The sequence below is a fragment of the Hesperophylax consimilis genome, chromosome 25 (genome assembly GCF_061612785.1).
Source record: "Hesperophylax consimilis isolate HC1 chromosome 25, BYU_Hcon_1.0, whole genome shotgun sequence".
Classification (NCBI taxonomy): Eukaryota; Metazoa; Arthropoda; class Insecta; order Trichoptera; family Limnephilidae; genus Hesperophylax; species Hesperophylax consimilis.
In genome coordinates this window covers 17,070,956-17,313,891 of record NC_142860.1, presented here as the reverse complement: position 1 = coordinate 17,313,891, position 242,936 = coordinate 17,070,956, and the positions used below count along the sequence as shown (strand labels likewise).

At 32.3% G+C, this 242,936-nt stretch overlaps 2 protein-coding genes, 1 long non-coding RNA gene and 3 other non-coding genes across 6 annotated transcripts; 4 read left to right on the top strand and 2 right to left on the bottom strand.

Moving 5' to 3' along the window:
- The first annotated feature begins 28,982 nt into the window (after positions 1-28,982).
- On the top strand, positions 28,983-110,192 carry LOC149411599 (uncharacterized). The gene is made up of 3 exons (XR_016304817.1): positions 28,983-29,094; positions 68,866-68,931; positions 110,058-110,192. It is a non-coding gene; the product is annotated as an uncharacterized LOC149411599 (long non-coding RNA).
- Positions 83,788-83,906, bottom strand: LOC149411602 (5S ribosomal RNA). Its single transcript, XR_016304853.1, has one exon. It is a non-coding gene; the product is annotated as a 5S ribosomal RNA (ribosomal RNA).
- On the bottom strand, positions 84,229-84,347 carry LOC149411601 (5S ribosomal RNA). Its single transcript, XR_016304828.1, has one exon. It is a non-coding gene; the product is annotated as a 5S ribosomal RNA (ribosomal RNA).
- On the top strand, positions 102,223-102,295 carry TRNAT-GGU (transfer RNA threonine (anticodon GGU)). The gene has a single exon. It is a non-coding gene; the product is annotated as a tRNA-Thr (tRNA).
- A 203-nt stretch (positions 110,193-110,395) lies between the features above and the next one.
- On the top strand, positions 110,396-159,537 carry Osi24 (Protein). The gene is made up of 6 exons (XM_089646701.1): positions 110,396-111,056; positions 122,181-122,300; positions 122,927-123,128; positions 134,474-134,564; positions 151,581-151,801; positions 159,327-159,537. The coding sequence occupies exons 1-6, from the start codon at positions 110,396-110,398 to the stop codon at positions 159,535-159,537; spliced, it is 1,506 nt and encodes a 501-aa protein (XP_089502827.1).
- Positions 159,538-176,062: 16,525 nt separating this feature from the next.
- On the top strand, positions 176,063-235,349 carry Osi2 (DUF1676 domain-containing protein Osi2). Its single transcript, XM_089646866.1, has 7 exons — positions 176,063-176,125; positions 212,561-212,742; positions 214,479-214,648; positions 215,354-215,500; positions 226,638-226,771; positions 233,612-233,755; positions 234,980-235,349. Exons 2-7 carry the CDS (start codon positions 212,593-212,595, stop codon positions 235,345-235,347), a joined length of 1,113 nt encoding a protein of 370 aa, XP_089502992.1. The 5' UTR covers positions 176,063-176,125; positions 212,561-212,592; the 3' UTR covers positions 235,348-235,349.
- Positions 235,350-242,936: the final 7,587 nt, after the last annotated feature.

Genomic DNA, 242,936 nt, shown 5'->3' with positions numbered 1-242,936 from the left:
ATTTCTCCGCTTCATGTCTCATCTAAATATAATACAGTAACAAAGGTATAAGGACAAGATTCCCAATTGCACGTAGTTCACCCTACTTGGATGTGTTGTGAGGTTAATGGGAGTGGTGGGTTTTTTTTTTAGTCATACTGTTTTAATTTATACTACACTTTCATTAAAAGCATTTGCTTGTGGATGGCAGAGAAGTACACATTTGCGAAAAATATTAAAATCCATACAAAATTTATATTTGGAAAGAAGAAAAAAATATTATACAGGATAAATAGAGTATTGTAGGATAATTTGTGAGATTTTCATGTGAAACCAGGGGATTCAGTTTTGTTAATGATTACACTAAAATATGTTTTTTATACAGTTCAATTTTGGTTTTTTATCTTTAATGCTTCTGATTTCTTCTGGTAATTTATTTAATAAATATTTTTCTCGGTGGGTATAATGGTGCTGGGCAAAAGAAGTGTGTAGTTTATGGCATGCAAACATATATTTAAGTCTGGTTCGATTTTTAGTTATGAATGAGTATTTACCTTTTTTTATGGAATGAGGAATGTTGTAAAATTCCCGATTATTTTTATCTGGACACTAAATAGGGCTAAAATAAATTAAACGTTACACTAAACAAGGCGTTACTGGATGTGTACTAGGTACTGTCAATAAATATTAATATTAAAATTACAGTTATTTATTCAGAGCCCGTTATCCGCTGGTTTGGAGCCAAGTACCGTATCACCTAAGGAGATCGTCAAGTATGTTTTTAAATTCAATTTCGTGATCAAGGAGTAATTTTCGTAAGTAAGGTACACAAAAAAAATGTTTTATTAATTTGTGTTATTTGAGATGTCTGTACGAATGTGGATGAGTGTAAGCGAGATGGAATGCTTGCAAGATCTTATAAAAGGCGATGCACGTTAGTTGTGCGCCCTCTTTTGCTACAAGCAGTTCTCCAATAAATACCAGTAAATAGATCACCTAAGAGTATTATTGCATAATACCCGACACGCTACAATAAAGGCACGAAAATAATCTTTACGTAACAACAATTTATTATTTTAAAATAATATGTAGTATTTGCAGCACGTTCCAGAATGGAGGATACTCTTAGTCTCGTTCTGGGGTAAGACCACCATTCAGAATTAAAACTTAAAATGGCTGTAACAGTGTTTAGTGGCCAGATCTGAATGGTCAGGTACTTTCATACTTCTGCATTATCTGGTTTCCCTCCCCAGTACCTGCAGCCTCACAACATAACCCGATTTGGGATGCCTTATCATCACTGGTTCCAGAAAGTTGGGAGCAGTAGGAACACTCTTGGTGTATTAAATGAAAAAGAATAGTTGAAAAACAATTGCTGATATATTTATTATAATAAATGATATTATTGAGGCCTTGTTATTTTCCAATCCTGTGATCTCGATTTTAAAAGTAGGTGATCTGCTTTTTAAAATCATTATTTCACCTGCATCGGAAGTGCAATCTTCACATGCCAACGTACTCAAGTGCGTATAAATTCGACCAGAAAACGGTAAAAACAAGATGAGGTTATTCCTTATTTAAAAGCCTTCAATTTGCACGTAGGCTCGACATAGTTCACAACCGACTGCTAGTAACAAGTTATATAAAGGTTTCTATTTGCCCTGCTTACTTTTTACCGGTATGAGGAATAAATTATGTAACAAAAACTAATTGAAAAAATTGTAATGATGTACCTAAATTGAAATGAGGTACCTAAATTGTAATAATGTACCTAAATTGTTATGAGGTACCTAAATTGTAATGATGTACCTAAATTGTAATGATGTACCTAAATTGTTATGATGTACCTAAATTGTTATGAGGTACCAAAATTGTAATGATGTACCTAAATTGTAATGATGTACCTAAATTGTAATGATTTACCTAAATTGTAATTATGTACCTAAATTGTAATGATGTACCTAAATTGTAATGATTTACCTAAATTGTAATGATGTACCTAAATTGTAATGATTTACCTAAATTGTAATGATTTACCTAAATTGTAATGATGTACCTAAATTGTAATGATGTACCTAAATTGTAATGAGGTACCTAAATTGTAATGATGTACCTAAATTGTAATGAGGTACCAAAATTGTAATGATGTACCTAAATTGCAATGACGCCTAAATTCCTGCAGATATTGGAATCTGAGTATCTAGCGCGGTCGTTTGATAAAGAATTTATGGATAAAGTCTATAAATTTTAATCATTCTTGAGCACCACAGCAGATCACTATAATTTAAACAATAGTAGTTCACGCAGATCGAATTAAGAAGCTAAATAACTGTTTTGAGCTGTTCTTTTGCTGTGGCGATCTTCTCCGGAACGATGACAAGATACCGATATTATCAATAAAACCCTGCTACATACCCTGAAAATGTAATCAGTCACATCTTGGTGAAAGACCCTTCATATAAAAAAAAGCGTTTCTCTTCACAACAAGTAATAATAATTATAAGTAAGAAATCAGAGCAGAGAATTATTTATACAAAATTACATTCTTATATCCAGTATAAATCTTAAGAATTACTAACAACTTATTTCTGTTACGTTTGTGCATACTTTACACTACATCTAAAATTTATTCTTAAGCCCCGCTTCTTTTATATCCGCCGGTAGTTCATTCAATATCTTGAATCCATTAAAATTGAGATTTTTTAGGTTTTCGACAAATATGTTTTCGGAAGTCTTAGAAATTAAAATAAACATTTTTAAACGTGTATTTATTTTAGTGCTTAAATATAAATATTAAGGTATTGTAAATTATACGCTATCTCACACTTAACATACCTAGTTTTTTCTGCATATTAATTATCTTATAAAACCTACTACATTTCAATACTACTCGCCTTTTTGTGGCAAAAATGCGGAAATTCTGGGCACTTCTTGATTACCCAACAATATTAATAAATAATTTTTTCAATAATTGTGAATGCACTATATTTTAAAATCTATTTTCAAAGCCTGGCCGAAAGAGAAAATCCGCTGTGCTTTCATTTTACTGTTAAAAGCGTTCTTAAATGTTAAAAAAAAATTAACTCCTATACAAAATAGCGCCGGTTGAAAAAAAAGAAGGCTTGTGAGAGTGGTGACTGGTGACGTTAGAAGTCAGGTCCATAGATTTGATGCGTTTTTGGGAGGAGACCCGACAAATTAGAACCTCTCAATTTTTTTTTATTGAATACTAACTGTAAGAATAAAAATGAACTATAAATTAAATTAGGAGAACATATTTTGAACTGGAAATCCTTATTCTTGACCAAAGGATGTTTTTATATGAGCATGAAGAAAATTCCCTGTCTTTTATTATTATCTTATCTATTCTTCCAAGAATTCGGAAAAATTTCGATAAAAATCAAGTTTACTCATTTATAAAACAATGGTTACATTCTCCGTCTTAATAAAGTAGGCAGCTTAAAAATAGTAATAATCAAGATCAGAACGATGAGACAAATTATGAAGCGTAATAAATTTAAATTAAAACAGAAAATGGTTAAGGAATTAGACACAATGAGATATAACTTTTTTAACTTCTAATTTTCATGTACAAAGTTTTTAACAGTTTACTACAAACTAAAATACAATAAAGACCATACACACCATACAAGAGAGAAAGAAAACATAAAAAAATATATTTTTAATGATAAACTAATGTTTATACGACAAGGTTATATGATCATTAGTTTATCAGTTTATATAAGGATAACAAATTATTATAAGCAATAAAAATATCAACACAAATTGAAAATATCTCCCGAGTAAAAATTAATGCCGCCGACGAGAATTCTGATGTCCGGTCAGATGCTCTGGACCACTGAGCCACGTCGGCTTATTTCCAACCCGCCAAATAATTCAACATGTACTAGTACTTCAATCAATAATTACTGCTTATTGTTTGTTTTTTTGCCTGTAAACAACCAACTTTACTTTTGCAGGAAAGGCTTTGTTAGTGCTAAATTTCTCACTAGATGGCGTCGAGACATATTATATCTGCATTTGTTGGTGAAATATATTAACTCGTCAAATATTAATATTATTTTTTTTAATGATAAATTAATGTTTATAAGACAAGGTTCTACGCATAATTCGATTACTAATTATTGTTTATAATAATTTGTGATAAGAATAACAAATATGAAAAACCAATATACCGATTTGTTTACTGTATAAAGTAATCCAAACTAATAGCTTATTTTCTAGTGAATTAAAAATGTTTCTAGTTTAGGAAATTTAAAAAAATGTAAAAATTGTAGTATTTCAAGTGAAATATAAATTTTAAAAAATGTATCGATGTTTAAGACGACATGAAGTGGATTTATTCTATGTCTAGATAATAAATAAATTTATTTACTGTAGAACTTAGGTGGCAGCTGAGGTGAAAGTTTATTGTCATGTGTGTCACGATTAATAATAAAATATTCAGGACTTGCTTTTTTAATTCGTTGGTGTTTTATGGTCGCGTAAATTTCACTTAGAGCAATAAAAAACTTATGGCCCTGCGCTGTTTGTCGGAACTTTTCAACTTTTTGTTTCGCTTTGGAGTGATTCAATTAAGAGTTTCAAATTACTTCGGAAATGAGAGCACAACTTCTAAAATTGTATTATTCACTAGCACAGACACAAATAAAAAATAAAATAAAATTTAAATGGTTTCCTATTAATGTGATTTAAACGACTTCTGTCAGTGACAAATAAATGTTGGATATAACCAAGTCATATTTCTGCGCTCCTGGTATTTTGTTCTTTTCTGTAGGTACTTTTTTTATCTTATATTTTTCGTGTAAATATCATCCTTCAGTAAGAAGTTCTACAATTTTCACAAATTATTTTGGTGTCAAATTTATTGCAATTGGTTTAGCGAAACAGAAGTTGGGGGATAACTACTATTTTGAAACACATTTAAACATTTTTACGGAACTCAATGACTCGGGAAGCGCTCACTGAACTTGCATATGATATGAAACAAAAGGACGATGTAATTGGATAATGATAGGCTAGTTAAAACTTTATGATTTTTTATGTGAATTACTGTATTCAAAGAGTCCCAAATGCTCCCAACCATCTAGAGCCAGTATTACTATGGCATCCCCAATTGGGGTGTGTTGTAAGGTTGAACGTAATAGAGAAAAGAAAACAATAGAGGAAGGTAGAGAAGTACCTCATTATACACATCTGGTCGCCATACATGGCTAAAGCCATTTCAAGAAATAATTCAATTCTGAATTGTGGTCTCACACCAGTAGATACTGAGAGTATCTTCCACTCAGTGACGTGTCAGAAATATACTGTATTTTATTTTAAATAAATAACTTGCAAAATAGCAGATTAAATTTATTTGCTTATGCCGGGATTTCAAAACACGTCACCCGGATTGGTATTCTAGAGCCCCACTCCTCGACAAAGTAGGCCGACAAGAAGTTTGAAGAATTTGCAAATGTACTTTCTCTATGAATAGTGCTGTATTTTTTTTTTTTACTTATTAAAAATTATATATGTGTTACGTGCCCTACCAAAAATTGGACCCACGAGCCGTCACTGATATTTAGTACCCTTAGTACCTTTAGTACCCTTAGTAAATATAAACTGTTGGATTTATTAGAAGTTGTGTTAAGTATGTAAGGATTTTTATTAGGTGAAATATTTTTGAAATAAATAAATAATTCATCTTCCTGCATTGAGGCGTTACCTAGCTCGCAATTAAAATCGCTTTATAGATTTTAAACGAAGTGTTTCAAACGAAGTATCTTCAATCTCCGATCTACAGTGACTGGAAAGAATTCAGGCGTTATGGACGATAAGCGAAGAATGACTTGGTAATAATTTAGCGCTGGAATGATTAAGGAAGTGATTGCTCAGAAGGAGATGTAGAAAGAGGCCAGGAAGTCAGAACAATTAGAGTAAATGAGGTCATCGAGTTACTGATGTGAACCATTGCGTGAAAAAAATAAAATATTAATCTGAAAGAGAGAAAGGTCTTCTGGAAATGGTTTTTCAACATCTTAGTATATTTTTTTCTCCAAAGATTTCCTTGGTGAAACATTTTTTTAATTCATCTTGTTTTTTTGTGTACATTCTATTTAATATGCAAGTTTTATTTTAGTATCTTAAAAAATACTTATAAATCTCGTACAAGTCAGCGTGCTTGAATCAAAGAAAACTCTCTGCGAAAAGCTGCGATTTTCTTACGTCATTATTATAATAACTCCTCTCACTAAAACGCATAACCTAAAACTAATGCTGATTTCCCCCCACAAAACGATTAATGATGATTTTATACTTTTTAAATTATTGAATGACTTCATAGACTACCCTCACGTAAAGTGCCATAAATATTCGTGTACCTGATAACTAATCTTCTAAGCTTCCCCATATTTCCTCTGTGACAACTACAATATGAACTATTTATTCATTGGCACGTCTTCACCAAACAGTCATTACAACGTGTCCCGAAATTCAACGCCAACCTTTCAAGGAATAATAGGTCAGCTCACGACTAATCAGAATTTTTTAATATGTCCTTAATAAAAAGTCGCTGGTTTTCGAGATATTTGCATTGTTACGAATTTAGGGAAAATCTTCACCTTTGGTCAGTTTTTTTTTAACCTCACACTACAAAATCTCCATATTTTACATTTCTAATTCTAAATCTGAATAATGCTGCTATGAATCATAATTCAAAAATAAAGTAGATTTAAGTCAATTACGTCTCTTAACATCCTGAATAATTTTTTCAATAAAGTGTTAACTAATGTCGCCACTTACTTAGTACATATTTGGTTCTAGCTCATTTAGCACGTACTCTGTCTCTTTCATTCTTGCCTGAAACCATATATCGCCATCGCATTTGATTGTAAAACCGACCTGCATAATAATTCGATATTTTAGCAAAAAGCTCAGATTTTAGATCACGAAACACGCCCACGTGACATTTCTTGTGTTCTTCTTTATTCTATACTACTATATATTACTATAAACTTACTCATATTTTCCCCAATGTTTGTAGGTATGACATGTTTTGTTCTTGTAAAAGCCCTCAGGGCCTTCATTAAAAATTAGCAACAAATTTCTTAAATGTTTTCAAAATGAATATTTAAAACGGAAAAATAAACGTTATCCAGTACCTTCAACTTGCCGGGGCATTTTTCTACAAATTATTTGCAAAGATCAGCTCCCCGGTAAGGGAAAATCCTGGGTTCAAGTCCTAGATGCGACCGTACCTTTATCGAATTTTTCCTTTTCAAAATTTATTTTGAGAATCGCTAATATTATCTTCATTAATTAAATATTACAATTGGTGGTTTTACTGACTATGTTATTTAAAAAATTACAACAAATATTTTCAATTTTAATTTTCAACGTTATCTCTAAGGTGAGTAAACTTACTGATCAAAAATAGTGTTAAATTATTAAAAATCTAGTCAAATTATTCGTTTTAAAATTCCAAACGGGATTGAAGGCGTGTAACGAATATTTTAACAGAGTTCCTAACATGAATGACATAGGCCTTGTAAAGAATTAGATGATAATCTCCTAACTCTCAATGCTGGAAAAACTATTATAAAACTTATAACCTTTAGTCTATCCTCTGTTATCCAACCTACTAACAATAAAAAAAATAGTAATTCAATCCTGTCCAAGATCTGATTTTTCCTGTAACTGCCCAAACTTGGCCCAAGTCACCAATATAAAATATCTGGGAGTCGTGATTGATCAACATCTACGTTGGGATAAGAACATAGTCAGCCTAACTCCCCGCATTCGCAAGCTATCTTATGTGTTTCGAACTCTCAGAAATATCCTTACTCCTACAACACTTAAATCAGTATACTATGATATCTGCCAATCCGTATTAGCAGACGATTTCATCATTTGTGATGGCTGTGCCCAAACTATTATTGATCCTATGCAAAAAGTTGAAACAATGGAAATACGTGGTATCAATAAGCGACCGACAAGATTACTCGATCCGACGTTTTATCGAATATAATGTCTTAAGGCGATGCACTACGTCGTGTAATATTTTAAATTGAGCCGCTATCAATAACAACTCTTACGTAGATGGCGATAAGGTTTAAATTCCCGCTTAACACCATCCACCTGTTTTGATTTATGCAAGAAAAAAACATGGTCAAAAAGTGCCTTTTATTTTATTTTGTGGAAGTTCAGGGATAAATATTTAACAAAATCTCGATCATTTTATAAATAACATAATTTGCCACATTATGCAATAAAATCATAACCGAAAATGGTTTCGTAAGTAGGAGATTTTGAACTTTAAAGCAGTTTTTATAGCCCTTATACATTATTTTTTTCTGGGCTTATAAAAAGACTTATCTAAAAAATACTCAATTATTTCAAAGGCCAAGATCTATTCTACTCGCAGTATTAAACTAAAACATCTGAAACATTTCTAGGCGACCAAATTTTCAAACCAAAAACACACGATTTTGCATTACTACGTATGGCATCGCCTCAAATATCCGTCAATTCCATTTAAAATATATGTTAACACATTTTTTGTACAAATACAATAAAAAAATACTCTTTCAACTCAATCATACCACCAGAATATAACCAAACGACACTACAATATACCTAAACCTCGTACTAGCTCTCAAAACCTTCAACATTCTCCTTGATATCCTAAAAAAAGAAACTCCGCTCCATGCTTTCAAAACACAAATAACTATATGGATCCTAATATCTGCAATACATTTCAACTACAACACCCATACATTTTACACTTTTACCCCCTAATCTCCCTCCACACAACTCTCGCTATCCTCAATTGATTTAATTCATATAAAAATAGCACTTGTCAATGTTTATTTAATTATTTATGACATAAAATATAAACGGAATGGGAATATAATTTATTAACCATATGAATATTATTAAATTTTTCAATCTGTAAACTTCACTCGCCATAACACAGGGGCATCCCTAGCATGGCGGTTGAAATAAAATTCAAAATGTATCATCCAATGTAAATTTTCTTAGAAATAAATAAATGTTTTGTGAGGGCGGTGGAACAAGTGTTCATTCAAATACTGATGTCATACGTCTCTTAAGAAATTTATTAGGAAAAGAACGCGTGTTCTCAATATATTCTGAATGACTAATATTTTATCAGGAAATTGACAAGGTATCACTTTTTAACAGAATTTTTTTCTACGTGTATCGTGTAAGAAAATAAGTGTTTAAATACAATAAAAAACATAGATATTTTAGCGCTAGATATTATAATCAAAAATGTTCTTACAATAAATTTAGAAGGCGAAAAAACATACACAGGTACCTATATAACAATGTCGTGCCATACACATATTATTAAACCTATATTAAAAACGTTTTATCTATTTTGAAAAAAATTATCACACATGTTGAAATATCTTCCGTCAGGTGAGTAGGCAAATAGTTTTCTGCCCCCCTATACAATTTCACATCTTGTATTCAAGTATCCACAGTATCCACAACACTCCATTTGCCGAGCGTGTTAGTATAAATAATAAATTAATCCATGTGAACCAAGCCTTATGCGACAGGATCGATAAACTCATTAGAATGTAAAAATTTTCCTATGATCATAATAAATTCGAATTGTGCGTGCATTTAATCAAATATCCAATAATATTAATAACATCTCTAACTTCAGAGTTTTCCCAAAATAATAATAATAAGATTGAATTCCAACAATTGTATTAACAATATTGGAATCACATAGCTATCGGTCAATAATTTAAACTCCAAGAAAATATAAATATTTCAATGATTTTCTAGGCCACGTATAATTATTAAATTATGAAAAATTAGTTTAATTTTATTATTTAATAATATCGTTTTTTTTCGCTGTCGATAAATCTTAATTTTTTCCTACTTATTTTCGTGTTATTTTTAAAAACAATATTTTATTACTTACCTATATGATTTTATTACTTGAGGTTTGATTCCCTCACGAAACACAAAAATCTTTCCTCTTTTTTTACATTAGCTTCACACATGACGTTCTGAGAAAAAAATATCCCTCAGGGCTTATGTCATATGTAGGGATGCTGTGTGGAGGGGCTTTTTATAGAAAGGAAGGAGAGAAAATTCTGGGAAAGAAAGAGGTATGAGGGGTGGGTAGGAATTTGGGGTCAAAGTGTCCAGGAGTAATGGATGTCTAAATCCATCCCTCCCACTATGGTGCAAGGCGATGGGTCGAGAGAATACGGATGGAGAGGTCAAACGGTCTCCCTCAACCAGTTTCTCTCGTTTGTAGGCAAACGTATCTCCCGCCAAGACCTAGACAAACCTAACACCATGAACCCGGGAACTCCTGCCAAGTCACTAAAGGTAGTGAACCATTTGAGGTGACCTGTGGCAGGGGTGTTGGTTATCCAATAAATTGTTCTTGGGAAAAGCCGTTATCATTTTCCTTTATGATACACTGTGTAACATCTAATAATTATTTCTGAATTTATGGTACAAAATACACAGGTACCTACATAAAATAAAACAAGATAGGTCACATAAGAATTATGTATTTGTTCAAGAAATAACTCCCTTGAAGATGCTCCAAATAAATAGCATCATAGATTTCAGGAGCTAAGTATATAGCTGGAGATAACGGTAAATGCATGCCCAAATTGTTGTACTCGGTTGACATCTTTGGCTGGAACGGGTCGTATTTACGATTCATTTGTGATCAACATCTCAACTGTAAAATGACTCTCCGACGTTTGTTCCTTCCTCATCGGAATAATCTCGTTCAGTTCAAAGAGACACAGCACCGCTTAATATGACATGAACTTGAAAGAAAAATGTTTAACCAAAAATAATTATTATTTCCATAAGTTTTTTAATTAGTTTCCAAGTATTAACTACTACCTATTTCTTTGAGTTTGAAATCAAATAAATAAATTATTACTTAAATGTTTTTTAGATTACATTATTTTAATATGTGTATTTCTTTTGTTTAATTTTTTTAGGGTTAATGTAAATGTTATCAAGTAAAGTCAGATTTCGTGATTGTTCTTTTGCGTTTTTTTTTTCATTTTCGAGAAAGCATTATTTACTGGGTGGGTAGCTAGATTTACTAAAAGTGTCAAGAAAAAAATATAAAATTTATTTATACATTTAAAAATAAAGGTACGGACGAGTGACCTGACTTTGTTTTTTATACAAATCAACAGTTTTATTCCGAGATTGATAAAATTTTCGTTGAGGTCACTCACTGTCTGCATAAAATTTCTAAAACTTTCCATATCCCCTTTGATCACCCTTTTAAGCACCATTTTTTATGTTCCTTTATGAAATTTTGCACACTTGAATTTGAAGAAGAAATAAAATGAAAATAACTGCCTACATCTGATTTCGAAAAACTCTGATAAAATCCCTGTTTATGTCCGTGGACTTCAGCTAAGGATATAGACAAAGCATAAGATATGATAAAGAAAACTGAAAATGTTTTCTTTTGGAAAGCATGGATCCTGAGGCAAATATAGTTTTTTAAAATATATCCTTCTATAATTATAAAATCACATGGTCTGCGATGGTTTACGATAAAATTGTGACATTTCACTAAACATTATTAACCTAACCTAAAAACTTATCTAGCTTAGCAAACCGGAACACGCCTTAACCTCAAACATTTAAGCATTATATTTAATTTGTCTTCATTATTACCATACGTATTTACTAACGGATACAATATTATCGTCTCATTATTTTTGGGACCCACATATACCAGAAATAGTAACGCCTTAATGATATGCCAATACGCCACATTTACCTACATACCAACTTACCTGTGAACATACGCCTGATTTACCTGGCATGGATAAAACGTGTCACTTGAGTTTGTAGTAGAAGAGTACCTACTTGCAGAAAAACCATTTAAATAGTTAACTTACCTTCTTTATTTAACTGCATTTTAGAATATAATATATTATGATAACTTATTATGTATTAATCAAATAGCGTAGACCTGTAAGATTCACGGGATTGAATATATATAAATACTTTTTAAACAGTAATTTTTTTAGACAGAAATATAGGGAAATGTTTTTTTTTAAATAAAACCAAAAAATATTTATTTTAAATGTCACGGCCGAGAATCGATCACGGGAAATTATAGTTGAAATTTTGAAAAGAACAATTAAAATAATTTTCTGCTAAAAACATATTGACAGCTTAATTCATCGCTTTTCTGAATTTGTTCCAATTTTATTGTATTGAATTACAGACACAAAACTGAAATTAATGTTTTCATAATTAATAATCATACTTATAATTTTATATTTAGTTTTTTTTTGATACTGCAAAAGTGTTGCAATCTCACAGAACTAATGGGTTCGTGGTTTATCCAATTTGTGAAATGTTAGATATTTAATGTGATTTTTCCCCAGAGTCGGGACCATAATTCACCGAGAAAGTTATTTCTCTCGGCTGTCTGGACTACTCCATTTCCAATTTGCGAGGCTGAAGGAAGTGTGAACTTAGGAAAGTGGGGAGGAGGAAGGTTGTACATATTGTAAGAGGCAAGTACCTAGATCAAATCTCGTCACTTAACATACCGAATGCCATTTTAAACAACTACGTTTCGATTGTGGCTTAGTAATTCAAGGGCTATACTTATTTACCTCTGAGTTGCGTTAAATACAAAAATTTATCAATTTATGAACCGATGAATTAACTAAAAAAAATTTATACAGAAAGATTATAGAAGTCATACCAAAAAAATATTTACTATAAAAGTAAGTGTACAATGTGCGTGTCACTAAAACTCATAAACGAGTCCCGATACGATTAAGGAGTTGTATGGTGTGGTAACCCTTTATACCTCAACCACGAAGGAAGCTCCCGTTTTTACCTGAAGGGCGTGCTTTTGAAGATATGTATAAGGGCTAAAAATTTCGCCTTGTAGAAATTTCTCGAACAGTCCAGAACATTTGAGAGTATTCGAGAGCATTCCACAACATTCCAGAACATTTCGGAACATTCTGGAATGTTGTGGAATGCTCGGGAATAGTCTGGAACGTTCAAGACCATCCCGGAACATCATAGATCAAAATGAACTAAGAACGGGATTACAGGCCGTTTCCTGATAAACTTTTAGTAACTTCGTAATCGTGACAATACATTGATATCTCTAAATAGAATAAAGCATAGTCACTTTCCGCGTCTGTCTGTTTGTGCGCTTAGTTCTTTTAAACTATGCACTGGAGTTTGTCAGGGTTTTCACTATCATTTAGAGAATTTCTTCCGGAAGGTTTATATGTATAATACATGGATTTTTTATTTATTAAAAGTAGAGAAATATCTAACAACGCCGGGTTCACATTACCTAGTATACACCTAAGTTAATGTAAGCATTTTTTAATTTCCAAAAATTACCTTCTAAGCTGTTTACAACTAACTGTATTTGATAACTTTGTTTCGAAATTAAAGAAACTTGACGTATTTATTTTTAGGTTATATTTGATTTTGGACATCGTCACATTTTCATTTTTATTTTCTAGAGTTCATTACTCTGGGAAATTTAATTTTTGTGGACTGAACGCTGTTCATATCCGCGTACAATGGCTTTAATGGCAACAAACTGTTAGATCAAGATTTTTTTCTGATAGTTACCACTTAAATCACACCACATCAGTTTTTCCGAGATCAGCATTATTTTTTTTTGCTTTTTGTAAAAAAAACCATTAATTCGTGTTCAACGAGATTTCTTTAAAAAATATATTTTTAAGCAATAGCGAGCAAGTTGAAAAAACTCAATATTTTGAATGAAAATGCTATTTTTGGTTATTGGTGCATGGGTAAGTAAGTAATTTAAACTATTCCTAAAGATATGTAACCTTACTCAAATTGAGTGAACTTTTTGTTACTTACTATTACGTATTGCTTATTGGAACTATATCATATCAGACAAGCAATAAATTGGGAATCAAAATTATTTCATGAGTTTTTAAGAAAATAACTTTGTGGCTATCCATTTTAAATAAATGAAATAACGTAACTTTGTTTCACTTATTAATAATAAAAACTTTATTGGTTTTAAATGCGGATTCGTTTAGTTCAAACGTTTGACATATTATGTTTATTATATGAATTAACCTGCTGACGTGTATTCTACGTTGCTCGGAGACTTATGTCTACTTTAAAAAAAATAATTTGCATTTATAATATATACTAAACCTTCAAGAAGAAATTTTAAACATAACAGTGAAAACCCTGTCAATCCGTTGCGTAGTTTAGAAGAACTTAGAGAACAGACAGACGTGGATAGCGATTTTATTTTATACTATTTACAGATGAAGATATAGTATGTTTTTAAGACTAAGGGGGTATTTCACTATCTCTAATTATGTTCTGACCAAGCACTTATCCGCAGATTAGTCATTTTTTCGTTTTCACTATATCTGAATAACGCTAACGCTCGGGTTAAAGTTAGATTTGACTAATCAGTGCTCGAACTTCACGTTAGGCGCTATTCCTCGAATCAAAGATGGCGTCAAAACATTCCGAGTTTAACAGCTGAGAAGTGAGTCGAATTTTGTAGAATGAATTTGAATGCTTGTATGATCCATCCTGAATTATTTGATTGTGTTCAAAATAAGAAACAATGTATTAATTCGACACGAATCTATCTAAAATGACCTGATAATCAACATAACATAACCAAACAAATGCACACTTCGCGGTGTGCGGACTGTGACGCATGACAGCCGTGGCAGTAGATGGAGTAACTGCAAACATTTTGCGATGTTGCCAGACTATTTCGAGTGTTATCTATCCGGAAGTTCGAAACAATGGTGAAACGGTCGCCGTTGAATAACGAAGTTATTCTGATCTTTAAATCCAGTCAACGGATAGCTAGTCAGATATTTAGCCCGACATAGTGAAATACCCCCTAAGCGTGTAGTTTCACCGAACGAAGTCCAGTGGACATGGGCACTTTAGCGTCCCGCTCCTAAACATATTCTTTGAAAGTCTATCCCTTTTTTAAGCGGTGCTACAGTTTTTATACGATTAGTATGAATATAACGTGTCTTATGTTTTTCAATGTCATTGGACAGATGTTGTAATTTTTCAAGTTCACTAATAATCTACGGGAAAATGTTTTCTTTTGAAAGATAATGATTTTGACGCAATTTTTTTTTAATATCCTTTCAGCTTCGAAAACCCCACAATTACAAAGTCCCATGAATTTCAATAAATACTTAAACAAAAGAACAGGACAGCTTATGAGACGAAGGTGTTCTCACAATATTGTTTTTGATTTGATACAACTTGGGAGGCGGGTTTGGGTACCGTCGCCCCGGGAAACTTTTATTGAATAACACCTCTGCCATAGGTCACCCCAAGTGGTTCGTTACGTTTGGTGATTTAGCAGGGTTGTCCGGGTTCATTTAGTGAGGTGTGTCCAGGATGCGCCTGCCCATCTTCTGCGCGTCATGTCCGATCGGGAGAAGCTGGTTTGAGGAGTCTTTTCGACCTATCCAACTGGCCTTGCGCTGCAGCAGGAGTGATATATTAATTTATACGTGACTCCTGGACACACTAATTTCTAGATTCCTACACACTCCTCATTCCTTTTTTATTCCCAGAACTCCCTCTCCTTAAAAAAAACATCTGCACAGCATACCCAAAGAGGCCAATTATTTTCCTGGAGACCTCCTGCGTAGGGTTAGTATAAAAAAAACTTTACAAGTAAAACCGATAATACACTCAATTAAAAAAATGTTTGGAATAAAAAAAAATCGTTTGTTGGTTCGTCTCTTGTTAACTATGTTACGCAGAAAAGTCACTCATTTACGAATTGTGTACGCAATTAAGCTTAAACAATATTGAATACTAAGTAAGAAGGTGATTTACAGGTGATGCTTTTACCGTTTTTTTCTCACGTTTGTTTCATCTCGGAATAATTTCTACCGTACTTTCAATTACTAGTGTAAAAATGTTATTTTTAATTAAAAGTAGCCATGATTTCTTGGTAAAATTAGCATAAAACAGCAAAATACTCAACAATATTACATCAAATTTTCCTTGAACACCTTGAATTTCGAAACTTTTAAAAATATAAACATTATTTTTTAAGATAATCTTTATACATCTAGTCGAAAAAGTAATTATATGAAATTCCCTCGATACTAAAAAATTTCAAAGTATGCTCCGAAAATTAAAATAAAAAACAAATTTTTTCTGATATTTAACATATTAAAGGTATAAAAAAATCACAGTGTTTCTGTTAATGCTACTTTAGATATTTGATGAGAGTTTTTTTTCTACTTTAAATAGGTCATGCTTTATTAAATATTTTCGCTTAGGCCTATTAATTATGGTATTTTTTAATATAAGCATGTTATTTTTTAAATTTCCCATTCAAACCATCTATGTCATGTCACTGATGCCACTACCCAGTATGTACATTTAAACTCTACATTTCTTTTTAACTAATTTAAGTTTGTATAACTTAGGAGTAGGCATATTCTTATTTTTGTACAACAGGATTATATCTACAAATAATCATTGTATGCATTTACTATTACTATTTACTAAATTGGTTATTTGTATTTTTACTGTTACTATTGTGAACTTACAATCTTCAGAATATTATTTTTTATGAACTTTGTACCTATGTAAAAACCCAATGAGCGTATAAATAAATAAATAAAAAAGTATCTTCCTCTTATTTTTGTCAATATTTAAAAAAAAATCAATAATAATTCATATTTTTTAATGAAAAAAGCGTCCTTATTCAACACAGTTTAACAGAGGGTAAATATCATTGAACGAGCTATTACACCGTAGAGGTGGGCTGTGGGCAATAGTTATACAACACAGTTTTACAGAGGGTCAAGATCATTAAACGAGCTATTACACTGTTGAGGTGGGCTGTGGGCAATAGTTATACAACACAGTTTTACAGAGGGTCAAGATCATCAAACGAGCTATTACACTGTAGAGGTGGGCTGTGGGAAATAGTTATACAACACAGTTTTACAGAGGGTCAAGATCATCAAACGAGCTATTACACTGTATAGGTGGGCTGTGGGAAATAGTTATACAACACAGTTTTACAGAGGGTCAAGATCATCAAACGAGCTATTACACTGTAGAGGTGGGCTGTGGGAAATAGTTATACAACACAGTTTTACAGAGGGTCAAGATCATCAAACGAGCTATTACACTGTATAGGTGGGCTGTGGGAAATAGTTATACAACACAGTTTTACAGAGGGTCAAGATCATCAAACGAGCTATTACACTGTAGAGGTGGGCTGTGGGCAATAGTTATACAACACAGTTTTACAGAAGATCAAGATCATCAAACGAGCCATTAAACTGTAGAGGTGGGCTATGGGCAATAGTTATGCAACACAGTTTTACAGAGGGTCAAGATCATCAAACGAGCTATTACACTGTAGAGGTGGGCTGTGGGCAATAGTTATACAACACAGTTTTACAGAGGGTCAAGATCATCAAACGAGCTATTACACCGTAGAGGTGGGCTGTGGGAAATAGTTATACAACACAGTTTTACAGAGGGTCAAGATCATCAAACGAGCTATTACACTGTAGAGGTGGGCTGTGGGAAATAGTTATACAACACAGTTTTACAGAGGGTCAAGATCATCAAACGAGCTATTACACTGTATAGGTGGGCTGTGGGAAATAGTTATACAACACAGTTTTACAGAGGGTCAAGATCATCAAACGAGCTACTACACTGTAGAGGTGGGCTGTGGGCAATAGTTATACAACACAGTTTTACAGAAGATCAAGATCATCAAACGAGCCATTAAACTGTAGAGGTGGGCTGTGGGCAATAGTTATGCAACACAGTTTTACAGAGGGTCAAGATCATCAAACGAGCTATTACACTGTATAGGTGGGCTGTGGGAAATAGTTATACAACACAGTTTTACAGAGGGTCAAGATCATCAAACGAGCTATTACACTGTAGAGGTGGGCTGTGGGCAATAGTTATACAACACAGTTTTACAGAAGATCAAGATCATCAAACGAGCCATTAAACTGTAGAGGTGGGCTGTGGGCAATAGTTATGCAACACAGTTTTACAGAGGGTCAAGATCATCAAACGAGCTATTACACTGTAGAGGTGGGCTGTGGGCAATAGTTATACAACACAGTTTTACAGAGGGTCAAGATCATCAAACGAGCTATTACACCGTAGAGGTGGGCTGTGGGAAATAGTTATACAACACAGTTTTACAGAGGGTCAAGATCATCAAAAAAGCTATTACACCGTTGAGGTGGGGGGAGCTGGCAACTCTGCCATGAAATTTATATTACTTCTGCAAAAAACTTACTTGATTTGAACAATCAATTTTACAGATGTATCAACTTTTGTGGAGGAGCAAGCAGTTGGAACAGTAACTAACGTAATATTGATACCTACCCAAAAATAAGGTAAACAAATTATTGTGCTAATTATGCGATGGCATCATTATCCACAGTAGCAATGTCCCCGACTGTAAATACACAATCGAGTATCTGAAAACAGGTGTGTTATGCTGCGTACTCACCTGCGTAATGTAAAATTTAAACATTGCATATACAGTCAAGCCACATACTCAGTTGCGAGCTATAATCGTAACCGTTGTTGGTACTAAAAATCGGAAATGTGGCTCTGTCGGGTCTTGCCGCGAATCAAATGGCGCGAGCCACGAACACACTATGATTTTTGGCAAAGATAACCGTTAAGGTTATGGCCACAGTTCGTAGATGAATACGCGGCTTCAGAAGACGTGTTTTAATGCTCATTACCAGTAGTAGTTAACGAATTTTCACAACTTTTTCACAAGAAAATAATTATTCCAAATTCAAAACAAAATCGTACGAAAAGAAACAACAGTAGAACATCTTTTTGAATTTACCTGTTAATTGTGGGTAAAAGTGTGGACAAAGTCCTCATAATGTGAATACGATAACAACGGGCTACGAGAGACAGGAGTTAATTGTCTCCTTCAACATTATGGGAATCGTACGAGTGGGAGAGAGACAGATACATGGTCGTTTACCTGATATTGGAGATGTGTGAAGAAATGTAAAAGTAGTGTGACCTATTGACCCGATTCGCAAGTGCTAAGAGATTCCGAGGAGCTATCGAAAAGTTATTAGAATTTTATTTTGATGGTCGCTTTAGCATGTTTTCGCTTAATGTTTTATTGTGGTTTAGCCATATTTACTCTCGAATTTTTCGAACAACAGAAGGAAAATATAATGAAAAATTTGATGGCCACAGTAAATTATAAATAAATACATGTTAATTATTTAACTATTAATTAATATAAAGAAAAGTATATGTGCCGGACACTGGGCGGGCTGCGTATTTGAATGTATATACAAATCTACAGTTTTATCCCAAGTGTGATAAAAATTTTCAGAACAAAGGAAAGGTAACTTTACATGAGATTTCGGAAATAAACTTCCACCCCCTTTTCCCACGCCTTTAAGAAGTATTTCTTGGTAAAATTTTGCACACTTGACGTTCAAAATAAGAGATTTTGTTAATTTGTGATTTCGAAAATTTCGAGTAAGCCCGAGATCTAGCTATTAGATATTTTAAATAGGAGTGCCTATATTATTTATTTATTTATTAACGGACATCGTCCAAATTACAAAATAATAACACGAATACAGTAAAATTAAAAATACAGGAGAAGACAAAGGTACATGAAAGCAAAGACATAAGGCAGATATAATATAAGAAAATAAAGCGACAAGTCGAATCAAGTCAAGACTACGCCGTGGCTCAGGACCGCGTGACATATTCCGTCACTTGTTTAGCGACACAAAAATCATTCAGACTTATCCCAAAAAAGTTAAGGTTTTGACTTAAGTTGACCAGTCTACACATTCTGGACAATGGTGAATAATATCTAAAATTTGTCAAATGATGTTTGAGGAAGAGCGGTTCATTATTTCTGAGTCTGTGCGAGGGGATATTAAAGGGAATGAGTTGCAGTAGAGTAGGTGAATCAATATTAAAATATAGTAGATATATATAATAAAGAAGAGTGTCTATATTAGTAGATATGTATATTAAATAAGAGTATCTATATTAGTAGCTTTATCAAAGAAGAGTGTCCGTGAACGGTGTTTTTGTTTTTAGTAAAAATCTACAGTTTTATTTCGAGGTTGATGAAATTTTGTACACCTGACATTCAAAATAAGAGGAAAATTACAGTCTATTTGAAATTTCAAAATCTCTCCATAAATCTCAAAGATCAAAGACTTCGGCTGGTCACAAATGAGTGGTCGACTTGTAAATCACGCTCCGGAATTTTAAAGCGCAATTAAACGGTTTGGTAAACTTTGGATATAAAAAGAATATACCTCTTATGCTTAATATCAACGTAAGTTTTGCCAATGCCGTGGTTACGATCTTTGGCTATAAATCCGGAGGATGCAGGCTTAAATCTCGGCATGCGCAAGAAAGATATTTATTTATTAATTTGTGATATTTCACAAATATTCATTTAAAATAATGTATCGTATACATGCGGCTTTTTCCAAATTGGAATATACTTTCGGTATCACCCGTATGATAGACCAAAATTCGTCGAAACGTTGCTTAAAATGGCTTTGGCTCTATTAGGTGACCAGTTTCGAATAACCAAATCCTCTCCCACCAGCCTCGTCTCATCTTCTTCCCCTCCCCACTACCTTCAGCCTCAGAGCACACCCCACAATCGGAGATACCACGATCTCGCTGGCTCCAGATGGTTGGTAGCAGTTAGAACTCTTCGGGGTAGGTACTAATATAAAACAAAACACATAAATATATGCAAAAAACCTCACTTATTGCCACTTTATATTTTGTGTGAATATCTTTGCTCTTTAATTTTTATCTTTTTTATTTTTTTTTATCCGGCTTACAAAATCGACTTTAAATACTACTTTGTCCACAATTTCTTTCAATGTTGTTACTTTCTAAAACAGCAAAAATATCATTTCTGAATTATTACTTTTCGAACGATCCTCGTCTTCAAAGTCAAAACTTGTATCTTCCGACACCATCTATCTCGCTCTCACCCAATATCAAGGTTAAACCGTTACTTCCGGCCAGACAAGGACCGCAACATTCTTCTTGCCATCAACTATGATATCATGTATTGGTTTGTCGAATGCACTGAATTTTAACCAAATATAGTATTATTATTCTACGTTTTATTTCATTATTATATCGGACAAAAATTCGTTGTAATTATTATTTAATTGCATTTTGTGGGTTATTGGGAGTAATTATTTACAAATTAAATTCATTAAGAGATAAAATGGGAATAAAATAATGGAATAATGAGACAAACTGATTTTATCATGTCGTTGCTTCACGTAATAACTTTTCATTCTGACAGCAATAAAAAGTGATTATAGCAACACATTCAATTATCTACCTTTTATATGAAAAAAGATAATGCATTCTTCTAGCTCCCAAACGTCTTGATTCAGTGAGACTATAGCATCACCAATTGGGGTATTTTGTGAGATGGTGAAGTACCTAAATACGGCTAAAGCCATTTCAAACAAGTCTTCGATTCTGAGTGATGGTCTTTTACTAGGGGATGCTGAAAGTGTCTGTCACTACGAAACATGCCACAAAAATACGAACTGTATCTTATTTTATATGAATAAATTGTGAAATTACACAAATTAATCAAATATATTTAATCCCGTATTCGTAGTTAAGGATGGATATCATTTAACCATGAAGGCTGTCAAAAACTCGTCATTTTTAACATTTAAAAAGAAAGACACACATTCCTGGGTTACGAATAACTTTAAAATATTTTAAATTCTCCTACTACCACCACAAAAAGCGGAAAATGTTACTTGTGTTGTGATGGAGGACTTAGACAGCCGAGAAATTGAACACACTACGCCTGGGTGCAACCAAAACGTGATATCGGTCAAACTCAGCTACTAACCATCTGTTTTCGACTACGGCATCCCCAATCGGGGTATGTTTTGAGGCAGTAAGTACAGGGTTTTCCAAGAAGAGGTGTTATTTTGATATTCAATCGTAAAAGATCAATAGTTTCATTGCTTGTGTGGCACGTAGCGCCGTTTTGTTGAAATTAAACGTTGTCCAAATCAATACCATCCTATTCCAGCCATGGAAAATCATTAATCATCACTCGATAGTGCAATCCATTCACCGTAACTGTTGCTCCAGCCTCATTTTCGAAAAAGTAAGGTCCAATGACTCTGCCAGAACATAAACCGTACCAAACAGTCACACGTTGAGAATCAAGAGCCTTTTCAACAATAACTCTTGGGTTTTCCGAGCCCCAGATGCGACAATTTTGCTTGTTGACGAAGCCACTGAGGTGTAAATGGGCCTCATCACTCAAGATGATTTGCATTTGATTCACTCAAGTGAATTTTAATAATTTTAATGCGTTGTTGAAGCGTATATTGTTCCATTTTTACTTATGGCGTAGCTTCTACTTGTCAAATAATAAAAAAATGTCAGTTTTTAAAGTAACATCTACTGAAATAGCGGGCTGTTTAAAATAACACCTCTTATTGGAAAATTCTGTAGTTGGGTGGGCAAGAAGACAAGAAAGAGGAAGGTGGGGGGAGTACCTGGCTTGTGGTTGGCCATTCACCAAGACAATACTAAGAGCATCTGCCAGAAAGATGCGTGTTGTGTTCAACAGCTCAGCTGGTGAATGATTTTCTGGCCTCTGTTACCACCGTCTTACAACGCGGGTCTCTTCAAGACCAAGATTCATCCCTTTCTTTCTTCAAAAAGACACTCCACAAAACAACATCCCTAATGATGACAAATATATGTTCTGATGTTACGTTTTCCATCAGGGCATTTCACCTGGAATAAAATAATTAGAAAAACGGTTTAGTATTTCCACTGAACAGGTCCCCTAGAATTGCGTAATCTACAATGATTTGAAAGAAAAGTTGACGCCATTTTTTATTCTATTTTTTTTTAATTTATATGGCAAGGTTTGTACATGATGTAAGTGTAATGCATCAAGTAGGTACTAAACTTTCCTGTTTTAGACAAGAATTTTTTTTTAAATATTTTTTTATTTAGTGACCACTCGTCTTTACATCGCCTTAATAATGTTTGCGAGTTGATTATCACTTTGTTATTTCAGCCATGTTTTTAGTTTTATTTAAATATTTAGTTATTTTCTTTTTTCGTTTGATTAAGTAAAGCATTATGAAGTTTAGTATCACGGAACTTAACATTTCTCTTTCCAAAAGATGTATCCAAACGGGGGGTAACCATTTTTGTTATTTGTTTTTGGGGTGTTATGCCGTGTTGCGCTAACTCATCTGTAGATAACACATCTGCCCTGATGATGGACACTGCAACGCTGGCTAAAGAAGGAGTTAGCGCAACACGGCATAACACCCCAAAAACAAATAACAAAAACACTATTGGCAGTGAAAATCTTAAATCATATTTGGGAGTAACCAGTATATTTTGGCTTATTGCCATTGTTGAGTATTTATGATGAACAGTGAAGTAAATATTCTCATATGTTTTTTTTCGTTTAAATGAAAGATTTTTGGAAAATGTTTTGTTCTCTTGCAAAAACCTTTTCAATACCAATTTTCCCAAAACACTGATATAAAACGCAAGCATGTATGAATTTATCATCTTTTCATTTGTTATAACATTGAAATTGCTTTGGACGTTATCAGAATAAACCATTATCCCCACCAAGGAAAACATTTATTTAAAAAATTACCGATGAAATCAGAAGCATTAATGATAAAAAACAAATATTGAACTGTATAAGAAAATATTCTAGGGAAATCATAAAAAACTGCTTCCAATAATTTTACTTGAAAATCTCACAAATTATCTTACAATACTCTATTTATCAGCCATATTTTTTTTTCTTCTTTCCAAATACAAAAACTTCCAAATGCGTAATTATTTTTTACTTTTTAACCATAACCGTAATGTAATATAAGTCTTTAATTTAAAATATGTTAATTATTTCACCAAATAGTACATTATATTAATATACCATTATTTTTTCGCAAATGTACGCTCCTCTTCCATCCACAAGCAAATGTTTTTAATGGAAGAGTAGTATAAATAGAAAAAAGAAGCTATATAAAACCTGAATTTTAATATTATATTCATAAGTTTAATTATCAAAAAAATAAAAACTCTAGAAATGCCTTCCTTAAAACTTTAAAATTATTGTACGTACTATAGATTTTCGCATGTTTAGCACGCGCTCGGTCTCTCTTAAACTTGCCTCTTACCACTCCATTTGAATTTAACAATGGTGGCAATATTCAGTTCTCCGAATTATTAAAATTAAGCGGAGAATCGTCAGACTTTTGTACCACGAAACACGCCCTTATGGCATTTCTTTTGTTATTCTTTATTCTACCAACTAACTATCCATTTTGTGGAGTAATGGATTAACTTAATCATACGGTAGGAACTTTTTAATTGCCGTAATTACACGTAACGGGAGGCTATTAATCAAAAACCGTACACTATGGAGTAAGCCGCAATCTCGCCTTTTAACTCAAATGTTTTACATTTATTCTTACATAACATTACATATTATATTCAAGCGGTGGTTTTCAAACAATAAAACGTAAATAAAAAGAGTTCTAATTTCTTTTACACTAGTTTCCCCTTTCTTCAGATTCCCTATGATGGTGTTTTTTCTTCTATTTATCGTTTTTGTGTTTTATATGTAGAACTCCATTTTTTTTTTTTTAATTTAATTAAAATCAAATTTAATAATACAATTATTAAGTTCTGCAAGTATTTTTTTATTATTTTTTTATATTTAAATTACTAAAAAAAGAGGTGACAGTGATGTTTATAATACATTTGTGTAATGAAAAATGTTTTTTTATGATTAATTTTTGTTCAGTATTTAGACAAATAAACGTAATGTGAGAAATTTTCATTACTTTTAATGTATGATTTAAAAAATGTTAACCATACAATATGAAAACGTATTTTACTGCCTTTTAAAAGCTGTTATTTTTTTGGTGCGTTCATAGATATTCCATTTATTTGGATTTTTTCGAGAAGCGAAAATAAACACATATTCTACGATTTTTTGACGGCATCTTTAAGAAATGTAAGGGCCAGTATGCCAGAGGCCTGAAGTATAATATTATATGATTTTATGTAACTAAACAAATTTATTTATTAGGGTTTAAGTAGGGTTTACACATATTTTTACTGTGCCCGTTTCACTAGAGATATCCTGTGTCGAGACAGGCTAGTTTACAAAAATTGTGTTTGAAAAATAGGTACATGTAAGGTTAATATCGATTGGTACGTTTTTTGATCCAAAAATATTTGATTGAATTAATTCGGGTTGATTTCGGTTACAATAATGGGATTGAAGAACTTTCAATTAAGATTTGAGTTAGTTGACTAATTATTAAACTATTAGTAGTAGAAAAAACTACACAATGTTTTGTCATTCGATGATAAACTTCTAAGTTAGTTGTTCTATGTGTTTAAAATATCTAAGGAATTTATTCAGATTTCAAATTATTTCATCTTCTATGTTGAGGCTTGGCAAATTCCAGGTTTCTACGCCGTACGGAAGCGAGATTACATAACAACAAAATATTCTGATTGATAATTCGTCTTAGGTTACGATATTATGTATATAATATTTGTTATGGTAGATATTCCTGATTGAGTATCAAATTTCTAGTTTAAATATAGATTTACGTGAAACGTTGAATCAGCAGATCGTCCATCTGATGGACGTTGTATTTGGAGATAATTTGGCTAAACCATGCATAAACTTGTTACGATTGAGGAGGTCATGAGAATGCAAGGTCGGTGTATGTTAGGGTGATGACAAATTAAGGCAGCGAGACTTGGATATTTTGAACATATGGAATAAGGAGTGAAAAATATCCCTTGAATGCATACTGTTGCAAAACGGCAACATACCGTTCAAACCACCTTTAACTCTTTGGTGTATACTTAATGCATGCCGTTTTAGAATTATCAAGTTCACGGTAATATATTTTATCGAGTGGCATCACCTTTTTTTTCTTTCGCGAATGTCAAATGTCACTTTTTCTTTAACAAAGTGAAGATTCTCGAAAATTGGTTGGAGGTTAGAATTACAGTTTTGTTTTGCTGTTATTATTTTGATTTTCTTAGGTAAGTAAATACAATAATATAATACTTATATGTAATAACTCGTATTTTTTCCGGTACAATTATTAGTTGTGAGAAATTGTTTTAGGTTCTTTTTTTTTCATACGTAAATTGTTAATTTCTATTAAATACATGGTGTTGTAAATCTGCAATAATTGTTTTTTTAATCAAATATCATTAAAAAATTACAAAAAAAAAAAATTCTTTATATTTTCTTGCATATGCATGTAAATATCTACAAAATACATTTTTTTCCAGAAAAATAAATATATCATGCATTTAAGGGTTAACGTGCAAGAAGATGAAAAATTAGCCGGGGTCAACACAGGAAGGTACGAAAGATCAATTGGTAATTCAAATAGTTATGTCATGTCGAAAAAACAAAACAGCGTTTACGAAATGATACACAAATACATTTTAATAAAGCAAATAATTAATCCAAATATGTATAAATTATAGTTAGACAATCGGCATTTTATGCCAACTATATACAAATATTTATTATTTATTACTGATTTATGGCGATTTGTGAAATTTTATTTAAAAAAAACTTTCAATTGTAATACTTTTTTGGGGTGTTCAGAACTATTTTGCTATTACAGTGATTTATTTTTGGGGCATTATGCCGTGTTGCGCTACTTCCTTCAACCTTCGGGACAGCATTACAGTGTCCATCATCAGGGAAGATGTGATGGAGACTGAAATGCTGTCCGAAACGTTAGCTAAATAAGGAGGTAGCTCAACACGGCATAGTGCCCAAAAATATATCACTACAATACTTTTGGCCATGAAAATCTCAAATCATATCTATTTTGCTCTTCTTTCTTCTCGGTAAATACAGTTAAACTTGGTTATAACGATCACGGTTATAGCGAGTCAATGGCTATAATTAGCAAATACAAAACGTTTTTTTTTGTTCACTCTTATTTTCATATAATTTTTAACTTTTGTCACGAGGTCGATTCACTGATATACCGAGCAAATAATTTTGTCAACACAATTTTTGTGTCTGAAAAAACTTTAAAAAATAATTCAATAAATGGGCAAACATCCTGATAATAGACATAATAAGACAATCTGCAATCTCTCATGATATTGGAGGAAGCGTAACATGAAACCAAAATAATTATTGAAAATGCTTACTAGGTAATAAGCACTATAAAACCATTTCTATTGTGAAAGATTAATAGCAATGTTAAACGGAAGACACAAAAAAATTCCAATACAATCACCAATTGTTTCACATACGATTCATTCATAGATATAAAGAAAAACAGAACTTACTATGAAACTACGGACACCTTTCTTCAAACAAATTGCATTGTAGGTTGGTAGGTAGGTATTGGGTCTATTCGCAGTGGACGTAATAGATTGAGGGACACTGCGCCGAAACAATAATAAATAAATTCTTTATTGTTTTCTGGTGAATACAAATCTGGAAGAACGTGTGATTAAGATACGAGTCTGGGCCATAACATATATATATGCGATATTTATATTATATTTGAATTTTATTTAAAGCTTATTTTTACAATTACGTTAATCTAAATGTCTTCACATTAAAGACCACAATAACAAACTTCCATGTGATATAGCCAACATTTAGATGTGTTTATATAATCTAAATTAAGTATGCATTTAAATCAGGAGCAAATTAATACTTAGGGCCAGTTCTTTCACAGAAATTTAACAATTCATCAAATTTTAAAGATTTATAGTGATTTGTTTTTAGGGTATTATGCCGTGTTGTGCTACCTCCTTCTTTAGCCAACATTTTGGAGAGCGTTGCAGTGTCCAAAACGTTGGCTAAAGAATGAGGTAGCGCAACACGACATAATACCTCGAAAAAAAATCACTATAATACTTTTAGCCGCGAAAATCTCAAATCATACCAAATTTTAATGATGTTTTTCCAGTTCATTGAAAGTTTTATTCAAGTTCTGTTAAAATTTTAGTTCTATTAAATGACTGGTTCATTATGATAAAATAACATTACTTGTATATAACCTTTACAGAACTTGATAATTGACTAAGAAATTATGTCTTCATCCTATTGACAAAGAGCACTCGCCTCTCAATCTCCCACCTATCCCTACCTCTTCCACTGTAGCTCAGACTGTCCACTTACCGTGATATCAACACATGTTAATTTATATTTTAGATGTTTAGTATTATACTGCCCTGATGAAGCTACGGATGTAGCGAAACCCGGTCGGCATTAAGTATTTACCTATAAGTTATGTTTACAAAGTTATTGTTTAATTTTAAATTCAAAAATAAGAAATTATGATGAAGTATTCAAATTCTGTGAATCAACTGGCCCTGAGTAAATGTAAATGTCATATTAATCGTGAAAAATGTTAATATTTCATAAAATTTTTCAAGAAGGTAACTATCCGTCTCACACAGAGAATTTTTAGTGAAGTGATTAAAATAATAACCGCTTGGCTTGCCAGAAACGAAATATCAAGCCAAAACAATAATCCGATCGGCGCACAGTTCCAAAACTCTCACCTTTGTTCTTAATACGAACCCCCACTTCTCAAAAGCAGTGCAAGACATCTGATTGTCTATTCCTCGCGAGGAAGTTAGTCTCAACCGGTCACCCGTGCAGACAGCAGACAGCAGACCGCAGTTAGTACGTAACTTGTTCATTTAACGGACATAGCATCAGCTGTTCTGGCACTTAACCGATATTGCCGCCATATATTATAATACCATATAGCTGGTTTGACTCGTATCTACAGCGTGAGTGCAGTCATTTAAACGGAACGTCCTCGGTGGGTGAGCGCAGTTCGATTGAGTTTGTCGATCGCACATCAGTGTGGTTAATTTTTTTTATGATATGATTTTATGACAGTTCTGTGAATGTTATTGTACAGTGCATTTTTATTGGAGTACCAATCATTTCTTTAATAGGTAAGTCAAAAAAGCAGTATTAATAAAATGAATTGTTCAGTATCCATTTTAAGCTAGTATATTAATAAACAGCTATATAATTTTCAGCCATATAATATTCCGAGATTTATTTTTATAAATTATCACGCTAAAAATTTTGATTTTTTTAAGCTATGGCGAAGCACTATAAAATAATGTGTTTTTGGTTAGAAAATTTGTAAGCTTGAAATACTACGAGTAGGATACATCTTGGACTTTAAAATAATCAATAACTTTTTTGATTCCATGATGATCGAAGTATTTTTGGTTCCATGATAACTCAACATAGTGAAAATTCAATGCACTTTTAAAAAGTGATATAAAGTCATTAGAAATGATGAAAAAAAAATGAAATTTAAACCTAACCTAACCTAACCTACTTAACCCAGTTAAAAAAGTTTTTGCTTCATCACTTTAAATGACTTTATATTACTTTTTTAAGATTATTATCGTATTTTTACAAGCCCAGAAACAAATAAAGTATCTAAATCTCCTACTTACGAACCCCTTTTTGGTTATGGTTATATTGAATAAAATGGCAAATTAAGTTTTTTAGAGAACGAACGCAAACATTTGAATATTTGTGCCTAAACTTAGCAAAAATAAAATAAAACCTATTTAACGCTGATGTTAAGCTGGAGTTTAAACCTTATCGCCATCTACATAAGGTGTGTTATTGTTAGCGGCCCGATTCCAAATGTTACACAACGTGGTGCATCGCCTTAAAGGGCAATATATAATTATTCTTATATTTAAATAAGTGTCCATTTGAAGTTGATAGTAAGAAATTTGAAAAATTATAGGTACCTAACATTCAAAAGTATTCGTTAAAAAAAGCCACTAAAGACATACATCAACATTTGCTAATAACACTCGTGACGTCGTACACGCAAACTCAACTCAAAGTGAAAAAATATGTATGTAGGTCATTACTCTATGGAGGTCAACCGATTGGTATTACGTTGTTTAATGACACTTCACACAACATCCTAGTGCATCATATAATACCTGCAACATCTTACAATATTTTAACAACACCCCAAAGCATCGAAAAATAAGTCATATCAACCGACAATATCTAATGCCATTTAACAACATCTAAATATCCCACCACATCACTAAATAATCCACAGCATCACCCGTAAAATACCCCGGCATCCCACAACATTCCGAAAAGCTCACAACATTCAAACAATATCCTACAATATCCCGAACAGTATCACAGCATTCAAAAATATCCGATAACATTGAAATCCATAACACAATAGAACATTCAATAACGCTCTCCAAAATGTAGCCAAACTACGTTCTTGTTCCTGGCATGAAATAAATTTTCTTTCTTCTCAAAAAAGCAGTTTAGCGTTAAAATAATCTCCGTAAACAATGAATTTTATTTGTATGGTACGTTTACATTTGCGAACCGAAACTCGAGCCGAGCCACCAATTACGGGTGAAATTGGTAAAGACACGAAATTGTTGCTGTTGCTTCGTTTTTTTCCCATGAGTTGACGTTCAGATCTGCAGTTCGGCTTGCTTGTGTATACTTAGCATTAAATGTCACTCAACATTAAAAATATTCCAATCTTTTTTTTTTTTTTTTTTTTTTTTATGTGACACGTCACAAGAGTGTCCCTGCCTGTGCAGTGTACAGATAGGGGAACTATGTCACCACCCGGTTGGGCGGCTTTGTGAGGCGGAATAAGGTAGGGGCTGTAGGAAGGGATTTGTTAATGCGGGCCTTGAAGAGGCTCGGATTATAGGAGGGAGGAAAAACAAATGCCGGTAGCTCGTTCCACATACGAGCCGACTTACACAAAAACGAGTCATAAAAACGGCCCGTTCTCATGAAGCCAACGTCAACCGTGAACGGGTGTTCAGTTCGTGTCCGTCGAGTTTCGCGCACGTGCACCGGTGCATCAGGAATCAATGCTGCTAGCTCTTTGGAGCAGGCTCCATTGAAATACCTGTAGAACAGACACAGCATGCCTACATTGCGTCTATGCATTAGAGAAGGCAATCGGTCTGTTAACAACGGATTGTCAATCAGACGGATCGCTCTCCTTTGCACAGATTCAAGCAGGTTTATCAAGTATTTTGGGGCACCAGCCCAAAGGTGGCTCCCAAATTCAATAGTTGGGCGGACTTGAGACTTGTACAGGGTCAGCAGCTGGTCACTGTTAAAGAATCTCCTAGCCCTGTACAAGACGCCCAACTTTTTGGAGGCCTGATTTACTCGGGCTTCTATGGATCCCCGATACTTTAGCTGGTCTGATAAAGTAACTCCAAGCATTTCAATGGAGTCTTTAAAATCTTGGACGAATTCGCGTTATTTTTAATATGATCTGAGCTCTTGCGCTACTTAGGATTATTTTTGTATCACGACCATTCAACTTGTTTTTTACGAGCTGGTATTTAGGTAATCGTAGCTACACAATCAATGCACACCTGTTCTCCATCTCCATCTACATCTACACACTACTCTGTTGCATCGCATGCTTTCATTATTTTGAAGCAAAGAATATAAATTTATGTTTTCTTTCATAATTTCAATAGAATTAAAACTAACTGTCTTCTCTGTGGTTGTTTTACACGGCGCACCAAATTATTCAGCTGTTTTATGATATTTATTTATTTATTTATTTATTTATTATTTTATTTACGCCCTAATGGGCTTTTACATGAAAATATACATTTACATTGATTACAATAATTGAACATAAGAAGATATATTAAAAATATATTAAGATATATTCTAAAATATGTTATTTTCAGCTGTAGATAAATATATTTATACTGCTTAGAAATCCATAATTTTGTGTCAACATTATCAATATTATCATTCCTAGTTCGTATATTGATCATAGAACTGGATTTGCCAACCGGTTTCGCCCATGCGTAAGATTTTGACTGTGGTGAAAATTAATACCATTATTTTGTAATAGCCGTTGAACATTGAAATATATTTTAGCTTCCTGTCATTTTTTTACAATGGTAAATTGATACTTCATACCTTATGATGAAAGTGAATTTTGGAGCTTAATATAGTTGCTTTGAGTTATGAATTCCAGTTTAAAAAAAACTACGCGAATTTTACGTTACCCTCCAGTTATATCAATTGTTTTTTTATTCTTAAAGAGGTTCCCCTTTTATCTGTGATAGGATGCCACAAGATCTAATTCTGTTATTCATTAATGGTTTAAGAAAGAAGGGACATGGGATATAGATACAGATGGAATAAGGTACCCTATATTTAAATGAAGTCGTTAAGCACTCAAGTGATTTTCGGCATATTTTGCCGAGTTTACAAAACGTTTTGTTATATCGCACGCCATAATATGCCATTTTTTACTTGTTGGTTTATTGTAGTAAATTTTTTACTTGTCTGAAAACTCTGGAACGTGTTGTATTGTGATGAGTAGCTAAAACGCGATTAGGTTTATTGATATTATGTGCAAAAACTGTTTTGGACAAATTAGCAAAAGCTCAAAAATCACTACTAAGGGTAATCCTCAAAAAACCATTTAGATATCATAGCGATGCACTATTTCAAGAATTCTGAGTTCTGGATGTTAGACAACTATACATGAGAAAATTAATTTTAAACACCCATCAACAACGCCACCTCTACCCATCTATTAACCACTCTCACGACACCCGCCACTCACGGAGAAATCCAATTGTACCACTCACAACTAAAACATCTCTCGCTCAAAGACACTTCTCATTCTTAGGTCCAAAACTATACAACTTCATGCCTGATGCTTGGAAAAAAGAAAAAACACACCTATTCTTCATAAATTGACCACTAATTGGTTTCATCAACTAGGTAGAAAGAAGAGTGAACTTTTACGACACATAAAATGAAATCAAACACAAACCAAAAACAACAACAAAAACTCCAACAAAAAATAAACCATGTAAAAGATACCTTTATGTTCTAATCTTTATTATTATGTGTATATATGTACCTACCTAGTACTTTTAAATTAGAATGCTACCCAAGCAGCAGTTAATCTTATGTATAATTGGATATTTTATTTTATTCTATTTCTTCTCTTTGTTATTCATATTTATACGAAATATGTTAGTAGGCTTAGGCACCAGTTAAAAGCACATATACTTATTATTTCATTATTATTTTAATACTATACTTATCAAACAACTTATCAAAATGTTAATACTCATCCTAATTTGACTGTCCTGAAACGGGAATCCTCCTAGTTGGGCAGTCAAAACATTTCTTAAATAATGTATATAAATGTATAATCTTTTACTAAATAAAAAAAATAAATAAATAAATAATTTATTCTCCACTCTGGGCCTCAATTCTCGACGAAATCATTCCACTCGAACAACTAGTGGTTCGACCGACTCATTGTTCAAGTGGAATGACTTTTGACGTTTGGCATATTATGTAAATATGTACCTTCTACGAGACTCAAGAATTTTTTACACGTAAGAGTGACATGAAGGGATATGATACAAAGACAATCATATAGATACGAAGGCATATAGTTATTACAGCAATAGCATCATAATAATATGAGCAAGAAATTAAGCAAACAATATAATTATGCCAACAAAACGCTGAGCTCTTTTGGGGTGAAATTTACACAGATTTTTTGTGTGGAATTTCTAAGATGAAGTTACTGTTTTCCGCTGGCTTTTTCATTTACAAGATGAGTTTGGTGGAGGTTTTATAAACCTTTTTTGCTGTTAAAACTTAAGTCGAAAAATCTCGTTACGTTTACTATATTTAAAAAATTGAGAGATTTTGAAAAAAAAGTGTTTAAAATGAATAGTAAGACTTTGGATATTCGATATATCGTGATAGCCATTTGACTGTCCAGTGGTTTTTAAATTAAAAAGTAAAAATTGTGAATTAATCTTGAGTTACTCTTTTCGTAACAATTACTCATAACAAGAATCACATCCAAAAATGGGTCCATAGCCAGTAAAATAAGGCTCTAAAAACAAGTTGTGAGCTACGTGCGTAGGCTTGTTAACACTATCTGTAGGTATAACGAGAAAGTGCGCATTCCGGTCGATTATAATATAAGACACAAATAATACGATGCAGTGGCGTATCATTTACGTAGCTAATTGGTTTCATTAACACGACCTATTTTAGAAAACAGACTAAAAATAAATGACTTAACCTTTTTACTAAAATTGTTAAATTCTAAATTCAAAATTTGTTTATTGTTATTAAGTTTAATTTGTAGAACTTCATTTTATTATTTTTATTTTTTATATATTCAATAATATTTTTATTGGGCTTAAAAAAACAATTTATTTTTAAACAAGTTCTGTTGTGTAATTATTATTACGCGTGACAGCTGTTTCGCCCTCTGAAATTAACAAAAACTCTAATAATCCGAAAGCTATTCTAATTAATGAACAAACAAATATAATTCGTTCACCCCTACTAGATATCTTCAAACCTAGTGCAAATATGAGTGCACTATGAAGTACCTACTCAATTTTGCTATTAAAATAACCCTATGAGTCATCGTTTGGGAATAACAAACATAAAGACATTCAGTCAAATTTAAACATTACAACATTTCGGGAAACTTTACTGGGGTAATTACCATTAATAATTTCTAATATTTTACTCAGAAATCAATTAAGAAATCAGTAATTGAAATTAAAATACCTACCCAGAAATAATATAAATGTATCGTCTGTAAGTGGGCTACCCACAGTTTGATAATGCCTTCAGAGGGCGAAACAGCTGTCACGCGTAATAATAATTACACAGCAGAACTTGTTTAAAATAAACTGTTTTTATAAACCCAATTCCAAATTTGATTTGCAATCCCCAATACAACGTTTCCACAGCCTAGATAACAAATATTTTAACTATATGTTCAGGAGCATTTTTGAAGTTTCCGGAACCTTCTAGACTCACCGACATACTCGGCGGGCCCATAAAATAATTTAAAGCTTCCCATAACAAAGCAGATTTTCGTCACCCACGCCCAGCCACCCTATCCAAACTCTATTACTTTCGATGTGACACCAAGGGCTATATACCATCATAACCACTGTTGGGTGGCAGAGGCTGGTTGTGTTAAAAATTAGGCGGGTAGGGAAATGCTGGTTTCTTTTTATAGTATATATTAGTATTAGATAAGATTTGATAATAATTTGAAATTTGTTATTTCTACCAGGTTCATAAATAATTTTTAACATTTTTTTTACATTTTAATAAATATTAACATCGCTTTGGTTGATATTGGCCGGTTATCTATTTTTACCCGTCAAGCCACAAAATGGAAACTTTACAGGTCGCAAGAAAAACGAATATTTACAAATTAATATACCATACCATTGTAATACAAATATATTTAAGAATAAATAAAAAATAAAAATTTCGCAAAACGAATTAAGAATCTTAATTAAGTTTGCATTAAATTGTTAATTTGTTTTTCAAAATTTTGCAATTCTATTTATAATAATGAATTAGTTTTGTCGAAACCACCTCATTTTTTACGTCTCATAAATTTAATTTTTTATATTAAAAATTCCTCTAGTAACAGAAGCTCACATTTTAATTAATTAATTCTGTTGATGTAATGTCAGTGATATAGGCTATTTATAATTAAGATTAATAAAAAGTAACTTAAAATCAAAATATTTTACGTAAAACGGTTTAAAAAATTTAAAATTGGTTTTTCAACTGTAAAATTAACGGTAAGCAACAGATTTTATTTTTTTAGACGGTAAATTAGTCATTTTCCGAGGGATTCCTCTTGAAAAGTTTGAGATTTTTCTAATACGTTCATCAGAAATAATTAAAATAAACTCTACCGAATTAGTCAAGGTCTAGGTTTTAGTTCTAGGTCTGCCATGACAAATTTGACCGTAGGTCCGTCCATAACGACCGGGAGCCAAATATTGTTTTTACACGGCTTCATCACATATGTCGTTAAGATTTCTGTTTATTTTAGAGATTTGCTAGGGCGAATTCAACCGCAGATCTGTACAATACACCAAAGCCGCGTACTATATTTTTGTACCTACTTTCGGCTTCTTTGTTAAGATTCAGATTTTATTTTAGGGTATTGTCTCGTCTTAATCAGAATGTAATCTTATTTCACCGTGTTGTACATTGACAAATCTATGTGAAACCACCGAAAAGTAACATTCCCCAAAAATGTGGCTTAAAAAAAAGAAAAAGGAAAGGTTTTACCAAAACTCAGTCTTATTATTTATACATTCTTTTTAATGTATTTTAATAATTACTGTGCATTTATATTATTAATTTCATAGCAATTTTTCAATTGTAATATTTTAAATCAAATTCAAAAATAAAGACTTAATACATGTGCGATGAAAACCAATAATATAGTTTAAAAACTTGTGCGATTGTCTTTTCGTGACTCGGTTTTATTTATTTCAAGAAACCTTTTCGTTTACACTCACCATTTATGATGTAACGTTAAAAAACTGGTAAAAGATATGTTAGATTCAAGAAAGAAATTTACTAAACACGCATTCAAAAAGAGGTCACTCTTTTCATGTGTGAATTTAAATATATATATTTTCAACTTACTCGACAGTACAGAAGGTTATGGAAAAGCCGAGGAGCGATAGTTTCTGGAAAACTAATAAGACAGTTTTGTTTTAAATTAATTCACAAGACACCCTAAAGAGATATTTAAAACAGTATTTTAAGCAAAGTATCTTATTTATATCCCCCACCTAAAGGTTCAAAGTTTAAATTCGATGCATTTATAGATTAATAAGAATCCCAATAAAGGTAAAACTACGTGTAACTGAAGGTGTCTTTTTCACTACAAGTTACCTAATTTATTTCACAATTTCTTGTTTATATTATCTTTTCAATCAACTAGGTGTTGTTGGTACCTTGCTGTTAAATGAAAATTCTTTGATTAAAAACATAATTACATGCGATTAAGCCGTGTTCATCCGACACACCATAACGACCTGAGCGGGTTTCCCCACGACTTCAGGACCTTACTTTACCTTTTTGAAATTTAATCTGTACTATATCTCTGTATACTGTCCCTACCATTATCATTAAAGGTGGGTCATTATTGATAAATTAGTAACTCGGGTGGTCCATTATTTTATTTCTTTCTGGGTGGTATTTTCCTTGCTGCGCCACTGATTACAAAATTATTCGATCTGAATTCAAGCGAACAGAAATATGTTGACCGGTCATTCATCATCAAAACCAACCTGACTGTTGTTGTTTAGGAATCTGAACAGATTATGACAGGTTGTTTTGATGAGTTGAGTGCACTTCTTCTGCCTCTCACTTTAGCGGCCAAGTCTACAAACCTACTAGTTAGCTTTGAAGTTAACACAATTCTATCTTCTTTTTGAGTCTTATAACGTAATTAGCATCACGTTTTTCATATAGAAAGTGAACTTACAGCTTGGAAAAAACTCTTTTTTGATACATGGAGACATTTTTGGCAGAGAAAACAAATAAACAAACATCTCGTGGTAGGGCTTTAAGTAAAAAACCGTGTTTGAAGAATTGCTGAAAAAATAATTTCTATTGTACCTTTCCATTTCTCCACGTTAATTATAATGACGCCACTCTCCCGACCATGCTATGAGATGAAAGTACAGAAAAAAAAGACTGAGTTTACGCACAAAGGTAAAAATACACGTTTTTTGCACGCCGTGTGAAGGATTTTCTGCCGTAGCACATATAACGGAATGAAGAAAGGTCGCAATTTGGTGCTTTCATTAAGTAAAAGTTGGGTGACGGTGGAAACATAACATATTTAGAACATTTTCATTAAATAGAATGTAGGAATGAACGAAAGACGCAGTTGTTAAATGTTAGAGCTGACATCTCTTTTTATAAATAGTATATTCGTTCACTGCAGGCAACGAATTAGCGTTTAGGATGTTAAAATATTATGTAAGTTAAGTAGTTCCTTTCAAATTGATTTTCAAGGATTCCAGGAAGCTGTTTATTGTATTATTGTTTCTTCGTAGTATTGTCGCGTTGCTTGTAAATAATTGATTACAAAGCATTCCACTTGACCATCTTAATGTGTTCAGTTAGACATTAAACCACATAATGACTAGCTTTTTGTATCATCCGTCACGACTCTTTAGTCGGCTTTTTTACTCTGAGGTACTTAAATATATTTATTTAAATTAATTTAAGTAAACAGTATAACTATATAAGTTTAAACAATACCAGTAAAATAATTTATACTAAAGAAACTTGCAAAGAGACTCCTGCAAAAAAATAAAAAAGAACAAACCTATGGAACAATAATACAGGGTGAGGCACACATAATTATTACTCTTTGATTTTGAAAAATGTTCTGAAAAATTCCAAGATAATTGAAATGAACGTTTGATGTGTAAGAGTGAGACAAAAACTCAATAGTGTGAATTTCATGTAAGCCAACTAGGATGTATAACACGGTTGATCGAAAAAGATTTAAGGATAATGTCGATAACTTGTCATCCTTCCCGAGCACGACTACAGATCAGAATACTTAGTTGGTACGAACTGTTGTTTATTCGTTGGCGATCTGCAGTCATGCTAGTGAACGATGATAAGTACCGACATTATTGTTAAAACCTTTATCGATCGACCGCGTTAGATATTCGAGACCAATCCATGGTTGGTTTAGAAAAAATCCGATTATAGATTAGTACATACATAGATACCAAAGTCGTACGAGTGAAAGAGTGTTGTACTCTACGAAAATTAAATAAGCTACTAAGGTAGGTACGTTATATTTCAAACCAATATTGGACGAGTTAGGTAAGCACCTACACGATATAAATATTTGTTCAGAAAAATAAATAGGTATATTTTCAATATATTAAATTGATAAGCTTCGAACCAAGTTTTGCTTGTTTACAAAAGTTTAGCTCTTGTAGATTGTCTTACCTTATTAAAAAAGTTTTATATTTTATATGGTTTTATTCTACTATAATTGTCTAGAAATCCCACTACAGAAACATTAATTAAACTTTCATAATAGTCTACCTATATTACAGGCTCATTCAACTTGTGGGTGTTATCGCGGTAGATATATCTAATAAGAACGCCACCAACGTTACTTACAGGTTTATTTAAAATCGATTAACACACAAAAATTTATATTTATATTTAAGGCGATGCCATAAGTAGTAATGCAAAATCATGTGTTTTTGTTTTGAAAATTTGGTCGCCTAGAAATGTTTCAGATGCTTTAATTAAATACTGCGAGTAGAATACATCTTGACCTTTGAAATAATCGAGTATTTTTTAGTCTTTTTATAAGCCAAGAAAAAAATAATGTATAGGCCTATGAAAACCGCTTTAAAGTTCAAAATCTCCTACTTGCGAACCCATTTTCGGTTGTAATTTTATTGTATAATGTGGCAAATTAAGTTATTTATAAAATGATCGGAAAAAAATTAAACATTTATGCTGAACATCCACAAAATGAAATAAAAGGCACTTTTTGGCCATGTTTTTTTCTTGCATAAATCAAAACAGGCGGATGGTGTTAAGCGTGAATTTAAACTTTATCGCCATCTACGTAAGGGGTGTTATTGATAGCGGCATTGGCAGTCAGGAACTCAATGGTTCTATTCGGGCTCGCTCGGCCTGTCGCGGTGCTGGAGACCAGTTTTTACGTCCGCTATTGGTGGACGAGACACGAATAGTTGACCATTACAAACTAAATAATAAAAAATAGGTATAATTATTAGTGATAGTGCCCTTCATTTAATTTTTTGAATGCAAAGGGGGTTTCACAAATTATTTCATGTATTTATGAATGTGTGAAGTAATCGAGATGGCATCTTATTTTTACATGCAAATTTTTCTTACTTTATGGTTCACTTTAGAGCAATTACTAATGCAAAATATGAAATGATTTCCATTATCAAAATAAAATACTATTTTCGCAGTTAATTTGCTGGACCCTGTACTTAATCATAAATTGGTAAAAAATGGATGAAAAGTGGTCTTTATCTTGTTCACGGTCTGTAAACGTATTTTCGGATGGTACAGGTAGGTTTTTTAAAATTTTATTCGACACCAGACAGTTTAAATGGAGGTCAAGGTCTCCAAAAAAGCACACGCGATATTGTTAGTGAGATTTAACGGTGACAATGAGATCATATAAGATAATTTATTGTCATTTTCTCTTCAGAATTTACAGTTATTTCCTTTCAAGAATTTAAATCCGGGTTGAGTGCCTTTAAAAAATATTTTTTCGTATTACTTAAATCTAATCATAGTGAAGTATTAAATAATACGTTTTTTAAGTTATACGTAATTTAAAGAAAAACATTAACTTGAAGTCTTTTTTGATTGTCAATACTACACAAAAGTCCCAGATGCCCGAAATTGGTGGGAATACGACATCCCTCATTTAGTGTTTAATTTTTTTGTTAGGATATAGGAATTTGGGAAGGTAAGGAAAGCAAAAAAAAGGAAGAATGGGAAACACCTTCTAAGTCGAGTACTGTCTTCGACTCTGAGTACCTACTGGCATTTCACCAGGACAATTTTGATAGTATTACTACTTGTGATGTCTAAATCCTGTTTAAACCACCTTTCGTTTCCAAATGATTGTCTTTCGCCGAGGCATTAAAGCATTAACATGTCTTCCTAGTTGAAATGGAACAAAATTCACATCTATTTTATAAATTATTATAAGCAATAATCAATCGCCTGCAATATCAATACAAATTGAAAATATCTCCCGAGTAAAAATAAATGCCGCCGACGGGAATTGAACCCGCACCTTCTGATGTCCGGTCAGACGTTCTGGACCACTGAGACACGTCGGCTTATTTCCAACACGCCAAATAATTCAATATGTACTCGTACTTCAATAAACAATTACTGCATATAATATTTTTTCACCTGTAAACAACCAACTGTATTTGTGTAGGAAAGGCTTTGTTAGTGGTAAATTTCCCATCAGATGGCGTGGAGACATATTATATCTTCGTTTGTTGGTGAAATATGTTGACTTGTCAAATATTATTATTTTTTTAAATGATAAACTGATGTTTATAAGACAAGGTTTTTATGCATAGCACAAAGGGTAATAAATTATTAAAAAAATATTTTTTTATCCTTTGGACTATGCATAAAAACCTTGTCAACATAAACATTATAATGATAAAAATTAGTTAATCATTAAAAAAATAATCTATTTTATATCCCATCTACATGTTAAAAAAGGTAATTTAAAGAAGGTAGACACCTTAAAAAACATTTAAATGGTTTTAATGTGGTAGTTTCAAAACCTTTCGAAATATTAAGCGTTCAATAAATCCGATTTTTATAAATCATCTAGTTTGTTATACTAATTGAGTTTTGGCCTATATCCGATACCTCCGAATGTTTTTCGCCTGCACGTAGCACAATTTTAAGATATTAGAAGAAATCGTCTGCATTCTTTGGGTTTGATCAAATCGCAATATTACAATGCTTTCCTAAAAAGATCTCAAATAAAAAAGATCATTCATAGTAATTTTTATTCCGTTATCCTTTTTATATGACACCAACAAAATGTACATTGACCGGCTAGAAAATGGTGTCAAAAGACGCTAAGAATATTTTCATTTGTTTAGGAAATTACGTTCGCCCCGAATAATTCATTTTGAATTGATAAAGAGACAAAACTCATACTAGATAACCCCTTAACAATATATACATTTATATATATATATAAACTGTGGTTTGGTAAAACTCTTCAAGCTACACAATTTAAAAATTACAGGAGACGGTAAAAACGAAATTAGAAAATTTTTGAAATTTTTTAAATGTGATTATTTGTTTTAAAAATTTTGATGTAAAACGAAATGTTTATTTTTATAATTATGAGTGGTTTTCTCGAAATAACCAAAAAAATATGCATAAATTTAGTTTTTGGTTCAAAAAAATGCCTTAATTAGGAAATATGACTATACCATCTTGTAATTAAAAAAAAAAAAAACTAACTCACTAACCATCACGCCGTTTCCCCGCAGGGGTAGGCAGAGAGAACGGACTGCCAAACAACTCGGTCTTGGCACACACTCCTTGCTTCATTCACATTCATACATCGTCTCATACATACTCTTCTATTGTTCTGACTCTTGACATGGCCCGACTCACGTATCTGATTCACTTGGTCGTGCCATGTCTTCCTCGGGCGTCCCCGACTTCTGCTACCATTCACATTTGCATCGTATATTCTCCTTACACTCCTTTCTTCGCTCATTTGCTCTACATGCCCAAACCATCTAAGCGTCCCTTTCTTGATCTTACTCATTACGCTTACATCAGCCTTGCACTCTCTGCGGATCTCCACATTCCTCACACGATCATACATAAATGGTTTTATCATTTTTGTAATTTTAAGACTATTCTATAAAATATGAGAAGTACTATCCAAAAACATGTTGCTTGGAGGGTTTTATTAAAGCATAGTCAATTTGTAATATATGCATTCTCTTATGAATTTTTGTTGATTATAGCAATGTTGTGATGCTAAAAGTAGTGGGGAGGGGAATAATTTGGGAAAGAGGAAGGTACCTGGGGAGTAAGGTAAGGGGAGTACTTGGCTGTTCAGATCTGTTCACCAAACACGGCAAAAGCCATTTCAAGCAACGTTTCAAATCTCAATGTTGGTCTTCCCACGGCGATACTGAGAGTATAGTGCCGAAAGTAAACCATATAATTATGCAATATACAATTCACCATATAATTATTACAAGAATACAATTTAGTTATTCGGGAGGCGGGCATGGTACCGCCGCCCCGGGGACCATATATTGGATAACCAACACCGCTCACATAGATTAACCCGAGAGGTCTCATACGTTTGGTGACTTAGCAGGGGTGCCAGGGTTCACGGTGTAAGGTTTGTCTTGGTTTTGGCAGCGGACGCATTTGTACACGTGTTGCGTGGTGGATCGGATCGGGAGAGACTGGTTGAGGGAGACCTTTTTCTTCTCCAGCCGGACTCTCTCGACTCATCTCATCCCATACCACAGTGGGAGGGATAGATTCATACATCCGTCACTCCTAGACATATTGACCTCCAGATTCCTACCCACCCCTCATACACTTTCTTTATAACTGCCTGTCCTTCCTGTACCTAAAAATACACTCATCGGACACTCAATCATCCCCAAAGATGACATATGCCCTGGAGGAAATTTTACCTGAGGGCCTTCTGTGTGGAGATGTTTTATTTTATATATTTGAGCTATCACAGATGTTTTTATGGCTGCCATGGGGCACTGGTATTGTTATCGGTATTAGTAAAAATAGTCTTAGAAATAGTTGAAAATGGTGTTTATGCTTTATTTTGAGCTGAAGTGAATAACGACCAATGATTATAAATAGATTTGTAAAAGTTCTAGTTTTTCAATGATATCATAAAGGATCGATTATAGTCTATTGAAGAAATAATAAAATTAAAGTTGTAATCCACAAACAAATATATTATATATAACTTCCACACCTGTAAACAAATAACGAAAGACCCAATAAGTACAGATTATTCAAATCGGATTGGGAAGTTGGAAGAGATTTGGTTTAATATCACTGAAAAAATAACCAGTTGTTATTTTTAGGTTAATCTATCAACACCACAATACAAAAATTATTTGGTAATTTCGATTACTCACAAAATAAATTTCAAAATAATTGCTTTCAATTCTTTGCATATTAAATAATTATGGGAAAAGTTGATTCTCAAAATTTGATTATTTTTTCTGTTACGTTTTTAGTGGTGAGGACCATTCTTGTTAACATTTTGCCAATGTATGTCATTCCTGGTTAGAAGATAATTATGCAAATTTATAGTTTTCCATTGGCAACATCGTTAGCCGTTTGCATACATTTTTATTTGGGCTGGCGGAAACTTTCTTCTCGCCGTAAACATTCACATTAATTTACGCTAAATAATTATAAGTGTTAATATTGGTACGTTGTTTTGCATTCAAAGTTTTCCTCATACTGTATTTGATGAAGAGATAATTTTGTATTATTGAGGATATTCTAATGATTTGTGGGTATAGTGCGATACTGTTCGTGGAACATTACTAAATACTAAAGGAGTTCTGTAAAAAAAAAAATAGTTACCTTTCGGTTGCTATTTTCAGTAAAACTCTGGTAAATGTTAAAAATATACAAACCAATGATTTAAAAAAATATTCTTTTTCAACCTTTCTAAGAATACAATTTAATTCATATTTTTTCTCACTGAAAAAATTGAAAATTGAAAATTCGCTGATGCAGAATAAAACGTTTTGAGTTTAATGCAATTAAAATGTTAAATGAACAATGAAAATCAAGCTAAATGTAAGTACTTGGCAAAAAAAATCCTGGCTTTTATAAATTTCTTCGTGTGCATGGCCTCCTTAAAATATATTATAATCTCATGTAAGTTTTTCTAGCTGGCTGACCCCAATTTCTTTCACTATATTCAAGGTACACATATTATGTTATTATAAAATCATAATTCTCTAATCAATATGTCAGTGAAAGAGTTATGTACTATGCGAATGACTGACTTGCATAAATAATTAACTCTCAGTGGCCTTATTACTACAACAAATAATCTTTCACTGGCACCAATCTAAATAAAAGAAATTTACCAAGTGGAAGCATCTGCCCATAAAAAAATATATGGATAATTTTGTTTTTTTACAGAAAGCAAAGCAATTTTTTTAACGGGTTCATCAAGTTTAACGGTTGTCATTATTTGATACTGAGCCCGCAACAAAATTAAGCACGGGAATGAGTCCATTTCAATTTGACATTTTTACACGGCATTAATTTAACCAAACGTATACGCCATTATACCTGGGAGGTTAATGAACATCCTCTTTTAATGTTTTTTTATTAATATTTTACATAGTTTTAACGGGAAAAAATGCGTTTTACCGAAGAAAAACTTGTTAATAATTACGAATATAGCAAAATTTTGAATTTTATTTTGATGTTATGGCATTATGACACAGGTGATACAAGGTGTATTTAATTATAAATGGTTAAATACCTAATACTTATTTCTCTAAAATATCTAAGTCACATCGCCTGGGATAAGAACGATTATTAATCTCATTTAATGAGGAATAATAATGAAAAATAGGAAAGAGTGTTGGGAGATAAAGAGAAATTTCACTATATTATGTTGACGAAATGTAGTACTTTTCGTAGTGGGTATACGAGTATGTTGTGATCGCGTCAGCAATTGGTGAACTTTTGCTGCATTAGTGTTGTTGGTTTCTATATGAACCAATATATGACGTTTCTTCAAAAGCATTTGTTGGTAGTGTGTGCATTTGGCATTTCGATTCCAATTAGGGTAATATTGTAAAGTAGGAGAGATCTTAAAAAGGATTTTTGTGATACATCTTAAGAGCGCCTTTTTATGTACGGTGTACAGACAAACTATATCACCACCCAGCTGGGGAAAGTTACAAGGCGGGTTAAGGAAGGGAAACTGAGTATTTATATCATGTACGATCTTCAGAACATTAAAATCATTGAATTCGTATAATTTGTTTAACCCAGCTCTGTCAATTTAATGTTACTGCTCATTCGAACAAAATTAATGTTTGAAATGCTCTGTTAAATTGATTTTTACACCTTTCACAACAATCTTTACGCGACACGAAACTCTTATCAGGGGTTTCCTCAAAACTCCCCCAAATTATAAAATATAATATATTTTTTTCATACCGAAACCCACGGATTATTGATATTTAGGGTTAATTAAAAAAAACAGTACAGTACAATTAAAATATTTTACGTAAATTGTATTCAAAAATTTTGAAAGTTTTATTCATATAGACGATGAATTAGTAACTTCCCGAGGTATTCAGTAAGAAACATCTCACAATTAATTAAAGTAATGTTCAATTTTCTAGGGCTGCTAGGGCAAATCGACCGTCGCGACGCTCTATACATTGGGCAGGGCGATGAATATCTTTTACACGCCTCCTTCACTTACGTCTTTAAGAATCCCACTTTCAGTATTTGCTAGGGAAAATTCAACCGTAGGTCCGTTCGATACACTGGGGCAACGCAATATACGAATCTCATATTTTTGTAGACGTCTTCTTATTTTACGTCTTTATGACCCCGACTTTTTTGTTTTGTTTTCGGAACCCACTTGGTGGAACTCCGCTCAAATGGCAGTGATTATCACAAAATACTTGCTATTTACAGACATTAACTGCGTGTGCGGCAGACAGTATTAACTAGAACAATACCCAACCACCTTCCAGGCAAGCAGAACGTTTTGTAAATTAAACGCTCTCAAAATCGCTTCAGGGGACTTCACGCGTGGCTGGTCGCAAGCATTATCTCAAGCCGGGCTCGTTAGTATTTGTCTATGTGGTTTGAATTGTTTTCTTTTAAACTAATGTTGATGAACTCTGTGGCAGGATTGTAAGCTGTGCGATACGCGGTTCCATGACTAAACATAACATCAATTTAGAACAAAATTTAGGTTAGTTTATGTTGGTATAATGTTAAAAGTTCTCAAAAAAACTTACCTAACCTAACCGAAGCTTACCAAACCTAACTTATCCAATTTTTTTGTACTTTGTGACTGAAACAAAACTAAAACTAAAACACGAGAAGAGAAAAAAAAAACATAGACACTTATTTTAAATGGGTGTATTCATATTTAAAATACGTATTTCGGTTATGTCTGGTTCTCCGGTTAAATGAACTTAATTTTATTTTAAGCATCATTTTCAAAATAGGATATGTTTTCAAAATTTGGACAAGCGATAAAATAACAACAAATTATATAATATTTAAGAAGAAAATCATTTTCATTGCTATTTTCATAATTGGAAATAAAAAATCGAAAATTCAGACTACCCCCTTTGATGTTTTAATTATTAAGATGAAACACGAATCGAGAAAAATAATGCTACTTTTGTAGCTCCTCACACTTCACCAACGCTCTAACGCCGAACGACCGGAAACTACCAAATCTTGTCACGTTTCGATTATATATAAGTATGCAATAATACCTCTATGAATATCTCGTAATTTCCGGGTCTGCGCTAGAAATATATTTAAATAATTTCATATTGAAGGCAACAATACCAATGCAGCAAAGAACTCAGTAATTACTCGCGCATCACCTTACTAAAAAATACTACATTTAGACATCTTTCATGATTCCTTTCTAACATACATAACTAACTTATTAAATTTCTTAGCGTGACATATTTCAAAAATATTTTCACATCATTTTTCAAAACTTCTATGTATTGACAGTCAATTAAAATTCGTGAAGTTATTATAATTCCTGTTTTCAATTCATTTATTATTATCTATCCACACACTTCCTTCCTTTTATAACAATCTCAGGCGAAATTACGTAATGATATTTTATCGACATACGTAATAGGTACTACAACTATGTAGTAACGAAAAATATTTAACTGTATCTTATTGAACTGTGTATGTCTTAACAAATAAACAAATACATAAATAAACAAATTTTCATCATTTCAGAGTTAAAAAATTCAGTGTCGTCTTGGTGAGAAACTGATATTTCCGCCAAAAATATATCCTAAAAGAACGGTTGTCGCCAATTTACATAATACTTTCAGACTCTTAAATCCACAAATTGGCATGTTAAGATAATCGTTATTGAATGTTTACAGAATTTTAATAAAATACGAGTTACATAACTGTGTTAAAGATGTATCATATTTTCTATTTTCATTTGTGAATACCGCATAATCATCTGAAATCAGTGACACTATGGCATCCCCAATTTGGGTACATTGTGAGGCTGAGGGTAGTGCGAGAGAGGAAGGAAGAGGAAGTTCTCGAAGTACCTGGTTATTTTGATTTGGTCACCAAATTAAGCCATTTCAAGTAATGTTTCAATTCTGAACGGTGCTCGTATACCATGGCGATACCAAAGGTATCATCTACTCAAATACACTATCATATCGTTTTTAAACACATCTATTTGAAATTCAATTGTGTTTTCGTGAATGGATGAATGCAAATTTTAGAAGTGGAAATTAACTCACTTAAAAACTTGGCACATGTACTTGTTGTTAATGACAATGCATTCTATAAATGTTGGTGGTGGAAATGTTGATGGTGCTGTAATGTCATATTTTAAACGGTGGTGATTACTTAGCGACAGCGCTGACTTCTTAATTTAACGGTCGTTAACCCAGTCCTGTACTCTAGTTGGCCTTGGATCTAAAAATACCTGCATTGCGGTAGGTTCCTGTGGAGTGTAGAAATTACGTTTATCAGAAGCGACAAACTTATTATTCTGTCCCGCAGTCAATAACATGTCGTTATACCTAACATCAATTAAATGCCGATGGGGATCAGGCCAGGACTTTGATCAGATTAAGACGATGATTATAATTTTGATATTAATTATGTAATCTTACGCAAGGGGTCGCTTATTTGTGGGCTTACTGAAACTGAATGAGTTAATCTTACCCTGGTTTATGATGTAAGTAGTCAATTTCACGTAGCAACTTCAGGGGTGGGGAAACAAACAATTTGGTGCGGCCCGTGAGCCTTTCTTTTTTTGTGCGTTTTTATTTATTTTTTGGTATATTTACATGATATGAGCGATTGGTTGTATATATATATATACAACAATTATTTAGATTAAATTATTCCACAAAATATGGAAACATAAGAACTGCTTGCGGTTTAAAGCCAATGAATCCAACTAGATTTCGCCTTTTATCCCATAGATTTAAGGTTCTATGAATTTGGCATAATATGACAAGTGATCACTCAAATTTTTTTTTTGCGTATTTGCTATTATATGCCAAAAATCGTTCCAGAGGATAGGTTTAAAGATTGGATTTGGAAAATTCTGAAGTGTTAACAATCCATTTAACATGTTCACATGATGCATAGATTATGATTTATAATAAATAAGGAAAACAAACGTTTTCAAATTTTCTTAGTAATATTATAATTTAAGTTGGTAGACTGGTTAACTCATCTGCAGATTCATTCTAAAACCGCAGGTCTCTGGCATATTCTGTCGGAAAGTTAGAGAGTTTCCGCTTTGCGTTAAAATCCAAATAAATGGAATATTTATGAACGTATCCAAAAATTAATAAATTTAAAATTATAAAATATGACAAGATTATGACAAAAAACGTGAAGTTTTTGAAATAAAAAAAAATTAATTCAAACATGAAAATACATTTTTGCAACTAAAATTTTTGAGGATGAAAATTATATTAAGAAACAAAAACATTTTATTAGAAAAAATTAATACAAGCGTAATCGTCACCTTACTTTTTGGCATTTCAAATTGCGGCCGGAAGAACCTTTTTATCTCATAGATGGGTACATTCAAATTATTCTGTGGTTAACTTGTAGATTTGAATAAAAAGCGTGGTGTTTTTTCCTTCTAAAAATATTTTGACTTTACTTGTAAAATGGGCCATGTGACAAAAACTGTGCATAGAACATGAACCATATGACAAAATCAAAATTTCAATAATGTGTATGCTTTTATTAAATAAAATATATTTTTTCTACATGCTTTTATTTTTGACGACGAGGAAGTTTTAAAAAAAGTAATATACGAGATATAAATATTCTTATTTCTATTCAAGCTCTGCTACTATCCAAGCATCGTGAAACAACCGGCCCGCGATGAAATAATAATAAAACCCAAATAAAACTTTCACAAAATTTTAGTGAAGATTTAACCCGGACATAAAATCGGAAGTTTAAAAATAATTAATTTTAACATTAAAATTTTATGAATTGTTCAAATTCTGTGAAAGTTCTATTCAAGCTCTGTTATTATCCCACCACCTTGAAACAACCAGCAACAAACAAACAACAAAATAATAAAACCCGAATAGAACTTTCATAGAATTTTAATTATAACTTTAAAATTTTATAAATAGTTCAAATTCTGTGAAACCACCCCACAACTAAGATATTTATGTTGATATTCGTATCGTTGAAACTCGAGTGACTCCGGAACATAAAATGACTATCATTTAAATAAAAAGAATGCACAATTAATGTCCACATAATGTGCCACGTCGAGATTTTATATGTGAGAATCTCTGAAAGGTATTTATGGTAAAGACATGTTTTACAGGATTACTAGTAGGTATGTAGGTAAAAAAATGCTAGCGCAATGAAAAAGATTGTGTGAATAGCTTTCGACACGTATAGAGGATGGAAGGAGAAATTATTAATATTAAGGCAAAGCTTAGTGCCAAATCACTATTTTGATTAATACCAAAAAAGATTTCTTAGATAAATTGAAGGTTTTACTTTCGTTTCGCTTGAGTAGAATACAAGTAAAAAAATAAACTACCCAATAAAAAATATAAATGTAAACTACAAAACAAATATTTTTTCAATTGAAATGTATGAACGCATAAAGGAAACAACTTTAAAAAAATACAGTACTATGCCTAATATTATTTGTGACAGTTTCACTTGGTTAACTTTTTTGCTTTCTTATAATTTTTTTTACAAATTAAATAAAAACCAGCTTTATGCTTGAAATCGAACGTTTCTAGACTCCGTTTTTCAAGCGATTTTAATGCCTATTACCTACAATATAAGGTATATCAAGAATATACACATTTTCGGCTTGTAGCTTTCTGGATTTCACACGTTGGTGCCTACTTACTAATTTTCAGGAAGTTCGAGAGTGATCGCAAGAAGCCGAAACTTCTGTTCATACTTTTACAAGGCACCTAAATTTTATAATTAATTAAAACGAATTAAGATATTTATTAATGCGAACAAAAACTTTAATCCTTTGATTAAAATAATTCTTACTAAGTTCTAAAGCTTTATATCAAATTTCTTACCCAGGACATGCTAAATAAATGAGTTTTAATCTAAAATTTTATGTAACTTCGCCACGTTATTGTGGATCCAAAAAAAGGTTTAATATTGTATTGAGTTTTTTTCCTGCGGTACAAAAATGGCATGCATTCAGGCATAAACCAAACATTTACGTATAGCAGAAATAATCTTTGAATGTGAATGAAGCGAAGAGTGTATGCGGAGATGACTTTTTGGCATCATATCTGCCTTCCCCTGCTGGAAAAAAGCAATGGTTAGTAAGATATTTAGGCTTTTAATGGTCACACAAATAATTCCACATTAAATAATGAAGGACACCGGGCGAATTTGCTTAAGGCTGATCTCAGATAGGTGCCTGCAACCCATAACATACATTCCTAAAACATCTACAGCGCCCTTGAGGTGATTTCTCACGAAAACGGCGCTATATAAATTAGCCAAATATTATCTAAATACACCATACACACGGTTTCTGTATGTTGTATTGGCCCGCTGCTGTAGAAATGTCAAATTAATATATTCACCATATTTTACACTTAAAACTTCACTATTCACTATTGTAAATACTTTTTATACAAACCGCTTAGACAAAATTTAATCTTGTTTTTGTTTTATATGCCCATTGCCCACAGTTTGTTTATTTCTAGGTACAATAATATAATAACTTAACTATATTACCCACGCACAGGCTGCGCCTTAGTGGGTTCTCATTATTCGTATTGATTTATATAATATTGTATGTAATTAATGTAAAAATTGGGAAAAATAAAGGAATTAAAAAAATTAAATATATTTATATATATTTGTGTTTGTTTTTGTGAATGTGAATACTGCAGACGCATAGTAAAGAGTTAGTATGAAGTATATGGACTTTTAGATATGAATAGTAATAATTTCAATATTACCTGTATGCATTTTTCATAAATGTCACATAAGGTTCACAAATGTTTTTGGTAAATGCTGAAATCCAAGGTAATGTTTTTCTTCTAAAAATTTAAAAAAAAAAATACGTAAAAATCTTAAAAAAACAAAAATACTTTGTCACCAAGCCATTTTCGATTAGGTAAAGCACACTGGTAATAAATGCCATGTTAGGTTATTTCCCAGTACTACAAATAAGACAACTAAAAAAATCACATTTAAGTAAATATTTCATCGCTGATATCACAAAAAAAAACATTCACCTCCTTGATAACGTAGATAAACGTATTGCATACTGAGTGAGTTTTATGAGGATATGAAGACGTATCAATCGGTGACAGATATAGCACAACGTGATTCAACAGCATTTGATGTTACAAATACAGCAATACGTGGCCCATGAAGTTTAAAGGCACATTACATAATGTTTTGGCTTATATAGAAGATTTATTATTAACTTCATAATTGTATAGAATCACTCTCAAGCCGGCTGTTAATTTTAGTAATTACATCGCTTGGAACAACATCGCTTCAACAACCGGAATTGAAATAGATACGTGAAATGAAAATTAATTGTACCTAATGCGAGCCCAAATATTCCCAAGAGGCTGCCCTAGTTACCACTTGCTACTTGCTTGTAATAATAATTAAATATAAGTGCGTATTATGCCGGATATGGACCGAAAAGTTTTCCGACTTAATCTGTCTAGGAATGACTTTGAATTACAATACGCAGAATGGGCCCTGATATTAATATCATGAATATCCAACAACGGCTGGCTTACTCAAAAAAAAATTAAGTTTTGTCTTTTTCTAGCTAGTTTTTCTGATAATCCACTTATTCATTTTTTTTTAAATTTTCAATAGTTTTGTGGATTTTTTTATATAGCCATACCGTTTCTTCACAATACCGAAAATTTGAATTCCGTAGTAAACCTTTTTTATGGCAGAAAAAACACTTTTATTAACGTCACAATAAGGTCCGGAGTTACTTGAAAAACCCATATTTATCGATATAATTGTGATTTCTATAAATTTATTTTCAAAGATTTTTTTTACATTTGTTATGATTAGTACATTTTATGAATCACTTTTTTTCACTTGATTATTTGCATGTACAAGATTTTCTAATTGCGTATGTAAGATTTAAAAAATATATATATTTACAAAACCATAAGCAGCACACCTTTCTTTGAAATAAGTGTGACGACAATGAAATAATATACTTGTAGTCTGTATTATGAATACCTTAAAATGGATTTTTGTTATTTGTTTTTGGGGTATTATGCCGTGTTGCGCTAACTCCTTCTTTAGCCAACGTTTCGGACAGCATTGCAGTGTCCATCATCAGGGCAGGTGTGTTATTTATAAAAATCTTAAATCATACCTTAAAATGGAGAATAAATTTAATTTTCACTACTCAATTTATTTTCTAATATCATATATTCACCTTATATATTATTGTCATTAATGAGTTGAAAAACTCGGGTCTAGACAAGAATTAAGAAGAAACAATACCCTAAAATATAGCCAGAATCTTAACGACGTAAGTGAAGCAGCCGTGCATAAAATAAGCTACGCGCGGCCCAGGTGTATTAGACAAACCTGCGGTTGAATTGGCCATATCAAATCTCTTAAAAATAAAGTGGGAACCTTAATGACATCAGTGATAAAGTCACGTGAAAACAATATTCGGCGCACGGTCCGCCTTAATGGTCACTCCTAAGGTCAATTTTTCCCTAGCAGGCCTGGAAAATCGATCTTTCATGGGAATTATTTTAATTATTTTTTGATGAAAAAATTATTAAAATCTCAAATGTTTCTTGAGGGATCACTTGGAAAGTTACCAATTCATCGCCTAGAAATATAAAATCTGATGCTTACCGCTATTTTTGTAGTTGAAAAACGTTTTACAAAATTTTCAAAATGTTTTACATAAAATATTTTAATCGTGAGGTCCTATTTTTATTAATCTTAAATATAAATAATTTACATCCATAAGGATCCCTATAGTAATATTTGAGTTTTTAGTAATGCGTTCATCAGAAATAATTAAAATGTGAGCGTAATATAAAAGTCTTATGTCGCGTTAATATAATATCATGTCAGTTGAGAAATCTTTCAGATTAAAGATTTATTTATAAATATTCTCAACTCGACACAAGCCAAATAAATTAACACATTTTATAAAGACGTGTCATTTGGTGACAGATATAGCACAAAGTGACTCAATGGCCATTGATGTTTCGTGACATTCAGCAATAGGTGACCTTAAATACAACATCAAATAATTCATTATGACAGACCCATCATTTCGTGTACAAGTTAAGTACTAAATGTTGAGAGCTTATCTTGGTGTATCTGAATCATTGTTCGAATGGTGTTGCGTGATATTCCAACATTGATTCGTAAAACAAATTCATTGGTATTACGAATGGCTCCATCAAAGGAAGATATCTAATATTCTGAATTTGATAATTTTATTGACTGAATTATCCTTAATACCTATGCTTAGCTTTTGATTCGGTTTCCTATCGTAAATGAAGTATTTCATCTAAGAACCCTCGTCATACACATGGAATTACATAAAAAAATAAAATAAAAATGATTTAGATTTGTGGAAAATATACTCGTATAATCATTGCCGAACACGTTTATTCTAATTTTGGATGCCGAGTAAATTCTAATTTTTACCACTTATTGAAATACTTTCTTTTATGCAACTTGTGCATGAGGTTCGTATTTTTAATGGAATACAGATAGTGAAAAATTATTCACATTTTGCTGTTAATTAAGGAGATACATGAGTAAACAGTCGTTTTAGAAAGCGTGTGATAATAAATCATACTCAATAAACTCTAAGAAGCATAACAAGAAAAAATCAATCCCAGTTTGGTAGTATTTACTGCGACGAGGTTCGAAATTCCCGCAATCAGCCGCCTGTTTTGATTTCTGCAAAAAACATCAAAAAATACATGTAATTTTATTTTGTAAAGTTCAGATACTAGTATACAAAAATATTTTTACATCGTCGTCCAAAAAACAAAGCAATTTTATGTAAATCAAATTTAGTAATATTATTAAGTTCTGCTAAGTATTTTTTGGTTTTTTTTATTGATACAGCTTTTTCGGCTTTCAAAGCCATTTTCAAAGAATTTGAAAATGGTCTTGAAAACCAAAACAGCTGGTACAATAACAAAAACCAGAAATAATTGCAAAACTTAATAATATTATTTTTATTTTAATTTACATTGTTTTAAAAAAATGTTAAATGTAGAATTACGAATATTATATATTACGAATTAAACACCAAAACAAAAAATAGCTTTACACATTATAGTATAGATAAGTAAGAATAAAAAACAATACATTGCCAAACCTATATAGAAAATTAAAACATATGTATTTTACAAGTTTGAATTAAAAAATATTTGGAATAATAAATATTAACGGACAAAAATGTTAAGCACGGTAGGTACACACAGTAAAAGTTAATACAGTTAAATAATATTTTAGCCAGAATGTCTGGTATTGATAATAAACCATTCAGAAACTTACAAACCATCAGCAATAATGCGACATCCCTCCTAGAATTAAGGATGCAGATACCCAGCATTCCCGAGATATATGCTTTTGGAAACAGCCATGGGTAAAAACCGAACTCTCTCATGTAACGGTATCGTAAAAAAACATTTTGTACATAAACGGTGTCCTCTGCTATTCCCATACCTGAGATCCGTTATTGAGAATGCTACGCATCAATCAAAGCAGCCTTTAAAAGAGATTATAAAAATCTCAATTATAATAAAGGTCAAGCTGTTCTATTCGTAGTTTTTAAAGCATCTGTAATATTGAAAAGTGACCTTGTGTTCCAACCAAAAACACATGGTTTTGTATTACTTTCTTTTGTATCTCTTAGTTTATTGCCTTTACAATAATTATTTATACTAGTTATACAAACACCTCCGTGGCCATAGGGTAAGGCTCTAGACTAGCAAGTCGGAGGTCGTGGGTTCATATCCAGGCATGCACAAGTAAATTATATTTGATTAATTCGTGTTATTTCACAAACAACTAATTTAAAATAATATACAGTATTTTTGCGGCGCGTTTCAAAGTGGAAAATACTCTCAGTATTAGCCTTGGTGTAAGACCACTATTCAAATTTGAAACATTGCTTGATATGGCTTAAGCTTTAACCCGATCAAATTTGATTATAAATTAAATGATGAAATATTGTCATTAGTAAAATCCATAAGGGACCTCGGGGTTACATTTGATCCCAAACTAACTTTTTCAGATCATATACTGGAATTGGTATTTTCTTGTTATAAACTTCTTGGATTTGATAAAATAAGAATAAGCAAACAATTCTCCAAGCCCGAAGCAATGACATCGATGTTCAACTGCCTTATACGATCTAAATTAGAATACGCTTCTTCTGTCTGGGCCCCATAACAGCAGAAATACATAGAATTATTAGAACAAATTCCAAAAAAAACTCTAAGATATCTTTATATGAGAAGGCATGGTGAATACCCACCATTTATGCATCACATAGATTTGCTCTCCGAAACGCACTACGAAAGTCTCCAATCTTGGAGAAATAGGACCCTTCGAGTAACAGTTTTTAAAATCATGAAAAAAAAAAACTGATATTACATTGACAGCCCATACCTCTTGGAATGTTATAAATTGTTTGCACCGTACAACTACCGTCAGAGTCGACGCCACGACTTGCTCTGTATTCCACACGAAAGAACGGACGTTATGGCCCAGCATAGCATGGCAAGAGGTTTGGTGCTGCTAAATGATACCTCTAGGTCTCTTGCAATTTTTAACATTGGCCTTAAAGATTTCAAAAGTCATTTTAGGCAAGAACTCTAAAATATTGGTTATTGTAAAATATTTCATTTAAAGCTTTGTATATTTCATGTGTATTGTAATAGGATTGAATCAATCTGAAATGCACAAAAAAAGAAGCTCTAAATGGTATAAATAGCTGGGTACTTTCCAACCTTCCTCTTCCCTATCTCCTTCCCCTCCTTTCAGTCTCTTAACATGCCCTAATTGGGGATGCCATAGTCTCACTGGACGGTTGGGAGCAGTCGGGACTCTTGTGCGGTTTCACATAAAAAAAGAACTGAACACTTGATTTCATAACGTTTGATGTTTAGGTAAACACTGTTAAAAATGATACCCAACATTAAATACACTTTCTTTCGCGCTGTTTGTTTTTCACCTCAAGTACACTTTTCTATTATAATAGGCTGCTTAACCTTTGAAAATATAATAAACTGTTCTTTATGCAAAAGTTATCTTTTTACTTTATTAGTCGTACACTGAAATTCACGTTTTTCAACTTACAGCAAAGTTTAATGATTAATGTTAATGTAATAGTGCATTTATATTTAGTTAAAATATTTGGATTTGCATTTAGATAAAAAATAACACACTTGTCACAAAATTCGCAAATCTTCGAAAATCAAATTCATGCGTAAGTTTCCCTGATCTAACAAATCTAACCCAACTAATATTGATATCAATTGAAAGTACATTTAACGATCTCTAATAAGGCAATAGTTTCATTTCATAAATAATACACGACATGTTTTAATGTTGCGCGCATAATCTTTGCAGGTGCCACTACTTATGGCATCTTCCTGGGCTTTAAATGGAGCAGCTTAATTCAAATGTAGGTATTTCACTATCTGAACGTTGAATAGGCCACACATGAATAATTAGTGCTAGAAGACAACGCCTTAAAATGGAAACCATTTCTGAAGGAGCCGCTCAAGTGGCGGGACTACTGCAATCAAGGAAGCAACTGTTGTGTGCTTGGACGTTTTGCCGTTCGACGGGTTTTTCAACGATTTTAAGAGACTAGTGGCCTCATTCGGAGGTGTGAATCAGGGCAACGATGCTGCACATCTGAAAGAGACGATCGCTTTATTGTCTTATATAAAAAGGGAAAATCATCACTGAATCACTGAATGTGGTACGTCACTGAATTTTTTTCGTTCATAACTCTGTTTTGTGCGGAAATTGGTCCTCGACCATTTTGGTAGTTTCCCAACTGCCACTGCCAGTGACGCAGGCGCGCTGGTATTTGCAGTTAGGAAAATTAAGTTCGTATCACGTATCAGTGTTAGTGTAACTTCAAGAAAATTTGATTTTGTTTATTTGTAGATGAAATGAATCGTAAGCAATTTAATACTTCGTCTGGATCTTCTACACATCTCGGAAAAGACTAAAAAAATAAATGGTAAGAAAAAAATGGTTGTGCGAATCAGACAAATCATTGGCAGATGTAGATGATTGTATTGTAAGCCGAACGGCATAAACTGCTGCCAAAAAGTGCTTGAATTAGTGAGTTGTAGAAAAGGGGATATACAGTCTATACACCTAGTAAAAACCACAATAAACTGACGGTTTTTTGTATTTGATTTTTTATAATTGTTCTTGTTTATTTCGTAAAATCTAAGTTTTTTGGTAAATAAATATTTTCCTATGAATATAAAATTATTTGTTTTATCTTTTTGTAATATATTTGAAATATTTAAGTGTATTGGAAACAATAAACACAACCAAAGGTCTTTAAAAAATCAGATAATTCGTACTTCAGTGACACAAAGAACTCGTCTGTTGTTAAGGGTTAAAATGTTCCTTTTCGATATTGATAAAAGTGTTCGAAGAAACAATTCTAGAATTATGCGTACAAAAATAATGTGAACGCAACAAAACAATAACAACAGGTTGCATTGATTTCACTGTAAGAAGCCAGATATTATCTTTAATGCACACGACTTAATACGCGGAGAAAAAATAGTAATGCTGATTTATTAGAAATCTTTTAAAATTATTAGTAACCCTGTTAAAAACGGAACTGCAAGCCGCTTCCTGATAAAGTGTTATAAGCTTCATAATTAATTGCCAGTGTTTGTCTTAATAATTGTATCATGTCGAAATTCAATAATGTTAGGATTTTTATGAACACACTTCGGATATCATAACAAAATATTGGTATTTTACTTAAAGTTTATCAGGAATAAAAAATTAGCAACATTTTTTATCAGAAAGTTTTCCCTGTGCAGGTTAATAATTTTTTTAAGTATAGATTATCGACGTTTTGAAAACTGAATGAGTACTGTATTGCTTACACGAGTTGTCTCTGCTAATAATTTACTGTAAACAAATCACTTATTCGACAAGAATAAACGTATTTTAAAATTCAATGGTGCCTGTTATTGATATTTTGTTAAGGATAAACTTCCACAAAATATGACTTGGATTGTTAGTACCAAATCACTTTTATTATGGCTGCGACATGGTATTCCGGCTACTGAATGATCTGATGCAACTATTTGATTCACTAGACTGTGACTGAATAGTCTCGTCTTTCTGGAGTATCACCGAATTCCAGAATGTCGCAAGCCTTCCAGTCATTCATGAACTCATATGCCGTTTAAGCGGTTTCATGATGACTTAACACAATGATAATTTATTTATTTATTGATACATTATCTACAGTACTTCACATTTCAATTCAACGCACCTTTTAAAAATGATATAAAGTCATCAAAATCATAAAATACTAACATCTTAACCTAATTTCATTTTTTATTTGTTTCATGATTTTTCATGACTTTATGCAATTTTTTAAATGGTGTTTTGAATTCTGAAGAGTTATCCGGTCACCCATTTAAGCGCCTTGAGGTATTTTAATTTTATTCTGTTTACTTACATCGGCTTTGAATACTATTCTCATCTCCTTATTCGTTTTATGGTCGCACATTCTCATGTACACATCTACTTCCTATATATGTATTCAATATCTTCAATCTACTATTGTTTTTGCTTTGCGAATTCCACACCTTAGTATTAGAACTACAATAATACGCAGGGCGTCTTGCTACGTTTTCTCCAAAGTTCATTATAAGGGATGTCTGAATATTTCAGCCTGCCTTAGGTAATTTCATTTCCTTAATTCACCTTTCCTTCAAAGAGCTTATTGGTCTTCCATGTCTCCAAAACATATTTTTTTTCAAGTACGCAATCACATCCATTCAAAGAAAACCTTCGTGTTTGAAATTTATTACCATTTATATCTTTTTTACTTCAGCATATATATTTGACGGCCGGCATAGTCCAGTGGTAACGCATTGGACTGCCATTCCGAAGGTCGCGGGTTCGAACCCGGCGTGCGCAAATAAATTTTATTTGATCAATTTGTGTTATTTCACAATTAATTAATAAAAATAATGTAAAGTATATTTGCCGCACGTTCCAGAGTGGAAGATACTACCAGTACCGCCCTGGTGTAAGACCACCATTCAGAATTGAAACGTTGCTCCAAATGGCTTTAGCCGTGTTTAGTGACTAGATCTGAATAGCCAGGTACATCCCCACCTTCCTCTTTCTCTTCCTCACTTACCTTCAGCCTCACAACATCCCCCAATTAGGGATGCCATAGTCTCACTGGCTCCAGACGGGAGCAGTTGGGACTCTTGTGAGGTATTCACTATAAAAAATAAAAAAAAGCATAGTAGGTATGTCAAGTTTTAAATTTTATTTATTTTTAGAATAATTTAATGTAACGATTTCTAGACACATTTTGGGTTTAAGCCTTAGATACGACCAAATGTTTTTATGTTTCAAACATTTTGTTACAGAATCGCTAATATTATTTTCAATAATAAAATAACATTCTATTCTTGTTGTCACTCTGCTAGGATGAACACTGCTGTGTGTCCAACAGTTTTCCAACTCGTCATGGAAGGAGATTTTAAAGAATAAGTTATTTATATTTAAATCAGGGATTTATTCAATACTTCGCGTATTTCAATAGTGACTTCGATGGTTGACCTAACAAGGAGTTGGCTAAATGAGATCTGTAAAACCTTATTTGTCTAGAAGCAGCCTAACTGGCCCTAGCGACTACTGATTACTAGCTGCCATCTTGCAAACTTCCAAGCAAGCTCTTTGCACTGTCCTCTATGAGAGCATCTTTAAAGCTCTTGGCTCACTTCCTAACATTAATTAACGTTAACTAATTTTAGCAAATATAGAAGCTTTGCAAATATGTTAAACGATCTTACTTCAGTCACTTCGGATTGCTAATTGCTAAAACATTAGATTTACAAAATATTGTTATGACAACAACTGCTCCCACATGTTAAACTTCTACGATTTCTCTTATCATCTATAGCTAGAGGGTAAAAAATAAATGTGTTTTGATTTTGTTGGACTATTTTGATAGGTATAAAAAAATGATTTCCTCCCAAGCAAGAACAAAAATGTTTTTTTTTTCTATTAATGATTGTTCTCTAATATTTTGCTTCCTTACAAGAGGAAAATGTTATTATTATTGGTGTTATTTGATATTTATTAGGTATCTAATAAATCCTTATTGGATACCTGAACTCAACCGATTTCCGAGATTTGTTCATTAAGATTATTATTTATCATCGTTTTTGTGAATCTCTTCTATTTCTCGCAACGCTGGGGATCGCCCACTATTATTTTTGGATTGAAAAACAATTTTACAATATCCATTTATTGATCTAGTTAATGAGTGGTTCATTATCACTTCAACGCTATTATGGGTTAAAATAGGCATCCATTCGTTTACATAAATATTAATCGACAAGTTACCATAATTATTGTTGAAAAAAAATACTGCTTATTAGCAAACGTTGTTTAAATGGTGAAAATTAAACTTTTGGATATCTAAATAGCCTTATATTTTTAGGGACCAAGGGATAATATTGTTATGTTAATTCCATTTTTTAACTGATGTTGTTATTGTTGTACCTAGTATTTTTTTACTACCAATTCAACATCTACATATCTTTGGTAACTAAAACATTAATTCTACTTTAATTATGGTGCCAACAAGCTAGAAATAGCATCGCAGTTCAAAATATTTTTGTAAGAATAACAATTCTTATTAAAGGTACTTGAAAATTCCAAGTACCATTACACTCAAATAAATCATTTCAATTAAAAATGATTCCCTTAAGCTGACGCGCACATTTGCTTTAAGGGTCCAAAAAAATTACGCCCTCCTCAAACTGTTCCAGGAATATTTAGATTTAAATATTTTGATTGACGACCACAAAATAAAATCGTTCTTAGAAACATGTTTTGTGATCTCATAGCGATACAGCATCAAAACTACATTATTATTGAAACTTACCGAAGTACTCGTAAAACGAGCTTTGGTTACCTTGTTCAGTGATAAATTAAATACTTGATAAACAATTAAAATACCTAATTTATTATAAGAGCGTATAATTTTTGTCATATTTTAAAAATACAATACGTTATATTAAATTAACACTGTAACACGGTACTGATTGGAAAAATGTAAATAACTTAGCAAATACTGATATTAATATACTGAAAAATTGGTTCGATAAAAACCTCCTCTCATTAAATACTGAAAAAACAAAATGTATCCCATTCTCTATCAACAAATTTAAATCAATACCAGAATTAAAAATTATAATACATCAACTTAAATGTAACAGAACTAATTGCAATCAAGAATGTTCTATACTAAGGACGGGTTGTTTCGGAGAATCTGAACAATTCATCAAATTTCATCGTTCATTTTCAAGTTCTGTGAAAGATTTTTTCAAGTTCTGTTTTTATTTCAGTTTTGTCAAGCAACTAGCCTACAATGATATAAAAAACAGAACTTAAATAAGTCTTTCACAGAACCCGAAAATGAACGTTGAAATTTGATGAATTGTTCAAATTCTCCGAAACAACCCGTCCTTAGTCTAACTTCTGAAATTAAATATCTTGGTATATATATAGATCAACATTTTAAATGGAAAAAACAAATTTGTGAACTTTTCAAAAGAATTAGAAAATGTATTTATATATTTATAAGACTTAGAAATATTCTTAGACTAGAAAACCTAAAAAGAGTGTACTATGCAATTGTACAATCTATATTACAATATGGTATTATTGGCTGGGGGGGAACTTATAACAATATATTAAATCCACTTAAAATAGTTCAAAGATTGATAATTAAAGTAATATTGAAAAAACCATCCAAATTTTCTACTGAGATTCTCTTTTCAATATTCAATGTACCCACAATAGACAATATATATAAAAAATATTCAATTCTACAAATTTATAAAGAAATACAGTTAAATAACTTACAATTCAATTCATCAGCAAGATATCAAAAAACTATCGAAATCCAAAAACTTAATACAAAGCACACACAAAATATCTATCTCTATCTAGGTATTACATATTTTAACATCCTTCCATTATATCTAAAAAATATTGAAGATATTCAGGAATTTAAAATAAAATTAAAAAATTACCTAAAACTACTATAAAAGTCCATATCTTACTCTTATTATTATTTCCTTCAAATCTTGAAACTATATTATTGATAAATCTTGCCTATTTCTTACTTATCCCTTTGGTTTTGCAAATATATTATTTACTTACTTACATGATTCCATATAATTGAGCTAGGATTCACTCACCAAACACAAGAGCCTCGTCTCTTTATGGTGAGGAAAAGCTATTATTATTTACCTTGATAACACTGTATAATATGTATAATTGTATATTTATTGTAAAAAACATACAAATATTAAATAAAAAAATAAAAAAATAAATAATAATAATATATTTAGAAAATTTATTATAAGCGCTTAACTTTTTGTCGAATTTTTAAATTACGGGTTATAGAACAAGAGTTCTAATTGACTGGACACATTAAAACTATGGAATCCCTAACAAGGAGTGAAGTCAAGGAATAGAAGAAAAAGTGGAAGAGAAAGGTTTGGAAATACCTGACTATTCAGTTTGGTAAACTAAATATAATTTAATCTACTTGAACGTTTTTTTATGGCGGGTCCGATGCAAAGAATGTATTTAATATTATTATTCTCTACTCAGCTAAAATATTTGTTACAAAAAGAATTGTGCCAAACATCCACCAAAAACTTTTTTGAATTTGTTTTTTTTAATTTATTTCTATATATATTCACATATGAGTCAGACATGAAGTCTTATGAGGATTAAAAAGATTAACAGTGGTCTAGTTGTCATACTAATCAGACTGTTATCAAATGTATTTTATTTGTTAATCATGCCTAACTTGCTCATACTTTCTCAAGATTGACTAGGGTCTAGTTATCTTGCTAACAGGACTATAATTCTTAAAGACATATTGTTTGTAAATTATGCCTACTAACGTTGACTTCGACGGACTCCGTGATTGAAGGGTCGGGATCTCGATTAGCAAACTGAAGGTCGCGGGTTCAAATCCCGGCAAGTAAATTTAATTTGATTAATTTATGTTATTTCACAAACTACTCATTTAAAATAATATAAAGTATAATTTGGGGCACGTTCTAGAGTGGAAGATACTCGCAGTATCGCCCTGTTGTAAGACTACCATTCAAAATTGAAACGTTGCTTAGCAAGCTTTGGCCGTGTTTGGTGACCAGATCTGAATATTTACTTCAGCACCTTCCTGTACACCATCTCCTTCCCCTCCCCACTACCCTCAGCCTCACAACATACCACAATAAGGGATGCTATAGTCTCACTTGCTCCAGACGGATGAAAGCAGTTGAGACTCTTATGGGGTTTCACATAAAACAAAAACAAAAATAAAAACAAAAAAAAAACAAAAAAAAACAAAGAAAAACAAAAATAAAAACTAATAACTACTGGTTCATACTACATAAACGTCTACAACGGAACGCCAGAAGTCTTACAAGGAAGAAAATGATTAACTGGTCTAGTTATCGTGGTAATCAGACCATTTTAAAAGCCATATAGTTTGTTAATCATCTCAAACTTGTTCTGACTATGCGCAGTAATACGGACCACGAAGCATTAAAATAATTTTCATTGAAATTGTAAGCGCAAATAGCAAAACGTTGATGTTAAAAAACCTTGAAATGAGCCAGCCAGAACTCCGCAAGCTGCGCATTTCGCGCTAACTACCGCAGCAGTGTCTAGGGTCGTTAGTGCGGCAGACCGTTGAACACCAACCTACATAACTATGTATTATGTTTGGCTGCCAGTTAGGCTGAAAATCCACATTTTTTAGAACTTTTTGAGTACCTGTATTTAAATAATTACAAAATTGCTTTGTGGTATCATTTTAAATTTAATAAAAATAACCAACTTTGCTTGAAGCACTATTTTTAAACCTGTTAGACTTTTAAATATTTTTACCAATGACGGCGAATTTCGGAATGCTTCCAAGATTTTTTTTTATTTGCTATATTTTAATTTCATATTTTTGAAGTCGTCGTAAAGAAATACTATTTTAGAAACTAGATAATAACAAGATATTTGAAAAAAGTATTATTAAATAATAAAATTTTGAAATCAATAATGAAATTCTTAAGAAAAAAACATAATTTGAAAAGAATTGGATATTTGGAAAACAATATCCTTTTTCTTTCAATTCAGAAATTTTTCATTTCACATTTTATGCCGTTTATACAATAAACAAATATAAATATTTGTCAGTTTTCCATTGAAGACGAAAATAGTTTGAAAAAAAAAACTGAGAAGAATAATATTATCTCTTTCCAACGACAAACAAATCATTTCCGCATACTAGACAAAAGACAAAAAAATACTTTTTTTGCACGCCCTAATTAGGTTTGTCCTTCAGATTCTCTTTGTTTGTGGCTAGAAATTGTCCTTCCGAAATAATTACCAACACGTTTCAAAACTAAAGATTTCTTCACCACGATACAAAATATACAGAAAATTATGACAAATAAATAAAAATATATAATAATATGGCTGCGATCAATAAACTATGGATGATTAAAAATAAATCATTTTATTTATATAACATGACAAGAAGTTATTTTAATATGTATAGATATAACGTACAGATAAATTTAAGAGTTAGCTGTAAGAGTGTATGTTTAAATTTAGTTAGGTATTAATAATAATATTTAAGTGACTATTCACACTGTTTCTAATTTCTTAATTTCAAAAGCTAATTGAAATCACATTGTTTTATTAAAAAAAATTAAAAGCATAAAAACTAATTTGTTGCTTAATTTTGTTGGCGATTTGAGAAAAAAATATTACACACCTAAGTTTTTAAATCTATTATATGATTTGTGTTATAAGATAAATGGTCATTTTTAAAGAGTTTGGAGTTTTGTTAATACAATACCAGTGTTGAAGATTCAAAAATTATATTCAAAACAAATACTTACTTTCCTTTACAAGAACCTTAACACATTTAAAACTTAACAAATTTCTCGCAATACTAGAACAAGACATGCACACCAACTACTAATACCAAAAACCAACACATCCTTTGGAAAAAAATACTACAGATTCCAGGCTATAAAACTATACAATTCACTTCCAACACAATATAAAACATCTAATCTTACAGAATACAAAAAACACATATGGAACTGGCTACAATCCTTTTAATATTTAATTTTGTTATATTTTACATTTGTTCTTGTTAAAACTATGTAAAAATCGATATTATATTTTAATTGTTATTGTTTCTCTGTCTACCTAATCTCCTCTGTATTGTTTAGTATTATATAACTTTACATTTGAAAAAATCTTCCATAACACAGGTGAACTCCTAGCGTGGAGAAAAATATAATATACCTTTGTCATACAAATATATTAAAGAATAAAAAAAATTAAACAAACACAAGTGATACATTTGTAGGGTAAATTTTAGGGAGTTTATATCTCCCGAAAATGATAATAATGTTTATCTTTCCCTATATTTATATGAGACTGGTATCATTATAAACCAGACGCCAGAAGTCATTCTCTCTCCAGAGATTTCAGCCGCCGGTTTAGCCCTAAATCCCTTCTAACGTACGCTCTCTGCTTTTGTTCATAAAAGTATTGTATCGTGGGTTTGTTAAAATAAAACTAAATTTAAAATATTCGATTTCTGATTTTACACACCGAGAAGATTCTGCGGATTAGAGAACCGCAGAATCATCCAGCCTCTACTTAAATTGGCAATAATTCACAAAAATCTAAACATTATTATATTTTTGTTTGATATACGTTTTAGTTTTTCCAGTTACAATGAATTGTATTAAAAATAACTTTTCTCCGGTTTAAGAAAATAAGAATACCAATATAATATATTTTATCTGGAAAGATAAAATAAATTACTTGAATGTATTTTGGGAACAACTTTTCTTTTTAAGTTATTTTGAAGGTTTTTCCAATCAATGTAATATATAATTTAATAAGAAAATAATACTGATACATTGAAGCAAAATTTGAAACAAAACAAGACACAGAAAAAAAAGTAAGTAAGTAAGTGTACAACAATAATGCTTATGGTAGAGTGGTAAGACTGGGTTCAATTCCTAGTTGTGACCGTTATCTTTTTTATTTATCTTGTTCTGTTTCATGTTTCGTTTAGATTTATTAGTATTATCTTCTTCTTTAATTAGTGTACTTCATCTTTCTTTTTGTGTTTTTTGTACACAAATAAATTGCCTCGTTTCTCACATCTTTGACTAATTTGAAAAAGAATATCAATAATCACATACCGGTGCTCATATTTTGTTCCTAGAAATTGATTTTGGCTGACTATACATATACTATACATCTGGTGTTCAAACTAAAATTTGAACACCAGATGTATTGTATATGTATATGCCCAGATATTTTGGCTGACTATACATATACTATACATCTGGTGTCCAAATTAAAATTCAGAGTTAGTTAATCAACGATAAATGGCCAAATATTAATTTTGGTCGTAAACACGAAAATATCTGGGCATACCCTATAAACATCTCGCTAGGTATATCATCGACCTTGAGGGAATTTTACACAAAAACGGTGCTATGCAAATCATCAAAGTTATTATTTGAAAGATAAAATAATTCAATAAATATCATAAATAATGGCACCACATTCAGGCACTTCATTAACCCACAATTTAATATGCCGATATTTGCATTTCAAGATGCTCCAACAGTAAAGGTAACTGGTAAAATAAAAGCCTTCAACTTGCAAGGCTACCAGGATGCCGTTATTCGGGGTGACCCCATAATCGAATTCAGCACAACCTGTTTTGGCCTGAAAGCCTCGATTGGAAATTAACTATTATTATCAGCTAAAAGCCCATCGATATTTTGCCGTGAGTTTCTTTCTTAGAACTTTGGAATTTACTTTAAAAAATGTTGAGTCATAAGCATGGGATTGTTTAATTAGAATCAACTAAACTCAAACAGTTCAACCCTTCGGGTATTTTTGTGCATTTAAGTAAACAGTACATCGAAAGTTGTATTATTTTTATGCCCTTTATGGTACTGATAGGCATTCGTTTTGTATCATTTCGTATTGAGGTAAAATATATGATTGAACAGAAAGAAGCATTTCAAAGTTTACCATTGACACAGTGATATAATTGCCATGTATTCCAAAAAGTCACTGCTGGCATGTTTACGAAAAATTTGTCAAATTTTGGGAAATTTTTATGTAAAACCAAAAAATATATTTGTGTAAATAGGTAAGTTTTTTAGTTTGGTATAAATTTTTCAAAAATAATCGATAAGCAACAAAACAACCATGACAAATTCCTCTAATTTTTTAATCAAAATTATATTTTTTTAATTGCATATAAATATTATGTCGGTTTCTAATATTACATGTATTTGAAAGAGATTTTCATCTGCTTTTAAATACATATTATATTTAGATACGTTCAAAATACGCTATTTAAATTATTTGAAAATTTAGGAACAACTTGGAATATTTCTAAATGAAGCATCAATCTGTCTGATCATATAAATTGACTTGACGACAAAATCATCAATCTGTCAGATCATATCAAGTGGCTTGACGACAAAATTACAAAATCAATAAATTTTGTATAGCCAATCAATATCTAGTAAAGGCCTGTATGTATTTTTATATGTAATATGTATTTTTTTAAATTTAGCTTGTTTGCTTAACGCAACATCTCTTTTCAATTTCAGGAACACATTTACTTCTACGGCCGCACCCATACATCGTATCATAGACATATTCTTCCATCCAAGTAGGTATGAAACTGTATTTACATTCAATGTTGGTTACTTAAGTTTTGTACGAACCTACTTTTAACAATGGTAGTTATCTGTACATTTATACAATAGTTTTATTAAGCTATTTTTAAATATAAATTAAGTAAAAGAGGAGCCTACATACTACAAACTGAAACATTCGGTCGGAGCCGCAATGTTTTTTTTATTTCTGTGGGCCTTAGAAAACAATAATGTTATTTATAACGGTTTTGTTGACCGAGGTAGAACGAACACAGGTTCTCTGTTTTTTGACCAGATGTAGGTATATTTTTTACAATGCCGGCCGGCGTAGTCCGGGTGGTAAGGCTTTGGACTCCCATTCCGAAGGTCGCGGGTTCGAACCCTGTGTACGCAAATAAATTTTATTTGATTGATTTGTGTTATTTCACAATTGATTAATTAAAATAATAAATACTATATATGCGGCACGTTCCAGAGTAGAAGATACTCCCAGTATCGCCTTGGTGTAAGACCACCATTCAGAATTGAAACGTTTCTCCAAATGGCTTTAGCCGTGTTTAGTGACTAGATCTAAATGGCCAGGTACTTCCCCACCTTCCTCTTCCCCATCTCCTTCCCTTACCCACTTCAGCCAAACAACATACCCCAATCGGGGATGCCATAGTCTCACTGGCTCCAGACCGGAGCAGTTGGGACTCTTGTGAGCTATTCACTATAAAAATACTATGTAAAACCAAATGCCAAAATGTTTTTAATAGAGATATACATAATTAAGAAATTGGCACATACATCATCATACTTGTCATAATATGGAAAATCAGGACTAAAGATATATGAAGAAATAATAATAATATAAAATGAAATGTCAGGCTTTCTGTAAAAATATTAAAATACATACAATTAAATTAAATGTTACCTTGTATATATTCGTTTAAATTCTAACGTAGTATAAACTAATTAAATAAATAATACAAAAAAAATAGTGCCATCTGGTAACTGAAATTCATAACTTTTATAACGAAGATTTACATTACCGCCATCTTACTGTTTTCAGGCAAACGTTTTTAAAATAAATTCTAGTTAGAAAAAATATTGTTTTGGAAATGAACAACAGAGTTCGTGTGTGTCGAAAATAGTTGATTTTGTCATGTCTACAATCGGTCTTAACAAAGTCTCTTACCGCGCGCCCCTGGCTGATATTTACTATTATGTACAAATATTAATACTCTTTCTAATCTGTTGTTGCGAGTACTTAACACCCCAATTACCATAAATTCCACACAAACTAAATATTCTTATACAGGTGCGCCATTTTTCTGCAATAAATTATCCCTTAAAATTCGAGGGGTTAATCGCTGCCTCAACGTACTTGTTGCCTACATTCTGTTGTAAGCCAAATATTAACACCAGCCTTTGTTATAAAGTTCTATAAAACGACCGAAGAGAAAGAAAACAACATTTAATTATTAATATTTAATTTTAACAACATTTAATTATTAATATTAAATGTTGTAAGGTCACAAAAATTACGTTTCTGTAGTTGTAGTCTCTTGTGTTTTACTACACTTTTACTGAAGCTCAAGGCTCCTTATATGATTGAAACTATGATGGTTCGTATTCAGATTTATTACGATATAATGCTCTTACAACCGAGCTGTACAATCTTAGTTTGGCAACGTGTGCTCGCTAGCAGGGTAAATTTCCGTTTGGCGCGGCTCCGCGCAGCGCTCGTTGTTTACGCGACTGGATCGGAAGCGCTCGGCCTTTCCGAGCGGTTCCGATCCGCCTGTTTAGTGTTGCTCGACACTGTTGTAGTGTATGGAGAATTATTGTGCCTTTATTGTAGCGTGTCGGGTAGTATGCAATAATACTATTAGGAGATCTATGTAGGTCCTGGTATTTATTGGGGAGCTGTTTGTAACAAAAGAGGGCACACAACTAACGTGCATCGCCTTTTATAAGATCTTGCAAGTATTCCATCTCGCTTGCACTCATCCCCATTCGTACAGACATCACAGTTTCTAATAAGAATTTTTAGTTTTACGTATACCACGATTGAAAATCGTCCCATCTTTTCGGTATTTATTCTTACACTTCTTTAAAAAATATGTATTCCTAAGCTATAAACTTGTTTGTGGTTTTGATTAAAGTGGTTAACTGATAATTATTCCACGTAAACACCACCATTTTTAGGTTTGCAAAGGAACCACGTAGATTCAAAATACTCACCAGAAAAAAAGTGATTCATAGGTGCAAAAGGCACAGAGGTTGATTCTAAAAGGCATCCTACGTAAACCATCTATATTTCCAACAACACAATTATTTAACTCTTTTAGGGTTCTCAGTCTAAATAATATATTCAAAAAGAACTCATTGTTACAAACTCGTAAAGATCATTTCAATCCTACAATAACATTTCCAAAAATAAGTAACCGATCAAGATCACGTGGCAACATAGAAATCCCTAAATTTAAAATGAGCGCTTCTCAACACCATTATACATATCCAGGTATAAATTTTTTTAATGCACTCCCATATAAAATCAATTCTGAAAAAAAATATAAAGCCTTCTAATTACAAATAAAACAACTTCTTGATCAACCAAATAATAATTAAAAGTTTTGATTTGATATTTTACATATTATCTTCTGATTAAAGGTACATATTAGTAGTAATTGATCAAATTCAAATTTTAATGCTACATACTCAGTATATAATTAACTATTTAATTTCATAAAATCAATTAACAAAAAAAATATTTTTCTTCTTTTAACATATCCTTTTAAAATATTATATCAGCATTCGAGCCACCAACAGATTATTGTCGCAATTTATTATGTACCTTCGCTTGCAATATTATCAGCTCTGTTTACTCCAAATGAATAAAATAACTCCATGTTCTTATACCACCTACTACCTACTTATTAATCGAAATGTAATGATATTATTTTTATTTTATTTTTATCCTTAAATTAATGTTCAATTTAAATAAATATATTCTTATATTTATTTACATTTACTATGTATCTAATTTAGTAACAGCTATTTTAGTCTATTTTCATTATCTATACTTTTGTTATCATGCTTTATACATTTTGTTTATTTCTTACTTTGTAAATAAAAACTTTCTTTTCTTTACCCAATATAATATATTGTAATGGCACTACTCCCCAAATCAAACACGAGAAACGTTTTTCTCTATTGAATTGGGTAGTTACGTTAAAAAGAAAACATTTTTAATCGTCATTAGTTTTTTTAGTTTAACATATTTATGTTTTTATATAAAAAAAATATATTTTTAAATAAAAAAAATATTAATGGTCAGTATGAAAAATATTATCTATTATATGAAGTTGATTGTCACAGGTGGATGGCGTGAATTTTATCTGCATACGAATCTATAGTTTTATTCCGAGGTTCAAAATAAGATAAAGGTCACTGTCTAAGTCTGATTATGAAAAACTCTGTGTAAAGCCGTTAGTGAGAGTTCAGTTAGTGAATCATAAATAACAAAATAGTGAAACTCGTGCGAAGCCGGGTAGTAAGCAACAAACGAATATTTTCATTTTATAAAGAGGCCGCATAAATAGTTTCTAACCGCAGAAGCATTGTTCGTAAAACCTATGATATATTTTCATTACAAATTAATAGAAGGAGAAAATAACAATGAAAATAATCACCATCTTAACGATGATTTTCCTTACTTCAATGCGCAAAGAGAAACAATTTTGTGTACATTGTATCGAGAATAACACACTTCCGACTTTTCCAGTATATCTTTTGTTTGATGAATAGAAAACTTAATAATGTAGCGACAATATTGACAAAATTAAATAAAGTTACCATATTTAGGAACTGTTTCCGATATTTCATATTCATACAGAGAACTTTCTGATGGTCATCGATTATTCAAGAAATTCTAAGGAAAATAAATTGTTTACTTTGAAGATATATTTTTCATTGAAAGGAACATACTCACGCCGTATTTCAAATCAAATTATGTTTTGAATATACGTAGATACAGCTAAAATAGGTGTCTGATAATGCTGAATGATCTTTTTTAAATCAAAATGATAATCACGGTACCATCAAATATATTTTATTATCATTTTTTTTTCAATATGAGCTTTTACATTTTTTTCGATTTTTCGGCAATTAAACTTTTACAGTTGAGACTACGCTTTGACACATGAATTTAACTTAGCTTATTTAAGCCGCTAATGACCTATTTTTTCAAATATGTCATAAACAAATTCTTTTACTCAAAAAAATTTAAAGAAACTTTTACTTGATTTAAGGCGATGCACTACGTAGTAATGCAAAATCATGTGTTTTTGATTTGAATTTGGTCTCCTAGAAATGTTTCAGATGCTTTAATTAAATACTGCGAGTAAAATACATGTTTTCCTTTAAAATAATCGTTAATAAGTCTTTTTATAAGCCCAGAAAAAAATAATGTATAAGGCCTATGAAAACTGCTTTAAAGTTCAAAATCTCCTACTTACGAACCCATTTTCGGTTATCGTTTTATTTTATAATGTGTCAAATTAAATTATTTATAAAATGATGTGAAAAAATTAAATATTTATGCCTGAACATCCACAAAATAAAATAAAAGACACTTTTTGGCCATGTTTATTTCTTGCATAAATCAAAACAGGCGGATGGTACGTAAGGGGTGTCATTGATAACGGCTCGATTTAAAATATTAAACAACGTAGTGCATCGCCTTAATCGAAAACGAAAGCTAAAACGTAAAAAAGTTATACCATAAAATTTACTCAGATGTGATGTAGATTTACCAGTTTACCGCTTATACGACGAATTTCCGGACCCTGTGCATACGTATCATATATGATGATGATTGTTAAAGCCCAAAGTATTTTTGTTTTTCGTTATTAAAAAGAAGGTTTCGATTTTTGATGTTTTCAGAGGATTTGTTTTCATATGTGTGTAACAAGGTAAATGAAAATTTTTGGAAAAAATAATTTACTCCAGCTACGAAAAATGATGAAATAATATTTATGTTGAAATTACAATAAGACCAATTTGTATTAAATTTGTAGTTTGTAATTTCAAATTTCAGCCCAACTTACTTTTTTCGTTAAGTAACAAAAATATCATAGTAAATATCTCCACGGATAAGATTAAAGATCTGAAAGTCCTTCTAACTGTGTCTACCACTATCTACGAAGCTAATATAATCATAGAGCTGCTTCTTTTAAAAGTGAGAACGCATTCTGAATTTAAATCCATTTTACAATCGAAGAAAGTGGAAACGTGATCTCATTGGGTGGATTTCGTCGCGTGACGCCGGTCACGTGATCGATTTCGATTTTCAATCAATCTGTCAAAGTGACATTCCTCGCACTACCTGTCAACCATCCACACTGAACTCATTATGCTGCGTCTATATATGCGAACCGAAAGCCGAGCCTCAAATCATGGGAAAGTGTATATGCAGCATTAGGAAAATTCTAACTACTAATAAATAAAATAATTTGTTGGCCCTTCCAGTATAATAAAAATAAATGTTTTTTCCTTGGATAGAACCACGGATTGGTAACCGATTTAGAATATTTTCAAAAAAAATGTTAATAAATTCTCTTTGGTCACATCATGACTTGCAACTTATTCAAGATATTAGAATGTTTGGAAAGTCAGAAAATGTTGCTGGAAGACGCCTCTGTTCATTGTTTTTAAATCTTTGAATAATTGTCCAGTTCAGTTCCGCTGATCTGCTTTCAAAATAAATTTTGTTAGTAAAATTAAGCAATTGAATAAACCAAATAATATGGCAAAACAAGATGTTATTTGGGTTTTTTATAAAATTTTTAAATGTATATATTATGAATCAAAATTGAAATGAACTGAAGTGAGATACGGAGTCGAATTAATTTCGATGTAATGTAGTTTTTTAACGGTAACATTGTGGTATACAGTAGTGAATGGTGGAAGAAGTCGGAGGCACCCGATAAAGACATTAGCAATAGCGAAGCATTGCGGGGATCCACGAGTATATTTTAAATTTATAATTATCGCGGACGCTAGAAAAATGAAGGCAGAGTCTGAATTATTGACAAATCAGTTCAAATGTAAAAGACAACAAAATAATTACCTTTAAAAAATATTATATGATATCAATCAGTTCAAATTTAAAAATGACACTTAGTTATATTTAAAACAAATTTGAGTTTATTGAACCAGAGTTCCATACGCAGGACGTACAGAAAACCAAATTAATTAAAGAGAATTTAGTATTTTTGATGATATCTTGATTATTCTCAATTTAGAAATTTTACAGTAAGTTAAGTAATTCTTTTGAAATTAGAATTAAATGTGCGTAGGAAACAACTAAATTAATCTACCGAATTTATTCGCGTTGATATGTCGCTTATTCTGAGAATTGGTAAATGTATTTTGTCTACTGGTTTTGACATTAAATTGAATCGAGGTGAATTATACGAAGACGTCCTTTCTATTTCAATTCACTCTCAGGAGTTTTATTTTTGGAAAAATGTACTACCCAAGTTACTTTTCAAATTTAAAAAATAATAATCCAGGCCAACAGTAGAATACAAAGTTTATGAAATGTAAATAATGTAATATGAAAGTTAATAATAAAATATGAAAGTTAATAATAAATGATGAACGCATCATCAAAATGCCATCGACAGAATGAGTAACTGAAGAGGTTTTTACCTTCATGGCACTAATTGCGCATGAGGTTTTAATTGAATAGCCTTAAATGTATACCCTTCACCCCCCCCCCTTTGCCAATTGTCCCTTTTTCTTCTGATCCGGGCCAAATGACGAGATAACATTATCGTTGCATATGTTATATACTCGTATACGTTGCATGGTCACCGAGAAGTGATATTTTGTGAACACCCGCAAATTTTAAACTCGGCTGGGATTATTTTGAATATCACATCGTCAAGTGACACATTTAACCCACATCGGTGAACATCACTGTTTTATGTTATGTGAACAAAGTGTCAAAAGGAATTGCCTTAATTATATTTGAGCTGATCTGTGTAAAAGGAACCAGCGGCTACGGAGGACCAGATCTAAGGGTAAGTCTTTGGCCTTTCCTAATCTTTCCTCTCCTGTAAACAATATAAGGCAAATTCAATTCGTTCTTACTTTGTTAAGCCCTTTACCGCACCTCCCCCATCTCCGCACAATTGCGAACAAAGATTTGCGCACCACCAGGTACATTAATAGATTTTGCAGTTCCATATACAAACACCGCTAAGCTATTTTTTTTTCAGAATGACTGTTATTGCATTATTAACGGACATACCTATCTTTTAAAAAATATATAGGATCTTTCTTTTCTGCTGTAAATCAACACTTGTTTGCGACTTTACAGTATATTCGTTTATGGACAGGCAAACACCGTAAAACACATTTCCAAAATCTAAGCACTCTAGGTAAGGGCAGTATACACAGTTTTTTAATTTAAGTGTTTAACGTGGTATTTTTTTCTCAGGCTTACTCTCATTCCCATGGAGTGTCCGATCCCAATCAGGGCTTGACGTGTTTTGTCAACCTCTTGGGTATTTTGTGAATAACCGCGTTAGATTACGTTTAAACGAGCTAAATAATACGCATTTTAATTAATTAGTTTTCAATTTTGAAATTATTGTTTCTTCGATATACTAATATTTTTATCGAATATCAGAGATGAAAACAAAAGAGTTTTAAGTGACACCAAAAGTCTTTGTCGTACACAAACAACGTCTGAAATAACGTTAATAATGACTTACTTTTTGATTGTAACATCAATTCGTTCGACTTCAAAACGCGGGCAGTCTGATGGGTAGCAAATACCTTGACCTTCGAAAGAAAGAGCACCACGGTAGCAAAATACTTCTTATAATTGTGCAGTAATATCAGCACGTGATTCGTTTTTGATTGTTTTGTGTTAGTACAAACAGGTCTCCAACTCGTCTTGGAAGGAGTTTATAAAAAATAGTTTTTTTAGATTAATCAGGGATTTATTATAACTCCGCGTATTATAATGGTGACTTGATAGTCGACCTAACTAGAAGCTGGCTTATTGGAATCTGAAACAGTAAGTTTCTCTGGGAGCCTTCTCGCTAGCCCTGGCGACTACTGGCCACTGGCTCCATCTTGCGGACTTCCACGCAAGCTCTATGCACTGCATCTATGAAGCTCTTACTCCTCAACAGACTGTAACAAATAAATTCTCCGATAATAAGTAATATAGTTATAGGTACAACTGGATAGTAGTTAAAAATAGAAGATACACGTCTACTCAACTTTTTTACTTTTGTTTTTATGTGAAACCCCACAAGAGTTACAACTGCTCCCAACCATTTGGAGCCAGTGAGACTATGGCATCCCCAATCGGGGTATGTTGTGAGGCTGAAGGTAGCGGGGAGGGAAACGAGATATGTAAGAGGAAGGTGGGGAAGTAATTATTCAGATCTGGTTACCAAACACGGCCAAAGTCATTGCAAGCAACTTTTCAATTTTGAGTGGTGCTCTTACACCGGGGCGATACTGAGAGTATCATTTTATTTTTATTTTATTTTATTTTTTTATTGTACAACAGAACATTCATTCCAGTTACAGTACAATTTTACATACAGTACAATTTTACATACAGTACAATTTTACATACAGTACAATTTTACACACAGTACAATTTTACATCATATCATCATTTGGGTAAGTGATTCTTCAATAATTGTTTTAGGTCATTATTTTTTTCATCCACTCAGGAACGTGCCCAAAATAACATTCATATATATTTTTTTAAAGTAATATTTGAAATAAAACAAATAAATAAAATAAAATGAATTTGTGCAGGCCAGGATTAGAACCCTCAACTTCCCGCTTGCTAGTCGAAAGGCATGCGTTTACTTTCATTAAACAACCATAAAAATATAATATATGATAAAATAAAAATAATGTACTAGGCATACGATGAAATAATTCGTCCAAATGGTGTGAAAAACACCGATATATTCTGATGGAAAGCAATTAATATTCCTTGTTGGGGTGGCGTCATAGAGTAATTTAGGGGCAATTCAAATAATTCAAGGCTTTAAGCATCGAATCGAGTGCTTTTCCAACATTTGCGTATAGCAATGATTTCATTTTATCACCACTATGTTGAATTCTAAAAAAAGGGGTGTATAATCAATTATTATGGAAGGTAAAAAATCATTGATTAATGACACCGGTACCAAAAAACAATAGATATTCAGGTTTTCATTACTAATTAAACTTTATCTTAATAAAGAAAATTAATACTTACATCGGTAGTGACAAATGTGACTCCGTCGAATGCGACAACATGGAATATGTCATAAAATGTGACTGTGTAAAATGTGACAATGTCAAATGTGACAATGTCAAATATAACAATTTAAAATGTGACAATGTCAAACGTGAAAATGTCAAATGTGAAAATGTCAAATGTGACAATGTCAAATGTCACAATGTCAAATGTAAAAAATCACAATGTCAAATGTGACAATGTCTAATGTGACAATGTCAAATGGGACAATGTGACAACATCGACTGTGACAACGCCAAATGTGACATCCTCAAATGTGACAACGTCAAATGTGACAACATCAAATGTGATGATATTAATTGTGACGACATCAAATGTGATACAAATATTTACCTGGATATCATTATTCCCTTTTCAAAGAATAAATTTAGCTTTAATAATTTTAGTAAACTTGACTAATTACGTTATTTATCCATTGACACGATAAAAATACAAGACACATTATAATAATACTAGTCAGTTATATAAGCTATAATAATTTTAGTGAACTTGACTAATTACGTTATTTATCGATTGACACGATAAAAATAAAAGACACATTATATTAATACTAGTCAGTGAAATTAGACGAATAGAACATATCTAGGTTTCGCACATGAACCTAAAAGGTTCTGGAAAGAGATCACTTTGAAGCCGCGGGGTGAGGCGGAATATGAATTAAAAATATTAAAATACGCTTTAAATTTTTAATGACATATCCCGTTATCTGTATTTTCAAATACCCTGTAAAAATCATAAACATTTTTTATAGCATTCACACGAATAGAAATTAAATAAAATACTTCATTTTATACCACTTTGCATTCAAATCATTTCAAAAGTTTGAGAGCAAAGCGATTTATCCTCACCCTCACTTTAAAGCCATTAATTCCGTCCAGGCCATTGATTATGGTCCAGGCCTTATTAGGCTCATGGTTTTACGTATATATTTTTATAATTGGTGTAATAATATTATGTTAACTCATAGTTACATTGCAATTAATTATCCTGTTGACAATTTACGTTAATGGAGTTTAACTGGATAGTACTTTTGAAGAACAGTAAATTTAAAAATAAATGTTTAATTATTGAAGACAAAATAAGCGATTTTTAGTCAAAAAATTTAAAACAGAAAAATCAGAAAATGGTACAGAAAAATCTAGGATTTGCACCTGTCCTAGATGTGACTGTATGTTTTTCTGTTTTAAATTTTCGTTAAAGAATTGCTAATAATTAAATATTAAAATTTTAGGTTTTGATCACTAAGTTATTCCAAAAATATATCTATCGGAACCAAAAATTAAAATTGAGTTCTACAAATTATATTTGACAACAACGAAAAAATTCAAGAAACGTCTCTTACATGAAAACTCAGTATAATTTTCAGCAATAAGATAGAAACCGTCAGTTCGGTATATGCAAAATAATATGAATATCAAAATCTCTAATTTTATAAAATTTTAATGAACCCGAAGAAATATGGAGGAGTGTGCAGTCTGCATACTCGTAATATTGTAAAAATTAATAAATGATAACACTTGTAAAATGACTTTCACATTCTTCTTCTTTCGTATGGTGGGGGGGTCAGAGAGGGACATCTAGGTCTGCGAGCCATTCTAGGGCCTCAGGCGTCGCCATGTGAACCTCATCATTCCCGTTGGGGAATTAATGGAGCGGGCATTCGTTGACCACATGTTCGGTGGTCTGCACTGCACCACATTCACACATCGCCGATTTTTTAAGGCTCCATCTGTGCATCATGTGGGCACAGCGGCTATGGGAACACCTTAACCTATTGATGGCTGACCAGGTTTTGCGAGGCAATGATAACCCAGGCTGTCTCTCGGTGGGGTCCTGTATTAGATGGGCATTTTCCACGGTGGCCGTTTGCCACTCAAGTTTCCACCTATATTCTGGGGTGAGAGGTAATCGAAGGAGCCTCTCTCCTTCCGCCCAGAACGATATGTGTTTCCTGGAGTAGCAAAATATTGATGCTTCTGTCGTTGAGTATTTTGAATAGGAAATCCACCTTTGAGAGAGACAATATTTTTTATTGTTTCCCGATATTTATCGATTCTCCTTGGCCGGTAGACCTATCCGTCTTCGGCCTCTTAAATAGAGGAATAGTTTTTAGTTGAAGGCCCACTTAATTTGGTATCTGCTTCACTCACTGCACTACCTACACGCGCAGTAACAATAACGTGCCGGTGGTACTTTCACATGATTTAATTTTACTAAGTTCTTTAGGATAATATGTTCGAAGCACCTTTATTCATATTTTTTGACGAACTGAATGCTACAGAAATGAGATCCCTGAAGCGTATGTGTGGTAGAATCTTATATGATATTGTAAGAAATTAAGAGATCGGCAAAGAATGCAAGATGTAACCGTAATGCGTAAGTTTAAGATATTGATGGAGATGGTTTGGGCATGTAGAGCGAATGAACGAAAAAAATAGTGTAAGTAGAATATATTATGTAGAATGTTTTATCCAAGGTTGATATTTTCAGTTGCAAACTTACCAAATACAAGAGGTCCATAAATTTTTTTTTCTCTGATGGTTTTTAAATAATTTTAATGTCTCTATTGTTTATATCTCTATTATGATTTGATTTGTATCTACAACCTCTCTCCGTGGCTATAAATGTATTTTTTTATAAATTTTTCGTTTTGTATAATTTTTTTAATTCATATTCCTTTATTACAAATTTAATTTACTTATTCCATATCATGCTGTCTCAGTAGAGGTAAAGTCACAAGGAGGAAAATCATAATTGGTTTTATTTTAGCTATACAATACTTATTTACAAACTGATTAAATGTAAACTGTCGATATCCCGAAAATTAATAAATAAATAAATATTACGCAAACGTGAATGGTAAAAGAAGTCGGGGACGCTCGAGAACGACATGGCAAGATCAAGTCAATCAGATACTTAAGTCGGGCCATGTCAAGAGTCAGAATAATAGAATAGTATTAATAAGACAATGTATGAATGTGAATGAGGTAAGGAGTGTGTGCCAAGACCGATTTGTCCAAGATAAACTTGAATGGGTTTACGCACTGAAGAGATGCAGTTATAGAAGTGTATTGTGGGCTTATTCATGTGAAAGTTAGAGTGGTAGGTACGCTCAGTATTTGGTGATAATATCTGGTGAATAACCAGGTACCCATTTCTTTCTCTGATGGTTAGTTAGTTATTCAGTTAATTTTTTTAGTTAATAATAATCAATAATACGCAATTTAAACTAAGAACAGATATTTATCAAAAATGGCGCTAAGTTGTCAGCCATATTTTTAAGAATCCATTTTACTGGTTTCAAGCAAGATGAAGAATTTTCCACTCTTCACTTTAAGTTCAAAACAAAAACACCTGGCATATAAACATTGGTAAAATTATAATTATTGGGTCTTCAACTTAGATTATACATATCCTATTATTTTTCAACAATCCTCTAATTATGTTTGTGAGATGTACCAAAACCTTTTAATTATATCATCAAACAAGTAGATATTAATAACACCTTCAGATTTGTTTTCCTTTTTTCAATTTTATGTAAATCATATTTAATAATTAGTTCTTCAAATATTGAATTATTCATTATTGTGACAGCTGTTTCGGCATTCAAAGCCGTATTAAAACTGTGGCGAGGATACATTGAGACGACTTATCTGATAGTATTATTATCTAATTACTGTACGGTTTCGAATTGTTGTACACAGAAGTGGCGCCCTCTGTTATTTAAAAAAAATCCTTTGAAGTTTTCAAACCACGGTAGCAATTTTCATATACTAAATTATATAATTCTATTTACCCCCATCCAATTTCAATTGTTGTGATATCTAAAATGATTTATTACTGGTTAAGATTTACTGAAAAAAAAAAATATTTTTTATTTATTAAAGGAAAAAGTACATTTAAGTAATAAGGTTTACAATTTACAATGATAATATTTAATACTACTCTTGGCTGTGGTTGGAAGAGGAGTGTACATTATATTAAATAGTATAGAGATCAATAGCAATAGAGATCAATTGTCTATGCTATTTTAAAATCTGTTTTCTAATGGTAAAGTTTTCTCAATTGTTTAATAATTACGTGACTGCTATCAGCTTATTTAAATGTGTTGTACTTTTTTGGTCTTGTAAACATACCGATAAATGGGGAATACATCATTTTGTTTTCTTAATTAATTAATGAAATATTAAGATCATTCGTTCGCTATTGATTTCCAATTGTTCAAGTAAATTTAAGACATCTTATTTCTGTGTGTAAGAGTTTAGGCTTGTTGTTGAACGTGATTATTTACTAAGAGATGTTCTACGAATTTTTGAAGTGCTTTTATTACTATAACATAGTGTTTATTCTTTAAATCGATTTGAAAAAGTCTTTTCTATCTGTCTGACATAAATAAATAGTCGGCGCGGTCACAATTTAATTCATATCAGATCTGATAAAATCGTGCCGATCTGATGAGAAAAGTGCAACGTTGGCCAAGACGTTGGATAAAAGGGAAAAATACTACTTAAACTAAATTTTAATTTAAAACCTTGAAATCTTTTTTTAAATCCATAAGTATGAATAAATTATATTTATAAAATAAATATTACGGGATGCTAAATAATATGTTTTTCTCTGGGCGTCAGTATTCCTAATTACAATATTGGATACTGTATGACATCCATGTGATTCTATTAGATCAACTAGTATGTTTTAAATTTACTATTTAATTGTTGCAAGTGCCACAAAAAGTTGAAGAAATTATCCAGGTCAACAGTATGATTTCTAATAATTATTATTTGGATGCATTAGTCAACAGAATACCGTTTCGCCAAGTGCCATCCACTTGAGTTAATTGATGATGTAGACAGCATTTATGGAAATTTCAGTGGCGCGTATCTTTAAAAAATATACAAGTAGAAAGCTAAAAAAGATATATTCGTATTAACATCGATATTTTACAAACGCATACAGGTTTTTCAAAACCTAACAAGAATTGTTATCTCACAGCTTCTAGGATATACAACAAAATTCTTCACTTGGATATTTACTTAATTTTCGACAACAACGTTACCCCAATGAGCAGTGATAGATTATTTGACTCCACAATGGTTGGTTCAAAATAAATGCATAACTTACTGTACTCTTAATTTGTTTTTTGAAGTGAAACTTCTTTACGCGCGTCATGCAATTTCGAGGAGTAAAACCAACTCATGACCGAAACGAAAATGCGGGACCGATTAAAGTTCATTTGATGTAGTAAAAGTTTTGAAGTAAAATATAAATGCTTCTTAGCTCATCTCGACAACTGGCGTTGGTGGTGTAATGGTCAGCATAGTTGCTTTCGAAGCAGTTGATCCGAGTTCGATTCTCGGCCATGGAATATTATTTTTTTGTTTTTAAGGAATTTTTTTTTTTTAATGGTTGACCATAATATCAATCCACTAAGTAATATTTTAGGCCTGTAGCATAATTGAAAAGTTAAAGAATGATATAAAATTTTTTATGATGTTAACGATAAAAAAATGAAAAAAAACATAAAATTAAAATAAAAAATGGGCCAACGGCACGCGGTGTTCCCAAGCGGTCACCCATCCAAGTACTGACCGCGCCCAATGTTGCTTAACTTCGGTGATCGGACGAGAACCGGTGTGTTCAAAATGGTATGGTCGTTGGCAAAAGTTAAACAATATTAATTTCTATTCTACCTGCCAATAAATATATGAAAATTAGTATAAAAAAGCCCTAATAATATTGAAAAAATTAGCAAGGTGTGTGCGAGGTTGATAAAAATAATCATTACATACGCGCTTGAAAAAGATCGTAATTACATTAATAAGTTTGTAGGAATTTTTTTTTTCAATGGTTGACCATAATATCAATCCACTAAGTAATATTTTAGGCCTGTAGCATACTTGAAAAGTTAAAGAATTTTATGATATTATTAATTATAGTAATGATAAAAAAATAAAAAAAACATGAAATTAAAATAAAAAATAGGCCAACGGCACGCGGTGTTCCCAAGCGGTCACCCATCCAAGTACTGACCGCGCCCAATGTTGCTTAACTTCGGTGATCGGACGAGAACCGGTGTGTTCAACATGGTATGGTCGTTGGCAAACGCTAAACAATATTAATTTCTACTCTACCTGCCAATAAATATATGAAAATTAGTATAAAAAAGCCCTAATAATACTGAAAACATTAGCAAGGTGTAAATATTATATACCTAGTTTAACTCACTCTCCTAACTCATCTTCGCTGTCTACAGGCAGAGCGCACGACTGTGGTCGTGAAGAACCGAGGTTCGATCCCCGCTTTAACTAATTTTTTTTTTCTTTTTTTATAACTTTTAATTTTTTTTATCACATGCTACTTATAAATATGTCAATAGACAGAAAAAAAGAGAGAATGAAATGAAAAGAGAGAGAGAGAAGAATACTAGAAGTTTCACTTCTGTCTTGCGTAGGCTTGACACACCCATTTTTTTTTTATTTAAGTTAGCGAAAAATGAAAAAAAAAACAGGCAGCAAAATTTTAAATACGATAAAGAATCGGTGATTAAAATTATTTTTTGCGTGCTGTTACAACCTGCGTAAATTGCTGATCTATATAAGCTGAAGGCAATATTTCGATATATTTAATTTGTATCATAACATGATACACTTGAAGACCACAAGCGAAATTATACAACGTCTGATTGTTAAAATAATATTGAAAAAACCGAGAGATTATCCAACTCAACTTTTATTTGAAGAATTTAAAGTACCAAAATTTAACGATCTTATCCGAAAAAACATAATAATTCAAATAATAAAAGAAAAACAAAATCACAATTTTTCAACTGAAAGACGTACTCGTCAAAAACATATATTTCCAATACATAAATGTAACACCTCATTTGCACAACATCATTACACATTTCTAGGCAAAAAATACTTTAATAACCTACCTGATAATATCAGAAAAATCGAAGACGACAAAACCCTACTCAAAGCGATCAAAGATCATTTCAATGTAAAAAATCAAAATAACGAAATTCGCCAATTAAATAATGTAACGTCATAAATCGTTAAATTGTACATTGTTGATATACACTTATAATTTTAATATTCTTAACTCCTTAAATTATTAATAAGGATACTTATATAAATAATGTTCATCTCGTTACTCAGCATCTCTTTTAAACACAAGCGTCTGCTTCCATAAAGGAGAAACATCAAAAAATTCAAAAAAAAATGTGAAAACTAATTTTTATATATCATTATTGTTAATATATATTATACTTACCTTTTTTATTAAATAAAAAAAAAAAATAAAAAAAAAAAAAAAAAAAAAACAAGGAATTTGAATTCAGACAAATTTGCATAAATCAGAATTGAATGTTTAAAATACTGTATTTTGTCACAGATATTCATTGTTATTGCTTTTTCTTGGGAAATGAAAATGTTTTTGTGTGCTTGCGCGTAAACGCTTATGATTCTTGACTTCCAAATATAACCAAATAAACCGCCATAAGTTTTGAAAGCCATGGTTTTTGCTAAAACAATATTTCAGTCTGAAAGATGCACAGTAATCCCACTAAATGCCATTGTTAAATCAATTTGGGATTGTGACTGAACATTCCTTGTTTTTTCTGCGATCTTATAAAATATTAAATACAGACTGTTACGCCCGCCACTGGAAGGTTATACGAACTTGGCCTCTGCGGCGGTCAACCAAGTGGCCGCCAGTTGAACGTTGAACGCCCTGAACGCACGGAACCGGTATCACGGCAGGAATCCGGCTTTATTGACCGGTAATGATAATATTGTGCCGCTTGACCTGATTTGGTTGAGATGCGCAGACCGGCGACAATTGATGCGTAGACTAACTTAAAATGTATTTACTTATGATAATATGACGAGTACTTGCTGAGGTTATACAATTTAAATTACACTGGCGGATATTTTGCGTACCAAAATTACTTATCTACAAATTTAAATAATATAGTATTAAAAAAAAATATATATATAATAAAAACACCTGAAAATTATCATATCGTATAGCACCTTTATTTCACATTAAATAATAATTTCTAGGCGTAATTTCTATCATGTATTATTTTGGTATCGTAAGTTTGGTAGTGTTATTATAATAGTGTAATTTTTTGGTAGTATAATTTTAGTAGTTTAATTTGTATAGTCTCATTTTGGTAGTGTAATTTTAGTTATATAATTTTGGTAGTGTAATTTCGGAAGTGAAATTTTGGAATTGTAATTTATGAAGTGTAATTTTTTTAGTATAGTTTTGGTAGTGTAATTTTTGGAGTGTAATTTCGATAATATGATTTTGAGAGGATGATTATGGAAGTATGATTCTGGAAGTATAATTTCGATATTGTGATTTTGAGAGGATGATTATGGAAGTATAATTCTGGAAGTGTAATTTTGGTATAGTATTTACAGTAGCACTGGAAACCAGAGAAAAGAACACGAGTTATCCGGTTGCTTGTTGAGTCATCTATGTAAAATTCTCACGGTATTTTCTCATTTGTTTTCTCCCAACAGCTCTTCAACAGAATCTGGTCATAAATAGGCATAGCCTGAAATGAGTATTTATGACAAAATTGACCTTTATAAGACGATTCACATTTTCTTTCGAATTTTGTTGATTCATCTACCCATTGAATCTCATTTCGTCCATAGAAAGTTTGTCGAACATAATATCTTAGTCGGTCAATGGAACAAACTGTGTTTTAAAAAGGTCCTAAAAAATCAAACAGAATTATTACGCTCGCCTAATTTGTAAATGTTCATTTTGAAGAGGTGCACTTAATTTGCTGGTATTTTTAGCCTATACTAATCAAATTTAACTCAGCTTCGGTGCAGTATATTTAAATGAATGGGAACCATTGGTATAAAATATATAAGATTGGTTGTAACGTTAAATTTCTCATCTTTTTTTAGTGATAACATCTGGTCACCAAATAAGTCTAAAGCAATTTTAAGCGTTTCGATGCGGGTGGGCTTTCTCCCGAGTGATGCTGAGATTATCTCCCACTTTAAATCTCTCTCTCCAGTTACAAAGTGCAAACGCTTAGCTATTTGTAACGATGTGCATAGAAAACAATGTAGTTATGCTGTGAATTTTTTCTATTTTTCGGCTCTTTATCGAAAATGTTTTTCTTGTTACGCAAAATTACATGATTCTAAAAACCACACTGATATCCCTATTTAAACCTCAGCTGGGAAGCGGGTTTTTGTCTTTTTTACACCTGCAAATTGTTCTAAGCGAAAATGGGACATCAAGTATAGATTCACGTATGTAGATAAAATTTTAATATTTGAAAAGTTGTCCTGTTTTGTCGGTTTTTTTTTCTGAAGTCAAAAAGCAATTTCACAACACTCCGTATACAAGCAATGCATTTGTGTGAGTACAATTTTTAGAATACAAAAAAGACGGAGGACTGTGGAAACTGTGATATTATTCTTATACAATGCCTTATACTTACAAAATGCGTTATATTTATAGTATGAACTAACTTTGCAATAAAAACATAAAACAAATTTTTTTTTAAAAAGAATATAGAAAAATAATGACGAAAATCAGCCATGTATTCTTATGTAAATTTATTCCAATGGTTAAATACTTTTCATTCCATTGACATAGTTCACCGCTTCTTTATGTATATACCAAAGATATTAGAAGAACGAGATGTGCTATGCGCAGTTCGTACTGAGTGGAATTGTTTTGCCGAGTGTCGCCGGTTTTGTTCACCAATACTACTGCACACTTTCGCTTGCGCCAAGGTATCCGCACTAATACATAGAACAGATTTCTGTGCGTACACGTCCCGATACCGTTCAAAGTACCCTAATTAGGTAGTACTCCGGCTACGGTCCGGCGGCCAACATAGCATATCTCGTTCTTCTAATATCTTTGGTATATACCTAATATTTAAATTTATGTGTGGGTATGTAGATAGTTAAAATTGAAATAACATCGGCTCAATGAACTCACTATGACGTCACATATTGCTTCGAAGTTAGTAAGTTCAAAATAAGAAAGTAGGTTCATATTATTTTTAATTTGAACTTCTGAATACGATCAGTGTGTATGAGTGTGAGGTATTTTTACGTTGAATTTTATTGGGTTTTTACTGACACTATTAACCCCATTTTTTCTAACTAATAAAAAAGGTAGGTACAGTTTTTTTATCACAGCAACATTAGCTCTGCTGATGGTTGGTATCTTTTGGATAATACATTTGATAATATTTTGTGCAAATCGATATTTAAATACTAAACATTAATAACAAATAGTTCTGCTAAGAGAAGACTTCACGTCCAAAAAAGTATGTTTCTATTTTTCTTTTATTTAATGCAAAAAAAAAGTATTTTTTTAATACCAACCTACTTATTATAAACTATGTATCATATGCAACATTTCATTAATATAAGAAATTGTACAATTTGTTCAAAGAAACGTCACTATCTCAGTGACAGTATTTTTTATAAACTTTCTTCAAGCATAAAAAAATATTGAATAAATGCGAACAAGTAAGTCCAAATATATTAACGAAAGTCCAGAAATAGTAATCTTTTCTATTAAAACGGAATAGGTACCATGGGTCTCTTAAATAACCATATTCACTCCTACATCTCTTCAAAAAGACCCTCCACACAGTATCCTCAAAGATGACGTAGGCCTTGTGAGGAAGAACTTTTATTAAGGCCTCCAGTGTTAACGTAAATAAAATATTATATTTTAAACTTCAATTACAAATATTTATACTTTTACATAGTCCACATAACGATTTGTATATATTTTACCTATTCCCAAAAATGTTTTTTTACTCAGATTTTAGATGATATAGTTATAGATAAGTTCCTACACATTAAATTTGATTGAATTTCAGTCATAAAATCGTAAAATTCCGTAACATCTGGCGCTATTCAGTATGTAATAATTCTTACTAACTTGCTTTAATAGATTTTCTGTAGCGAAAATTATGCTTTTTGGAAGAGAGGAATGAATAAGTTTTAATTAATTTTAAACCATCATTCAAAAATGTCGTGTGCCATACTTCTTTACTTAATGTCGCAGAGGAATGAATTGTATTTTCTAAGTATCCAACTGTCGAATAATCAGCCAACTTTCCTAGAATTCAAACATGAAAAGTAATAATTGAATTTGTTAAAGTAATATTATGTAAACTCACTCAACAGGTTAATAATAATTTAACAATATTACATACTTGAGTGGTTTCCTTCACGAGTGCAAGAACTTCCAGTGCAAGATCGTTTGAACATGTTTTTGCATGAATTTATATGTAAGCAACAGCACTGATCACATCGTTGTAACATTCATTAGACAAAACATGAACAAAAATACAAATTAGATTTAAAAAAAACTATTGATTCACCTTAATTACTATAAAAAGAAACTAACTGCATTTGGCAATTTTTTTAATTTTAGCATTATAATTTTTAATTACGTAAAATGATAATTTACTTTCATTATATGGGTGACAGCCATTTAAAATAATTTCTGTTGATGATAATTTCTTATGTTGGTACTCCTGATAATATATGAGTGGCTAGAAGAAACGTTATTACTATTTACTCTGCGAAAATTAGGTAAGCATGTTTTTTAAATAAAACTTTAAAAAAAAAGTTAGGTTAGTAAATGACAGGTTAGGTTAGGTTAAGTAAGTATAGGTTAGGTTATGTTAGGATTGTACCTAAGTACATATTATTACACGATGTATTACACGTTTTATTCACTTGTTTCTGTATATCAACAATTACCTATTTGATCCATCGATTCTTAGAAGGTAAACAATTATTTACGTTTTTAAATTTACTTTATTCTACACCACTTACTATATATACGAGTATTCACAAGTCACTAGTGTAGGAGGCACTTATTAATATAATTTTACGATTACTTATAAACTTCGTAAGAAAAAAATTGTGGTAATTATTTTCGAAACAGTCTTCATCAAGATATGCAGTCTGTAAAATGGTATGATTCCATATATATTCGATGAAGAAGAAAAGCTGCTCATAAAAAACCGATTTTTTTCCTTTTATTAAATCCTTTTAATTTTGAGCTAACAAAGATTTCGACCACAAACCGCCTTGAGTTGGAACATGAATTTTATTTACTGTTATTTTTTTTATGATGGGTTAAACCAAAGATATTAGAAGAACGAGATATGCTAAGTTGTCCGCCGGACCGTAGCCGGAGTACTACCTAATTAGGGTACTTTGAACGGTATCGGGACGTGTACGCACAGAAATCTGTTCTCTGTATTAGTGCGGATACCTTGGCGTAAGCGAAGGTGTGCAGTAGTATTGGTGAACAAAACCGGCGACACTGGGCAAAACAATTCCACACAGTATGAACTGCTCATAGCACATCTCGTTCTTCTAATATCTTTGGGTTAAACGTTATGTATTGCACGAACCGTACAATACCTAAATAAAAGTAAACACGAGAAATTCTTCAAAAAATCATGAGGTTACGCTTGTGTTTTTGCGGACTCATTCTTTCCCCTTTAATAAACTTGACGTTACATTGGCTTTGACACAAAAATAACGTGCACTTAACAACTATTATATGGGTAAAAAATAAAAGGATACTGACGTATGTGGTTAGCTACCATAGAAAAAGTAAAAAACGAATTTATTTAGATGGAGAATCTTTAAATATTAACTGATTATGAGCTAATTGCTGGCAACTTGTTTACGAGAAAAACCTCATTGGTCGGCAATATAAATTATGGATGCTTGTTTTATCCAGTAAGGCATTTGTGGTGTTTCAGAAGAACGATTAATTTCCCACATTGAGGGGGAGAATTTGCCAAAAGTCCGTTTTTCGCACGTGACTGCTGTTTCTGACACGTGGCGTACTATTCCAAAAAAACAAAGGTTGTCGTTCGACAAAATAAGCTTACTAAAAGGCAAAGCATGTATAAATATTTATGTTCCTATTACTTTTAGCAACAGTTTTGAACAAAAACAAATTTGAAACGATTTTGTATTTGAGTTTCTTTCTATTAATACCAATGTTTATCTTTAATAAAGTAGAAAGAACGGTAAGAAAAATTATTTTTACTGATTTTTATTAAAAGCATTAGAGTAAATAAAATAAATACCCACTCGTAAACTAGTGAAAACATGGTAAATTAAAAAAAAAACCTGCCTACATTACAATAATCATTTATCCATGAACATTATCCAAAGAAAATACCGAATACCCACGTGTTATGTTTAATTTTGAAATGACTCATTCGTATGAAATGGGTTTTGAACACCGAAGGGATAAATTGATAGAGTTGTGTTGCGGGCTTGTCTGTGCGTCCGACGTAACCTCCATTTTCCCTTACTTAATTAAAAATTATTGATAAAACTAAAATACGACATTTTTCACTTTGGATATTTCTGTATACTTATCACGTCAATGTAAGTTTTTAGATTCTCACGGCCAAAAGCATTTTTGTTGTTTGTTTTTGGGGTGTTATGCCGTGTTGCGCTAACTCCTTCTTTAGCCAACGTTTCGGACAGCGTTGCAGTGTCCATCATCAGGGCAGATCCGTTAGATCCGAAGATATGTCAATATTTATTTTAATGTGAAGACCGTAACAGAGTTCTAACTGTTCCTAAATCTCCTAAGCCAGTGGGTCTATGGTATTCCTATTTGGGGTATGATGTATAAGAGAGGGAAAATGTAAATAAGAGATAGAGCTGAGCAATTTAGACCTGGTCACCAAATACGGCTAAAATCATATAAAACAACGTTTCATTCCTGAATGGAAGTCTTTCACCAGGGCGATACTGAGAGTATATTCCACTCTGGAAAGTGCCGCAAAAGTACATACAATATTTAAAATTAAGTAATAATTGTGAAAGTGGAAACAACGCACTGTGTGGTATGATTTTTTTTAATACATAAATAATAAAATTTGAAAAAAAAAATGTACCTGATTTAGTTAACCCTTTCAACGCCAGAGTTCCTACTGAGGAACATGAGCTAAACAAATTATATATCTTGATTTTGTCAAGAAAATGCCCACTATTTTGCGAATCGCTTGTAAAAGATATCCTGGCAAACGAATACTGTAAATATAATGATCCCGTTTTGACTGTTTTGCTAGGACCGATAATCAAATTTTTAATGTTTTTTTTGTGTTATCTTTACATTGTAATACGTATCAATTATATTGTAATACACTGTAAGTTAATATTTAAAAAAATTAAATAACTGTTTGTGCGATAGTTTTTTTCCATACTTATAAAAAAATAATAGTGAAAATCAAAAAAATAAAAATAATCTAAATTAGTGAGCATCTTTATGTGGAAATAATAGTGCGGTACTGAAAGGGTTGATTTCGACCATATATTAATATTATCTGCGTTTGGATGGAAAATTTTTCAGCATCAGTTACCTCAATATAATAAAGCTTATGATTGATGAACGCCGTTGGACCGATAGCTGTGCGGATATATCGATGTCATCATAATCTGTCAAACGGGGAGAATACAACCCCTTTGTGCTCTGAGGGAATTATCCGACGTTGGGACAAGAAATTTTCATTGATGATGACGTGTTTTATCTCGTACTGCTTAATCCGCAATCCATTTCCTGCCTCTTGTTTGTTGTATCTGTTTTATGAATCCATTGATTGAGCTCTTTGAAAGCAATAATCGGCTTTGCTTTATAGAAATGTAGTAGTTATGTATTCATGGCGTCCGGAATCTCGTAGTGCACGTGGGATGCTAGGGAATCTTTATTACATAGTGAAATAACAAAATATATTAAAAAATATATTTTTTTTATTTTACGTTGTTGCATTTTTTTCGTCAACAAAAATTTGAACTAAACATTCAAACTTTGAACTCGATTTACTCGAAAACTAAAAGTCAACAAAAAAAAATTCTTCGAAATTGACTCCGGTTCCATGCTAACTCAACACAGTGACAATTCAACACACTTTTAAAAAGTGATATAAAGTCATTAGATACGATGAAAAAAAAAATTAAACCTAACCTAACCTAACCTACTTAACCCAGATAATTAAGTTTTTGTTTCATCACTTTCCATGATGATATAACTTTTTAAAGATGTGATGATTTATCCGGTCACCGATTGAAAGTGATGTATTTTCAATCAGAGTACGTTCCCTTCATTTTAACAAAATAACACAAGTCATCGTTTGATTTGTTGTTTAACGTTTTAAAAATATTCAAAAATTCTAAAAGGCTCAGTGAATACGCTTTCACAGAAGAAAAACCTATCAAAACTAAATTAATCAAATAATACGTTTCCATTCAGCGCCGATTTTGGGTGTTCCACACAGAAATGCGATCTATCTTTTCCAATCCATCACACTGCATTACACTATACGTCGTGTATTGCTGGTCACGATCCCGATACAAAATATTCAAACGATATGTCTGACAAAAGATTTTTAATGGTGAATCCCGGATACAACGTATATATTTATAAAATCAGACCTTAATAAAACCACGTTAATCACGAAATGAGTTCGTGAGATGTAGATAAATCCCAATAGAACATTTTACTTACCATATTATTGATTGACGTAGCGATGGATTTCCTTCCTTTTTTTCCAATAAAAATCATTGGATGACTTTAAAATGATTCCAATTGGACATTCCCTAAGCCATTAAAATCCTCTTAAAATAATGTTCACAAAATTTTGTTCATGTAGAAAAGTGTTTTTTATTCCTTTTTCACATTTTTTAGAAAATCTTTAACCATTGCACAAAATTACAGTTTAGTAAAACGAATTAGAAAATAATGATTGAACCTTAAATATCCCAAAGAGCAAAGGTAGTTTTAAAGTTCTTTGTTGAATGGCCAAATATTGCGAACACACCAGAACCCATTTGATACAAAAATAATAAAATTGCGATGCATTTGCTCAATGAGAAATAAATATATTACTAATCAACTGCTAATCAAGAGTAAGATTGATGGAAGAGGAAAGCGTAATAGTGGAAGAAAGACGTCTCAACTCCTGGTTTCAAAGTCTACGGGACTGATGCGATAAAAAATCTATAAAATAAGTCACTAGAACTCGCTTAGTACAATAAATGTCGTTATGAGACTGGCAAAAAATCCAGTAGTTTCTCAGACAGCTTTGTCATCGTTACGATGCTATTTTCTCATTGATTCTCAGTTAGATACGCCCGCAATATGTCAAAGAATCCATATACAGTGAGACCCGGATATATCGTCGCAGTGTCTGACGTAAGACCTCAATGTAAGAGGCGGATCCCGACGCTGGTTTTATAACTTGATATAATAGAGGGTCAGTGTTATAACTGTTGTCTACTTGTATTGCCGAAGGGGGTTCGGGTTTTAAAGAGCTGGAATTGGAATAGAATGGACTGCATATAGCCTTAGGGTAAAATAATAAAGGATTTGTGATTCACTTTGTGCCACGAAGTAGACTATTTTAATGGCTGTCTCACGATGTATATAAATAGATTGAATTATTTTTTTTAAAACAAAAGAATAACAATGCTTTATAATAAGCGTGTCGATAAATAGATCAGGGTTTGACCTACATTTTTTGTGATTTGAGATTTTCATGACCAATAGTATTATAGTGATTTATCTTTGGGGTATTATGCCGTATTGTATTATCTCCTTATTTATACAATGTTTAGCCAATTAAACTAACAATGACTATTGGTGCACCCGCAAACAAATTATCTCAATATCTTTCGAAAATACTGCACATGCAAATGGGAAATACCAAGTCGTGGATTAAAGATCCCACAGATCTGATCAGAAAGCTTAAGACAATTAAGACTGGGGAAGGAGATATTCTTCTCAGTTTTGACGTAGTATCTTCTTTCACTAATATACCTCTAAAAATTCCATGACAATGCTAAGTGAGATCTACGAGGAAGACATTTTTAAGCTTTTTGAACAAGTGGTCCAATAAATGGTTCCCGGGCGACAATACCCGCTTCTCAAATTGAAAGAGTTTATCGTACGTATCCAAATTAGCTTCGTTTATCCATTAAATGTCGGCCAGACATAGTAAGGTACTTAGATTTAACAAAAAGATGATCAATATGAACCATCTAAATGATAATGATGTTGTTCCATATAAAAATGGAACAAAAAGCTGCAACGCCATGAACCTCTGTCCGAGTCAGTAACGGTTTTTTCTAAAGTGCGTTTGTGCAGTGAACTTCGTTAAACTTGCATTATAGTAATATTAGCACATTATAAACAGCGCGCCATTAAAATTCTGACTCTAAAATCAACGCGAACAAAAAATACGGTCAAGTACCAACACGATATTCGCTTGCTGCGCCCCATACAATCAGCCCAAAATACTTCATACAAAGATCCAAACCAACACAATCGCCCTGACGGTGAAATCTTATAACCTATGCCAAATAAGACGATGTTTGTGCGGTGCGATAATGTTTGATGCCACTTGCCACCGCCCGTGCGGCAGTACCTATATAGATGCTAGTTAAATATTATTTTTCTTTAATACTTTATTGTAAACTTTTGTAGATTTTTATTGTAATTTTCTTTCGTTTTTCCATTTTTGAATTCATATTCACTTTAGTTCACTTTAATTTATCCTTTGACAGTTGCATGCCTCCATAAATTTCACAAGAGAATAGTTGTGAACTTCTAACCTTGATTCCTTAATTTTGAACATTCTAATGACTGTCTATTATACATACAAATGTATAGCCTTTGCACCGCTTTTCGCAGTTATTTTAATTGCTTTGAATCCATTTTTTAACAAGGTAAACCAAGGTTTCTAGAGCAATGATGTACAATTTTTATAGCCAGCAGACCAATTTTGGAAAAAATTCGGTTTATGAAATTTTTAAATTTTTGTATGTGTTTTCAGCAAAGATATTAGAAAAACGAGATGTGCTATGAGCAGTTCATACTGTGTGGAATTGTTTTGCCCAGTGTCGCCGATTTTGTTCACCAATACTACTGCACACCTTCGCTTTCGCTAAGGTATCCGCACTAATACATAGAACAGATTTCTGTGCATACACGTCCCGATAGTATTCAAAGTACCCTAATCAGGTAGTACTCCGCCTACGGTCCGGCGGCCAACATAGCATATCTCGTTCTTCTAATATCATTGGTTTTCAGCAACTAAATTTGGAATCACACCCTTGCAAAAAGAAACCCACCAAAGTTTTCGACCATAGCGCGTACAAAGAAAGCGCTACTGGCAAAAATGTGGCTAGAGTCAAGCCGATAAATTTAGCACTGTTGATATTTATTGATTGATCGTTCGAATATTCAGATTCCAAACCAAATGTAGTGAAGATAATATCAATAGAATTTTAAGAAATCTTTGCTTCAAACATAGATCTCAAACAAACAGAAGGGCTGCGAGGAAAGCGACAAATTTCCAACATTGTAAAGTCGAAGAACTTCTGTAATTTTGAGAAAATCTAAAAAGCTTGTTATTTTGAACGGCTATTTCAAAACTTTGAAGATATAATACAATTGCCGCCAAAACCTTTTGAAAACAGAAACGGAGCCGTTGAATATTTATAATCATAAACTTTTTGTTTTTTGTTTTTTGTTTAGCCAAGTTGGCCCCACGAAAAGGCTTGCGGGCCGTGGGTTGTGCATTTTTTTCTTCTATGTGACATCTCACAAGAACGCTCCTACAGTGCAAAAGCAGGGGAGCTATGTAGTTTCACTACTTATTATCATTAACATACAAAGCATCCCCTAACTTAACATGGACATAAAAAAATGCCAAACCAAAAGAATATTATAATTAACGTTCATTAATAAAAATTTTGGTAGTATGAGTTTTTTTTAACGTGCTTATAATACATTTGCCCAGCTTGTAGAGAAAATATGATTTTGAGGCAAAATAACCTCATCACATAATTATGTTCCTCGTAATATTTGTTTTTCCTAACAATATAATTTAAATTATGACGTAATGTGATATGATGTGAGTAGGTATGTAATATTTAAAAAAAATTAAATCTTATTTACATTACTAGCCACAAACATCATATTACATTATAGTCCCTGAATGACAGATCTGACTGAGGCGTCAATACAAATAAAAGTATTTTTATATTTTTTTTATATAATGCGTAGATATGTGATTTGTTTGTCATTGGAAAAATAAATAATTATTCTTCACAGTTTGTATCAAATATTTATGAATAATTTTTTTTTAAATTGTTAAAGGGCATGATTACGAATTTCGGCATTTTTTCATTGAAAGTTGAAAGTAAAAAAATTATTTATATTTTTTTATTGTATAAACGGTATAAAAAAAAGAAGTAACAGTTTTATTACTTATTAACTACACAAAAGGAAAATGTTTTATAAACAACGAATTCAGTCAAAATTTCCTGGTAAGCTTTTTTGTTAACATTTTCATGTTTGATACTAAAAAAATATTTTTTATAACGATCAATGTATTTTTCAAATGCAAATATAATTAATAGTTAATTTTATCTAGTTTTTAAAATAATATTTCTTTTAACGACAACTTCAAAAATAAGAAACTTGAAATACATTTTAGATACCTAGGAAATATTTCGAAATTCCAAGAAAATTCACCATGTCGTTGGGAATTGTTGCTAAAAATATTTAAAAGCCTGAAGAGTTATGACTGTTTGTTGGTGGCGTAATAACCAGCATAGTTGCCCTCCAATCAGATGTTCGGGGTTCGACTCTAAGCCGTAGCATATGGAAAAGTCACTAACTGTTGAAGATTTTGATGAAATGGATAACTTTTGGTTGCAATTTTAAATACTTACTTATTTAAGCGTGATATTACATATTTTTATAATTCTGGTTTTGTTCAATATTTTTGTCTTTTAATATAATAATTGCAAAATCAGATTTCTAAATTCCCTACTTAGGTAATTAATAATAAGTAATTTTTCACAATACCGGTTTCTTTAGGTTTTAATACATATTTGTGATTTTTGTGGGTAAAATCACGAGTGATTTTATTGTAATTGTTTTAAGAAAGGTGATGACTTTTTGCGAAATAAGCGATGGCGTATAATATCTAATGGTAATTCGTTAGTTAATGTACTCCATATGTACATATGTGGATGGCAACATATTGTGCGAAAAACTGTTAAAATATCTTGGTAAATATGTCAAATCATATTTATATTTGAAAACGAAGTGGTACGTAGTTCACATATACAATAAATATCAAAGAGGTTTGATGAATTTCGGAAAAAAATCAGATACTGTGCTGACAGGGACATAAATCGATTTAAGTATTTTCACGGATTTGTTGACTTTACCCGTAATCTCGGTATTGAAAATTAAGTATTTTGACGTATCTAACTCATTTTAACCAAAATGTTTGTTGGTGACTTCGCTTCGCGGCGACGATATATACAGGGTGTCCTGGGTAAAGTGCACAAACTTCGGGAGGTGATTACACGTGATGTTAGAATTAAGAAAAAAATAAAATATACAATTTTTTTTCAAATGGTTTTTAATGATTCCGCGCTAGTTAATAATAATTAATGTACGACTATTTATTATGACTTTATTTTTTCCCCAGACGCGACCTTTTGAGAATTATCCAATTAAGTAAATATTACTTTAATCGACAGACCGCGACGCGCTTCGGTCACTGCCGAGACGTTTTCAGTTGCATGTAGTGACTTTTTTACAGTACCATTCGTTCACGATAAACTATGGCTTTATTTTCCTGAAGTAGACCTAGCCTGGTGGTTAGGATACTTAATTACTAACTAACTAACTATCTAACCATCACACTGTTTCTTCGCAGGGGTAGGCAGAGAGGACGGACCGCAAAACAACTCGGTCTTGGCACACACTTCTTGCCTCATTCACTCTTCCTCTTCTATTATTCTGACTCTCGACATGACCCGAATCAATTATCTGATTTACTTGGTTGTGCCATGTCTTCCTCGGGCGTCCCCGACTTATGCTACCATTCACATTTGCATCGTACATTCTCCTTACACTCCTTTCTTCCCTCATTCGCTCTACATGCCCAAACCATATGAGAGTCCCTTTCTTGATCTTACTCACTACGCTTACATCAGCCACGCACTCATTGCGGATCTCCACATTTCTCACACGGTCATATCATACAATTACAAGCAGTCGAATAGAGTTCACTTCCCACTTTGGACAGGTACTGCGATCTAATCTTTTTTTCGCCTCAGATAGATGATTACCTGGTAGTTAGAATATCTAATTACAAGCATACGAATAGAGTTCACTTTCCACAGGTAATGCGATCTAGTCCTTTTTTCGCCTCAGATAGACGATTACCTTGCGGTTAGGATACCTAATTACAAGCAGTCAAATAGAGTTCACTTCCCACTTCGGACAGGTACTGCGATCTAATCTTTTTTTCACCTCAGATAGATGATTACCTGGTAGTTAGAATATCTAATTACAAGCATACAAATAGAATTCACTTCCCACTTTCCACAGGTAATGCGATCTAGTCCTTTTTTTGCCTCAGATAGACGATTACTTGGTGGTTATGATACCTTGTTATAAGCAGTCTAATAGGTAAAGTGATAGGTACTGCGATCTTGTCCTTATTTCAGATCATGTAATGCACATTAAAAATGTCCATACTCCATTCACGTTACAAGTCTTAGACTTTTTTTGGTGCTACAAATCTAAGATTTTACAATTTTTACAAACATAATAATTTCGGTTGATGGTGCATCTGCGAAGTGACGTGAATTCCTGTGTAATCCTGCGTCATGCGTAAAATTATTTATTTTTAAAAAAATTTAAAATTTTCACAATTGGAAATGATTGGTATTGTAATAACAATTGGAACAATTATATTATATTCATGTATTTGTTATTTGAAATGATTAATTAATTTTGAAATATTTTTTTTAACTTTTAGACAGATATCGACAGATATATTTCATAGGTTCTAAAGATACATTTCTGACGTCTAATTTTTAAAGCAATGATTCAGAGGCAAATATTTTATAAATGCTTTCAGTTTATTTTATGTAGGTATTTAAAATTGTTTTTTTTTTCTTAATTTTATTATATTTAGTAATGCAGGACAACGATAATTGCTTCCCGTCTCAGTACAGACATCATCTGTTGAGGCGGAAAACCTAGTAGCATTTGTACCTACATTATTTGTCAATAATTGCCCGGGTTGCCGGCAATTAAATTAAATAAATTTTGTTGATATTTAAGTCATCAGCCAAAGATTTTTTAAGACCAATGATATAAAAAATCACGTGACACCGTTGTTTATTATGCAAATGGCTGCGTTATATGCAATGAGAGTGCATTACTGGAGCGATTTTCTTCTGAAAGTATAATTTATTGACATATCGTGTTTTTGTGCAATTGGATTGCTGTTACTAATTATTTGATAATAATAGACCGGTCGGTGGCCGAGTTGACATCGCGTTTGGGTCACACCCAGGCGTAGTGTGTTCAATTCCTCGGCTGGCTAAGTTCTCCATCACAAAACAAGCAACATTTTCAGCATACTGTGGAGGTAGCAAGAGATTTTCAAATATTGTCAGGTTATTCGCAACCCGGGAATGTTTGTCTTGTTTTAAAAAAATAAAAAAATAAATAATTGAAGAAGCTACTGAGATTATGACATCCCCGATTTGGAGCTAGTTGTGAGGCTGTAGAGAGTGGAAGGGATAAGAAGTGAAATGAAAAAGGTTAATGCAGTCAGGCTGATAATGAAAGTATTTTCCACTCTATTGTTTTGATAGAACAATCCTTTTAATGAATTTCCAATTTCAAAAAATAATTATTCGTAAGGCTAGTAGAAAAAAAATACTCATTTAATTGGAACTTGTAAGTAATCGACAAGTAAGTGCAAGTTGAATAAAACAAATGAACTCTCTATCAAGTTTGAGCAAGTCGAATAAAACAAATGAACGGTTTACCAAGTTAGCGCAAGTTAAATAAAACAAATGAACTGCTTACTGATCACAATAACCATCTAAACGATTGAATACAATCACAATCTTCAGGAAATTTTGATCAACGTTTGGTCAGAATATACTGATTGCCCTCTAGATGATTTTCTGAAAAAATCAGTGAAAAATTTAATCAACATTCTAACATTTAAAACTCAAATAAATAGCTGGGAAATGAAAAATAGAAAATATACACATAAAACAGAAACCACTCAACCGAACAGAAAAACACTACATAATACATCATATTTATATTTATTCTTTCAGTAACTTCTTATTATTCTTGAAATTTAATTTTAATGATGTATATGATATCTTCAACATGAGATATCCCTGTGAAGATATCATTATCTCATTTTATTGTTAATAATTTGTAAAAAGTTATTTTTTTAATAAAGGTAGGCGTACGAGTATTGTATTAAATTAACTATTCACCTGAAACACCCACACAAATCCTTGAAGTTTTATAAAAACGAATTCACCCTTCCTAAATTATTGTTTGTTGGCGAACTAATGATTTGTGATGAGTAATATTTTATGTGATGTCAAAACAACTTTATTACTGAGTAAAGTTCTAAAAGCGCCATTCGATATTATAATTGAATTAATCGGAAGTTGACACTTGACACTCGATATAAATTTGGGGATCAGTCTTCTATTGTGTCAAATATAGTAGCAGTGTCAATAATCAATTATTTTTTATTTTTTGTAGATTGTAGATTATTGGTACCAAAATAATATTAAAAATAAAATGATATATTTATATTTTTTTAATGATAAAGTAATGTTTATAAGACAAGGTTTTTATGCATGGCGCAAATGATAATAAATTATTATAAGCAATAATTAGTTGCCTTCAATATCAATACAAATTGAAAATATCTCCCGAGTAAAAACAAATGCCGCCGTGTATACACTTGCATAGTGTTAGTTGTTTACAGGTGGAAAAATATAATAAGCAGTAATTGTTGATTGAAGTACTAGTACATATTGAATTATTTGGCGTGTTGGAAAGACGCCGACGTGGCTCAGTGGTCCAGAGCGTCTGACCGGTCATCAGAAGGCACGGATTCGATTTCCGTCGTCGGCATTTATTTTTACTTGGGAGATATTTTCAATTTGTATTGATATTGCAGGCAACTAATTATTGCTTATAATAATTTATTAAAATAATTTTAATTTTTCGGAATAACTTTATTTAGTAAAACCTCAAATTGTAATATTTAATTATTGAAGACAATATTAGCGATTTATAAACGAAAATCTGAAACAGAAAAATCAGAGAAGGATACGGTCACATCTAGGACTCGAACCCAGGACCCTTGTCTTTCCGGGACACCGCTCTACCAACTGAGCTAATCAGACCCTGTCCCCCTCGGTCACTTTTAACTGTATCATACTTCGAATAAGAACTACCAACATTGTATTCATTTTTCACCGCACATTTTTACTGGCAACTATCTTTATGTATGATCGCAAGATTCAACCCGAACTAAATGCAATCTAGACAGCGTCTTTTTAGATAAACCTATCTTATTTTTTTATTTGTAATGTGCGACATCTATTGACTTTTCTGCAAGTCTAGAATGAATATTAATTTTTCGGAATAACTTTATTGAGTAAAACCTCAAATTGTAATATTTAATTATTTTAACAATATTAGCGATTTCTAAACGAAAATCTGAAACAGAAAAATCAGAAAAGGATACGGTCACATCTAGGACTCGAACCTAGGACCCTTGTCTTTCCGGGACACCGCTCTACCAACTGAGCTAATGGGACCCTATCCCCCTCGGTCACTTCTAACTGTATCATACTTCGAATAAGAACTACTAACATTGTCTTCATTTTTCACCGCACATTTTTATTGGCAACTATCTTTATGTATGATCGCAAGATAGTTGCCAATAAAAATGCTGTCTAGATTGCATTTAGTTTGGGTTGAATTTAGTTTGGGTTGAATAGTTTGGGTTGACCTTCAAGGGTCCGCGACTGCTTCAGCGCGGGCGACCAGCCCGCCAGCTCCGTCTCTCGTTCAGTCCCAGCCCAGGGACTATCAGTTCCTCTGCAATTGCCTCCGGTTACCATCCATCCAAGTATTCGCGTAGACTGCAAGGCGTGTGTGGTAAAGCGGGAAATAGGCGATTCCGCCCTCAAATATGATACCCATCCGACAAATTGACAATTATTGCCTGCTCCCGTCAGGTATTACGTGCGAAGCGAGTGAAGATTGCCGCCCTTTTTCGTGGATTCCTCTCGAACGGAATCTCGCATCCCGGTGTCCAGTGACACGCGTTTCACTTTCCCGGGTTCAAATTTAAGTCGCGCATTTATCGTATTTACCCGCGATTTGTACATGAACGCAATAATCCGCGTTTCAGGATCGGATGCCTGGATTAAAATATTCGAGCATTTGTTCCGCTCAACTTTTAAAATTCACAAGGGTTATCAACTTGGCACTTTGACATTCCCACAGAGTCCGAGCCCAACTGGGCCCTGTAGGTAAGTGCCGGATCCCGCAAGAATAATCCCTATCCTCCTATGTTGCGCTCATATGTGGCTGTCAAAAGAACCCATAGACAATAATCGAAATGCTAATCAGTACCTGATTACAATTGTTATGTTCAAATTAAATATTTTCATAACATCTCTTTGAAGACTTGTTACCATAAGTGGCGATTCGTACAATAATACGCGGACTTGAGTTAAGGGTTTGAGTCCTCGCTCTATAATTGACGGGGAATAGAAAAAACCCACCGGTGATCAATGGCATGACGTAAATAACAATAGCTTTTCTAGCAAGCATTATGAAATAGGCATTAAAATAAAATAAAAAACTGAAACTAAAAGTTGCTTTCCAGCGGTTGCTCGTAGAAAGAATAATCGGATTCTAATCATAATTTATTCTTGAGATGTCCATCTAAGCGAAACGTACGTCTTCACTTTTTAATCGATTTTCTACTTTCCCACCAACGTAGCTTACTATATCTTATATAGGTGTGATTGGCGGCAGAATAAGTTCCCTTTCATATTAAAAAAATCATTGATTTATCGTAGATAATAGAAATATATTAACACGCAAAAACGAGATTCGTGACCTTGGAGTGATCTTCGAAGCAAATCTCTCTTTCAAATCCCACATATATGACATTGTCTCTCGCGCCAACAAAATGCTTGGATTTGTTCTTCGTAATGCGAGATCATTTACTAATGGAATTGCAATACGGAGAACATATGAAGCGCTTGTCCGCAGTATCCTGGAATACAGCTCCATTATTTGGGCCCCTTCTGAACAAAACCATATCTTAGAAATAGAAAAAGTACAAAAAAGATTTATGCGTTACCTGTATATGAGGAAATATACATACTATCCATTCCTGTATCCATCGTTGTTCTTAACAGGAATGCTCGATTTCAATACATTAGAAGCCCGCAGAAAAATATTTTTTGGCAAACACTTTTTTAAGTTAATCTCTGGTACAATACATAATCCGCCTATGTTGAAAGAGGTTAACTTTTATGTCCCTAACAATTATACTCGAGGGAGATCCCATGCACTCTTATATGCTCCGAAAGCGAGGACTTCTGCCTATCAGAACGCGCCAATAAACAGAGCGACTCAACTGCTTAACGATTCTGCATTAGCCATCGACATTTTCAATGTCACCTACAGACAATTCAGTAACTATCTTATAACGCATGTGACAAAATAGTAAAACTGCCTGTGTAAACCTTTTAATTTGTAATCTTCTCTATGATATATTGGTGTATAACCGTTTCATGGAGAACATGAAAAAAAAATAAAAATAAAAATAAATAAATAAATAATCGTTTGAAAAATTTATTATTGCTTCCCAGCAAATTTATTTGCTCAATGTGCTCATCTGATCGGTAACACGTTCATACATACATAATTGCTTAAATAAATATTTAAGATTTAACTTAGGTTTAACTTGTATGAAAGTTTTTGTTTATCCTCAAAAGTTAAGAATTAATTCTAACTTTCAAAAATCGCCCCTTTTAACTCCTGTACAGTATTGGTTGTCACATTAAAAAATAAAATAATAAAAGCCACAAATGTTGATTATCGGTAATGTAAAAATGATTAACGAGAATATAAAACAGAGGTGCTAAAGGGGGAGGGGGGTGTGTCTACACGATTTCACAATTTAAAAAATTATTCTCCCATAAATTTTTTTATTTCTCTTGCTAAATTTTGGACAGATTTTGTAATTTTTAAAGTTTAACGTATTCTTGTTTGATCTCTATTTGACAACAAAAAACGTAATCAATGATAATATTATGAAAAAAATGACAATAATTATCTTGTTCTTTGAAAGGCAAAATTCTCAAGCAAATATTTTATAAAAAATACTTTTAGCTTCACAAATCCAACAATAATTAAAATATTCAGTGATTTCACGGGTCTGCGCTATTCATGAAATAAATTGTTTCAAACTAACGTTGCACACCCAGTAGATACTTTAACTATTATACAGGGTGTCCGTGGGTAACGTGCACTAACTTCGGGAGGTGATTCTCGATGATAGTAGTATTAAAAAATTTGAAATTTTTTCGAAAATTAAACTTTTAGGGGTACTTTTCATGTACAAAGTTAAAATTGGTTCGTCGTGTGTGGCCGACATTATTATTTTGCGTTATTATCAAACTACTGTTCCGCGCCTAATGCAGGATCCGCCAATCAGTCTTGAACTCAATAAATACCGTGCGTTGTTTCAATAACATATCTAGTGTGTATTTATTAAGACTTCTTAAAGAAAAAATATTTTTATTCAGTGTTTGTTTTCTCCAGACTTAATTTTAACATTGTATTTGTTGATGAAGGACAATGTTTGCTCCAAAGAAGTTAATATTTTTGAAGTGCTCCGGTTACATATTCACGAAACCGCAGATGAGATACGCTACAACGTACTATTCTAAATTGTATTACTTTTTGTTTACATGCTTGTCTACAAGCTGAAGGTGGACATTTTGAATATTTAAAAAAAATGAAAAAGCAATTACATTACGTAGTGAAGTTATTTATTCTTCTTCTTCTTCCTAGCACTATCCCAACTCATTGCCTAGGTAGGCTGTTGGGGTCGGCTCTTCTCGTTCTCAGGTTATAGCTTCTTCGGTTCTGAGTGTCGCTTTCATCTAGGCCGTTTCTTTGTAGGATTTTGGAGCATTGGGTCATCCAGGAGTTCTTTGGTCTACCTCTGGATGACTGTCTTTGAAGCTCTATAGACATTGCCTGCTTCACTGTGTGGTCTGGTGGTCTCCGTCTTATGTGCCCATACCATCTTAACTGTCGTTCCTCTAGCTTACTGTTTATGTCAGTGACACCCAGGCTACCACGAATGCGTGAGCTTTTAATTTTATCTTTTAATGATACTCCTGCCGTCCATCTAAGCATTCGCATTTCTGCTGATTCGAGTTGCCTAGAGTAGGAGTTGTACATAGTCCAGCATTCGGAGCCATACATTATCGCGGGTCTAACAATAGTCTGGTATGTCTTTTCTTTAAGTTTTATTGGCATTTTCGTGTCGCACAAAATTCCTGTTACGGATCTAAATTTCATCCATCCCACTCTTATCCTATGGTTGACATCCGCTGCACATCCTCCGTCTCTGTGGATGAGTGAGCCCAGATACTTAAATGAGTCACAGTTCGCTAATGTTACTCCATCCAATTGCATCGAAGGAGTTACAGCATTTGGGTTTTCAAATGGTAAATAAAGTGAAGTTATTTATTGTTATAAATAATTTTATCGTTGAAAGTGTCGTTAAAAATTTCTACATTTTGTTATTTTAGTACAGTTCTCTTTTTGAATTTTGACAAACGATTTTGTGATTTATTGTAAATGTCAAAATCTCGGTCATATTTAATTGTTTACACGCGATTTCCATAGATATGGGCCAATCACAAATTTGAAACGTTGTCACGGAAAGCTCACAGCGAATTTATCGAGTAAGTTTGTACCTCACACTAAGGATTTTTGGTACGTATGTCTTTTTGTATGGAAATTTGGTTTTCCGAAAAAGTTGTAAATCTTTTTTACTTCTACCATCATGTAGAATAACCTCCCGAAATAAGTGCGCTTTACCCTCAGACACCCTGTATATTTTTATTAATAATAAATCGAGACATTCCGAAAATGCTGTTTACATAAAAAAAACACCTAATTTTTTAGATATTCGTCCTAGAAATATCACTTAAATAAACTCCGTATTTTTGAACCGGTAGAAGACCACCATTCAAAATTGAAATGGCTTCAGTCGTGTTTGGTGACCAGATCTGAATATCCAGGTAGATCTTCATCCTATCCATCTCATTCCCTTTTCCACTACCTAAATAACAAAGAATCTTGCATACATAATACAAAGAACCCATCTTACAGCATTTCTAATAAATAATACCTTCATATTTTTAATTTCCTAATTAGGGTATATTGTGAGGCTGGAGGTAGGGGGGAGGAGATGAGGAAGAAGAAGGTGGAAAAGAAGCTGGCTATTCAGATCTGTTCACCAAACACGGCAAAAGTCAATTCAAGCATCTTCAACCCTATAACTTGCCGGAAATATACCTTATATTATTTGCAATAACAAAATCATTCAACATTATTTTTTCTCAGATCAGACATCAAGGGAGTGTTGAATATGTAATATTTTTTAAATTCAAATCTCCACATTAAATACACTTTCAAACTACATCTACCTGCTTGAAAATGATTAACAACATGATCAAGTCTACTTTTTCCAGTGTATGTTCACAAAGTTCATTCAATCCAAACTCGGGTTTTTCCGACATACAAACGAGGAGGTTTATTCCATCGTACTCGTGCTATGCGGGTATCGGTTCATTGTGTAGTAAAGTTTGACGTGTCCCCGTACGCCCATAGGTGAAATTGCCATGCGAATGAACAGGGTTTTGTATGAAAAAGGAAGTAAATTCTATGTGTAAGCAGATGTCATAATACCCGTTTTATTACCGCACGTCCGTGTTGGTGAGCTATTCAGCGGGTTAACCCCCTCTCCAGGTACCCACAAAGTAAATCAATGTTACTTTCTTTAATCCCTAATACATCCGAAGACTTCCAACACAGTATAAGCATTAACCCTTAAGTTCTACATGGGGTCCATGTGGACCTTACTGAAAAATATATTCTTCTCTCCAGCTACCGTTGTTCTTGTCAAACCACCACTGCCCTTGGTACCCTTTTTACTCCTCAGTTCGAGATCTTTAACGTGTAGGGTCCGTAAAGACCCATTGCAGTACCAATGTAGTAAGATTTGCAAAGGTTAAAGAGTATGGTATATATTTATTATTACTATAGACCGATTATATTATATTATATCCATCCTTATTCTTAGCAGGAATGCTCGATCTTAATACATTAGAAGCCCGCCGAAAAATATTTTTAGGAAAACATTTTTTTAAGATAATCTCTGGAACTATACATAATCCACCTATTTTGAAAGAGATTAACTTATATATCCCAGACAAGTATACTCGTGGAAGGTCCCATACCCTTTTTTATGCTCCAAAAGCGAGAACTTCTGCCTATCAGAACGCCCCAGTCAACAGAGCGACTGAACTGCTCAACGAGTCTGCATTGACCATCGACATTTTTAACGTAACCTACAGGCAGTTTAACAATTATCTTTTGACGTATGTCACAAAGTAGTGAAACTGACCTTTTTATGTGTTTTGCTATACTTTTTGTCTAATTTGTAATCTTCTCCATAATGTATTGGTGAATAACCGTTTTACGGAGAACATGAAAATAAATAAATAAATATAATTTTTAAGGTAATTTGTCAGAGGTTACTCCATAGCTTATATTAATAATCGTCACTAAACCCGATTGTGTAGAATGAAAAAATTAAAATTTTCAACATTAACAAATTTAACCATAGAGGTTGGTCGCTAATTAAGCAAAAAGATCGATAGTAAACAACGCATAAGATGTGCATCTTGCAGTGATTTTTTTATGTAACAAGCACCGAGTTGTAATATGCACGTTATGTGTTCACGCAAAAAATTAAGTGCTTTAATAAAAAAATAAAAGCAGTTCTTCTTCGACTTTGATGATAATGGCAACATTACAAAAGTTAGTAAAATAATTAATGATATTAAATATCGTAGTACCTACGTAAGTACGTAATCTAAAACATTGTAATTAACTTATCAATTTAATTAGATGGTAGCTATTTGACTCATATGATGGGAACTATAAATATAAATTAATAATCGAGGTACGCATCGATTAATCGCTCAAACCACCAGATAAAACAACGATATATTACTAAAAACTTATGAAAGGAGAAAAAGTCGGTACCCACTTTGAGCTTCGAACTCGGCACGTTAAACTTCTAGCTCAACAACCTATCTAGGTCAATAATGTATTTAAGTACCATGTTATCGATCGCCAATACTAATTATTGTATTCAAATTACGTCTAACTGCTTTTCCACAGATATTATTATTATTTATGTTTAACATTTGTCAACTATTATTGTATTTATTTACTGCATTTGTTGACTATTATCCATTAATCACACAGTACAAAGCATATAATATAAACTAAAAAACAGTTTAAGCAAATAAGTTACAAATGTTTAAAAATGATTTCAGTATATCTACCGATAGAACTTAATAACACTAATTTTTCTGTTGGAGTGTTTTAGTGATAGTGAATAAATTACATTTTCTCACAAGTGAAACGTAGAATACAAACTTTATGAAGTATTTTCATGTATTCATAAACTTCTAAAAAGTTTTTATCAAAACACAAATGATGATTTCTTTTATTCAATTTTTTTTAAACTTTTTGTTTTTTCTCTTTCCAGATGGCATCCTATCCATAAGAACGACAACTTTTCCAGGAATGATGGATTTTAATAAGTTAACAAATTAATTATCCAACGAATACCGATTGTAATTTATTTGAACGTTTTGCACCCAAACACGTTTCAAAATGGGGGGAATCAATAGGGTGAAGTTTTCACTAAGCAGAACATTTGCAACGACTAATACAAAAGTAATTATATTCAGTTTAGTTTTATTTATAATTCATATTGAGTATTCGCAATGCTATTCAAGCGTAAGAAGGAGTGGCAGTGGACATCAAATAGATTCATCTAACAGGATACAATTAGATTCAAATTATATCCCAAATATATCGCCAATGCTTCGACCAGCCAATTCAAGAACATCTATCCCATCAAGTCAAGATTATAATATAGAAATAAAGCAGATTGAAGCTACTAAACCAATTGAGAAAAGTGGATTCGATTCCAATGAGAATTCAACAGAAAAAGACGGTAATGTTTTGAAATTGGATCAAGTAGAAAAGACGGAAAATTTGACAGAATTTAAGCCAATATCAAATGAACCAAGTTTGCAAGAGTTTATACAAAAACAAGAAGAAGCAATACAAATTAGAACAAAGGAGGAAATAGAAAATCAAGTCCATCAAAAATCATTAATAAGAGATATTGGAGAAGCAATCGAACTTGTTGCAGATGCTGATTTATCTACAACTCCAAAGAAAAATGAAAAATTAAATCAGTTGGAATCGGAACTTCTTGGATACATCGACCAAACTCTGTCTAAGAGTTCTTACCGTCTTTTTGAAGGGGTTAAAATTGAACCTGTTAGTACCCTCAGAGGAATAGATCTAAATGTATCAGCAAATGGAGCTCCGAGATCTTTCGGCGATGATGCATCTGATAATGGAGAATTGAGGGGTTTTGATACACAAGTTATTGAAAAAATCAAAACCTTTGCACAAAATCACGTGCTCAGTGTTAATTTGCCAGAGGCAGCGAGGTTCTTCGGTTTCAAATGTAAGTATTAAAGAAATAATATTTAGTTAATATTTTTAGGTGGAATAATAATTGGCATGTTTAACTAAATATACTTGGTACTGGATCATAACACATCATTAAATAGTTCAATCATAAAAACTTTGGAACAATAATATATGTGAGTTGTTAAGTACATAGATCTGAAGCAAACATGGCGTATAATTATGAGTTCCTTCTTAAACTTTCATACGGTACAATAATATTAACTTTATTATTTTTCAAAGGGTATAACAAATTCCGCAAATTCATAAGTCAGAACTCATTACCAACGAATGAAAAAATTTGTGTACACGTAGCCTGTTTAAATAATTACTGAGTATGGGTTGTTTCATAGAATTTGAACAATTCATTAAATTTTAAAACTAATTTTCCAGTTCTGTGATTATATGATTATTGGTCAGTTGATTCACTAAATTAAAATAATAACAGAACTTCCACAGAACTTGAAAATCAGCCTTGATGAATTGTTCAAATTCTGTGAAACAACCCGTCCTTAGTCTCAATATTACTAACCTTTTTTCAATATGATAGACGATCTATAAACTAGCAGAATTGAAAATATTTCACCAGGGTCAGAACTTTCGATTGTTTTAGTCAATCAAAACGAAAAAACAGCGATAGTTTCTTAAAATTGGTAAAGCTTCTGAATAAATATATTAATATTAAAGCTTTATTATAAAAATATTGTTATAGAGAGTCCAGTAGGACTGTAGAAAAATTATTCTATTTCATTAAAGGAACGAACTTGCTATGTTAAAGTATCAAGAATTAATTAGGTACATTTCATTAGGCGCTTGCAACACTTTAATTCAAATATTAGGTACTTTGGTTATGTATTCCATCTTTTTTATAATTTTACCGGAAAAAAGAGCATTTCTAACATTATATTTATATATTATGACAATAGAGATACAATAATGAATATTCTAATTAATGTTGAGCTGGAATTTGACATTGACTTTATTATAAATGTCAACATTGGATTGGAAGATTACGATCGAACCAAAGTATAAATATAGTTTAATTTTTATTTCGATGTAGTTGGATTAAAAATCTTCAAAAGGAGCTATATATAGAGCGTCTGCGGTAACCTCAAAGGTAATACGTATTTTTGTCTAAAATAACTCAGCTTAAAATTTTATTTTGTCAAAATAACAAAGAAATCTGATTAGATTCGCTTAAATGTAAAAGAAAGACTTTTAGCGGTGGAAACTATTTTTTTTAAATTTCGGCTAGGACATTTCTTGTTTGTAGTTTATCAATATAAATAATTCTGTTGTAAACGGAAGAATAAGTATCAGATATTTAATCTGATTCTGATAAAATAAGTTTATTATTTTTAACACTTTTTTTCATAATAACAAATCTTCAAAGCTTGTAGGCGATTTAAAAAAACAAGTTATTTGATATTTAATAAGTGTTGAACAACACAGGATGTGAAAAAATATACAAACTTGTATAAAAACATGTTTAAATTGATCATTTTTTTAATTTCTTCATACTCAATCAAGCAACGGCTTTTTTTAATGTCTTTTTTTATATAAGCCCCCCACATGAAGCTCTGAGAAAAATTATTTCCCTCAGGGTTTGTGGTATCTTTGGGAATATGAGTCGAGAGTTTCTTTGAAGAGAAGACGGAGTGAAAATGGGTCAAGGGGTCAGGGTGGACCCGTGTTATGGGAGGGATTAAACTTAAAAACTGGCCAATCATCCCACAGTCATTTTCGTAAAACCGACCCGTTCCCAGGTGAAAAATAACAACCGTGTTCAAAGGTTGGGCGCGCGTTTGGCGTTTTGTTTTTGCCTTAAGGTATTGATGACGCTAGTTCTTCAGAGCGAACAAGAAAAATATTGCAATCCGTTTTTTTAAGATACGGAAATCTATCGAACGGAATATCCGTTTCTATACAGGTTGATGGGTTGTTTAGGTTAGTATTTTAGGTATCCAGACCAGGAGGCAGCCTTTAATTCAACAGTGGGACGAAATTGCGATTTGTAAAATGTTAGCAGTTATGTACTATGAAAATATCTCCGAGCCCTGTACAGAATACACAGATTCTGAGAGACTCAGACTTTGGTTTTGATGGAACCCCGTGTCTGAGCTGATAATAGGTCATTTTTTTATTTAAATTAATCTGTGTTCCACGGTAAAATAGGATACAAATGGACGTGCATGTAAAAAATAAAGAAGGCAGATTTGTGTATAGGTTAATAGTATTGGTTGATAATGCTATTATGAACAATCAATAAATTGTCAAATTTATGTTTGTAATTAATTTAAATTATGTCTTCTTCCTGTGCCTTTGTCAGTTATTTTGAATAAAAAATATATTTTAAGGGAAACGTTTCCGTCTTGGTTCAATTTTTTCATCCAATAAACATTAATGTTCTTACGAGGAAGTGTGTGTAAATTACATACTACTCATATAGTAAAACCCATTCAAACCATTTTTTTACATGTTTCGACAACATCATTTTGCAAGTATTTGTATGCTAATAATATTTTATATACATGTTAATCAACTACGAAAAAATTAAACAAAACACTCCAAAAAACAAATTGAACCGCTTGAGAGATTTACTAAAAGAGTTTAAAAAAATGTCCACATCGAAAAGACATACTATAAAAAACCAAAAAATTGGCGAAAGAAAAAAAGTATGAATGTGTATGGTTTACAAATGGGAAAATAATGGTTCGTAAAGGTCAAGATATTAATCATCTAGATGGTTAGGATAAATTAATCTAACAAAATAACTAACTGAACCAACCATACTCAAGTACTCCTAAAATTGATAAGGAAAAAATAACTACGAATGAACGAGATAAACTGTTAACTATAAAAAAAAAATATTTAAATACAAATATAAGAAGTATCAACAAAAACTTTGATAAATTCAAATCCTTATTAAGAATCTAAAAATTAACCTAGATTTATTTATCCGCACTGAATGCTAAATGGATAAAGGATATATATTAATCACTAACTATTAACTGGTATATCTCCTATGCAACCCAATTGAATTATACGACAGAATGATGGTGTGATAGTGAAAATTGAAGATGACATTTAAATTGAAGAAGTCAATGAAATTAAAGTGTTTGAAAATCAAAGTGCGTGATTATTCAACACAATAAGCTTATCACCAACAGCTGCAAATATTAATCCGTTTCTTGAAACGTTTTCTAATGAGCTCAATGTACAAAAAAATAATACACAAAAATGTACACCTTATCGGAGATATGCAAATTGACATATAATAATATAACCATCCTAATAGAACTAAATATCTACATACATTGGCCTTTCATGGACTTAAAAGTATGATAATAAGTATGTTATAATTTTTTACCGTACGACTGTTTGCTTCCTAAATAAAAAAATAAATAAAAAAAAATAAAGCTACGCTGGTCTCCAATTACAGAAAATCTTGCATCGGCCACATATTCAGTAAGACTACTAAATCAACTAACTCTATCATATTCAACTCTACCATAATCGACTTCTATGCAACAATGTTATTCATTATGAGAAAGAAAACGCAAAGATTACAACCCTACCCAATTATCCTGAGGAAGACAGAAACTGGATTAATTGAAGTAAAAAAACAGTTACTTAACACAAACTGGTAAACCTCTAGGAGAACATTGATACAAATAATGCCTAGAGTAAATTCTAACTATTATAAGAAGAAAAAAGACGAATGTAATAACGAGTCGCGCAAATTGTGGAACATTATTAATGAAATAACATATGCAAAATCATCTCCTAATTAGAAGACGATTGACGAATTAAAAGTTGAAAATTATTCACAAATCATCCGGACATAGTTCTCAAATACAAAAAAAAAAATTTTTCACTAACGTGGGGTCACAATCAGCAAAGAAAATCGAACAATAATTTACAAATAGCATTTTACTAGAAGAAAATTAAAATATGAACCAGATAAAAAAACTACAATTAACTGAAGTGACCAGCACTGAAATGAACTGACCTTCCTATTGACCTACTTAGTCAATCTTTGTAAATACGAAAGTGTCTTCCTTTCTTGTCGTAAAAAACCTCACATATACCCATCTACAAAAATGGAAACAAAAAAAAAAAGTATAAATAATTACCTATAAGTCTCTTAAGCGCATTTTCAAAAATATTGGAAAGTGTCATGAAAAAGCAAATTCTTTTGTGTGCATAAATAAACTTTGATGATTAAAAATAACAACATCCACACATAAAAATAACACCATCCACAAATAAAAACGGATTACTTTTATTTTTCAATTACCATTGAAAAATAAAATTATTCTGAATTTGTTCCACTATGTTTCAGACAATTTAGTAAAAAAACTGCAAAAAAATGTTCTAACGTGTAAAATACAATCCCTTTGAATTACCGAAGTAAAGATTAGTTAGGTTTTTGGCGGATTTATGATGATAAAAAAGACTTCAACTAGAAAAACTTGTCTTTGAAGATTTAGTTCTCGTGTCAGGAATGAAATCACCTTTACTGTTTATTCACTGTTAAAAAGACTTGAACGTTTAAATAAATTTAATACCAAGCAAAGGTTTCATTTGCGGAACGTTGTGAAAATCGCAAAAAATATGACACAGCCCTGGGGTTTTACTTTTGTTTAAAGGGTGCTTTTTTAGGAAGTATGGAACTCGGCAATAAATAAACAATTTTTCAATTTGTAAAACATAATTTTTCATAAAATAGTTTTATTTTTCGTAAAATATTAATTTTTTGGCCAGTTATAATATTATTTAAAACTGGCCAAAACGTAATTTTTGTTCGTTTAGAACATTTATAAGGTAATGGAAATATATGTAGGTGCAGTAAAAAATAATATATCAATTTAAAACTACATCCAACTTTATTAGGGTAGTTCTAAAATTAGATTTGAATACTCAGTAAATTGCCTGTAGTTTTTTGGATATCCCAAACAAATTTTTGTTTTCGAGTTTAAAAACAAACTTTAAAAAAAATATTTTCAGCAGAGTTGGACATTTTTATTCAAAGAACAGCTTTTTATGAAAACAGTTCATTTCGTTTCTTGACAATTAATGTTTTTGAAAAAAATTTATAACTAAAATTTTGTGATTATCATAAATTTTTTTTAAATGTAATCAGTCAGAATTTTAACCAATACTTTTTAGTTGGAATCTTCATAATTATTATCTAAAACATTTATTAAATAAGAATGTACATAATTAGAAATTTTGCAATTGAAAATAATTTAATATATAATCACATTATAATATAAGATATAAAAATTGCTACATTACTACAAAGAAAATTATAACGATCATAAAATCACGTTAATCAGAAAAAACACACCAGAATAGATTGCTGGCTGTCAATGCTGGCCGCGACTAGCAATTGAACTACTCGTACTTTTTACTATTTCGCTATCTGAGAATTTGTTCCTACCTCTGAGAAATCATAACATTTAGATAAGCTATATCGTACAATACCTACCGATAATGGTTGAATAGGTATATACCATCACTTACATTGTTTCAAGATAAGATAATTTCAATTAAATGTATCCGAGGTAAATTTTGTTAATGAGTAGGTACATGGGTGGCTTTAGAAAATTCCTTTTTTTGGTTTTTGATAATTGTACTTGTGTTTTAAAATCTTTTTTTTTTTAAAATTTACATATTTTAAAATTTATTCAATTAAAATAGATTTTAATTTATTTAATTAATTAAAATTTACTTTAATTATTTTAAATTTAATTTAATAAATTAAAATTTAATTTAATATTTTAAATTTAATTAAATTAATTTAAGTTTAATTAATTTAAATTAATTCAATTAACTTAATTAATTTAAATTTAATTAAAATTAATTCAATTAATTTAAATTTAATTAAAATTAATTCAATTAATTTAAATTTAATTAAAATTAATTCAATTAATTAAATTTAATTAATTAAATTTAATTTAATTTAATTAATTTAATCTTAATTCAATTATTTAAATTTAATTTAATTAATATTAATTTTATTTTATTGTAAATTTAATTTAATTAAATTTAAATTTAAATTTGTGTTTATTTTAAATAATGTTCTAATGTACACATGTACTAATTTCTTAGATTTATGAATAAATGTTATGACTTATTACCATTAATCATATTATGCTTTATTTTGTGCTTTAACCAGCTTGTTTTTGTTACACAAAAGTGCTTCCTTCACTCTGGGCAACGGCTGCACGCTACGCAAATGCATGGCCAACAGTTTCCCAAAAATGGTGGTCAGAAGGTATATCAAATCTGTGGCCAAGTGTGACAAAAGCGTGGTCAAGCATATCCAAAAACTGGGAAAGCGTATCCAAAACGTGGCCAGGATTATCAAAAATATGGCCAAATGCATCGAAAAACAGAAAAAGTGGCTCAAACAGCTGGCCAAGCGGTTCTAAGCAATGGCCAAGCTACGGAAATACATGGCCAAGCGGCTATGCTAACCCAAACGCTTGGCACAATGGCTTTGCAAGTCTTTATAACAGACCGAATTCGTACCCAATGGGAACTATTGCGTGGCCACCTGTAACTAAGATATGGCCGGATATCACCAAAGTTTGGCCGGAACAGAAAATTCAGAAAAAAATATCAGAAAAGGAAACACCCCCATCAATATCACGCACCTCATTTATGGGTACTAGAATTTTTCATTACGCTTTGGTTTGGTTCGGGCTCCCATTGTAAATATTCTGTACATTTGAATTCAACCATTTCATATTTTGCACCTCATTCCACATACATCAAGAACTAGAACATCACTGGATAAAATAGATGACCAATGACCATACATATTATATTAATTGATTGAATCGTGTTATTAAAATAGGATTTTATCATCACCTAATCACGGTAGAATCGTATTGAAAATATTCCGATAAATACTCTGAAATCAAATTCACACTACCATCTACAAAATATATATCAAAGATGCAAGATGTACAAAATGATTCAAAAACAGAATACACGAATTTCTAGACGGAGATACATACATACATTGTAAGAAACTAACTACAGGAGAGATATGATATGATATTTTCAAAGCCAAAAGAATTATAATGATTTAGTTTTGGGGTATTATGCCGTGTTGCGCTACCTCCTAGACCTAACCTAGACCTTCATGTCCAAATCCAAAGTAATGGCCGGTTTCAATTAAATGCTTGGCAATTGCCGATTTGTCAGGATGGCCGAGTTTACACTCTTGTTGTTCCAATATCCTTTCGGCGATCGTCCGACGGCCGCTGACGGCCTTCGTAGTCGAAGGGCATAGCTCTCGACTAGCAAGCTGGAGGTTGCGGGTTCAAATCTCGGTGTGCGCAAGTATGTTTTATTTGATTAATTTGAGTTATTTCACATATAACTCACTTCAAATAATGTATTACTTGACGTACGTTTCAGAGAGGAAAATACTCTGAGTATCGCCCTGGTATAAGACAACCATTCTGAATTGAAACATCGATTAAAATGGTTTTGGCCGTGTTCGGTGACCAGATCTGAATACTTACTTCCCCACCTTCCTCTCCACATCTCCTTCCCCTCCTCACTACCTTCAGTCTTACAACATTCCCCAATTGGAGATGTCATAGTCTCACTGGCTCCTGGCGTTTGGTAACCGTTGGGGCTAGCCTACAAAAACCTCGTCACATCCCGAACAGCCACCATCTCTCTGAAGAGTAAACTTGGTTTATGCAGGCCTCAGTAAGTGTTGTGTTTTTGTTGTGGTTCCGAAGACAGCCTTGATGCTTTCTTTTCTCAGTATCCTACCAATTATGTCCATAAAATTTTGAACATAACACAAGAAAACGCAGCCTTTGGGCTCTTGTTCAATTCTGCCTTCGTTTGTGGTAGGGTTGGACACTGTAATGTTATCTGAAACTTTGGCTTAAGAAGGTGGTACCGTAACACGGCATAAAACCCCAAAAATTAATCAATATAATACAACAAATTTATTTGGAAACAAAATATTTGGTCACACAACTTTTGGCGATGATTATTTATTCAACAAAAAATTACTGCAATAACATGTGACATGTAGGTACAACTTAATTTATTATGTATATATGGAATCCAATTGTGAATTATGTATCAACGTAAGAGAAATTGAATATGTGTAAAGCATATTATAATAATCATATGCCTTTATTATTTGGTATAAGGTATGTAAAGGTTCGAATAGAAGCAATAAAAAGACAACACAAAAAAAATCTAATAATGTTCAGATGGGTATTAATTTTCAATCGTGTTTTTTAGAAAACATATTTTTATTTCAGTACATGTTTTTTAAAAATTTATAAACCAATTATTTTTACCTGTAACACAACATATTATGAAGAAAAATAATAAACGCTTTCTCTCACCATAAAGAAACAAGGTTCTTGCGTTTGGTGAATGAATCCAATCTCGAATAATAATATCATATAAATTATTGATAAAAATTGGAAATAAAAACTACAATGAATTAAATAAGAAAACAAAATAGAGTATCGATTATGAAAAGGATTAAAAAAATCAATTGTAGAAACAGCAGTTTAAGGTACCTAATACTTCAATTTAAGCTGAAGTTCATGAATATATCCGATAATTTTTAGATTTAAATAAAGATTGTTAAAATAAGTTATTTATAAATAGGGGAAGAAGGTATTTTGAATAAAATTGATTTTCATTTCCGTATTTACTAAAAATTTTGTGCTTTTCGCTTCAGCCATTTGTTTATTTTTCAGATATGATCATTATGCTTAAAGTACTAATAAAAACTGTTTCATTAATAATGTAAGAAAATAGTAACATCAACTTTAATCATCCATAAATATTTTTGTTGATGTTACTCATTTTAGAGAATTGGTAGTGCAATGGTTCCATGGGCTTAGAAGTTGGTAAATAAGTAAGTAGAAATGATATTATATAGTAGTGTTGAATTATAGTTTTTCCTTGTATCTGCTTTATTTCTCTTCCTCATTAGCGCTATCAGCTGTATTCTGGTTGTATTGGTAGTTGCAATCATTTAAAAAAGCTTTTTGCAAATAGGGCTGTCACTTTTATTAATTAAATTAAAATAAGCAGTAATGTAAAAAAGTATATATTATAAAGCTCACGTAATATCTCAATATTTTGGGTCTTGGTGTTTTAATAATTTGACAAATTATTATAGGTATATATAGTGGAGTTGTGCATTTGAAACAATCGAATTCAACAGGTCTCGAAAGTTTTCGGTCGTATTTTTAGAGAAGTACGACTAATACTGATTATCTGATCGTTGTTGTAGACGAAAATATTATTATTAAAAGCACGGAAAAAAGTAAAAAAAATAGATTTTATTTCTGTAACCACTTGGTTACTTTTCATGATTTTCAGGAGAAAAATACGTTTTATTATTTAAGAAAAAAGACTTTAAAAGGGAGATGATACAAATCATATGTTTGTAGAAATATGCACTCTGTAGGCTTGACGCCGACTCCTGTAAGGTTAAAATACAACCACAAGGATCCACATGATGCGCTTAAAAAATTGCGGTTATCTAAAGAAACCCGGTTTGGTCAATTTTTTTAGATGTGATTGAGTTACTTATGCCGTATTGAAATAAATTTAAAAAAAATAATACTACGTCTTTATTGATCAACATATTAAATAAAATTGCACTAAAGTTTGAAAAGCATACGTCTCTATAAGTACCAATAAGCAACTTATTTCTTGAGTTGACTAATGTCAACTTAACACGCGTTATGAATGCATCGAGCTGGAAAAAAGTCACAGTGACTTGCTATCTAGAAGGAATAGTTGTATTGTGTGAAAAGTGAAGGAAAAAAGCGTTAGACGAGAAAATCAAACATTATAAAATGTGAGAGATGCACGGGTTATGTAAGGATAGGAAGATATCTAGAAAAAGAGACTTGTTTTTAATTCACTCAAGATGTGATTACATACATTGAATCAAGAGGAACATTATAAATGTTTAGAAAGAATAAATATCTACATCTATTATTACTAGGAGTCGATCAAGCGAAAGCAAAAGAAGTTCGTGGTTTTGAAAAATTATTTTGCACAAAGAGGCTGTGGGCTTATTACCACAAGAGTTATCTTCGTCAGTATCCGTCTAAAATAAATAAGCAATTTCTCCTGAATTTTGTTTAAATGACAGTCGTTCTTGAAAATTTAAAGCCATCGCATCTTTGGGAAAATTGACAAACAAAATGATGAATGTTGAGTTATCATTATGATAAGTTATGTTCATGGTCTATGCTATTATTAAATATTAGGGTTCAAAGCGTTTTAAATTAAGTTCATTATAATCTACGTGTTCACAGATGGCGTTAATTTAAGTATTTATTAATTTACAATATTAAGACGAATTATTTGTTTGCGCCCGTACATACGCAATATTATGTAACGGTGATTGAATCTAATATTTTATTTGTATGCCTCTCAAAACTATTTTTTCTTCTTCATATTGCGAATGTACGGGCACAAAAAAATAATCTGTCTTAATAATTTAAATTATAACTTGCAAAACGTGTACTTAAGTAAAATAATTAAATAAGCGCCATCTATGAAAGAGCAGATTTTTAAATATTTCCAGTTTACCCTTAAATATGTAGGAAAGATGCATATTTTTAAATAAAAATCGTAGTTTTAGTTGTAGCACAGCTACAGAAGTAGAGAAACAATGACGGTAGAGTTCAGCTTAATACGACAATGAGTAAATTTAAAGGCAGTTTAAATAATAGCCTTGTCATCAAAATTTAATAAAAATATACTGTGAGCTCCATAAAAGAACAGTAGATATGTTCTTAATGGTTAGAGCACACAAATATTTTAATGAGAAAGGCCAGTGCAACAAAATATTTCAACCATGAAAATAGGCGAAAAAGATCTTCAAAGTCGATATAAAGACAACTGCTTTAGATTAGTAGATCATTTTTTAAGTATTTCTTTTTATAACGCGGACAAAGTGACAGCCCTTCCAACGCTTTTCACCAATAACTTCCACCTCCACTAACGCACTGGCACTTGTCTGTTTTCACTTTCTGGGCATCAGTCGGACAGGGCAAGTCATCATTTCTGACCGGCTTCGGCCTCGGCTTTCTAGCTTTTGGGCTGAAGAAGCTGCTCCTGCCCGTGTTCATCGGCGCGCAGATCTTCAAGAGTGTGCTCATCGCTATGTTCCTGCCGAGCATCTTGGGCAGCCTGGGCAAGATCGTCGGCAAAGGTATATTATATTTTTTTATCGTTTCAGTATTCTTTCCGAATATCGTGTACTATTTTTTTTCTTCTTTTGTTTGTTTCTCTATTTGTTGTTTGTTTTATCCTCAATTTGCATCTTTCTATATTTCTTTCTTTGTTTTTTCCATTATGAATTATTTTTGTTTCCTTCGGTTTTTTATTCTTCTTTCAGCGTGTACCTCATTTGTTTCTTTCTTTATTCGCTAATTTATTTGTTAGTTTCTATCTTTCTGTCTTTTAGTATTTATCTTTTTTGGTTACTTTATTTTTTATTTTTTTATGTTTCTTTTTGAATATTAAAGTTTCTCAATCAAAGCTATGAACAAACTAAAAACCAACATTTTGTATGAAATTTTCTGATGCCGAAAACTAACGGAATAATTACACGAAAGCACAATTCCACAAAAGCCGAAAGTAGTAAATTAAAACAAATTATTCTGCTAACCCTTTCTTTACTGAGTCCGAAAACTACATTCTGTTTCCAAAATGACATCCCAGCGTCATCATATTATTAGAGTTGTTTATACAATTGTTTGTGGAAATTTTGGTATTATTTTATAAATTAATGCCGTATGTGATTCACAACGTGAATTTTTAAATCTTAATTTTCAGGATTATCCCAATTTTCTGGGGCTTCTTCCAATTTCGGTCAGCCCCACGTGCAGATGGATGATCTCGACTACAAGGACAATATGGGTTACGCCAATGAGAACGATATATCTTACACCTACCCCAAAACAGACACACTGGGCACCTTGCCAGCTACCGCACTGTACGGGAACAAGGAAGATTTGGCCAACGTCGCCATGTCCAGGTAATGACAATTACACAAATATATTTATATTGTTTAACTAAATAATCATCAATATAACATTATTATCTTTGATCACATTATGAAGTCCAATGTACACATTTTTTAATATGTATATATTAACATGCAAAAAATAGATTCCACATTAATAAAAATATATTAAAACGCAAAAATGAGATTATGGCGTGATTTTCGAAGCAAAACTCTCTTACAAATCCCATGTCTGACATTGTCTCCCGCTCCAACAAAATTGTTGATTTGTTCTTTGCAATGCGAGATCATTTACTCTCGGAATCGCAATACGTAGAGCATATGAAGCCCTTGTTTGCAGTATCCCAGAATATAGCTCCATTATTTGGCCCCTTCTCAACAAAACAATATTCAAGATTTAGAAAAAGTGCAAAAGAGGTTTATGTGTCCTTAATAATGCTTTAAATTTCAATTTTATCAATCACTTGGTGGGTATACATAATTTTAATTACAATACAATAATGTGAACCTTAATAAAGTTTTTATAAAACGTACTGTTTGTTTATAAAATCCATAGGAATACGTTTTATACAACCCTGATGAAGGTAAAGGTTAAATTGAAACTGGTTAGTTTATATATTTTACTCAAATAAAGTGGTGTTCAAACTAAATAATTTTATTCTAATCATAACAATTATTCATTCTAAATTAGTATTTGTTTCGTTCAGATTGCTTATTCATTATTTGCTTGACAGATTCATAGATGAATTAATAAAGTGAATATAAGTTACTGAGACAACGCGCGTGGTTTTACTGAACCAAGTCCAGTGGACATAATTATTGGCCCGCCCATATTATAAATATTCTTTGATTATCAGTTTAATAATCAGAACTTAATTTTTATTCGATTAGAATGAATATAACGCGTCTTGTAGTTTTATAACGTTATTTAATTTTTCAAGTTTACTAACATTTGATAGCAAAATTTCGTTTTTTGAATGCAATTATCTTGAGACCCATTATTTTTCACGGGTCTTCGCTAGTATTCATATAAAATAACTTACTAATAACTACTTCGTAAGATGGGTTAGTAGCTTATTTCAAGAAGAGCTAAAATCCTGAGTATAATCCTACATTTTGAAGCTCACAGCATGCACTACACGGTAATTGGTTTTCCAGAGAATTTCAGAATGCTTAACAATGTTATATCTAAGATTAACCTTCCGCCTTTAAGGCACTGGGCACTTTGCATGTGATGCACCTGCAAGGAAGTATGGCTTTACCGAACATTAAGGAATCTGTACGTTCTTATATTTGCTACTTTGCTACGTAACTGAGACGTGAACTGTGTGCATGGCTTAGCTTTTAATATTTACCACTGTGATGAACTTGCCCTGGGATAATTTTTTTTCAGTTTATTGTAAGAATTAATTTTTGGGAATTGGTAGTGAGACAATGTAAGATATGGATGTTGTTGTTGCAGTGTTTATTAAGAGTCAGGATAATACATTTATTGAGTCAGTTGCCGTGACGAGGAGATGATGTAGGACAGATGTTGAATACTCCGGTTTCTGCGATGATGTGGTGGTCAAGCGCGGGTCAGTGAGTCGACGCCGTGCGCTGGTGAACGGAATCGATGAAGGTCAGGTACTGGCGAAGAACGTAGGTCTTCAGGCACTCCAGTGCTGACGAGACGGCCAAAGGTGCGGTGGACCTTGTAGGCGGTTGAACGGGCGCGGTGTGACAAGTGAGGATGCTGCGTGTCCTCGTGGTGGTCATGATGCGTGGAAGAAGCGCTGGTCAGAGACGCTGGGACCAGGGCGCTTGTAATCCGAGTAGCGCTTGCCAGGGACGACGATCTGGACAAGGCGCTAGGTTGATGTCCCAGTATAGTCCATGATGGTACGGGCGAAGCCGGGTATGTGTCTTTTGCGGAGGAGCACGGGGCCCCCCAGTTGTCACTCGTGAGATTAGTAGATCTTTGGCGGCAGATTGATGACTTACTGACTACTGACTGACTGACTTGAGGTGAAGAAGGATCGAAGCGTGACGTGGGGGGAACCGGCCATGGTGGCCGATTCCTCCATTACGCCGAGGCGTAGACTCTCGGTATGCCAAGTCGGACTTGTTGACTGGAGTGATGTGGTATGAAGACCGATGATGACTGACTGATGTACTCAGGTCCTCCACCGCTTATATAGCTGCCGACTTCTTTGTTCTCGTCTGCCACGGGTTGGAGTAGCGTCTGGACTTTGAACTCGCAGGACGCTGACTCGGCTTACTGTCTGGGCGTTTGCATCACCCTATATGCAAGTCAGCAGTCTACGTATGATGGTACCGATATTATTATTGAAGTCTCGAAAGAATAATTGCTGTCTCGGCTGTTTTAACACATGCCGTCTGGTTATGATTTTGATGACTCTAGGAGCGGTGAAATAACCGCTACAAATTAATTCTGGGTTCTCCAATCAAAACGTGGTCAGAGGTAACATCTATTGGAGGTACTGGGAACTAGAGGGAACCAGGGCGTGTTGTTTTTTTTACATACGCCAAAAAGATAAAATGCAACCAATCAGAGAGGCCTAATGAAAAATCGAGGTTAACAGGCAATATCTACCTTATTGATTTATTGGCGTGAGAAAGGATTTTTGAGTTGATTTCACGAAATAGGGACTTAACAGATGTTGGCGTTAAAGCTATTTTAAAAACAAGTGCTTGAATTTATGATGATAGCAAAAAAAATTGGAACATGCACTGCATTGTCAGAGACCTCCGTGATGGTATTTTGAATTCTCAAATTTATTCCAGTGCAGTAGTAACGAATTTGGCAGGTTGGGGCGGATAAAAAAAAACCCTAACAAAGTCGATAAGAAACAATTAAACTCCGTTAAGCAATGCTACTAAGTGACTTATTAAGTAGGAAATACGCCGTTAAATATAGTAACGTAATTTTTCTAAAGATTTGGATGAATTATAATTATGACGAGCGAGGTAAATAACATTTTAACAGGACGAGTTTGGAAGTTGCTTAATTTAATTAAAATCCTGCAAGAAGATTTAAAAATAAAACTTAAAGATATTTAATACATCTTAGATTGTGTTGGTAATTTGAAAGGGGACTAAGAAACTGGTAGGCCGACACGCCACTGAACTGAGGGGATCAAGTTTCATTCCTTGGGACAAAGAAGTTGACATGTTACTTAGGAAGTAACAATTTATTGGTTTTGAAACGACTGAAATTAATGTGACGGATTCAAGTGCTTATAATCTATGTGATCGTTTTAGAGCGATTCTGTCCTAAAAGTTTCAGATTTTGGAAACATAAATTAGATCTCGCCATATGGCGAAAGGCGGAGTTGATTTGGGGAGGAGACGAAGGGGTGGGGGGAGATGAAGGGAGTCGGGAAGTAAGGGTTGGACGGGAGTCTAGATTGAGGAGTGCGAGGAGACGGTCAAGATAGTCAGGGTTGGAAAGCGTTGAGAGTCGAAGGTTCAAGGTTTGGGAGACGGTCAAGGATAATCAGGATCGTCCACATTTTAAGATAGTCGAGTTCAATAAAAGCTAGGAGAAGCGTCAACAAAGAATTCATCGTCGGGACACGAACGCGGTTAAAATCATTTAGTATAGAAAGTGTAGTTTTTCTAACAGCATGAGTATTTTACTGCATGTGACTGTGATTGTTTCTTATAATTATTTGGAATGCACTAAGATGATGAATTGGTAAGTTTTATTATAAACTAATTATTAATCCTTATTTCCTGTGGATTTCTTAGAGAGATAACTGCGTTCCAATACGTGGTAACCAAATAATTCAATTGTATGTTGAAGTAAGAGTATTTAACTTGAAAACTATAGTTAATTATGTTACAATCTTGAACGGAAGAATTCGTGATAATATTTAATGGCTGGAGTCCGGACCCTTAACAAAAAGGGGCCATAAATTGTGAGACTTGCCCATCTCAAAACAAAAAAGGATGAAGAGCGGTTACTCTAAATACGTTAGCTTATTGAAAAATAGACATTAGTTGTGTTACGAGTTAGTATATTTTTCGTAAATTAATATGATTTAAAATTGCTTCAGTAGTAATATTTAACGTCTAAAATTCATAAAATATAAACCGTAGTATTTATGCGATGCCTATGAAAATATGAACAATCGGTTTAGGAAGCCAGAGAACGTTTAATTATGTGCTTTAGCATCTGTTATTTAACAATATGTTCTCGTATTCTCCTTTGACATTCAATATATTTGGTATTACCAAAGTTATTCACGGAATTAATACAGCGGATTGAAGGTAGTCGCCGAGAGAATGCACCTGTCTGGCTTCCCTATTCTATCAAGTGAAATTTTCATTCACATAAGTTTGGCTTGAGACGAAGTGTACGACTTTTCCGTATGCTATTCTATCTTATCAAAGCGACAAAAGCGAAGGAATCGAAATTGGTAATTGGCTTGCCTAGTAGGGACTTTTTTGTGTTGGCAAATTCGGAACCCTGGATACCAGAATAGCGTCTATTTCAGTAGGGCAGCGCCGGCCTTTCCCGTGCTCTTGATGTGGTTGAGTTATCCTGTAAAAGCATCGGTTTCTGTCGAAGGTGTTGGAGGACCAGCCTAAGATGGTAACCCTGGATAGACCCCTGTTCTGAGTATTTTCAGCTGGTGAGAGGACGCTTTCACGGAGTTCTAATTGAAGGGAACTAAGATTGCCAAAGGGCTTTCCTACTTGAGTTAGCTTGGTAGACGAAGGAACAAAGCGGATAATGGCTATGCTATCCATTTCTGACGTATGGGGGAGATTTTCACGTTGACAGAACGAAGTTGTCAATGTGAAAATCAAGTGAAAGTGAAGTGACAAATATGAAGTTGTTTCGAGGATCTTCCAACAGCCTTCCTGTCACATCCAATAAATATTTTCCCCATTATAGAAGGAGAAGTCATCTAGAATTAAGTTGGGAATTGACTCTGACTGAAACCGTTTGAGGTGACGGAGATCGGATGATTTCAGATTCACGACCTGATAATTCCTATATCCCTGATTCTTAGCGCCGGAAGTCGAGGATACCATTTTCTACCATTCTTTGATATTTGAAGCGAACGGAAGGTAACAAACGATAGAGCGAGTGACCATGACTAGAAAGTGGAGTAAGATCTCTTGTCCCGGAAACATTCGTTATGTCGGATGGATGCCCTCATTCAAATTAAATATTGATATGATTATTTTGAGTGTGGACGAAAGACTTGAAAAATGTTCTGTATTGCACATATGATAAACATGTGTCATTACCTCTACTGGAACGAGAAGCTGTATAGGCTGGAGCCAGGAGCTATTTGGAGTAACGTGACTGCAGAGGCAAAGGCGAACAAACTGAAGTTGGATCGAACTTATTCTTACAAACGTAAACCAGAGGGGTATTTACGGGACTCCCGAACTCCTGACGTTACTGATGCAAACCACTTCAGTATATGTTTATGTTTGAGGTTAGTAGAGTGGACTCCTAACTTTCGGCATGCTGGCGGAGCTTAACTCATCATTGATTTGGGGGAGGTTGACGTGACCTAAGCCTTGCGCTACCCACGTACCTCAAATGGTTCCTAACTTCAGGCTATCATGCCCACCAAACCCGAGCAGCTCCTTGTACCCAACGGTATAAGATAAATCTTCACCAATCATCATCATCATCAACATCATCATTTACCACCAAGAACCTTCATATCATAATTTAAAGGAATCCTGCCTCCATCACCCTCCGGCAGGAGGTAAAAAATGACATTATTTCACCTGTCGCTGAGCGATATTCAATTAACCTCTGGAGAAGATGGGGTTGGACCATCAACCTTGCTGCTCTCGAGCTGGCCACGTTGATGGATGGGATTTGGACGGAGACCGACCGTAGCGACACATGTTTTGTCTCTAGCCATTCCTAAAAATACCTACTCGTAGAAATAACTCACAAAATTAACAATCCATAGTCAAATCATTAACTTAGAATCTTGTGCATCTTGAATTGAATTTGTCTATAGAGAATTTCATTTTCTTGCATTTAATTGTCCCATTGTATTGGCACATCATCGACTGCAGTAACCGGAAACGTTTTGGCGAGCAAACAAGGTAGGAAAAAGGTAGTTAAAATCAGGATAGTCGGTCATTGCCTTATTTTAAAACTATACAGAATGTAACACGCCTCATCTTAAAAGAACCAATGTTACCACAACCAATTAAAAGGATCCTTCAATGAATTAATCACTGTCGAAAAAAAAATTGACACAACGTGACATATTAATTCGATAAGATTGAATGGTTGATGTACTGCGAGAAGTTGCAAATCAGACGGGAGAAATCATTAGTTTCACGAAGGAGAAAGTAGAGTCAGCGATTTGTTTTGCGCGGGAGAGGAGTATTTACCAAAATATATACCCGATATAGTAAGAAAACAATGAAAACATTACAGTGGCGGCCGTGATCAGGAGCTTATGGAAGAAAGTATACTGTTAGATAACTATAGCAAAACACTAGGGTCATTACACCACACTATGCAACATGACGCCTCAAGGCTTTTAAACGATGAAAAAATCGGCTTTTCTATTTACCAAAAGAGTATGTAGGTACCTATGTGGTAAATGGAAATTTTTCAGAAGAACCAAAGCAGATAAAAAAATTGTAAAAATATTTTCCCTATTCATAAAAATATCAGTTAAAAGCCACTGTTTCACCTCAAGTACAGATTATTTTTTCAAATTTAAATTAAATTCGTGTTTATTTGTACTTTCTTATTAAGAAAGTTTTAAAAAAGGTAAGATTGGTGTTCATGAAGTGACGTTTCTTTGGATAAATGATGTAATTCGTAAAATTTTTTTTAAAATTACATTGAACACATAATAAAGTTTATAATTAGGTATGTAGATATAAAATTACCTATTTAGAAATCTCATGATTGCAAAGAATTTTATTTTTTTCTTTTCTTCTATTTAATAGATATTTAAATATTAAAATTTCAACTACCATACCAGGCTTATTCCCGTGTTATGGTCGTCATACAAATTAAACAAAGTGAAAAAAATATTTATAAAAAGTGTAAAAATAATATAAAGGTGAAGATAAAATACATATTTTTTTAAATTAATTTTTTGAAATAGTTTTTGAAAGTCTTTAGAAATTCTTTAAAGAATTCTCTCTCCCTTTCAAATATCAAGCGTTGAACGCCTACAGTACAAAGGGATATCTTATAAGTTGATTTTATATCTGTGCTCAATGCGTTGTATATTTTAGGGGCGATGAACTAGAATTATTGTTGAGCGAACGTGGTTCTACATAGTTTTTGCGAGCTCGCATCCCAGGTTTGCTGAAAAGCGGGTGTGTACTTGATGTTATGGAGCCACCAGCTGGTTATTTTTACGTATGTAGGATAAAACTGTTTTAGTGAATAGTTGGCGAATATCTAACACCCTGATTTTAGTAAACAGCACATTGGAGGGGTGGGTAGGTTAGCATTTAAATATAATTCTCAGTATTAGTTTATTTTGATTTATTAAAAAAGAGAAAACTACATATATTATTTTTTTGGACATGTGGTATACAGTTCCCAGTACTAATAGTAGTAATTCACAATGATTTAAAAATATGTGCGAGTAATAATTATCGTTAACGTTAATGTTTTCAAATATTTCGGCTTTCCTGAAAAGCGATGATTAGATACTTGTGCCATTTTGCTTAACTTAAAGCCATGGTAGAACATTTCCACACTCCCAGAAAACTCAACATATTAAGATAAAAATAGAACTTATCTTTCTTATAATCGTGTGAAAACACAGAGAAAATTTTATCAATTTGAGACCAAGAAGGGATGCAATCTTGAAAAGTGGTTTGTTTTTGTTGCGACAGCGACAACGACAACGCAAATTATATTTTCATTTTAATTACCTACCTCCAAGGCTACGATGAGTAGGAGAGTCAAAAACTACACTATTATGAATAGTGGATATTGGGTAATGTTGATTACCCCGAATTGAAAGCTCGCAACAGTCGTAACGGTCACGCGCACTTACAGGATAAAAGAGTACTATCAAAATTGGCAACCATCTTGACAGGATTGACCGGACACGAAAAATAAAGACAAATTTTCAGATAGACGAAATGCAAAGTGGTTGTATTATAAGTTTTTCATAAAACTTTCTTTCAGTTTTGAAACTACTCTCGAATTACTATGAAATTTTGAAATTGTTTATAAAATTTTGAAACTATTCTCTCGCTTACTTTGTATAAATTCTTAACACATTCTTTGCATTCATCTTTGTTGAGAAAGAAATAAATCTGACTCTTGCATTTTCAACCTCAAAATAAATAATAAATCTTTGGTGTAAACACCCAAGACGTGGAACTTATAAATGGCTTCATTGTATTGTTTTATTTTTGATTGCTTTCATGTAAAATGTTTTTTTGTTTGCTTTTTAATGTCCAACGTAACCATAACATATATTAATAATTATATATATATACTCGACATATTTTTAGGAAAATATATATGTTTATATTCCTCAAAATATTAATATTGACACACATTAATATTTTGCTTACTGCTGTTTAAAGCTAATAAATCCAACTAGATTTCATCGGTTGTTATGTAAATACATTTAGATTTCATCGGTTGTTATGTTAACCCAACTAGATTTCATCATTTAAGGTTCTTAAAATTTGGTAAATTATGGCAAAACGTTTTGCAAAAAAAATGGTGATTTATTTAATGGATCTTTCGATAAAAATATCATTTTCAACTTATTCTCTCTTTTTACGGTTTATTAACCTCAAATAATTTTATTACATAATTTCCATAAAACATTACTCTAACCTCCGACCCTTCTCAAACCTTTTCTGACCTCTCTGTTTGCCTGCTGTTTTTTCCTTCTTAACCTATATCATATCTCATAACCCTCAAATGATCCAATCGTAAAAACTTACCCCATTGCTTGTTTAGAAGGCTTTAACCCCTGGGGTATTCTGAGATTTTATCGTCAAGTGACTTCAAATAATCTTTCAGATTCATGATTTATTTAAAAACATTCTCGGTTGACACTAATTTGCCAATGGATTCTTTGTTTTTTAAAGTATACAAGACTCTTTTAGATTTTAATTTTATGAAATTGACAGTTACCTGAAAATTACAAAAAAATTCATGTAGTTTAAGTTAAGGAGGAATTTTTTCGCGATTGTTTTATCGCCACCCGATTTTTTTAAAGTCAAAAGTATTTGACTTTAGTTTTTTTTAGTGAAATGGAAATTAACCCACTTTCCGACATCCGATCGAGCTGAAACTCGGCAGAGAGACTTGTTGTCGATGACAATGCATTTTGTTATTTTTTTTGTTGTATTGCCCTCACGTACACACACTCATTTCTATGAAGTTCGGTGACATAAACTCAAAAGATTTACAGCAGTTAATATATGAAATAAATGTCGGTAATATCCAATTGGGATTTGGATGAGTTGTTAGTATTTTTGACTCCAGTCTCTGGGGAGAAAAGATTAATCCTCAGACAATTTTTTTTTTTCAATTTTAAAAGACTTTTCACAGAAGTTCGGGGCCAGTCTCTGGGGTGGAAGGTACAATCCTCAGTCTAACCAGAAACAATACATTTTTTAATAGTTTTAATTATAAAAATAGATGTATTATAGTAAAGAACCATGTTTTTTCACCACTTTATGAGAAACTAAAAAACGTATTTAATTACGCAGACGTAATATAAATGTCACTTAATTTTTTCGGTTCATATGAAAGAATATATTATATACTAAACATTCACAGACTTTCTCAAATCTTTCTAAAATATGCAGTAATGGCGGTCGATGACTTTTTGGAATACATCACAATTATTGTAAACTTTTAAATGAAAATACAAAGCATAGTGTTTCCGCTATCTAACACTGCTTGAATCATATATCTTACATTAATACAAAATGAATTTTATGAATTCGTCTCAGTTTGTGCCGTAATTTCTTCAAAATCACACTACTCTTATCAATGTACCATTTACAAAAATATCCAAAGAATACAAATATACTCTATTACTAAATGTGACTATTGAGTTGAAGTATTAAAATTTTGTTACAAAGCTTATGGTAGTTATTATTTTTTAAACTAATTAATTCAAATTTTCAAGATGTGTTCAAATGACTTTTGATAAATGAGTATGACATTTTGTGCTATATGATACTTATACAGATACCATTTCTCCCAGTTTTGTAAGAAGAGTTACATTGTATTTTTACCAAGTTAAATAGTTACCTTTATTATTATGAGAGAAGTTTCTGCATTAAGGATTTTGCAATGCCATTCTGAATATGAATAAATAAAATTTTGACCATCGTTTTGTAGTAAAAGATGAATAACTCCATGTTTACTGATATAGATTTACAAAGTAACCGTAGTTAAAATGTTATGTGTGGCCATTAAGATTTATCGCCATCATTTTTTATTGCGTCCATTTACTTGGAGATAAATAAACATTTTATTTTGGTTGTATTATGCTTTAACGTTTTAGCCCATACAATAAAACTATGTTATTATACTTATGTACATAGTTACGTGCATACATTCGATAAGGGCATTGTGTTTTTTCTAGGAAAATATTTTGTTGTTCATATTGACAGTCCTTCATTGCTGTAAGTGATAGGTGCCAGTTTCATGGTTCGCATGCATTTTTCATCGGACGGAGTGTTAGGAGAATGTAATAATTTGACGTTGAAGAGGATGGCAAAATAACTCATGGGTTTTTGGAGGTGAAACATAACGATCTATTGAAGAAAATACTTAAAACCGAAAGAAATTTCGAATGCTGAAATATTGATCGTCGTATCCTTAATGACTACTATCCCGAATGAAAAACTTCCCTAACCATTTTCTCGAATTTTTCCATTACACCGCTAGTAAAACACAGAAAATAAAGCGAATAAACGAATTCAATAAGATGTAATATAAGTATGATAAATTATGTTTAACTATATGAGCTTTATATCATTTTTTTTTGTTATTTGTTTTTGGGGTGTTATGCCGTGTTGCGCTAACTCCTTCTTTAGCCAACGTTTCGGACAGCATTGCAGTATCCATCATCAGGGCAGATGTGTTATTAAAATATAACTTACTAAAATTATTAAAATATACAAAAATACTTTTGGCCGTGAAAATCTTAAATCATATTTTATATCATCTGTTTATAGCTATTGCAAGTTATTTTAAATACCTTTTGGTACATAATAGGTACTCAAAATATTGTTAAAAGAGCAATAATCTGTCAGTTCAACGGGGTTTGAGGAGAAAACCTTTATCCTGATTAGACTGTATATTATAAAGATTTTCATTTAATTTTTTAACCAAACATTTTCAGGTTCGGACCCGGTGGAGCCAAGGTGACTTATTTACCAAGTTCGTCAGACAACTACTACAGAACTGCTTACAAAAAACAGGAAGACTATAAGGTAATGATCTAAACAATTTCTGTAAATTTTTTCTCGTTTTCTGTATACTTCAGTATCTAAAATGGTAAATTTGATCATACGCGTATTATTTTACTATGCGTTTCTTCAAAATCACAAAAAATGTCTTTACAGTAGTAGGACTGAAAACAAACATTTACGTACGTGAGGCAGGAAACAGGGAAAATAATAAATGACGATTGCTGACAGAAAAAAAAACTGAGATTCTTCAGTAGTGTGCCCACTAAAACCGTATAGAACGACCGTCTTTCGATGCAGATCTGAGTAAAATGAACTGATAATGTGAGCGACTGAAATAAATAATTAGTTTTATTTATTTTACTATGTGCATCTGTATAAAAAGGTTTACGTATATTTTTTGGCTTTGCCTGTCTCACTAGGACATTCTGTGCCGAGACAGACTAATTTACAAATATTTTATAATGTTAAAGTAAATTGTTCAATAAAGCAAAAATATTTGACGAAAATTTTCAGATCGGTAGGTAGTGGTAACAATAATGAGATAGATGATTATATTTGGGTGAGAGTAGTCACCGAACCTCGGTAGTGTGCAGTCGTGTTTACCAGTGCTCTGTGTTTGACGGCTTACTTTGACGGCGGCGCGGCGTACAGATAAGATTTATTTATTGTTACCTTTTCGTATTCATTATTTTTGTTTGTGTTATTGGTTTGCGACGAAGTTGCGTGTATTATTTCTATCATTTATTATTTCTAATTATTTCTAAAATAATTATTATTGTTTAATTTTTTTTTAATTTGTTGAAATGGAGGAAGATGAAAATCGACCTCCGGACCCTGAGCCTATTTTTTATATTGTAGACGACTACGATACTGATGATACCCAGACTTCTGTAACCCTTCCTTCACGAAAACGACGTCCTCCGCTTTGCCTTGATGTACCTCCTAAAATTAAATCTCTTTCACAATCAAACGAAGCCCCAATCTCTCATGGAAGTTATAATGATACAATTCCTCCAGAAGCAAAAGCCATTGAGCTTATGTATTCTATTTCATCTTCAGCTCCATTTATTGTCAATGTCCAAAGGACTGAACAGGGGAAAATAATTCATCCCCTGGATTTTGGTAAATTTATTTTTAGCTCAAAACTCAATAACCTCGGTATTATAAATGGATCAATAAAACCGGAAGGTCGATACAAACTATCCATAGAATTTAAATCAGCCACATTAGCTAATGATTTTGTTAAAAAAATAGGTTCTCTTTCAAATAATAAATTTAAATCTTTCATACCTACATTCAATTTAACCAGAATGGGCAGAGTAAGAGGTATCCCAACCGATCTATCAGAAACAGAAATAGTAGATGCTCTTAATGACTCTCAATTAACTCCAAAAGTTTTAAAAGCACGTCGTTTGAATTTCAAGGATACTTCCACCGGCACCACTATATGGAAACCTTCACAATCCGTTGTTATTACTTTCGAAGCTCAAACATTACCATCCCGTGTATTTATTTATTATAACGCTCTTCCCGTTGAAATATACAGATTCCCGACTATCCAATGTTTCAACTGTTGCCGTTTTGGCCATTCAAAACCTATTTGTCGTTCCCCTCCTTGTTGTTTCCATTGCGGAGAGGATCATCCCTTTGAACAGTGTCAAAATACAACGAATAACCCTATTTGTATTAATTGTAAGGGCAACCATACTGCTGTTAGTGTGGCCTGTCCAGAGTTATCTAGACAGAGAAATATCAAACAGTCAATGGCTGCAGAGAATATTTCTTACTTTCAGGCCTCTAAATTATTCGCTCCTACAAAAAAATCTTTTGCAGAGATAACGTCTAACGCTTCTCTCTTTCATTTTTCTCCCCCTAAATCCCCTCTATCATCTTCCCACAAAGAAACAATTTTCAAACCGATAAAATCTAATCCAAAATTTATTCCTTCTTTCGATAAAAAACTACATAATGAACTTTTACTTAACCCGAATGGGAATAATAAATCCCAGGCTCCCAATGGGACTGCCTTAAAAAACTGTTCCACTTCCGATATCTTCCCAAAAGTCACGATTGAAAATTCTTATTTTATTCAAACTTTAATTACCCTATTAATTACGATCCTTTCAAATAACAATAAAGTACCGTCCAACGCTGCCGATTATATGAAATCTTTACTCTCTAGCCTTCCCGATGTATCCGCAACTGAGCAAAATACTTCAATGGAATAGTAGAAGTCTATTCGCCAACAAAATTGATCTTGTACAGTTACTTGATGAACATAATATTTCAGTTGCTGCCATCTCCGAAACGTGGTTAAAACCCTCATACCAATTTAATATTCCTGGATATCATTGTCTAAGACATGATAGACTGGATGGCAAAGGTGGCACTGCTCTTATTATACATAATTCTATCCCTTTTAAACAAATTATTTTCCACACTCTCTCCAATAATTTTCAGATAGTAGCTGCTGTTATATCTGATATTACATTACTATCAATATATATCCCTCCCTCTACAATTTTTATTGAAAACGAATGGTCAACATTTATATCCCAGATTCGTCCCCCGTATATGATACTTGGGGACTTCAATGCTCATTCTCCTTCTTGGGGCAGTGAGTTAACAAACCGTTCTGGCCATAATCTATTAGAATTTATGGATACCTATAATTTATGTATACTAAATGATGGATCTCCAACTCGTTTCACTGCCCCTCAACATCGGAAAAGTGCAGTCGATTTATCTCTTTGCTCATCTTCGGTGATTCCCATATGTTCTTGGAACATTCTTAAAGATCCCCTTTCCAGTGACCATTTTCCTATAATAATTACCTTCCACCATCTATCTTCCACGCATTCCTTTTCGATAAACAATAGTTTTAAATTTAAAACGAAAGACGCGAATTGGAGAAATTTTTCTTCAGAATTAGACTCCATTGTTCAAGAATCTAAGTCTTCCCTTGTTAACACTAGTTTACAATGTGAATTATTTCCTAACATGATAATAAAAGCTGCAGAAAAAACACTTAAAAAACGTAATATTAACATTAAGATAAAACATTCCACCCCATGGTGGGATGAAGAATGCACTAGTGTCGTTAAATCCAGAAGAGAAGCAATTTCCATTTTCCGTAAATGTATGTCTTTCGAAAATTACCTTTCTGTGAAACGCGCCCAGGCAGAAGCGAAACGCGTTTTGAAAAACAAAAAGCGGTCTGGATGGCGAAAATTCTGTGAACGCTTGTCTCCTGAATCTCCCCAGTCATCCGTATGGTCCAATTTAAAAAAATTCGGTTCGTCATATACTCCGCAGCGTTCTAAACATATTCCAGAAGAAATTATTATAGGTTTTGCTGATAAGATAGCTCCTCCGTCAGTTGCCAGATGTGAGGAAATGCCTTCCTTTATTACTTATCCATCTCACTCTAGCTGGCTGGACTCTCCTTTCTCAATAAGTGAATTAAATCGAGTAATCAATTCCCTTCCAGACTCTTCTCCTGGCCCTGATGGAATCTTATATAGTTTCATTAAAGCATTCTCAGACATGTCGGTTGAATATTTTTTATCCCTAATTAATTACATGTTCGAAACGGGATTTATTCCGGAAGTCTGGAAAGTTCAAAAAATCCTTCCGATTTTAAAACCTGGCAAAAATCCATCTGAAATCTCATCCTATCGTCCTATTGCTCTTTCGTCATGTTTAATGAAAGTAGCAGAACACTTGATAAAGAACAGATTGGAATGGTTTGTTGAAAATCACAGAATTATCTCTCCTAATCAATATGGCTTCCGGAAAAAGAAATCAACCATAGATAATTTAAGTGTGTTAACAACAGACATCCGTATATCTCAGTTCCTTAATTCTTGCACTCTGGCCACATTTCTTGATCTTTCGTCAGCTTACGACGATGTATTAATTAACATTTTGAAAGAAAAATTAATTAAAATAAAAATTCCCTTAAAACTAGTTCAATTTATTATTAATTTACTAACAGACAGATCCATTATTATCCACTTTTCTTCAAAAACTATAAATCGCAAACTATGGAAGGGGTTACCTCAGGGGTCCGTAGTCAGTCCATTATTATTTAATATATATATAAGTGATTTAGACAGTGTAATTCCTTCATCTATCAAGCGACTTTATTTTGCTGATGATTTCCTTATATATTTATCACACAAAAATCTATCGCGCGCTGCGAAGGAATTGAATTTGGCTTTACATAATATTAAAGTTTGGTTGTTGACAAATGGGATGAATTTAGCTACGTCTAAAACCAAAGTAATGGCTTTTACGCGCAAAAGAAAAATACCCCCCTTTTCTGTCTGCTTTGATAATGTCCCTCTTCAAATCGTTAAGCAAATTAAATTTCTTGGACTACTTTTGGATCATAAACTTTCCTGGCTCCCGCATATTCAGAACATTTCGGCTAAGTGTGAAAAGGGTCTAAATATTATCCGAGCTGTTTCCAGAGTGTGGTGGGGATCTCATCCTACTACTCTTAAATTAATGTATGGTGCTCTAGTGCGAAGCCATTTGGATTATGGAACATTTCTTTTTGATCCTCTTCCTAAATATTTGGACAAAAAACTTGAAAGAATTCAGTCCAAAGCGCTCAGAATAATTATTGGAGCGATGAAATCTTCTCCAATTAATTCTCTCCAGGTAGAATGTGTTGATCCCCCCTTAATTTTAAGGAGACAATTCCTAGCTGATAAATATATTTTTAAATCTTTTTCTATATCGCGTCACCCTTTAGAACAAAGCCTTGATTTTTTGTTCAATTACTTAAATAACGAAAAAAGATCGGCAGATAAAAACAGACTTCCTCTCCTTCTAAAAAGTTTTCTTTCATTCAAATCTCTGTCTTCTTCCCTCCAAAATCTACAAAAAGATCCTATCCTTCCTATTTTCACCATCCCATTTGATTCTATCAATTATATCCCCAACGTTATAACTTCAGACTTCCGAACTGATATTTTAACCTCATCTAATCAAAATGTTGAGGAAAAATTTAAAAACATTACATCTTCTAAGTTTCCAGAATTTTTTCTCATTTACACAGATGGTTCTAAGTCTGATAACAAAGATTGTGGAGCTGCGGTACACATTCCCGAATTCGATTTAGATTTGTCTTATAAATTGCCTAAAGAAATTTCCATATTTACTGCAGAATGCTTCGCAATTGAACAAGCTTTGAGCCAAATCCAACTTTTCAATATTCGACGAGCCTTACTGTGCACTGACTCACTAAGCGCAGTGTTGAAAATTTCCTCAAATATCCATAAACCAGAAGACTATATTATTTATAATATCAGAAACACCCTTAAATCTTTAATTGAATTAAATTTCGAGACAATATTGGTTTGGGTCCCTGGCCATTTAGGAATTGAGGGTAACGAGAAAGCCGATTCTCTAGCTAAACTTGGAACAATTTCTGGCTCTAATCCTTTAGATTTTAGAATTCCTATCTCTGACGTCATCCCAATTCTTAAATCCAACATGATCCGCTCCTGGGAAGAAAATTGGACCAATACGAAAACCCGAACTGGTGCTTTTTATGCTGGAATACAAAATCATATTCCAAGTAAACCTTGGTTCCACGGCAAGAAAAAATCCAAAAGATTTATATCCTGTATCTCGAGAATGAGAATTGGTCATTGCTCCATTGCATCCCATTTGTTTAAAATCCGGGTCCTAGATAGTCCACTCTGCCAGTGCGGCATGGAAAATGAGACTCTTGATCACGTTTTCTTTAATTGTAAAAATCATTCATCCTTCAAAGGCATTTATCGTTTACTTATAAAAATCACCCACCAATCTCCCCTTAGTATTCCTTATTTACTTTCTCTCAACAATTCTCGCATTTTCTCAGTTCTATACAAGTTCATAGACTTGAATGACTTCAATATTTGAGATTTCCTATTCCCGTATAGATTTCCCATAAAATTATAACCATCTCCCTTAACTTTAACGGCACATAGCACTCTATTTAGGGTGAATTGCCTAATACAAAAAAAAAAAAAAAAAAAAATATTTGGGTGAGGTGACAAATTATTGCACGACCTTTTTCGATGATCCATTATTTGATCAGGATTTTGTATTTGTTAATATTGTTCGATTTTCTTGTTTTTTCAGGTAGGTTATTGTATATTTTAGATGCAATGTATTTGAAATTTCTTTGACAAAATGTTGTGTTTATGTTTTTTTTTTTTTTTTTTACAGTATTACCGCACAAGAGTCCCAACTGCTCCCGTCTGGAGCCAGTGAGACTATGGCATCCCCAATTGGGGTATGTTGTGAGGCTGAGGGTATTGGGGAGGGGAGGGAGATGGGGAAGAGGAAGGTGGGGAAGTACCTGGCTATTCAGATCTGGTCACCAAACACGGCTAAAGCCATTTCAAGCAACGTTTCAATTCTGAATGGTGGTCTTACACCAGGGCGATACTGAGAGTATCTTCCACTCTGGAACGTGCCGCAAATATACTATATATTATTTTAAATGAATTAATTGTGAAATAACACAAATTAATCAAATAAAATTTATTTGCGCACGCCGGGTTCGAACCCGCGACCTTCGGATCTGTAGTCGAAAGCGTATACCACTAGACCACGCCGGCCGTCATGTTAGGTGTTTGTACGAGTTCTTTGGTTTTGTGTCTCGTGTTTACAATATTTTGGGTATTTTCATAAAATATATGTGTTTTATTTTTAAACAGATAAGTTAAGATGGTTTTTGTGTAAATTTTTCGAATATCTAATACATGAAATGTGTAGAATATATCTGCAGTACTTTTTTCTAAGGGAACTTTAAGAATAACTTTCATAATTAATTTTTGTGCATTCGATAATGAATCTATAGCCGATAGTGTTGCAACTCCGACAAATAATGCTTAGGTGGTTTGGACATATTTTAGACACGATGGGAATACCCGGGGATCAGACGGCATGATCAAGTTAGTAAAATGCTCGATTCGGAATGTGGATGAATCAAGGGGCGTGCAACTGTGGCGTTATATCTTATCTAACCACCCTTGCGGGAAATGATGTGATTACGGGATGCTGCGTAGACAGTCTCTGAGTAAATGAAAGAGTGAACATGAGTCTTGAAAGACCCACACTCAGACCAACGACAGAGACTTAGTTATTTTATTACTATACACTTTAGAATTTTTTCCTCCCTATCTAAAGCAAAGAAAAATTGGCGGATTCATTATTAAATTGCTGGTATAACTCTGGCTTTGCGCGCCAAGGTTTTATTGGATTTTAGCCCCCAGCTTAAGCAGTAACCATTTTAAAATTTGAAAAAGTAATTTTTGTGTTCAATCTCCACAAAATTTGAAAGTTTTTTTCAATGTTTGTATTTATGTTTTTTGTAAACAAATTGTTATATTTATTGAACACAGTGACATTTTATGTAAAATATTTTCTCTGACACCTAAATTTTCTATCAATAACTTCTTATTGTACTAAACAAAGTGCTACAATTCTTACACAAAAATCTTCAAATAACTGTACAAATTGTGATCAAACATCAATATGTTCTACGACAGCCAGTTATAATTTCTGAGGTCTGAAAGTTTCAAAGACCATAAAATTGTATTTTGTGTAAAGAACAAAACAAAACTTCTATAATATATCATACATTGTCGGCACGTAAATATGATCATCGGGAATTTGGTGGTACTTCGAAAAATTATTATTAAAAACATTTATTTTTCTTTCATTGCTTATTTAATTCTTAGGTTACTTCTTTCACATCTCAACAAATACAAGGGACGACAGACATATCAATTTATGTACAATTTATTCCATCACCCACAATATTTAAAACATTCGATCTATTTGCAAATTTAACTAGCGCAAAAACGAAATTCGTAATAAAAATAAATGTAAATGGGATCTGTCACGCGAGATCTACTTTTTTTCTCTTTAAAAGGTACACAAAATCGAGCCAAACGTGGGATGTTTATTGACCATGTGGTCCAGAAAATATAATTTCCTGAAGAGTTATTTTCAGAGTGGGATTTTTATTTCATACTGCAAGGGTGCATTTGACATATTTATTTTCTGATAGCGTTGTTGAAAGTTGAGTGATATGCACATTATTTTTCATGCAAACATTTTAAAAATACAATGCTAAGGGACATAGCATGTTTATTTTAGACAATTATCGGGAAGTTGGGAGTGACATAAATGAAAAATAATAAAAGATAACTCACTCAATCTTGTCTGTATTTTTATAGGCACATGTGTTTTTCAAAAATTCTTTCCTCCTTTTCCGGGTTATGCAACCCTTATAGTTTTATAGCAAATTCTACCCATTATTACATTTGGATGGAAAATTTATTTTCTGGCAATTTGTCTAGGGATTCTTCATCGGGATTAAAAATATTTTTAAAAGTGTGTTCTTGAATCTTTGTTTAATATTCGTCTTAAACATTGTATTTGCTTCAGCGTCCTCTAGAACGCAATGTTTTTTATTACAGTCTTGGTACTTAAAATGGAGGAATGGAATCATTTTATATTCAAGTAAGGCTTACGAGAGCATTGAAAGCTTTCAGACTTATTAATATCAATTAGGGTTCTAAAAAAAAACCTTTGATACAAATTTTATTAAAGTTTGTTATTTGCTTTTTATTTTAGACGCTAAAAAAAATTTACACACCAGAGTGAAGATAACTAAGTTTTCTATTAAACTAGTACTTTTAAACTAGTTGCTATTGAAGTTGTTTCTATTGAACGTGTTAAAAGTGAACTAATAACCATTTTACTTCTACTATTGAACTAGTTACGATTATTATTTTTTTAATGATAAACATTATTAACATTAAACATATCTCCCGAGTAAAAATAAATTTGGACCATGCATAACAAATCTTGTCTTATAAAAATAAAGATATAATATGTCTCGACGCCATCAAGTGGGAAATTTAGCACTAACAAAGCATTTCCTACAAAAATAAATTTGGTTGCTGACAGGTGAAAAATATAATAAGCAGTAATTGTTTATTTAAGTACTAGTACATATCGAATTATTTTGACGTGTTGGAAATAAGCTGACGTAGCTCAGTGGTTCAGAGCACCTGACCAGACATCAGAAGGTGTGGATTCATTTCCCGTCGGCGGCATTTATTTTTACTCAGGAGATATTTTCAATGCGTATGGATATTTCAGGCGACTAATTATTGCTTATAATAATTTAGTTACTATTTAACTAGTTATCATTGAACTAGTAACTATTGAACTAGTTATTATTTAACTAGTTAATATTGAACTAGTCACTATTGAACTAGTTTACTATCTTCGGCATTTAAGAAAGCTGGTAAATTAATTGGAAATGGCAATCTTCTTTTACGAATTACGTACTTCGTTTTCCTAGATCGATGCCTTGTGAAATCGCAGGACTTGTTTTTTAAGAATCTTTTATCATATATTTCAGCACAATTGAGTAGTACTTAATGTATCTTTTTACTAGATGGGGCATTCATGCTTTCAGAATTGTACACGATTTAGCACAAAACCATATAAAAACTTTGACACGAAAGTTAAATATTGATTTAATCGCCACTATTTAAAAAAATGTGAAATTAATAAAATAGATTATACTTAACAAACGAATTTTATTGAAGTTATTTCAAAGATCACCTTTAAAAGAAAAAATCCGGAGAATAAGTTAAATTCAAAAACACACAGAAAGCCACAACATGTGGAGGATATGCAAAATACACAATCCGGTTAAAATGTACCTGTTAGATGAAAACGTATTTAAAATGTTGTCCTATGTTATTTTCACAATTTACAATTCGAGTCAAAAACAATAATCAGTATTATGAAACGTGAAGAACCGACGCATAAACTAAACGATGACAATACGTAAATGACAGTGGCAAAGTTGACAGAGTCGCGTTCCCCCATGCGTAAGTCCTTCATCACAATACAAGTAACATTTTCCGCTTACTGTAGTGGTAGCAGGAAATTTCTAAAATTATTTCCAGAACACGTGAATATTTTTCTTTCTCTAAAAAAAAATTTATTATTAAGATATTTAAAAATATTATTAGGTTATTTGTAACCCGGGAATGTGGGAATTATTTAAAAAAATATTTCTTTATTGCATTAAGGCTCCGTAGTAAGAATTCAAAAAGAAAAAGGATAAAGTTTGACAGGGAGACGCATAAAAATAAATAATAGAGGGAGCGCTCTATCTAACATAAAATTGGGAAAAAAGAACCAGATTGATTTAATTTTTTCATCATTTTTATGTAATCAACACGTCAGATGAATTGAAGTTATCTTCAAAACTATATATATATATTTTTAAGAGCTTAAAAACTTCAAATGTTCCAGTGTTCGTACTTCAGTAGAAATTCTTAATTCGGGTCTTAATATAAACATTTCTTTTCAAGAAACTGATTTCATAGTCTCATATAATCACCGTTCATAGAAAGACTCTTTGAACTATAAACACAATTTAAAAATTAAACTAGTTATATTTTCCTATCCAAACAATTCGAAATCATTTTTTCTCATAAAATGATAATATGTTCATTAGGGTGTCCCAAAAAAATTAAAGTTGTTATTTTTGAACGCATACCCTCTAATTTTATTTTAATAATGACAAAACATTTATAAAAAAAATTTCGTTTACTTTGGACAACTGCAACCCGTGCCGACTTACATCGAAAGATGTCAGTACTTGTACATTAAGACGCCAGCGAGCAAACGTGTTGATGAGCTTGTAGTAACTTGCTATTTTGTTAGTAAACGAAAATCACTCGTTCATGCAAGATGTTGTTAGATTTACGCACTTCTAAAAATAATATATTTTTAATAGGAGTCGTAAAACACCAAATATCGGGTTCTAAACTGCCATATAATGGACAAGTTCTTGAAGTTTTGTTCTACAATATCCGGAAAGTGAATTTCACTGTCAATATATACCAAATATAGCCATAGTTGGTATTAAAAGCTGTTTTTGAAGTAAAAATCAGTCAAGTGACTACAAGTCCTGACATACCACTCTTCAAAAAGTTTCGAGATAACTGTAAAAATGTTGATCCCGATAAAATTCAGTGCTACAGAGAAAATCTCATATTGCACCTAACCGCTTCTGAAATCGATGATTTGCTTGACTTTTACCGTACTGCACTGACAACAAAAATACTTGGAGATTACTATTGAGAGTTTTTAGAGCTCTGTGTGATAGTTTTAGGAGGAGATACAGCGAGAAAATTTAAGATTCGGCCTCCATGTGCTCGATAGATGGCAAAGGCGCTTTATTCCTTGAAAATATCATTAATTTACGCGCAATTTAAAATTACCGGTAAGGATAAGGCGGCACTTTTAGACGTTTGCCTGTTCATAGTAACATCCTATGTCAAGCCATGGTTACAATGTATTATAGCACCTTACCAGGACTTGTGCTTTTCGACATCGATGAAGGCTTAAGAAAAAATTGATGAAAACATCTCAATGGCAGCTTTATTTCTGTTCAGTAAGCAGTTATGGTATTTGACCGATGAAAGATCTATTTTATCGCTGTTTGACGACGCTGTGGATCGAACAACTAAAATAAAAATGCTCGAAATATCAAAAAAAAAAAAATTATCAACCCATGAAAAACGTTACATCCCATCGAAGGAAGATTTTGATGGTAAATTGTATGGTAAGTTTATTAAGTAGTTTAAATTATGTTTTGTATTGAGGTTTTTGTTCATATCATAATTTAATGACTTTTGTTTCAGAGAAAAATATTTACGACTTCATTTCAGTCAAGAGCAAGTATTTGTTTGATCGTCTGAAAACAGATGCCAGTTTTCTTAACGAATTCCCTACGATGTGGTCAAATAATGCTTCGTATCAAGAAATCAGAAAGAAGGTGTCACCGCTGAGGGTAGTGAATGATACAGCTGAAAGAACTGTTAAGTTAATGCAAGATTTTCATGGCCTAATCTCACGGTCGAAGAGGAACACAAATAATTTTCGTTACGATGCGTTCAGGAACACCGGAAGATTTATCCTGACTGTAAAAAACAAACTATGAAGAAAAAATTTAATCAATAAACCATTTTTTAATATAAAATACTACATAATTGAACATTTGTGCATTTTTAAATTTTATTAATCCGACAAAAATGAAAGTTGAAAATCCTTCCATATTAACTCTGAACCATATGTTTGGCATCAAGTCGGCACGGGTTGTCGGTGTTTAATCAAAATAATATTTATTATATGAGTTATTGGGATCAAATGGAATAAAATAAGAGGGTATGCATATTTAAATTCATGAAAAAAAAATTCTTCCTTATGTCCTGGGACACCCTAATGTTCATGTCTGAAAACATCAGGATAATAGAAAAATCTAATAACTCATTCAATATAACACGATGAAAGATCAGGATCAGATACAGGGATGATACACTCTCTTTCGTAGCAATTTATTCTACGTTAAACTGAGTATCCAGACGACAGCACGTTTTGTATGTTAAAATTAATCGCGTTACTTACTTTTTACGTCAGGAGCGTGACACATTATGTTTGATAGATATGTCAAATAAATAATTTCACAATATTAAATTCATTAAATATGATTTAAGATTTTCACGGCCAAAAGTATTTTTGTTATTTGTTTTTGGGGTATTATGCCGTGTTGCGCTAACTCCTTCTTTAGCCAACGTTTCGGACAGCATTGCAGTGTCCATCATCAGGGCAGATGTCTTATTTAACATAAGACATCTGCCCTGATGATGGACACTGCAATGCTGTCCGAAACGTTGGCTAAAAAAGGAGTTAGCGCAACACGGCATAATACCCCAAAAACAAATAACAAAAATTAAATTCATTGATTTTTATTACATACATCTATTTAAATTTCATTTTGGTAGTGCATTAATGCATATCTTAGAAGCAAAAATTAACCCACGTCCTGACATCAGATCGAGCTGAAACTAGGAAAATATACTGATCGTCAATGAAAAAGAATTCTGTCAACTTTTTGTGCGCGTGGGTTTTTAAAATTGAATAGCCTTAAATGTGTACCCTTCACCCCCCCTTTGCCCCTTGTCCCCTTTCCTTGATCTGAGCCAAAGACAAGGAGCATTGTTATCGTTGCATCTTCGTCACCGCGAAAATTCGTGTCATTTGTGAATACCCGCATATGTTGAACTCGGCTGTGATTTTTTTGGAGCACACATCGTCCAGTGAAACGTTTTTTATCCGCCGCAGTGAATGTCACTGTTTTGCTTTGTGTTGAGTGAGCGAATGTTAAAAGGGAATTGCCCTTAATTGTATGCAAGCTGATAAGTGTAAGGAACCAGCGGCTAAGGAGGACGAGACCAGGGTAAGTCTTTGGCCTTTCCCACTCATTTCCTCTTGCAAACACTAAGGCAAATTCAATTCGTTTTTGTTTGTCTTAGTCTTTATCGCACTTTACCGCAACCAACCCCGCACAATTGCGAACGAAGGTTTTGCGCACCACCAATATATGAATTACTCTGAAATCGGCTAACATTACAGCAGTTAATATACGAAATAAATGTCAGTTCTACCCGATCGGGATTTGAATTTAGCGAGTTAGCGAATTTTTTTTCTTAGAATACATTATCTTGTTTTCTTAGAATATATTATCTTTCGTAAGTATTTAAATTTTGAAATTAAATTATTCCAAGGATTTGGGTTGTATTATTCCAAGAATTTTGGGTCGTATTATGCTTTCAAAAATGATTTTAAGTTATACCCAGCTTACGTCGTTATTTTAGCCAAAAACATCCTTAATATTATTTAAGAAGGACAAAATAAACAGAGATTACTTGGATGCCTTACCGTCAAAAATAAACTTTTTTCCCTGCCATTTCGTTGGAATTTACCCACGATTGATACTAATTTATTCTGAGGTTTTGAATAAAGAAAAAAATTCAATCCATAATAATTTTTTTGCAAAGCCGACGTAAAAAAACTGTCAGATCCAAAACAACAACTTTTGTTAAATCTCATCAATTAATTATCTCAATTAGAATATTCTTAATATAAATTTGTTAAACGTTTTCAAAGATTAAATTCACATTTGGATTTGAGGTCAAAATACTTTACGAAACAAAAATTCTTTTTTAATCAAAATCCCTTTTATAAATTATTATAAGCAATATTTAGTCCCCTGTAATATCAATACATATTGAAAATATCTCCCAGGTAAATATAAATGCCGCCGACGGGGATTGAACCCGCGCCTTCTGATGTCCGATCGTTTACGTTGGTTGTTTACAGGTGAAAAAAATATAATTATAATTTGATTATACACCAACAAGGCAGATTAAATCAAACATTTGTGTAACTTTTTTTACCCGCAGGTTACAATGGTGCTAAATTAAAACATCTTGAAGAAAATCCATAAACGATAACATCATAGTAAAACGTTTCGCATAAAATTAATATTTTCACGGTGAATAACGATTCACTAGTGTCATTACTCAATTACTATCGATAGTGTATAAATCATTATCACTTGATGTAGTAATGTCTGATTGTGTATTTTTTTAAATTAGTTTTGTAGAAAACCGTAAAGAATAAAAGCATTAAAATTGTATAATGTTTAATATTTTGTAATTATGTAATATTTTTTTTTTAACATATTTATATGAAATGAATGTTGCACAATTTAAACTGTGTGGTTTTTAGTACACGTTTAGTATAAGTAAACAAAGTTTTTATTTTTGGTGAAAAAATATCACAAAAATAATAAATGTATAATATAATAAACTAATGTTAAGTTTTTGCAATAAATAGAGAAAAATAACATGAAGCAGCTGTATCAAATTTGTTAAAGACATAAATTTCAGTTAATAATGTTAACACAAGATTTGTAGGAAACGTAAAAAAAATTAAAACATTCAAAGATATTAAGTAATTTATAAGAGTTATCAAGCAATTGCATACCTAAGAGTCTTCAAATGTATGTTAGTATTTATTTATCGTTCCATTTAATGGAGATGCGTCATAACTGTTAAAATTGTAACGTTTTTATGACAACCTACAATGGTTTTTCTCGGTATTTTCATTACCCAAAATCCGTGATAAATATACAGACTTCAGGCCAAGCTAGAATACTTAATTGTTTACTTTGGAATAATGAATCTTTTTTGCCATTGATTATTCACTACGGGAATCGGACAAAACATTAATTAATAAATTTAGACAAACATGAACCTCGTGTTTTATATTATTTAAACAAAATTAATTCCAGGAAAAGCTTGGTTGTTAAAATAGATTCGGAGGTAAGTAAACATTACTTGCAAAGTTATTTTAAGCAAGTATTTACTTTATTCATTTAAGTTGATTTATTTTAATATAGCGCTTCCCACGTCAAATAAAATTTATAATTAACAAATACAAGTAAAAGAACACAGTATTTTAGATAAGGTATGATTTCAATTTGGGAGGCCGCTTTGGGTACCACTACCCCCCATTTATCGGAAAACCAACACCTCTGACATGGGTTACCCCAAGTGGTTTGCAACGTTCGGTATTTTAGCAGGGGTGCCCGGGGTCATCGGGTGAGATGCGCCTGTCTACTTGGAGAGACTCTTCGACCCACAAACTTGTCTCTCCACCGCAGACCCTACCACACACCATCCCCAAAGATGACCCGAGTGAATTTGAGGACCTCCTGTGCGGGATTAATGTTAAAAAATAAATGCTTATTTTAAAACAAAATTACAGTGCATTTTCGTCTTGAATTAAGAAATGGAATCGGATAGCGGAAAAGATTTAAGAATAACTACAATCAAGATCTTTCTTCTTTTCTTCTTCCTAGCACTATCCCAACTCATTGCCTAGGTAGGCTATTGGGGTCGGCTCTTCTCGTTCTCAGGTTATAGCTTCTTCGGTTCTGAGTGTGGCTTTCATCTAGGCCGTTTATTTGTAGGATTTTGGAGCATTGGGTCATCCAGGAGTTCTTTGGTCTACCTCTGGATGACTGTCTTTGAAGCTCTATAGACATTGCCTGCTTCACTGTGTGTTCTGGTGGTCTCCGTCTTATGTGCCCATACCATCTTAACTGTCGTTTCTCTAGCTTACTGTTTATGTCAGTGACACCCAGGCTACCACGAATGCGTGAGCTTTTAATTTTATCTTTTAATGATACTCCTGCCGTCCATCTAAGCATTCGCATTTCTGCTGATTCGAGTTGCCTAGAGTAGGAATTGTACATCGTCCAGCATTCGGAGCCATACATTATCGCGGGTCTAACAATAGTCTGGTATGTCTTTCCTTTAAGTTTTATTGGCATTTTCGTGTCGCACAAAATTCCTGTTACGGATTTAAATTTCATCCATCCCACTCCTATCCTATAGTTGACATCCGCTGCACATCCTCCGTCTCTGTGGATGAGTGAGCCCAGATACTTAAATGAGTCACAGTTGGCTAATGTTACTCCATCCAATTGCATCGAAGGAGTTACAGCATTTGGATCTTCAAATGGTAATTACAAATATTCCGTCTTTTTCCTGCTAATTTTTAGTCCATTATCCTCCAGGATCTTTCTCCACCTTTCCAGGCTATTTTGTAGATCACAATGATTTTCTTTTATCAGTACTACATCATCTGCAAAAAGCATAGTCTTGAGAATACTGTTCATTTTTTGACTCGTTAGGTAAATCATGACCATTATGAATAGCAATGGGCTGAGGACAGATCCTTGGTGTACCCCCACTTTAATTGGAAATGTTGGTGACATCATTAAGAAATGGAATCGGATAGCGGAAAGGATTAAAGAATAACTACTATCAAGATAAATTTAAAATTTAGATATTGTATAAAAATATACAAGCAAGGAAACAAGTTGAAGAGATGCAGCCTGTCCAAGTCGAGGGTTGCGAAAGCAATTGTTTTTGATAGCCGCGTTGTCGTTGTAAGATTTTTTTGTTTTATTTTGTGACGGGCAGTGATTCCAGTATCAAAAACGCATTAAAGTTTAAAAAAAATAACAGTTTTTTTCAATATTTTCTGCGGTTCTAATAATCCATTTTTTTGTTCCAGGTATTCCACAACATCCCCGCATCGTCCCTTCTCTTGTCCAACTACGACCCCTTCTACAGCCCTCTGCTGTCCCGACTGGACTCGGTCTTCCAGAGACTCGGGTTAGGAGGTGCTCAGGCCACCGCCCCCGAGAGGTGCAGGGAGAAGCTGGTCTGCTTGATGTACGCCTCCCCCGCGAAGTACGCGCCGTACAGCAACCTGGTGTCTGCACAGTTGAGCAGGTATTTTAAATTAAAAGTTTTCATTACCTTTTTTTACATATATAGCCATTTCTTCACTAGAGAAAGTTGATCTATAGCATTATCAATTTCCTTCTGAAAATATATAAATATTTTATTTTTTTATTAACAGTTAACCCCGCGATTCTCGACAAAATAATTTGTCACCAAATATTCCAGCTTGACATTCAATTTCGAATGTAAGTATTTCAAAATAAATTACCGTTCTTGAAAGAAGACAAAAGATTTTTGTTTTACAAACAAACAAATGCAATTACAAATATGAAAATTTTGAACCCAAAAAATTCTAAAGATTCTAAAAGACGCTTATTAATGTTTATTTTTTGTAAACTGTATATATCCCTATTAATCAAAATCAGAAAACACATTTAATTTCACAAAGGTATTATAAAGGTTTTGTCATTTCACTTTTTTTCATAATGAAAAGATAATTATTCAAAATACTTGCAACTTCGACCGGGTGAACTTTTTGGCAGTTTTCAGTTTGATAGTTTTTCAAATTATACGGAAGCGTCCATTATAAACGTTTAAACTCGTGTAGTGTTTCCTCTTGCTAAAACTGTTTGTTTTATATGTCTGATCCTAATAGAAAATGAGATACCACGAGTTTTATGAGGACGTGTCGTTTTGTGTCAGATATAATAGCAATAAGCAGCCTGCGGGGTTAGATCAAACTTAATTGCTTTTTTGTCAGTGCGGACAAATCAACATTTTCTGGTATATTTAAAAACAAGTAGTTTCAAAGTTATGATACATTATTTGATACCTACGTCTGCTTAATGGTCGATAGGTATAGATTAGCATTTATTATGATAGAAAACAGAGAAAAGTGAGGTAAGTGACACATTATAATCTGCATAGATTTCAGGTTCAGGAGTTAAAAAATATATTCACATTTATTTTGAAATATAGAGGAAAAATAAATTCAGTAGATAAGATACAAATAATAACGCATTCAAATTAAACAGGAACTCTGAGAAATACTGAAACCTGATAATCTAGAATAAGTCGTTAAAAAGTTTTGGGAAAAAAGGAACTCGATTCGTATCCGATATGATTTAATGGCGATCTTAAAAATAGAATATTAATAATAAATGGCCATTCGAAGACAAACTTTCTTGTTGATTTGATCTTCAAAACTTTCGAAGACTCGAATTGAAATTGCAATATGTTGAGAGATTGAGATAAATCGGCTGAACCTTTAAATATCGATGGAGGTATCCGATATGTATAGCGTAATGGTTTCATAAGATATACATTATTTATAAACTTACATGTTACTAAGACTCGAATTGAAATTACAATATGTTGATAGATGGAGCTAAATCGGCTGAACCTTTAAACATCGATGGAGGTATCCGATTTTTATAATGGTTTCATAAGATATACATTATTTAAAAACTTTCATGTTCGTCATAATGTTAATAGTCGGTAAAATACTTACATAGGTATATGTTGATTTCAATAAAACTGTATTAATTTATTTGAAAGGCAAATCAACCATAAAAGGAACTCACGCGGGATTTGTTTTTGCATCACATCGAAGAAATATAAATATTTTTTACGTTGGTCGTTCTTTTTGGTTATTTTTTTAGGAAAAATAAATAGTTTAACAAATATGAAGCTATGCTTTTCTCGTATTACCTCATACACGTGTTTTGAAATGATTTGACTCTATTTCATAATGTAATAATCAATGATCACAAAATAAAGAAGTTTTTTCTCCCTTTTAACCCCTCTAAACCCGTTCGTAAATTTATACCGCGGGTCTTCGCGGTATGTATAAAGGCTCTAAAAAGTGAATTGATATCCTGAAATTTTAGTATGTAAATTTTTAGCTAGTTACGAAAAAATTTAACGGTTATAAAACATTTTACAATTTGGTCGACTTACAGAACTTTAAATTTTCTATAAAATTATTCCTTAGAAGCTACGAAAATCAGAAAGACGTGTTTGTTTTACTAATAGAATTTTTTAAGAATTAGAAAAGTAATGATGTACTACAAAAATACCGTTTTTTCCGGTATTTTCTTCTTAATTATTTTTATATTAAGACATAATATAAATTGGAATTTGTTTATACGAGTCGTTCAAAAACTTCCAAATAAATGTGTTTTTATTAACCAGCAATTGGGACATAAATAAATTTCTGTTTTTCGGTTGGAAGGATAACCTTTTTTGTTTGTTTTTTGAAGTGTATATTATCATAAGACTGACAAAGGCTGATTTAGCTATAAAAAATATGATTGCTAAAAGTTTTGGTGTTTTAAAATAAGCATATTAAAATTGGTAATTTATAGTGTCCTCAGTAAATAAGTGTAAAGATCAGTAAACGAGATTTTATTTATGATATGTCTTTGTTTTGTTGTGGAAAAACATATTTTTTAATAAACCGAGAGTTAAATTAACTTCAAAAGTGGCGGGTTAATATATTATAACAATATAATTTTAGTTACCTATGTCATTAAGTTATTCTAAGATTTTCTCTTTCGACTCGTTTTTGTTTAAGGAAGAGTTGATATTAAAATTTGATTAAATTTGCAATTAAATATAATATCCGGGGATCATACGCCCGGAATAACAAATTCTATGATTTCCATAAAATAATCAAGAAGTTTCATTTACGTAGTTAAAATAAACAAAATTTGTTTTTGTATGTTTTCAATAGTGATAATAAATTTGTGATTTCCTTTAAATATGGATTTCACTATATCTAAAACAATAGTTTTCTCTTAAAATGTATTCAGACAGCGTAATCAAACTTAGTTGTTTCATCAGAATGATATAATAAGTAATGTTTTGAATTAATATATTCAGTCAAAATTAATAACGCTATTTTTTTTGCTACACATTTTCTGTATTGTTGGAATGTTCTTGGTAATTAAGATACAAACTAAGGGATTTATACTCTACTATTGAATTCTTTGAGTCGAGTTTTTTTTCAAACATTCTTGTGACTTGAAGCCACGAAATTAAACATCTAATTACGTTGTCTGTAAGAGAATTATGTCAGACCTAGTTGTATTACACAGAGTCATTAATAGCTTAATTGACAGCCTTCCATCGTCGCCACAATAAAATTCCATTAATACACGACAAAATGTAACATTTTTCTGTAATACACACAACCGACTATCAGACACACTCATTAACCAAAAAGATACATCTAGCAACAAGTTTAGGAGTACCGTTTATACATTTTTGTTCTTTGTAATGCGAGACCGGTCGGTGGCTGAGATGATATTTGTTAGTTTTTGAAGCTTTATTTAGATGTAATCATATTTTTTCACACATCTAGTAATAAAAACATATGAAATACAAAATAAAATAAAAAATAGAATCATAAAATTACAGGGAAAAATAATTAAACAGTATAACAAAAATAAAAATCTTTACCCCGGTTTAAGAAGCAGAGTTTGAGAAATACATTCAACCCTTAAATGCATACTGTTGCAAAACTGCAACATACCGTTCAAACCACCTTTAACTCTTTGGTGTATACTTAATGCATGCCGTTTTAGAATTATTAAGTTCACGGTATTATATTTTATCGAGTGGCATCACCTTTTTTTTCTTTCGCGAATTTCAAATGTCACTTTTTCTTTAACAAAGTGAAGATTCTCGAAAATTGGTTGGAGGTTAGAATTACAGTTTGGTTTTTCTGTTATTATTTTGATTTTCTTAGGTAAGTAGATACAATAATACAATACTTATATGTAATAACTCGTATTTTTCCGGTACACTTATTAGTTTTGAGAAATTTTTTTAGGTTTTTTATTTTTTTTTCACGTAAATTGTTCTTATTATTTTTTATTAAATACATGGTGTTGTAAATCTGCAACAATTTTTTTTTATCAAACATCATTTAAAAAATTACAAAAAAATAAGTTCTTTATATTTCTTTTATTTTTTTTTTTTCATACGAAGCAATTACTTTGTGGTTAGACATTATATTATAAAATAAAACACAAACACTTTGTATTTAACCACGAATTTATTATTTCATATATCGACCGGTTTCACTTCGACCAAGCTTCTTCAGGATATAATAATAACTATTATATCCTGAAGAAGCTTGGTCGAAGTGAAACCGGTCGATATATGAAATAATAAATTCGTGGTTAAATACAAAGTGTTTGTGTTTTATTTTATAATCTTTATATTTCATTACATTTGCATGTAAATATCTACAAAATATATTTTTTTCCAGAAAAATTAATAAATCATGCATTTAAGGGTTGGTGACAATAATATTTGTGAGTGTACACAATTCGTAATTTTTTTAAAAACATATTGTACATGTTTTACGGAATGTTTCAAGACTTGTGGCTTCGTTTATTGCATTTTGTAGTTTATTATAAAGCCTTTGCCCTTTATAAAAAACGCTGTTGTGTGTGGGCACGAAAATTTAGTTTTGGGAAACCTGAAGTTTCGGCAACTCCTAGGATAATTGTGAACATTTTCATGGTCCATAATATTAGTTTGCAGATATTTAAGGAGCATGTTATTTTATATAATTTACGTGCAGAATAAATGTTTGCTTTTCGTCAAAGAGTCGAGTGACTGGTGTCAATTTTATATATTTTTAGAGAGAATTCTTAAATTATAATAATATGACTTAGTATTTTACAGAAACGAATGAAATAAAATCACTATTTATCAAGCGATTATTTTTATTCTGTTATATTTTTGATTCTGTAGGAACGATATTCACCGTTCCCATATTATCAATTCTCCTGATGTCCCGTGAGATTTTGTAAATGTAAATCATAAAAATAACTAATATTACATTTTTATATTTTATCTATTAGGACTGCCTTAGAATATATGTATGAAATTTCACGTTGTTATTTCGCACGCTGAAAAATGTATAGTGTAATCAAAAAACATCATCCTGTAAAAAGTGCAGAGTGTATTGATTTCTGATTTCCAACATCGAAGCAATCAATCAGGAGTATAAATCTCGCAAGCTGCGATTGAACCATTATTCACGGGGAACTTGGTTAATTCGTCGAAAAAGACGAATTCAAAGACAACATTTATTTTGCTTGGCGGGCTAAGGGTTAGTGGATAATTTTGACTTGTTTATTTGTACATTATCCAACTCTTAACAATATAACTAATGGTTTGAATTTCAAATGAACAGCGTTATTTATTCTTGAGTTATACGCATTAGGAAAAGGGGTTTTCTCAAGCGAAAGTTGATCGCTTTAATACAACTAGAAGCTTTTAGCTATTGTATTGAGATTATGAAAAAGAATACTTACATAATTTTTATTGAAAAATACCAACAATTATTCGTTCAAATGGGAAGATGCCCCCAGTATCACCCTAGCGAATGCCCATCATTACTTCAAATGCATTTGCCGTTTTTGGTGGCCAGATCTGAATAGCCAGTTACTTATTTACCTTTATCTCTTCAGCGCCCTTGAGGTTATTTCTCACGAAAACGGCGCTATATAAATTAGCCAAATATTATCTCTTTCCTCTACAGACTATCTTTAGCTTGACAACATACATCAATGGGTTATTTTTAAAAACCACGAATGCGGTTAAAAACGTGAAGATTGAAATTGCATTTTTCTGATTCTGATCAAGTACTAAAAATGTGTGATTTTATTATTTTCATTAATAATTAATGATTTTGAAAACTTTTTAAGACAGCACATTCCGAAACGGTTCCAACTGGCTATGACACAGAAACGCCACTGGCTGATAATATGGCTGGTAAAGGCTGGTAAGAAGGCTGGTAAGACGGCTGGTAATACGGTTGATAATACGGCTGGTAATACGGCTGGTAATACGGCTGGTAAGACGGCTGGTAAGACGGCTGGTAAGACGGCTGGATATACGGCTGGCAAGACGGCTGGTAAGACGGCTGGTAAAACGGCTGGTAAGACGGCTGGCAATACGGCTGGCAAGACGGCTGGTAAGACGGCTGGTAAGACGGCTGGTAAGACGGCTGGCAATACGGCTGGCAAGACGGCTGGTAAAACGGCTAGTAAGACGGCTGGTAAGACGGCTGACAATACGGCTGGCAAGACGGCTGGTAAGACAGCTGGTAAGACGGCTGGCAAGACGGCTGGTAAGACGGCTGGTAAGACGGCTGGTAAGACGGTTGGTAAGACGGCTGGCACAGACGCGCGATGTTGCCCGGTGTGACGTCAATGCCGTCATATTCACGAATAAAAAAGAACACATTTTTTATTTATTTATCAAAAATGGAAAATTTTAAATCACTATAGAAAATTTATGCGTCAACTTAAACATAAAATAAAAAAATACCTCAATATTAATACCATTTATTTTCCAATTTTTTTCCGAGAACCAAAAAAGAGTGAAAATACAGTTGGTAGACTTGTATGTGAAAAACTCATTAAGGTTTTGAATATAAAGCTGTATGAAAAACTTACTTAATTGAGCACATTTTTACCTACCGGTCTCTTGTCTTCATCCTATGATATTTTATATACAACGTTATAAATAAATTCATTTTATTCTATTTGCTGAGTTTTTTAACTGTTTTCTTATTAGTTATTTTGAGTATTATCAAATCAAAAGAGCTTTATTTTATTTTAATAAAAGAACTTTATCGCCCAAATGATCCTTTAGGGATTAATTCTATTCTTTGTTTTTTTCCCAGATAGATTTTCCCTTAATATTTATAGAAATGATTTTCTTTCTATTCATCTAAATAGTATAAAACATGAAAGATTATCTAATAATAATAATTTGTATTTTTTATCCTTTATGCTATGCATTAAACCTTGTCTTATAAATATTAGTGTGAGTAAACCGATTATTCTGATGTGAACGCTCATCGATGGTTTAATTTATTTTGATCAGTGTTTTATAATATGTAGTTACACATTACCAGTCTATTTTAGTTGTCTATAATCATTTTACACTATAAATATTAACTGTCATGAATAGTAAGTAGGAATTTAAAATGTTTATTTACCTATGAAGCTAGCTGTAGCGATTATAAAGACTAGCATATAGGCATATGACGGATACAGCGATATGAATATTTTGTATTAAAAATGGCCACTTGTACAAATCTGTAGTTTTATTCCTAGATTAATGGATTTTCGCACATTGAGCTTCAAAACAAAAAGATGGTCACTATATACATGATATTTCAAAAAAAATTTGCTAACACAATGTATTTCACTACAAAATTTTTGATTTAAAAAATTAATATTTTAATAAAAACTAACATTTTTTGGATAATTTGTGTAGAGCAGTTTTGTGTTATTTATCGTACTTTGAAATATATATTTTTTTATAACAACTTTAACATTAAGCTTACGGATTGCATCCACTTGTTCATCAAAGCACTATGAACCATGTACCTCCGATGAGCGTGATGATTAATTGTACGTTTACTAAAAATAGGCAAATTACCTTCATTTTTCAATAAACGTAGAAAACTGATGAAAAATTGACTGAAATTTTCCGCAAAATAAAAAATTGGCTGTATTATCGTTTTTTTTCTTGATTCCAGGGAACTCAACGAGCTGCGAAAGCCTACATCAGACAACCCGGAAATCCTGCGCTTCTTCCGTTACATGAAGGCTGCGAAGGATGGCCAGGAGGGTGGCAGCTGCAGCAGAACCTACCCCAACTGTCCGGGACTCACGCCGGATACAGGAAGTGCAGCCATGATAACAACCTACAACGATATCAACAAGCTCGTCTCAGCGAGGAAACTCTAGGAAAAAACAGCATCCTGTAAAGGACCAGCGTTGATGATTTATCTAGTAGCGATTTTATTTCTAATAAACTTACATGTTTCATGTTTTTATAAATATTTCTCCACAATAGATCCCATTATTTATCTCCAATAATAATATTCATGTAGATAAGATGTGGTTTTAACTATATTATTAATTTATTTTCTATCACTTGTAGTTAAAATAAACCTTTATTAGACAATTGAGTCTGTATTTATTTTTATCTGCATTTTGATTATAATATGTCCATGGAAAATATTAATTAAGTCATACTCCGAATCTTAAAATTTTGTAAAAACTTACGATAAAGTTGAAATTACTCATCGCGTTACTTGGCTGTAAGAGGAAGAAACATTAAATTTCAATGTCAAAACTATCGTTAAAATATCAAAATGTCCAAAATCCTTTTCTATCTGATTTTTCAAGAATTATAAATATTTTGTAATATAGTTTATCTCTTATTTAATGCTTGTGTATGAGCAATTGTTTTAAATACGTCATGTAAAAAATGTAAGGAAACATGTGCTTTTTGATGATCTATTTTTTACTTTTACTCAACATCCAAAAATAATTTCCCTCGTAGCCTTCTATACAATTTTTTCGTATTCTGAATTTTTGAAGAAATGATCCTGGCTCTTGATAAAACCCGTGCTGTAAGAGGGAGGAAACACGGAGGCCGGTAAATCATTCATTCAAGTTCTAAAAGAAATAAATTTCCCACAGTCACAGTCCGCCTCCGCAACGAAAAAAGTATTTATGTATAGGGAGGGTTTGAGAGATGGAAAATTTCAAATAATCATTTTCGCGGCTCTATTCGACTATTGTAAGATTGCAAACGTTTCTTGGTTCTTTCTAAGTAGGGAATAAAATAATAGGTTTCGCGGGTGAAGAGCAAAAAGAAATGTAACAAATAATTGTATAATAAACCTTAATTATTAACCTGAAAACCCATATAAATTGAAGAAATCTTCCGAGAAAAAATAAATGTTGCCGACGGAAAAGGAACTTGAAGTATTCTGATTGCCAGTCAGGTGCACTAGCCACTATGCTACCTCGGCTTATTTTTAAATCGCCAAATAATTCAATAATTCAATTAGAAGATTTTTTCAATAAATATGGGTGTTTCAAGCTAATAATTTGTTTTCCTTTGTGCTTTGTGTAAAAAAACCTTGTCTTATTAACATAAGTTTAACATAAAAAATATAAATAAAATATATTTGTCTTCAATATACAAAATGTAAAACTTTTTTTCTGTAGATGTGATAGAAAGAATTTTCACTGCTTTGTGATTTTTTAGATTCTAAACATCCATCGTTAATCTATATCTGGAACGATTCCAGGGTTGATTTTTCCTCAACAGTTACGTAAATGATGTATATTTGGCGGAAGTCACAATGCAAATTTAATTGGTTTATTTATAAAGTCACAAAAAATACTGGTAATTACAAAAAAGACCTCAATAATTTATTTTCCACATAGGTATCATTATTTTGGTAAGTCTTGATTTTATGTTGGTATAAGTAATTTATTTCTTAAACATAAGTTATTTATTTATTTTTTATAAATAAGTGGGATGGTTGTCATGGGTTTAATTTAATGTGGTTTTATTTATTTAATTTATAATCATTATTTATTTTACTTTTAAAATAATAATTTTAAACTAAATTGTAACAGAATGTCGAAAGTAAAACGAATTTCAAGGATGTTTACATAATATTCGATTTTTATTGTACTGCGAACTGTTTAATCTCTCTTTTTACTCAGTGGCGATAAACATATTTGAAAATAATTTAATCACGTCAGTAGGTTTGTACATAAAGTAATTTTTTATCGTTATATTAAATGTTTTTTTAATAAGTTTCAACGCGTAAACATATTTTAATTCCGTGTGCAGCTAGATTATATGTGTGTAAAATATGGGTTTTTTATGAAACAAGGATGTGAAAATAATTTTAAATGTATATATCATTATTTATTTAAAAACATTGAATGTCGGTATATAGAATAATTAATGTGAGATTTATTAATAGTTTTTTTTTAAATAATATATGTGTAATTTATTTAAGAGATTCATAAAATGCCTTTGTATCTGATGAGTGAAATGTTTTGTTTTGTTTTTAATTTAAGTTCATGTTATTTATTTGTTTTAACATTATTTATTGTAGAAATAAAAAGTGTGGAATAGAAAAACTGTATTATTAATAAATAAATATCCCTGACAGAATCCACTTTGAATAATAAATATTTTGTGTATTCTTGTGACAGAGATCAGTGGAAGATTTCGCATATTAAAGATAGGTAGCCTTAAAATAATAATACTGGAGAGTAGGTACATAATTTACACGTTAATTTTCGCACTACTAGTACATGTTTCATAAAAGAAAAGCTACTGGCAAGGAACAAAACAAAACAAAACAAAACAAAACAAAACAAAACAAAACAAAAAAAAAACAAAAAGAGACCTAACCGTTTATAATATTCGACCTAATCATGCTGTCTCTTTCATACGTATATATAAGTTTTTTACAAGAAATATTAAAACCAGATCGGAATAGCTAGGTATTAACCACCTTCCTTTATTTTATCTCTTTCCCCTCTCAACTGCCTTCAACTTTACATCATACCAAAATTGGAAATGCCATATTGTTGTATCTTTGCCTTTACTTGCAGATTTAGAGTGTTGGGAACAAGGTTCTTTACAATAATTGCGTTTATTTACGTACAATAAATAAGTCTGGATTTAGCCAAACTTTTCATTACCCGAGGGTTGATAATTCTCTGTTTCTAGAAGCTTGAAGTCTGACAGTGATACCCCACAGGCAATTGCTACACTCTAGAGACATCTGTCGGATTCTGGAGTAAGCTTTTTGACTAGTGCCATCTATCGCTTGAATACCCAACTTTTTACTATACATCACACATATTAAACAAAATATTAAAAAAATTTTTACTGGTACAAAATGTCGTCCAAAGGTTGCGCATTCAGAAAACTTGGGGGAAAAACTCTAAAAATAATAAAATTAAATGTTTTTTTCTGACTCCAGACTACAAATTGATTTTAGAAGAGCCACGGTGAAAGGCCATTCATTCAAGAGTCAAATCGTCTTCAGATTTTAATCTTCAGTATCTTTTTACAACCTTCGACATTAAAAAACTATTTTTAAATCAACTCTATGTACGTCAAAGATGGTTTCACTTCTTAAAATAAGGATATTTTCATCTTTGAAAGGAAAAACAAATAAGCACAATAAATTGCGATTCCATTCAAAACATTTCTTTGAAATTTTTCAAAGGATGCCGTTAGCTCTTATAATTAGCTCTCATTTTCGAACTGATTTCCAGCAAGCCCGCGGTCAAAGTCAATCTTGTTCCTCAGAAATGTAAAAAAAGATGAAAAAATGTCGTGCTCTTTGAAAAATGTGAGATTAAGTATGTCAATTAAACCCACGGAGAAAAATCATCCTGTTAAAAACACGTGTACCAAAGAAGGTTCTAACAGGACACCCGGGAGGCAAACGAAAGGCGGGCAGACCTAGGCTGAGATGGGAGGACGATGTCAGGAAAGATGCCAGAGGACTACTCCATGTTGCAGATTGGAAGACGACGGCCGAGGACAGAGGGCGGTGGAGGCTCATGTTAAAGGAGGCCAAGGCTCGAAATGGGCTGTAGCGCCATTGAAGAAGAGAGAGAGAGATAAAAAAAAAGAAATTTGCCAAATTGAATTTGATAGTATAATTAAAATTGAGATTAAAATTAAACATCTTCAAAAAGACGTTCTTTGGATGAAAATTTCAATTAACATTCGGAAAATTTGGCTTCCAAAGTAAATCAACCGTGTGAAATGTAAAATTCCATCAAAATAATTTTTAAATCTTTATATTTTATATTTCGGGTAGCGGTAAAAACGATTTTATAAACAATTGTTATGAAGTAACAAATAATTTCGAGAGTTGCCATTTCTTCTTTTTATTCTTTGATAACCAATATTTTATAATTTTAATCGCAAACATATAAAAACAGCTCACATCCGTGTTACATTAAAAAAATCTATTTACTTTTTTTGAGTGGTTTGGCCTCACATCCAAAATTAAGTTTTGTTTGTAAAGGGTCAGGCAGTCAGTCTTGGCTTTACTAATAAACGTGTTTTAAATTTTACACAATTGATAAACAAACATTATTGTGTAAAATTTTGATTAGAGTTTTATCGACACGATTGGGTCTCACTGTTTATATAGACGAGATTATAATACGATCCGGTCCAGTGGGATAGTTTAAAAATATGAGTAATATGAAAATTTAATAAAAATATGTAGTGTTTTTTTCTGTTATAATTATATTTTTCTGTTATAATTATATTTCTTTTTTTTATAATTACTGTTAATTGACCAAAAATCACATAACATCGAATTCTTTAATGGACCGTATTTCATAATTTAATACACAAATAAATAAAACAGTTCACATCCTTGGTAGATATTTGCCATAAATTTGTAATAATAATAAATTATTCGGTTTGGTTGGCTATTTTGTAATCAAATCCAAAATAAAATATTGCACTAAAACGGTCGCAGAACCGTTTCTCCGATGAGATGAAAACCATTTTCAAGCCTCCTCTTTAAGTAAATCCTTTTAACAAGCCTGAAAATGATATCTCAATGCAACCTAAGTGACCAGCTTCCGCATGGGGGATCCAATGATGTCAGAATTAGTTAACCTCTCAGCTTTTTCATTGCTTTTTTCCTTACTATTTTTTTTAAATACTTTATAAAATAATTTTTTACAAATTTTCTTTTTTATTACATTAATAATTATTAGTGGGTTGAGTATTGACCCTCCCACACAATTACGATGGAATAATAACATTAATATTTTACTATACACAGCTGGGCCAAGATTTAAGAGTTGAATTTTCTCAGTTTAATACTTAATTGCTAACGTTTGTGGATTTGAGGCAGTAAAAAGATGATCTGTATATTGTTATAACAAACAAGTGCCTTGTTATATCTTTGATAAGACATGCTTATCTTATTCATTTCATATAACTGAGATATTGACAACAGAAGATCCTGCTTATTGAACACAAATTGGATCTAATTTATAAAAACATGGAAAGCCGTTATCTGGATAAGCGAGTTTGAGATATGCGATGTTGCGTATGAAATAGGGTAGCAGATATGAGAGAAGGGGCAAACCCCTTGGTTTTTTGGGATCATCTGGGAATTTGGTTAAAGTTAAAAAACAAACTAAAATGCGATTGCGTAGCCGGCTTAAGACGAGACAACCCTAAAATAAAGCCAGATTCTTAAGAATGTATGTAGGTGAAACAGCCGTGCACAAAAATATTCGACGCGCGGCCCTGGTGTATTGGACATACCTACGGTTAAATTTGCCCTAACAAATTGGGAATTTTGACAACATAAGTGATGAAATCGTGTAAAACTAATATTCGGCTCTCGGACAGGCGTAATGAACGAACCTATGGTCGACTTTGTCCTAGGAGGCATAGAAAATCGATCATTCCTTGGGGTTTATTTTAATTATTTTTTTTAACGTATTACTAAAATTTTAAATTTTCCCAGAGCGATCCCCTGGAAAGTTACAAATTCATGGGGTCTAGAAAATAAAATCTGGTGCTAACGCCTAATTATATGGTAGAAAAAGGTTTTATAAATTTTTAAAACCGTTTTACACAAATGTTTATAAGTTAAAGTCAGGTTTTTATTAATGTTACATAAAAATAACCCACATCCACGTGGATCACTCTAGAAACATTTTAAATTTTAGTAATACGTTCATCAGAAATAATTAAGTTTCCTTCCAACTAATCAACAAACTAAAAAAAATCCTTTTGAAATTAATCTTAAATGTATATACCTATTGCTAAAATAAAATATTTGTAAACAATCCTGTCTCGATAACCAAGTGAGACAGAAGCAGTAAAAAATATATCTGTAAATCCCATTTATATAGATGGACCTAATAAATAAAAAATAACTTTATACTTATGTTAATTAAAATAAATCAATAAATACCACAAGAAAGGGAATTCGTATCCAATGTACGATTCTATTATAACTCAAAACAGTGACAATTCTACACTTCTTTAAATAGTGATGTAAAGTCATAAAAGCGATGAAAAAACTAATCTGTAAACCCTACTTACGTAATCCTATTTAATTTATTTATTTATCCATTACTTTTCACGATTTTAAATCTCTGTATAAAGGTGTGTTGAATTGTGATTGTATTGAGTTGTGCGGTTCCCCCAATGTACATGTGCAGCGTGTTCCTTTGTATACCATCACAACAAATCTTTCACTATTCTTCTAAAAGGCAATGACCCAGGTGTAATAATGACTTCAGATAAATATTACGTAAATTCAACCGTAGTCCATTGAATAAATTATTATGAGAACAAGGTTTTTAAGAACCGTTTGCTTTATGGTTTATTATTGTGCCTTGGAACTTTCTCTTCCTTTAGTCATTGCGGAGAGAGGTCTGTGAGTCATATAGGATGTAGAATTAAGTTGCGTTCATACTCAACAAAATTGCACTCATATTGATAGGGACTTTAGGTAAGTTTTTAAATCAAATAGAGTAGCTTGTTTAATAGGGACCTAAGGTAAGTTTTAAAATTTTGTTTTATTTTAAAAAAAAGTATTTAATAGGGGCCTTAGAAATTTTTTTAAATGAAATAGAGTAGACAGCTTATTTAATAAAAAATCAACCCGTAAAATGCAAAGTTTTTTCTAAAATGCAACTATTTTTAATTTTTGACCTAGTTGCGCCATCTCTTGGGACGGCTAGTATCAAATTTAGAGAAAAATATTTTTTATCTGTTTGACTGAAGATTGAACCTTCCTCCACAGGGACTGCCTCTTAAACTGCTGTGAACTTTTAACAACTTCTTTTTTTTCGGTTTGACTGAGCCTCCTATCCGGGAAAAAGAGTCGACAACTCTATCAAACTTGGCAAATGCCGGTCGGGTAGGAAGATATTTATATCATATATTTATAGCTGTAATGTCATCCAATGCATTAAAAAAGAATTTATCTGCCCACTTTCAGCTTGATCGGATCTCGGGAAGCAAGATTTGCATTTATTCATTCACGAAAACAAAATCAAAATTCAAATAGATATATTTAAAAGCACTCTGGTTTGGTGAGTGTTTTTTTTATAGCAAGTGATATGCATTGTTTATTAAATACAAGAAAAGTTATGACAGATAAGGTTAGGTTAGGTTAAATTGTTTGCTGTTTGAAAGATTTTATAACTCTTTTATAATGATGTTTTAAATTTTATGTAGAGTTTTTGTCAACGAGTGGTTGTCCTAAAATCTGTTCGAACCCAATACCCCATTTCCAAAGCCTCCCCAATCCAAACCCAACACCCCCAATGTCAAAGTTATTCGTTACCCATTATGCTCGAAAAATAACACTCAAAAGCAGGTATTCAGAACTGAAACGCCAATGTCGTTTTAAATTCAGCAACTTTATACACCTGTGTTTTTATGCAGATAAAAGTATATATTATTAATAAAATTAATTATTTTAAGGACGTCGTTTCTTAGTACATAATTTTTTGTTTTAATTTTGAATAAATCTATTTAATTAAACATAAGCGATTCCGTCTTTAGATTTGTATAATCAACTATTGCTTTGCTCGTTTAGCGTAGACAAAACAATGTTGATGGAAGTTCCGTGAACTTGTTACCGTTTCGTTTCGCCGGCATCTCGTAATAATGCCTGGGTTATTCCGGGACAAGCTGCTGATGTTGCTGTTGGGACATTATGCTACGTATACATCCGCGAGCCAAACTCTGTTTGTTTGTTTGTTTTTTTTTTTTGAACCTTTATTTAGATGTACGCAAATTTTTTCATAAATCTAGTACGAAATATATAAAAAATACAAAAAATACAATGTACAAAAAATAACAATTACATTTTAACACTAGAAAGACCGGGTACTGCTCCATACCTAAGACCACAACGGTCATTTTGACCGCTGATAACATGCGAGTTTATTATTATTGTAATTGTATAGTATTTGGCATAATATTAAATAAATAAAACAATAATTATGTATTGAAATGATTTACTTTAATCAATTAGGTGCACATTTAGTACAAACTGTTTTTTTATTTATAATATCTGAGGCTCTTTCCGCAAACAGATTTCTTACAATTATCACATGTGTCATTTTAAGAGAAAAAGATAAATACACAAAATTGCATTATATAAGATATCTAGGTGACTAAAATAATATTGGTGAGTATGTTCAACAATCAAAAATTATTTTTTACATATAAAGCACATGCCCTACGAAAAGTGGGCTTGGGGCTTCCTTTATGACATTTGGTAGGTTATTATAAAGTTTTTTTCCCTTTTATAAAACGCGCTGTTTTGTGTGCATGAAAGTTTAGTTTTGAGAAGCCTAAAATCTGTGCGTCTTCTCGTAGGATAATTGTGAACATTTTCACGGTACATAATAATTCTTTGCAGATAATTTGGGAGCATATTATTTTGATGCTTATACATCATTATTAACGCATTATATATTATATGTTGTTTGATTGTCATCATATTTAAATTTTGTAACATAATTTTAACTCTAGTAAAAATGTTGCATTTTAGAATCATCCTCATCCCCCTATTTTGTATAACCTGTAGTTGATTATTTTGGGCCTCGTTACATAAGAATAAAACACTAGAACAATAATATAAATGCGGAGTAACAATAGAAATATTATAGAAGTTATTTCTGATCCTTTTTAGGAATCCAACTTTTTTAGCAATATTATTTGTTTTGTATTCTAAGTGTTCATCGAATTTTAATTTATCATCTAATATTACCCCCAGATATTTAATACTACTCACCCTTACTATGTTTACGTTATCAATTTTTAATATCAATTTTATCAACTGAACCTCAACTGGAAAGAAACAAAGCAACCACAAATTGCGCGAAACGCAGCTTGAAGTTGATTCGTTCCTTTCCCGTGATTTGTGGTACGGTTTGCGTTTCGGTTAGCAAATGTATACGTACACTTAGATGGGATTGGTCAGACTCCAAGTATTAATTATGTTTTTGTGTTTCATTGAACTATCTTATTACGAGCTATGTGATTTGCATTACGATTAGAAATAGACACATATTAACGTCTTTTATTAGCTCTTTGTGAGATTCTGAATGGTTTTAAATGATTGTATTACTCTCTCGACCAAACGCCGTACACCGCAGAGGGGGAGGGGGGTTGATTCACAAGTCACTCATGGACACACTGATCTCCAGATTTCCCAGATGAAATGATTAATAGATGTATCTATAAATACACATTTTTCTTGTTTTGTTTGACTGATTGTACCTTCCTCCCCAGGGACTGAATCTTAACTCCTGTGAAGTTTTAAAATGTCTTTTAAAACTTTTAAAAAGTGGTTTGACTGAGGATTTAACCTTCCTTCCCAGTGAAATAGTCGACAAAGCTAACACCTAAGCTAAATTCCAATTAGATATTTCGCATATTTACTGCTATAAATTTGAATTTATCAAATATAGGTAAAATCAAAATACAGAAAAATGCGCATAGGCGCTCGAGTATGTGCACGAGTGGCATCAAAATAATGATAAAATGAATTGTCATTGACAGTGAGTATATCTGGTGAGTTTCAGCTTGATAGGATGTCGAAAACTAAGTTGATTTTCAATTACAATATTCCATTTCAGTTGTTTATTTATCAATTTTTCATTAATTCAAGAAAACAATATCTAAATTGAATTTGATATATTTTAAAAATTAAAAAGACGAACTATTAATCGAAAAAAAATGTATTTAAAGACCATATATTGACATTTTTTCTCCAAATGAAGTCAGAAATCACTGGTTAAAGATGAATATGTCTTGATTCACTCCGTACAATATGTAAAATCTATCCGTATTTGTAAATATTTACAACATAACTAAATCACTATTTTGATTAATCTTTATAACGAATCGGTGTACATTATGAATATCGAAAAATAAGCCATAGATTAATTGAAGGTTTTCCTATCGCTTTGCTTGAGTAGAATACAATTAAAATAAAAACTTACTCAATAAAAAATATAAATGTAAACTACTAAAATTGTTTTTTTCAATCGAAATGTATGAACGCGTAAAGGAAACAACTTTTAATAAATACAGTATAGGTAAGATTATCTGTGACAGTTTCATTTGATTAATTTTTTTGCTTTCTTATAAAATTATTTACAAAATAAATAAAAACCAGTTTTTTTATTGAAATCGAACGTTTCTAGACTCCGTTTGTCAAGTGATTTTAATGCCTATTACCTACAATATAAGGTATACCAAGAATATACGCATTTTTGGCTTGTAGCTTCCTTTTAAAATGAAATATGGGTATTAACGTTCGCTTTATTACTCAAACCACTAAATCTATTTAAAATTCACCAAAGTACACTAAAAATATCAATTTTTATTTTTTTTACTATGGGTTGAAACACATAATTTGAATGAAAAACAAAACAAAAGGTGTGGAGAAATAATTGTTCTTGTTTGTTGTCTCGAAATAACCTATACCTCTATATTAAAAATTATTAATTAAATCATTTTTAGTGCGAGGATGACATTATAAGCCCCGAGGAAAAAGCGTCTTTGATCCCTTCGGCACCGGTTCTTAGTTAGGAAAACGCCAAACGCACACCCAATATTTATAAACGCTTGACATTTGTCACATGTGAACGGGTCGTTTTTACTACTCATTTTGCCTGTGGATCGATTTGCCGGCCTTCAGAGCCACGTGTTCACTCCTTCCTCTCCTTAAAAAGAGCCTTCACACAATCCCCAAAGAAATATGTAGTTTTGGCATACGAAAATACGTACGTTGATTTTGTGTACTTACATTATACATAAAATATACCAATTTCACGAAGAATACTGAATGAAAATGTAGAGTTATTTTTCCATTGCCTAGGGCGGATTTCCGTCTCAACAGTGTTCAATGTATTTATGCTTTGATAAAAAAAAACTATAGTATAAATCAAATTTCTTTCAAAAATGAAAGGAATTTTATTGAACTCTGATGTAGCTTATTATTTTTTTTGCAACAATTCTGTGAAATAACATTTAAATATATTATTTCCTTTTCAAATAACCATTTCAGAAGAGTTATTTGAAAATGGAACAAGTCAAACAGAGAATGTTATCCGTTTTATAGTTACTTAATTTTTTACGGGGGAATATCATGCTATAATCTATTTTATTTTAAATAATTTATTGAGTAAAACCACAGATTTTTTGTTTCAGTTTTTCGTGAGTCTCTAATATTGTCTTTAATAAGTAAATATCATGATAGTTTAATACTTTTTTTTTAAAGCAAAACATTCATACATGTACGTCGAAATTCAAGAAACATATAAAAATATCAATGATGAAAGTAAAAAATAAGAATTTTTTAGATTTCAACATATTTTATTCAAACATGACCCATCACAAGATTGTAAGTAGGTACTTTCTCTGTATGTTCAATCTCGCTGAGCTAATATTTAAAACCACAACAGAATCAGTAAAATGGTACATGACAATAGAATTCTCCGCCGCTCATCTCACTAGGGAATAATATTATTTAATTCAATTGTATTCAATCAAATAAGTAAAGTACATAATACATACGTAAATGTATTATATCGAATATGGGGTTACTACTGTGATTTATGACAATAGCCACGATATGGTTAATCCAAAATCACCACTCTCAGCTAGTATGGAATTTGTTACCGTTTTCTTGAATAGATTTAAAAAACTTATATTTTTTTTTATATTTTCACTAAGCATGTTCAAAAACTGATTCCCCTAGTTTCACTTGAAAATCTCACAAATTATCCTACTATACTCTATTTATCCTCCATAATATATATTTTTTCTTCCTTCTATATACAATAATTTGTATGGATTTTAATTTTGTAATTTTTTTTAACTTTGTAACCTAGTTGTATTATTTTTTCGCAAAAGTCTTCTTCCATCCACAAGCAAATGCTTTTAATGAAAGTGTAGTACAAATTAAAACAGTATGACTTGTAAACATTGTATATTTATTGTAAAAAACACAAATAATAAACAAATACAAATACAAAAAAAAAAATATTAGAAAGCAATTGAGTTTTATAAGAAACACTGAAACTCTTGTCCGAAGGATGTTCTGGTATTCACTAATTGTTGAATATTGTATTTATCTTTGGTATTTATTACTAATCACTGTAATTCCTAGTTGCCTTTTTACTATTGACGGCAGTATAATAATAATGCTAAAATATTAACATCCATAATATTTTTATGTTATTGCCAATATATTCGGAAATATGCACGAGTGAAATAATGTGATAATATGAATGCGTTCAATTACAACACGAGGATTGGATGACACAGTCAGGTAGGTAATGTGAAAATCTAAATCCGGTATCAATGGTGACACTACTCTTTCAGGCTTGCGGGGAAAGTAGAAAAAATTGTAAAAAGGGTATTATATTTACGATCTGTATAAAAATAAACATCTTTCAGGTAAAATAATTTTTGCGAAGATTCATCACTTAAAACAAAAAAGAACAAATTTTTAATTTTCTTCTGAAATCAAATATTCTAATATGAACCGATTAAAAAATATATATTTTACGTAGTTATGTAACAATTTATTTAGGTATTTTTTATCAATTCTTATATAATATTGTGGAAGCATACTAGAAGTCTCTCTAAGCCATTGTCAAACTCTCACTGTCATCTTCAAGCAAAGAAATCCTGTTTTTTTACGTTAGAAGAAAAAATATTACTTTCTATTGACAAGATTAAACAACCGATCATTGTCGCTTCCAGTACTTGTAAAACCACTTTCAAGAGGTCAATCAAAATTTGTTGATATTGGTAACATACATTCTTAAAATAGCATGGAGAAGAATGAGTATTGCTAATTTATCAAAATCCGGCTAAAAACGGGATTACAGAGTTTTTTTTTTTTTTTTAATTTTTTTTTCTTTTCTTTATACATATAATACATATTAACAAATAGTATGTTATAACAATATATATTATAGCAAATAGTATAATAGTATTTCAAATATATCGGAACAAGTCTTTAATGTACCACCTCGGTTTAAAAATAATGGTCACCTCACCAAGTCTTAGGTAACAATTTTTAGTAGAATTGTAAATAGTAGCTCAATTTTTTCCTTCTTCCTGAACAACCAAACGTTAAGTTCTAACTAGCGCAACGCAAAACAAGCTTTACGTTACTTTGTATTTCAAACACGTAGAAACTATGTTACGTTGAATACTACACGACATTACGTCATTCTGTAGTACGTTCAAGCATTTTATGAATGAATGGATTTTCCGTTGTTCATTCATAACCGTTTTATTGCAAAAACATTTTGGGAATAATTTATTGAGCAATTTTCTTCATAAAAATCGGAATAAAAATGTTGACACATTCTTATAATTATTTATGTAGCGTGACCCAAAACAAGAAAGAAATGAATTTAATTTATTTATTGTTTTTGTGTTTAATTCGTAGAACTCCATTTAATTTTTTTATAAATTTAATTTAGATTAAATTTGATAATATTATTATTAAGTTCTGCAAGTGTTTTAGTTTTTTATTATTGTGACAGCTGTTTCGGCTTACAAGGCCATTTTCAAACTGACAGTTTGAAAATGGCCTTGTAAGCCGAAACAGCTGTCACAATAATAAAAAACTAAAACACTTGCAGAACTTAATAATAATATTATCAAATTTAATCTAAATTAAATTTATAAAAAAATGAATTTAACACCAGCAAAATTAAAGCCCACGATAGAAAAAATATTCTGTAAAATTAATAAAGGATTAACCTTCTTCTCCGAGGTATCAATAAGTTCGGCATCTCTGTCTACCGTTTTTAGACAGAGATACCGTATTAGGTGAGAGCGAGAAAGTAATTAAATTTAAAAAAAACTACCCGCATTCCACATTCCCGCCCTTAGAATGGAATTTTTATACTTTCCTGTTGAATTTTTGCATATTTGACGTTTTGTGGAATATTATTGTTTAAATCTATCTAATTTCTAAAACTTTGCGTAAGTCATGTGCAATGCCAGGACGTCAGACAATTGAAAATAATTTTAAGTACGTTTCTGTGATTTTTTATCGCAATTTCTACCTGCCTAGCTGTTTTGTGAAATATAACAAAGAATAATGTTGTTATTATGCAGTCCAATACAGTTACTGTCCGAAATTATTTTCAAATAATTATACGGTTTGCGCAATTGAACTGTACTTAAAAAAAAATATTTACAAGATTTTTGTAGTTCTTAGTTCATGAGGTACAAGCTCGGTGAAATCATAGCTATGCAAAATAAGTTTTCAATACTGAAGTATTTGTAAAAAATATGACATTCAAATGAACACTTACATAGATCATACATAGAGAATAATGACCATTGCTAATTTATTAATAATCTCTTCAAATTATTGGCAAATTCAGTTAAAACGGGATTGCGGGATTTTATAAAAAAAATATCAGGTAAAAAATTTACATCGTGTCGGAACATGTTTTCATGAAAATCCGAATATTTTTGCATTTAGACATGATGTATTAAAAAGGCAAACCGCCTTGCATTTTCCTTGATAACATATCAATATCTGTGATTTATAATTTATAATATGGCTAGTATCCGTGGATGTATCTGACCGAATTTATTTTGGGTCTGCTCGTAAAGAACCATCTACGGGTCAGAAGGGATGCATTGTACACATTTCTCTAGGTTGATTCGTGGATAGTTTGTAAACTTGATTATCACGTAGAGCATTCATTTCTATGTTCCCGATGGTTATCTCCGTCACCGACAGCATAGACTGTTTTATCTCCCGGCCTGCAGGACTAACTTGCCAATGGTCATGACGTTGGGAAAAGCAATATTGTTGTTGAACAGAATCAATTCGAACATTTTTAGCATCAATTAAGTTACCTTCAAAATTCAAGCTCTATTATTACTAACATATTTTATTTCCGATTGTCTATATTTAAAAATAAAAAATTAAGATTTTGAAAACATTTTTGTAATGTTTTTGAAATAAATAAATTGAATTGAACAGAATTTGAAGATATTCTTAATAAATTAGCAACTGTCATTTTTCTCCGTGTATGGGATGACGACAACAGCTTTATGGAGCTTATTCCTCTCTGCCACATATTAGAAAAAAATGGTTAGAAATTTAATAAGTTAACTACCAATCAACCTTAAAAGTCATTCCAATCTCCCGGCCCGAACTGTCAATAATATGTTCAATGACATTATTTCATCTAAATGGCCCAACTTTTCTCTTTTATTTATTGATTGATCCAAATCTCCCGACTCTCCTAACTGTGGTATAGGTATTAACGTTTACCACAATAATTCTAATGACAGAATATTTCATTCAATTTCAAATCAATTTTCAATATTTTCAGCCGAGTGCATTGCAATAATAGAATCTCTCAAATATATAATCAAAAATAATTTTGAACATTCCCTCGTTCTCTCTGACTCTCTCAGTTCCCTCCAAAAACTTAAATCCAGTCCTCTTCTTCATCCTGATGATCACTTTGTATGCCTTATTCGAGAGATGATAGCCTCCATTCAAAGCTCTGGTAAAACTGTAACTCTGATTTGGATTCCTGGACATGTTGGTATCATGGGTAATGATATTGCGGATGCCATGGCAAAACAAGGAACGTCCAACCCTGTTGTTACCCTCGTAAACCACATTCCCCTATCTGACATTTTTTCTATCATCAAAGATAGATCCCGCAATGTTTGGTCGGAGTATTGGCATATTGCCAGTCAATCCAAGGGAGCCTGCTATGCCTCAATACAAAGGACTATTCCATCAAAACCGTGGTTTCAGCAATTCCCTCATTTTTCCAAAAAATAAATTTCTTCACTCATTCGAATGAGGATCGGACATTGTTCCGTTCCTTCCCATCTTTTTAAAATTCACGTCGTCGACTCTCCAGATTGTACATTCTGTAGTCTAGAAGTGGGAACTTTAGATCACATATATTTTGGTTGTCCCTCTCTAAACAAATATCCTCTCTTCTATCAAGCCTTATCTAAAATTGCCTCCTCTCCATTCAACATCTCATCTCTTCTAAGTCTGAACTCGACTCCAATTTTCATTATAATTTTGAAATTTGCCTATTTAAATAAAATTAATATTTAAATTCACCTTTCATTTCTCAATAATTTTAAATGATGGCCAAGAACACCCTTGAAGGGTGAAAGCCAGAAATAATGAAAAAAAAACAAAAATACCAATCATTTTCCAATGCTGTCATTTTTACAGCAAAGAGTCCATGCTATCGTCCAAGATCGGTTCGTCACCGATGTCCTAACGCAACGCTGTAGCGTGGGGATTATACAACACATCGCACCCGGAGCCTGTCTCATATATAAACCACAGCTTACACAGTGGTACTTCAGTTGTCATATTGGAGTGAGTTTGTAGAGAGTGAGAGTGAAAGGAATCTGCATTGGGACTCAACCGGGTTTTTTAGTTATACAAGGGTGAGTCATCATGATTGCTTTCTTTTAAATGCTACAATATTATGCATATAATGAATTAATGTAAATGGCTTTAAAACCGATAGCGCCTTTCAAAGCAACATAATAATACAACCATTTGGAGTCAGTGGAGCGATCGCTACCCCAAATAATGTTTTTTTATGAAGCAGAACAAAACGAAGAGAAGGAGAAGGGGTAGTAAGCACTAAATTGCCAATAAAACTCAAAACTATAAGTAATTTAGAACTTTTAACTATTTAACTTTTTTTAACTGTTACCACTTCCATATTAAAACTGATAGAATTTTTCCTACAACTTATTTAATAATAGTACCCCTCAGGCGAATTTGTTCGTTTTTGTAAAAAGATCATGGTATCATTGAAATCATTATATTTCCCTAACTGTCATGGTGATATTTGTGTAAAAGGAGAAAACCTCGCGCTTTATATTCAAATCTAGATGTTTTTCACAGAAAAATTTAAATGTATTAGTCGCAATTTGAAAAAAATTCTTAACAATTATTTTCATGTGAAATGTTAACAATAGGTAAGAATAACGTTTCTAATACGTTTTGTCTAATAAAATGTGAGTTTTTTTTATTTATTTGTTGTAATTTATGTTTAAAAAACGTAGGGTGAGCATTTTCTTATGTTTGCATTCAAATTTATAATATTTCACATATTATATGTTTATTTATAATAATAAAATTTGAAAGCGTACCTACCTATTGTATCGCCTTTAAAAAACAGTTTTTGGTTTTCGGATACGTTAAGATATATTCCATTTATTTGGATTTTATTTTACATAGCAGAAATACCCCAAAGAATATACCAAAAGTTCTCTGATGTTGAGAAACATGAACATCAGTAGGTACATAGTTTATAGAAGAATATGAATAAAAACAGATAAATTATCAATGTTGGTGGTTGATTTAGAAATATAAAACTACGAATCTAATTGATGTAAAATGTAATTAAGTCATCAATCATTCTAATGGAATTCCATCACGAAATTCAGTACCAAAAAGAGATATATTAATAAAATATTACGCCGCTTCCCCCTATAACGAATATTTTTTCTAAGTTTTGCCAAGAAATTTAGTTCCATAATTGAGTTAGGTATTATTATTTATTTTCGTCTTAGTGAGCTTTTACATGAAATTAATGTAATTAATACAGTTCTGATAACTATTTGTTGTAAGGTGATACTGAAATTAAACTTAAAACAATGTGGAGTAATTTTAGCAAATGTCAAAAAAAATTATAACTATTTTTTTCGTTTGCACTTTGCCAGGTGAGCTCAGAACACAGTAAGATGTATTAAAAAAGTTATATCACGAGATTTGATTATAAACACAACACTTATTTTTAGGCATGTGAATGTTTTGGGTGAATAATAACAGTGCTATATATTTTGTAAAATTGTTTGAATCACAAAACATTGAATAAATTATGCAGATAAAAATGCTAAATTTCAACCAATGTACCAACCCTGAAACTTTATAATAAACGACGAATAATTTATTTACAAATATTATATGTCAATTACCAAGATATCGACATTTAATACAGGAGTTTGCTGGTGGTTTGTGGATTCCGCACCAAACTAAATATATAAATAATCTGGAAAAATTACAAAAAAAAAGTAACTCAGGTACGTCTTTAGCGGACACATGGAACTTATCCGAGGTTCATGTACCGTATACTTACTTGAAGCAACAAATAAATTTAGCCTAGAAACTATACGTTATGCAAATCTTGCAATACTTGCAATTTGTTTTAACATAATTCATAACATTGTTGATAGTCCATTCCCCTTGGAATGCTATGGCTTATGTGCCCGGAAACCTCAACCGTAGTCGTCCCCATGCCCTTTTCACAATACCACATGGCAGAACAGATACTCTACCTCAACATATAGCATGACACGAGGTATGGTGCTATTGAATGAAACAGTGGAAATCTTTAATTCCTCTTATAATTGCCTTAAGACGTTTTTGTATGTTAAGAGTGTCAGAATGAGAAAGTTGTGCTGTAAATGGATTAATAATCTGTCGTACAATGCTAAAAAAACTTGTTTACATTTTATAATCTGAATGTTAAATAGTTAATAGTTACACAGGTATGAAAATAATTCCTTTGTTATTCAAAGAATTCAAATTAACCATTGTGTTTATTTTAATATTGGTAACTTTTCTGTTCATCAATAAACCTAACTACTTTTACGTTTCACCAGACATTAACTTGTCAAAGGTTGAACAAATTATCAATATTAATCTGTTAGTTTTTGAGAAGAAGAAAGTTGTTGTTGACGCAGTCCTACCGGAAATTCTTCGTATTTTGCTTTCACAGCATCCTTTCGTATTTCTCTGTACGAACCATTTCGTAACTATGCTAATTTTAATGTCACTCTCTTGACTTGACTGAGAATTATGACGTTTTCGGTGACTTAAATCTTACGGCATAATGCCGGTATTATGTTATATTCTTTCTACTTTCTTTACACAACAGTTTTTGCTAAGACTTTGCGAAGACAAGTTGACGTAAGAAATGCTAACAAGTAATATATTTTAATTGTTGCTAACATGCGTAATATTTGAAGTCAATTGAGAATAGGTAAATATTTAGTGGTTTATTATAGATATGTATAAACCAGTAGTTCTGCAAACAATGGATCCCGCGTCCATAACAGTGTGTTTCTTATTTAATTCCTTTGTTTAATTAAAAACAAAAACTTTCTCGGAAATCATAAAATTTGAAAAATCATTAAAAACCAACAATATTTTGATATTTTTTGTTTAAAATTAGGAATTGGACAATTTTTCCATAGAAATGTCACTATATCAATGACAATTAATATTTTTTTTAAACTATCTTCAGTTTGGTATGTAACATAATATTGATTATTCCAAAATGACAGTTTGTATCAGGAACCATGATCATGCAAACTCTGTCGGAATAAAAATGCATTTTCCAACATTGTTTGATCCCACAGGAAGGTTGGTCTTGAACCTTTCCAGAACGTTAAACAGATGTAACGCCAAGAAGTAGGTTTAATTAAGTTTTGCATATTAAAGTTTAGAGCTCGAGTAATTTTTTTTTTTACAAAATTTGTGTTTTTGTTTAAAATACTATTTACTTAGTAAACTTATGGCGCGTTCAAGATTGGAAGATTCTCTCAGTATCGCCTTGGTGTAAAACCACTAATCAGAATTGAAGCGTTGCTTGAAATAGCTTGTACTCCCCACCTTACTCTTCCCTATCTCCTTTTCTTCAACATTACCTTCAGCCTAACAACTTACACCAACTGAGGATGCCATAATCGCACTGTCTCCAGACGCTTGGGAGTAGTTGGGATGCTAGTGCTGTGTTCTCATGAAAAGTGAAAAAAAAATCTGATTTCGCTCCCCATAAAAAAATTAGGAAAGAATTTAGTAATCGAAGTAGGTAATAACAATTGTCTTTTTGATGAATTACGCCAACAGCTTGCCCGTTTACAAGATGGAACCGTGAGGAGATGGATCGCCGGCGAAAGTCTGAGAGACTATTAAATTGCCGACAGATAAATCTAAAGGTTCGGGATGTGGCTGAAAGCGTTACTGAGATAAAGTGGAAATGAACTTGCCTTGTCACAAGTACAAACAATGACTGATTATCAAAAACTTGGCTGGCCAACGCTGAGCCGGAGAAGATATAAAGGAAATCCTGAGACGGGATAGTCAATAGTACAGTCACAGATGGTCTAGACAGCACAAAATAGGTTAAGATGAATCTTATAGTTATTAATCTCCAACAACAAATTAATAAAAGTTCACAAAATTGCACGTAGTACCTACCTAATGTGAATTTAGGGTTTTTGTAATAAATTTATTTATCAATCTTTGGGATATCAACAGTTGAATTTTATAATTTTGTACATTATTTAGGTAAAAACTTACTGATTAAAAATATTGAAAATTTATTAAGAATCTCTTTAAATTATTAGTTGTAAGGTTAAAAACGAAATTTCATACCCTTAACAACTGAATTGATATGTTTCCTGATAATCTTTTAGTAAAATTTAATTAAATTAAATTAATTAAAATGTCACGATGTCCGAACACATTAAAATAACATTTTCAAATTTCATCATTTTATATTATTTAGACAAACGCAGGTACATGAACAGTATGAACACGTGTTCCGATATTATTAGGAATTAACTCAAAGCTTATCGGGAAGCGGCCTGCAATCCCGTTTTTAACCGGATTTCCAAATATGGATTTCCCATTTGTGTTAATAAAATAATAGACTTAAAAAATCGGGATGTACGTAAAACAAATTAAAGTTACTCATGATCATGTCAGCAAAACGCTATTTTATGGACTTTCATATTTATTCAGCTCGCAATTGAAAATGTTCACTTCTGATATTTGTCTAGTCTGTTCAACCGAGAACTTTGTTTACAGTTTGTTTTGCATTGATCCACCTGCAGGACAACAAAGCGAGTGGAGTTATATTAAATTCAATCCTATTTAACAATATCCTCATTCGATATTATTGCTATCTAATTTATGCAGGAATAATGCAATTATGTGATGCTTGCGAACATTTGTAAAGCATGACGCTGCTTCTGCATGATTATTAAATTAAACAAAAAAAAACCCGAAACAAAGATAATTGTTTGGAATAACATCGATTTTGTCAATGTGGAAATTATAAAATGGAAGCTTATATTATTATGTAATGAATTGAATAAATAATTTAATATCACGCCATTTTTCAGCATAGGTATAGACAGAAATGCTGGAAATACAGATATGTCGCCTTGCTTCATTATTATTATTTATTTATTTTGTAAGAAAAAAACAGCTTTTATATAATATGCAGTGATAGATATAAATATACAAATTAATTTACACAGAAGTTTGCATTAGAAATGAAGTTTTAGTTTCTTAAAATTAATTTGGTGTTAAAGGAAGGGGAGAGGAAGAGGAAAATAGGAAGAGGATAGGAGATGCTCCCGATACATTCCATACTCTCATATTAATAATCGATCGTACGCATTACTTCATATCGATATTTCTTTAGGTTATTACCAAAAATGTCAATGCTGTAAATTTTTTTATTATATTGTGCACATTTACGAGGAATTGGAGAATTTTTTCGATTGTTTGTTCTACACGAGAGAAGATAAAATAAATCAGATTGTCGGGTTGATCTAGACGGAATATGAAAATTTATTAAATTGGTAAGTTCTGTTGAGTCCAGACCATTATTTAGGATTTTAAATAATAGGATTTGATTAAAAATTAGACGTCGTGTTTGGAGGGAGTTAAAATTATGAAATTTAATGGATTCGGTATAATTTGAGAAGTTTAAGTTTAGTTTATAATTTATGTGTTTAAAATTTTTTTTTAATTCTTTCTATTCTTTCGATATGGGCTTTGTATAAAGATCGAGTCCAGATCGGTGTACAGTGTTCGGAATTTATATTATTACTAATAGATTCACTCGATTGAGCACAACATCAATCTCAATACATTGACTTACAAGCTGTATTATATTCTTTTTAAACTCCTTCGTACATTCTTACACTTTAAAATAAGTAATACAATCAAATGAAATATATGGGCGTCTATTTGGGAGACGGGGTAGGGTACCGCCGCCCCGGGAACCATTTATTGGATAACCAACACCTCTACCATAGGTTACCTCAAGAGTTTTGTGGCTACGTTTGATGACTTAGCAGGGGTGCCCGGGTTCATCAGATGAGGTGTTAAGGATGCGACTGACCACCAGCTGCGTGGCGCGCCAGATCGGGAGAAGCTGGTTTGGTGAGACCCTTTGACCTCTCCAACTGTACACAATGATCCCTAGATTTTTGCAAGACCCTCATACCTTTTTCATTCCCAGAACTTCTTCTCGCTCCTTTCTTTAAAAATGCCCCCACACAGCATACCCAAAGATGAAATAGGCCCTGAGTGAAATTATCAGTGGGGTGAATGTTAAAAAAAAAACTGTGCATTACCGAAAATGGGATATCTCACAAAAACGGCGCCATACAAAATATCCAACTAATATTATTATTATTTGGAAATACTATCAGAAAGATAGAAAAGGGAGTATTAGTACAATCCAAAAGTGAATGGAATAATTCAAGGTTGTCCCTGAAAAACATAAAATGATTTCATGACTCTTTTTGGAACCTGACAGAGGTAAAAAAAAATTCAATTTGGTGTAAGAATGTAGAAGAATCAATTTTTATTTTAATTATTGAAGACAATATTAGCGATTTCTAAACAAAAATCTGAAACAGAAAAATCAGAAAAGGATACGGTCAAATCTAGCCTAGTCCTTGTCTTCAATAATTAAATATTACAATTTGAGGTTTTTGTTGATGTTCAATAAAGTTATTCCGAAAAATAAAAATTAAAAAAATGTTGTCCAATGCAGCTTTTTTTGGCGTGAAAACCGTGAAAAGCGTGAAGAAAGTTGTACAGATTATCTTTTGATTTCACCTTTAAAAATAATGCCTTACATGGAAATAATGTTGTTAAATCTAAATATGTGAAACATCACCAGAGTTCTATCTGCTCCCAACCGCATTATGACATCCCAATTGGGGTATATTGTGAGGCTGGAGGTAGTGGGGATGGGAAGAAGATGAGAAAGGGAGGGTGGAGAATTACATGGCTTTGCTTTCAATTGCAAAAAAAATCAGTTACAAGTAAACAACATGTGAAAAGGGAGAGAACATTTTATATGAGTATGCCAAACCCTCCTTGGTCGTAAAACTCTACGTGAGGTATAAGGTGAATCAATTATTAAGTGTACGTGGAAAAATAACAGAAGGTTAATGTGTGTGGGAACACGCAACGCTATCTTGATGGAAGATTACACGACCTCTCAGTCCGGTCTCCCTTAAATAAAGGAAACATTAACGTAAAGGCTGCCGGTTTTTACATCGTAACCGTAAATTCAAGTGTTTGGGTACACGCAACAAAATTCTTAACTCTTCTCAAGCCACATACCTTCACTCCTATCCTACATATCCGTATGTTGGTAATTTATTATTTTTTATATTCAGGCACACTTACTTATTTATTTGGGCTTTTACATGTCATTATATGCATTATAGGTGTTGGTACTGTCGGTAGGTTTGTAAAATTTAATATTGAATTTACATAATATAAAATAATGTTATGGTGTATATAATAGTTGTTTAATATTGAAACAGTTTTATGACTATTACAAAATTCCAGTTCCTACCCAAATTGCCTTATCCTTTGTTTTGTCCCATTTCTAACAAGAATAAAGATTTGAAAAATAGAAGCCCAAAGCAAGTGTCATTTGTTTTTATGTTCGAATACTCGTTGTCGCGTATAGTTGAATATTTTTCGCCCATCATAATAATTAATCCCGTGAAAAGTTTGTAAAAGAGTACAAATTAAAATACCCAAGTGAATATACATACATTTAATATTGTTGTGTGTGATCACAAGAAAAGTGCTTGATGTACATCTATAAATTAATAATAGTGCCGACGGAACCTTCAAGAAAACACCTGAACTTCCAAAAGAAAAAACCACCATTCGCAAAAAAGGCCTCCTTTTCCCCACTCTTTGATGAATAAACACGTTTGCTTGATTTTTTCCATCTCATCATTAATTACAGTCCGTTCATCCAGTAACACTATTGTCGGTACGCAACATAATAAGATAAATTAAGATTTTTGGGCTCTGCGTTTTTGTCAATCTTCTGGGTTACTCACATGTTGCAATTCAAAACAATTTGTGAAATATCATAATGCCTTTTAATTTTTAAGAGGAAATTACAAGCCGAAAATGTGTATTTTCTCGGTATACCTTATATCGTAGGTAATAGGCATTAAAATTGCTTGACAAACGGAGTCTAGAAACTTTCAATTTCAAGCAAAAAACTGGTTTTTATTTATTTTGTAAATAATTTTGTAAGAAAGCAAAAAGTTAATCAAGTGAAACTGTCACAAATAATCTTGGCAATAATACTGTATTTTTTTAAAGTTGTTCCCTTTACGCGTTCATACATTTCTATTGGAAAAATATTTTTTTTAGTAGTTTACATTTAAATTTTTTCTTTAGTAATTTATTTTTTTATTTGTAATCTAATCAAGCGAAGCGATAGAAACACCTTCAATTTATCTAAATTATATTTTTGGTATTCATGATATACACCAATTCGTTATAAATATTAATCAAAATAGTGATTTGGCATTAAACTTTGCCTTAACTTACATTTGTCACTTTTTAAATCCTGATCGAATCTTTAGAGTTATGCCGACTTGAACGAGTGTCATTCTGAAGGAATCCTTTTAAGGAGATCTAATCCTTTGGTGTTTTAAAATAGTAGCGAATGGTTTTCTAAATATGACTTATTGACATAAAAATTCAAAAGTATTTCTCTAGCATTCGTGTATTCGTGTAATTATGTAATTTTAGCGCATCGATAGTAAGTACTATCTGTATTATGGTGAAACCAACATTGGTTTGAGACCTAACTAATTATTTGCAAAGATGCTGTACTCTATATGCAAACTAAATATATTTTTTTTATTTAAACCCATAAAACATGCGTGATAATAAAAGTTAGATTTAATGGTTAACTTTATAATTTGAAACACAAATAAATAAAATAGCACATGCATATTTACTAAACATTTCCTTTTCCATTTGATTAAAAAAATATTTTTCAGTTTAGTTTAATATTTTGATCTCAAATCCTAAATATTAATTTGTTTGAAAAAACCGTGCTGCTGTTCTTCTTAACGGCTGGTGCAGAATAATTAATTAATTATATTTTTACTGAAAGCCACATTATTTGTATCTTGGCATTATTCTATGGCCCCAAGCTTCAAAAACATTTAAAATGTAATTTAATAAAATTTCTTTGCTGACTACCTTATTAAAGCATTTATTGAAGTAAACGCGAAGCAATAAAAAAAACAAATACCTTAAGCGCAAATTAAATTTAAAGTAAATAAATACGTTTTTGGTATTGTGGTAATGGGCATTTTTTTCAAATTGCCTTTTACGTAAATAATGAATTCCCCTTCTTAAAGAGAAGCAAAAACGAACAGAAGATTCTAATTATCTTGATTTACAATTTTATAATAGTATTATGTAGGTAGATACATTTATACGAACTGAGAAAACGTGATAACGTTTTATGTAGTTGATATCAGTAGATCAAACTAGGATTATGAAGGTAGATATATTTATATAAACTGAGATAAAGTGTTATGGTTTCATATAGTTGATATCAGAAGATCAAACTAGTATTATGAAGGTAGGTACACTTATATGAACTGAGAAAACGTGCTAACGTTTCAGGTAGTTGATATCAGAAGATCAAACTAGTATTATGTAGATAGGTACATTTATATGAGCTGAGGAAACGTGTTGAAAAGTCCCTGAGGAGCTCAAGACCGATAGGGAGAAGGAGCCTGGGAAGGCCAAGGTTAAGATGGAGCGACAACGTCCTCAAAGATTTATCTGCCTTGGAGCTCGAAACTGGAGAGAGCTGGCGCGGGACCGAGATGAGCGGAGGAAGACTTTTGAGGAGGCCAAGACCCACCAGGGATTGTAGAGCCAAAAGTGATGATGATGATGAGGAAACGTGTTATAGTTTCATTTAGCTGATATCAAAAGATCAAACTAATATTATGTAGGTAGGTAGATTTATATGACCTGAGCAACCTTGCTATCGTTTCGTGTAGGAGGAGATCAAGTTAGGCATTATTTATTTATCAATTCATGTTTCAACAATATTTAAGTGTTCCTTTGACATAGATTTATTTTTGGTGACCAAAACGCGATAAGAAAATCACTGAAAGTGTGATAACACAAACGCAAGGGTTTTATTGGTACTTAATAAGAAATTTTATTACACACGAGTGTTAATATAGTGTTATACACTATATAATATTCTAGACCAAGCTTTTAACATGGAAAAGCGTACCTTCGTGACACGATATTTCTGTTTATTTTGGGTACCCACTCGCCCACTCGGGTCGCACGGAGGAAAGTGAGTGTTGCTGATTTATTAAAAATATCTTCACATTATTAATTATCTGGTTATAATGGGACTGCAGGCCACATCCTGCAAAATTTTTCGTATTTGCATTTTGCTTAATAATAATATACTGACGAAACACGTCTTCAAAATAACATGGATAATTTCAGGTTCATTCAAATGGTTTTGATCAAAAAATTTGGGTTTTTTCATCGTAGAGGAATGAAAGAATACAAACCAAAAATTCAAACAGTTATTTATTTATAACCACGAAATAAATTTATTTGTTAAGACCGACCGGTTTCGCTTAACACAAACATCATAAAGGTAAAAATTTAACTAATCAAAATACATCGTATGTACACATAGAGAGAGACAAAACACATACAATAATTTTATTGATTTGTTTAATTTGTACCCCGCTGATGTTGTTGTTAAGCGAAACCGGTAGGTATAATAATAAATCAAACAAATTTCGTGGTTATACAAAAAATTATTCTTTTATTTCATCAATAAAAATAGGTATGTATTTAGTAATGCGTACAAGAAATAATATTTTGTAATTTAACTTAACCATGACGTATGTTTTTTGTAATCTTGCTGAAATAAGATTTTATCAAATTAAAAACCAGCAGCTTTAATGAAAGCAGTGCGAAGAAACTGTAAGCCCAGCTTTATTGTAAGCTTTATGAAAATAATCCCCTGGAATTCTGCTCCAAGGGAGAAATTGCACTCCCAGGGAAAGAGGAGTCTTTGAATTTAATGAAAAGGTGTTTTTTATTGGTGAAACAATACAAACACTATTATTACTGTTAATTGGTTTTCTTGAAATAGGCTTAGCTTTTTATACTGAGGGTTGAAATATAATTAATATTGTTCGGTCAGTTCCAAATAATAATGTTCCCACTAATATTGTGTCTTGCCAAAATTTTCCTAACCTAACTCTTTTGATAATTTATTTTATTTTTTATCGTGTTATCTATTTTAATTCCGTTACAGAACTTGTGCTTCATTAAAATTCATTCTGACTTACGAAGTAACTCGAGTCTTCCACGGGCGTGTCAAATTTCTTCTACGACAAATTTGTTGTTAAAGTTAGAATTAAAATTAAGTCAACGCCCAATGTCTCTGAGGCAGTAATTTAAGTGAAAAGCTTCATGGAAAATTTATTAGTTTTCAGTCTGGAATATAAAGAAAACTTATTTTCAAGATAATTTTGACTTTGACTTTTTAAAAATCTATCAATTTTCTAATGTGTGATACTCTGGCTAAGGCGGTTGATAACTACAAAAATTATTTTTAATGTATTATTTAATAATAATAATAACATGGCATATATATAGAGCAGTTAGTGTCATTTCACTTCAAGTACGCTTAACTATTACAAACTTAATAACGATAATTTAGTATTAGTGGTCATGTTCTAAAAATTATTCCTACAGTGCCTTACCCAATACAGACCTAATATTATTACACTAAATATAGAGTTTATATAAAGTGATGAAAAAAAATTAGAATATCAAAAACAGCAGAATAGGACAAAATAAGAATATTAAAACTAAAAACATAATATTAAACAGGAGACAGTTTGTGCTCAGAAATGAGAATCTTCTGAGCAGACATTTTAAAAGGTACAAGGAGGCAACCGAAACCAAACAATTACCGGATGTTTTAGAATAAAGCTTATAATAAAATATTTAAAAGAAGTTAAAAATTAAAGATGGTAAGATTTTTAAAATAATTTTGTTTTTAAAGCCCGTTTAAATTCAGCCAAATTCTGGAGATTAGTACGATCTGAGGGAAGTCTATTCCAGATATGCGGGCCTGTTACACGAAAAGAGCGATCATAGTGAGCGATCAAAAGAGCGATAATTTGATACACATCTTACTCGGGTGAAAGTCTTTTAATATAAATATGTACCAATGTACATCTGCTGGAAAGTTCTATGCAACCGATGAATCATTTTTTTCCGGTCCAATTCTACTGTTGATCGTCATTTTTTTGCGTGCAGATTTTGATTTTTTCCTACCGGATATTTTGACCTGAATGTAATTAAAATAAAAGATATTTGATTAACTTTTAAATTTTCACAATATATCTGTTTTCAATATTTTGAAAACGGTTCCATGATAACTCATCAAAATGACAATTCATCACACCTATAAAAAATGTTATAAAGTTGTGAAAAGTGATGAAAAAAAACAAGGTTTAATGGGTTACATATGTAACTATTTAACCTCCTTTTTGTTTCATCACTTTTAGTGACTTTGTAACACTTTTTATAGGTATGTTGAATTGTCATTTTGATAAGTTATCCGGTCAAGTAAAGAAACAACTAAAAATAAAAAAAACGCTTTTTTATAAATTTCAGTTGATTTAGAGTGGACACTTGACATTTACTAAGAACAAATAGGTTTCCACTATCTATCTCTAAATTCTCCAAATAGTCATCCATTGCATTATCTTTATCACAAATAGCCTTTTTTAAATGTCTGTTAGTCACATACCAAATACCAATACTACTGGTTTGAAACCATTGAAGAAAGTGTCTCTTTCTTTATCTTACCCGTTTTTTGCTAGCACTACAGTTATTTTACATCGGTCATGAAGGCAGCTGGTATCTCGGAACAAATTATAACATATTTCTACTAAAATTTTAACTCCGAGTAACAAAGTCATAGTATTTGTATTGATAAACCGCTAAACGAATGGAACGGCTTTGATTTTTTGTGTGGTGCCTCCTGAAGTGGTAATGAAATGAGAGAAGACAAGGCCAGACGCATTGTTGCCCAGTTACATAGTGTAACGTGTTTCAGAGAATGTCAAACTTTTGTTCAAAATGTTTAAAACAATAAAAAAAAGATAAAATAACGGATTCTCCGATGATAACTGTTAAAATTTTAATAAGCATTTACAGTATTTATTTCTTAATTAAGTCTTGAGAATTTAACTCACCACATAATAAATTCCAATAATAAACCTGTATTCTTCAAAAATTTACGTTTCTACCTTTGCGCAAATTCAGATCATCAGTGTATTATGTTATTAAGATATAGCATTATTAATATTAACTATAAATTTATACAGCGCCCATGAGGTAATTTTTCACAAAAACGGAGCTACACAAAATCATCCAAATATATATATATATTTTTTAAAGTATGTTCAATTTTGTGAGATTTTTGTACAAATTTTAAACTGCTTGTAATATCTAGTAATTATAATTCATTAGGTACGGGTACCTGTTCATGCAAAAAACATTCTTTTTTTTCGTCAATAATTGCAAAATTACTTTGTGGCGTCAATTAAAAGTAAATAAAACTAACATCACCACTATTTTTCATAAAAAATATCAACAGACTTAAAAACAAAGCTGTCTTCATCAAGATAAAAAGAATAATTTAAATTATATTGGATTTTTTTTTTAATAACACGTTATTTTGGATATAATTTTATATTTTCACTGCCAAAAGTCTTAAAATGATTTATTTTGGGGTATTATGCCGTATTGCGCTACCCCCTTCAAAATCATCGCTAACCTCAGGGCAGATGTAAAAGACGCTGTAATGCTGTCCGATTTGTAGGATAAATAATGTGGTAGCGCAAACGATAATACCTCAAAAATTAAACGATAAAAAGCCTTATTTTATTCCCATAGTTTTGAAGTTTTTTGAAAAATCATGAAATTTTTAAATTCAAAACCGATAAAAGATTTAGTCCAACTGTGTTACAATGCTTTCCGAATTCCAACCAGCTATCACGCGTAAAATAAATTTAACTTAAAATTTTTAGTTCTAAATTAATATTATAGAAAACTGTTTTGACTTATAGTATCAAAGCGACACATTAAACTCAATTAATTGATTGACAAGTTATCTTTCATTTTTGATAATGCTAAAGTAAAAAAACTTTCAACTAACAATAAACAACTAAATTCAGAAGTTTGAGAATAATTGTGAACTGTGTATTTGGTTTCATGGCGGTTTCACCACTTGACTGTCGTCATGGTGGAGAAAGTATGAACACTATTCATCAAAAAGCCTTGCTTGTCTACCTTTATAAATAAAGCAAAACTGGTAATCTTCATTACCTTTTTACATCGTGTTCACATTTCACCAGGCAAAATAACTTGTTTCGCTACTTCAGGTATGGCTGAAGATAACGGAATTGATTCATAAACTCAAAACGTTCGCTGAGTTCTGTCGTTTAAAACTAGAAAAAACTATCGCAAACTTATACAAACTCATGCAATTTTATCGGTTTTTGATAGTCAGTTCATTGATGAGTGTTGCACGCTGTGAAAATCGAAAAGAAAACTGCGAAAAACGGTTGAAACTTGAAGAAGCGAGACAAAACGTGGACAGTGATGTTGTGGTACGTCAGTTTGACAAACAAAGTGTCAAAAAAGAGATTTTACTGTAGAAGCGATCCGATATCCATCCTTGGATAAAATATACATCCATTCCGGTGAGTTTAATTTAGCTTTTAGCTTTGATTAATTACTTTTTAGTGAGTTTGAATGAACCATTGTTTTGATTTCTGTTTTCTTAGAATTTATTTGGTTATTATTTCGGCAATAACTATTAACCTTTTATTGATTAAATGATTGAACAATTTTTTTTATAAGTTTTGAACATAGTTATTTGTGAGATGATACGACATAGTCTCTGTCATCCGAACCTACTACGAGTATAAACATCTAAGAATCATATAAGAATCTCCAGTAATTCAAACTATCGAGTGACGGGTTGGGGTGAGTGGTTGAAAAACACAAGACGTTAAATGTTGAAGAAAAAACTATTATAATTATCTTCATTAAGAGTCTTGAAAGTAAGAGAGTTCTGCGAAGTAAGCGAGGGATTTTGATATTTGAATTGGGATTTTTGAAAGTTAAAAATTATAAAATAGCATGTCTTAACGTCAAACTCTCAAAAATCTAGCTGCTTCGTAAAGGTTCCAGTAATCCGAAAAATCGTTATTTTAATTGTTCAAATTACAGGGATTGCAACTTTTTATTGAGTATGAATGACTGTACCACTGTTTTAATTATACTTATTTTTTATTAAATACAATCATTCATAAATTGATTAATTTCATTACATACTTATACAATTATCTAACTCAGTTCTCTGATAATACAAATACTCATACTGTAGAATTATTATCAGTTAGATTCAAATCCACAACGAAAACCAATGACTAAATAAAATAGAGAAAAGACGGATATTGATACCAACTTTGATAGCCATTAGACATGCAACCGGTAAAGGGAAGACAAAATGAATTTGCATTATTACAAATTAATATATCGTTACATATAGCATTTCTAAGACGAACCCATACATAGGTAGGAACACTAACTAACTAAATGCATCTGTTAATAAGATCCCCGGGGTATTTACCGAACCAAGATTTTTCGAATAGATAACGAATCGGGTATTTACGAACGTGTGCCTCCGGGTCTCTTGCCAGGTATTCACATAAAAAACTTCGCAATATAATCGATTAAGCACAAACAAATTCAATGTATACTTTGAATGTAAAACTTTTAGTGCCGATCCCAGAGTCCAACATTCTAAAGTTGTTTACAGCTAAGCGCTAATTCCAAATCAAATGCTAATTAATGATTACTTTCCTTCTCAAAGTGCTTTGTCAGGGTCTGTTAGCACAAAGAAAGTAAATTAGATCAAAAAACGCATGCATCAAATGAAATTATATTATTGCATATCATTTCACGTTCAATAAATTGTTAAATGACCTACAATCATAAATCGATATTAAATTTGATTTCCTATTACGATTAGTAATAATACTTCAATTGACCACCGTTTCTCTTGCTCTTCTCCTTGCTACTAATGATAAAATTTAGGGTATTTGTGTACTTAAATAATTGAAACACGGCATTACACTTATCACACTCTTTGACAAAATTTTTGTTTATTAAACTTTAGAACTTTCCTTTACTTTAAAATATTTTAAAAAAGGGGTACAAATTATTTATTTTCGTTGCATAGACCTCACTAGATATTAATACCGATTTTGAGGTCTACATATTGCAACATTATGGTTTTACATTATTTTTCAATGGTGATTTGATTATCTAGTATAAAACAATATGCAAAAAAATAGATCTTAATTTTTTGCTTCTGTTAGTTATTTTTAGTGTTTTTATGAAATGTAATTAATTATATTCCAATTTGTTTTTCATGAAATCTCCTCCTGTTGTCTTGATCCAGTTTTGTAAATAATTATAATCACAACTGATTTTTTAACTTTGGTAGATTTTATGTAGTCATGTACTTACATACAGATTAAAAAACGTGTCTAAAAAAAAATTAAGAGGATTAATTTTCGTAATTATTGACCTATAAAGATAATACATGTAAATCATGTCGGAATCCAAATTGTTGTGATTTTAGAAAGCAAATATAAAGCATTAAAGACTAGGTAGTTACTTGTTCATATTAAAATAAAACCTAAAAAAGCTTTTGCAAATTGTTATGGTTCATTTATGTGTGAACTTTCGTACCATTTCCGTTCAATGATATCCATTTCTTGTAGTTTGGAATATATTAAATCGAAATATTTCGCAGGAAGCGAAGAAGACAATATTTCGTACACAAAAGCAATCAAGTATGACATGCACCGCGATAATTATACCGATTAAACATACCAATAAGTGTGTAGGTGCCTTCAGAATGAACGGTACCCAGTACCCAGGTAGGTACCCGGTCATATCGTTTTGATATGCGCTCTGACTCACGTAGGCACCTCGATCCCTCAATATACTCTACCTCAACGTACCGTTGGTAGAATAATGTCATACTGTTTGCTAACAAGCAGAGGTCTTGTATCTGTGCTACATATGTACATAGATTTGTTTAATGATAGAACGTCCAGCGTCCTGCCAGCAGGACTTTACGTACTACCGGTAGGACGTAAGTTTTTTGTTTATATGCGGCTTTGTAGGCCTGCTAGCAGGATGCCGTTAACTGCATTGCATAGTGCGTCTCTTTCTGATTCAGCGAGTTTTTGAATCGTATTTCTGCGATCAGTCTGGCCAAAATGGCGGCGAGTATAAGACGTGGGGTCCGCGTTCGCGTCAAAGCCACGTATTTCGACGAAAATGATGGCCTAAACACATGGAGTCGCAAACATTTTGGTGATAATTACGACATTAGTTATTGTTGGGGCACTGTAAAAAAGTTAGAAAACAATTATGCAAGGGTATATTGGGAAATTGACAAAAAAATATCAACCGTGCCCGTTGGAGTTCTAATTGCTGAAACCGAAAATGACAATTTAGTGGAAGCAAATACAAATGAAGAACATTGTAAGTACAAACTTTCTTATTTTATTCATAGGCTTACGTTTATAGTAAGCCTAGTATATTCCCATAGAAAAAATAGTACTTGGAGGTTGCTTGTTCGTTTCCATTATTTACGTGATTGACAATTTTTTTTTGACAGGCACAACATAAATTAACTTTGCTAAGTTTGACTTGTATGGGTATGTATGCGTATGTATTTGCGTGTCTGTGTGTGTGGGCGCGTGCTTGCCTGTGTGTCTGTGCCTGGGTGTGTGTGTATTAAAAATATTTTTATTATTTTTTAACTGATAAACTTTATTAATGTTTATAAGACAAGGTTTTTATGCATATCACAAAGGATTACAAATTATTATAAGCAATAATTATTAGCCAGAAACACCCATACAAATTGAAAAAATCTTCCGAGAAGATATAATAACTGCCGACGACGAAAAATAATAATATTTGACAATTCTAAGTATTCACCAATAAAATGTAGACATAATTTGTCGCGACGCTATCTAGTGGGGAATTTAGCAAGTAAAATTGCCTTCCCTACTATAATAAAGTATGTTGTTCTTAGGTGAAATAATAAAATAAGCAATAGTTGTTGAACGAAATATTTCTAATACATATTGAATAATTTGACGGGACAGGAGATAGGCCGGCGTAGCTCAATGGATCGATCACCTGACCGGAAATCAGGAGGGTGTGAGTACCGTCGCGACGCGTCGGCGGTTATTATTTCTTCTCGGAAGATTTTTTCAATTTGTATGGGTGTTTCTGGCTAATAATTATTGCTTATATTTATTTGGAAAATAATTTTAAGTTTAAATATATTGAGTACCTACACCCCTTTGCGTCTGTTGATCACTAATAATGGATTTTTTTTCAGCATCGTCTGAATCGGGTTCTTCTTCTTCGAGCGAAGATGACGAGACAAGTATTTCAGTACATCCGAATTCAAGTACAAGCAACGTAAATTCTGCTCGAAATACAACAGTTGCAAAGGGTGTTACCTGGACTTTTCATGAAGCAATACGTGTCGATCAACGACAACAAGGCTATTTCAAAGCTACCTTGCTAGTACCATTGGGGCCCGCACGAAGTATCAAGGATGCATTTTTCATGATATTTCCGAGAGAGAAGCTTAGTTACATAGTCCATTGCACCAACTATTCGTTTCCAGCAAGACAAAAACTGTTGAACGAGAAGGAATTATTAACTGTTTTTGGCATATTATATGCTATGACTCTTCAAGAACTTCCAGATCGACGATCCTATTGGAATACCACCTCTGATGGAATATATCCCCCTGCAAATTTTGGACAAAGATTTGGTATGAGCCGCCAAAGATTTGAGATCATTCTCATGGCATTGCGCTTCACACAATCCTCAGACCTTGATTTTTCTGATAAATGGCGTAACACTAGAACATTAGTAACGATGGTGAATGATAAACTAAAAGATACCATCCATCCTGGGTCAAAAATAACTGTAGATGAATCCATGTTCGCCTGGTATGGAAGGGGTGCGTACTTCAAAAACGGAATGCCAGCAGTTATGAAGATTAAAAGAAAACCAAAAGGAGTCGGTTGTGAAGTAAAAACAGCGTGTGATAGTGACACAAACATTATGATCAGAATGGAAATTAATGAGGGCAAAGAAGCAATGAGTACGAAGAAATGGCAAAGAGAATTTGGCGCAGGAACTGCAACTACTTTGAGATTGACAGAGCCATGGTATGGTTCTGGCAGAGTTATAGTTGGTGACTCTTGGTTTGCTTCAGTCAAAACAGCTGTGGAGTTATTCAAAGTTGGATTGTATTTTATTGGACTGGTAAAGACAGCACATAGTTTCTATCCTGTGTCTGAGATGGCAGCTCAGTGTCCTACGCATAAGGGGGCATCTGTTGTGAGTACAGCAGAAAAAGACTCTGTGCAGCTCACTGCCTGTGCCTGGAGAGACAAAAAGATTCATACATTTGTAGCCACTTGCGAAACGACACTGCCTGGCCTGCCATCACGCAAAAGAAGGTGGGACGATGAAGGAAATTTATTTTACCGAGAAGTCGATCGGCCTAAATTAGTCCAGCAATATTTTGACGGGGCTGCGGCTATCGATATTCACAATCACATTAGGCAGGATGGATTGGCATTGGAGAAAGCTTGGGGCACACAAAAATGGGAACATAGAATATATGCCTCAGTTCTGGGCATTATAGAAACGAATGCGTATTTGGTTTTTAATAATTTCTTTCGCTCCGAACATGATCAGGTGTCTCACAGGTGGTTTACTACCAACCTGGTATTAGCTCTAACTATTAATGACGATGATAACCTACAAGAGAATGAGCCGCCACCACACGAGAACATCGCTCACAGCGGAGAACACATTCTTGAGGCCCTGTCAAAATCAGATGACAGAAAGAGAGTTCAACGCAAATGTATAGTTTGCTCCAGAGTCAACAAAAAACAGCAGAAGGCGAGCTTTTTTTGCAAGACATGTGGTCCGCGATGTGTTTTATGCTCTCCACAGACAGGAAGAAACTGCTTCACCTACCATATCGCGAATGGAATTCCAGCATAATCCTTTTTTTAATTTTCTCAAAGTAAATACAATTTTCACTTACGTTTTTTTTTCTTCATTTTCTTGTTTATTTTCTACCCTGTTATATTAATAAGCGCCCATGTCTTATTTTATTATACCTTTTTTTAATTTTCTCAAAATAAATACAATTTTCACTTTCGTTTTTTTTTTCATTTTCTTGTTTATTTTCTACCCTGTTATGTTAATAAGCGCCCATATCTAATTTTATTAAATAAAATACAGAAAGTTTGTCACCTCTGCCTATTTTTAACATGCATAAAAGTCGAGTACTGCTAGAAGGACAGCCTCTTATATTCATACAAAAACCGCAAAAAATTGCGTACTGCTGGCAGGACGCACACTCGTCGAATTGTCCTTCCGGAAGCTCCTTCCGGCAGGACAAGGGTTTGGACGTTCTATCATTAAGTAAGTCTGATTTCAGGCCAATTATGATGTATCCTATTGTTTGAATCCTTCGAAATTGGGTTATGTTTTCGTAAGCCATAACTCAAGAAACTATATATATCGAATGCTCAAATCTTGAATAAAAATGTTTTTCGATAAGGATGATATGTTTTATAATCATGGTACGAAATTAAAGTTTTTTCGACTTGCAAGTACAGAATATTGAATTTGAGCATCTTAATAAAGCTTTGATAAACTAATTAATTGGAAAATTTTAATTCATAAGAAAACGGAAAAACATTTGAAACTAAAATTTGAATTCTATAAAGAAACTTCCGCAGCACCTAATTCAATTTTCAGAAAAAGATACGAATATTCAGATAATAATTTACTCTCATAATTATCTGTTTACATGATATGAATATTTGTAACTCTTTAGCGAGCTATATTTAATTTTTCTGTTTGTTTAAAACACAAACATGTAAAAAGTTCACAACCAATGAAAACCGATGAAATCTGATCCACAATGCATAAAATCTATTTACACAATGTTAAAACTAAATCTCACAAACGTTGTACTCCGGCGCTATTAAATTCGCAAAGCCGATGTAGAACTTCTAGGATAACGTAGGTACTAAACAACTAAAAGCTTTTTTCAAACAATTATTATTTTGTAGTAATTTTACAGTTAATTAATTTATGGTAGAACATTTAATTCCATTCCAATTCATTAATTTTTAATATCATTAACGTTCAAAATCATTAATTTATTTACTAATTTTAATTAATGAAAGACAATACACCGTATTGACTGTAGGTTCCAAGTTCTCCAATTGTTAAAAAATGGTAAAAGATACTGGAAAACTCGGGTGAAACCGGGTTTTGATATAATCTAATTTGTGAATAGACGCCATAAAATTTCTGTAAGAATGAGCAAATGGTTGGTTTTCCAAGTGAAAAAATGAGTTTATAAAGTTTCATATTTAAAAAACTATATAGAAGTCGTTGATCTTATTATTTGCAAAGAAATCAAAAATACTCTCTCAAGAACTCAAAGCAAAAAACGAACATCAAAATGAGTAGGTACTTAAAAACCTTCAAACACGGTTTAAGGCTTAGCGCCATCGAGTGGAAAGAGTCAGAAATTCAGAAATATCTTCAAAAAGTTGAAAAATGAAATTACAAAGAAGCCCTTATAATAAAACTAGGTTCATTTGAGTACATTTAAACCATAAAATTTCCCAAAAAAAATCTTATAATTCCAAGTATACCTGTTTGTGATGGAGGTTCAGAGTTTTTTTCATAAAGAATAAAACATATTTTTGGGTAAAGCTATTGTACATACAAAGTTTAAGGATTTTTAATAACGTGGCAAGTTAAACAAAAACACTAAGTTTTCTCAAATATAAAGTTACTTTGTACGTTCATAAATTATTGGTTTAAGGTCATATTGGTGATTTTTCTTTTCCTACATCATTTAAGTGTTCGAGCGCACGGTGCTGAAATTCTTATTTGAACTATAATAATATTAAATAATATAAATATTAATAAATAATAATAAAATTTCGCAGATTTAAATAGCGTTTTCATGAAAAAGGATGTTTTTTTTAAATACTGACCGCTTTTTTATGTGAATACCAACCGCCTGGAGCCAGTAATAATATGGCATTCCCAATTGGGGAATGTGTAAATTTAAAGGTATTGGGGAGGTAAAGGATATGGATAAGATAAGGTGTGCTATTCACATTTGGCCACCAAACACGGTTTAAGCAATTTCAAGCAATGTTTTAATTCTGAAAGGTGGTCTAAGCCAAGGTGTTTCTGAGAGTATTTTCCAATCTAAAACGTGTTTTTAAAATTAAATATTTGTGAAACAAACAAATCAATAAAATAAAATTTACTTGCGCACGCCGCGACGGCTTGGCACACGGCTCTTGATTGCCAGTCAATATTATTTATTTTTTTAACTTCCGATTTAGTTGTCCAGGTTAAATCTTCCCCAAAGGAAAAATTTAACCCTTCCACTCACTTTTCCACAAATGATCATCTAGTCAATCAACATTATGTAAGTGCATTATGTAAGAAAAATAAATTATTACTATATATTATTACTATTATTTGAGGTTTCTTAAAAAAAAAATTTAAGTCTTCATTCCCGTTTTGGCAAACAAGCAGAAATCTAGTAAACATTTTTTCATAAAACATTTTTTTTAAATCTTATCTGCTTTGAAATGTAAAAATAAAATAATAGCAATCAATGCTTGGGACTTTTTCAAATAAAAATCAAATCAGTGCAAATTTTAGTAGTCTATGATATTTTTAGTTAATTTTTCCATTGAGAATTTATGTTGCAAAGCAACATAAATCATTCAAGAATTTCCACTAGAACCGATCATAATTCAATCCTGGTACAGAAAAGAAAATAAACCAACATTTTCAACTTGGAAGTACAATAGATGATACAACCCTACTCCATTGGATTAATAGCTGTAGAGGATCCAACTAATAGATACACGAACTCAACAATCCGATTCTAATATCTTATTTTCTTTCCGATTTCGTTTTTTGACAAAACTACTAATAGAGTATCTTCAGCAATGGCAGTCAAATTATTTTGAATCTTAGTTATCTTACTCAAGTTTTATCTTGCCCTGTTTAAGGATTAGTAATACTCTACTTCTGTAGACAGACGTTTCAACTTTTATTGTTTGGATGAAATCCTTGATTGATATCATTTTTCCCTTTCATCGGTTCTATGCTCGGCTAAGGAAATTTCGAACATCGGTTATATAGATATATAAACCTTTCTCAGGATGCAGTTTCTCAGTGTTTTGAAACCGAACCTCGCTCGTAATTCCGAAATTAGAAATTATGGTTACAAGATTTCCCAATTGATTATATTATCAAGGTAAGGATTTGATTCGTGAGGAGTCGGACATAATCGTTTCGTGGTGTATGTGTGCAGTTGAACGAGATCAATAGTGATACAGGCTAATGATACAGTTTTATTCCGAGATTGATGAAATTTTGAACACTTGACCACTAATAAAACAATATCAGTACTTTTGAGTGATATTTATTACAAAAAAACATAACAGAATTAAATAACATCGATGAAGATTGTCGCAATATAAATATTATTATAATTACTCTACTTTTCATTCATTAAGGTCAATAGTTGGTCGTTATGGAGGGATAATTACTTATAACCAAAAGAAACATTCTTAGTGATATGTGAACTTAGGTTCTTACTGCCACTACTAAACAGAGGCCTTAAATTCTTTTAAAACATTGTGATTTTGGTTCGAAAAATAAAATGGTTATTTTATTTTTTATAAACTAGCTGTAAGCTATACCCAGCCAATCGCTGTGGCTCAGTATATCTGTGCAGATAGAGAAACAAACGCGCGTGTTGTTTTTACGTCCAACAGATGAAGCTGTTTTTTTTAAAGCATTTTTTTACCTGTGGAATCTATACATAATAATTATAAAAAAATACAAGCATTTCGATTGCAACGTTGTGTGAAAATTTCAAAGCAATCGCTGAAGAACTTTCGGAGACTTAAGATTTTGAAAAAAAGAACATTTACATTTTAATTTATATAAATATATTAGCTGTACCCCGCCACGTTACGCGTTTCTGTGGCTCAGTCTGTCTGTGCGGATAGAAAACAATAGCGCGTGTTGCTATTACGTCCAACAGATTGCGCTGTTAAAAAAAAAATCCTTTTTTGTCACAGATAGCGCTACTTAAAAAAAAAAACATATTTTTTCTGTCACAGGTGACATCTTTATAATACTAGAAGGCCCGGGCAGACGTTGTCCTGCCACAGACCGCCTTCTATGTGGGGAAGTTAAAATGTGTGGTTGTATGTGTTTTTTGATGTGATCTTTATACATTAAGATGTATTTTTTAGTACCCAAGTACGAAAAAACACTGACGCAAAACGTAAAATGACGAACAAAATAAAATGATAAGCTAACAATTCAATAAATAAACAGGTAATATTCTCAATATTTCTCTCTCCTCCATAAAATGCTTCTGTTACATTTTTTTTTCATTTTGCCATTGTATCGTTCGTATTGCTGTCAACCAGCGAAACGTGAGAAGACTAATGATTTGATTCCCTCGAGCTCTGAAATGATTTATGATTTATTTATGAAACGTTGTTGCACAGCATCAACTAAATATAATATATTTTCACCGGCACGGGTGCAATATTGGTTGCACGTACCAAAATGACTTGCTGATATTTGTCATACTATATTAAAATCCATTAATCGTCAACCGTTCGCACTCGAAAAGACAAGACAATACCTTAAAATAAATTCAGAATCTTAAATGACGTAAGTGAAGCAGCCGTGCACAAAAATAAGCGACGCGCCGCCCTGGTGTATTGGATAGACCTGTGGTTGAATTTGCGTTATCAATTCTCTAAAATAAGTGAGAATCTTAAGGACATAAGTGATGAAGACGTGTAAAAACAATATTCGGTCCGCGGCCTGGCATGACGGAAGGACTTACGGTCGACTTTGCCAAAGCAGGCCTAGAAAATCGATCTTTCCGAGTTTTAACCGATATGTTGCTGTGATCGGATCAACATCAGTATTATGAAGAAAAAAAATCATTCCATTTTTTTCGGAAGGAAGTTTCCCAATCCTTATTTTCCTCCCCAGCCTCAACAATTTCCCCAAGCTAGTTTAACTAGTTCCACTGACTATTATTTGAAACAGTGTTGAGTCTGAAGATGGTTGTTTCAAGGTGAAACCGGTCTAATCAATAATAAATTAGAGGAATAATAATAATAATAAAAAATGTATGGTTTGTACAGTGCAGTTTTTGCACAAAAAAACTTAATTTTAATTTTACTGGAATTCCATCTCAAATTGTTATTGTCGATTATTGAGACAGTAATAGTGTTAAGTTGACTACATTTTACACTTACACAATCATGTATTGAAAGAAAATGTTTTTTAAAGACAATTATTTTGTGCACTATAAAGTGATATAAACATCAAAATACTTCTAAGAAAATGTTTGACAGTAATTATCATTGCGATACCGAGTACAAAGACAAAGCTTTTTTCGTTCATTAGTTCAGCTTCGCTACCCATTAGTAAATAGCCAATCATACACATAGCGAAACGGAACATTGTTCTTCTTTGTGACATGACAAACGTATTTTATTTAATAAAACAAGTCAGTTCTGAAATCAACGAAAAAAATATGTAATACCTTCAAACTCGCACATTTGACAATAAAACCAAATGTTTAAAATCTCCTTCAAAAGTCTTACCATTATTTTTACCCAACGGTTTTGTTCTACCGAAACGTGAACTAAATATACGATTAACTTTGTGCCGCATACGTCGATTGCTTTCATTGATAGGCAACAATAACTATGTTCTACTTATTTTACCTATGTACTGTTAGAAGCACCAATAAGTAATGAACTAGCGCAACTTAACCTAACCTAACCTAGCTAAAGAAATGTCACGATATTTATTTAGTCAGTTAAAAATGAAATGGTTATAAATATTTTATAATATTAAATTCTATAATATAACAATTACGTTTTTTCCTCAGTTTTAACTACAACCGTAGCTTAGAAAGAAAAATATAATTCTCAACTAAAATCTGAAATCTACAAGTAACATGAAAGTTATTAATATATCGTAAAGTTACTGCCAAAAGTTGGTAACTACAAAATTTGTTTTTTTTGAGTTAGAAATTTTTTTTTACATAAATTTATTTTTTACATTGACCCCACACAGTAGGCCCTGAGGAATATATTTTCCCTCAGCGCCTATGTCATCTTTGGGGGTGCTGTGTGGAGGGTCTTTTTAACGAGAGGAAGAAGAGGAAGGTCTGGAAAGGAAAAAAGTATTAGGGGTGGGTAGGAATCTAGGGATTAATGTGTCCATGAGTGACGTATAATATATCCCTCCTAATGCGGCGCAATGCGATGGGTCGACAGAACAGTTGGAGAGGTCAAAGGGTCTCCACAAACCAGCCTGTCCTGATCTGGCACACCACGCAGGTGGTGAGCAGGCGCATCTTGAACACACGTCACGTGATGAACCCGGGCACCCCTGCTAAATTAGAGGTAATTGTGATGTGGTAATTGAGGTGACCTATGAAGGATAAATGGTTTCCGGGGCGGCGATACTCAAACCCGCCTCCTAAATTGTAGACCTACTGTAATAAGACACGTTACTTGTAAATTATAGAATTCATTAAAATATTATTATTTTATTACATAAAATACCAACTAACACTTATGTCTTCCAACAAAGATTAAAAGTCACCGACAATCAAAATAGTAAGGCGACTCGCAAGAAATGTTTCCAATTTTTCCCTTTGAATTCCACAGAGTCGGTTTCCGCCCACCGATCTTAAAAGTTTGCCGACATCTGGCTTTGAAAATCAGCGTCCGCTTGATCATTTGAGGCATACGAATTGCTTTGAATCCAAGTGATTACTTCAACTATGCGGGCAAAGTTGAAATGAGAAGAAATTCCATTTTCCGATCAAACAACCTATTGATCTACATATAAAATACTAAAGATTACATAACTTAGCAGGATACTGCAAACCTTTTTTAATTGGTCAACCTAACCTGATTCCTGTAATCCGCATATTCTCTTTTCAACTTTTTAAAGTACTATAAATAGCTCATTGTTTTATTTACGTATTCGTTATAATTGCCTACTACCCTTGTTTGCCCGAACTTGTGTTAAAGTTAAGGATTTTTCTCATTTGACCAATAAATGGTCAACGACGGCCTCCGTGGTCTAGGTGTAAGACTCTCAACTCGCAAGTTGGAGGTAGTGGGTTCAAATCCCGACGTACGCAAGTAAATTTTATTTAATTAATGTGTGTTATTTCACTTTCAAAGTACTCATTCTAAATAATATATAGTGTTTTTGCACATGTTCAAGAGTGGAAGATACTCTCAGTATTGTCCTGGTGTAAGACCACTATTCAGAATTAAAACGTTGCTTGAAATGGCTTTGGCCATGTTGAACAGATCTGAATATTTAGGTACTTTCCACTTTCTTGTTATCCATCTTTATCCCCTCCTCACTATCTTCAGCCCCTCAACGTACCCTAATTGGGGATACCATAGTCTCACTGGCTTCAGACGATTAAAAAATATATAACTTAAAAAAGTATAGCCCCAAGGTTAACCCTGCAGAAAGCACTTTGTTTATTTTATTAACTTATATATTTTACGCGATATTCATTAACAATGGATTTTCCATAAAATAGTTCTTATGCATTAAGGTTAGATTATCTGGGAGAAAGATACTAACCACCATTAAAAATCAGAACGTTTTCATATTACTTCGTTCCGTATATTAATATAGTTTTTACCTTTCTCCATCTCTATCACACATTTTATAAGTAATAAAATTTCGAATGTCGATTTCGGATGAAAAATTAGGTACGTCTCATAGAACATGAGATTCGTGTTAAAAACAAAGATTTTAAAAGATGATTCATAATTAAGTGGAATTTAAAGCACCCGTAAGGTGATTTTCTCAAGAAAATGGCGAAGTATAAAAATTATCCATTTGTTTATTAATAAGAAATAAATAATTATTGCGTTAAATAAATTACCAATTATCTACAGTTCTTTCGTCCAAAGAGGTTTTGGTGCCACCAAAGAATTTCGAATCACAATTGAAAAAGTGCGCCATTTCTTCCCTTGAACGAACTTAAATTGATTTCGCGTACAGCCGTGAAGTTAACATATATATTTTTTAAGATTACATAAGACTTAACTCTCAGTATATATTTTCTATGTTTAAATTATAAACTAACATTAACCGGGATAACAGTGATTATTAACTTACAAACATTTATGTAAATGTGTAGACATTTAGGTAAAGATGTAGACAAGTTGAAAACAAATACAAAAGTGTAAAAAACTACAGGCTTTGTCAGAACGGGAAACGCTAGTGAGGAGGACTGTCAAGAATTTTTTTGGTACTTATATTATACTTTACACCTTTATCATGTTCAACTTTGCCACTAAAAATATTTAATTATTTTGGACCGATTACCGAAGCGCATATCTTTATTACTTTATTTAATAACATTGCTATTACTTTAATATTGTTGTCTACCATTTACTCATGGCCTTCACGCTTTATTTTCCAGTTAGATAGACAACTCGCTTAGTGGCATATTTAAAAGTGTTTGTGCTTTTTGTATTCTCTTCGTGACCTTCGGAGCAAAGCTTTTACCGGTGGTGATATATTACATAAAATTTTATACATATTCAATAAAATGAGGAGTAAAAAATACGTACTAAAAGCGAATGGCCTCCATAATTAGATTTTATAACTCAATGTCCGTTTAAAATCCCTTCGCTGTTGCAAGTATGATTGATGAATACTTTTTTTCTCTTGCTCAAATATAAACACGTTAGTTAAGTGTGAAAAACTGCTAATAATATTAAATAAAACCCAGGACGTTTATTTGCATCAAAATGACCGGTCAGTGGTTGAGTCGGCATCGCGTTTGAGTCCTACTCAGACTTCGTGAGTTCAATTCCTAGACCGCACTAGCTATGTCCTCCATAGCGATATCGTCATCTTTTTCCGCTTATTGTGGTGATAGTAGGAGATTTTTCAAATATTGTCCTGACAATATAAAAAAAAATATATTTAGTAATAACTTATGAACGTATAGCCCCATGGTTAACCCTGCTAAAAGCACTTTTTTATTTTATTTTATTCACAAATGAAAGCGTTATACTTTATGCGATATTCACTGACATTAGATTATCCATAAAATAGTGCTCATTTATTAAGGTTAGATTTTCATATGTTTTGGTCTGCCAAAAAACATGAAAAAACCTGAATCGGGTTATATCAAAAGTCAGAATAATAGTAACACATTAAGACCACGTATGAACGTGAATGAATCAAGAAGTGCGTGTTAAGATAGAGTTGTGTGGTGGTATATAATCTTTGCCTACCCCTTCGGAAATGGTGTAATTCGTTAGTTAGTTACAGCCATAATTCTATCATCGAAATGAAGTCATTTTTGTATCGCAAAGGATAATCTAGTATTTTGTATTCTAGCCATTTGTGGTTTAAAAAAACTTATTTTCAAACTTGCGACACATTATTAACCTTCGTTAAAGTTAACACATTTTACGCACAAACAAGTTTCTTCAAACACATTATCTATCAACCTCAAATCCATTCGAAAGGCAAACCTTTTATAGATAAAAAAATAATTAAAGAGAACGTTTTAGATTACCGAAGTCAAAGCATTGAAACATTTTTTTCTGAAACCTTGTCAATCAATCAGTTTCGTTAAATTTACGTAAAGTTCTCAATAATTTTTTTGAACGTTTCCGGGAGGAGTAAGTAAAAAAGGTTTGAAACTCGGGGTAAATATTATGTTTGAGATTTTTCATTTGGATTACAACGTCTGAATACTATAAAAAAAAGATTTTTGTCTTATTTTAATGAAAATTTAACTGCTTTTGAAGTTTGACAGTGTCTTACTTAATTAGATTTTTACACGCCCGTTCAACGTTGGTATGGTAAAATTGGCCTCGAGCCTAGTTTAAGACCGTTTTTATCAAACAAACGCCTCGGTAATAAGTCATGTTTTTCATTGTTCTGACCTTACGCGCCATTATTTACTCCACATTTTTAAGTACGGCTGTAAAGTCAATTATTTTCTAATGAGTGATCCCATCAACGAATCTGTTAACTGACATTTAGAAAATGATGACATTTTTTTGTCCAGCATTTATTACCAGGTAAAACAAATTTTGCTCGCAATATATTTCTATGAGTAATTGAAATATAACTTTAGTTATACTAACATATCGTTTGTTTTATGTATTTTTAAAAAAATTACTTGAAAAATATTTTATGTGAAAACAAAAGCGGGACCACGATCTAATAACGATAGCGTGATTCGACCTGATAATTTACTTGATTTTTCTTCGGAAATGTTATAATAGTCAAAATAAAGAATACAGTATTATCGGAAATGACAATATCCTAAAATTACTTAATAAAATCAAAAAGCAAAAATGAACATTATTTTGAAAGACCATGTAAGAACTAGCACTGAGAAAATTTTTGACAAGCTGAACATCATGTTAATTAAACAACTCTATTCTAAAACAAAACTCCTTCATATTCATAAATATAAAACACAATAAATAACAACAAACTATATTAGAAACACTAGATCTCTAGGTCAAAAACATATCTAACTAGCAACTAAAAATACAACATTTGGCCAAAAAAGCTTTTTTCTCTCTATGGTACTAAGCTCTATAAAAAAATCCCACTCTCATTCGAAATTCACAACTATATTATAACCGAAAACACTCAAATACAATAAAAACACCGTGTTATACATTTATAATTTATTATTTCAAGGAATACTAAATAATGTATTTGTTTGAAATTACTTCACATTAAAATGAAATTCTCGGCATGGAAGATAGCAGTCAGGATACAATTATCTCTATTTGAAACAAAAGAAAAGTAATAACACAATAATAATGATAATAATTATGAATATTTTCTAAGTTAACACAATGTTCTGCATCAATGTATCTCTTATTAAATTCAATGCAGGTTCCAGTTGTATATTGTATGTTTAAAATGCAGACCGCACCACCCTCATCAAAGAAAGCCCTGCCAGAAGGAACCAGTTGGCTTAAGGATTAATCCAGGGTTGCATTAATTTGTTAAAGACCTTAATCCTTCGGGACAGGGTTGGTAGATATGTGTCAAAGTCATTGGGTTGAAACGTATTAATGAAGATACAAATGTTTTGAATTTGATGGAAATAAGATAACAAATGCTAATTTTGAATCCGTTTTGAAACCATAATCGGTTATTTGTATTGTCTTTCTATTCAGTGACATTTGAAAAGTTCCAGAAAATTTATCCGTGGTAATAACTTGTTTTTCTAATAAATAAACTTACATTCTGATTGAATTAAGTTATAACGAGGTTGGGTTAGCATCAAATAATATATTCACAAAAAGTTCTGTTTTTAACTTAATAGTGCGTTAATTTGATACGAATAAAATGCAAAAGTGATGGTTTTTCGTTTATCATGGACCGTATTTATTTTATCGTGATAAAGAAATCACCTTTCATAAATAATTCTATTTTTAAATTAAATTATAAATAAAATATATGCTTTGAATGTTTTGATGAACAGATAGACATTTTGTATTGGTATTACTTTATTCAAATTATCGATCGAAAGAAACTTTCAGCTTTTCACTCATTTTGAAATAGCAAAAAAACTGCACATCCTCTATCCACCAATAACTAATTTACATCGCTGTTGTATCCATGACAAGAGCAGTAGCATTTTTAATAAATGTAACTCTTAACTAAATAGGTTAAAGTCATGAATTATTTCACTTAAAACGTAACTTGACTCAGATTTTTAACGTAATAATATAAAACGTGCTATTTATTTATTTCCTCTTAATATGGAATAAATCTTTTTTATTTCTAGGTGACTTTTGTCACCCGGCCGGAGGCTTACCAATAATGCATATTACTGTCTGTCATTACCCGAAAACCTTACGAAGTCATTAATTTATTCATAATCAATGCTCCCCATTTCTCAGCTAGTCAGCTAGGGTTTAAGACGAGAAATACCCCAAAATAAAGCCAGAATCTTAACGACGTAAGTGAAGCAGCCGTGTAAAAAAACATACGATATTAGTCCCATAATAATAATACTAGGCGTGCGGCCCGGTGAAATGGTCGGACCTACGGTCGACTTCGCCCTAACAGACCTAGAAAATCGATACTTCCTTGGGCTTTATTTTAATTATTTCTAATGAACGTATTACTAAAATATCAAATGTTTCTAAAGGGATCTAGAAAATTAAAATCTGGTGCTTACTTCTAATTTTAAATTTTCAAACCGTTTTACATAAAACATTTGAAAGGTGAAGTGCTATTTTTATTATTCCCAAATATAAATAACTTGCATCCGTAGGGTCTCTCTACAAATAATTGAGATTTTTGTATTAAGTTCATCAGAAATAGTTAAAATGTGAGCGTAGAGCAAACCCCCGTGATCAGAGTCTTATGTCAACTTAACCTAAGAGTTATGGTTGGCAGAGTATGTTTTGTGGGTGGTTAGAAAGCCCAAAGCGAGTAGTCGGAGTGAACGCAAAAACTATAGAACAAATCAATAGCCTTATGCAATCATACATCATTGTTTAATCTAGAGTCATTGTGGTTTAGTTCAAAGAGTGTTATTTTGTTTTCATTTTTCTTACGAACTAATGTAATAATAGAAATATAATCAACTGCATTAGAGAATTAAAAATACGGTGTTATATAGACACAAATAAGTAAATACTTTATTTTATACCACTCCGCTTTCTAAAAACTTAAGATAAATTTTACAATTTTTTTTCACTACTTAGAATAGTATAAAGATACATATAAATTTATTCTGTTTTCAAAACAGTTAATTTAGCGGACCATTCTCCATGTGATATTTTCCGACATTTTTTCTGACAATGGCAGGAAGCTCGTTACTTATTCCTACGAAACCCGTGTTTTAAAAAAAGTTTTAGTAAATTCTGAATATTCCTTGATTACTGTAGTTAAATCGCTCAAACTAGCTCACTATTTTTATGTTCATAAAAAAACTTTCACGCGTTAAGATTGTAAAGATTATAAGGAAATACCATCAAATTAAAAAAAAAATGCATGAAAGATTTAATTCTGACAAGGTACGAGTGACGTCATATGTACCTCAGTTTTGTCGGTTAACAGTAAGGGTAATCCCACTAGAGTCGGTATGAAATCAACAAATGCCAACTTCAGTACTCTAGTCTACGCAGCGTAACTTTGCACAAAATTGTCCGAATTCTTAATGCACATATCCGGCCGACCCGTCAGGTAGTGGTATTAGATCTGTCAGAACCCGCCGACAAATCATTCTTAAATGATGATTTATTAATTATGCGTTTAATTATATATAATAATATTTATGTATTCAGAATCAGCGTTTGTTGATCCAAATGAATATGTTATTAAAGCAATATTTTTTTCACTCATGTTCCTTATTGATCAACCTTAAAAAATGTACCAAAACAAATCGTTCTGCATAATATGTTAGCAAGCTTACACAGCCAATGTTATTTTCTTAAATCATTTGCGTACATCTTCGCTTTCGTTTCCTATCATCATAGTAGAACTATTATTGCTGTAAGTTATCCATTTCATATTCATTCGATGGGAATAGTATACTAGGATATCCATTAGGCCAAAATAATTAACCCACCCACACTGTACACTGTATTGAGTGTACGTGTACAGTGTTCGTGCTTTGAATAAGCCCTATACATTCAATGCCAAATCAAAGAGATTTCAAAATGAACTAATCCTGTTGCTGTTCTCAACACACAGGGAATAATATACTAGTGGATTTATTCCACAGCCTTTCATCGAAGAAATGTATCGTCATCACCGAATTTGTGATTACTCATAGCTAGTTAAGAAAATAAATTATATTACCATAGAACACTAACTTTTACAAAATCGATTACGTCAAATCATAGCCTTTGTTGTATTTTTTTTTTAAACTGGAGTTTATTAGGCATATCTATTTCTAACAATGAATAAAAATAAAAATAAAAAGGTTACAGAAGTCGGGGACGCCCGAGGAAGACATGGCGCGATCAAGATAATAGAAGAGTATGTATAAGACGTTCTATGAATGTGAATAAGGCAAAACATGCGTGCCAATACTGAGTTGTTTGGCAGTCCGTCCTCTCTGCCTACCCCTATTATTTAGTTAGTTACACTAAAAATTAATGTTCACGTCACAATATTGAAATGTCATTTTGTGTTGAGTAACTACTTTTAGCGTTGCAACTTTGTACATAATTTGAAATATTTTCAGTAAATAAGTATGTAAGTCATAGACATATCAATTCTGGATATGGTATGTAATTTTGGATTAGAAAAGTAAAAAAATAAATTTGTTGGACTTACCACCAACCGGTTACTACTCTATCCTATATTTCAAACTAGAACCAACCACACACATTCACAAAAATTACATTGAAATCTGTGATTTTCATACATTAAGATAGGAAAATCAATTTGCTCGTTGCAACAAAAGGTAAAAAGCTATGTGTCTTGCAATCTTTTTTAGGGAGATAATGAACTTTTCTTTTGATAAATGTTTTCGTAACCAAATCTTTCGAATCGATAATTTTAGTTTCGGTGTCATGATAAGATCAACCCGCTCCGTCTAAACATTGTTTGGTCGATAAGTACTATATTTTGCATTGGGTATTTAGGTTGTTTTGTTGGAACTTTTTTCATAGTTTGAAAAAATTTCTAGCCATTGAAGGATAGTCACGTTGGTGGATAGCCACAAAAAATATTATTATTAATTTTTGAAAATTTAAAAAAAAAATTGTACATAATAAAAGCACACAAAAATATAAGTATCGTAGTGTATGTTTATCAGAATAGTTTGTTTGTCGATTTTAATTAATTCTTATCAGTAAGATAGTTGCCTCTACAATTATAAGCAATAAAAAAGTAATTCAATGAAATTCAAATGTCTCTTATTTTTTATTAATATTAAATAAACTGATTTATAATGAAGGTCTCAGCACAGACAAGCCACCCAGTGAGGCCAAAATTACTGGAAAACTTTGAAATGTAAAAAATATTGTACAAAATAAAAAAAAATAAAAAATAATGAAATTTACTAATAAATTTATCCCATCGATTGATAAATACAAATTTTAGATACTATCAGAACCACCGTGGTGTTAGACTACCATTTGGAAACCATTGAAACGTTGTCGTTGCTTGACATAGTCGGTTTCCTCCCGAGCCTTATACTCCCCTTATCCTTGCCTTCGCACCCCCTTCTGCCTCGCAACATACTCAATAATTGGAAATCTACAATCCCACGGGAAGATTCGCAAATCGTCGTCAGTGCTGTCTATCAGCATAGCTAAATAGCTCAATACGTGGATATACTGGATACGAAAGAAGTAGTAGAAATGAAATCACTGAGGTGTTTGTGTATTAACTTAGCATGACTGTGTTAAAATATGGGTGCATACGGAATTAATGCGACGCTGATATAAGCGTGGTGGATAAAATTAAGAAAGGGAAGCTTGGATTGTGAGAACATAGGGACAGAATAACAAAAGAGTACGTGTGTGATGATATTTTACTAGTAGAATAATTTATTTATTTATTTATTACCTCCCTTTTTCCGGGCTTTTACATGTGAATATTAAGAAATATACATCATATAACTGAATTGCTTCATTAACAACATTTATATTTGTTTAAAGATAAATTAAAGATGTCCACTGACTTGGTATAATTGTTTCTCTCCATTGGTATTCTGGGCAAGGAGGAATACATATGGTAGTTAGTCCCAGAATTTCTGCACTGAAATAAATCCTGACTTCTAGTATTACGTTGTGGAATCCGAAAGCTTATCAATTCATTAGTAGTTGTGAACTGTAGACTTTGCGTCCAAAAAATAGTAGTAATGTATCTACATCTTAAATTATAAACCAAGTATTTATGCAACGCTTTTATTTCAATTTAAAGTAATGATTTGTACAATTTGTCCCAAGAGAGATCACTATCTCAATGATAAATCTTTTTCAAACTTTCATATGGCAAGTAGGTACTATAATATTGAGAAAAAAAATGCCAGCAAAAAACTACTAATATTTAACATTGAAAAAATAATCTTTACGGAACTTGGTCAAAGTTATCCATCTATCCGTGGTTGAGGGGTACCTAAGGCTCTCGACTAGCAATCCAGAGGTCGCGGGTTCTAATCTCGACGTAAATTTCATTTGATTAATTTGTGTAATTTCACAATTCTTTAATGTATATAATTATTTCATTTAAATATAATAACATAATATATGGTATTTTGCTGGCACGTTTCAGGGTAGAAGATACTCTCAGTATCGCCCCGGAAGAAGACCACCATTCAGAATTGAAACATTGCTTGAAATGGCTTTAGTCGTAATATATATTTTGCTTGATAGTAATATGTTGTTGTTTTTTTGCAGATTCTTTAACGATCTTTCAACTCACCATCGCAATGCTGTCGTCAGCGCGATGGCTTCTACTAGCTCTAGCCGCATCGATGTTCACCCTGCAGAGCCACGGACAAGGCAGTATCAGGTTACCGGACCAACCATCCGCACTTCCTCCCAGTGGGGTTGGACCCGAAACGCAGGGCAGAAATGGGGTAAGACAAGCACCTAATTATAGTACTAGATTGTAAAAGAAAAAATTTAAATGTAGGTAAATGCGTGTTGGAACTACACCACAGTAGTTTACGCCACTATTACAGTGATTGCTTCGTGTGTGATGTGCGCTATCGCATTCGCTCCAGCTATTACCAAAGTAGTAGGCAAGGTAACGAAGCCCACAGCCAACACCATCAGGATTTTTTAAATAAAATTAACTAGGTATGTTATTATGATAATTATTCCACGAAATTAAATATGGATTTCATGACAATAATGTGCATTGAAATTTTTGAATAAATGGAAAAAGAGTCATTAAAATTATAAAATGCGTGGGGTAAGAGAGTTATCCCTAATGGCAATAATTTAAGTTATGTTTTGCATCTTGGAATAGCAATGTTTAAACATGTATTTTTTTATTGAATGATGAATAATTTAATTGGTACGAAACCTTTTACAATAAAAGGCAATACGAACGGAAGCAGATTTATTCCAAAATAAAAGGACTAAAATTAAATGTATTTTAATGTAAGTAATTATGTTGGAAACTTCCATAAAAGAACGTTGCGAGGCATAAGTTTTTTTTGCTCAACTGCCTAATTGTCCAAATTAATGAATTCGGATTATTAATAAACTTACTATAAATATAAAAATACCAAATACAGTAATAATCAAAGAAGCCAGCCTCCCCCAATCTTTTCACAAAAATAACACGACTGTTCACATTTAAATTCAACATGTCGATGTCTGAGAACCGACAAAAATATTTAAAAAAAAAATTGGAATCATAATCGACTCAAACCTATGCTGGCCTGATGACATAATCTATATAACAATAAAAAAACCGTCACTTTTAAAAAGTATTAAAACAAAGAACAATGCTAAGGTCTAGTAAACAAATTTGCACTTTCTTATCCATATTCCTGTAGACTTCTATTTTGGGTAAGTGCAATTAATATTCGCACGGACAAAATAGTAAAAGCGCAAAAGACGAAAATTTAAATTATTCTTAACACTAGAACGACCGGGTACTGCTCCATAAGAATAAAAACCGCGACCGTCAAATTGACGGCTAATAAATAATACAATAATTAATGAGATTGATTACTGTACTTAATTTTGTATGCTTTTGGTACACAATCTACAAAAACTAGAACGAAACGAATATTCAGCGACTTAAAATACGTGCACAGAGATCAACATGAGATAGAATACAGATCGAGTTCGAATGATATGAGATACTAAAGAAAGATACAAACAGATCAGTACTTTAGTATTGCAAGATGAATGAGTATGTTGTAAACTTGGAGGCAAAAGGTTGTAAAAAAACTCAGCTTAGTAGCCATAACCGGCATATTGACAGCAGCGGTCATTATAGGTATAAATCATTACATTTGAAAACGTAGATAAGATCTAATTATATCTCGTATCTCTCTTTAAGAATCAAGAAACGTAAAAAAAAATAATGAATCCATTAAACTTTAAGCAAAATATCGTTACAAGCCGTCAAAATGACGGCTACGGTCTTACTAGTGTTAAAGGACCATAATTTACAGATTCTGCTGAATTTTTTTTAACTTTTAGGCGTTATGACAAGTAGACAACATTACGCTAAATCTGCAATCCTTGATCTCTTTAAATCCAATATTCAAATTCCCTTACAATACCAATTATCAATAATAAACACCTTTTACAAGCTACACCCTTAATTAACATAAATGTGTATTTTTTTCAGGATCGCGAAGGCAGAAATCTCCTTGACTGGATAGGTCTTGGCACGGGGCCCGACCAGGATCCATACCTAGCCAGGACTAATCAAGGGTGTCTATCGGGGGACCTGGCTGATTGCTTCAAGTCCCAGGCCTTAAGTGCTTTTAGCGAGTTCTTCTCCAAGGAGGCGTATAGGTAATACTGAATCATTAATCCCAGCTAATACGAAATACTATGAAAAAATGAACTTTTGCGTGACAAAAATGACATGCACACAATCAGTTAATCTAATATAACCTTACCTTATCATGAAGATACATAATATATAGCGGATGTGAATTGAACTAAAGGGTCAATTAAAAAAGGAAAGGAACCCGTATGGGCTTGGTTAGATAGAAAGGGGAAATGACAATGGGATTACAAGCGTGATGATACAGCCACGCCAAAAATTCAGTTTTTAATTGCATTTTTGTTTGTCAGTTACATTTCTTTCGTTAAAAATATTTAAAGAACATTGTACAAAATATCATAAAACATTAAGTTTTCTTTTAAGATTTACCATTTCAGAAATTAATAATAATTATTGATTAGACCATAACTTAATTGATTATTTATTAAACGAATCTAGTAAGGCTCTGAAATGGATGACATAAGATTATTTAGATTCAAAAAGCACATAAAACAAACACTTAATTTTCTTCTTATTTTACTTCTGGTTGATTATAAGTTTACAGTTTAAACCTTAATTGTAGTTAAATAGTGCAAATAAATGGCTGAATAACTTTATACCATATTATTTTACAATAATTTGACTACTTATATTGATCAAGAACCCCATAAAGATGGATGTAACACTCCTCAAAATGTATTTAATCTCATGAATATTCATTAATGTTTCAGCCTTACTGAATCAGCCCGGATTATCAGGATGCCAGAATCGCAGCTGAGGTCACTGATACAGGAGCCGTATGAATTCTCAGGGGATGCTCGCGGGGAGGACAGCGAATGGGATGCCCTTGTGAAGTTCGCCAGCAGGAAGTTGGAAAGGTGAGCGTGATTTACTTTGCATGAACTTATTATTAGTTGGAATTTTGGTTGAAAGGAACGCAGAACTTTTGAATTTACCGACTTATGGATTCATAGCCTTCTTGTGTCTTATATCTATATCCTTTCCCCAATAATATTTGTGTAGACAGTCAAAAGAGAACGCCATATGTAATGTTTATCGCTATTTTATCATAAAATGATTTTCGATGGTTAGACGGTTACCGTCATTCAAAGTTTAAATTATTTTATTTTGGTGCTTTAAAACCTCTAAAGTGGTCAGAAAACTATGAAAAGTCATCCACAATACTTTATTCTCAAAGATGAGTTATTCACGGGCGCGAAAAGATGATAAGGACGTCACCCACTGACCAAATATTTATTGGTCTTGGCACATTCTCACCCTTAGTATAATCTGTCTTTATCTGTAAACCTCCTAATATTGATCAATACCATATCTTTTGCTTATTTTCATTCCAATTCTGATAACATACTTCATTCGTAATTTGTTATGCTCGCTATTCTAGGGATTAACGATTGTAATACAGATCAAAGATATGAAGAAAAAAAGTGAGAATTGCATTGGAATAGAGAGAGCGTAAAACAGGTTGAATAGTTAATATTTCAAAGCCTTTTCTATAAAATAATGTCATTGACAGTTTAAAAAACTGGCAGGTTGACAAGGGCTAACGTGCTATAATTGTGATCACGGCCCCCCGGCAAGCGATACAAATATCAGAACTAAAGTGTTGATTCCTTTCTGTTTCATTTTTATTTTCTACCTGTTTTTCTATTTTATTTATTGTACAAAAAAAACTGTTAAATATTTAGTGGAAAGGGTAAGGATAGTAGAGGAGTGTAAGTCAGTCTATCAGTTAAGTTCCAGCCAATAGCTGTCACTTTGTAGAGGGAAATATCGTTAAACTTCTCACCGTGCTCGACAGCAGACAAACTAAACCGACGGCTAATTTTAAGGGCAGTCGGTATTTATAGTCTAATTTATCTTTAACCCCTGGAGCTAAGTTTACCTTATTAATCAAATTAATCTAACGAAGGAACTTCCAAACTGACCAGGGTTAGATGGCCTTAAACATTTTGGTATTGAGGGTAAAAATTTAAATGTATTTCCTCGAGATTGAGTCGTTAATTTTGGGTGGGTAACAACTACACAAACTCGTTTGCTTCTCCATTACTTCGTTACACATATTACTTAGATGAATTTTTCTTACTTATTTCTGCTTTTTTATAGTGTGACGGTAGTAATCTAAACAAAACAGAATTTTTCTGTAGATTGACCACGTTCGTGGCGGAGCGGGAAGCTGTTTTGAACCAGCGCATATATGTCACGGGTTCAAAATAAAGGTTTTCCGAAATTAGGGATGCCATTGACTCACTAGCTCCGTATATTTGAGGCTAATCTCCCTTTAAAAGTACCATAAATTTTTAAGCACCGTGAAAATAAATTATCAAAACATGCATTTAGACTACAATGCTACGATTGATGGGTTATACCCGACTTTTCTTAATTGAATCATTTTGAGGTTGCCATTTAAAGTAATTTCAATAATTTTAATCACATTCCATTTATAGTTTTCTAGTTTGTAAAATGACTTAGAAAAATTACCTAGTTTCAAGAAAAGTTTTCTTATTCGATTTTTTAGTTATATTGTCACCACCCACATTTTTATTTCACCTGTTGAAGCATTACGTGTAGAACTCCAAGTGTATAAAAATATGATATATACAACGTATACGAAATCTAAAGGTAATCTTGAAATCTTTCTCTGTGAGTGATACCTACCTTTGGTTTTTTTCCTTCATAGAGAACTTTATAGCACCGACTTTTTTTCAAGAATAATATTTTACATAACCTTTCTAAATTAGGTAATGCGTGACATGAAACGTCGTCAACCTTGACTCCGGAAGTAGCTTAGGAATATCAATGATAGGAAGTCGTCATCTACCGGATGACTGAAAATATACATTATAACACAGTAAAAAACGATGGTAAATTTATTTTCGACTTGCTGGAAAAGGACAATTTATCTCAAATTCATTTCCGGAATAGAGAAATGTCACATTGGGGGGTATTTTTCAATTTTTCGACAGGAAGCGGAATGGTAGCATTAAACGTGAACATTTAGAAAATTATGAAAAAACAATTTTTTTTCAAATATTTTTGATAAACGCAGTTAGTAGCAAATTAGCAGGCATTCAAAAAGGAGTTACGACACTTGATATCGTATTGAGTGCTACAAATTTTGATTAGTCTTATATAAATACCTACATTATTGTCGGTAAGACTTGGAACGCACAAAAATTTTTATAGACAGACGAAATGCCAAGTGGTCGAGTCAAAATAGGATTTCGCGACGGTAAATCATTTAATAAAATGCTGTTTCCAAAAACAAACCGTAAGTGTGTGTAAGCATTATTTCGATTTTTCTCCTGCCAGAGATATTTTAACAAACAACTCCGACAAATTCATCTGTTTTTTTTTTATATTGATTGGATTATAAACGTTGACACACAGTTGATAATAAAGTAGAAATTATTAAGATATTTAACTGCAAAGGATTCAGGAGAAATGTAGTTATTCATTCTATATTTTATACTCACAATCCTCGGTAAGCCAAAAACACGATTAACATTATTATTTTTTTACACACATAACGTTTTTGTAATTAATTGTTTGTCTTTTTAATTATAAAACTGTTTTTTTCATACAAGAAAAACATATCTAAACTATTAAAACAAGTATCGAAACTTTTGTAATCGCTATTTCATGTACAGCGAAAATTTTCATTGCGATCTGGCTGACGTACGAAGTTATAAAACATTCCACAAATATATTTTGTTGTCATGCTTCAGGCATTTCATTATATTTCATAAAGTAAAACAAATGTAGGTTGGAAATAAAATTTAACATGTGGAATATTGAACATTTTCGAAAGCACGAAGAAAACTTTCTGACGTGAAATATTGTTAATTTATTAAAAATTTGATGAAATTATTCGTTTACCAAAATTTAGTCCCGTTTTTGACAAAAAATATTATTACATTCTATTAGTAAAGCACAAATATTTTATGAGGAAGTCGGAGCACGTGTTCTAACAAATAATATTTTTTTCGCATCTCGTCCATTATATTTATTCGGACAAAAATAAATGCGTGAACATGTTCAGATATATTCTGATTGACAGATATTTTATTAGAAAATGGTCCTTGAAAACAAAATAGCTTTACTCATTTTTCTTTGTGGGGCATATCGGTAGTGAATTTGAAACTAGTTGAGAAGGTTCTTCAAAATACAAAAAATTAGGTAAGTTTGATTGTCACAAAACAGCATATGTATTGAAGAAAATGATTTTGTTGAAAATTCAGTATTAAAACTCGTTCTAACGCATAGATTATTAAAATAACACTTCGTTTCTACTTAATTACTATTGTAACAATTAACGAAACGGAGATGGAAAAGACGAGACTATACCCTAGAATGAACCCAGAATCTTAACGACGTAAGTGAAGCAGCCGTGCACGATGATATGCGAAGCGTGACCCTGGCGCATACACAGACCTTCAGTTGAATTTGCCCTATCGAATCTCTAAAATAAAGTGGGAATCTTAACGACATAAGTGATAAAATCGTGAAAAAACAATATGCGGCGCGCGGTCCGGCCTAATGGATTGACCTAAGGTTGATTTTGCCCTACCAGGTCTAAAAAATTCAGCTTTCTTTGCGATTTATTTTAATTATTTTTGATGAACGTATTACTAAAATCAAAAATGTTCCTAGAAATAAGGAAAATGAAAAGAAAGTTACTAATTATTCGTCTAGAATAATAAAGTCTGATGCTTAACGCTAATTATGTACCAAGTTTAAAAAAGTTTCATAAAATTTTACCGTTTTACGTAAAATATTTTAAAAGTAAGGTCTTGTTTTTATTTATCTTAAATTAACATAACTTACATCCGTAGGGATACCTCTAGAAACATTTGAGAAATTAGTAATACGTTCATCAGAAATAATTAAAATGTGAGCCTCGAGCATACCCCTGTTATAAGAGTCTCGTGTCGCCTGTTGAAAGAAGTTAGTAAATATACACTCTATGCCAAGGCTGCCCAACCTTTTTAACAGTTGGGCCAAATTGACGATTTAAAAATCACTGGCGGGCCACTGAATACTGACGGTTCCTATTTCCATGGGGGGGGGGGGGTTGTTAGAGAATTTCTATAATACATAATTCCCCACAAAAAAAATTCAAAATGAGTGCTCCCCACAAAATATTTGAAATCCATGGGGGGGGGGGTTGTTACAGAACTTCGCTGAGAAAAATTCCGCACACCCAAAAACATCATATGTGATTCCCCACAACAATTTTTCGAATTCCATGATTTTTTCGTCGCTGATTCTCGTTCTGAGTAACCTAAATAGCGATAAATCGCCTTCGTTGGCAACACTGGTGACCGCGCGCAAGCTGCATTGTTTGTTTTACCGCGGGCCCGCGACACTTTTTCGGGTTTTTTTAAAATGGTTCACGCGGGCCACTTATAATTCGTTCGCGGGCCACAATGTGGCCCGCGGGCCTGGGGTTGGGCAGCCTTGCTCTATGCAATATTTGATGGTGGTCCCAACCATATTAATTGTTGAAATAACACAACAATTTCTGTATATTTGGTGGTTACTGGTGCAGCAATTACTTAAATTTTTTTTATAAAATCTTCCTCTCATATTCTCTTAGACATTCGGCATTTTATTTATTTTTTATTTATTTATTTGTTAAGACATACACAGTACAATAAGATACAGTTAGATATTTTTAGTTATTACATTGATGTAGTACCTATTACGTATGTCCATAAAATATCATTACGTAATTTCGCCTAAGATTGTTATAAAAGGAAGGAAGTGTGTGGATAATTTGGAAGATTGGCATACCCCAGTGAAGATGTTTTTATCCCACAGGCTTTAAAAGCTTCTTGTCTAACATAAGTAAGCTTGGACAAAATAAATATAATTGTGCAACTTTTCGATTCGAAGTCAAATACCGTAATAGTAATTCGCAACGCAGAATATTTAATCCTTACCTAGAAGTAAAGATTTTCCGTATAATATTATGATTTTGGTTCTTCCTCACATAACTCGTATAGAATTCTTGAAGCGAATGAATCAAGACAAGTGAATTGTTGAACCTCAGTCGCTCGCTTGAACTGATCGTGTGAACTTTATTCATACTGCTAACTTGGCTGAGACAATCGGCTTACAACGCAACTCCAACGAATTCATTCATTCTATCAGGTTGTCTGACATATCTGACATGACACGTTACTCAGATCTACATAAAACATCGCGATTCTATTTCCAGATGGCTCTGAATGATAAGGGTTGATATTTCATAAAAACTTATATTAAAAATGTATAATTTTTTTTTTGTTTTTTTAAATGACCCACAGTGTCCATCTTATTTTTGGGGATGATGTGTGAAGGATGTTTTTAAGTGGAAGAGTGGAAATTCTGAGAATAAAATTGTATGGTGTCCATCCCTACTAATGCGATGCAAGGCAATGGGTCAAGAGAGTCCGGTTGGAGAGTAAAAAGGTCTCCCTAAATCGGTATGTTTCTCCCAATTCTGCTATCATTCCACGACCTGCACAAACCTCACCACGTAAACCCGAGGACCCCTGCTAAGTCACCGAACATATCGAAACACTTGGAATGACCAATGGCAGAGGTTTTGATTATCCAATAAATGTTTCCCGGGGCGGGCGATAACAGACACCATGTAATTTAATCCAACGCGTGACTGCAGCCGGAGTGGACCGAAATGCATTCAAAGCGGTTCAATTGTTTTTTGTACACTGTATTGACGATGTCAGAAAGACTTTTCTGCCTTATACATCTGAGCTGCCGTTACGAGATATCATACCCAGCAGCACAATAGGACAATCTGCGGGTTAGCAATAATAATGCCTTTAGATAACATCCAAGGTTGTACTGTGTCTACAATGCTGACCGAAGGGATGGTGCACTCATTCCTATCTTTACTACGCCACCGACAACCAGTTTTTAGGCAGGACACTGAATTCAACAAACATCAATGAAGTAAAATCTCCCATCGCCATCACACTAAGCGGAAATGTTGCTTGTGTAGTAATGAATGGTGGACTTAATTAACCAAGGAATTGAACTAACTCACAACCTGGATGAAAACATATTATTTACGAATCAAGTCATCGGCCCGAGTTCTTAATTAAAACGTCGAGGCTTTATTTATTAACAGTGTCCTACTTAAATCTCATTTCACCCCGTTTCATCTGAGAATTTTATCAGAACCCCTTCCAAGATTAATTAAATATGTTTTGTTCCGACGAACTCATCTCGAACACTCTACTCTGCAATATCCTACAAATCTGGAATGTCAATTAAAAGTTTTTGAATTATTTTAACTTATTATGGACTCGTAAGCGGAAAATTAAAGATAACGCAAGATGGTCTTTTAAAATTTGTAATATTTGCAAATATCTCATCTCACCTATAAATATCTCAATTTCCCTTGTCCTATTCGGGAAGAAGACTCACCGCCTAGATAAGTGGTTACCAGGGGGTCTAGCTCGCTCAAATTCATAACTTAACCATATCGGTTCGATAGGCTTATCTTCGATTTTATAACGATTTCCCATGCATGGTTGATCTGTTGATAGCCAAACCTATATTGACACGAAATAAATTAGAAACAAGTAGATATTGAGGTCCTTAGCTATAACTAGTGATATTTGAAAACTTTCGTTTCTTCAAACTTGAACGTATTTAATTGACCGCCTTCTACATTTACAAATAATTTCAATTTTAATAGCTTTGTTAGTTAATTTCCATTCATTAATAAGCCAGCTATTTAGTATAACGAATATTGACAGCTTGTTGGACACCTTGGAGGCCACTTTAAGAGCAGTGGTTTGTGTCTACCGACTATCAGAATAATTGCTCACCTTAGTCGCAAATATCGCTAACTTACCATAGATAACGGATTTAGTCAATATCGTATTGATGTAGTATTTTATCATCGTCCGTGGTAGATGATACCTAGGTTTCCATGATTTACGATACTTCAGCGGCCATTGTCTATAGACTCGCATAATTTCTGTAATTGATTCTTCCAACTTTACCTGTTCGACCCACTGGAAGAATTCCCTCTGAAATCGCACTTTAAATTCTGACTTCTGACCGAGAAATGGTCATAGTACTAACATCAAAAATGATGACTTACAACTTACCTGGTTAACACAAAATTCTCATACATATGATTTTTAATTAAACCAATTTTATCAAGTTGTCTTCATAAGGTACTGCTGATACTTCAATTTTTTATAATTGTGAAAATCGCTGGAAATAGCCAACACAATAATAGATAATTAAAAGACTAATATTTATGCAGTTAATAATTATTTATGTAAATTATGCATTGTTTGAGTTGAGCTTTCATTTACTATAGATAAAATATATCACGGAATATCGTAACAAGGGGGCTGTAATAACATACCTCAATAATAATAACAATTAAGTTTATCATAATACCATTTTTCTGTATGGGTTCTGTATAATTTTGAATGCAAATTTTAATATTGATTACTGTTTCACTGAATTGTTATGTTCATATTATCAAATGTTTGTAAAAGCTCTTATGGGCGTATAATAAATAAATAAATAAGCTCAGATTGTGTTGAATGCCACAAATTAATCAATGCAAAAGAAAAATGAAGGTTTTTTCGAATTAAACTTTTATCAAATCTATTATTTACAAACTATTTTTTATTTTTTTATTTTAATAACTCTCTTTATGTACAACACACGTTTTTCGCACGGTTTTAATCCTGGTTTTGTACATGAAATTTTTGCTTTTCTTTGCATCGTCATCGATAACTTGCATTCGATAATGTCATCGTGTCAGCACAAAATTTTCATCACTCTTAAAGGTTGACCGTATCATTGTAAATCTTTATCTTTCCGATAAAATGGCAGAGTTCGTGCAGCTTCTCAATCACAAAATTCCATGGCATAAAAAAGATATTGATTGATGATATGAATCACGATCGAAATAATTCATAAAGTCCTTTAAACAAACCGTAGTGAGAAATATAAACTTCTTTTGAATATCTCAATTAGATATTAATATATGTCGAGCTTCCGATAGCTTTTCGAAAAGCTTTGGTTCATCCAATACTCTTAATCCTACGTAAAACTCCGTACGGAAAGAATTAAGTAACAAGTAGAAAATAAGCGGAAGGAGTATTACATGTAAGAGGAACTAGATTTTGCACTTTCTTCAACAGCTTGCTTCTTCTTCTTCTAGCTTCTTCGACGGCCGGCATAGTCCAGTGGTAACGCATTGGACTGCCATTCCGAAGGTCGTGGGTTCGAACCCGGCGTGCGCAAATAAATTTTATTTGATTAATTTGTGTTATTTCACAATTAATTAATTAAAATAATATATAGTATATTTGCGGCACGTTCCAGAGTGGAAGATACTACCAGTATCGCCCTGGTGTAAGACCACCATTCAGAATTGAAACGTTGCTCCAAATGGCTTTAGCCGTGTTTAGTGACTAGATCTGAATAGCCAGGTACTTCCCCACCTTCCTCTTTCCCTTCCCCACTTACCTTCAGCCTCACAACATCCCCCAATTGGGGATGCCATAGTCTCACTGGCTCCAGACGGGAGCAGTTGGGACTCTTGTGAGGTATTCACTATAAAAAAGCTTTCTTCCCCTCAGTACTTTGAAAGATACTTGCAAAGTGAGAAAACGACATTTTATCGTTATTCCTCTTATTCATTGGCTCATCGATGCACGAGGGAAGAATGGGCTGACCAAACTACTTGATATGACTAGTAGTTCTGTGAATAAAATAATAATAATTAATCTTGAGTCCAAAAAAACATATTTCTAATTTTCTCTTATTTAATGAATCAAAATAAAAATAAATCTCTGAAATCATAAGATTTGTGAATAGGTACTCAAATACCAGCCTAATTATAAATTATGAACCATAAATTATTTTACGTAATATTCTTTTAACATTTAAACTAACGAATTTTATTTTTTTTTAAATAAATGTCATCGTTTCAATGATAATCATTTTTGCAATCTTTCTTCTGGCCGGTAGCTACAAAGAAATGATTAATCAATTGCATCTAATAACACTCTCTGACAGGAGAATTATGTCAGACCTGGTTAACAACTTAATTAACAATCCTGCCATCGTTGCCACTATTAAATTCGATGTGCCGACTAGGAACACAAGACAAAATGTAACATTCTTTTGCAATACATACACAACCAACTATCAGACACACTCATTAACCAATGGGATGCATGATCCAGGAAACAAGTTTGGGGGTACTATTGAAACATTTATTGACTCCATTTATAGAACTAAGCGTAATAGTAATCAATAATCATATAAATTATAGTAGCGTTGGTAATGTAGTTTTAGTAATTTATTAGTCTTATATGTTTTTTATAATATTTTATGTAACTGATTTACTAATGTTGTTTTTTATCAGTTTACTGTTATATCATGCTTAAATTGTTTTTCGTACAATTTTCGATCGCTCAGTAGGTATATTTTGTTCTTAAAACCCATATAAAGCCCGGATGAACGTAAAACCAAATAAAATCAAATAAATTATTCCGATTTGACAGATCGTTGTCGGAACCATGATCATTAATCATGCGAACTCTGGCGGAATATGAAGTTAGTATTCAACACGGCTACCATATTGACCGGAACCGCAACGTAACAAACAATTAATGTACAGACAGATGAAATGCAAATCTCTCAAATCTATATAAGTTCAGAGAAATTCCAAATCAAAATGGTTCTGAAAAAATTCCAATCAAAAATCACAAATTGAGTGAAAAAAAAATGAATTAGGTAATAATAGTACCGGACATCTTAACACCCGTCACAAATCGACATACTTTGGAAAAGTTGTGTAAAGTCATGAAAATTGGTTAAACAGTTTGAATAGGTTACGTTAAGTTAGGTTAATAGTTTAGTTTTTTTTCATCGCTCTTATTGAACTTATATAACTTTTCAAAGGCATGTTGATTTATCAGTGTGTTGAGTTGGAACTGTTATAATATGTTTGTTTCTTAAACAACTAATGTTATTTGAAGAAACTTTAAAGGAATTATTTTCAGCATTCAACAAATAATAATACCCATTGTTTCTGAAAGTTATTATTTTGACGTGAAACACAAACTTCTTAGATTTATATTAAAACATTATAACACTCGTAACTTGAGAAGTTTTTATTTTTAATTTTTATTTCAATCATCCGTGCACCCTGAAGCTCGAAAGACGTTTCAAATGTCCAGTCTGTATCAGTTTACTCTTTCTTCATGCAAAAAAACAACAAGTTTTCTCAGGAGAGTTTCCGTTCTCTCTTTTTCAATATCGTTGTAATCAATTAATATGACCAATATTTTAGACAATAATTCACAGTAAGCTATTTTGGTACTTAGAAAATCGAACTAAATCTAATTATCATTCACGCATCCAATCACCAACACGCCTTAATAACTGTACTCTGCAAGTCATTGAAATACAATTTCAAGTTGGGACGGGGGTTGGGTTTTGCCGCCCGGGAACAATTTAATGGATAAACAACACTTTTGCCATGGGTTAATCCAAGTGGTTCTCTACGTTTGGCGAGTTAGCAGGGGTGCCCGGGTTCATCAGGTGAGGTGTGTTCAGGACGCGCCTGCCCACCACCTGCGTGGCTTATCGGATCGGGAGAGGCTGGTTTAGGGAGTCCCTTTGACTTCTCCAACTGGTATCTCTTGACCCATCGCCTTGGGCCGCAGCGGAAGGGCTAGATCATTCTTTAGTCACTCCTGGACACACTGATCTCGATATTCCTACCCACCCCTCATACCCTTTTACTCCCCAGAACTTCCTAGCCTTCCTTTCCTTAAAAAGACTCTCCACACAGCATCCACAAAGAATACAAAGGCCTTTTGTGTGAGTTTAATATTAAATCAATGGAAATCTATTGCGGTTAAGGTAGATTTTGTTATGGTTGTTTTGTTATAATTTTGGATAAATTAGAGGTTTTCACGTTGTAATCCATATTTTCAGGTTCCTGAAGTCTTCGGCCTTTGAAATCGAAATAGACAATGGTATCAGTGAGGAGGGCAGATATTCTCCGAGGTTTATCAATGAAATAGCTGAAGAAATTGATGTGCTCGAAGACAAAAAGGCCCCGCTCTTCAGTAAGTAATATCTTTGTTTATTTTTTAGTTATTTCAATGATGCAATAATTAATGATGTCGAATAACCCAATGGAGGAATAACCCAGTGGAACCCAATATCCGTAACCGATAAGATTTTGAACGCAGTTGATTGAAAAAAACGATGCCAACATAACATTTTAATAATGTTTAGTATTCTTTGTGAGCTGCTCACATTATCACTATCATCATTATTATTTGTTTATTGTGAAATACAGTGAATAAAATTTTATTTTGCAAAATTTACAGTTAAACCATTACATTTATTACCACTCCAAAAGCAACATGGCGTTAAAAAACATTTATTACAAACTTCAAATTACTGAAGTTTAACTGGAAAGTTTAAAGTACTACTCAAATTATGCGGTATTTACAAAATAAATTGAGATTTCGTTGCATTCGGTTCTTTATTCGGTAGCGCTCATTCAAACAATCTTATCTCCAAATATTAATACAGAAACAAATAAACTACTAAGGGCGGCTTGCACCATAAGTTAAATTTGATTTAAATATAATTTTAAACACATTATTTGATTTAAGTCGACTTGGCGTCTTGCACCACAAAATTTAAGTCGTTAAATGCGTTTAAAGAACTGTCAAAGTTAAATACCCAAAAGCGGCCGTTTAACCGAGTTAAACGTGTTTAGCCCCACTCTAAGCAGTACTGTCAAAATTTTTTTAGGTTCTTCGATTTCTGATTGTGGTTAAAATCTATCTCATTTTAATTTGTATTCACAATGAACATTTGGGATTTGTATTCTCACGATCATGAAGAAATTATGGAAATTATAAATAAATTATACTTATATATATAAGTAGACCGTTTATAGTCAGAGAAGTAAACACAAGAACAAATTTATTTGAAACACTCAGTGCCAAGAAGTTTCAAAGAAGATTTCGTCTCAGTAAAGAAACGACATCATTATTAGTGCAAGAAATTGAACCTCAGTTAAAATTCAACGCCAATAAAAACATCAGCGAGGTGCTCGTCACTGGAGCTAACGCTCCTTATCGAGGAGTACTTTGCAAGGTTGTAAACTTCTAATCATACCTACAGCATTCTTATAATACTTTAAAACAATATAGTATGTAAAAGAAATAAAAAACAAAATTACTCGGATAATTGTTTTATTTTTAATTCCAACAACATAAGCTCTTTTTGTCTTATTTCATCATTATGTCTATTTGCTTTAACTTTTTCTTCATAAAATAAATGAAAACACTATTAAACCACACACACAATCACAAAATATTTTGACACTTCAAGCAAAATGAAACATCGTAGCTGTTTTATTTACGCGTTAATGGCGGTAACCACGCGGTAACTGTTTTACCGACGCGTTAAACACGTTTAACTAAAATTGCCACCGAACTGCGTGGTGCAGGACGCAACTAAACGCATTTAAGTTAAATGTATTTAGGGTCTTAAATACGTTTAGTTAAATACAATTTAAGATAAAATTTGCGATAGTTGGTGCAAGTCGCCTTTAGTGTACTTTAAAGCCAATAAATTTATGTGTATTGCATCACTTGTCCTATATTTTTTGGTTTTATAATTCTGTTATATAATTCTTCTAAATTTTTGGCGGAAATTGAAATAACAAACGTCCACTTAAATTTAAGCAGCCATCGCTCAAAGCCTATAGCATGGGTGAAAAACATGCGGGCTGCGGGCTGCATACAGCCCTAGAAGCTTTATTTGTGCGGCCCACGAGTACTATAGATGCAGCCTGTTAACTAAAAAAAAGGGTGAAAAAAATACTTTCAATGCGCAGGATCAGTTTTCTTTCGCAGTGTTTCAGAAAAATTAAAGAAATTATTTCAAAACCCAGAGAAAGGTAAAATATAGCTGACAGTCATTTGCGTATGCACCAACGTTATTGAAAAGCAGTTAAGATACAAATAAATAGGCCTTCCACCTAAACACTTTTTATTTTTATTTTTTCTTACTATTTTTCCCCTCTTTTACTACTAAAGTAGAAAATATTCTCAGTATCGCCCTGGTGTAATACCACGAAACGTTGCATGAAATAGCGTTAACCGTACTTTGTGACCAGATCTGAATGGCCACGTACTATCCCACCTTCTTCATCCATCTCCTTCCCCTCCCCATCACCTTAAACCTCACAACATACCCCAACTGGGGATCCCAAAGTCCCATTGGCTCCAGAAGGTTGGGATAAGTTGGGACTCTTGCGCGGCGTTCATATAAAAATTTAAAAAAAACTTTTTAAATTCTGAATGTAATGCTAATTAAACCGTGGACGCGATTTTGGATAAAATTACGATTATTCAATAATTTGGCATATACATACAAAAAACGAACTAAATGACACATACCCCACACACGCAAGTCTACCTTTATTATGGTGGTAGTACATCTTGTGCTTAAAATATTTACTATTTCTTCTGTAAATTATATAACATATTTTTTTTTATAGTCATTTAAAACAACAAAAAATCTGCCGACGCATTTAAGAAGGAAACCATTCTCGTGTAGTAAGTGCAGTTTTTAAATTATAATTGCAGACTATGTGCTACAAACCATGTTTGTGTTCTATTTATAGTTTTAATTAAAATTGCCAACTCGCGCAAGGATTAACTCGTAAGTTAAAACCAATTTGTGTTCAGAACGTAACGATAAAATTTCAATTATGGGTTAATCTGCTCGCGCATTTTCAAGGCTACATTATCGCGTTTGAAGTGTTATTATAAAGTCAAAGATGTAGACCGTGTGCTACGAAAATCAGAGGAAACCATTTCCATGTGCTGGGTGTAGTTATAATCAAAGCTGGTGACTCGCACAAAGCTTCAATCCTCAGTTAAATAAAGTTTTGTCTTTTCTTCCGAATGATGTGTTAAAATTACATTTTTCCTGATTCCAGTATTGTAATTCTCACCAGCATAATGAGCTTTTAGTTGATGGTCGTCGGATGATCGTTGTATGATCGGAAAGGGAATAACAATATTTGTTTTTTTTCAAATATGTATACATTATTTTCAATGCAGAATATTTTAAGCTTTTCACAGTAAAAGCAGTTATATTATTTACTCTATTACAGTTTTATCCTTCTTCTTTTTTGGTATAAACATACATTTAATCTCTTTAGAGTAACATTTTGACGACATTTGTGTCTCTAATTACAAAAATAACATAACATAATTTACATTAAGAATTATTCACTCACAATGCAAACATTTTATACTAAATAACTAAATGAAATGTTTTGTGAATAAAAATCTAAAACAAATAATTAACATTACAATTATGTAGAATGAACTTGAAGACACAAGTAAGATCTATTCCGAGAAAGGGAATGTGTCGAAACTTTCGGACACTAACAAAAGTTGATATTTTGTGATCCACGTTCTTTATTATTATTATTTTAATCTCCAACCATCCATTTATTTCGCTCAAGGGTTAATCATCAACCATTCAACTTCTCCAGTAAAATCTCAAGAGGCTCTTTCAGTGATCCACTGAGAGGTCCTTAAGTTCAATACTGAATCGGTTTGCAAAAGTTGCCATCCGATAGAAATACTAAAAATTAAATAAAATAAGGCAATACTTGAAGCTGGAGAGTCTTCAAAAAGGATTTAAATATAAGATAAATATTTTTTTTTTAAATAAAAATATTTTTTTATTGGATGAAAAAATTTTGTAATATTATATGGGTAGGTAAATACTTTCTGAGACATTTCAAATTGCTAAAAAATCGATTAAATTGAAAACTTTTTGGTTATTTTACTATTTTAAAAGCATAAAAATTGTATTTAATACATTATAAAGCAAAAGTCCATCCATTGCTTGAATAATAATATAAACACTAGCGTTTCAAATAAAATTTATAGAACGACTGATTATTTGGAATATTAGTGGTCTTCCGTTTTTGCTTATAGACTTCACGGGCGGGTTGTTTCAGAGAATTTGAACAATTCTTCAAAATTTCGAAGTTGATTTTCAAGTTTTGTAAGAGATTTCTTCAAGTTCTATTAATGTTTCAGTTATATCAATCAAGTAGGCTTTAATGATATAGTAACAGAACTTGAATAGGACTTTCATAGAACCCGAAAATGGAAGATAAAATTTGATTAGAGTCCCCCAGGATAACATTATTCACTATGTGGCACAATATTTTGTGTTTCTTTAAAATCAAGGACATTTGCAGGCTGTTTGTTGTTTGGAATTTTTGGAACAATTCAAATGTCCTAGAACAGTGGTCCCCAACCCTCAGTCCACGGACCGGTACCGGTCTGTGGAGCAAATGGTACCGGGCCGCGATTATAAACTTATTCAGTTGAAAACATCTTCACGCTATGTAACCGCCGACACAATGCCGTTGAAGTTAACAACTCCGCACGACCCGTGCTGACACGTGACGTTCTAGAATTTAACATTTAATTAAACCACCCTCAGCGGGCCACGGTAAAATTTTCAGACGTTGACCGGTCCGCGGCGACAAAAAGGTTGGAGACCACTCTCCTAGAAGACCTGTAGACAAGACGATAAACAAATTGCATAAAAAATATACATAGAATAAAAAATATTTCAAGGCAATAGATTTGAAACAATGGAAAAGTTGGGTTGTAACTCCTTTGCTCGTTTTATTAATTTTAAAAACGTTTGATGATTATGTACTTAGAGAGATGGTTAACTTTATAAAACAACTAGGTATGAACCTAAAGTTGAAAACAAATAAGGGCTTTAGATGTGCTTATCATACGAATGAACTTATATCTGATTTGTTACCTTAAAATGAGTATGTTTTCAATATCAATGGTCTGAACAGTCATGATTCAACCTCTCATTATGGTTTTATTCACTATCCAACATCAGTTAGTTTAAAGAGCAGCCCCTAAGCTTGAGCCACTCCAAAGTTTTCCAATTTATTTGAAACGTTGATAAATATTAATGATATTTTGTGTGGGAGGTGGCTTTGTTAAAATGACAAATTTATACCTTTGAAGCTTTCATTCATCAGCTTAATAAAAGATTTAGAGTTTGTAAATTACTTTCTTATTTGTTTTCATCTAACAAGAAAGATCTTTTATTATCTTCTGTGTCAATTTTCTTTGAAGTGAAAATGATCTATTAATACCTCTTAGTGATTATTTAGTATTTTGAGCAATCGTCATTACACTTTCCAACTTGACGTTTAATATTTTCATTTAGACCCTAAAAGAGATTAATAAATTTAGTGAGTAACGAAAAGTACCTATCTTCAGTACGATTGAAAGATTACGGCGATTATTATTTGACGGCCGGCATAGTCCAGTGGTAACGCATTGGACTGCCATTCCGAAGGTCGCGGGTTCGAACCCGGCGTGCGCAAATAAATTTTATTTGATTAATTTGTGTTATTTCACAATTAATTAATTAAAATAATATATAGTATATTTGCGGCACGTTCCAGAGTGGAAGATACTACCAGTATCGCCCTGGTGTAAGACCACCATTCAGAATTTAAACGTTGCTCCAAATGGCTTTAGCCGTGTTTAGTGACTAGATCTGAATAGCCAGGTACTTCCCCACCTTCCTTTTTCCCTTCCCCACTTACCTTCAGCCTCACAACATCCCCCAATTGGGGATGCCATAGTCTCACTGGCTCCAGACGGGAGCAGTTGGGACTCTTGTGAGGTATTCACTATAAAAAAAATAAAAAAATTACAATAATGGTTTATAGAAATCTGGAGTTTAACTGAAGATTAGATTATAGTGAAAAGATCGTCGTCAAATTCAATTATCATCAATGTTCGTGTTAAATATGTACTTAATAATAGAATATTATTATAATAATTGACTTTTTATCTCAAAGCTATCCATGCGTTGGTTTATTGCCAGAAGTCATTAGTAGTCGTAAATCATCTATTATAACTGCTTTCTGTGGGAATGTAATGTTTTAGGTTTTGGAACAAAATCTTAAACGTTAGTGATTTTTAGAATATTTTATATGCAAATCCACACACTTTCAAAGTCATTCAAATATTTTTACAATTAAATTTTAATAATTCGAATGCATTTTTTTAACATTTAATAATGATAATAATAACATGGCATTTATATAGCGCAGCTTATTGTCATTTCACTTCAAGTGCGCTTTACTTTAACAGGATTAAAAACGGTAATTCAGTATTAATGGTCATGTTCTTAAATTATTCCTACAGTGTGCCTTACCCAATACTGATCCAATATTATAACAGTAAAAATATACTGTTATAATATTAGATAAGTGATGACAAAACTAAGAATAACAACAATAGCAGGACAGGACGAAACAAGAATATTAAAATATAAAACAGCAGGTATTTTGTTCTCAGAAATCAGAATCTTCTGAGCTGACATTTTAAAAAGGTTCAATAAGGAGGCAACCGAAACCAAAAAATTACCGGAAGTTTTAGAATATGGTTTATTATAAAATATTGAAAAGAAGTTAAGATTTACGAATGGTAAGATTTTTTTAATTAGATTTAAGTAATGTCTTAAGATTTATTATTTGTAAAGTTAATTTGCAAAAATAAGCATTCAGTGGCTAATGGGATCCTCAATTTAGCGACACAACATGTTTTTCTACGCAGTGTAATATACTCGTATACTGGATAAAGTAGATTTTGACTTCTAACACAGTTTTGAAAAAAATGCCACTTAATGAGTTCTGGCAGTAAACCGACGATGACTCTTTTACGGTAATGTTTTTGTGTCGCCAAATATAATTTGATCGTTTATTTTGTGAAATGAGAACAAATTGTTTGGCGAGTATTTTGTTTTATGAATACCAAACATGTTTCAATAAAATTAAATGGTTCCTTGCATTTCGTTTGCAGAAAGAAATAAGTTGAAGAAGCTTTTCATCCCAATGCTGCTGATCCTGAAGTTGTTCAAGCTGAAACTGCTGCTCTTCCTCCCCCTCATCCTTGGACTGGCTAGCTTCAAGAAACTACTCGGATTTCTGGCAATCATCATTCCAGGTATGGAGTTGTTTAATTTTTTTTAAGTTGAAGGAGTCTTTAAGCCTCATGTCACTGATTTATTAATTAATATTTAGAAAATCAACAATTGAATTTTGTCATATTTTACATTATACCAAAAATACAACCTATTAGACATTTTATACTTTTGTTAAGAAATGAACAATACGAATACATGGTGCACATAAAACAAATTAAATTGAAAAACCGGCAGAAACAAAAATAGAAAAATTACTCTTGACATGTCAAAGAAACACTATTTTAAGAACTTTTTGTAATTATTTAATTCTCAATATAAAATGTCCACCCTGATGTCAAGTTGTTGTAATTATTGCATTGTCTTTTCAAGTCAAAACATTTATTTTGCCACTTTGAATAGTACAGAAGAGCGTGTGGAGCGCACACGTACATTAAATCGAGTCTTAATTAGCAATTTCGGGAATTTCAATTTATTCTTAACTTATTTATACAGGAATAATGCAACTACTCGATCCTGTTTTGATTGATTTTTAATGTGTAATTAGAGCAATACAATAAATGAATAACCAATAAGCTCTTCAAGCTAATGTTTCCACTGTATCCGACATGTCTTACTCCAAATAAGCTCAAGTACCAATGGTTAAAGTTTGTCAGGGACATCCTGATACCCACTAAAATACCAATTATTTAGCCCTTACACATTTAGGACGAGTTTTTGTCAGTTTTGCGGAATGGTTTTGCGCCTGATAACGTTTGTATATTGTTTTTATTGGTATATTTAAGTTTAAATATTTTATACTCACTGTGTTTAATGAATAATATATGTTTTAAAATTTTAAACTAAATTGTGTTTTAGAATGATAAATATTAATTCGTCGAAATAAATATTATGTCCAGGGATTTATTTTGTATTTCCGTGTGTAATATTTTTCTTATGATGATTTAATGATTTTATTTAAATAAAATTTTGTTTTTTTTTGTCGATATTATCTATTCTTCATCTTTAAGCTTTTTGAAATGTTACGTATCTATTTGTATATTAACTGAGTTTTTATAACTAGATTGTTCTGAATTTGTCGAGAACATCTCAAAAAAACAGAATAAATTAATTATATCTACAATAATTAGAATGGAATAACTTTGTTTTTAAAACCACTTTAATGTATATATTTTCAATATATAAAACCAACCGATTTCGGCTCACCCTGTTTGATAAATGTGAAAGTTTAATAATATTTTTTTCAGGATTAATTGGATACTTCAAACTCTGCAAACCCAACATTCAGTCTCCTTTATCCGGCTTCGGAGGTCTTGGCGGAGGTGGTCACGAATACTACAACGGACCCCAATATTCCCCTGCTGGACTAGGAGTCCAGAACTACGGAGGTCAATCATACGGAGGTCATTCATATGGAGGGCAATACGGTCAGACTTCCCACCACTACAGACCCCAGGAGAGCTTCTATGGGAGGGAGCAGGGAGTTCAATCACACTCAGGAGGGGTAGCTTTTAGGGATGAGGGTCCACACGACCCCCAAGACTTGGCCTACCAGGGCTGGCAATATAGAAATTCTAAATCTTTGAAAGACAGCGAGGAAAAAAACAAGGCATAGATAGTGAATTAATTTTTAATATATTTTAATTAAATACTCAAATTTGTTCATCGTTCAATAACTACGAAGAATAATTATTAATATGGAAAAAGTGAAGATTATTTAATGCGTGTTTCATTGTATTTGATTTTAATATATATCTATGTAAACATGACATTTCTTTGACATATTTTGACCAATTTTTTGTCAAAAAATAAAATGACTAAGTCTATCGGCACAGAAATTCACTGCAGTTCTTAAATGAGGTTGAAGTTTGAACTAAGGCCAATCTCTTGGTAGTGTTACTTTACTCGAGCCTTGATCAACAATCACAATGAAAATTGTGGAGGGTTACTAAATGTTTCGTTATATTGTCTTGCAACGGTAAGTCAGTACTAAGTTGTTGCTATATAAATTTTACTCTATTTATTTGATATTCTTACGGTCAAACAACCAAAATCAAAAGTAACAAACAGTATCATCAACAATCGCCGCCATTTACAAACTTTAGTTGCTCAGTGGCACTGACTTAATCACGTGACACTTCAAAATCCATCGCGTATAGGCCTGTATTCCAGTTGGCCTTATGCAATGGTATTATGACGAATTTTACTAAACATGACAATAAACTGACTTGCGAAACAATTTGACACACTTATATAAATGTTAAAAAAATATGTTTCTATTCATCCTCGCCTGCCTTTCTATACATTTGTGGAAGAAACATAATTTTGTAACCCAATTCAAGCAAAACCATTTTATATTTAGTTTTATTTATAAAAAAGCCATGTTTGATACAGGTGTACTTAGAAGTAAGAATCTGTTTGAATATTTATTCAATGATTGAGTGTGTTAAAAAATAATTATTATGTAATTGTAAATATTTTTTGTAAATAAATTTATAAGATTAATAAAACGTCTAATTATTATTATCATCTAACATAGACCAACACAAGGTTATAAAGAAGATGTACAATGTTAATTTTAATTTAATAATAGAGCGTGTCTTAAATGATACAGCCACCAATAGTATACATAAGTAATATGTTTGCAGAACTTTGAACGTATGTTGTTCTATTAAAGCGCATTTTTTAAATAAATAAATATATTTATATTTTAAATGCATATTTACAGAAAAAAAAAACAATAACAAAGATACATTATTCAAATACACAATCATTATTGCCTAATTAGCGATTTAAATTTATTAATGCTCAAGTAGAATATGTCGATGTCAAAGACTAGTGAGTTGAGAAGAACTAACATTCTTCCGAGAGGCATTGCTAGTGGTAAATTAGTCCTACATCTCGTAAGAATGAATGGTTTGTGTCTACGCGCTCTTGCGAAGTTATCAGGGACGTAAAACAAAATTTTACTCAAAATGTCTGGATTGTTGATGTGACCGTTCAACAAGTTATAGGCCATTATCAGCAACGCAGCTTTCCGCCTGTTGACAAGACTATCGATACCCAGCATTCCGGAAAGGAAAGTTGATGGGCATAACCACTATAACCAGATAAAGTGAAAGAAAAGCATTTGTTAATATTTGCTACCTAATTAAAACATTTAAAAAAATTAAGCTGTAAAAAACAAAGTTTTTGTTACTACAAAACATCTATTTGTATTAATAAAGTATCTCTAAGTAAGGGGTCTCTAAAGAGTTTATTGTTTCTCCCCAATGTTTCTTTTTTACGTTCCAATTTTTAACATCACTAGGACAATCTTGTGTTGTAGGTACTCAGGAAACATAAAAGCCAGAAGATATTGGAAAGTTTGGGTGATTACTAGACTAAATGACCAGTGACGACAAGTGGAAGAATTGTTTTGTTTTATTTTAAAACAAAATTAAAAAGTCATCAGAGACCAAAATTTTACAAGTATTTTTACTTCAAATAATGTTTGTAATCACTGGTTAAAGAAAGTAAAGTACATCCCTTTAAAAAAACTTCTTGATTCGTCAACGAACTTGGTCACTTGCCGATACCGGGGTAGTAATAACATTGGACGGACGATTAGTTAGGTACATACTACCTTACCCTAACGCAGTTTTGGTAATAGCGCGAGTGTGTGAGATTGCGTACCCAAGGGAGTCACAGTGCGGGCAGAGTGGCGGAAACAGTTATTGTGATTGTTCCAGCACGCAAGAAATATTATTTGAGTCAAGGAATGAAGCCTATCCGTAAAAATGTTTTTTTCCTGTTTTAATGTAGCGTCTTTTTAATGATATATTTGGTTTATGGGTTTCGTACGAATACAAAAATTACCAAAACTATATATACGATCTCTAATAATAATATAAATAATACATGAAGGATAGTAATTTCAGTGATTAGGATAACCCATTTCGATATAAACAAAGATAAACATAGCAAAGTTGTAAGTATTTTAAAAAAGAATTGTGAAAAAAAATCTTTGTTGCCTTTTAACGATAATTCGAAAAATTGTTACAAATTGTTATCACTTTTTAAAGTAAATAATAAAAAAGCAAATATTTGTATACAGCTCGAAATAAGCTGGGAGAAACGAAACCTGTCAGCTTGAATAATTTAATTATTAAAAAACATTTTTTTTTAAATACATTGTTAAACTTTTTCAGATGGTCGGTTGTGTATCATATGTGTACTATGTAGGTATATTTTTTATTCTTTTAAGATAAATTTATTTTGTAGTAGCCATTTTTGTTCTTTAATCCATATCCTAATTTTGTTTGTAAAATGTTTTTTGTTTCCCTAATTTTTTGTGTCGAGCGTCAGTTTGTCGAATGCTTTTATTGCCTAGTATTTGTGGTGTCTTTATTTAAAACTTGTGTTTTGTATGAATGCTCGTCTAGCTGGTATATTATGGTTAGTTTGTATATTATCATTGGTGTTTGAATATATATTGAAAAATGCTTGCAATTTAATACTATTATCATAAATTGCATTTTGCCATGTTAAAATTTTTACGTAGATATTTTAAAAGTAAAGTAATATCCAGTAAATGAAAATTCCTGGATTGTACTTCACGTATGAATTCCAATATGATATTATCTTTCCGGTGTCTTTATTACAAAATACTTATAGAAATACTGTCAGCTACATATATACTAGAGAGTAATTATTATTCTCTGAGTGCCTGTCATTTTTCTATTGGTATTCAAATACGGTTAGTTGGATTGAAGACAAAATTAAAATTTTGAGCATTAGACAAAAAACGTACATAATATATGTTTCTGCTATCGTGGTACGAGAACACGCCGTCAGATGGAATGCAGGAAAACACTTCTTCTTCTTGACATATAAATTTATTAATTCACAATATAATTGCAGAAGATCTTATTTTCCTCTGCTCAAACTTAAACTGAAAGAAATAAAGGTCTAGTTTCCTTTATTCTTCATGGTTTTCTCTAGGTTTACATAAACCTAGTAATTATCCTACAACTGACTGCGTAGGTACGCATGTACCTACCAGTTATTTCAACACTGCTCTTTTTCTGGGAGGTATCTGTATTTAAACTAAATTCTTGAAGGACATAGGTATTACATAAATAAAGTTGTTCCACCCGCTCGTCGGAAAACAACATTCTTAAACATAAAAGATAATGCACTTCACTATCCTAAATAATACAGACGTGACTTAAACAATACAAATATTTTAAAGGGATTATTTTAAGGGAGATGAAACTTTATTTGGGATTTTTATTACTATGGGACAGGGGTGGGAAAGATATTGGAAAATATTTTTAGGCATAATGGTTTAACTAGGGTGATCATAAAATGTCACGAATTCTTAAATCATAAATGATACACAAACAAGACAATATTTTTGTAAAAATACCAGGCCAATGCATTGTTTTATTGTAGGGTCGAATGTGCAAATGTGGGAAACTATGCTAACTTTGAAAATACGAACTGTGGGAACGGGCCTGAAGGCTAAATTTTATTGAGCAATAAGTAAAAGCCGCATTCTGGAAGATCCATACCTCCTCCCGTGAAGATACTTCACAAAATATATAAATATTTATGCTACTCTTAAAACTAGAAATTCCGTGAAATATGTAAATCTAATGACTAAAAATTGTGTAGTAGGTAATGTCTTAAAACTAGAAATTCCGTAAAAAATGTATATCTTATGACTAAATGGTTGTAGTAAATAATTTTGCATTCACCTCCCCCCGTGAATTCATTTCACCTAGCGGGTAAAGAATGCGATGGTTGTATTTTCAATACTGCTACCTTAGTAGCCGGTCTGCGAAACGTACCATGATTTGTTTGAATATCTACAACGCGGACTTGTCCATCGGCTCCGGGGTATACTTTTACTACAATACCCTTTGGCCAGGTATTCCGGGGCAACGTGTTGTCACATAGGATACCTACATCGCCTACCTTTATAGGTGGTATCACTTCATGCCATTTAGAACGTTTTACCAGTGTAGGTAAATATTCTTTTACCCATCGTGACCAAAATTGGTCGGCAAAAAATTGTGCAATACGCCATTGCTTTTTTAGGCATAAATCGCCGTGATCAAAGACCCCTACGATTGGGGTGTCATATTTATAACCTAACAGAAAATGATTTGGTGTTAGACTTTCAAAATCCTTGCTATCGAGAGAAACATGTGTGAGTGGTCTACTATTAACTATATTTTCTGCTTCTAGCAGCAATGTGTGCAAAGTGTCCGGGCGTGGTGCTTGCTCGCGTAATATGGCGTAAAACGTAGTTTTAATTGATTTTATTAAACTTTCCCAGGAGCCTCCGTGGTGAGGAGATCCTGGCGGATTAAATTTCCAAGTTATTTTCCTTACCGACATTTCGTTATTTAATTTGTCCTGGTTTAGAGATGATAATGATTCTGATAATACCTTATCAGCACCTCTAAGGTTTGTTCCATTATCACTCCAAATTGTTAGCGGATAACCGCGCCTATCAATAAAACGTCTGATTGCTAGTATGGCGGAATCCGTAGTCAGTGAATCTGCGATTTCAATATGCACGGTTCTTGTTGATAAACATGTAAACAAAACACCGTACCGTTGTTCATTTCTGCGCCATATTGTAACTTTCATGGAACCAAAGTAATCCATGCCTGTGTGTGTAAAAGGACGTATATGATGTTGTAACCTTTCCATAGGTAAACATCCCATTAGAGGTGCCTGTGGTTGGGCTCAAACAAAACAGTTGGGAACAATTCACCCACATAAAGTACCTAGGGGTCATCATAGATCAACATCTTCGCTGGGATCAGCACTTGGCCAGTCTAACCCCACGCATCCGCAAGCTCTCTTATGCTTTACGAAATGCAAGAAATATCCTTACCACTTCAATTCTTAAAACTGTATACTACGCTCTCTGTCAATCCCTACTCCCTACTACCTGAGGTGGCTGTGCACAATCTACCATCGAATCTCTTCTAAAAGCCCAAAAAATGGTAATACGTGTCATTAACAAGCGACCGACAAAATACCCTTCCACTCGACTCCTCATAGAGTATAAGGTCTTAAACATACGACAACTCCACCACCTAAAAATTTCGCTTATACATTTCCTGTTCAAATATAAAAATAAAACTATCTTACAAACTTACGAAATGGATCCTTACACACGGAATACATTACAACTACAATACCCATTCATTCTACACTCTATCAATTTAATCACCTTTCAGACAAAACATAATATATCCTTATTCCCTAACTTAGCGGAATAGTATGTACATAATTAATTAGTGTGATCTATTTATTAATAATATCTCAAATTTTTAATCTTCTTATAATTTTCTAACTACTCCATCCTCTTTTTGCAACCCAAACTAGCTAAACATCATGTTTCTTATTTGTCTATTTTATATTATAGTAATGTATAGATTCTATATGCGCAAAATGTAAAATTCACCCGCCATAACAGAGGGTCATCCCTAGCATGGAGGGTGAAATATCACAAAAAACCACATGTATTCTCTAAATCATGTATCAATAAAATAAATATAAAATAATATAAAGTATCCTTGCGGCACGTTCCAGAGTGGAAGATACTCACAGTATCGCTCTGGTGTAAGACACGTTGCTTGAAATGACTTTAGCCATATTTGGTTATCAGACCTAAATATCCAGTTACTTGCCCACCTTCTTCTTTCATCTCATTCCCCTCCCTACAACCTTCAGCCTCACAACACATCCTATTACGATGCCATAGTCTCACTGGCTCCAGATGGTTGAAAGCAGTTGGGACTCATTTGCGGTATTCATATATTTAAAAAGCTTTTAGGACTATAAAAGGACACATAATGTTTATCAGATGACCGCATTATTCATTATTCGTTAAAATTTAAAAGCATGAATGTGCATAAACCGTGCGCGTACGTAATTAAATCAAATCTTGGAATCGAATGAAGCTCTTTGAGTTTGGTAATGTGAAGTTTAAGTAAGTTTCTTACAATCAAACTGATTGCTCAGTTTTGTAAGTTTTGTGTAAAATACGACATTGTAAATAAAACAACTGAATAAACATTTTGAAAAAAAACTTGAGCGCCTTTCTCGAAATTTTTTGATTGGAAAAAACTAAACCTTTTTAATGAAATGTTTTGAGAGAAATAAAAATGATTGCAGTTTCCCTGTTAACATTTGCTATAAAAATTTTAAGGAACCTATGGTTGTTTGTAAAACCAAGAGAGACCATTATTTGTTAATGTAAAAAACCTTATTACCGTGCCGACGATAATAAAGCAGTTTTTAAGAGCGGTTCTTAAGCATTCACATCATTTAAAAGGTTGGCAACGAATAATCGCTATGGTATTTTCTGAATTTTGAAAGCTTTTAAGAGTGTTTTGTTTATTTATTTATACTGGGTTTTTACAGAAGATCTCACTTAGGTGAGAGTAATCCAATTACAAAATCTCAATTAATACACAAATAGGTACAACGATCACAAAAATCTAATTAGATATAAAAAAACATTAATTTTCAAACATTTAAATAAAGATTAAAATATTTTTCAAAAATAATTCAAAATTATAACACTACATTTAACTCATTAAAATGACAAGTAGTACATAAAAGTAAGAGATAAAAAATTACAAATAGAGACACTAAAGGCACAAATAGAGACGCAAGTAGTAAGTAATATAATGGCAGAAAAAATTTATGAATCCGTATAAATTATCGATGAAAATGTCTACTTCAGCACACTCTATCTTATTATACAGTCGACACATTTGAGTCAGAGGGCAAAAAGAAGCGATATTTTTTTTATGTATTCAGGTAAAACATGCTATGGCATCGACAATCGGAATTGGGAACATTTATTTCAATATTGCTAAGAGATAATGCAGTAGGTAGAAGATGGCCGTAAATTATTTTATGTAAACGTATTAGATCAGTCAGTTGGCTTTTAATTTTAAGTGTATTAATCTTGAAGTATTCAAGACGCACGTCGTATGATCTAAGATGGTTATGTAGACCACATTTGAAAGATAATAGTCTAAGCATTTTTAATACCAATTCTACAATGTTTTCATGTTTTCAGCAATGTGAATTCTAAATAGTACTTCCATATTCAAGTTTACTAATGATTAAGGCGCTCCAAAGGGTTAAAATTGATTGAGGGTCGTTGAAAGGTTTACATATTCTGTG

What these genes read in the sequence shown, in the direction of transcription:
- Osi24 (XM_089646701.1), top strand. Translation starts at nt 110,396, where the DNA reads ATGCTTCGACCAGCCAATTCAAGAACATCTATCCCATCAAGTCAAGAT. An exon ending in GGGCAAGATCGTCGGCAAAG is followed by an intron (nt 122,301 to 122,926) that starts GTATATTATATT and finishes CTTAATTTTCAG; the next exon opens with GATTATCCCAATTTTCTGGG. An exon ending in GCCAACGTCGCCATGTCCAG is followed by an intron (nt 123,129 to 134,473) that starts GTAATGACAATT and finishes AAACATTTTCAG; the next exon opens with GTTCGGACCCGGTGGAGCCA.
- Osi2 (XM_089646866.1), top strand. Translation starts at nt 212,593, where the DNA reads ATGCTGTCGTCAGCGCGATGGCTTCTACTAGCTCTAGCCGCATCGATG. An exon ending in TTCTCCAAGGAGGCGTATAG is followed by an intron (nt 214,649 to 215,353) that starts GTAATACTGAAT and finishes TTAATGTTTCAG; the next exon opens with CCTTACTGAATCAGCCCGGA. An exon ending in GCCAGCAGGAAGTTGGAAAG is followed by an intron (nt 215,501 to 226,637) that starts GTGAGCGTGATT and finishes CCATATTTTCAG; the next exon opens with GTTCCTGAAGTCTTCGGCCT.